The sequence below is a fragment of the Halichoerus grypus genome, chromosome 10 (genome assembly GCF_964656455.1).
Source record: "Halichoerus grypus chromosome 10, mHalGry1.hap1.1, whole genome shotgun sequence".
NCBI lineage: Eukaryota > Metazoa > Chordata > Mammalia > Carnivora > Phocidae > Halichoerus > Halichoerus grypus.
In genome coordinates this window covers 4,775,954-5,064,311 of record NC_135721.1, presented here as the reverse complement: position 1 = coordinate 5,064,311, position 288,358 = coordinate 4,775,954, and the positions used below count along the sequence as shown (strand labels likewise).

At 47.3% G+C, this 288,358-nt stretch overlaps 3 protein-coding genes and 1 pseudogene across 9 annotated transcripts; 1 reads left to right on the top strand and 3 right to left on the bottom strand.

Moving 5' to 3' along the window:
• Positions 1 to 104,793: 104,793 nt before the first annotated feature.
• RNF144A (ring finger protein 144A) lies at positions 104,794 to 220,082 on the bottom strand. Of its 7 annotated transcripts, XM_078055924.1 has the most exons (10): positions 219,849 to 220,082; positions 192,803 to 193,000; positions 167,413 to 167,477; positions 144,859 to 145,004; positions 134,239 to 134,343; positions 134,027 to 134,087; positions 128,143 to 128,350; positions 124,769 to 124,916; positions 119,290 to 119,379; positions 113,668 to 114,210 (listed from the first exon to the last, which is right to left on the bottom strand). In XM_078055924.1, the coding sequence occupies exons 4-10, from the start codon at positions 144,991 to 144,993 to the stop codon at positions 113,995 to 113,997; spliced, it is 963 nt and encodes a 320-aa protein (XP_077912050.1). In that variant the 5' UTR covers positions 144,994 to 145,004; positions 167,413 to 167,477; positions 192,803 to 193,000; positions 219,849 to 220,082; the 3' UTR covers positions 113,668 to 113,994. The 7 variants fall into 7 exon arrangements, with proteins under 7 accessions (XP_077912053.1, XP_077912050.1, XP_077912047.1 ...); XM_078055923.1 differs by lacking the exon at positions 167,413 to 167,477 and having other exon boundaries at positions 113,672 to 114,210; positions 219,849 to 220,080; XM_078055927.1 differs by lacking the exons at positions 113,668 to 114,210; positions 167,413 to 167,477; positions 192,803 to 193,000; positions 219,849 to 220,082 and adding exons at positions 104,794 to 109,078; positions 189,041 to 189,079.
• LOC118549942 (U6 spliceosomal RNA) lies at positions 174,289 to 174,385 on the bottom strand (annotated as a pseudogene).
• A 10,162-nt stretch (positions 220,083 to 230,244) lies between the features above and the next one.
• Positions 230,245 to 248,693, bottom strand: RSAD2 (radical S-adenosyl methionine domain containing 2). Its single transcript, XM_036114536.2, has 6 exons — positions 248,252 to 248,693; positions 241,719 to 241,880; positions 238,907 to 239,136; positions 235,753 to 235,902; positions 234,934 to 234,966; positions 230,245 to 232,865 (listed from the first exon to the last, which is right to left on the bottom strand). The coding sequence occupies exons 1-6, from the start codon at positions 248,601 to 248,603 to the stop codon at positions 232,701 to 232,703; spliced, it is 1,092 nt and encodes a 363-aa protein (XP_035970429.1). The 5' UTR covers positions 248,604 to 248,693; the 3' UTR covers positions 230,245 to 232,700.
• A 4,693-nt stretch (positions 248,694 to 253,386) lies between these two features.
• CMPK2 (cytidine/uridine monophosphate kinase 2) lies at positions 253,387 to 267,265 on the top strand. The gene is made up of 5 exons (XM_036114538.2): positions 253,387 to 254,073; positions 255,412 to 255,526; positions 256,623 to 256,824; positions 263,644 to 263,877; positions 265,338 to 267,265. Exons 1-5 carry the CDS (start codon positions 253,402 to 253,404, stop codon positions 265,453 to 265,455), a joined length of 1,341 nt encoding a protein of 446 aa, XP_035970431.2. The 5' UTR covers positions 253,387 to 253,401; the 3' UTR covers positions 265,456 to 267,265.
• Positions 267,266 to 288,358: the final 21,093 nt, after the last annotated feature.

The window sequence follows — 288,358 nt, the reverse complement described above, 5'->3', positions numbered from 1 at the left end:
AGCCCTGAGGCCTACCCATGCTCTACCCACGAGGGAAGGAGGTGGGAGAAGTCCACACAGAGGAGATTTTTTTTTTTTTTAGTTTTAAATTTTTTTATTGTTATGTTAATCCCCATACATTACATCATTAGTTTTAGATATAGTGTTCCATGATTCATTGTTTGTGCATAACACCCAGTGCTCCATGCAGAACATGCCCTCCTCAATACCCATCCCCAGGCTAACCCATCCTCCCAACCTCCTCCCCTCTAGAACCCTCAGTTTGTTTTTCAGAGTCCATCGTCTCTCATGGTTCTTCTCCCCCTCTGATTTCCCCCCCTTCATTCTTCCCCTCCTGCTACATTCTTCTTCTTCTTTTTTTTCTTTCTTAACATATATTGCATTATTTGTTTCAGAGGTACAGATCTGAGATTCAACAGTCTTGCACAATTCACAGCGCTTACCAGAACACATACTCTCCCCAGTGTCCATCACCCAGTCACCCCATCCCTCCCACCCCACCCCCCACTCCAGCAACCCTCAGTTTGTTTCCTGAGATTAAGAATTCCTCATATCAGTGAGGTCATATGATACATGTCTTTCTCTGTTTGACTTATTTCGCTCAGCATAATACCCTCCAGTTCCATCCACGTCATTGCAAATGGCAAGATACAGAGGAGATTTTTATCAGTGACATTATTGAAATGTCTGGTGCATGGTGATAATAAAAATCAGACTGACTTATAATTTGTTTTATTACTGTGTTGGGATTCCCCACAAACAATGCACCCCATTGCCTGCACCTGTAACAAGCCCCCCCCCCGACTCCGACTCGCAAAACCCAAAAATTCAGGTGCCGTCTGTCTCTCACAGAGAAGGTCCCCAAATCATCTAATCACCCTCAGGTCCCAGCAACTCCTCATTTTCCTACCACCTCCATAAACTTGATTATCCTGTTTTCCAGTTCTCAGTAAACAAGCCATAACAACTTAGAAGGGCTTCCAGGGAAGAGACAGCAGAAGCAGGTCCAGGGGAGCCGAACAGCAGCCCAGGCCCACGCCAGGAGGAGAGCCACACTGGCTGAGATCGTGTGCACTATGACCTCTCTTCCAGTTCTGAATAGCTAGGCATTCTGGGGCAAACCAGATACAGTAACTCCGCAGAATATACTGCGTGCTTGTTCAGGCAGACCACTATACCAGCACACAAAAACCTCCCCCCAAAAAACTCCTTATTATTCAAACACCTTCACTTATTTTTTTCTTTAGAGCATTCATAACTATCTGTGTGTGTGTGTGTGTGTGTGTGTGTGTGTGTGTGTGTGTGTGTGGTGTATGTCTCCCCCACTAGAATATTAACTTCTTGCAGTCAGAGACTTTAATCTTTCCAGTTCCTGGCTGGAAGAAGCACCTCGTTTGCACCCAGTACGTGTTCACTGAATGAATGAAGCTAAGGATGAGTAAGTCATGGTTCCTTTTTGCAAAGAGCTGATGATCTAGAAGGGAAATTAGGCACGTGTGCTGGTAATCCCAGCAGAGTCGCTTGCATGTTATGAAGATCAGGCAGTGAGAGGTTATATTCATCAATTCCGGATTATCCCTTTTACCAGAAATGACGTCGAGGTGATGAAAACAAAAGAGAAGATCCTTCTCTCTCACGTAATAATCTGAACGGATAGTTGCCCTAGGATGTCCCACAGGTGATCTAAAAACTCGCATTCCTTCTTTATCCTGATGTGTCCCCATCCATAAGCACAGTCACTCAGCTTCCAAAACACAGGATTATCTGGCCTGTGTGCACAGCGGGGAGGGAAGGGGCTCCTGCTTGTGGCAAATGAGAGATTCTAGTTTTGTTGGTGCGGTGTGACCCAGACATCGTTTTTGTTTTTGTTTTATTTTGAGATACTCACATGAGGCTAATGTGCACGAAGGGCGAAAATCATTGCTCTAGAGGGTTGTCTTCATTCCTGGGTTCAGACGGGTTGAAAGAGAGGCTGAGGGCAGCGGCATCCCCTGCCCACACCCCGTCCGCCAGAGGGCAAGTCTCCCCGCGAAAGCTTGGGGGCAATCCACAGTGACCCGATCATACAGCACTAGCTTCTAACAGGGTGTGAGTGTGAGTGTGGAGGAGACCACATAAAGGAAGGGCTTGGGGCGTCTGTTCAAACTGGCATGCTCCCTAGCACTCTGTCTACAGCTGCGTCAAGTAAAGAATGAGAGGCCGAGGATCCAGCATCTTCCACCGGCCCCGGGGTAAGGGGCCAGCATCAGAGCACCAGCCAACACTCTGGAATGAGGCTCTTAGCAGGGCGAACATTTGCCAGGATGGTGGAAATAACATTTACACCAAAAGACTAAGGCCACTGAAACCATGACTCTGGAGCAAAAACTTGGCAGTAAAGAAAAAGGAAAGAATAAGAGAGAATTCGACAAGTTCTGGAATCCTACCCATGGGCAACAAGATCTCTCTTGATCTTTCCTTTTTCTCTACTGCCAAGTTGTCCATGTTTGTTTCACCTTTTCAGGATGGGACTCACCATAAACCAAACCAAACCAAAAAAAAAAAAAAAGACACCATCTTTGCTTTGCTACTAGACCAATGCCCTTGCCTGAGCTGTATTTATCAGGAGAGTGGCTTATTCCTGGTTTGAGCTCATTCACCACAAGCAGAAGGAAGTGAACTCTAGAGCTACCGAAACCAACGTCCATATTGTCCCTTGACAGAAAGAGGAAAGCCAGCAGAAGGGGTGCATACCAATACTGCTTGACTTCTCCCATTCACCCTGCTCTTGTAACCATTTCTCATTTGGCTGGTAGGGAATTGGGGAAGGGTGTCTTACCATTATTTCAACACTACAATTGGTTTTGCATATCTTGGAAACATTGGTGAAGATGAGAACTTCTTTGAAATGTAGATGTGAGCTTCCAAACCCAACACCCCTGCAGTCTATAGCAAAAGTCACCCAGAGCTGCAATGTGCAAGACCAGACTCGAAAACCCTTCCATCCCTGTTTTCCCTTGAATGAGTGTTCCTCTCACAGAAAGCTTTAATTAAGCAGAGGAAAGTTGTAAGTCTAGCTGCATCATGAATTAGCAATGAATTCCCCTTCAAAAGGGCCTGACAGAGCCATGTTATAGTCATTATCAAAGTATATAGGACTATGAGCAGAACCACACAAAGGACAGCAATTTACCCACTGACTAGCTTTCATGACTACGTACTGAATTTCAGAAAGATGGTGAAGAAAATCAGAGATTTTGTTTTCAGGTTTTATTTTTTATAAACTGTATTGGATGCCCATTATAGGAAAGCAAAGCTGTCCAAATACTCAGAAAGGAATCTTGGCCCAAAGTCACATTGGGTCAAGTGTTATTTATTTCTAATTGTAGAGGAATAGAAGGTAAATGACTATTACAGTCCATTAAGAAGCCACAGGGGAGGCTGGAAACAGAACAGAGAAAACACAATGGGCTTTGGACAACCAAGTGGTCCACTTTGGGTCTATCACGCCTGTTCTCTGGCCTACAGAATGGCATACTTTTTTTTTTTTTTTTCTAATACTCTCAGAATACAGGCCCTTACTTCAGTTTGTTGACTCCAGTCTTGAATGGTTCAGCAAGTCCCCAGAGGTGCAAAAATAGAAAGCCAGTTTTTATCTGTGATTAAAACTGTTTTCTGTGGTTTTCTTGGCTTGATTGTGCACACAGGCTACGAGGTCAACACAGTTCCTCTGACCAGCATTTACGTCTGCACCCTCCCTTAAAGCCAGCCCTCCCCTCGGAATCCTCGTTTTGTTCGTCCACGTAGTTGATGATTCTCAGCACAAATCTGGTGGTTTTCATCTGCTATATTTCTAGCCCCCCCACCCCCAGTCTTAAACTGGCAGGCCTGTGCTCAGGAGTGGGGCTTTCCTGGTGATTGGGTTACAGTTGCTCATTGTCTTGACAGGGGAGAAGAGACTGTGAATGCTGTTTGCTGTTCCATCTGACAGAATCATATCGCAGCCCCTGCATGAAACAGCTTTCTCCGTACCAAGTGGGAAACCGACTTTCTTTACAGAATGGCATCGTTTCGAACACACTCAGGTGTGCATCGTGCCCAACTCGTCCGTCTGGGCTGCAGACATGCCCCTGGGCAAGAGGAATCAGAAACAGGAGGGGGAGGGGAGCGCGGGGCCCAGGAGCCCTGGAAGTGTGTCTGTTTTACGTGCAGGGTGTTGCCTCAGGACAGAAGCAGGATGGCATTATGCGACAAAAGAACATAGGTGCCATCTCTTTTTGCACCTTTCTCTGAAATTTCACTTTCTATACCTAGGCACAGAAAGAAGAGGGCTTTGTGCCAGGCAGCCTACCTCTGCCCCCTGAAGCTTTGAGAGCGTCAGCTGGTATTTATTCTGTGGACATCAGGATTTCCTCATAAGAGGCCTTGGGGACAATGACACCTGTCCGCCATATCAGTAGGAGCATCGAGGAGGTGACACAGTGAAGCTCTCTCACGCTCGGGGTAGACTCTCCACAGATCTTGGCCTGCTTGCTGCACTCTCACATTATAGTTTAAGGTATGCAGGGAGGGCTTCACAGAGGAGGAGATATCATAAATTACAGACTCACCTGGCAGGTTTTTTTTTTTTTTTAATTTGAATTACCTTGAGAACACAACTCAATGTTGACAGAAATAATATTTAATTAAATAGGCACTCCTGAGTTCCACGGCTGAAAACTTAGTAGCTAAGGAATACAATGAGAAATTAAGATGTCATGCTGCTTTCCAGAATCTTCTACTGGAAGAGGTCAGGTTCCTGATTGACACAGGTGGAAGGTAAGAAAGCATGCAAGACAGTGTCACCGAGACTGGAGTCCCAGTGAAAAGCAGATACACTTGAAAAATGTCAAATTGAGAAGGAAATAGAATTTGGGTTGGGCCTGATTAATACGCTGGAGCCCACACATTTAGACGACCCTCAGTGGTCAGGGAAGGACCTCACGGTTTCATATGTAACTCAGTATCTCCCATGCTTCTTGCTGAAAAACAATTTCATTCTTTTTGTTCTTTTTAGTGTATTTGGCTCCCCAAGGAGTGGCTTTGGCTGCTCCAAGCAAGACGTACGAGAGGCAGAGCCTGGATGGCGCCTTCGCCTCCCTCCGAAGTGAAGTTCTGCAGCGGCGGGTGGTTTCCATCTGCGAACTGTGCATCCCCATCTCCCACCACTGGTCTCGCAGCCAAGACTCTGTGCAGGTGAAAAGAGCTTGGGATCCAATTTGTTAACGAGTGCTTTCTTCCAAGCCAGGCTGACCAGCCTGGGAAGAGGATGAAGACAAATCAAGAGGAAAGCAAGTAACAGGTACACTACTACATCTGAACAGTGGCCAAAGCCATCCATCGGTCCCAGTAGCAGATGCCCGCAGCGCCCTTGGATGCCAGCCATCGATCTGGGGACTGAGGTACAGCCAAGAAACGGAGGCAAATCCCTGTCTGCATAGAGCTTTTGTTCTCGTGCAGGGAGGCAGAGAAGTAACACACGAATAGATGAAATAAGGCGATGTTTGTTCACGACAGTTGCCACAGGGAAACAAGCAGACGAGGGGACAGGGAGTGCAGGCTCAGAGCTAGGAATCACCAGCAGGAAGGTGGCGGTTATGCAAAGACCTGAACAGGTGAGGGAGCCAGCCGTGCAAAGACCGGGCTATTGGCGAATAAATTGTTGATAAAAATAAGACTGAGGGAGAATTACCACAATAATCCAGATGAACAACAAGGTGACTACTCCAAGAATTTTGGCCGGAGGAACAGGAAGAATGGGTTATCATTACCCATAAAATGAAGACAAAACAGAGAGCAGGTTTCAGGGGGAAGGAATGAAGAGTTTTGGTTTCGGACACTGTGTCGTTTCCTAGGACTGCTCCAGCAACGCGTACCACAGGCTTGGGGGTTTCAAACTTCAGAAACTTGTTGTGTCACATTTCTGGAAGCTTCAGTCCGAGATCCAGGTGTCAGGAGACCATGCTCCCTCCAAAGGCCATAGGGGGCGATCCTTCCTTCCCTCTTCCCAGGTTTGTGTGGCTGCCAGCAATGCTTGGCATTCCTGGACCTGCAGCTGGACCACCCCCATGTCTGCCTGTGTCTTCACATGGCATCTTCCCACGTGTCTGTGTCCCCTCTCCTCTTCCCATAAGGACCCAGTAAGATTGGAGCAGGGCCCACCCTAACCCAAGGTGACCTCCTCTTAACTCGACCACATCTGCAAAGACCCTAGTTTCAGGTAAGGTCATATTCACAGGTATTGGGCTTAGGATTTCAACCTATTGCTCTGGAGAACACAATTTAACCCACAGAAGACGTGATATTGGGTAGGCAACTGAATGTGCAAATGTGGGGATTACGGGAGAAATCCAAGTGGCAGATATTAATTCGGAGGTCATTCCTACACAGGTATTGATTAAAGCCATGTGACTGCATGAGACCATGAAGGGAGAGAATAACAGGGAAAAGAATAGGGTCAAGGACTGAGCCCTGAGCACTCAAGCATTTGCCAAGCGTCAGGATGCTGCAAAGAAGAATGAGGAGTCACTGTCCATAAGAGACAGACAACAGGGAAAGATGAAGCCCCAGGAGCCAAGTGAAGAAAGTGGGTCAAGGAGGAGGGAGTAGCAGAACAATGAATAAGGTGTTCAGGAAAGAGGGAGATGTTGGGAGATGGTAGCCAGGGAATAGGATTCCTGCACCGAACCGGCGCTTAACACATCCTGGGGAATGAGTGAATGGAGGGTGAACAGAGGAGCCTCACTCTCTGCGGGACAGTCTGTGACTCATCTGTGCAACAGACACGCGGCAAGTGTCCTCACACATGGCTTTGCTGCAAGCTTGCTTCCCTCATCTCATCTCCCCTCTGACCTCTCCCCCCTCCCCTCCTCCCTCCCTCCCTCACAAGGACCTTTGTGATTCCATTGGGCTGGTGATGCCAAGATGAATCAGAAACATCCCTTCAAACAGCCCAAGTAAAAAATAAAGAAGTCCGGCTTATGTTAACAGGCACAGATCCAGGAGGACCAAGAACAATGCAGGAAGAATCCTAGTCACTGACCTCACACACATCACAGACGTCCCAAGTGGAGTCAACTCAAAGTAACCAGAAGCAACCATTGACGGGGGGGAAGGCAGAAGACGGAGGTGGCGCCCAGGACCTCACCTGAGATTTATCTGACCTTTGCAGTGAACAGTGGACACCGGACTGGCCTTCTGTGATTTGTGCATTCAGGGACCAGCTTTGTGGCAGCGGCCATGGGGGTGGGAGGGAGGGAATCAAAGGATCGCCATCTAAACCGGCAATGTTTCTAAAAAGCTGCAGAGAGTCCATCAAAAACAGGCTTTTTACTGCAGCTCTACGGAGGTATAATTGACATATAAAATTGTAAGACATTTAAAGTATACAGTTTTCCTCATGTTTGCCCTTTTTTAGAGCAGAACTGGAAACCAGGAAACATTAAGTCAGGCCAGTGATGCAAGAGGAGCTGAGGCCAAGGTTCTTGAGCACTCTCATCCTAAAAAAATCATCTTTTTATCTGTCGAGGTAACTGTATTACATTAAAAAAAAAAAAGATAATAGGTCTAAACACTGTGTTTGTGGGAGCCACTTATTTGTCATTAAGTATGTGAAAACAGGCAGATATGCATTCCTGGTAAATATACCAGCATTCTCATGCCTGTAAGAATGAAACTATAGGTAAATATTCATCAAAACTTTGGTGATAAACCTCAGCATTCAATAACGAAGAAATGTGTCTGGTGTTCTTATGAATTCTTCATTTCAATGCCAAGTGGATTACAGCTTTTAAAAAGTAACTTGAAAGTGTATTTGCTCAAAGGGCTGACTTTGGGGAGCGGGGAAACATGCTTCTCGGCTTAAATCCTTTTAGTCAATAATTCAGAAATGGCTAAGGGGGAACAAGCGCATGTTAAACTTGGCTTCCGTGCAAGAACAGTCTCCTGAGCAAAGGGTGCTTTCTTAAGTCACAGCTGCTTCCAAACTGCCAGGTGGCAGCCACAGACTTTTCTGAAAACTGCCTCTGGATAAAAAAATTAAACTCCCTCTCCATTTCTGCTCCAGGGTGTTGCCTCCCAAGCCATCCCTGGCCAACTACAAGATAACTGCCCCTCTGCCCCTGTGGGTGCCCTCGGTCGCCAGCAACTGGAGATGCACTCGGCTCACACTTGTACCAGAAAGGACTGGTGTGTCTGTTCCTCCCCGTTAACAGAATGAGTGCAGAGTGGAGAGCTGATGCTCGGGCTTCTTTTAGCCCAGATCCCCCCTGCATGAGGTGGGGGGGGGGGGTGCTGGGCTAAAAGATGTTGTTCAGTATGCCCTTGTTCTTGTCCCCAGCTGCCTCCTTCCCTTCCCCTTTGCACCGTGTTGAACCACAGTAACGTTCTGGAGCCTAAACACACAGAAGGCAATAATCCATGCATGGTAGCAGATTAGGGACAGAGAGGAGGCAAGCACTGTAGAAGTGTCTTCTGAAACACCACACAAGCGGGGACCCTGGGTGGCTCAGTCGGTTGAGCATCCTCTTGATCTCAGCTCAGGTCTTGATCTTAGGGCGGTGGGTTCAAGCCCCGTGTTGCGCTCTGCACTGGGGGTGGAGCCTACTTAAAAAAAAAATGCAGCACAAGAAACACATCACACACTAAAAGATTCTGGAGGGTTACAAAGGCAGCACAATAAAAGAAGAAGACTAAAACTCAATGCTCTCGAGATTTTCTAAAAGCAACTAATGTATCCAAGATGACCCCAGAATTCCTTCTAGAAAATGCTGGGTGGGTCCACAGTCTTGACCTTTAGATTTCAGTCTAAAATCTGTCACTGACATCGTCTTCCTCTCTCCCTGCTATACATCCACAGGGATTTTTGAAATCAACATTGAGTAACATACAGAACTCACCCCTGCATGGGTAATTTTGCTGTTTCATTTATAAAGATCAGATCTTGGTACTGTGTTATCACCAAAAATGTCCCGTTTTCTCCCATTCACATATAAAACTCAGAAAGGTCAGAAGTTGGGGGGGGGGAATGGGTGTCCTCAACCAATCAACTAGGTTCAGTGAGGCAATGCCCCCACCTAATGCTGGGTGAGCCTTGCTCGACCCTGCGGGTCCCTTCTTGCCTGGGGAGACCTAGGAGAGGGGCCCCACCACCCGCAGCTCAGGAGTCCTCACTCTGCGATGCTGCCATGGTCTCCATCCTGTTTCCATTTCAGGCAGAGCAAACATGTGTAAATACTTTATTAAAATTAAAAAAAACTCATGAAGTGAAAGCTGTTCCCTTCTGATTGATTTTTCAAAAGCTCCCTAGCCTGCTCCTGCTACAGATGTTTGCAAAATGATTGGATGCAAAGTGGGCTTAATTCATAAAAGCAATAAAACGTTGCTTATTGACTGAACAGATGAACTAGCTGAGGGGGGATAATTTGGAGTGTTCTTATTGGAAATGCTCTGAAGAAATGTAATGATAGTGGAGAGACAGAGTCTTATTAGCTGTGGTAAATATATTTTCCCGCAGAATGCTTAGGAAATTTTGGAAATAACTAGAAAATAACTCTCAGATTTTCAGTTTTACTGGGTTTTTGATTAAACCTGTTAACATTCTGCTTCGTAAATCCATAAAATCCTTGACATGATGAAATGCAGACAAGCCTTGGCCCAGGAGTCAGGACATCTAGGTTTGCCCCTGACTCAATCACAGCTCACTTCTTGCTGGAGAGACAAAGATGGGTACACATGGTCTCCTCCCCCAACAAGCACAGAGCCTAGTGTCATAGTTGGGGTGCTCAAAGAGCCCCAAACGGTCCAGGGCAGCCCACTGGGGACCGCTGAGGAGGAGTAGAATGGGATGAAATGTGGGGCCTGGGATCCAGGCCCCTACTTCAGCAAAGCAGTTCTGCTCTCTCCTGCCATATAGAACCACAGAGTAAGATGTCACTTGCCAAAAGAATGTGTTGCTTACAAATTTAGGGGAAGCAGTAGTTGCATGATAAGTAATGCCCGTCCTACCCATCAGGCAAGTGTACCATTAGAAGTATGGAACCCGCGGTAGGAAAGCAATTCCTTTTATTATTATTATCTGAATCATGAAGATGTGGGTGTTACTTTCTCAGTTGCCATTGTCTTAGCTCTAGTTCACTGATCTTGGATTCATCAGTATTATTTTAACTCCTTATTTTTATTTTTTAAAGATTTTATTTATTTATTTATTCGACAGAGAGAGAGAGAGAGAGCACAAGCAGGAGGAGCGGCAGGCAGAGGGAGAGGGAGAAGCAGGCTCCCCGCTGAGCAGGGAGTCCTATGTGAGGCTCGATCCCAGGACCTGAGATCATGACCTGAGGTGAAGGCAGATGCTTAACTGACTGAGCCACCCAGGTGCTCCATATTTTAGCTCTCTATTTTTAAATACGCTAAATTTCACTTAGAGGTCCATGAATAAGAATGAGCCCATGCAGTGATTTTTACTCAGCAGAGAAATATCAGGGGTATTGGTGAAATGAAGAGTAAGACAGTGATGCCCACCCACTGGAGGTAAGTTCTGGTGGAATCAATACGAGGCTATGTTTGGAGGCCCATGGCCTGTGATACCTGTATCCTCACTCTATGACACAATTCCTCCATGAACTCCAGGAATTGGGCCCAGAAAATCTACATTTACAGTGTCAGACAGGAGACCTAGCATAGCACGAACAGACATTAGTATCTTTGAAGAACACATCATCTACTGGTAACGATACAGCCTCTACTAAGGAGATGCACTATCTTTGTCTCTTCTGCTGTCCGTTTGCTTGCTGTCACTGCCTGTGGTCCCCAATACCCAAGAGTTATCACACCAGGGGAAGTAGGTCAAGATTTAATCCATAAACGCCACCAGTGTTGTGTCCTAGAGTTGTTTTTCCTTAATTTTATGGTTACTATATAGCTTTGGCATCAAGGAGGTAATGAAAATATTGAAACAAAAAATTAATTACTTTAAATGCCAAGACATGAATGCATATTTGGTCATCATGGATAATTTCCTATATTTTATTACACACTTATGTTAGCTCTAAGTTCCTAGTGTCAGACACATGTTAGGTATTTAAAACATATCTGTAATGAATAACTTATTGTATATACATAACTGAGTTTTTAATTCCAAACTCCATCATCATGGGCTGGCAGGAAAGTCCCTTCTAGTCCTTCTTGCAGATTTCCTCTCACCTGCCCTCCCAGGGGGAGTCCATAGTCCCTGTCCGCTCATAGTGGGTCCTCAGGTCATTGGTTATTTGTCCATGAAAGTACTATAGAAATGTCCACTGTCCCTGTCAGCATGGCCCACTGGGTGAGCAGCTCTTTGGGAATCTTTTGGAAGCCTCAGAACCTCTGTAGATCTGGTCCCATCTCTTTATGACTTTATGCCCCAAGGACCATTCCTTCCTGGGCTCTCCCAGCCTCCCGGGAGCACTACCATAGTAGTGCTCCGAGCCCTACCCCTATGAGAGTGAAAGTTATCACTCTTTGCCCTAACTGGAGGAATCATTATATACCCAGCTCTTGCTTTCTTGCTTGTTTTGTCATCTATCTACCTATCATATTTCTGAGAAACCCTTCTCCCTTCTCCTGCTTCAAGTCTCATGGCTTATTTCTACATGCTCCGATTTCTCCATGATCTTAAGTAGTTGGAAAGTAATGCCAGAAGAACTAGCAGGTTATTTCTGTTTTCCTTCATACAGAGCAAAACCCAGTTATTTCCAAATGGAGGATTATAAAGTGCAAAGTAAATGGAGAGAAACATTCTCCAATATGCAACTGTATTTCTATTGAAAAAAAATGAACCAATAGCTAAACCCACTTAGAAATGTTGACCCATTGAGGGTCACTAACCTAATGATGGAGCTGAACTTCAAATCCACATATTACTAGCACATTTGGTTTTGTTATTTTGTTTCATTTTGCCACAACTATCAGAGTATAGCATAATGCTTATGAAGTACAATTTTGGAATTAGAATTTCAGCTGCACCATTTATGAGTAGTGTGAATGGGTAAGTTACACAAATTCTTTGTTCTCTGGTTTCCTCTTTTGTAAATGAGATAAGATTACCTACATATAAGGAGTTCAAATGAGATAAAAAGCTCTTACTTCATGGTACCAGTCATATAGCAAGCTCTTAGCTATAGTCATTACATTACAGCTTCCCGATAAAACAAAAGATTTCACACCTTATGGTATGTTTTACATATACTTATAGTTGGAAAGTGACAAATCTGAATTTACAATGAAGGAGCATGTATTGGTCAAGGGTGCTCAAGGTTTGGGGCATTGGAAGTAGTATGAAAAGGCACCAGACTTCCTCTGCCACCTTCAGAACATCTAACCCAGGCAAGACACTTGACATTCAAGTCTATTCTCAACAGAGCCAAGGACAGATGTTGGCTGATGTAATAGGCTATCATTTGATAAATAAAGGGGAGAATATTTATAGATGTGGTACATAGCAGTGAACTCCATCAGAAGAGAAAAAAAAAAAATTAGTGAAACAAGACCAGATACCAAGATGGATGGGTAGAAAAATGAAAGCAATCTAGATAATCTAGATTGAAAAGAGAGAGAGAGAGAAGTTTTTTTTCTTGGAATTTCTGAGTACTGACCCTGCAGCAACTGTCATTAAGTAGCAGTGGACCTTGACGCAGAGTGACAGCCCTCCAGGAGGTAAACTGACCCTAGATACTTGACGTTTCCAAAAAATCTTACAGTGAACTCTTTATTAGACACAGGGAGATTACTGGATGTGAAAGAGTCACAGAGCATCTTAACCCATCCAACATGGGCCTGTGTGGGTTTGCATATTCATACTTCACAAGACAACTTTCCTTAAATGGTGTTTCATATTGTTAGACCCAAGATACCTGTGATCCTGATAGAATAAGGACATCGACCTGAATGGATAATGGATATGGATTGGACTGCTTTGGGATAATTGATTTCTAATTCTATCTCTAGAGAGAATCGAACTAGGTACACAATGTAGACAGAGCAGTGAGTAACGCAGAGCCTATCTCCTCCCACATGAATTGAAAGGGTTGGACTGCACCATCTCTAATGTGCTTGCTGGTGGCTTTTCTTATGGATAATTCAGCAATATGGATAATACTGGTTCACTCCTGACTTCTTTGGTCTTCCAGATTATCCATGACCTTCATAGAACTGTCTTTGAAAGAATTGGTATTTACTTGTAAAGGAGAGAGACAGGGAGTGCCATGATTCATGTCTGAGGAGAGCCTTTTACTTGCCTCCAGATTCCTTTGAAGTTGAACACAGATACAAGGGGAGTCACAGCTCTGAAATTGGGCATTAGTCACAGCCCAGGAAGTAAATGACAGCTCCCTTGATTCTCTTCACCAATTTTAAACGAGTGAAATGAGGAGAGGTGGGTGTGTTCAAGTCTCTTTTGAAAGTGTTGTGCTGAATTTCATTTTGTGGAGAAGTTTCCCTCAGGTCAAGCACCATTCTGTTAAATTTCACATGGTTATGCTTTTTAAACTATGAATATTCATTTGATTAATATTTCTAGAACCACGAGTTAAAAAAAAAAAAAAGTCTATTCAAACACAACAGCCTGAGAACATTAGGATATGGACATATTATTAGACCTGAATGGTCTACCGACAGGGTTCCTCCATTATCTGCCCTCATGTAGGAGACAGGAAAGAAAGAAAGAAAATCGGAAAATCAGAGGTCAGCTTTCCAAAATGCAGTTACCAGCATTTCAAACACTGCAGTGAGCAGGAGAACAAAGCAGAAAGAATAATACACCTTCTTTGAATGAAGGTGTGTGGAAGGTGAATTTAAGAATATCCTTGACTCTGAAAGAATAAATTATTTTCAAAAGCGTGCACTGAGACAACTTTTCCCAGTTGTAACTATTGGGGAAATACAGTTTTATAACCCTATTAAGTGCTATTAGGAAATAGATATAGAGAGAGGGAAGGGATAGAGGGATGTATAGGTCACAGAGGGAAAGATGGATGGGGGAGGGAGAGATTGAATGTCAAAGACAGAGAAGGGCATGTGCTTTGCTGCAGCAATAATTCTTTATCTAGAAATATATTTTAAAACTAAGGTTTTTATATGTGTGGGTATAAATATTACATATTCATATAGGTGTGCATATATAAATATTATACATAGAAGTATATATGTGTATATATATTTCTATCCTATATGCAATATATGTGTATATATACTGCATATAGAAGTATATATATATGCATATATACACATGTATTTATGTGTGTGTGTATATATACATATACATATATAAATATATATATACTTCTATATAGCTTTCTATCCTATATGCAGTATATATGTGCATATATATAGGATATACAGGATACATGCACATATATACTGCATATAGAATAGAAATCTTTCTTTCAAATATCATTGTATTTAATGCACTTACATATATAATAGAAGTACGTGTGTGTGTATTTTACATAATCAATTATCCTATCAGAATAAGAACATTAAACTGTAATTGACGAATTACCAAAGGTTCAGGGTGGAGCAGTTCCAGAATTAAATTTGGCCCCTAGGGGGGCCAAATCTTGGATGAAAGACTCACTCTTGTGACTTTTACCTCCAGGACACTGCTAGGTTTTCAGGGTGAATATAATCTGAGAAAAATCTTCTCATGATCCAGCAGAGAGAAGGGGGAAATAACCATTTTGAAATATAGCCAGAGCATTCTTTTTTCATAACAAAGGACTTCCCTCAAAAAGACATGATTTTACCAGAGCATGAATGGTCTGGCGGAAGGGAAAGCCAGCCTCAGGGCCCCTAGCCTTCCTGTCTCACCTAACGGGAAAAAAGCTGAGGAGCTCAGGTGCAGGTCACAGCCCAGGCACATGGCTCACACAGACTAAGATCTGATCATAAGATTATAGACTGGTTCCCAACCCTCATACCTTACATCATTAAACACGTATAAAAAAAAAACAGGATTACAGCTAAAAGGACTTCAAAGCTCAGAGCCTATTTAAGAAATATTCTCTAGAGAAACCCAGACAGCAGGAGAGACAAAAAACGAAGACACCACAGCAAATGTTAGTCTCTGACCCCTACAGCTGCAGTGAGGAGGAGATCCAGCCCAACTCTTAGCCAGATGAACATGAAAACTCACACCGAGGGCCTGTCCCCCAGTCCCTTTTATTCAGTACATCATATCCAGCTTTCAACAAAAAAAAATTATAAGGCATGCTAAAAGGCAAAAAACACAGTTTGAAGAGGGAAATCAAGCATCAAAACAGACCATATTTGACAAAGCTTTGGAATCATCATAGTAATAATTTAAAATAACAATGATTGATATGTTAAGGGCCCAGGTATATCATATTCCAATTGCAAAAAATCAAAGATAAGGAGAAAATCTAGAAAGAAGCCAGATAGGGGGAAAATAAGAATTACATTAGACTCTTTTCAAAAACCATGCAAGCAAGAAGAGAATGGAGCGAAATAAAGTCTTAAAAGAAGAGAACCAACAACCTAGAATCATTTATCCAGTGAAATTACCCTTCCAAAATTGGATGAGAAATAAAGACTTTCTCAAACAAACATACATGGAGGGATTTTTTTCACCAGGAGACCTGCCTTGCAAGAAATGTTGAAAGCATTTCTTCAAAGACAAGGAAAATTATAGAGGTCAGAAACTCAGATTTACATAAGGAAAGGAAGAACATTTGAGAAAGAGTAAATGAAGGTAAAATAAAATCTTTCAATTTTTTTATTTTTAAAGTATATAACAGATAATTGCTTGCCCAAATTACTGACAACAACGTGCTTGGTGATTATAGTTTATGGATAAGTCAAATGAATGACCACATGCTATAAGGGTGGGGAAGGAACTGGGAAGGATCTTTTACAAGGCACCTGCACTATCCATAAAGCAGCGTAGTGTTCTTTGAAAGTGGGCATAGATTGGTCTTAAATGTATACTGCAAACACTAGGGCACCACTATTTTTTTTAATTATTTATTTAAATTCAATATAGTTGACATATACAGTATTATTAGTTTCAGGGGTAGAATGTAGTGACTCATAGTTTGCATATAAGACCCAGTGCTCACTACATCAAGTGCCCTCCTTAATGTCCATCAACCATTTTGTTGAAGAAGTGAGTCTGAAATCTGTGATTTCCCCTTTCTATGCATTTGTGGAAGTCAGAAATGGCACAAGGCCAGCAGCTAAGAAGCTATGCATAAAGCCACTGAAATGCAGAACGGAGGATTCAGTCATTTGCTATGCTGAGTAGACAACTGGATTTCAGAACCAGACAGGAAGGAAGGTACCTGTGTAAAAGAGCACTCCAGTCTCACAGCTGGGATGCTTGGACGGCTGTATTCTAAAACTGAGCACTTCAATACTGCAAACCAGATGTCAGTTGAACCAGGACTCCTTCCCTGATGGAACATTAGTCACCTCCTCTGAGCCCTCGTCTCTAGACCTCGACCCTGGCTGCCATCCTGGGCCTCCAGCCCTGTTTCAGCAAGAATCTTGGCATACAAGTTTAACAAGTATGCCCCCACTCTTGAAATCTAATCAAGCTCCTCTTAATAATTTTCCAACCACTGACTCCTGCCCTTTGGGTATAAATCCCCAGCTGCCCTTGCTGCATTTGTATTTGGAGCTGAGCTCAGATCAATACTCAAGTCTCTCTCCCTACTGTGGTAGCTCGCCCGACATCTGCCTTCCCATCTTTAACCAGTGTCCAGCCCAGTTTCTCTCTAACACAGCGGATGGTAGATGTGTTTCCAGCACATTCAACAAAACAGAAAAGAGAATGAAAGAACTACAAGATAGGTCAGTAGAAAATATCTAGGCTGAGGCTTGTAGAGCAAAAAGAATGGGAAATACAGGGCAAAAACATAAAAGATAGGTGGGGGAAAGTTTAATTTATATGGACTTGAGGTCCCAGGAAGGTTGTTGAGAAAGAATGGGGCAGAAGACATATTTGAACACATGATGTGAAAGAATTCTCCTAAACCAGTGAAAGACATGAGGTTCAGGTTCAAGAAGTACTTATGGACCATTAACTGAATAAATGCAAACAAAACTGTCCATAGGTTTATTATAATACAATTGATAAAGGCAAAGAAAATTTTTGAAAACAGCCAAAAACATGAACATATGAAAATTAAAAAAAGAGTGAGGCAAACCAGGAAACAGACTCTTAACTCTAGAGAACACACTGAGGGTTGCTGGAGGGGAGGTGGGCAGGAGATGGGTGAAACAGGTGATGGGGATTCAGGAGAGCACTTGTTGTGATGAGCCCTGTGTCGTATGTAAGTGATGAATCACTAAATTCTACACCTGAAACTAACACTACACTATATGTTAACCATTTAATTAAAATTTTTTAATTTTTATTTAAATTAAAACATGAAATTTTTATTTAAATAAAAACATGAAAAAAAAAAAAGAAATCACTGTCAAAGAAATAATTACCCTGATACCTGGCCTCACAACAGAAATGACAAAACCCCTAAGACAGCATGTCATCTTTAAAGTGGTGAAAGGAAGAAGCTAACATAGAACTCCATAGAATTCAATACCCAGCAAAAATACCCTTGAAACACGAAATTAAACAGAGATATTTCTAGCTGAACAAGAACTCAGAGAATTTTTTGCCAGTTGGCATTCACTAAAGAAATTACTTAAGATAATTCTTCAAAAATAAAGAAAAAAAATCCCAGATGGAAACATGAGAATGCCAGAAGGAATGAGGAGCAAAAAATAATAAATATGTAATTAAATATAAATATATATGAACTATGCAAAGCATGAATATTAAAGCCTCATGGAGCTTAAAATACATGTAGAATTCAAATATATAGAAACAAGCCCCACAAACATCAAGAGAGTATAAGTGGTGATAAAGGCATTAAGTGGAAAGTGCAGAAAGTTCTATTATATGCCAGGTAGTAATAAGTCAATAAGAACAATAAAAAGATCAATCTAAAATATAATGAAATATAATAAAATTATATTATAATATAATAGTATAAGTGTGTTAACAGACAAGGTGATAGAGATGAAACTGTAAAATGAGATGTCTTTAAAAAGAAGTCAACAAAAGAGAAAAACTTATAAAAATATAAGAATGTGAGAGAGATAAAAAATTTAGTCATAAATTTCCATTAATTCAAAAGAGGACAAGAAAAGAGAAAAAATGTAAATACACGAGCAGTAACCAATGGAGACAATTAACAAAGGCAAGTGTTGCTTCGTGGAAACATAAAGACTAATCAGTGCTGGTCAAGAGGCAAAAAGAAGACACCATTAACCAAGAAGGAAAGACAGTGATATTACTACAGATCCTACAGAATTTAAAATGATGAGAAATATTAAAATGACTCTATACCAAAAAAAAAAAAATTGAGAACGGAAATAAAATGGACAGGTTCTTTGGGGGAAGGGAAAAAACTTACCAAAATGGCATAAGAAGAGATATAAAATCTGAATATATTTATATTTATTAAAACAATGCCATTTATAATTGCACTAAAAAATCTGAAATGTATAGGAATAAATTTAAGAAAAGACATGCAAAACCACTTTACTAAAAGATGAGAAGCATTACTGGCAAAATTAAAGCCAAACTTAATGCAGAGATATGTCATGCTTATAGACTAGAAAACTCAATATTTTTCAGGAATCTATTTTCCCCAAACTGACCTATAGATCTGAAATCCTCACATGGTTTACTGTGGAAATTGACAAACTGATTCTAAACTATATATGAAAACACACACAAAAAAATTAAAATTATCTCAAAGAACAAAGTTAGGGGATGCACAAGACTTGAGGTCAAGCCTTACTCCAGAAGACAGTCACTGGTCTGTGGACACAGAAATAGATTATAAGCACTAAAGAGAGGTCAGAAATAGACTCAGGTATATTCAACTGAGTTTTTACTAAGGCCCCAGGGCATCTCAACAGAGAAACTCCTTTGAAAAAAATGGTACTTCGTTAACTGAGTAAAATGGGGTGAGATTTAGACTGACTCCTAAATCAGATTTTTCACAACATTTGAGATGGATCATGGACCTAAACTTAAGTTCTCTCCAAAGTCACAGGAGGGTAGCTTTGCAAACCTCAGATAAGTAAGAATTTCTTAGTCCCCAAAAATCATAACCATAAAAGAAACAGGGTAAGTGGGAAACTAATGATAATTTAAAACGCCCACTCCTCAAAAGATACAAAGAAAATGAAAAGGCGAGACACAAACTGGGAGAAAACATTTTCAGTGCATGTATCTGGTCATGGAGTGAAGGAAGCATTGTGTATGGTACCGGGGTCGATGGACAGATGAATGTACACTATTGTCAAAACCCATAGAGCTAAAGCAAACAAACAAACAAATAAAAAATCCCTAGAGCTGGACATATCTCTGAGTCAACTTTAATGTATGCAAACTGAAAAATAAAAATTAAACCAGAATGTCAAGGATCCCAGGATGGAATGGCAAAATCTAAGTATCACAGATGTATGACATAATCCCACTGAAGGAGGAAGTAGTGGAGAACCTGAGCAAAGAAAGCTTGGAAAACGGTGTTTTGATCTGGAAACTGTAAGACTAAAGACAAAGGAACTATAGTTTTACATTTGCTTCTCCTGGCAGGGTGGGTTAATAACGATTAAACTACATGTACAACGGTGTTGAGCAAATAAGAAATGGATGGTGGGTGGCTGGAGCTAAGTTTCTTATTGTTGGAAAAGGAAATCACTAGTAAGCAAGAAGGCAAGGTTTCAGTGACCCCAGGGGAGTGCGGATTGGTGAGAGTCATCAGTATGAGCTCATGTGTGGATACACACACACACACACACACACACACACACACACATGGGTGTAGAGACACTGGTTACTGCACATACATATGCCATCCAGCCCTGTCTACTGAGACAGCCTTGACACCTGGTACCAACATCCAGGTTTTGGTGTCTAAATATCATTCTCCTAGAAAAGGAACCAGGATCCCTTGCAGAAACGTCTGATTTGAGAACAGTGATGGGGAGTGTACAAGATGAGCCCAGAGCATCTCCTCAGTCCAGAAACTATGGAAGTGTTGTCCAAAACTGAAAGGATGGGCACATAATCCAAAGGACATGACAAACCCAAGAGAGCCACCAACGGCCAAAGCTGGAACCACCTGAACGACAGAAAAAAATAATGTAGTTTGAATTATAATCCACAGGACAAAATAAGTCTGTGGTCATATAAATAAATGGTTGAATATACAAATAAATGAAGAAGAGGCAAATCTCCCTTTCAGAAAAATCTCAAACAGTATTTGTGGATACCCTCCTCTATTGGAGGTCCAGCTTAATCCATCCCACCCCTTGAGAGTGGTCTGAATTTAGTGACTCACTCACAGGAACAGAGTAGAGAGAAAAGTAATAACTTCATACTGGAAGAACCTGGCCAACACTCCCTAAGTAAGGGGTCAGGTAAATATGCCACTGATGCTTTGCGGAGGCCAGGTAACCCCACAGGCGGTGATAAGGACACTTCACCTCTGAGGTATTCTCTCCAAAAACTCCTAACCAAGTCTAATTAGGAGGAAATATATCCACATTCTGCAAAGTACCTGACCGGGACTCTTTAATATTGTCAAGGTCCTCTCTCTCTCTCTCAAATAAATAAATAAAATCTTTAAAAAAGGGGGGGCGCCTGGATGGCTCAGTTGGTTAAGTGTCTGCCTTCGGCTCAGGTCATGATCCCAGGGTCCTGGGATCGAATCCTGCATTGGGCTCCCTGCTCAGCTGGGAGTCTGCTTCTCTCTCTGCCCCTCCCCCTACTTGAGCTCTCTCTCTCTCTCTCTCTCTCTCTCTCAAATAAATAAATAAAATCTTTAAAAAAACTATCAAGGTCATCAAAAACAAGGACAATGTGAGACAGTCGCAGACTGGAGGAAGCCAAGGAAACATGACAACTGAATGCAGATTGTATCCAGGGACAGGAAATGACCATTAATTAAACACTAGCAAAATCCCAGTGAGGGATGAATTTTGTTGACTAGTAAGTTACTGATACTGATTTTTAGTTTTGATAAAGGTACCAGGGTACTGTAAGAGGGTGACATTAGGGAAGGTGATAGCGGATGAGGGGCACGGGGGCACTCTCTGGGCTACTTCTGTAAATCTGTAAATCCGAAATCCAATAGAAAGTTTACTTCTAAAAAATCTTATCGTGCAGTGTTTAGCCCATTAGAGGGATTCAATAAATATTGTTGAATGAAAGGATTATAGATGTGAATGACTTAGTGCATCTGGAACACAGTAAGTAATTACTAATATGATAGTTTAAGGTAACAATTACAAAGTAATAATAAATTGTCCTCAATTAGGGATCACACTCGGGTCTTTATAGTAAACACTTATCAAGATACAACCCCAAACTGCTTTTGGCATAGCTTTTTAGGTCTTTTTAGTGTGTGGATCATACACAAATTTCTCTCCATAACAATTCTCTTAGCTATAAAGATCAGATCTGACATCTCTAAGCCAGAAGAACACAGCATAAAATTCAAGGTCTCCTTTTTAATAATACATGTTAGATTCCCAGGAACAAAGAGAAATCTGATTACTCTCCTCGAATTCTTCTTTGCCTTTTGCGCTAAAACTAGTTTTGGATCAATGTTTATTTTCAAAGCTGTACTTTATTTTTGATGGTGTCATGGGTGGTTTGAAAAACTATTAAACCTTATTCTTCCCAGTAGTCCATCCCACACTGGGACAAATACAAGCTGAACTTTAGGATTATTCATTGAAGTCCTAGGTGTGCTTACGGGTTAAGTCAAAGGCACGCCAGAGCTCAACGGAAATCCCCGCGTGATACCATATCTGAAACCCACCTTGACAGAAAGAATGTGCAGGACTGATGGAATTTTAAAATGCATGCGTTCCCTTTCTTTTCAACTCTGTGCTTCAGACGAAGCCTCTGTAAACATACTGTCGGGGTGAAGGATATCTTGTTTCCTAGCCGCAATACAATTTCACAGAACGTGGAAATGAGAGACAGAAGAGAAGTATTAAATCATCCTGTCCAATCCCTGCAGCACAGGATTGCTCCCTGCAGCACATTTTCCGTTGTTTTGTCAATTTTGAAATGACTCAAGCAAGGAGGTTTCCATCACTTCCCTTGGGAGACTTTTCAATGGTTTAATGGCCCTCACTGTTAAGATTGCTTTAATTTTCCTTTGCTCAATTTTCCCTTGCTTAATTTTCTTCTGTCTTCCTCAGTTGCACTCCCGTGGATGTGCTCTCCCCTCCCCAGCACGTAGAGCGAGTTATCATCTGTTAGTCATCGGAGGCATGAATTCAGTTCTTTCAGTCTCACTCAAGTCTCCCCCGGGTTTTCCTCATTGACTTTCCATGGAGACCCTGGATTTGTTGTCAGTCAACACCAGATCAATTTAAGCAAAATATAACTAAATGAGTAGTACCCCATTTATTCCAGAACTCTCTAACATGTGCCTAACATATCCTTGGACGAACAGCAAGCCCCTCTGTGATCTAACACCTACTTAGTCCAACAATGTGCAAAGGAGAAGTACACACTGCTTTCCATGGGCTTAAACCCTAAATCCAAACATGTCCCTAGTAGGGCAGAAGAGAAATAGACCACTTCCAGACAGCAAACGGGCCTGATTAGGGGTGGACCAATTTTTTCACCATGAGAATGCTCCATCTTGTTCTAGGAGATTTGAAAAATTATAATGGAATAAGTTATGATTTATTTCAAATAAAATATATCTGGCAACTATTACAAAGATATATTTCAAGAATTTTTAAAAGTTTATCTTTTGATATTTGAAATTTTAAAAGGAAAAATTCAATAAACTTGATTCTTATATTTGTAATATGGGAATTAGGGTCCTTCTCCTTAGCCTGTGGGAAGCAGCATGGGATCAGAGAAACAGACCCAGGAGCATTTAGCTTGAAGCAACAGAAGCCTGAGGAACCCTCAGTCTCCTGCCCCCTGCTATGAACTGAATGTGTGTGCCCCACTCCTCCCATACTGATATGTTGAAAGTTAACCTCCAAGGGGACGATATTAGGAGGTGAGGTCTTTGGGAGGTGATTAGGTCATGATCAGTGCCCTTATAAAAGCTGCTCAAGACAGCTCCCTTCCCCTTCTGCCATGTGAGGACATAGTGAGTGGATGGGTGGCTGAACCAGGCAGCAGGCTCTCACCAGACACCAAATCTGCCAGCATCTTGACCTTGGACTTCCAGCCTCCAGAACTATGAGAACTAAGTGTTTATTGTTTATAAGCCACCCAATCTGTGGTATTTAGTGATAGCAGCCCAAGCTAAGACACCCCTCTTCTTCCCATTAATGCCCAGAGTTGCTGGGAATATTCTTGTGTGTGTGTGTGTGTGTGTGTGTGTGTGCGCATGCACGTGTGCACGCACATTTGGTGGGGGACAATTTGCAATGGGGAGGAATTTCTGAGTCAGCATATCTCCAATTGCCCAAAGACAGATCAGACAGATCGGGACCTCAATCTCTAATGCTCTGGCAACTGCTATTATGTGTATTTGCATTCTAAATATGTATCCCATTTCTTTCCTAATTATGTATTTATAATTTATAATTTTTTCTCAACCAAGAGCACCCAAGCTTTAGATCATGTCATTGTGAACCCATCTTTGTTGGCTTAATGCTGCTGCAGGTTCCCCAAACCACAGCACGAGCCAAGCAGAAGATTCTGAACACTGACACAAGATGAGGGCAGGTAGTGTGTTCTGTTTCTGTCCCTCTGCCAAGTGATCAAACACAGAATCCCAAAGGTACACGTTAAGAATCTAGTGACAAAGTAAGTTTATCCAGTTATTTTATTCCCTAAATTTTACAGGTTTTGATAAATTCTACAAGTTTAAACTTAAAAAAATCAAAACCTTAGTGATATTGTTTAACCAATACTTCTTGATTTTATTTGGCTACAAACCCACTTTTTTTTTTCCTTTTTAACACGTTACCCACCATTTTGCTGATGGAATTCATGTTCTGAGGAACACATTCTGGGAAATATTCCACCACTGCATCCCTTACAAATCTTGCATAGTGCTCTTTGCACAGTAGGGTTTATAGCATACATTTAATTTATTTGATTATTGTATCCTATAAAGAGGTTAAAAAAAAAAAAACTAGACAGAAATCTCCATGAAGTTTAATGAGTAAAAGTCTCTCGCTTCCTCAGTTACTAAACCCTGACAGACACAAGAGGAATTAGAGCTGTCCTGTTTCTGAGTGATTTCATGAAGTTTATAGTCTCTACCTGGCTCCAAGTCTCTGATCCTTGTAGGTACTTTTCCACCTGAAGTGTATTGGGGCAATCATGGCAGACCCCCACCTGGCTGATAAATCATGCAGAATTACTGTCTGCCTCAAGCCTCACCAGAGGTTTCTTGAAATGCCATCTGGGCTGATGTTACTTATCCAGCTGTATTTCTTAAATCTTTAATTAGCAACAGGTTTTTTTGTGTGAGGACAGAATGCAACCCCTGGGCTACTTTGTGTGCCAGTGAACCTCACATGCTCTTGGGAAGGCTTAGTTTCAAATATATTCTCTTAGTGTGCTTCCTCCACAAATGCTCTGGGTTGGAAGCAGGTGAGAAAACAAATTATTCTGATGCCTCCAAAGTGAAAATGAATGCCAGTTGATCTAGAAAATCCTAACATCCATATGATCTCTTCCACAAAATCAGATATTTAAAAAGATGAATATATTCCTACTGATTTTATATCTACTTCTTCTATCAGTTTTTTGAGAGAGAGGGATTGATATCTCCAGCTACAACTGATTCATCTATTTCTCTTTGCAGTTCTTTCAGTTACATCCTCTGAATTAATCCACTACTTTATTATTCTGAGAATTTATTTTTTGAGAATATGTTTTTCTCAAACATGAAACATATTTTCTGAGAATATGTTTTTTTCCCCTCTAGAATATAATTTGATGGATAATATGGTAAATCGAGTTTTCTTTTATAACTGTTTCCTACTTTGTCATTTTAATATATTAGTGTCTTTATATTTAAAGTGCACTGTAGTACTGAAAATACTGCAGTACATCTGTGGTCTATGTTTTAATCCAATATGACAATCTCTGTCTTTTAATTTGGTTGTTTAGACCATTTACACTTAATGGGATTTTGCTGCCATTAGATTTGTCTATCACTTTGCTATGTGCCTTCTCTTTGTTTCATCTATTGTTCATTCCTCTTCAAACTGCCCACTTTTAAATTAATTGCATTTTTTATGCTTTCATTCAATCTCCTTTGTCAGATTATCAGATATAACTTTTAGTTTAGTTATTTAGTGGTTGCTTTAGGGTTTCTAATATGTGTCTTTTACGTGCCACAGTATACTTTACATGATTAAAACCACCCCACGTATAGCAAATAAACCAAACAATAGTATACTTCCATTTACCCCTCTAAACCTCTGTTGTTATACATTCCATTCCCCTATGTTTGTTTGTTTGTTTGTTTGTTTGTTTTAGAGAGGGAGAGGGAGGGATGAGCAGAAGAAGAGGTAGCGAGAGAATCTTAAGCAGGCTCCACACCCAGCGTGGAGCCCAAAACGGGGCTTGATCTCACAACCCTGAAATCATGACCTGAGCTGAAATCAAGAGTCGGATGTTTAACCAACTGAGCCCCCCCATGCACCCCTCAATTCCTATATGTTATAAACACTATGACACATTATTACTTTTGTTTAAACAGTCAAGAATCTTCTAAATGTATTTAAATATTAAGAAAATACTCTTAGACTGGAGGAGAGGGAAGAAAAGATGGCGGAGGAGTAGGGGACCCTATTTCAACTGGTTCCTGGAATTGAGCTGGATATCTACCAGACCACTCTGAGACCCATGAAACCAGCCTGAGATGTAAGAAGATCTGGATCCCTACAAACAGAATATCGCAGGTGGTTGGTTTTGAGGTACGAAGCGGGGAGCCCTGATTCCGCGGGCAGATATCGGAGGATAAACGGCAGCGGGAGGGTGCCTGGACGTGGGGACCCTACACCGCTGGTGAGCGACAGCCTCGCACACTGGGGACTGGGCACAGACTCGCTGACCGGTAGCGGCAGGGAAAGGACTTTAGGGCAGCCCTTGGGGCGGAAACCCAGAGCGGCGGGGTCGCGCGGGGGAACTGGGAGCGGCTGGCGGTTTTAGAAGCACAAAGGGCAGAGACATGCCCCGACCTGGAGGCAGGACTGGGGGTGCTGCGGAGGGGCGCACAACCCAGGACGCTGCAGTTTATAGCAGCACAGACAGAAACGGAGACAGTGTGGCCTGGAGAGCTCACTGAAGAACAGACTGCAATCTCTCTGCTCTGAGGCAGAGGGTTGGAAATGGTCTCTTCTGCTCTGACTTGTGGAAGAGACGCAGAAAGCCACCAGGGAAAGCCGCCAGAGAACAAAAGCCCCAAAAACTGATTCCTGCTGAGCCCATTCCCCGCCACAGGGGGTCAGGGCAACTCCGCCCAAACAGGATTGCCTGAGTAACAGCGCGGCAGGCCCCTCCCCCAGAAGACAGGCTGGGAAAACAAGAGGCCAGCAACCCTAAGGTCCCAAGAAAACAGGTGCATCTTGCTTGGGTTCTGGTCAATAATTTAGACTCTATACATTCCCTCAAACACCCATCAACAGAATGACTAGGAGGAGGAGCCCCCAAAATAGAAAAGACTCAGAGATTATGACTTATGCTGCAGATTTACAAATGGATGCAGATATAACCAAGATGTCGGAGATGGAATTCAGGCTAGCAATTGAGAAGACAATGGCTAGAATGGAGAAATCAATTAATGGCAACATAGAGTCCCTAAGGGCAGAAATGAAAGGTGAATTAGCAGAACTTAAAAATGCTATCAATGAGATCCAATCCAATCTAGATAATCTAACAGCTAGGATAAGTGAGGCAGAAGAACGAATAAGCGACCTGGAAGACAATATAATAGATAAAAAGGGAAAAGAAGAGGCCAGGGAAAAACAACTCAGAATCCATGAAGATAGAATCAGAGAAATAAGTGACACCATGAAGCCTTCCAATGTCAGAATAATTGGAATCCCGGAGGGAGTGGAGAGGGAGAGAGGACTAGAAGATGTATTTGAGCAAATCGTAGCTGAGAATCTGGGGAATGAAACAAACATTCACGTCCTAGAGGCAGAGAGGACCCCTCCCAAGATCAAGGAAAACAGGCCAACACCCCAGCATGTAATAGTAAAACTTGCAAATCTTAGAACCAAGGAAACCATCTTAAAGGCAGTTAGGGGGAAGAGATTCCTTACATACAAAGGGAGGAACATCAGAATAATGTCAGAGACCTGGCAAGCCAGAAAGGCCTGGCAAGACATATTCAGGGTACTAAACGAGAAGAATATGCAGCCAAGAATACTTTATCTGGCAAGGCTGTCATTTAGAATGGATGGAGAGATGCAGAGCTTCCACGACCGGCAGAAACTGAAAGAATATGTGACCACTAAGCCAGCCCTGCAAGAAATATTAAGGGGGGTTCTATAAAAGGAGAAAGGCCCCAAGAGTGATATACAAGAGAATTTACAGGGACAATCTATAAAAGCAACGTCTTCACAGGCAACATGATGACAATTAATTCATATCTTTCAATAATCACTCTCAACGTGAATGGCCTAAATGCTCCCATAAAACGGCACAGGGTTGCAGATTGGATAAAAAGACAGGACCCATCCATATGCTGCCGACAAGAGACTCATTTTGAACCTAAAGATACATCCAGACTGAAAGTGAAGGGATGGAGATCCATCTTCCATGCCAGCGGACCTCAAAAGAAAGCTGGGGTAGCAATTCTTATATCAGACAAATTAGATTTTAAACTAAAGTCTGTAATTAGAGACACAGAAGGACACTATATCATTCTTAAAGGGTCTATCCAACAAGAAGATCTAATAATTGTAAATATCTATGCCCCCAACATGGGAGCACCCATCTACATAAGCCAACTGTTAACCAAAATAAAGAGTCATATTGATAACAATACGTTAATTGTAGGAGACCTCAATACTCCATTCTTGGCAATGGACAGATCATCTAAGCAGAAAATCAGCAAGGAAACAAGAGCTTTGAATGATACATTGAACCAGATAGACCTCATAGATATTTACAGAACATTCCACCCTAAAACAACAGAATACTCATTCTTCTCAAGCGCGCATGGAACTTTCTCCAGAATAGACCACATACTGGGGCACAAATCAGGTCTCAACCGATACCAAAAGATTGAGATTATTCCCTGCATATTCTCAGACCACAATGCTTTAAAACTGGAACTCAATCACAAGAAAAAATTTGGCAGAAATTCAAACACTTGGAAGCTAAAACCACTCTGCTCAAGAATGTTTGGGTCGGGCGCCTGGGTGGCTCAGTTGGTTAAGCGACTGCCTTCGGCTCAGGTCATGATCCTGGAGTCCCTGGATCGTGTCCCACATCGGGCTCCCTGCTCAGCAGGGAGTCTGCTTCTCTCTCTGATCCTCCACCCTCTCATGCTCTCTCTCTCGTTCTCTCTCTGTCAAATAAAAAAAAAAAAGTTAAAAAAAAAAAAAAGAATGTTTGGGTCAACCAGGAAATCAAAGAAGAACTTAAACAATTCATGGAAATCAATGAGAATGAAAACACATCAGTCCAAAACCTATGGGATACTGCAAAGGCAGTCCTAAGGGGGAAATACATAGCCATCCAAGCCTCACTCAAAAAAATAGAAAAATCCCGAATTCACCAACTAACTCTACACCTTAAAGAACTAGAGAAAAAGCAACAGACATGCCTAAGCCACACATTAGAAGAGAAGTAATTAAAATTAGAGCAGAAATGAATGAATTAGAAACCAGAAACACAGTAGATCAGATCAACGAAACTAGAAGTTGGTTCTTTGAAAGAATTAATAAGATCGATAAACCACTGGCCAGACTTATCCAAAAGAAAAGAGAAAGGACCCAAATTAATAAAATTATGAATGAAAGGGAAGAGATCACGACTAACACCAAGGAAATAGAAACAATTATTACAAATTATTATCAACAACTATGCCAGTAAACTGAGCAATCTGGATGAAATGGAGGCCTTCCTGGAAACCTATAAGCTGCCAAGACTGAAACAGGAAGAAATTGACAACCTGAATAGGCCAATAACCAGTAACGAGATTGAAGCAGTGATCAAAAACCTCCCAAAAAACAAGAGTCCAGGGCCTGATGGATTCCCTGGGGAATTCTACCAAACATTCAAAGAAGAAATAATACCTATTCTACTGAAGCTGTTTCAAAAAATAGAAACAGAAGGAAAACTTCCAAACTCATTCTATGAGGCCAGCATTACCTTAATCCCCAAACCAGGCAAAGACCCCATCAAAAAGGAGAATTTCAGACCAATATCCCTGATGAATATGGATTCCAAAATCCTCAACAAAATCCTAGCTAATAGGATCCAACAATACATTAAAAGGATCATCCACCACGACCAAGTGGGATTTATCCCCGGGATGCAAGGGTGGTTCAACATTCGCAAATCAATCAATGTGATAGAACACATTAATAAGAGGAGGGAGAAGAACCATATGGTCCTCTCAATTGATGCAGAAAAAGCATTTGACAAAATACAACACCCTTTCCTGATTAAAACTCTTCAGAGTTTAGGGATAGAGGGAACATACCTCAAGTTCATAAAATCCATCTATGAAAAACCCACAGTGAATATCATCCTCAATGGGGAAAAGCTGAGAGCCCTTCCCTTAAGATCAGGAACATGTTAAGGATGCCCACTCTCACCACTATTGTTCAACATAGTACTAGAAGTCCTAGCTACAGCAATCAGACAACAAAAAGAAATAAAAGGTATTCAAATTGGCAAAGAAGAAGTCAAACTCTCTTTTCGCAGACGACATGATACTTTATGTGGAAAACCCAAAAGACTCCACCCCCAAATTACTAGAACTCATACAGCAATTCAGTAATGTGGCAGGATACAAAATCAATGCACAGAAATCAGTTGCTTTCTTATACACTAACAACACAACCGTAGGAAGAGAAATTAGAGAAACGATTCCATTTATAATAGCACCAAAAACCATAAGATACCTCGGAATAAACCTAACCAGAGAGGTGAAGGATCTATACTCTAGGAACTACAGAACACTCATGAAAGAAATTGAAGAACACACAAAAAGATGGAAAAACATTCCATGCTCATGGATCGGAAGAATAAACACTGTTAAAATGTCTGTGCTCCCCAGAGCAATCTATACCTTCAATGCCATCCCGATCAAAATCCCAATGACATTTTTCAAAGTGCTGGAACAAACAATCCTAAAATTTGTATGGAATCAGAAAAGACCCCGAATCGCCAAGGAAATGTTGAAAAAGAAAAACAAAGCTGGGGGCATCACGTTGCCGATTTCAAGCTTTATTACAAAGCTGTGATCACCAAGACAGCATGGTACTGGCACAAAAACAGACATACAGACCAATGGAACAGAATAGAGAACCCAGATATGGACCCTCAACTCTATGGTCAAATAATCTTCGACAAAGCAGGAAAAAACATGCAATGGAAAAAAGACAGTCTCTTTAATAAATGGTGCTGGGAAAATTGGACAGCCACATGCAGAAGAATGAAACTCGACCATTCTCTAACACCATTCACAAAGATAAACTCAAAGTGGATGAAAGACCTTAATGTGAGACAGGAATCCATCAAAATCCTAGAGGAGAACATAGGCAGTAACCTCTTTGACATCGGCCACAGCAACTTCTTTCAAGATACATCTCCAAAAGCTAGTGAAACAAAAGCAAAAATGAACTTTGGGGACTTCATCAAGATAAAAAGCTTCTGCACAGCAAAGGAAACACTCAACAAAACAAAGAGGCAACCCACAGAATGGGAGAAGATATTTGCAAATGACACTACAGATAAAGGGCTGGTATCCAAGATCTATAAAGAACTTCTCAAACTCAACACCCAAAAAACAAATAATCAAGTCAAAAAGTGGGCAGAAGATATGAAAAGACACTTCTCTGAAGAAGACATACAAATGGCTAACAGACACATGAAAAAATGTTCATCATCATTAGCCATCAGGGAAATTCAAATCAAAACCACATTGGGATACCACCTTACACCAGTTAGAATGGCAAAAATGGACAGGGAGAGAAACAACAAATGTTGGAGAGGTTGTGGAGAAAGGGGAACCCTCTTACACTGTTGGTGGGAATGCAAGTTGGTACAGCCACTTTGGAAAACAGTGTGGAGGTGCCTCAAAAATTTAAAAATAGAGCTACCCTATAACCCAGCAATTGCACTCCTGGGTATTTACCCCAAAGACACAGATGTAGTGAAAAGAAGGGCCATATGCACCCCAATGTTCATAGCAGCAATGTCTGCAATAGCCAAACTGTGGAAAGAGCCGAGATGCCTTTCAACAGATGAATGGATAAAGAAGATGTGGTCCATATATACAATGGAATATTACTGAGCCATCAGAAAGGATGAATACCCAACTTTTACATCAACATGGATGGGACTGGAGGAGATTATGCTAAGTGAAATAAGTCAAGCAGAGAAAGTCAATTATCATATGGTTTCACTTATTTGTGGAACATAAGGAATAGCATGGAGGACATTAGGAGAAGGAAGGGAAAAATTAGGGGGGCGGAATTGGAGGGAGAGATGAACCATGAGAGACTATGGACTCTGAGAAACAAACAGGCTTTTAGAGGGCAGGGGGGAGGGGTGATTTGTTAGCCCGGTGATGAGTATTAAGGAGGGCATGTACTGCGTGGAGCACTGGGTGTTATACGAAAACAATGGATCGTGGATCACCACATCAAAAACTAATGATGTATTGTATGGTGACTAACATAACATAATAAAATTTTTAAAAAATAAAAATAAAAAATACTCTTATATTCTTATTAGTGTAACAATTCCCAGTATCCCTCCTTCCTCAGAGTAGCTCCGTATGTAATCCAGGGCCATTTTTCTTCTGCATGAAGAGGGAAACAATCTCAGGCTGCCAGTGATGGATTATGCCAACTTTTATAACTCTAACCTGAGTCAGTTGTGGGGCAGTTATTATTTATTAATTTGTCTTCTCATTATGAGTTATATTGCCCTACTCTTGCTTGGTAACTTTTTATTTGATACCAGACAATTCAATTTTATCATCTCAGTCGCTATCTGTATCTTTATTCCCATTAATATTCTTGAGGTTTTATTCTGGCATACAGCTAAAATTACTTGGAAACAAGTTAGTACTTTTGAATCTTTATTTTAAGATTTGCTAAAGTGTACCAAAGCACTGTTTAATCTAAAGCTAATTGTCCCCCATTAATGAGGCATGATTGTTCTGAACTCTATGCCCAATATCCCATGAATTATGAGAATTCCTAAAATGGCAGATGGGATAGTCACTATTCCCAGTACTGTGTTATGATGGGCTCTGTTCTAATTCTCTCACGTGGTTCTTTCCTTAGCCTCAGGTGCTTTCTTCACATGCATTGTGAATGTTCTGCTTAATACTCAAGAGGGACTCTGCAGATTTCTGGAGTTTTCTTTGTCTGCAGCTCTTTCCTCTTTTGTACTCTGTCCTTCAAACTCTAGATGCTGCATTGTCCCTGAACTCTCATCTCCATCTTCTTTCCTTTGGGATTTCACCAGCCTCTACACTGTGCACCCTAGGCTAGAAATTCCCTCAAGGCATTAATCTTGGGAAATCACAGGGCTCACTTAACTGGTTTCCCATCTCTCAAGGATAACTACATTTCCTGCCTAATATCCAGGATCTTAGAAACAGTTATTTTACATATTTTACATATGTTTTTATGGTTGTTTTCAATGTTAGGATAAATCCAATCTGTTACCCCATTTTAGCTGGACCTGAAAACACTCTTTAGCAAAACTTGATGAAGTAATAAAGATAGTGAAAGTTAAATACAACATAACAAAGTTACTCTTAAATAAGACTTACAAAATCATCTCAAAGCCTTAGCAGACTGGACATCTATCCAGTTCACAACTTATTCCCATGTTTCCAGTTCCAGGACACCCATAACTACTAGGGTCACAAAGGCCAAATAAGTCTGAGATTCAGAGAAAGAAAATTGTCTTTACTTTAACTGCCATGTCTTTATTTTATACCTGAACTTCAGGGTTCTAGAATGACTGATACTGGAAATACCCATTTCCTTTAAAGTAACTCCCAACACCCAACAATGGGGATATTGTTCTGGTCATAACTATAATTTTCTTACTTGTTATATACTAAGCATCATGTAGTGTGAGACACTAATATTTCATTGTTAGTGCTGCCCTATGGGGTTCATCTCAGACATGTTCAAAATAATTTTTCAATATTAGAACCAAATACCAACTTATCTCTTCCAGCAGATATCTCTAGCACAACTCCATATCCAGTTCATGACTGTTAAAAAAAATACCGTATTATTTTCCTTGGGTTGCCATAATAAATTGCCACAAAGTTGGTGGCCTAAAACAACAGAAATTTAATCTCTTGTAGTTCTGAATTATCAGAATACAGATTATCAGAATTATTTGAATATATCAGAATTCAGATATAAATGTGCCAGCCAGGCCACATTCCCTCTATATGTTCTAGGAAACATTGGCTTTTGGAAACATAATTTGTCAGTGTTTGCTCTTAATGATTGGATGAGGCCCACCTACATTATCCAGAGTAATCTCCTTATCTCTAAGTCAACTGATTATAGATGTAAACTACATCTACAAAATACCTTCACAACAACCTCTGTTCTAGTGTTTGATTAAATAACAGGCCTAGCCAAGTTGACAGGACAGATAAAATTAACCATCACAAAACCTCTTCATTAAACTTTTGTATCTTAATATAATATCTGTAAAACTCAGATATCTGCAAAGATACTCTTATTAGTCCTCAAATTCTAAGTGATTAAAGTTTTTTTCAGTAAAAACAATTTCTTGAAATGATTCCAAAAATTACAAAGTTTTTTCTCTTTTGCAGCATAACTGGATTTAAGACATATTTTCAAATATTAAGAATATCATCTCTGATTTGAATTTATATATAATAATTATGCTTATATGATTATTATATAATATATAATTAATGTATACACTAGAGAGAGAGAAGTTGAAAGAATAGAACAGTGAGCTATATAACCTCCCTTAAAGTATCTACCAGATATCCATTTAAGATATGGCAAGGAAGGGGTCTCTCATATTCCATCTCCTATGAACACTGACCGACAGACGTCAAGGTGACTCCCACAATGCCCATTCCTGGAATTCACCCTTGTGTAATGCCTAACCTTGTGTGTGGGCAGGAGATGTGACTTGCTTCTAATCAATGGAATGTGGCAAGCTGACACACCTGATTGTGTGTGTGTGATCATGGAAGGGTGTGGTGCCTGTTTTGTTAGAATCTTCCTTTTTCCATTTCTAACTATTTCTTAAGAAGCAAGCTGACATGAACATCACAACTGCAAGGACGAGAATTCTGTCCACGGCCCAAGCGAGCTTGGAAACAAAGCCCCCTTCAGTCGAATCTGCTAACGAGAATGTGCTCCATCCAGCACCTTGATTATAGCCTTGTGAAACCCAAGCAGAGGACCTAGTTAGGCTGAGTCCAGATTCCTGAACCACAAAAACTATAAAATAATAAATATGTAGGGTTTTTTAATCCACAAAATAGTAATGTATTACACAGCATAGAAAACCTAACAAAAACACTCATCAACTCAACAATCTCAAATTAAATATGAATGTATGTGTATGTGTGCTTAAATTATCCCATATTTTCTTTATTGAGCTTTTTTTCCCCCTGAACCATAGCTAAGCTTCAGGAATCATGATGCTTCACCCCAGAATACTGTAGTGAGCATTTCGTCAAAGTAAAGACAACCTCCCATAATCATAAAATAATTTCATATATAATCATATTAACAAAAATACCAAACTATCCTATAAAACCCAACAATATTCATATATCCTTTGAGACCCAAAAGACTTTTTTTTTAACTTTTTAAAGAGGTCTACACATACTCATTTTGAAAAACAAAAAAACTATTTTGGCAAAGCCCTACTAAAAGAAATATGCATAATAGATGTATAAAATAGGTTATTAAATTGAATGCATAAATTACTAAACAGTACAAATATCTTGTGTTCATCCCAAGAACAGAGGGTGAATACCTGCTTATTTGCATATTTGAGGGCCACATGATGTCCCTCTACTGCCGAAGTCAATGGGGGCTACAGCCCTTGTGGCCTATCTCCCCACTGTAGCCCCAAACTAGTCATGTCCACTCCAGACTCTTTAAATGGAAAAAAATAGAAACCTGTTTAAAAACATTAAAAGAAATTGAGTGGGCATTATTTTAATAATTTTAAAATGTTATAGAATTCAAGGAATCTCCATAGTGTTTTCCAGAGTGGCTGCACCAGTTTTCACTCCCACCAACGTGTAAGTGGGTTCCCCTTTCTCCGCATCCTCGCCAACACTTGTTGTTTCCTGACCTGTTAATTTTAACCATTCTGACTGGTGTGGGCTTCCTCAAAAAGTTAAAAATAGAGCTACCCTAGGACCCAGCAATTGCACTACTAGGTATTTACCCAAAAGATACAAATGATATGATTCGAAGGGGCACCTGCACCCCAATATTTATAGCAGCAATGTCCACAATAGCCAAACTATGGAAAGAACCCAGATGTCCATCGACAGATGAATGGATAAAGAAGATTTAGTACATATACACAATGGAATATTACTCAGCCATCAAAAAGGAATTTGATACCTTTTTTTTTTTTTTTTTTTTCTGATTACTTATCTTGAATTTAGTGCAGTAAAATCACCAACTCTGATGCAAATTATGACATTATGACATTTCAATCCCCTCTACCATCTGGCTCAGACTCCCAACACCCATCCCCCTCCCCAGGTGTAGAACAGTAAGAGGGACAGGGGCATGACAGCTGCAAAAAAATAAGCCCTTTACATGACCGTAACTACACTACCACGAACATAAACTTTATGAAATCCAAAATTGTTTATGCCTTATCACAATCCTTCTATGAAATACAGGGCAAAGTCAAAACCCATGGCATAGAAAACAAAGACATCCATAACCTGCCACCTGCCTATCAGATTGCCTTCCACTCATCTTCCTACACATCGGCTCTCACGTTAAGCCTCTTGCAGAACTTGGACTGCTGCCATTCATTCATATCTTCTGAATTTGCTCATGGAAGTGTCCTCTCTAGAAGGGAGATCTTTGCCAGTCCTCCTGTAAAACCTTACCCATTCTTTAGAATAACTTCAGATAACTTCATTTCTGAGAAGTCCTCCCTGATAATAACCAGCAACCACCAACACTATCGAGCCTTCTAAATATAGGTCTAACACTGGATTTGGCACTTGGTTTTGTAGTTGTTTGTATATTTGTGTCTCTACTTAGAATACAAGTTCTTCAAAGGCTGTCCCCCCGCCCCCCCCAATAAAGCTCAAAGATTAAGTAACTTGCTTAAGATTAGGCAATTAGTACGTTGTAGAATTACAGGCTGAACCTGAATCTACAGTTCATGCACTTTCCTGTACAAGCTAGCTCCCTCCAGCTGAAGTCAGAAGACCTGTGCTCTAGTCCTTAGTCTGAGAGGCTGTGGCCAAAACAGAAACTCACAGAAATGGTTGAAGTACTTGAGATATTAACAGCTGAGTATTCTTCCCCTCCCTCAGTAGCTCTTCATTTATTACCAGATAATTCTATAACATGGTCCACATAATCTAGCATCTGAAAGAAATCAGAAAAGGACTATAGATATTATGGATATCCAGCTTGTCCTTCTCATTGTTCTTCAGTAAGGTTTTTGTGGGTTTATGTCCTAATTTTCATATTAATTAAAGATGGGGGATGTCATCAGGGTTCTTAAGCCTTTTTTGATGAGGTGGATTGAACAATGAAGACTTCCCCGGAGATCTATGTTTTAGTTCCCTCCACTTTAGGCCACTAACTGGTTTGGGTACAAAGTCATAGGTCTCTGGATAAATAATGAATTCTATTTAGATGGTTCCTATAGTCTCCTGTGGTACTAACATTGCCTGAGTGTAAAGGTATGATTCATCCAAGCAATAACGGTAAACATTGGTTGAGGTACTTCCAAGCACAAAATGTCAAATCAAATCAAAGGATCAAATACAGGGACCTATTTACTAAAAATTTAATCTAGAATTCTTATACAAAGACTTGAAGGTGTTGTTGATCAAATGCACTTTTTCTCTCCTACACTTCCCTCTCTGTATTTCAGGTTAGTAATTCCAAAGCTTTGCAGCCAGCGTCTTCTTGTTTATTACGAATGGCACCCTTGGTGGGTCCCTGTGGAGTAACTGTGGGGAAATTAAATGTTTTCATGCTGGGTGCAATCCTTCAAAGAAAGTTCTTGCCTGAGACAAATTTTCTCCATAGGTTGTAGTTAGTAATTTGCTTCCTGTTAATAATTCCACACACATTGATCTCACAGCAGCTGGTGATTATTTGGCACGAAACCCTCTGGATTTATTTTAAATTTAGAAAAAAAAAATTGCTCCAGTACCTGCTTCTCACTTGGGCATTGCCTTGGGAGACCAGAATATTCTGAATAGCTTGATGAGAATGACCAGTGTTCTCAACAACAACAAAGCCTCAAACTTTTCATCCAGCTGCCCACAGAACAAATTTTTTTTCCGTTCAACTGAATTTCTTCAAACAGTTTCAACTACAAAGACTTTTATAGCTTCATCCCAATTCACTCAGGCATAAACTACTACAACGAGGCATTTTCTTTTCATGACCAGCTTCTCTTTTTGCCCTTCATACCATCCCCCACTCCCAAAAAAGAACGGCTGTCACTAAGTGCCTCATATACGTATTGGGAGCACATTTAATGCTAGAACAGAAGCCCCAAAAAGGCATTTTTGTATTGTTCACGGTGGCATCCTCGGCAGCTGGAACAAGGCTGGGGATCTAGTAGGTGCTCAAACGTTACTTGTGGTGATTTATCAAGAACACTAAACCACATTTTCTATTGCTTAAATATTATCTCTTGTCAAATATCAAAAGTGGATTAATATTTCTCTGGATATAATATAATGGCCACTTTTGTAAATATAATTTTATTAGCCATGCACTCTGTCAGTGACAATCACACATGAATGTGGTCAGGTCTCCCATTGGGTTATCTTGTCTTCAGGTACCTTCAATAATTCATCCCATTGAAGATCACCTCCAAATTGGAACTTTTGATGTACCACATTATTATTTTATTTTCTCACTCTAAAACCATTAATACTCTTATTGTCTTCAAGATCCACTAGAATTCTAATGAGAACTTAAAACTTTCTGAAATTATCCTTCAGCCAGAAAATTTATGCCCCAAATGCAACATGTTCACTCTTTCATCCCTATATAGAATTTTCACTTTTACTTCATTGATCAAGTTGTTTTCTATTCTTCCAGAGGTATCTCAATTAGTACATTCTCCGTGAAGCCTCCCCTAACCAACGCAGCAAAAGCAAGCACTCTTTCCACAGAAACTGCTACAAAAGTCATTTGCATCATTCACTTTGGTCAAAGGCATCATGAGTTGGAGGGAAAATGCATAACATTTGTAATGGAAAGGCTAAAATTAAATTTCTAATTATGACTATTGAACAATAATTATGGTCCTTGAAAAAACCTCTTAACCCATTTGCATGTCAGTTCCCTCATTTGTGAAGCGATGACAATATTATCTGATCCATATGTCTTGTGAGAAGCAAATGAGGTAATGATTGTGACTTGTGAAGTACCACACAAATGCTAGTTTTCATTACCTACAATCCACCATCCCCACGTGGGCGCATCAGCTTGTCAACTAGAATCAAGTCTCAAATACAGGAACTGGGTCATTTTGTCCTCCACAGCACTGAACCCTGCAAAGACTTCTTGATTTTAAAATGAATGAAATAAACATTGAAAGAAGAACCTATCGTGTCTCTCACACTGTGGAAGGGAAGGCAGAGGAGGAAATGGACAAGAACACTAGGGTGGGTCTATGCTTTGATGATGGATGTGGACCAAGAAGAGGGACTGAGTGCTTCTCAGAGAAGATAATCTTCCAATTCCATTTTAAATGGAGATGATGATCTTCAACTAGAGAAAATAAAGGGCATATTAGGAGCAGAGCTAGAAATAACCATGCGCAAAGGCCAGGAAGCACATGCAGGGTTTTATGGTAAGGGAGTGGGGAGATATTCAGTGTGACCAGAAAGGATCGAGAACCAAGAGATGGGAAAGTCCAGTCAGGAAGCCAGGAAACAAGGAGTCCTGCATGGCAAGCAGGAAGCTTTCACACTATCTTCTTCTACCCTTTTCTTGTCTATGAACATGGGCTAACCTGTAGGTGTCTGGTCCTCCTCACTCCACCCACCTGTGCCTCACTCTCCCACCCCTGCATTCACCATCACCTTCCACTTTCTGCACTGGACCCTGACTCCATCTAGTCTCTATAATCTCTGTAAATTTCAGACCCATTATTTCTTATTTGACCTTAGACGTTCTTATAGGATTCAATCTTATCTCAACCCACAATGACAGGAAAGAAGCACACTGTCCCTGACTCTCCTGGAGCTCTTAAACCGTACCCCTTATCCGGGAAGGCAATCCATTAATGCTGAAAACACTGAAGTCCAACGTTTCAAGATTATGCTACTGCAGTTACTAAAAGCACTTATGAGTACCTGTAGAAAATCCGATTTGAACTAGAAACATTTCCACATTAACTCAGGAAGCCTAGCCTTCCCTGTGTGGGTGTGTATCATTTATATGGTAGGAAAACCTGGAAAAACATAAACATTGTACACATAACATATGAGGAGGACATCAAGGTTCTTCGTGCCATTGACAAAATGAAATGAAGAATTACACTTGGAATTCATAAACATAAGTTTGATTGCATCGTTCAGCTTTCTACAGTTTCCCCAACTGATGGTGATGGTGTCAACATGACACTTAGCAAGTAATTTTCAGTAAGTTGAGCATATTCAATGTGATCTTTACTAGACAATGCATGTATCACAGGGAATCAATCAAGGGGTCTCATCTAAGTAACAGCTGAATGGCTGGATTCACTGTCATTTATACTGCATTCTACCACAAACTGGATTCTTGCCCTGTGAGACCCAATTGTGCCAGGGAGGAGAGTAGAACTCTGGGGCCAGGCTGGAGAGTACATCCCTGAAATTACAAACACCAGCTGTGTTCTGTGCTGTGAAACCCGCACACACCATGCACTGGGTTTGGGGGGAATCTTTAGGACAGGGAAATGAAGTCAAATTATCAGTAGGCTTTATTCTGGATCTTCTCTAGCCAAAGACTAGCAGTTACATTGTGTCAAATGGTAAACCTCAAGTGTTCACTCATTAATGCGTTTATTCATTCAAAGACTATTTCCTATAGGTCTGCTCTGTTGTATGTGAAAATGGAACGAGACACATGACAATAAATGAGAGGAGATATATTTCTATTCCCATTCTCTATCTGAGTTACTTTACCTGTTTTCTAAATACTCACATGAGATAAATAATTATACTTCCTTCCTGGTAGATACCCCTTGCAGTGATGCCTAATGTCATGAATATACTTCCCTTGAATGTGGACAGAACCAGTGACTTGCTTCTTACCAACAGAATATGGCAAAGGATGCTACTCTGTTGATTAGGTTATGCTCTATGACAAAGGTAGAGGATATCACTCCATGATTTTATCACATTATATAAGATTATGACTTAGTGGACTGGAGAGAGATTCTCCTGCTGGCCTTAAAGAAGCAAACAGTCTGTTGTGAAGTGTCCATGGAGAGGGCCAAGTGTCAGGGAAAGTGTCTAGGACCTGGGTCAGCCAGTGAGCCACTGAGGGCCTCCATGATACAACCATGAGCAAACAAACTCTGCCAACAACCTGAATGGGTATGGAGATGGCTTCTCCCTAACGAACCTCCAGTTGAGAACACAGCCCAGCTGAAAACTTGGTCACAGCCTGGTGCAGGTCGCCCCACTAAGCCATGCCTGAACTCCTTACCCACAGAAGCTGTGAGATAATATGTACGTGTATTATGAGATAATATGTTGGTAATAATTTGCTACACAGTAAATAGAAAACAAATGCATCCTTGATCCTAAGATTCCATCTTATAAGGTGTAAAATCAACGCAATAATAACCTTAATGGGAAACCAGGGATACTGCATGAATGTACATTGAAAAAGAGGAACTTCACAACGTACAATGCCATATATTAATGTATCAGGTGCTTTGCCAGACAGAGAGGATGGACTAATAAGGAATAAAAAAGGCAGCCTTCTTTTCTTTTTCAACTTTTTGACATCAGTGGACTCACAGTACAGAGGAGAGAGGAATTACCACCACACACAGATTTCCACTGCCAGCCACGAGGAAGTAAGCTCACTACGACCTAGCTCTCCCACTGATTACTGCTGAAAACTCTGCACAGAATACAAAAAGCTCCTTGAGGTCTCTGACAAGTAAGCAATATCAGGTAGATCGAGAGCTAAAGTGAAAAGTTGAATAACAACTCACAGCCAGAGTAAGTTTCATAGATGTTTTTCCTCCCTTGTCTCCCCAAGGGTGAATGAACTGCAGAACTCAGCAGCAATCACCAACTGTGAAAAAAACAGAGAAAAAAAAATCAATAAAATCAGAAGCATGTTCTCTGAAAAGTTCAATAAAATTGATAAAGTGCTATCCGACTGCCCATGAGAAAAGAGAAGACACAAATGGTGTGATTCAAGAATGGAAGAGGAAATAGGACTACAGACACATAAGATCTAAAAGGATAATAATAGAATTCCATGAGCAGCTCTGTGCACATGAATTCAACAGCTTCTGTAAAATGGAACAATTCTTTGAAAGTCACAAATTACCAAACTTCTCTGAAGAAATAGTTAAATATGATTCTTCCTGTATCAAATAAATAATTTGAATCTGTAGCTAAAAAACCTTTCAACAAAAAAGGTCCAGATGGTTTCACTAGAAAGTTCTATCAAATATTTAACAAAGAAAATTCTATCAGTTTTATAATTCTTTCCTAAAAGGCAGAGGAGGAAATTCTTCCCATCTTATTTCATGAGATCATCGTTGCCTAATATCAAATCCAGACAAAGAAATTACGAGAATATTACAAAAATCTCTCATGAACCCAGACACAAAAACTATTAAATAAAAATTAGCAAATTGAAGGCAGCAATATATACAAAGGATAATACATCATGACCAAGATGGGTTGGTCTGGAATGCAAGGCTGACGGGACACTAAAAAAAATCAATGTAATTCACCATATTAACAGACTAAAGAAGTATCATGGGGCGCCTGAGTATCTTAGTTGGTTGAGCGGTTGTCTCCTGATTTCAGCTCAGGTCGTGGTCTCGGGGTGTGGGATCGAGCCCCACATCAGGCTCTGCACTCAGTGTGCAGTATGCTTGTCCCTCTCCCCACTCATACACTCTCTCTCTTTCATTCTCTCTCTCTCTCTCTCTCTAAAATAAATAAATAAAATCTTAAAAAAAAACAACAAGTATCACATGACCATTTCAACTGATGCATAAAAAGTCTTTGACGAAATTCAACATCTATTCATGATGCAAAATATCAGCAAACTAGGTATAAAATGGAACTTCCCTAACTTGGAAAAGGGCTTCTATAAACTACTTATAGCTAATACTTAATTGTGAAAGATTTTATACTTTCCCCCCTAAGATGAGGAACAAGGCAAGGATGACCACTCCCATTACTCCCAGTCAGCATCTTGCTGGATAATCTAGACAGCAAGAGAACAAAAGGGAAAAGTCTGTCGCCTGAAAAGGAAGAAAGAAACTGTCTCTTTTAGAAGGCAACATGATTAAAAATACCACAAAACCTACAAAAATAGTCTCTGAACTAATGAGTGAGTTTAAAATAGTTGCAGGGAAAAAGATCTGAACACAAAAGTTAATTGTCCTTTTGTAATAGACACCAGGAAATTAAAAAAATTAAATATGATTTTCAACAGCACTAAAATAAATGACAATACATGGACAGCTACTATAGGTTGAAAAGTATAAAACAATGATGAAAGAAATCAGAGAAGACCTCAGTAAATAAAAACAAACAATGGTGAATCTATATGAAAAGTTTACAGAGGTTTTATCAATAATCACCAAACATGGAAATAATACAAATAACTTTTAATGTGAGTGGACAAATAAAATATAGCACTTAGATGCTACTCAGCAATAGAAATGAACAAATTATTGACACATACAGTAATAAGGTTACATTCCAAATGCATTATGATAACTGAAGGAAATGAGACTCAAAATGATATATACTATATTACTCTACTTAAGTGACTCTGGAAAAGGCAAAATGATAGGTTTGGAGAACAGATTGGTGGTTTTCAGGGTTGAAGTACGGGTTGGGAGGGGCAGCATTAGACTATTTTGGGTAGTGGAACCCTTCTGTAACTTTATTCCAGTTATGGCTACAGAGTTCTAAGCATCTGTCAAAACTCATAGAATTACACATCAAAGAGTTAATTTTACTATAAGTAAATTTTAAAAATAAAAGCAAGAAATAAAGAATTAAACCATGAATCAAACAAATAAATATATAACTGCATCTGTTATAAGTACTACAAAAGAAAATATATAAGAATAATAATGAGTCTGATCAGAGAGGTTAGATGTAGACTGTTGAACAAAAGGGAAATTTGAAGTGAAAGTACCATTTCATGGGAGAAGGGGGTGAGGAGTGAAGGATGTTCCAGACATAGGGAGAGCATCTGCCCAAAGGTCCTGTGGCAGGAAGAAGGACATGTTTTGGTAATTGAAATAATGCCATTGTGGCTGGAACACAGAAAACAGTAGTGGCCTTAGTGTGTCCTATAAACCGCACTGTGGATTTGGTCTTTACTTGAGGAGCAAGGCAAAGCCACTGAATGATTTTTAGCAGACGAAGGACAATAGATCCTCTCTCTTAGAGTGGACTCAGGGAAACAACCCATAATTAGGATCCTACTGTGATAGTTTAGGGAAGAGATCATCAGATTCCCAACTGTAGTGGCACAGTGATGATTAACAGAACTGAAAAGATTCCTGGAACACTCATAAGGCAAATCAATAAAATTCTGTGAGTTGGATATGGTACATGAATGAACAGCAAGTGTCAAATGTCACTCTAAATCAGGATCCTAAGCTTTTTCACATGTGAGGCTTTGGAGGCCACACATGAACTCCGTTGCATATTCTTCTTGTTTTATTTTATTCTGCTTTTTATTTTTTTAAATAACCATTAAAAAATGTTAAGACCATTTTTAGCTGATGGGACATACAAAATAGTCCATAGGCTGGATTGCCTCTTGCTGTATGGGATTCTGGTTTTTATAAGACAATAGATACACTTGCCATTCCACAGAGCAGTTGATAGGGTTTGAAGTAAACATATCACAAAATCAAATTTGTAAATGTTGAACTTGAGCTGCCTTTGAAATACCAGATGGAGACATCAAGTTGTCATTTGGATATATGGAATGATGCACAGAGGAGAAATCTGGGCATAATACATGATTCAACATGGTCTGTGCTGGGTGGTAATAAAGCTGGAGATACAGATGAAAGTTCCTAAGGAAAAGTTAAAGATTGGGAGGGATTGGGACTGAGTCTTAAGAAACCACAGAATTCAGTGTCTGGACTAGAGATGATATACCTGCATCACGAACACGGAGGGTGGGCAGAGATACCGAAGGGAGATTAGAACAGGCTGTTTTACGAGAGCTAAAAGGTTCGGATAACATTCTCATTTCTCCTTCAGAATTGCACTCAAAATGGGGATTTCGTAAGCCTGTGAAACTTCTGTCCAAACAGTCTTCCAAATCCTTAATGGTCCTAGGTTGCTTCCTAGACAGTTACAATGATACAGTGTGTTTTTATTATTCTGTGAGGGGACAGTAACCCCTGAGCCTCTGTAACATCCACCCATAACATAATTTTGAATATTGAGAATAACGGGGTCCTGTTTGTATTTACTATTTGGTTAAAATAATCTTACTTTTTCGGGCGCCTGGGTGGCTCAGTTGGTTAAGCAACTGCCTTCGGCTCAGGTCATGATCCTGGAGTCCCAGGATCGAGTCCCGCATCGGGCTCCCTGCTCAGCAGGAAGTCGGCTTCTCCCTCTGACCCTCCCCCCTCCCATTCTCTCTCTCTCAAATAAATAAATAAAATCTTTAAAAAAAAAATAAAATAAAATAATCTTACTTTTTCAAAGTCAAGCAACTTCTCTTCACATTCAGCTGCAAGGGTTTGCCAGTCAAAAATGACCTACCTGTGTGATATTCCCAATACAAAGCACATCAGTCTTACCTCGCTTCAAAATTCGTGTGCTTTTGCAGTATATTTCCCAATATTTATTGTTTGTTACTGGATTGTCTCCTATGGCCATATGATATGTAAGTCTGTAACATCTCACGGACAAATAACCTTCTTTCTTTTCAACAATGTATCATAATTTCATCTTTTACACAATACCTTATGAAACAAGCAGGGATTCAAGTTTAAATTAAAGTTCAACCACACCCTGTACTATCAAATCACGTGATTTACTTGAGAGCACAACCTGAGTCCAGGTACTATTTACACATTGACATATATACACTTAGCCTGTATGAAGGCATGTTTAAATATATGACGACCTTGGGGCGCCTGGGGGGCTCAGTCGTTAAGCGTCTGCCTTCGGCTCAGGTCGTGATCCCAGGGTCCTGGGATCGAGTCCCGCATCGGGCTCCCTGCTCTGCGGGGAGCCTGCTTCTCCCTCTGCCTCTGTCTCTCTCTCTCTCTGTCTCTCATGAATAAATAAATAAAATCTTTAAAAAATAAATAAATAAATAAATAAATAAATAAATATATGACAACCTTGGGGCGCCTGGGGGGCTCAGTCGGTTAAGCATCTGACTCTTGATTTCAGCTCAGGTCATGATCTCAGGGTCATGGGATCGAGTCCTGCATAGGACTCTGCACTCTGTGGGGAGTCTGCTTCTTTCCCTCTCCCTCTGTCCCTCCCCCCTCAAATAAATAAAATCTTAAAAAAAAAACAGCTAGAGAAAACTATTTTACTACATTCAAGGGAGCAGCAGTAGACCTTTTCAATGGCAAACTGGAAACCAAAATGTAATAGAATTGCATCTTTAAAGTTCAGAAAAGGGGGGGGAGCCTCTAAATATAACAACAAGCACAGGCCTCAAAAATAAAGGCAAAATAAACATTGGAAATAAAGTCATTTTCTGACAAACAGATGCAAAGAATTTGTGGTCAGCAGAATGATACTACAAAAATTACTAAAGGAAGTTCTTCCAGATGAAAAAAAAAATTGCAAAATGAAGCACAAATATAGGGAGGAATGCAAGTGACTGAAAGGTAACATGAGGATCAATCATCTCTTGTGTTTTTTTACAACTTTGCCACATTCATTTTTATTCCTAAGAAATGATGCTTACTTATACAACATTTTAAACTTTATATTTTCTTTCATATATTCTTTAGCAACTTGCCTTTTATTTAAAATTTTGATCCTAAGATTCATTAATTTTTTGAGTATAGCTAAAATTCATTTCCATCGCTGCCAAATATTCAACTTTATGAATATGCATGTATCTATTCTTCTTTAGGACATTTGTGTTGTTTTCAATGTTTTGCCGGTTCTTGTATTTTTCACAAAGTGTATCAATGTATCTCTTTTGTTAAGGCATACATCCAGGTGTACCACTGCTGGGTCATAGGTTAGTTTCATCTCCAACTACTCTAGATAATGTTAATTATTTCCCAAAATAGTTTAACCAATTTAGAACACCATTAGCAGTATGCAAATGATCCAATTATTTGACATTTTGTCAACGCTTGATATTGTCAGTCTTTAAAATTGTTGCCAATCTTGCAAGCCCAATGACTTCGTGTATTTAATTTTCATTTCCCTGAATAATGGAACTAAGCATTTTAAATTTTTTATTTAAATTCAAATTAATTAACATATACTGTATTACTAGTTTCAGAGGTAGAATCCAGTGATTGATCATTTATATACAACACCCAGTGCTCCTCACTTCAAGTGCCTTCCCTACTGCCCATAACCTAGTTATCCCTTCCCACGACCTACCTCCCCTCCCCTCCAGCAACCCTCAGTTTGTTTTCCATAGTTAAGAGTCTCTTATGGTTTGCTTCCCTTTCTGTTTTCATCTTATTTTATTTTTCCTTCCCTTCCCCTATGTTCATCTGTTCTGTTTCTTAAATTCCACATATAAGTGAAATCATATGGTATTTGTCCTCTTCTGAGTGACTTATTTTGCTTAGCATAATACACTCTAGTTCCATTCACATCATGGCAAATGGCAAGATTTCATTCTTTTTAATGGCTGAGTAATATTCTATTATATATATATATATATATATATATATATATATATATATCACATCTTCTTTATCCATTCATCTGGAGTCTTTCCATATTTTAGCTATTGTGGACATTGCTGCTGTAAACATTGGGGTGCATGTGCCCCTTCGAATCACTATGTTTGTATCTTTTGGATAAATACCTAGTAGTGCAATTGCTGGGTCATAGGGTAGCTCTACTTTTAAATTTTTGAGGAACCTCCATGCTGTTTTCCAGAGCGGCTGCACCAGTTTGCATTCCCACCAACAGTGTAAGAGGGTTCCCCTTTTTCCACACCCTCACTAATATCTTTTGTTTCCTGAGTTGTTAATTTTAGCCATTCTAACCAATGTGAGGTGGTATCTCATTGTGGTTTTGATTTGAATTTCCCTAATGCCAAGTGATGTTGAGCATTTTTCATGTATTGTCCACGTGTATGTCTTTGGTGAAATGTCTGTTCATGTCTTCTGCCCATTTCTTAACTGGATTTTTTGGTTTTTGGATGTTGAGTTTGATAAGTTCTTATAGATTTTGGATACTACCCTTTATCTGATAAGACTTTTGCAAATATCTTCTCCCATTCCGTAAGTTGCCTTTTAGTTTTATTGACCATTTTCTTTGCTGTGCAAAAGCTTTTTATCTTGATGAAGTCCCAATATTATTGGTCATTTGAATTTCTTTTTCTTTCAAGTGCCTATTCAAATTTTGTCTCCTTTTTTTTTAGTAGATTGTTCCTTTTTTTCATATGGGTATGTAGCAATTGTGTGTGTATACATTCTGCATATTGACCCTTTGTCAGTTTTATGTTTGAAAATATCTTCCGGTTTTTAAACAATCATAATCTCTTTCCCTGATGTACATTTAGCTGAAAAGAGATTCTTAATTTTAGAAAGTTATAATTTTGTTTTTTGTTTTTCTCTTTTTATGTCTTGTTAAAAATTATACCTTACTATGGTAAATATATTATCCTCTATTCTCATTTAGAGTTGTATAGTTATGTCCACTTTCCCTATGAATATGCAACAGTCGTGCTGCCGTAAATCAGGTTTCTATAATTAAGTGCTCATTAGGGTTCTCTGTTCCCTCTCTCTGGTTAATTGGTCTATCATTGATGCAATGCCCTACTCCCTTGGCCTCCTAAATACTGTAGCATTAGAAGTCTCAATACCTCATTCGGAAGCCACCCCTCATTCCCCATACCCTAGCATTGCAAAGGTGTTCTTCTTTAGTTCCTTGGATTTTTTTTTTCTTGCCATTTACTATGCCATATAAATTTCAGAATTTTTATGTGTTTTCTAATTTTATATTTTCATGGTAGATTTAAGTACAGTTGGCCCTTGAACAATGCAGAGGTTAAGGGTGCCGACCCCCATGCAGTCAAAAATCCACATATAACTTTTGACTCCCCCATAACTTAACTACTAGTAGCCTACTGTTAACTGGAAGCCTTACAAATAACATAAGTAGTAGATTAACACATATTTTGTACATTATATGTATTATATACTTTATTTTTATAATAAAGTAAGCTTGAGAAAAGAAAATGTTTTTAGGAGAATCATAAGAAGGAGAAAATATATGTATAGCACTATACTGTATTTATCAAAAAAAAACACCAAAAATCCACGTGTCAGTGGACCTGCGTAGTTCAAACCCATAGTGTTCAAGAGTCAACTGTAGATTGCCCTTCTTTCTCATGCCTTAAAGTCTTTCACTCTACCTTGAAGTCTAATGCGTCTGATATTAATATATCCATCATAGCTTTATTTGGGTTAGTATTTGCCTCTCTCTGTATTGCTTTGTTTCAGAGGTGTTCCTTATAAATAGTACATATATCTATATAGAAGCACTATTTTAACCAAGTCTGATTGTCTCTATCTTTTAACTGGATATTTTAGTTCATTTATAAATATATTATTATTACACACATATATGCATGTACTTGTTTCTGTTACCTGGTTGTGTGCTCTATATTGATGTATATATTTTACATCACCTTACTTTTAATTGATTAAGTATTCATTTTGTCATTTGTCTCCTCCATAACTTTGGAGTTTATGAACTCTGTCATTCTTCAGTGGTTATCACAGAAAATTTAATATACACTAATCCCTCGGCACCTGAAATACAATAAATAACTTTACCTTCCCCATTAGCAATACCGAGATCTTAAAACACTTGTTTTCTATTGCCTACCTCCTGACTTCTAAGCTACCATTGTCACTGATTTTAGTTTTATTCTTGTGTCTTTAACATCACGTACTGCCTTATTACTCTAGGATTAATTTTATGATTGTTTCAATTCTTCTGCATATTTTTTACTCTGTTTGCTTAATCCTTCATGATTCTCAGACCTCCCATTGGTGACAGCTTTCCTTCTTCCCAAAGTCCATCCTCCAGAAATATTATAAATTATATTATAAATATGATATACAATATAAATATTATATATTATAAATTATATAATATAGCATAGTAATATAATACCATATAATTATATAACTTATAAATATGGCCTATAATAAATACAATTAATAATTAAATTTAATAATTATATGTAAAACTTATAATAATTACACTTATATTTTATATATAGGCTATATATATTATATGTATGACATATATATGTAAAATTTTACCTTGTCATGTATGTTCCTTCAATAGATTGAAAATCTTGTTTTTTCAGCTTCTATTGTGGTTTTGAGGAGTCAGGTATAAATCAAAGTATCATATTTGTAAATGTAATCTTGTTTTTGTTCTAAACATCTTTTCTTGGTCTTTGTTTTTGTTTTTCCCAGTGTCATTGTGTTGTATCTATGTAAGGGTTTTTTTTACTCAAACTATTTGGGATTTACTGAGATTTTTGGATCTAAGGACTGACTTCTTTTAACAATTCTGGAAATGTTTACTCCATTATATCCTTCGATAGCTCTTCATTTGTCGTTATCACTATTATCTCTTTAGGAAGTCCAGTTTGGCACAAATTAATAATTTTCATGTCTTCTGCATGTGTGTTAACTTCACTTTGTCTGTGACACCCATTTCTCTCTCTCCACCACATCCCATGTGATGTCACCAGTTCTTCCACAACGTCCAATCTTCCGTCTACTCTTTCCAATACTTCACTTATTTCTCTAATCAACCTTCTTAATTATTTTTCACTCTTGTTTTTGAAAATATTATCAAGCTTTCCTAATATCCCTTAATACATATAATGTAGACATGCCCCCACCCAGATGTTCATGCCCTAATCCCTGGAATTTACAAATATATTGCTCTAAATGGTACAGGTGACTTTGCAGATATAACTGACTTTAAGATAGGGAGATGAGCTTAGATTACCCAGAAGGATTGGATCGAATCATGGGAGGCCTTCAAAGGTAACTTGTTCTGGAGGAAGCAAAAAAATATGTGGCAGAGAGAAAATCAGCAATGCCAAGTGCGAGAAAAATTCAACATAACTTTGCTGGCTCTGAGATGTGGGCGCATCCATAAGATGACCAAAAAGGGGCCTCTTGGCATAAATGGTAGCCCCCATATAGCAGCTGGGAAGAAAATGGGCCCTAATTTTACAATGGCAAAGAACAAGATTCTGCCAACAACATGAATGAGCTTGGCAGTGGGTTCTCCCCAGAGACTTTTCATGAAGGCCTGGCCAGCTGACACCTTAATTCTGGATTCCTGAAACCTGGATCCAAGAACTCAGCTGAGCCAGCTCAGACTTCTAACCACAGAGCTGTGAGATAATAAACTTGTGTTGTTTCCAGACCCCAAATTGTGGTACTACTCTATAGTAACAATAGAAAACTAATAAAGCATATTAAATATGATATCAAAACTTTACTGTAATGTGTGGTCCACAGATCAGCAGCAGTGGCAACTCCCGGGAGTTTTTTAGAAATGCAAAATATCAAGACCGACTCAGACTTATGGAGTCGAGGCAGGAGAGAAGGGAGACTCAGGAGACAAGCTGACCAGAGTAAAGCCATCTTGGTTTGAGGCTGACCCTTAACCTAAAAGTCAAGAGGTCATAAAAAGAGTCACAAGGTCCAGCTCATGGAAGACCAATAGACCCCACTCCCTCAGGCAGTAAAAGCCACAAAGGCTGGACATTGTTACAATTGCTCCCTGTGGGTAACTCCACAACCTTAAGAGAATGGAAAAACTAACTGCCCGATATAAGTGATAAACCCAAAGTTAAAGAGGAAGCCCCCTTCCTATGGTTAGCTAATTTTAAAAAACCTATAAAACCCTTCATTCGAGGTAAGGGGGGAGGTCATCTTCCCCATCAGGAAGGAGAGACCACTGCTTTGTGAAGTAGCTCCTTTCTTACTTCTATACTTAATAAATCTTTGTCCCTTTCTCTAAATGGCTTGCTCCTGAATTCTTTCTTGTGCAAAGCCAAGGCCCCTCTTGGTGAGGGGCCTGAGGCCCTCCTTCTCAGGGCCCATCCAGCATCAGAGTTGGAATTTCATTTACCAAGTCAAAATATTACCAGATGACTCCTAAGTTTTCAGAAGCAATGTTCTCAGACATTTGTTGTCTGATGATGGTAATATCTGACATCTTTGTGGTATGAGTCTATCGTTTCTTGTTTCCGCTCACACTTGCTCATGGTGCCTTGATTCCTTGTGTGTTTTATGATTCACTGTGAGTTCCTGCTCTGGAATGTTATCTGCAGGATTTCGGTGTGCACATATGTTTACGGATTTTTAACTGAGTAGATTTGGAGTGGCTCCCGAGGATCTACCTTCTAACAAGGTAAGCTCCTTCAGAGAGGAACTGCATTTGCTTTTATCAGGTGCCTGGAGACCCTCCACCCTGGCTGACATTTTTCAGACTACACAAGGACTGTGAATTCAATCTCTACACCTGTGTGATGTTTGGCTTGTGGTTTTGAATTCTCAGGGAAGATTTCTTTTACCTTCAACCTAGAACAAAGGCTTGAGACAGGTAGTTTTCATTGTAACTAACTGGGTGGAGAGTGAGTATATTCTTGTTACTCTTACGCTAAAGTGAGGTCATGTAAAGGGACAGGCAAGGTAGGAGATTTATTGGCTCTCCCATAATGGCTGGGACTTTGCCTTTGTGTGGCCTTGTGCTTGGTGCAGCCTTGAACACTGAATCTCTTAATTACCATTAGCAAATGTCCTCCAGGTGACAGCTTACTGTACTCTGCTTCTCTAGGTTTCCCCTTCCACACTCACACCTCTGGGTCCTCCCTTAGGGATTTTCTAAGGGAGTACTGATGCAATTAAAAAATGATTTATATATATTTCTGGAAAAATATCTCTAAACACTGTAAAGGGATGGCATTTTTTGTTGTTTGTTTTCATCCATAAGGTCATCCCGGGAACATGGTCCTTTATGTGCTGGAAACAAATCCCTCTAAGGACCATGCTCAGAACGTCACTGACATATCCACCACAGGAAGGTGGCAGGGCAGAGACAAGGGTCTTCCACCACCCGTATCTCAGCTGTCAGGTCAAGAGGACATTCTGTGTTTTATTATGGAGCCCGTCGAGTTAAGACAATGCCCACAGGCTTGCACATGTTTGGGAATAAGGCCTACCTGGCTTTGATGTGGTTTTCACGAGTAAACAGTTGCTGACCCAAAGGAGATATCCCAGGACAGATAGTGGTATCACTCCCTGAAATAAAACAGGATTGAAGAGACAAACCTTTCGATTTTGTAAAGTGAGATGCTCTCTTCGGAGGTCTCCACGTGGAGATGTCCACGAGGCCGCTGGTCTGGGCTATCGGTACACGTGGGGTGACCTGGGACCACAGGAAGGACACACATCTCGCACTGTCAGGCAGGTAGAGCTGCTGGCCGCTGGTAGCGGAGGCCGCTGGAGGTTAGCCAGAGTTCACACACGGGGCTTGCTGGAGGACAGGGCCGCTGCAGCCCTGAGATTTAGGAGAGTATTTGCACATGAGAAAGCACGCCGTGTGCTCAGCAGGGAGTTTGCGCTGATGGGAGAATTCTGACAGCAGGGCCCACCTGAGAGAGGTGGGCAGGAGACAGAGGTGTTTGTTTACCTCATTATCTCCTTGTAAAAACAATCTCAACATTCATTTTATTTTCACGTGGCATGATGTTGTGTGAGGTTATTTCATCTTCCTTTAAACAAATAAACAAACCAAAAGGAACAGAAGGTAAATACCATCAACAGAAGCTGGAGAAACCTCCAGAAAGGTAATCTGTTAGGCTGCAGGGAGAGGTGTCAGCCCTGCCTTCCCCAGCATCGCTGGCTCCGGGCACTGCCTGGGGGCACCTGCCGAATCCCAGCCCCCGGGGAAGGACGCGTAGGAGCCGGCTGCAGCCCACGGGGTGCGGTCTGGACTTGGCAGCAGGGGTGCTCGCCCAGACCAGAACTGGTCCGCGTGGAGCCAGGGCAGCCTGCCATGCTCCTGCACCCACACTCTCCAGGGGGACCCAACAGCACTGGGACTCCCCATTCCCACCACCTCGCCACCATGCCGGCCTGCCTTGCTGGCTCCCTCCCTAGCTCTTTTCACTTTCTAGACCCCAGTCACACACCTTCACCCCAAGTAGACCAAACTTTTTGATGCCTTTACTAGAAATGTCATGTCCTGCCTCCCACCTTGGACCAGGCTGTCTGGATGTTGACACTGGCATGGATTAAACAAAAGCTTCTGCCCACCACTAACCCCCGTCCCTACATGGGAACGTGTTACTTAGATTCCTGGTTCTTAGCGTCCGAGTCAGCCCAGCAGCCCAGTCTGACCTGGTTCCAGCTTCCTCCCCTTATACCTCAGCTCATGTCACCCTTGTCCCTGCTGCTAAGCCCAGATGGCTGTGCTCCATGAAACCTGGAAGTTTCTAGGAGACTCACGCATTCTTTTCTTCAACAGGTATTTATTTCCTCGTGAGACTATGTTCTGGTGGGAGCTGGAGTGGGAGGGGGCGGGCAGTAAACGATCAAAATTATGGAGCACGTTAGGTGTTATTAAATGTTGTGAAGAGCAATAAAGCAAGGTAAGGGTTAGAATCTCCAGGAGTGGTGAGGGAGGGGTGTGACTATTTTTAGAGTGTCCAAAGATGGGCCTCTGTAATCCAGTGGCATCGTAGCAGAGACTCGAAGGAAGGGAAGGAGCCATAAGACGATCGATCTGATGGCAGAGTATCTGAAAGAAGGCACTGCAGGGAGAGACCCTGGGGTGGGCACCTGCTCAGCATGTCCCAGGAACAGGGTGATGCTGGAAGGAGAGGTGAGGGGCTGGCCCGTGGAGCAGAGTGGAGGGGAGTCAGCTCAGGGAGTGCCCGTAGCTCTTATTTGGAGTGAGATGGAGACCACCAGAAGGTTGTGAGCAGAGGCCTGAGATGATGGGACTTCCAGAAAGGGATCACTCCACCCCCATGTCAGGAACAGACAGCAGTCTGGAGGCAAGAGGAGAAGCCTGAGCAAATCTGGAGAAGTTGTGATAATCCGAGGGAGGGATGAGGGCAGTCTGGATCAGCCAGTGGAGTGGACATGGTGAGGGCTCAGGTCCTGGGTTTACTCTGAAGATGGATCCAGTAGGCTTCTCTACATGGATGGTGGGAGAAAGATGACGACTTCCTGCTGCCTGGATGGGCAAGTGTGAGGACCTGCTGTCACCTGCTGGGATGGGAGGCAGTTCCACATGTGTGTAGTGGGGAGGGATGAGGAGTTCAGTTTGGGACACATTAAAATGATGATCCAATTAAATATCCAACAAGAGATACCAAGTCGATAGGTAGTTATAGAAGTCCGGGGTTCGGAGGAGAGACTCAGATATACATTTGGGAGTTCAGATGCTATTTAAAGCAATATGACTGGAGAAAATCACCAGAGTAGTGTAGTTAGAGCAAAGGAAAGGTTGAGGACTGAGGGCTGCTCCATGTCCTCATTGAGAACCGCTGTCTCCAAGGAAAACGTCACATTGAAGAGTCTGGGGCTCTTGGCTCCCAAGCGTGCATGTTTTAACCAAAGTAACTGCTTTTTGTGAAAAGCCATACAGAATACAATACAATAGTGGTCTACACACACTGAACTCATTCTGCTTGGGCTCAATAGCAGCTTCTGCCCTTGACAAGCTCTGTGACCTTGGACAACATCATTAATCCCTCCATAAAGTGTTTTCCCCTGGGTTTTCCCCTCTATAAAGTGGACATAATACTACTCCTTTCCCAAGCTTAGAGATATTTCATGAGGATTAAATGAGTTCAATGTCTCAGGGCAAGACCGGACACAAAATTTACACTGTAAAAGTGTTGGGCATCACTATATTGTTTATCCCTTGGGATTATAAATACAACTTCATTAGAACCAAGAGGTTGACTGCTAAAAGCTTTTTCATGAAAAAGAGTGGTGGCTCCCTATCACAAATTTATAGGTAAAGACACATTATTATGGACACACAATAATGCATTGCCCTTTGGAAGACAAACAAACCTTCTTAATATAAATTATGACAAAAGAATATGAAATAATGTTAGGAAATGTGTCTGAATTGAGGAATTTTATTATTTGCTAAAAGTTGTTTCTAAATATATGCAGCACAAGACTGCCACACGGGCAAAACTCTAGTTGATTCCCCTTCTTCCGGTATTAACGCTTAAAGCATGAAAATGAGCCCTGTTAGAATATGCTGATTCTAATCACTAAATCACTTTTGTACGTCAGTGTCTATAACTAGTTGTTTCTTTGTTATTTCTTTATTGATCAAGAGACTTTAGCATGCAAACCTAGCCTCAGGCATATCAGTTTTCTAAACTCAGGATCGGGGTGCAGGGGGGCCTGCTAATGGGACTTGCAGATGTGGACATTTACCCGAGAGAAAGCGGGCTCTCTCTCGGCTCCACAGCCTAGGGCGGGTAAACCTGAGACAGACCCCAGGTCCAGCTCCTGAGCTTGGACTGACTGAAGCAGCATGAATTACTCCACTGCCCTGGCCCACATCCTGCCTACAAGATGGACTCTGCTTGTAAGAACTGGATCCCTGTCAAAAAAAAAAAAAAGAAGCTACTGACGTGAGACCCTAGGCAGCCCTCCAGGATTTTCATTCTGGATCACCAGGCACATGTGAAGCGGCCAGACACCCTGAAGGGAATTGCAGTTGAAACATGCTAATTGTGTGGGGCACCTGGGTGGCTCAGTTGGTGGAGCGTCCACTCGATTTCAGCTCAGGCCATGATCTCAGGGTTGTGAGGCTCCATGCTGGGCGGGGGGGGGGGGGGAGTCTGCTTGAGATTCCTTGCTCTCTCTCCCTCCCACTCATGTGCACTCTCTCTCTCTCTCTAATAGATAAATAAATCTCAAAACAAACAAAAAAACTCTAATTGTGGAGAGCACGTTTAGGATGAGTTTTGCGCACGAGGCCACTTGGAAGATGGCGCAAATCCCTGGTACGCCAAATTCTCCTAAGATGCCATTGTACAAACAAGTGCCTCCCTGTTTTTAGTAGGTCCTTACAGAAAACATTTGGGAGCTCCAAACCTCTCTAAATATTTGTTAGGGGTGAAAAAGTTGGAATTGAGAATAGAATTTGGTACTTGAGTTTTTTTTTTCTTTCCAACAATATTGACTTAACAAATATATACATACTAAAAGGAATTGCGTACTACTGGGTATGGAGTACCTACAGTGCTTCCCGACCCCGTCAGGTAGGACATATTGTCCCCATTCTACCTACATGGCCAAAGGCAACACAGTCTGTTTGGAATTACAAATCAAATACAGGCTTATTCAAAACGTTGGCTTTTTCAGCACAAAATCCCCATCTGAAATGGATCCTGCTAATTTTCTCATTGGGTTGAATCTGTTAAACCTCCTCATATTCATATGGAAATGCCAAGTAATCTTGACATTTCCAATGATAATGCAATAGAATGGGTTGATTTTAAAGACAGAGCCAGTTGCCAAATTTTTAGGTAGTTGAACGAAAATTCAGAAAGAAATTTAAATTTGGACAAGTCTCCAGTTTCAGGTCCCCAGTGAGATTTTGTCATTGAAGATGAAAAAAAATTGCCAAACCTAATTTGAAGAGGTAAATTTTCACCTCCAGAAGACCCTTTCATCAATGTGGATATCATTAAAAACTCTAAAGCAAAACTTACAAAAGTAGCACATTTTTACAGAACTGCAGAAGCTTGATTTAGTCAGTGAGAATTCCTTCTTCACACAGATTTTTGTCATCTCTCTCAGCTCCAGGGGCCCCTTAATGACAAATTAGCAAGGTGCTACTGTCCTGTAACTAGGAGACAGTTTAGCGCATTGACATTCAGCATTGTGACCTGCTTCTTGCTAGACTGCTAATTAATATTTGCACTGGCTACAGAATTAGCTTGTCTTTTAGATTATTTCATATTCAAAAAACGGCCTCCAAGTGAAGCAGGCTTTCATCTAAAAGCCAACTTTATTTTAACTTTGTTTTATCGATGACATTTACAAGAAGAGCTACTACTGATTACGTATCTGTTCTTGCTGGACATGCAGACATCTTGCATGCTTTATATTATCTCAACTGTGCTACAGTTGGGCAAGATAAATAATTTTACCCCCATTTGGGGGTTTAGGACACTAAGCCTCAACCGTTTAAATAATTTGCCCAAGAACATGGAGTTGATGAGGGTCGCAACTGAGGTTCAAATCCTCTTCTGTCAGAATCCAAAGATGCCCGTAATCAGTCTGACCACCATCCTTCAAGCTAAAGAAGGTCCACTAGAAAGAGGAGTAGAGACCAACCAGCATTCTAAGTTATGCAACGCCTTAGCAGGTAGGTGTATTGCATGACTATAGATTCTCCTGCTACAAAAGAGAAAAAAACAAATTGTTCTTCCAAACCAAATGATTTAATTGGAAGTTATGTGACTACACCTGAGCTCCCCTGGAATTCCATCAGCATACAAATATACTCACAAGCACCATTTTTCGTTAAACACCAGCATTCATTCTGATGAGTTCATACTCAGGGCCGAACCAGTTATAAATATTTTGAATCACGCTCCAAAAAAAACAGGATCAGCATCTTCAAGTGTGTCTTCATCGACACAGGAAAACAGGACAGTTTTCTTCATTGTAAGAGAATACAGTTGAAGATATATGCACCTACATTCTATCCATCCTATCAACCGTGTCTTCGTGGAAAGAATTACAAAGGTAAAGTCAACCTTGGAGGTCAACAGGAGCAAGCAGCCCGAGCCCCTAGGTTTTCTCTCAGGAAGAGCAATTGGTCTTGTGCTTTGACTGTATTTTTCAGTCTCAGAATTCTCTTCTGTATTTCTTTTCTGAGCACAAATTTTCTTCCCTGATGATCTAGGTCAATACTTGAACAGATGGCAGCTGGTATTTCCAAACTGTAGCTTGGGAGGAACTGGGAGAAACTCAAAGGGTCCTCAGCTAAAAAAACCTTAAATTTATAAAGAATTCACTTTTAAAACAAAGGTCAATCAAATCACTGTTGATTTCTTCTTTTAAGGAAAGAATATTCAAATTCAGGTTGACATTTTACCCGTTTTTATTTCAGCTTTCATTGTTTCAGTATGCAAATAATGCATGGTTATGTGGACAAATAGAAAATACAGAGAAAAAAGAAAAGGAAAGGAAAAAATCCTGCGTCATCTCTTCAGTGTTAAGGGGTATTAATACCAACTTGCTTTTGATTTATTTTAATCCAGTTGTGGGAGGGGTAGGTATCTTTTTTATCTCCTTATAGCCTTTTGGGAGCTTGTCTTTTTATTTCCTATACATTTATAACATACGTACACACACTTATATTACACAATGAAATCACACTGTATATGCAATCTGTAACAGATTATCAGATTTTCATATTAACAATTTCATGATGTTCATGATATGTTCATTCCAATGTTCACATATTGTTCATCACCATCTCAATGTCTGTGCCATATCATCACGTGGGTGTAATACTATTATTTGCTACACAGCCTTAAATTATTCACATTTCAGCTGATTAACTTTTGTTGTTGTTTTTATTTTTTAAAAAAACCACTTTAATGAACATTTGTGTATATATATTTTGGCACTTGACTAATAATTTCCTTAGTATAAATCCCTAGAAGCAGGTCAAAGCAATGAACATTTTTAAAGTTTCCGAGGTAGTCCATGCTCTCGAGAGGTTACAACAAACTGTTTTCACACAAGCTGTGTACGAGTACGCCGTACCCCCTCACCCCCTGCAATGCCGTATATTTTTTATTCTATTTAATCATTGTCAGTCTCAGCAGTACCAGAAAACAGTAGCTCTTTTTTATCCTAATTCAGCCTATTCCTTTCGAGCTATATTCAACACAGACACAAAATCCAGCCCAACACTTGAGGAAATTTGGACCTTACGCTAGCCCTTTTTACAGACTATTTCTTTGGTCTTTCTCTTTCCAAGTTTCTCCGTTTTCTGCTGTACTCTCCCTTCTTAATGCCCAGCGTTTACTTCAGAAAGAACCCAAGGAGGGAGCTCAAGATCTAAGTGTCCTGGCTACCTCTCTGCTCAGAGCACAGCCCAGCGGAGCCAAGGGAACAGATTGTATCCCACTGCACCCACCTCACGCAGGTCCCGGGAAAAGAGACCCAGGCTTCTTGGCACCTAAAGGCTCTCCGGACTGAACAATACACAGGCAAGCACAAGTCTGCAGCCAGCAGCTCCCTGCTGGTCCTTTTATTTGGAATAATTACCTATTTTTATTTTCTGTTATTGATTATCCATTCAAAACTTACTGCTGGTGGTTTTGATAAAATTCACTCATTTTCCAGAAGATGAAGCAGTGGGGCTGAAGGGGAGACATTTTGCCTCACTTGGGGACTAGATAAAGGGTTTCTCCTTGGCAGGATGCCCTTCCACGAGGACAGCTGCCCTGGGGGAGATGGAAAGGTGAGGCTCACAGGTAAGGTGGGAAGCTGTGATTTCAGCTGTAGTCCCTCAAAGATCAGCCAACTGGATGGGTGTTGAGACTCTTTGAGGGGGCCCATGAAGACCGGGGTTGCCAATCGATGACTCTGACCTCGGTTGTCTATCAACAGACGTGAACTGGTTAAATGTTAAAGCCCTGAGCCCTTCCACCTCCATAACTGGAAGATGGTTAGAGTCCAAAGATGGGAGGACATGGCTCTCCTATCATGTCAGAACTGCATCTAGAAGTTATTCTTCAAACAGGAATACAAATAAGCAAATGACAGAATTTAAAGAACTCTTCCAATATTAATAATATAGGAAACACAGAATGTTTATAATGGGACAGGTAAGGGCATTTGGGGGAAGACACGTGGGTGAAACTTGAGTGAGAGGCCACCCGCCTGCCCCACAATGCTCTGTCGAGTTATTAGCTGAGGCGGGCAAAGCAGAGGGAGCAAAGCCAGCCCGTAAGGGAATACAGTCAAGAAGAACAAGGTATTTATGGTGATATGTTAGCCTCTGGAATTGGAAATCAAGGACTTTCTGAAAATTACTAAAAGAACATAATAAAGGAGGTGGTATTCTAGCACACATTGACATGGGCTGGCGAGCCAGGCACCTACGGAAATGGATCAGCAGACTGTGGCTAAGAGAAGATGAATCTAGGAGGGACCTTCATAGAGATGATTGTCTTAATCACACTTGTTGAGGAATTTCCTATTAGAATCACTACACAAACAGGACTTGAATGTGCGCATGGCTAGGCCTAACAAAATGTGCAGGTCTTTTCCTCATTCCCTAGTGTGGGTTTGGCCCCTTCTCAACTAATTCTCTTGCAATTTTCAGATATTTGGGGTTAAAGTTGTTAGAAATATGTATTTGATCTGCTAGAATTGGTACCACTGCAGTCAAGATTCTGATAAGAAGAGAAGGCAAACAGATGAAGGAAGTGGACCCCACGCAGAATGCATCCCCGATGGGGTGCACGTAGGCTTGGGGCTGCGGATGCTATGGAAATTCCCCAGGAAGCTTCACTCCTGTGGGAAGAATAAGCCACTCAGCCAACTGGCAATGGCAGATCCCCAACCTGCCCCCAAAATGGCCTCCAGGGGATCAGAGATCCTGCTTGGGAAGACAGCTGATCTCACTCTAGACCCATCTGTCCCAGCTCAGCCTCTGCCGGTTTTCTTCATTTCTTTGGTTTTCTCTGTGCGGTACACACAGTTTGCTTAAATCTATGGCAATGTGCAAAGCTGCATTTCCAAGTCCTATGTACTGAAATAGGCCATGTTCGTGTGCGCCTAAAGGTTGGTCAACTCTGACTTCTTATTTATATGTCACGACGTTTGGCTTTGAAACGAACAAGCATGTCTGCAAAGAGCAAAGCATATTTTAGAGCAAAGGAATAGTTTTGAATCAGGTAACCATTAGGGCCTAAGAGCACATCCTCACTGGATTCACCGACCGATCTGCTATGTGCAGACACCTGGGAGAAGAGTCCTTGAGTCCAGCCTCTACCAGGCTGAGCTGGGGAAGGGCCAGTGCGTGGGGTCCGAGCAGCCTTCTTTCTCCCTGGCTGGCCCTGCAGATCGATAAACTCTGTACAGCTCCTTGCTGAAGTTGTCATCAGGAATCTAGGACTGGAGCACCAGACATTAGCCAAGCCCCGTGTGCTCCCCAAGTCTGTGGTCAGGAGAGGCACCTGTTTCCTTCTATCCTTCCCGGGTGAGGACAGCAGCCTGGACCTCAAGGAGGTGACTGCTGTTGCCCATCTCGGGGAGCTCATTTGCAGAGACCCATTGGTCCAGCCCCACTGTCTCTCATCCAAAAGGATGGGTGCTCAAAGCCGACAGCTCAGCCCTTAAAGACATGTTGATAATGTACAGCCTTTTATGAGGTTCCACATTCATTTCGGAACTTCTTTTGCCAAGTTCGTGTCTCATGTTGGGCCTTTTCTCCTTTGGGTAAAAGTATCCCTGGGCGGGCCAGGGCCCTGGCAGGTTGTCTGCTGCAACAGTGACACCTGCTGTTCAGGACAAAGCTGGTGATTTCTCAAAGGAAATGCTCCGTGGGGCCAATGTTGCTTTCAGACTGCCAACGTCTGGAAGCGTAAGTGGGCCCATTTTGCAGGGAGTAAGTACCACACGCTGAACAACCAACATTGAAGGAGAGGCCTGGTACAGGAAGACAAGAACAAAGAAGAAAATGTCTCCTGCATTGAAAAGCAAAGACATCAGGGAGCCCCCTAGCCTGACACAGAGCAGTTCCTGGCCGGCTATGTGAGAGGTGGCCCTTGGCCCCGGAGATTCTGAGACATGCCTGCCATCAGTGGGCCCTCCTCTGGGGCCAGAGCCTCTGTTTCTGTCGCTGGAGGTCAAGCCCAGCCTTCCTTCCGGCAGACCCTGACCCACCAAGGAACTGGTTTCTGCGGACAGACTTTCCTCCAGGAAAGGACTGCCGGCCGAGGTCCATTGCCCACACTCCTTGGCATAGCGGGTGATGAGGGATGTTCTCCTTCTTTGGTCTTTCCTGCACTGGGGTAATGAGTGCTTGCTGTCACAGTCTTGCCAGAGTTTATAAGACCCACATGTTCAAAGACACAGGTCCCCGAATTCTTTAAAACCCCAGAAATTACAACAGGAAACATTTATTATCCATGCCCATTTTCCATTTGCCTTTAATGTTAGGGAATAATTCTATTATTACTGATTTTAAATTACCTTAACATTTTTTTTTTCTTAAGTAGGCTCCATGTCCAATGTGGGGCTTGAACTCACCACCCTAAAGTCATGAGTCACAAGCGCTACTGACTGAACCAGCCAGGAGCCCAGACTTAACTTTTAATTAAGGCAAGATTTGAAGTGTCTATGAAGTCTCAAATTCTTACCTTATGCTTACAAAAATAGACACATTTTTAAGTGACCTGCTCTCCAAGTAGTTATGTAAATACTTTCAAAACGATTTTTGTGTGTGTGTGCTCCAAAAATATTTTCTCACCTACATGGGTATAAAGCTCAGCTTTTATTTTGACATCCACAGGGGATCTATCAAATAAATGTGCCTCAAACCTAATTTGGAAGAGTTTCGGTTTGATAGCAAGAGTGCTGATCTCAGAGTTAGTAGCAGTGGGTAGTCGCAGGTGAGGGGCTGTGTGTCCTCGGCGGGGTGTCTTCAGCTTTCTAAGTTATAGTTCTTTACATATCAAATCGGGGAGTCAGAGCATAACCCAAGAGTTTTCGAAATTTTGAAGAAATTGGTTTAACCCTTTGTGCACATAACAAAAGAAAATCTGCATTGAAGCCCAACTTTTAAATTGAAAAAAGTGGGGGTCCTCACTTTTCCCCCAAAGTGGCCTTGAAAAGACTCCTTGGCAGCCCAGAGGCCCCCATGGGAGAGTTTGCCAAGCCCAGGGTGAGCGCCTTGCCCTGGTCTCCAGCCCCCGCCACACCCTGTGGGAACCATGTCCCCAGGTCCCCACGTCTGCACCCCCATCTATAGAATGAGGACAATTCAGCCTGCTTCATGAGTTATTGTGAGAACCAAGGGGGATAGCATAGCTGAAAAAGCTTTAATTAACACAAAGAGCTAAACAACTATGGTTATAAAGTAAAAAGGAGAATAACAATTTTACTTCCTTAGGTTTCCCTTTCCCCAACTATGAAGTGAGAGATTCAGATTTAGGTGATCATTAATGACACTTTGTTACCTTAGCGTGATATATTAAACATGGCCATCTCGCTCGCTCTCTAGTCCACTCTGTGGTGCCATCCCTGGCCCCGTGTTCCAGTTGGAGAAGGAGGATCGGGAGATTCTGGAGGTCGACCAACTGCACAAGTGGGTCCCGTGATTCCTGGACCAGTGCTCATTCCATCATCCCTGATCTCCCTGTGACCTCAAGCACGTCCGGTGTCGTCGAGTTCTGTAATTCTATGATTCTCTGAAACACTGTCCTCCCATTCTTGTAATGGAGAGCTGTAGCTTTGCACATGGATGTGAAACCAATAATCTGCAGATCCCAACATACTGTGCGTTACCACAGCGTTCTGGGCTCCGGCTAGCATACATAAAATATGAGCATCCTTCACACGTGGCAGCTGGACCATAGTGCGGGCTGCGTCGTCAGGCAGGCTCTTCAAGGTGTTTCTGGCACGTCTTCCGGGGGCTGTCCTGACCCCTCTATCCCAGACGTGGGGGCTTCGTCAGTGCTGTCGGAATCTCTTGGGGATGTGCTCTCATTCCCCATCACACCTGGACTGGATATTACAGCAAGACTTCATTTTTTTGTTGTTGCTCCCTTTTCCAATTTTCCTCTCTCGTTCATATTAATTTCACTGATTTCCCCCTTATCACTTAATACATTTTCCTCATTTATTGGCATCTGGGCTGAAGGCTGCAGCTCAAACACTGAAAGACCAAGTCAAGATTTTAAAAAAAAGAAAAAAAGAGCAAAATATTCCCATTTCAGATGGAGAAACAGATGGGGCTCTTGGCACTTCCGAGGATTTAAATTGACCCTCTGCACCACGCTGGAGAAAGGCAGACTGTCACTGCTGACAAGCAAGCACGGGAGAGCCCTGCTTTCCCTTCAAACATACAGCAGCATTTGGAGTTCTTTTCTCTCTGCAGTGTGTGACGAGAAGAAACCATATGATTTATTCTGACTCTCTCGGAGCCTGAAAATGCAGCTGTGGGACCCCAGAAGGCCCTGGGGGCAACCGCTCTCCCCCAAGCCACTGTTGTGACCTGGACCCGTTGACTTTGGAGCCTGTCTTGCCATCTGAAGATGGTAATAAAACCACCCGCCTCTCGTGACAACAGCAGGAAGTACGCTAAAATGGCGGCAGAAGCGCCCCACACAGTGCCCTGCACATAGTAGGTAGTCAACACAATTGGCTTCCTTCCTGCTTTTTCATATGTGGCCAGAGATGTAAGTTTTTTTGGGAAGCTCCCTCTCCACAACTTTCTCTTTTTACAGCTGGTGAGGATGAGGACCAGGTGGGTGGCTCTGACCTTCCCTGGGATGACATTTACAAAATAAGCACTATCCATATGCAGGACAAGTGCAGTCGCCATCTGAGACAGGAGTTCCTTATTTTAAGCAGGTTTTGAGCTTGCCTGCAAATCTTTAAAATATGGGAATCTTGGACAACCTTTAGTCAGAAATCTTGACGCTGCCCTCCTGTTCAGTTATCAAAGATGTTCCAAATCGCTACGTCTATCCATTTTCAGCTATTCTAAGCACTGACTCCTTTTGATTGGTATGAACTGTTTATTTTAATAATAATTTTAAAAATCTGCCTCAAACAAATCATACTATTTGTGCTTGTTCCTAAAAACAACAACAACAAAAACAAAACAGAAAGAAAAAAAGAAATGGTATAAGGCAAGAGTTGCTAAATTGGTTATAGGATTATTTGATGATAAGATACTTCAAATCCAAAGAAAGGAAATCCACTTGGGATATTTATAAATGAAAGTGTTTATTATCACAAAGACCATGAAAGAAGATTACAAAGAGAAAAAACTACAAGAATCAAAGAAGAGACAGACAGGGATTAATGAGTGCACCTCTTTGAACTCACTGCTGGACATCTTGCTTCTATGTTTCAAACCCTTCCTAGGTGCCTCACAGCCCACAGAAAGAATTCAACCTCCAACGTCTGGCATCCAGGGACTTTTTTGATCAGTTTTTCTTGACCTTTCTCAACTCACTTTTAATAATCCCCCTAGGGGCTTATTAGAAGTCTGCTCCATGGATAATCTACCACACCAAAACATTCACATTTCCTAGATTATGCCTTACATGTTAACTGGGACAATGCATGTGCTCAATGTCTGTTGTTTATCCAGACGAACAAAATCAGATCATTGCATTTAAAAGTCAATAGCTTATTAACACAAAGGCCACAGAAAATCTCAGAAAATGAAGGCTCCACCTACTTCTAGAAACAGGAGTAAGGAAAGAGGCTGAAATAGAAGAACCCATTAAACACCCATAAAGAGAGCTAGACCAGATGGGCTCCACCCTGGGTAGTGAAGCAGCTATACTCTCTGTCTGGGTGGGATACTGGCGTGTGCTTCATGGAGAAAACCAACAGAGTCTCCAGACAGGACTAAAAAAGAGAGAGAAGGTAAAGTATAAAGCTGAAGACAGAGGGAATGAAGTCACCATAATGAAGGGGATGTCCTCCCAACCTCCTCTCCTTGGCTCCCAGCACACCCTGGGCAAGAGATAAGAGAACAGATTTTCCCAGAGAATGGGTGAGCCCAAGAGAACAGACAAGTACACAGCCATATCCATCCCAAGCACCAATTACCCTAAGGGAAGCTTGCCAATTCCTAAGCCACTCCCCCCTCCCCCACACACAACTTCCCATCAGATTTTTGTACTTGACTTTTGCATCCAAGCAGAAAACCAAGAACGGTAGAGAAAGCCTCTAGTAGGAAAGACAAATCAAAACTGAAGAACAAGAAAAAGGAGGGAACCTGAGGCACTGCAATGAGCAGAAGAAAACTTTAAAAATATATTTAATTAAACTCCTCAGAAAGTTTCATTACATCAATGAACCAAGGACAGAACGTTGTTAAGTATGAACAATCAGAGAATAGGGCTCTTAGACATTAAAACTAAAATCTGTAAAATTAAAAACACAATAAAAGATCCAGACGCTACATTTGAGAAAATCACTCAGAAACTGGAATAAAAATGATAGGAAATGGAAAATAGGAGAATGCAAGAAATTAAGAGGATTCATCTGGGAAATCAAATGTCTTAATCACAGAAGTTCCAGAAAGCATGGAGTAAATGGAAGGGAAGAATTATTAAAGAAATAATAAAAAAATGTCTCAGAACCAAAGGACTTCAATGGCCAACAGACACACAAAAACATGCTCAACATCATTCATCATCAGGGAAATGCAAATCAAAACCACCATGAGATATCACCTTACACCTGTCAGAATGGCCAGTACCAAAAAGACAAGAAATAACATGTGTTGATGAGCATGTGGGAAAAAAAAGGAATCATTGTGCACTGTTGGTGGGAATGCAAACTGGTGAAGCCACTGTGAAAAACAGTTTGGAGTTTCCTCAAAATATTAAAAGTAGAAATGCTACACAATCCAGTAATTCCACTACAGGGTATTTACCCAAAGAAAATGAAAACAGTAATTCAAAAAGATATATGTTCATTGCAGTACTATTCACAATAGCCAAGATATGGAAGCAACCTAAGTGTCCATCAATAGATGAATGGATAAAGAAGATATGGTATACACAGACAATGGAATAATACTCAGCCATAAAAAAAAAGAATGAGATCTAACCATTTGTGACAACATGGGTGGACCTAGAGGGTATGATGCTAAGTGAAATAAGTCAGAGAGAGAAGACAAATATCATATGATTTCACTTATATGTGAAATTAAAACAAAACAAAACAAATGAACAAACAAAACAGAAACAGACTCATAAATACAAAGAACAAACTGGTGGTTGTCAGAGGGGAGGGGGTTGGGGGATGGACATAATAGGCAAAGGAGAGAGGGAGTTTTGGAATGAATAAGTCACAGAGATGAAAGGCACAGCACAGGGAATATAGTCAATGCTCCTGGAACAGACCTGTATGGTCCAGGTGGTAGCTACGTTGTGGTGAGCATTGCATAACATACAGACTTATTAAATCACTATATTGTACACCTAAAACCAGTGTAACATGTGTCAACTATACTTCAGTTAAAAAGAAAAGAAAGAAAGAAAAAGAGCCAAAGAACTTCAGTTCCTACGGAGTGGTCAGGGTTGGCTGGATCACAGCCCCCAGTCCTAACCCCTGAATCTTGTGAATCTCTTTGAAAATGCGATTAAGTTAAGGATCTTGACATGGGGAGAGTATCCTGGATTACGCAGGTGGGCTCTAAATGCAATCATCTGTGTATGTATAAGAGAGAGGCCAAGGAGATTGACACACACAGGAGAGAAGGCACCACGACCACGGGGGCAGAGATGGGGTGAGGTGCAGCCGCAGTGGGGGAGCACTGGCAACCACCAGAAGCTGGGAGAGGCAGGGTTGCTCTCCCCTAGAACCTCTGGAGGGAGGACGCCCTGCCAACACCTTGATTCCAGCCCACGGAAACTGATTTCAAACTATCAGCCTCCAGAGCTTGAGCGGGTACATTTGTTTTGTTTCCAGCCACCTGCAGCCACAGGAAACTATCAAACTGACCCATTAAATAAATGAACAAGAAACATCGTGGCAAAATTTCAGAATACCGAGCATAAAGAAAGGAGACTGAAAGCTTCAAAGGGAAGGAGCACATCTTTAACGAACAGGACTCAGATGGAAATCATAATGACAATTACTACAACCCAATGCAAAAAATTATCTGCAGAATCTAACGTTCTGAGATTAACATCATTTCTGATCTGGTATTCTTTATCCAACCAACACAAAATGTTAGCCCCAAGTAATTGTATTTCTGACATGCAATGTCCCACCAGATTAATCTCTTACACACATTTTTCTCAGAAAGCTACTGGAGGATATGCTCCAACAAATGAAGGAGGAACTTTCCAAAAAAGGGAAAGTCATGAAGTTTAGAAAGAAGGCAAGCCAAATTCGGTGTGGTAAAAAGTGGTTTTCCAGGAAACTGGTGAAGGCAAGTTCCAGGGTGACAGCTGAACCAGAGACTCACTGTGGAGACATCCGTGTTAGAGCCTGAGGACGGGAGGTCATAGAAGGATGTCTCAACAGCAGTAACACAGTGGAATCAAGATATATCCTAAGTATTGGGTGATATTTACTGGGACTCTAAATGTCCTTTCAGAAAGAATTATTAATGGGTGCATAGAAAAAATCAATTTTTAATAAAATATATGTGTGGTGAACATGCGGTGTGCTCTATGAACTCTCATCTTCCATAGTATAAGTCAATAGAGAATGTTTTTAATTTTTAAAAAATAGAATAAATATATATTATTAGACATCTGAAGTTCTAAATCAGAAGAAATAGAGTTTGAAGTAGCTGACTTGGGGCGGGGCGCTAAGGAAGAGCATCATGGAGTCTACAGGTTTTCCCTAAGCTGTTATTACTCTGATTTTTCTAAACCATACACACCTGTTACTGTGATTTTAAAAAGAAATGCAATGCATGGGCTCCCCTTCTATAAATGTCTTTATGTGAGTCCTAATCCGGTTTTCTATATGACAGTAATTGTGTGAAGTATTCTCATATATATGTCGTTAATTCCTCACTATTAAAATGTAGTTCACGAATGCCAATCAAAGATGAAGAAACCAAGGGCGCCTGGGTGGCTCAGTCAGTTAAGCTTCCGACTCTTGATTTCGGCTCAGGTCATGATCTCGTTGTTGTGAGATCGAGCCCTGTGTGGGACTCTAGGCTCAGTGGGAACTCCGCTTGAGATTCTGTCTCCCTCTGCCCCTCCCCACCTGTTCACTCTCTCTCTCTTTCTCTCTCTCTAAAAAAAGTAAAATAAAAATTAAAAAATAAAGATGAAGAAACCAAAGCTTTAGCCCAGACAGACCTTGTCCTCTTGATTCCTGTTAGCACACTCTTCCCATTAATGCTCACCTTCCCCACTTCACAGCATTAGGATAAAGGACCTTTGCAAATACTAACTTCATCGGGTGGCCAGCATTCCTGAGGATGCGTGGTAGGTGATGAACTCAGCCCCCATGTCCGATCTGTCCACATTGGTCCTGAGCCAGCCAGGCCCTGGCTCAGAACAGAGGCCAAAAGCACACAGATCTTAGCACGGACTTGAGCGAGGCTAATTCCTGCCCAGTTCTTCATTCAGGCAAAGAAGAAACATGTGCTATTTATCTACCCTGCCAAGTATAAGAGCAGGCTGAATCACATCCCATCCTTGCCCCCAAGATGTCTAGGGATAGAAAGTAGATATCCATTCAGAACTAGTAAAAACAAGTTTTAGAAACCAAAATATTGGAGCCCAGAGGAAGGAAAAATCCAAATGACAGAAAGGGCTTCCTGGAGATAATAGTGTTTACTCTGGGCTGTAATGAATTGGCAATTCCAAGTACACCCTACCTTCCCCCCACGCTCCCACTCCTTTGCTGACACCTCTCCCCAGTGGCAGGCCTGGCAACTGCCTCCCTCGCACCCCACAGGGCCCTCCAAAAACACTCGTCCTGACACCCAGCACTCTATTGCACTTAGCTCTGTTTCCCTCTCCTGGGCTCTGAGCCCCTTCAGGGCTTCAGGTTTGTCTTAACCAAAGACTAAGAGTGCTTGGATTTATTGGTACCTCTTAGAAATACTTGCCAACTGAAAGAAAATAAATGCATGCATGTTCTTTCTCTCAGCTCCTGTCAGAATCCTGTGCTATCTAATGGAAGCATCGTACTTGCAGAGAGGAGTAAAGGTCCATTTTAACAAAGGGGCATTTGGACAAGATTGAGGGGGGCTGCTGTGTGCTGGGTCTGGGCACAGGAGCCGAGTAGAAGGCATTCGGACCCACGGTCCATATTTGGTCCCCTGCGTTACCAAGCTAGCCCAATAAAACACGGAGTTTCCACTGGCTGGCAAAATAGCTGTTTGCAATCTGTCATTTTAAAGCATGTGTTTTGAAATTAAAATCCAATGGGAATGGAAATGAACGTGTTTTTCCTCTTAATTCAAGACCAATCCTTTTTCCTGGGTTTTTCCTCCTAACTCCCTTGGAGGCTAGAAACTTGGATGCCAACAACCTTGATCTCTCATTGGGGGTTCAGTCTGCTCCCAAGCAAAAAGACAGATCTTCAAAAGTAAAAACCACAACCACAGGCCTGAGAATTACCACCAGTGTGGAAAAGCTGAGGGGTGTTTGTGTGTGTGTGTGTGTGTGTGTGTGTGTGTGTATCTTTGGGAGAATTTTCTCCTGATGCTGGGGAAGAAAAGGGTTTATTTTTCCACTCCCATTCACACCAGCTGCCATGAAGCAGCAATAAAGGCCCCCGGTGCAGGACTGTGGCCATACATCACGGAGCCAGCCCCAGCTGCAGATGGCCCCAGCAGCTGGCCAGAGAGGTGCTGCCGCTGACCCCCTCCCACAGGCTGGGGACGCGGGGAGCAGCTCGCTGACTCCCCTGCCTCCCACCCCAGATTTATGAAGCAGGAAGCAGCCAGCCAAAAAAGCTAAAGAGAAAAAGCCCAACTGCTCTGCTTCTTTTTTTTTTTTTCTTTCTTAAAGTCCACACACACCTAGCGACGTACCTTAGCTACTAACCTAGTGCAAGTATCTGTCACCTACAACTGTCAGGAGCCCACAGGCTGGACACAGAAGACAACGCTGTGTGCAGAGGCCGTTAGGAATATCCAGCCTTGGAGCTTCCCATCCTCGGGGGCTGTAAAAGGCAGGAATACAGTAGTCACGTAAACTGTGCACCCACTCTGAACAGCACTCGTGACAGAGATTTCTACACTGAATCACCACGGCATATTTGGGAGATAAAAGGTTAAGAAGTGTTGAGTGTCATGCCCAGATTGACATGGTCAAGAGATGCTCCTCGGTGGTGGGGGGGGGGCTGTTTTTTTTTTTAAAAAAGGCTCTAGAATGATCTAGAACTTCCTTACAAGACTTCTGGATAAGCCACCTAATTGTCAGTGTTTCCGTTGTCTTAATTGAGACTGAGATGTTTTTTTTTATGGTCTCACACCAAAAACTCAAGTTAGGACTGGGACAGAACCCCAACCTCTCATTTACATGGGAGCAAATCAAGGACCTTGAGATTCCAAACAGCCTGCCCAAGTTCACCCAATAACGTTGAGGGAGAGCAGAAAGTAGAACCCAGTCTCTCAATAAATACCCTTATTCTCTATGTAAATTCTTAATTTGAATGTAACTCCCCAAAATAATGATGTGCCCAATATACAGCATAAGTGAGAGTCCCTGGTATGGACCTGTGGGCAGCAGTCATGATTGAAGATCCACCCGGGTCACCTGTTCATCAAGAGAATGTCCAAGAAAGAGATGAACTCACTGGGGTAAATAAACACACTTAAATGTTTGACATACAAAGGAGTTTTGCAGACCCCGAGGCTTGAAAATTATCTCACAAATATCTGGATTGGGGGAGGTAGAAACGGAGCGCGAGGAGGAAGCAAGGATTAGTGGTATATTTCAGTGGGAGAAAGTCCTCCAAGGTTGCTATGCATCGGCTAGCTAGAGCTCGAGTCAGCGGATGCAGGAAAGCCCCCACCCACACACCGGCAGTGCGACCGCTCGGTGGTTCTAGAGCCCAGTTCTCCCTGCCTGACTCATTCCACTAATGCCCTTGGACCCGGGCTTCGGTCAGTACCTTGCACCAACCCTCTCCCTTTGCAGCGTGGTTGCGGGAGTTCTCTAGTGTCGGCAACGGAAGAGGAGTCTCTTCACCCAAAGCAGCACCAGGAAAAAGGCTGATAGCCAGGAAGGGAAAAATAACTAAAAAACCCAACATTTTCTGATTGGTGAAATACATTTATAGTAACCGAGAACCCAGAGCTATGGGCTTTCATATAAATGCAGAAGAGCGTGGCATTGGGCCAGGTGCATGAAATTTCAAACAGAAGGGGCTGTGAAACATGTCTCAAAGCCCACGTAATGCAAGTGGTTCTGTGACGTTCAGGGGGCAAGAGCAGAGCTGGCCTTCGGGTGGTCTCGCCCTAAGCAGGTATCATCGTCCGAGGCTGGGGATCTGCACACATCTGACCGGGTTGGGACGGACACTATCTTCATTTGGGTCATTGCTATAAAATGGGGTTCCCTTCACTGACACTGGACGGGAGTCACTGGCTTACTTGTTTCTCCTGCGCACTCGATGATGACTTCTTACGTAGAGGTCCGGCATGACGACTCTCACTAAGGAAGCCCCTGCCGATCCTTACTGAATAGGTGGTGAGTGGATTTGCAAAACTGAACATTGTTGAGGGCTCTGTATCCCTCAAGTTCAAAGAATTTTTTTTTTTTAACTGCTGAATGTTGAAGATGCAAAAATAACACTCTATAGCCAAACCGAGCTATTGAAAAATAACTTGGCTATTTCAGAATAGAGTAAAATTGGTTTCTCTAATATAACACACCTGTTGTTTTCTCTAAGCCCAGGTGTACCAGTGGTTCTCAATAGTACTACACATTGATATGATCAAGAGCTGAAAGCAAATAATGCTGCCGACGTCTCAGCCCCAGGGATTCTGACTTAATTCTCTGGGAAACGACCGTGGCGTTGGTGTGCTTGCAAGCTCCCAGCTTCAAATGCACGATCAAGGTGAAGAGCCGCTGAACGGGAAGCTGCACCATATTCCATCCGTTTGCTTCTGGACACACGGACAGAACCAAACTGAACTAGCTACTGGGTAGGAAGAACTCGTTACTTAAAGTCATGCAGATACAAACTGAATTTTTCATTAGGTGATTAAAATATGTTTTTTAAACTTGTCAAAAGGAAGGATTATATCTCAGCCATCACTGTGTTCCTCAGGATACTCTACACATAGTAGGAGCCCATTAAACATGCACAGAATTGAAATAACACACAAAGAATCATGACTTCTTACACTTCTGTCCAGTACTTACTATAAACTCTGACGTTGACTCCAACATGAAGAGGCCAATAAGCAACCAACAGAGCTGACGGCTGAGGACTGCTGGGGCAGCATTACACGCATTAGAACAAAATCATACTCTGCAGCCCAGGAGCTGGGCGGGGGCGCTGATGGCTGCAGTTCAGCCGCACGTCTCCTGTCACCTTGCTCAAGTAAAGTCGGGCTCACTGCTCCCGGAGAATCAGGCATGCACGATGGAAGCTCTCTCTGTTTCTTGGCATCCAAGAGCGGGCAGTCAACTGTGTTTTTATAAGGAAGGTCAGAGCAACAGTGCGGGTACACCAGACTACCTCCAGGGTGCATGAGCTTTTCTGTATCTAAACAGGGCATCACAGGGCTGGGAAGAGCCCCCACCCAAGGACACGGTAATGAGGTCCCGAGCCAGCAGGACCAGGGGTAGTAAGATAGCTCAAGCTCAGGGGGTCTCAGCGGGATGCCCTGCTGCCTTGGGGCTTGGGGCTTGAGTTCCGGCGACGCCCACACTTTGTGCAGGGACTCAGTCATTCTCCAGACACCAGCGTTAAGTGCAGGGAGGAGCACCTGTTTTTAATGGCAAATGACTTTGTAATCATTAACCAATATCTAATAAAGCAAAACCTTTAAACAGGCTGAAGAGAAACAGATGTTTCCAGAGCTTAATGAAAGGGAATTATGCATCATCATACGACAGAACCCGGCCCTGCCTCAGCCAAGCGTCCTCGCTGGGTGTTTGGTTAAGCTCGGTGGGAACGGACCCTGAGTTGGCTTACATCGAATCCGATGCACGCTCAGGTAAACATCACAAACGCACACCCACGCAGCACCAGAGGCCCCCTGCAGGTAGCATTTGAATAAACACACTGCCAGAAAGGACCTTCAAAAAAGAGCCAACCCCTTGCTGACCTCTGAGCGCCTGGATGAATTTAGGACACTCCACCAGTCCCACACCTCACGAGCTGCATAAATCCGGGCAAATTATTTATCTCAAAGGTCCCTTCCCTCATCTGTAGAATTTAATGATCGAACATTATGGTACCTAAAAAACCCATTTGTAATGGTTGTGTTGTAGAAATAATGTTTTTTAAAGCAGGCAAGCCCTAGGAAAGATTGTAAAATGGCCAACGATCACAAAAGCCATGATAAAGTATCCCCCATCTGTCAGCGCCCCTCATCGGACCCCTTTGCAGGGATCTCAGTTCGCGGGGGACCCTCTCTCTTGCAGGTGCTTGGCTTCTGGGTCACTTACCCAGAGCCGCCCCGGCTGGAGCACCGGCGCCCACACCGTCCAAGCCACGGCGGAGACTCCTCCGTCTGCACAGGGCGACAGGACAGCCCAGTGCCCCCCCCAAGAAGGCTCCCCAGCAGTTTGCCCCCCGCCAGACACACAGCGGGAAGGCTCCTTCCCCCTCCTAGCCTCTGTCCAGACTGACCACGAGTCAGCAACCCCCCAGCTGGGCAAAATGCTTGGGCTCCTGATGGAAACGGGGTTTCAGCAAAACACATCCAAGCCCAGAAACTCTCCAGTTGGTTCTCCCACCCACTGCCTTTCGGCTGCCTGTCAGCTCTCGGCTCACCTTGCCCCCCACTCCACCGGAGGCCACCTCCCCCCAACGGCTGGCAACCTGGGCAAACCACCTGGCCTCTGGGCAACACGCTGCCTCGCTTCCCTTCCCTTGATGGACTCATCGCGGCGGCGAGCACGAGTCACTCGCTGGCTCCCGATCCAGGCGAGGCACTGTGCCCGGGCCAGGCTGCAGGTCCGCTCTCGTGTCTGCGGGCGCTCAGCCTCTCCCGCCGCCCGGACGGGAGCCCACCCCGCACGCTCACTGCTGCCCTGCCACTCGGCGTCACGGCCTTCGCGTCGTGCGTGGGGCCCACGCGCGTGCCCACGTGCGTCTGCACCCACATCAAGGCCGCCCACCTCCCTCTCATTCCTCCAGATTCCTGAGGCTCTGCGGGTCCTCGTCGCACCGCAAGCGCGCGCGGCCCGCCCGTGCACAGCCGTGTGCTCTGCAGGGGAGACGACGTTCTTCGCTACATCACATCCGCTGAGCGCTGACGACGCGCATTCACTGTTCCGCTCACCTTTGCCTGCAGGGCTGCGTGTGGCCGGGCGCGGAAGCTCAGAGAGGGCACAACGGGGCCGCGGCGGCCCCGGAGGCAAGGGTCCAGCCAGGACGGGAGGCCCACACCCGCTTCTGATGACATCGGTGGCCCCCCGAGTGGCGACAGAAGCACTGTGGGAGGCTCAGAAGACTCTACGAGCTATTTCCCTGGGAAATAACAGGCTTGTCCATGACTTAGAGCCTGAAGCCCTAACGAAAACCGCACACGATTCCTTTTTGTAAGAGAAGTCTCACTCTGGTGTTCAGCCCCACTCCCTGGAAACCTGCACGAAAGTCACCTTCCTGGCCTCACTTAGGAGATAATAAATCTTGAAACCTAAACTAGATGATTGTACCTAAGGGTACACGTTCTAGCTTGGATGGAATTCTGGAAACTGGAGAGTCAATATTCAGAAGGCAGAGGGACACATCTGGCCTCTACATACCTACTTGTTTGCTCCAGGAACGGCCCAGAATCGAGGCAGCTCCAGGATCCCATAAATCATCACGACTCACTAACGGCGGCTGCAGCCAGCGCACGGACACAGTAGTGACACCAGGGGATGCGGTTGTCCTCGAAGGCAACAGTCCAAGTGGCAGCAAGGACGGCCAGCAAAGCTTCAGCAGTGGCCACCGTGGAAGTCGGAATAGGAATGGTGGTGGCTCCCGGGCGGCCACGGCGAGAGGGGCAACATGATTACGGTAGTCTGAGCAACACGACTAGTGTCTGTGATGGAACCACCCACCGAAATAACTTCCAGAGAAGTCGAGAAGTCGTTAGAAAACGAGGAGACAGGGCACCTGCCCCACGAGCGCTAACCATTGGGCTCGCCAGCCGAGTGCCGCGCCGAGAAGGACGACGCATCAGTGAAAACCACAGTCTGGCGTCTGCTCCGGACTGGCACTTTCCAGGCTTTTTCCCAAAATTAGGCCGGATTCTACAATGTCTGAATCATCATCCCATTTTCCAGACGGGAACAGCTCAGCTAAGTAAAGTGACTCCATCGAGGCCAGACTCTCCCTCGGTGAGAGCCAGGGTTTGAATTGAAGCGGGAACAAAATGAAGGTTTATGCTCCAAATACCTTGGAGTCAACATTTATGAGGCAAGAACCAAAGTCGGCACACAGACACGTGGGAACCCTCCCGTGGCGGCATTTTTCATACGTGTCTCTTGTTTTCTAAGACATAAAAGTAGACAAAATACATCCCAGTATACCAGGCCAAAGTACGTAATTAACAAGGTGGATATGCTCAACATTTGTCCAACTATATGTCATGGAAACAGAAGATATGCAAACTTTTTCAAGTGTCCACATAACAATCCTTAAAAACTGACCTTTTATTTGGGCACAAGAAAAGTCACTAAGCACCAAAGGAACAGAAATGCTCCATTCAAGGAGAAAAACTGAGAAATGAAAACACAAAATGAGAACATCAAACCCATGATAAAAACTTTCCACCCGGAAATTTAAGAAACTTGTATTTAACAACACTTTGGTCAAAGAGTAAATCAAAACCTCAATACGGAAAGGCAAACCGCCTCATCATGACGACGATAGAAGCAGGAAGGGCCAGAATCCACAGCATTCAGAGGGAACATCTCTGTCATAAGTATATATATCAATGAGCAAGCGTGGATGGAAATGCATTATTTAATCACAACACTCAAGACATTAAGAAAAAAATTAGAAAAAAAATTTCAGGAAAGCAGAACAAGAGAATTTAAAAAGATGAGGACAGAAAGTGTTTACTTGGGGACAGGGAGCAGTAGAACTGATTGATAAATACAAGAGTTGGTTTTTACACATTCAAGAGCGACAATAACAGTAAAAATGATTATTAGCAGGAGGAACGGCAGAACGATCGGGAAGTTAAAGGAGGCAGGAACATGCTGTGCTGAGCTTCCCACAGCACCTGGAAGAGAACACGCGCTCCCGCGGACTCCCACGTCCTGCCCTGACCTTCTGTGTAGACCCAGGAACACAGTACAGACCAGGTCAGGGAATGAACCCCCTTCCTATAAAGGAGCACCAAGCCCACTCGTTTTTAACAGGGAATTTCTAACAAATCTTTGAGAAAAAGAAAATAGTGTTTCTGATTAGGAGGAAGGGGTGGGGGGGTTGGTTAGAAAGTATCCTGATAGAAGTTGAAAGGAAGCTGGGTGGGTACAGGGTGGAAGGGCAGGAGGCAGACACAAAAATCCACCACTAACACGCAAAACAAAAACACCGAAATAAGAAAAAAAAAAAAGAACAGACCAAAAAGCACATGCCCCGCCAGAAACTGGAGAAATGAAGTCCTCGAGCGCCACCTGCTGGCAGTCTCTCGTCACTGCATGCCGGCAGGCCGCTCCTGGCAGGCCTGTACCCACAGCCCTTAATAACCTCAACTCCCCAGCAAACCTCACAGATCTCAGGCTCCTCCCCTCCAATCCAGTGGCCACAGAGTCTTCCTAAGCCTATGACTAACTGTCACTTCCCAATTTAAAACCCTCTAGTGGTCCCATTTCATATGGGAGCAACTTCCACCAGGAGGGCGTCAAGAACAGACCCTCAGCTCCACTCCCAGCGTGGCTCCCCCGGCCAGGCTCCTTCGAAGCCACCAGCCTCCCCCCAGGTTCAGGGCAAAGCTCCCTCTCCTGCCCCCTGCCTCTCCCAGCTTGGCACGACTTCCTCCAGCTCCACGCCTGGTACATGCCCTTCCTGCGTCCGTCCCTCTAACTGACGAGGTACCAGCAGGACGGTCTGATCTCTCCCTCAGAACAAGGAGTGCAGTACATAAACATCAGGGGCTTCTGGCCAGGGTCTGCTGAGCTCCTCTCTGTCCACTCAGTACTTGTAAAGAAAATACTCGTCCTTCCACCAGGGTCCAGCTCTGCTCCCCTTCGGCTAAGGATTGAGAGGGTTTCCAGCGCTGCGATCCTTACAGTAGAGTGATGATGAAGGTCCTGTGACCTGCCCCTCCCTTAAGGTTCTGCCCTGTGGACCTCGGCGAGCCCTTCTTCTGAACCTTGGTGAGCACGGCTGCCCCTGGAGAGTCACCGAGGCAGCATGAGGCTCTGCCCCCTCCCCAACAGCCCTAAGGGTGTCCCCCGAGTTACAGCTTCTCTTCTCACCTCCTGTCCTGGAGCAGAGCCCTGTCCTCCCCCCTGCCAGGATTTCCTGCCCAATCAAGCCTTCCTCCTATTTGCCCCACCAAATACTCCTGTCCCCTGGCAACAAGTCTAGCCTTGAAACAAAAGTGCTTTTGCATGGGAAAAACTTCAGACGGGGCTCCAAGCATAAATCTATCGCTAAGTCTATTCTGCCAACCCCAGAGTCCCTTCTGAGGGCGAGGACCTAATCGCCGACTGGTCACCTGTCCACCCGATGTTCAGCGGCAGTGAGGACTCCCTGCATCTAAACTCACTAGCTTCCTGCTCCGTTCAAACCCTCTCAGTCTCCTGAGTTCCCTGTGCCAGGCAGAGAGGCACCACCATTCCCCAGGTGCCCAGAGATTCGGGAGTTGCCATCAACACCTGCTCTTATCGCTTATTCACTTTGTCCTATTGATCCAACTTTCTAGCTATATCCAAAAAGAGTGCACGTCTCCCAGTGACCAGCACCCCTTACTTCAGGCCGCTGCATCGGCGCAGGACTCTTCTCAGCCCTCCTCCGTTAGGATGGCGGATGCACACACCAGAAGCCAATTCAAGCCTCTGAGTCCAGTGCTGCTGAGCCACAACTCCAAGTCCAGAGACTGACAGCTCCAAGCTCTCCCCAGATTCTCCTCTTGCAAACTTCTCTCAGCCTCAGTGGTCCCTCCTCTTCAGATTAATTTTGGGTTTCTCTCCACGCCAACCCAGACCCTGCTCTGGGTTCTACCAGAGCACAGACATGCATGTGTATACACACACACACACACACACACACACACACACACACTTCACTCAGCTCAAGCACCTGGGGAAGTTAATTAACCGACAAGAAATGGGTGCGTCAGGAAGACTCCCCTCCACCACCTGCTAGGGCTCCCCCCTGCTCCTGCTTCCAGGCTTCTGGCAACGACCTGCAATTCTTCTCCAAGTCTCCCGCGACTGGGGGCGGCAAGGCTGGTCTCAGCTTCTACCTTAAATGAACTCATCGAGGAAACTTCCCTGGAATCTCCCTCACGAATCACATCCCTCCCTCACTTGTGAGGCCAGGGCCTCGCCCAGAATCCGGATCGAGCTGCACTCGGGTCTTTAAAAATGGGAACTGCCAAGCTGTCTGACTTCCCAGCATTGACCAAAAGTTACAGGGCTCGCTCTCCCTCTGGACTAGAAAGTTCTGTGAGAACAATAAAAAAGTCTGATAAAGGTCAAGAGTGGGGAGTTTATAATCAGCTTCAGAAACTGAACACATCCTACTCCCCGGGAGGCAGGAGCAGAAATGGAGGCAGGCAGCCTCCAGGGCTTCCCCACCTCCGGCCCAGGGTCAGTCCCCCCGATTCCAGGCCAATCCTGCCCCTCCCGTGGCCCTTGTCAGACCCTCGCCCACGGCAAGCTCATCAGTGTGCGGCCCGCCTCCCAGGGCTGCACCCCGGAGCCCCTGTGTGGCGGGAGCAGAAGTCAGAACACAAGAGAAACACCACATCTGGAAGCAGAAGAAAGGCCAGAGGACAGATGCCAAATCTTTCTTCAGTGCCAAGGGGCTGATGCGGGAGGGGAAGTAGGGGAGGAGGCCAGAGGGCTGGGAGCTGGGCAGCTCAGGCCAGAGAGAAGCCGGGATGACCTCAGGGAGGAGGCCACTGAGTTCTCTCTGAACAGAGCCGAGGCCTGGAGCTAGGCGTGAGGGCGGAGGCTCTGTCTGTCTCGGGGTGCAGGCTGAGCAGGGCCAGGGCTCGGGGAGGGCAAGCCACACGCAGAGTGGTCGGGCCTGACCAGGACCCACGGTAACGGGTCCCTCCGTGCAGCCCGGGTCGATCGGCCCGGCCGTTGGCCCAGTGCTGCCCAAGTGCCCTGTCGTCCCTGCAGCGACCTCACGTGCAAACTGACCCCTTTCCTACCGTTAGGAGCCATACTGAAAACCTGCCTGTATCTGGACCCTCACTCACACCATACATGCACACACGTGCACACACACACAGGAGCACATGTCCGCACGCACACTTCAGCCCCGCAACTTAAGAACAGGAAAGCTTTGGCCAGAAGTCTCCCCGGTGGCTCTTCCGGGCAGTGTGAGCCCCACCTGGGGCCCCCACCCTCCATCACAGACAGGAAGCTGCTTCTCCCGGGAACGGCAGCTCGGGGGCCTCCTAGCCGCCGCTCTCCCCAGAGAGCACAAGCCGTCGTCCCTGCTCCCGGCCACAGGCCCTGGCCTCCTACCCCTGTTCCACCCCTGGGGCAGCACGATGCCGGGCAGCAGGTCGGAGGCCGGGTCTGGGCTCCCCAGCTCCAGTGGGGCGGCCAGGGGACCAGAGGCTGCCTGGGCACAGGCCTCAGTCTCCACAGCCCCCAGGAGGGCCCTTCAGAGTTTGGCCCAGGAACAAGGAGCGGAGCGGGGCCTTCGGATATTTCCGAACCTACTTGGGGACAATGACCCTGAGAGTCTCCGATGAGACCCTGATGCCAAGCTAGGTCACTGGGAAGTCGGCACCTTGAAACATTGTCTGAGGCAGCTTTCTTTTTACCCCAAACTTTGAAATGGGACACCGACATCCGCTGGATTATGGTGGAACCAGCAATTTCCACATCCACGTTAATAGGACAGGCCACATACTATGTCTCTTGTGGAGATTCTCAAAGCCAATAAACAGAGGAGAGAGTTGACGAGTTACATATAAAAGAAGCAACTATAACTTCATTAGCCCACCATTCCCCAAATACAGCAATTGACAACAAACTTGCCCTACCCTCCTGCTTCCTTTTTATTGCGTAGAGTGCAAGGTGACATTTGCAGAACACCTAATCAACAGTACAGTACCCTGGAACCCAGTTTGGGAAATGTTGGCCCACTGGCAAAAGGCCAAACTGCAGGTGCTATGACTGAGGAATTTCTCCAATTTTCTTCCCCATCCTCCTCCCAACCTTCTTCCCCATCCTCCTCCCAACCTTCTTCCCCATCCTCCTCCCCAGCCTTCTTCCCCATCCTCCTCCCCAGCCTTCTTCCCCATCCTCCTCCCCAGCCTTCTTCCCCATCCTCCTCCCCAACCTTCTTCCCCATCCTCCTCCCCAGCCTTCTTCCCCATCCTCCTCCCCAGCCTTCTTCCCCATCCTCCTCCCCAGCCTTCTTCCCCATCCTCCTCCCCAGCCTTCTTCCCCATCCTCCTCCCAACCTTCTTCCCCATCCTCCTCCCAACCTTCTTCCCCATCCTCCTCCCAACCTTCTTCCCCATCCTCCTCCCCAGTCTTCTTCCCCATCCTCCTCCCCAGTCTTCTTCCCCATCCTCCTCCCCAACCTTCTTCCCCGTCCTCCTCCCCAACCTTCTTCCCCGTCCTCCTCCCCAGCCTTCTTCCTCGTCCTCCTCCCAACCTTCTTCCCCATCCTCTTCCCCAGCCTTCTTCCCCATCCTCCTCCCAACCTTCTTCCCCATCCTCCTCCCAACCTTCTTCCCCATCCTCCTCCCAACCTTCTTCCCCATCCTCCTCCCCAGCCTTCTTCCCCATCCTCCTCCCCAGCCTTCTTCCCCATCCTCCTCCCCAACCTTCTTCCCCGTCCTCCTCCCCAACCTTCTTCCCCGTCCTCCTCCCCAGCCTTCTTCCCCATCCTCCTCCCCAGCCTTCTTCCCCATCCTCCTCCCCAGCCTTCTTCCCCATCCTCCTCCCCAGCCTTCTTCCCCATCCTCCTCCCAACCTTCTTCCCCATCCTCCTCCCAACCTTCTTCCCCATCCTCCTCCCCAGTCTTCTTCCCCATCCTCCTCCCCAGTCTTCTTCCCCATCCTCCTCCCCAACCTTCTTCCCCGTCCTCCTCCCCAACCTTCTTCCCCGTCCTCCTCCCCAGCCTTCTTCCTCGTCCTCCTCCCAACCTTCTTCCCCATCCTCTTCCCCAGCCTTCTTCCCCATCCTCCTCCCAACCTTCTTCCCCATCCTCCTCCCAACCTTCTTCCCCATCCTCCTCCCCAGCCTTCTTCCCCATCCTCCTCCCCAGCCTTCTTCCCCATCCTCCTCCCCAACCTTCTTCCCCATCCTCCTCCCCAACCTTCTTCCCCGTCCTCCTCCCCAGCCTTCTTCCCCATCCTCCTCCCCAGCCTTCTTCCCCATCCTCCTCCCCAGCCTTCTTCCCCATCCTCCTCCCCAGCCTTCTTCCCCATCCTCCTCCCAACCTTCTTCCCCATCCTCCTCCCAACCTTCTTCCCCATCCTCCTCCCAACCTTCTTCCCCATCCTCCTCCCAACCTTCTTCCCCATCCTCCTCCCAACCTTCTTCCCCATCCTCCTCCCAACCTTCTTCCCCATCCTCCTCCCCAGTCTTCTTCCCCATCCTCCTCCCCAGTCTTCTTCCCCATCCTCCTCCCCAACCTTCTTCCCCATCCTCCTCCCCAACCTTCTTCCCCATCCTCCTCCCCAGCCTTCTTCCCCGTCCTCCTCCCAACCTTCTTCCCCATCCTCTTCCCCAGCCTTCTTCCCCATCCTCCTCCCAACCTTCTTCCCCATCCTCCTCCCAACCTTCTTCCCCATCCTCCTCCCAACCTTCTTCCCCATCCTCCTCCCCAATGTTCCCCTGCAAGTGCACAATGCTTCAATCAAAGCAAACAGCCTCAGTTTCCTTGCATGTGTTCTAGTGTCTGTGTCTCCTACTGTTGTTCTTTCTAACTGGATTGCCCTCCTTGAATGCCATGCGCCCAGATGGTATCCATCCCTGCAGGCTTCTCTCAAAGCACCCCCCAGTGAAGCTCCCCTAAACCTCCAGTCATGGCACTTACGCCCACCCCGTCTGCTGCACGCCTTCTTCGGGATGCTGTTGCTTCCCCAGGCTGTGAACTCCTTCCAAGCAAACTGTGGTATCGTCATTCCCGATTCATCTCCCAAGCATCTCAGATCCTAAGAGGCTGGCAATTAAACAGGCCCATTAAATAAATGACCCATACACTGTCCTCCTGTCTATTTCCTCAAAATAGAAACTCAGTCATCCAGCTACTGCTTCTCATCAACCTCCAGCCCCCTGACCAGGTTATAAAGAAAAGCCACAGGTCTTGGAGGTTTGCACTATCGGTCTAGGTTAAATTGAAAGGGACTGAATCGAGAAGGAACCAGAGGGAGATGTGACTTGGGGCGAATCCCTTTCTCCTTCTAAGACTCACGAGGCTCACTGGCAAAGCAGGGAGACTGAGCCCACGATCTTCAAAGTCTTTCGAATTCGGACCATCTGTAATTCCAAGGTTTGATAAACTGAGTTGTTTAAAATTTACAAGTGAAAACTTTGAGCGTGCATGGAGAGCACAACGCTGTAGCACTTCTCACGCCCTGGCTCTCCTTCCTCCACCACGGTGATCCTTTTCATCAGCTTTGTCATTGACATCGATCTGTAGCTTTCTACTTCCCGGGAAGTTGGCCTACATTTTCTTCCATAGCAACAGTGACCTACACAGTAGAATCACCAGTTCCTAGGAAGTGGGGCTCAGGCATGCCGAGGAGCATTTCCCGGAGAGCACATGTGGCCGCACAATCCCCATTCTCTCCCGTTTTGGAGCCTGTGGCCATCCTGCTGTCCCTCGCAGTAGGTAAGGGAGGTCCCATCATATCTCCGACCATGGTTTCCATAGGAACTGATCGAGGACGTAATTAATTAAAAAAAAAAAAAATCTGTTCCTGCAGCATCAGGGCAGCCTGACTCTTTGGGGGGAGGCATGGGCCAAAGCGGCCAGCCCCCTCATCACCGTGGGTGTGTCTCTAGAGAAAAGCACTCTGCCCAGAGGTGGCTGGGGTGGGGCGAGCGGGGGACAGAAACGCCCACGGAGGGCAGGGGAGGAAGACAAAGGCGACAGTGTGCAGGGTGGGGACCACCCCACGGAGCAGCAGTGTTGGGAGACTAGCTAACCTCATGCCCCAAACAGCTAACCCCAGTTAGGGCTGCAACGTATTTAAGATCTAAAAGGCGGGCTAAGCCCGGACAGGAAAGAAGTAAGGGGCAGGGACTACTGAGAAGCACGTCTTTTTCTAAGAATATGCTTTTATCTCCAAAATATGAACCATGAAATTTATTTCCCTGGATATTTTAAAATGCCGGATACTTAACACGCTTGGGAAATTTTAGGAGATTTTTTGAATAACTGAAAGTGGATGCTTTTAGTTTTCCAAACGCATTTGCTTATCGAGGCCACCAGGGGGAGCTTGACCAAGTTTTATCTCCCAGGTTCCATCTCTAGAAATTAGGAACCATTAGGTGGGGCTCCACGTTTGGAAGAGGGTCCAAGTAATTCCAACATGCATTCCAGTTTGAGTCCCACTGTGTCCGGTGACTGTAAATTATCAGTGATCCCAAGATTCGTCTATTCATACTTTAAAAAAAATGGTTTAGGGATTACTCAGAGCCTAGCGTTTTATTAGGGGCCAAGACAACGCAAATCCAACCAGTGTTGGGGAAGACAGTCCCTGTTCCGAGCAGCTCACAGGCTGCTGGTGATGTACACATTCTAACACTAACCATGGCCGCTCACGGGTGCCGGGCCACACCCTTCCCTTTCCCTCCAGCAAATGAGAGCAGAGCGGGTCCCACTAATGTTCTGTCTAAAGAGGGAGGGAGAGATGGAGGGAGGGAGGAGAAAGGTAACACGTGTTTGAGGGTAATCTTAATAATTCATATCACTCTATCTCTAAAGACAAATTTTCATGGCTTTTCTGGATTAAACACAACAGTGAAAAAATGTTCCACATCCTATGTCATAAGGAAATGCAAATTAAAACAACTATGAGACATGACTACATAACTCTTAGAAAGGCCAAAACCCAGAACACTGACACCTAATGCTGGTGAGGATGTGGGGAAGCAGGGATTCTCACTCATGGCTGGTGAAGAGCATAAAAGGGTGCAGTCACTTTGGAAGACAGTCTGGCGGTTTCCGACAAAACCAAATATACTCTTGCTATACGATCCAGCACTTGCTGTCCTTGGTATTTAACCAAAGGAGTTGAAAACATGTCCGCACAAACGCCTGCACACGGATGTGTGTGGAGCTTCATTCATAATTGCCAAAACCTGGAAGCAAACAAGATGTCCTTCAGGAGGTGAATGGAGGTGAATGGAAAAATAAACTGTAGCTCATCCAGACAATGGAATATTGCTCAGCTCTCGTGCTGTCAAGTCCTGAAAAGACATGGAGGAAAGCTAAGTGCATATTACTACGTGAGAGAAGCCAATCTGAAAAGACTTCATAGGTATGATTCCAACTACATGACACTCTGGAAAAGGCAAATCTATGGCGACAGTACAAAGATCGGTTGTCGCCAGGGTTTGGGGGGAGGGAGGGATGAACAGGCAGAGCACAGAGGATTTTTAGGGCAGTGAAAACACTCCGTATGATTTTCTAATGATGGCTACAAGTCATTATACACTTTCCCAAACCCACAAAAGGTCCAACACCAACCCTGAACCCTAATGTAAATTACGGGCTTTGGGTGATTACCATACGTTAATGCAGGTTCATCAGTTGTAACAAATGTCCCACTCTGGTCGGGGATGTCGACAGTGGGGGCAGGGAGGATATGGGAAATCTGTACCTTCCTCTCCGTTTTGCTAGGAACCTAAAGTGACTCTAAAAAAGTAAATCTTAATAATTTTAAAAGATAGTGGTTCCAGAGGGATGCTCTGTTATAGTTGGCTTTGATAATGATGAAATGAGTTCTGGATAAAACACCTAAATCTTCTTGCCTCCAACTACATATGGTCCGAATCACACACATGGACAAATCCAACTGGGATGTTCAAGCATTATCGGGTCAAAGAACTTTGTTCTCTTTGCTCCCTTTAGGTGGATACGAGGACACGTGTTTCTATGGGCCGGAGGTAAGCTCGTTAGCACCGCAGGGCGCCGGCCTGCTTCCCCCCACACGCCCACAGCCTCGGTGCTGGCCCCAGCAAGAGGTCTCTAACAAAAGTGCTCTCTGGGGCCGAAATTCAGAAAAAGAACTACATGCTCTGTTGAGAAACAGGCTCTGCGCTCAGGAATAGCACGCAGTTTAGCAGGCAGTCCCTCCGCGGCGCCTGGGGATACACGTGCTGGCCTGCCCTGGGCCCCCCATCTGACCCGCTCGCTGCTCCCTGTTCCTAAGGAGCTGGACGGAGCGCCCCAGAAGTACTGCATCATTTCCGCGTTCATGTCCCAACGTACACAGGACCTTTGAAAATTAACCGGCCCTCCTTCAGTTATCCCCCTTCTTTTTTCTCTCTGGTAAATATTTTACAAGACCCAATTTAAACATTAGCCCCTGTGGGCCCCCCCCAGCCGCGGCCACTGTACTTTCTGCAGGAGGACTACGGTATCACAGCGGGCAGGTGAAACCCGCTGCATCACTCTGCACGGCCCCGCCCGCAGTCGGAGCCCATCGATCACACAGCTTTGCTCAAAATCCGTCTCTGTCTTGTAGACCAGCTTCGCCACTGAGAAAGCACTCCCAAAATCGACATATCTATCCCCAGCACACACTAAATGCTCAGTAAATGTTTCATAAGCTGAAGGCATTAATTTCTGCAAAAATTCCACCTGCTGGGGAGGAAGGTGCTTCCTCAAAGCCAGGTAATACTATGTAAATATCACCCCCATCTGTAGACCACCTCTGTCTACAAGGACCCCTGCAGAGGGGGCCTCCTCATAGCCCACGGCCACAGAAGACTTGCTCATCTGCAAAAACTCCATACAGGTGAGCTTTAGGACAAGTGATGCTGCAGACACCTGGGGAACAGCAGCCTGTTGGCTCGCGGAGGGTTGGCTGGACCCCACAGGGCGTACCTGTCAGCAGCTGGGCTTTGGCCAACTGGGAGTTATTCTACTGGTGACTGCTTACGTTGGTTACTTCCTATCTTCCCTAATTATATTCAGGAGTATTGAGTACACCCCTGTTAATGGGGCTTCAAGGAGTTCACTTTCATCCGCACTGGCTCGTCAAAACAGCATCCTATAGATCGGCAATATGCACCAGGGCCTTTAGGATGCTTTTAGTGTCCTCTGGGCCATTCGTTCTCCTTCCAGGAGGCTCTTGAGGAAATAATCAGGCAGCAAGGGCCGCAGCGTGCCTGCAGGATCATCTATAATACAAGAGTGTGGGGGAGCTATATTCACCAAGAATTTCTAGTAAAGTGAGAAATCAATCACAGTGTCACTTTGAATACAAAATGACAAGCAGTTCCATTCACAGAGTGTGTAACAGTTGCACACTAACACATTCTTCACGCACACGATGACCCTTCAGCTGCGCTGGCCATCTGCCCCCCGCAAACCCAGGGCAAGGCTGGGATAGTTGAGCTCACACTGCCGTGAAGCCTCCCCAGGGGCACACGGGGACACTGGCGTGAGCGCTCCCTGCGTCATCGTTTACAGAATCCAGAAAACTTGGAAACGACTTACACGCCCATCGGACACAGTGGTGACTGTGGTTTATTCACACCACACACAAAATCACGCAGAGAGCTGTTAAATCTTTTTGGTCACAAAGCACAGGAGGAAATCAATATATCTCATACTGTGGGCCTTCTTTGACAGACGGTACTTACCCACCAAGCCTCAATAATATGCCCTGTCCCGTGTGCCCCCTTCCCTTGAGCCTGGACAACCGTTGTGACCGGCTCGGCCAGTAGCCCATAGTGGAAGAGCCGCCGTGTGACTTCTGAGGCTGGGTTACCAAAATGCCATCACTTCAGCCCTGTTTGCCTGGAGCTCAGCAGCGTGCTGGGAGGAAGCCCAAACTGGCCCAAGCCAAGAGACCACCGCGTGGCTTTTCCCAGCCGGGAACTAGCCGAGGCCCCAGCCGGCATCAGTCATGACACGCGAATGACGATGCCTCCTCGAGACTCTGGCCCCCGGGGCCAAGACTCCCAACCTTTGACTCTTCCCAGCTGGGGCCACGGACGTCATGGAGCAGAGATGAGCTATCCCATGGGTCCTGCCCAAAGTGCGGCAAAATGCTGCCCACGGCATCCATGAGCACAATACAGCGGTTGCCTTGAGAAGGTTGGTCAGCGACCATTGTGACCGGATCACAGCACACACATCCATGTGTAGGTGACAGAAATAAAAGTTTTACCAAACAATACTTAGCCTTCAAAAAAAATCAAGCTATATTATAGGAAAAACCTAACGAGATTTAACCTCTTCCTCCCTGTCATTCTCTGATCACTCAGTCACATGTCATTCCAAGAAATTCTAAAGATACAGGAATTCCTTCCTTCCCTCCAGAGAGCATTGTTTATTTATTCCAGGCACTCTGCTCGGTTCTGAGGGCTCAGAAGTGAAAAAGACACAGCTGTGTCTGGTCCACAGAGCTCACCACCCAGAGGCCGGCAGAGACACTGAATGAGTTTCAAAATGTTTCTTTTTTTTTTTTTTTTTAAGATTTTATTTACTTGAGAGAGAGAGTGGGTGAGTACGGGGCAGGGGGACGGGTGGAACAGAAGGAGAAGGAGAAGCAGACTCCTCGCAGAGCACAGAGCCCGACACGGGGCTCGATCCCAGGACCCCGAGATCATGACACACACCTAACAATCAAGCCACCCAGGTGCCCCAACAAGTTTAATTCTTAAACTCAAAAGCGCAGACTTTTTTAAAAGCCTAGGAAAATACTTACTGCTACCACCACCGCTACCAAATCACTGGCTACAAACATTTGTTTAGGGGCACCTGGGTGGCTCAGTCGGTTAAGCATCTGCCTTCGGCTCAGGTCATGATGCCAGGGTGCTGGGATCGAGTCCCACACTGGGGTCCTTGCTCAGCAGAGAGCCTGCTTCTCCCTCTGCTTCTGCCCCTCTCCCTGCTTGTGCTCTCTCTCTGACAAAATCTTTTTTAAAAAATAAAACATTTGGTTAAAGCTATAAAGTTTTATATTTCTCTTAATGTCTCCAAAAGTAACATGTCGACTAGTCAACTGTAACACAACTCTTGTGATTGTACATTCAGATTACACCTGACGCGGGGTGCGGGGTGGGGTTACGACAGGTGCGCAGGGAGGCCCGGCATGAATACAGTTCTCGAAAGGCTACGGAGGTGGGTGGTGTGAGGGAGGCTCTCGTGCAGGACACGGAATTCACCGGCTTTTGTTTATGTTGGTGCAGGCCCCTGGAAACCAGCCCCGTGGAAGTGAGTCTCTCTGTGCAAGGGGTCGGCATGGGCCCTGGGGAGGGAGGTGAAGAGCTGCTCTCAGGAACCTGCACGTTCATCCGGGGGACAGGCCTGGGGTCCGCCCTCCTGAATGCACAGGAGAGTCAGCTCCGCGGCAAGAGAGGTGCACAGAAGCTCTCCATAAGGCTCAAGGGGCTGAGGGCCGAGAACGGGGTCAGAAGAGCTGACTCTCGAAGGGGACCTTCCCTCACGCCCTCCCACCCAGCACAGCCTGGGTTTGAGGAGCTGGAGGAATTTTCCAGATTCACTGTGGCGTAACCCTGTGAGGGCCAGTTCAGAGACTTTCCCACTCCGACAGGTGGGAACAAGCATCTTTCTGATTGTGTTGTCCTGCTCATGAGGCATGGTAAGGGTTAAATGAGTTCATGCGTAAGAAGTATTTAGAACAGTGCCTGGCATGGCCTCGGTGCTTAGCAAATACAGCTTATTACACCATTTCCATCCACAGATGCAACAGTTATTTAACACGTTCGATGTGCCAGGCATTGGGTGACTCTGCTTGGCACAGGGGAGAAGTGCCAGACCTCACACAGACACACCGTTATCCCTGACGGGGCCTTCACATTCATTTGAAGTCACCCATTCCTTAGGACAGTCTTCCTGCCTCTTCCAGAGCATTGTCATATATATAGAAATGTATGATAAATGTGACTATGGATCAGGCATTTAGGGTAGTGTTCTGACCTCCTGTCAGTCTTTACACAAACGGGAACATGAGGTGGCTCCTGCCCCCCAAGGCTCACAATCGATTTCCAAATAGTGACAGACGTATCTGCAATCTGGTGTGAACGCGGCGTGATTTCTCCAGTGTGAGCGCTCGGCCGACTTGGCAGAGTGGGAGGCTGAGAAAGGCTTCCCAGAGGAGCTGCTGGGAGCCGGTCTGGAAGGCTGAGCAGACCTCCCCGGGGAGGAGGACGGGGTGGGCACAGCAGCACACCTTCCTCTGAGACTCTGCATAGAACCCTTCCTGGCCTCTGCCGGCCTCTGGGGTTGTTGGCAGCCCGCGGTGGCCCCTGGCTTGTGACAACATAACTCCAGCCTCTGCCTCTGTCTTCATGTAGTGTTCTGTGTGTGCGTGCGCGTGTGTGTGTCCGAATTTTCCTCATTTTATAAAGACACTAGTCATATTATGTCAGAGCCCACCCTCATCCAGAATGACCCCATTTTAATTTGATTACATCTGCAACGACCCTGCTTCCAAAGAAGGTCACATTCACAGGGAGCACGGGTGAGGACTTCCACGTATCATTTTTCGGGGACATAATTCAATCCACACAGGCTCACACACTAGTAGGAGCCAACTCTGGAGAACAGGCACCGTTCTCCCCCCACCCCCAACAGGGAACTTCATTCAACAACTCCCTTTTCAGACTCACTGTGGTGATCACTTTGCAATATATACAAATACCGAATCATCATACTGCACACCAGAAGCTAACATGTTATATGTCAATCATACCTCAGTCAAAAGGGAAAAAGCTGCCTGTTAGTGTCTCTGCAGTGGTCTCTAGGGCTCCACTTTTCTAGAAGTCTCCTAGAGTCCCCACATCCAGTCCCATTACTATGGAAACAGCCATGTCACTTGGAAATCCCTGCGGACTTTCTCATCCACGCACCACATGTCAGCAGAGACACGCTGTGCCTGAATCCTAGCACCTCCACGTGGACACAGGAAAAGCACAGCTCACAATCTAGAGAACAGGCACAAGAACTGGTGACGACATACAGAGAGCTAAGCTGTTTCTTGTCATTAAAGGCACAAATTCTAAAATGTTGCAGGGAGTTAATCTCCAGGATGTTAAGAAACTTCAGGCAGACCAGTTAGAACCGTGTCTTCACCACTGTGTGGACGGGGAGCTTTCGCCAGAAGCTTCCTGGGTGCAAGCTGCGGTGAGAGCGCTCAGCCACCTGAATGCAAATCCCCTGTGCTCGTCCCTCCAGAATCTGGGAAGAAGAGAAGCAGGCCCAGCGACCAGGTTGTGATTGTTTACGACGGCTAGCGATTCCGACAGCGACGGTCTGGTTTAAGCCACCAGAATAAAAGCAAAAAAGTCAGAGAGAGAGAGACAGAGACAGAGGGGACAGAGGCAGAGACACAGGCAGACAGAAGGAGAGAAAGGTAGCAGGTGACAGAAGACAAACACTTAGGAACAGATGGAAGGGAGAGAGCGCTTGAAAGAAATGAAGGGAAAGAAGGTACTCAGGAGGGGATAGAGGTATCACTGGAATGATGGGGTGGGGGAAAGCCTGGTGGAAAAAATTCCTACCAGATAGCACTCTGGCGTGCATGCATGTTTTCAAACTAGGACTAATTTATTGTTGTAAGTGTGACAGGACCTTGCGACCCGCTCTGACCGGCCAGTCCCCCCCCCCCCACGCCCCAGGACCCCCGGGGGCTGAGACAGACAGCCCTGCAGGCCTGTGCAGCACGGGCACCAGCAGTGGGCAGGGGGCTCCAGCCGTCACATCCATAGTGCCGGGCCACGTCCAACACTGTTCCCCGTAGCCCCTCCCCCACCAGAGCCAGCTGGACCAGCCCCACACGAGTCACGGGCTGTGGGGGCCAACTGAGCTGGACTGCTTTCCCTGTTGACCTGGGGCAGATTAGCTCACTCCTCATCTCCCAGCTTCCTCAGCGGGGACATGGAGAGACAACTACCTGTCAGGGTCACTGCTGGGATGAGGCGTTACCATGTGCACAGCACCCAGCTCGGTGGCTGGAGCGTGGGAAACACCGGTTAACCTCCAATTGCCTGCCCATGGTGACCTCAGTGTCCTCATCAGTGATACTCAGGTCTCTGCAAATCCCTCGCGCTCCAAAGTCTCTGTGCCCATCTTCACTTTCACCAGCGGGAGTCTGCCATGATGTCCCCACTCCAAGATGGCTCCCCCAGGAGCTGCAGCTAAACCCCCTCTCATTGTCACTTCCTCCAGTCCCAGCCAGCAACTGGGACACTCAGGACACCCCTAGCCCTGAGGTGCCTGTGGGCACTCTGAGTCTGGCTTCTCTTGTCTGACTGGCAGCCTCCAGCCCAGGCTGCCATTTTGGAATGCCCTCGCTCTAATCTTGAGGGCCTCGACCTCGACGAACATATCAACACTTGAAATCATCACTATCTCCCTTATTTCTTATCCTCCTGTTTGTCATTTCTGATGCTAACGCCATCTTCCAGGCTGGAAGGATCCAAAGCTCAACCCACTCTTGATTCTCTTTTCCTCCATGGTGTCTGAAAGCCAGTCATCAGACCCCACCATCATTTTCACTACCAAGCTTCTCTTTGGCATCACCCAAATTATTTAACTTTCCTGGTTTAGTTTCCTCATCTTTCTTTAAAAATTATGGCAAGAACACTTAACAGGAGATCTACCCACTTAACAAATTTCTACATGTGTATTACATTTTCCTTGACTGTTAGTAGGATGTTTGCCAGTAGGTCTCTAGAGCTTGTGCATCTTGCCTGGCTGAAATTTTATGCCTGATAATTAGAAACCCCCTGTTTCTCCTCCCCCTTGATCCGGCAACCACTAGTCCACTCTTCAATGCTGGGAATTTGACTACTATACATACCTCACATAAGTGGAATCACGCAGTGTTCATTTTTCTGTGACTGGCTTACTTCAACTAGCATAATGTCCTCAAGGTCAGTCATGTGTCACATGTGGCAGGATTGCCATTTTTAAGGCTGAATAGTATGTATAAACCATTGTGTGTATATACTGCATCTTCTTTATCCATTCATCTGTGGATGGACACTTCTTTGTATCCATATCCTGACTATTGTGAATAGCACAGCAATGAGGTGTTAATAACACTGAATGGAGTACTGATAGCTCATGGAGATCCTGATCTCAACTCTTTTGGATAAATATCCAGAACTGGGATTGCTGGATCATAGGGTGGTTCTATTTTTAATTCTTTGAGGAACCTCCCTACTGTTTTCCACAGTGGCTGCACCATCTTACATTCCCTCCAACAGGCCTCAAGGGTCCCACCTTCTCCATGTTCTTGCTAATACTTGTGTTATTTTGTTTTGTTTTGTTTTGTTTTTTATAATAGCCATCCTGACAGGTGTAAGGTGACATCACCTTGTGGTTTTGATTTGCATTTTCCCAATGATGAGAGATGTTGAGCATTTTTTATACCTGTTGGTCCTTATAATTAAAATGTGGGGTAGGGGCATCTGGCTGACTCAGTCGGTGGATTGTGAGACTCTTGATTTTGGGGGTGGGCATAGAGATTACTTTAGAAAAATAAAATAAAATGTGGGGTAAACTACCCGGCTCTCAGGGAACACAGAAATTAGACATCATGTAGAATGTACACCTACTGTTTTTATCTCTGATTCCCCTCACTTTTCAGGAACCTACCTCTCTAGCTCCCTAGTTCTCCAGCAGTCAAATGAGAGTGGCCATTCTCTTATTTGATCGGTCCAGGCCCCTGGTTTCAGTCGATTCAGTCTGACGAAGGCAGGCCCTTGATCCATTTCTTCCAATCAGAGTTCTTCTCTAGGAATTGGCATTAGGAACTAAGGGATTCCCACACTGACTTAAATTCTCCTTGAAGAGAATAAATGTAAATAGTTGTTGCCAGGACACTGATGTGTGGGAACCCAACAAAGTCAGTCTTCGGGAAGGGAGAGATGTCACTGCAAGAGGATGGTGAACATTTTGAGTTCGCTAAAAGGGCTATGGCCTTTTTCCATCCCAATAGGAGACCCCCTGCACATCTGCCTATACCCTTGTCCTGAATCCACCTTCCTTCTTCTTGCGTGCTTAATACAGCTTGATGTGATACCTGTAGCCCAAAGAGCCTGAAGTGATACACCATGGACAGGGGGCACTGTTACTGAGTCAGAGGGCTGCCTCTGGAAACCAACTGTGTCCCCCCAGGGCGAGGTGCACGACCTCGGGCCGAGTGCTTCACGTTTCTAAGTCCCCTGTGCTCCGTGACAAGGTAGACATGAGAGTACCCAGGTCACAGTGTTGCTGAGGGTTTTAAATAAGAAGAGGTGCCTTCTAGAACACCAAGTACCATATTGGGGGCCGGTTAAACACTCAGGAAATGTTAGCTTTTACCGTTTCTGTTGCTACAGCCAAGCAAAATCACGGACACGTAACAAGCACGGGAAACGCAACAGATGTTTGTATTGACCACAGACTGGCCTCCCTGACTCTGTTCTCTCATACGGTCTATCCTCCAGGATCACCAGCACTCTCCTCTGGGTCATCGCGCTCAACATCATGTGCTCTGGAATCAATAGGGAGCACACCTCATTTATCTCACTCTCCTCCAGAGATGTCTGTAATCCATTTACTTTAACTTGGAACAATGACGTCCTTCCTACCACGGATGCAACGCCTTGTGACCTTTCTTTGTTGAGATGGAACAACCTTCTTCGAGTACTCCACATCATTACTGAGAACACATCTGTGACTGATACATGGAGGTCCTCCCTCTGTCCTCTGTCCACCCCCTCTGCAATGTGATTTTATAGCAACTCCCATCAAGAGGCAGAATATAGTTCCCTACTTCTTCGTAACCCTAAAATATTCTTGAGATTTGCTTTGGCAAAAAACCAAAAACGAAACGACAACACCAAAACACCAGAAAACACGGCAGAGTTAAAACGAAATCATTTCAAGCCTAGACCTCCGGAGACCCTGCCTTCTCTGACCCTTGCCCAGGCCAGGCCGAGCACAGTGCTGCCAAAATGGCCAGAAATGAGAGGCCATACGAAGCACAGCAGAGTCAGCCCAACTGTCCCAGTTGAGGCACAAAACACAGGACAGGCCCCAGCCTCGATCCGCAGAACCACGGACCCAGCTGACTCGGAGCTAATGACAGGGGCCTGAGCGAGTGCTGACGCTGGAAGAAACGTCCACATGACCATTAGACCCAAGGGCAGTGGTAAATGCTCATTGTTTTAAGCTGCTGAATGTGGGGATGATTTGTGGATTATCAATAGCAAACAGATATACTCTTACCTCTTTTATCTGTAAGGGAGGAAAATGGGGGAACACGCCTACCACATAATACAGATGACTTACACTACATCTAATATTTGATAGGTAATGCCCGTCAAATCCTATGTCCAAAGCACAGAGTGGGCATTCCCACAGACTGACTTCTGTGACTCTAGAACAATTTCTCACTCTTGTGTTGGGTAATTTGAAGAGCTATGATATCCTTACCAGACAGAAGTAAGTGTGAGATGGAATTCTAGGCCTGGGCATGTGGCCTAAATCATGAACTCCGAAGAACGGGCGTGGTAACCATCAGCGAAGTCTAACAGCCCAAGACTTGTTCCTGACCCGTGCTTTTCCTGGACGGGCTTCCTGGTAATGGAATCCTGCACTGGCCCATGGAAATGTGTGTAGGTTGATACAGGAGATAAGCAATTCTTTGGGAAAGTTTTGTTGATGTTATTATTTGGCTCATCTGGGATGAAAAAGCCATCAGAAACCTCACCATGGGGCTTGGCTCCAGCACCGTCCCTCAGAATATGATTAATTACTCTCTAAATAATAGAAGTCTTCCAGGAACAATAGAAGGCAGTGACTATAGAATAGTCATAAATATTCAACCGAAGCCTGGTGGGAACGTTATACTCCCATCAGGGCTCTGTGCTGACATTGGAAGTCAGACCCCAACTCAGACCCATAAAACTGCAGAAAAATATTTACCTAAGCAAGCTTGGTATGAGTTGTCAGAACGCCATGTTTTGCTTTTGCCTGGACCTTGGGAATTAATTTGGACCTGATAAAGAAGCTCTGGTCTGAATGCTAGCTACCTGTTTTGCTTCTGTGACCAGCTCCCATGATGTTGGGGCGGGGGGGGCGGGACACAGAGAAGGACTCCTCAGGCCACTACGTTAGCAGGGCCCCAGGTCATCAAAACATTGTTTTATTTGCTTTTGATTCTAGAGTTTCCATCCACCCTTTTGGAAATCATTTGGTGCCCATCTCCTAGACACTAGGAAAAATAAAGTGTAGACGCAGGCCCTGTGTTCTCAAGGAAAGTACATTCCACAAAGGATACAGACTCATAAATTTGTCATCGCAATTAATGGCAAGCGCCAACCTGGTGACTGGACCAAATGGTACTGGGGTGTAGGAGGAAAGAGGGGCTGCAGATGGTGGTCGCGATGGTGGGGTGGAGTGCTGGCTGGATCCACAGAAAAGGCTTTACCTAGGAGGGGACATGAGCGGGTCTCTTGGGGGTTAAGAGAACTTCCAGGTGAGAAGAGAGGGCAGGAAACTTCCGGGCGTTTCCGTCATGGTCTGGGGCAGTGAAGGGCAGCGTGGTTGTGGTTGGGGAGCATGAGCTGGAAACATCAGAGCGGAATCTGGAGCGGTCATCCGGAGCCCCAGAGAAACATAGTGGCCTTTCCCTCCATTTCATTGTTGGTTTATCCTGGCAGCAGTTTTGGCAGGAAGGGAAGACAACAGAGGGCGCGGGAGTACTTGTCTGGCTGACTCCTTCGGAATTTGACGGGAAAAAAAGGAGCGTCCAGCCCCGCTCCCGCCCAAGTGCTTATTTTGGTCACATTCGTGGCGTGAAGTATTGCTCATCTTCTTGGAGCAGCCGCCCGTCGGGATAAGGTTTGAAACAGGGGCTTTTCTAGACGGGAGCTGCCGTTAAACGGAGGCCCCCTGCCCACGTTTCCTTCTCCCCCGCACGCTGGCCTTGGGCTTCTCTCGCCCGCTTTCCTCTTCCATCCTTTGGCCTTTTCAGTACTTTCTTCACAACCTGTGAAAGTCTGCGCTCTGATTCTAATGTTTTTCTAACTCTAAGGTTTCTGGTTGGATCGTGCTGGCATTCTGCTTTCCCAGAAAGCAGTCGGTAGCCAAGGGGAGGTTGACAAAGATGACGCTGCAATGTTTACACCTTTCTTAGATTCTGATTAAAACCAACTAATATGGGTGCCTGGGTGGCTCAGTCAGTTAGCGCCTGCCTTCAGCTCAGGTCATGATCCTGGGGTCCTGGGCTCAAACCCTGTATCAGGGTCCTTGCTCAGGGGGGAGTCTGCTTCTCCCTCTCCCTCAGCCCCTCCCCCCGTTCATGCTCACTCTCTCTCTCTCAAATGAATAAATAAAATCTTTAAAAAAAAACTAATTTAAAATCTGTGGAATAATAGGGAACATTTAAATGCTGATTAGAGATTTGTGATATCAATAATTATTGATTTTTTAGATATAACAGTATTAGAATTATAGTTGATAGAGTCCTTACCCTTTAGAAACACCTGGGGAAATATTTAGATTGATCATAAGATATCTGATATTGGCTTCAAAATACAAAAGCTGGAGAAAGTGAATGAGATATGGAGAAAACAAGAGTTGGTAGCCATGATCTGATGATGGTTGAAGACGGACGTTGAATTCATGTGGGTTCCTTATACTATGCTGCATCATTTTGCATATGCTTGAAATTTTCCCCTAATACAAAGCTAAAAAACAGCCTGATCACAGCTTTATCTTTGTACTTTCCCTATCCACACCCTCTTGTTTCACAACTGGCCCCCGTACTCCTGTATTATCCTGTCCGCCTAGAGCACCCTTGTCTTGATTCTTACTTTCCTTCTCTTTCCTCCATTTCTGACCTAATCCTTACTAGTCTTGGCTATCAGAGTGTTCCCGTGGTCGCACCCCAGGTATCAGGTTGATTCATCTTCGTACCTTAAATATCTAGCACAGAGTCTGGCATGTTGTCGGTACTTACACTAAAAAGGTCATTGTTTTTAGCTCTTCAGTGGTGTGAGGACTAGTCATGCACGCAGAGCACCTAGAATGTTAGGAGCTCGACGCTTTGCAACACCTCCACCTCTCCTCCAACATTTGAACCTACACCCCCTCCCCTCAGTCCCACTTGCTCTTCTTCCGGGAAGCTCCTCAAACCACTACTGACCCACCGGTCCCTCTGCTTTCTGAACACCTGTATCTGCTGACAAACATCTGCTTAACGTTCGCTCTTCTGGGAAGATTTCTATGAGAAAATGTGCTGTGGTTCTTTCCAGTTCCTTCCTGCCCACCCCCAGGAATGATCACAGTGCTCTCAGGACTATCTAAAATATATTCAGATTGATGGAGGGCAACTGGAATTTGATCATCCTAAGACTGTTAGGAATTGTAAGATCTTAAATCCAGTCCCCATAGGAAGAATGAAACCCATCTAGTAATCACACACATAAAGCAAACAGTAACTTCCCATCCATTAAGCTTACGCCGTCCGATGGAATAGTCAGAATGGGGGCTATTGTCACGATTTGGCAAATAAACCTGAGAATCAGAGAAAATGCTCATCCGAGTTCATTCAGCTAATGAAATGAACTGAGAATGAGATCCCAGGTCTCCTGATCCCGACACCCTGGAGCCTCTATAACACTCTTGCCCAAGGGTCCACCCAACTTCTGCTCCTCCAGATCAGAAAGTCCTTCCTCACTAAGCTGTCCCTAAATCTTGCTTCTGGAATGCACCACAGAGCACTCGATCCGCAAATATTAAGTCTTTAGTGGGCATCAGGTGCTGTGCTTAAGATGGGGCTAGACAGGTCAAGAGAAAACGAGTCGGCCATCAGATAGCTTGGATATAACACAATGCACTGGGTCACCGTCGCCAATAAGGGATACGGAGAGTTCTGTGTGACACAAAGACAGAGCTTGGTAGTTTAACTCTCTATTTTGCCACCACTCAGGCTGTAACATACTTCCCAAAGCCTCCTTTCTCCCCTCCAGCTGGTGTATGATAAACACCAGACCGGCAGGAGCTCTCAGGGGCCAGATTGTGCCGTCCCGGGCAGGGAAAGTCAGGGATTTTGGCAGATGGAGGCTCCACAGAACTAAGAGCTCCAAAGGGAGCTTGCCTACACACTGCGCCAGGCAAACAGACTGTCGGGGAGCTTCTGGTGCTCAGGGTTAGCGTGGTCCTGAGTGCAACACATGCAGATACCTGCGACCTGCAGACAAGGAAGGACCAATGACTCCTCCAAAGTAGACATGGAGGGAAGGAAGAGGGGACCACAACCAGGTGGGAAAGCCATGGGATGTGAATTAAGTGTTGGCTTCAAGGACCGTCCACAAAATATGCAAAGGGAACTCCCTAACAGGAGGGAAAGCTTGAGGGGTGCAGCTGGGAATGCTGCTCAGAGCGCACTGAAGGCGGGAAGTGGAGTCAGAGGTGCTGCAGAATTCACAGCTACAAGGACCTAGAAGAGATTTCCGGGGCAAGCGACCCTGAGGTGGAGCGGTGGAGTGGGCTGAGTTCGGCAGCGGGCAGGTGGCGAAGCTACCATAAGAGCTACTCTCCCGCCCAGACCTGCGTCTGCCTCGCCCTCTGCACCTCCCCACAGTGGACGGTTTTTTGCAGGTGCTTTTGCTTGCATTTTGCAAACCAGAAGTTTGCTTGGTTGTAACTTTCCTTCTTTTCTGTCCCTCTGCATTGTCTGCTTCTCCCAACTGGTGTTTGTAATAACTCCCCATCTAGTATCATCTGCGAGTTTCATTAACATGCTGATTACTCCTTTGTCATTAATTTGAAAAACCATTAAATTATTATTTAACATTCACTGTGCATGGACAACGAATCCATGGTGCAGAACAGAGAAATGGATCACACTCTAACTGCACCCTCATCCTCCTGTCCCAGAAAATTTCTCCAGTAGCCGAGTGTGGTTGAGTTTTTGTCCTTTTCCCTTCGTGGATCACAAGGATGATTTTTCAGGATCTTCACTGTCAGGTGGGACCAGAAAACAAAATCTCCAGAGATTGTCTCTCCCTAGAGGGACGTTATGTGACCTCATTAGTCACTTCTCATCTATTGCTTTTGTCACTAAGAATGTATATCCTGCCACGGTCCCTGTGCTCTCAGGTAGGACGGTGGCTTGTTTGCCTGTAGACCCCACTAGACCTCAAGCCCCATGAGGCCAGGGGCTAGGAAGCTATGCATCTCTTGGCATTCTCGTCATCAGTGACTTCCATAAAGCAGGTGTCCGGGGTAGGAGCAATGGCACCGTGTCGGCTGTTTCATCCATCACCTCCACATTCATACCTGGCCTTCGGCTAAAGTGAATCTCTTCCAGAAGAGGCTGAGTGGCCTTTGCCAACATTTATGTCTGCGGTTTTCAATTTCATCCTGGCTCTTCTTTTTATTCCATTTCATACCATAGGGAATGTCCATTTCCAAGATGATCCTGTCCTAGGAAGTACTTTGCTGTCCTGGAAGCCCAGTTTGGAAAGTCCTCATGCTGTTGTGAATTCCCCCCGATCCCAGCAAAGCGGCCCTATTCCCCCATCTCTGAAATGCTTTCTGAAGAGAGGTTCCCCTGCTTACCATGGCCCTTGCCCTTGACATGGCTCTTGGGGTTTTCCTCAGGTCCTGAGTTATCTTTCTACAAACTGTGGGGTTGGGTCTCTGCTCCACAGTCTGCTAGTCACTGTTATTGGGCCCATTCTTAACAAAAGCCTCCGTTTCCCTCACTATAAAGTGAAGAATTTTGACAATAATATTTTCTTTTCCAGGGTTGCTGTGGGAATCAGTTTCATCTGCACACAATATTGATCTGGGAGGGACAGATACGGATCTAGACACCCTGAAAGGTCGCTGCGTGATAAATGGGAGGTGATGGTGAGACTCGTTCACTGTATCTGAAAGCATCCACGACGGCCTGTATGCCTTTAGAGGAACGAATTTCCCCTTGAGATTCCCTGGGGCCACTCTCCTCACTCACTGAGCAGGATGAGTATTCGTGGGACCAGAATCTTCTGCCTTCAAATGCAGTACTATCTTCAGACAGAGTTCAACCTCTCCCAGGGACAAGACAAACAAGCCACCACATACCATGGAGGGATGTCTCTGCTTGTTGACAAGGGCGGATCAGAAAGGGAGGACCAGAAAACAGTGTAGTGGGGACACATTGGTCCAGCAGGCCGCCCTGGGTCCCTCCCCATGCGGCTACTTCCTATTGGTGTCACTTGTGGTGACGGCTCCCCAAGACCCCATTTCTTCACTGTAATATGGAGATGATAATCCTTGCAGGTCTGTGGGCTCCCCAAGACCCCATTTCCTCACTGTAATATGGAGATGATTATCTTGGCAGGTCTCTGAGCATTCAAATTAACCAGCGTAGGGCAGTAAGCAAAGTGCCTGGCTCATAAGAGGGTCTCAGTTCATAAGTGATTTTTTACACCTATAATGAGACATCTGCTTCTAGACTGTCTATACACCTCCAGTTCAAATTTGATGGTTGATTTTTTTAACCAAGTGACCCCAAGTGATTGACCCTCCTTCCCCAAACACACACACACACACACACACACACACACGGCAATAGCTGAATTCCTTCATGGAACAAGGATTTAATAAGCCCCTACTGTGTATCACACCATAGTAGGAGTTGGTGATACACACATGAAAATCTCCTGTTAATAATGTTAATTTCCTAAATTCCTAGATAAAATGGAGTCCAATTGTCAGAACCTCTCAAAATTTATTCCCCTTTACGTTTTGAGGCTTTCATAAAAGTTGGGACACGTGGAGATCCCGAGGAATGAAAACAGACTATGGCCCGCTGGGTCCTTCGAGTGTGGTGCGGAACACGATTATGCACGTTGTGTGGATTTTCTAAGTCAGTGACAAAAATAAATTAGTAGAATAAATAAAAACATGTATCAAAAAAGACACAGATAATTGCCCAGGGGAACAAGTGAATGACTTTTGAGTTTCCCACGTGGAGAATTTTACCACATTCTCCTTCCTGTTAACCAGAGCTCTGTAGAGCGACTCATTAGCATCCCAAAGTGTGAACCGTGATGCAGGCAGGAAAGTGGTCAGGCCCCGTCTGAGTCATGGGTTCTGGAAAGAGAACATATGGCGGGGGGGAGGGGGGGTAGTGCTTTGGTGTTTGGGAGTTAGAGGAGGTGAGTGGGCATTCCTGATAGGACCATCATCCCCATCATTGTGAGGACTCATTCACGGCTTCACATCCTACCAAACACTCTCCTCTGCAATTGACTTGAACCTCCCCATTTATCCTTAGAAAGATGCTGTGAGGTATTTTTACCCTCGTTTTCAAATGAGGAAACGGATGCCCCAGGCAGTCATGTGCCCGGATGATAGCACATCTGGGACCTGTTTCTGACCGCGGTGGCCCCACTCCTGATCCTGCTGCTCTGTCTCCCACCCAGTGTCGGCCCCATCCTGAAAATGCACACCCGAGCGATTTAAGAAAGGGAACAGGTTGCACAAACCAAGTGATGAGCAGTGACTGAGATTTCTAAGTGGCTGACACTTGGATCTTGGACTTCCAGCCTCCAAAACCATGAGAGAATAAATTTCTGTTGGTTATGGCCCCCGGTCTGTGGTAATTTGTATGACAGCCCTCTATCACTCTCTGCATAGCTTTAGAATGAAGGCTGAGTTCCCAAGCTCTGCACACTGTGCCCTCGAGGTTGAACACTTGAGTAACTGGCCCCCAGGTATACCAGTTGGACCAAACTCCTGCACTTAATGGACTGGCCATTCCCTTGGACACTCCTGTCCTGCATTTTGCTTAGCTGACACCTACTCATTCGCAAGACCCAGGTGACATACAGGATCCTCCCAGCAGCCTCCTCTGACCTGCCCCTTGGCTGCCTGCTGTGCGAATGTCCACCATAGCACCTGCCACACCTCATTCTCATCACCATTCGGCAGATCTGCCTCCCCTCCAGACCAGGATCTCCTAGTGACTAGGACGAGTGTCTTTGTGGCCAGCAACGAATCACTGGTTAACAGAATACACCTCCTCTGATCTGCACCTTAAGATTCTAAGGATGTTTTTTAAAATGTAACCAGAGTACCAGGAACAGGTGCCTATTCCTAAGCTGCTGCTTCATGTTAATGAATGAGGTACATATTCTTCCATGAAGTTTAAATGAAGGGAATGAAAATCAAGGTGAGTTATCAGAGTTACTATGAAAACAAACAGCATCTGTGTTTATTCTTTTTTTCCCCAGTAGTAAAAGGATGCTCGTTGATTGTTATGATGCTGCCCATCAATTAGGACAGGATTTAAGTACTTGTCTCGGGCAGGGAGGAAGCCAGTGTGGAGATGCTCTCTGACGCGTGTTACTGGGCCGGCACCATGAGGAGGGGAGGAGGGTGCGTGGCCACTTACCCAGCCACTCAGATCCGTTTGGCACCAAGAGTTGAGAACACTCCCAGCAGAGAAAACCTCAGAACAGAAAAGTGCTTCTCCCAGTGGTGGGATCCCTCTCCCACCCGCACTTCCTCCCCCTCCCGCTCCAATCATCTTATTTTCAATCTCCAGGCCAGGTGTCAACGAAGAACGTACAAAAGATGGAGCCAGACAGGATTTACAAAAGTAACCTGTATTCCAGCCAAAATCTCTTTTAAAAAGAAATCCCTTCTAAAGGGGGGACAAACTACGTAAGACACAATACATTTAAAATATGTATTGAAATTACAAATCAAACTTCTCCATGTGATTCCAAAGTACAAAACACAACATTAAAAGGCATTCAAACAGCTCTTTTATACATCACAGTGTTAGTGGCACAAAGTGGACTGACATTTCAAAAAACACAAACCGAACTTTTGTTTTTACCACCACTTGTCAAATATGTACTGTATACATGTGCGTGACCCATTCATGCATATGTCTATACAAGATTAAAATACACCCATGGTAAAGTGAGCAAAGAACGAAGGAAAGGTCAGGCGTGTGGCAGGTACCTACCCTCACCAAAGGCTCCCAGAAGTGTGGAAGACAGGATTATACAAACCAAAGGAAGAACGGAGCCCATGGGCTCTACGTACCCAAACAGCATGCTCTCTTAGTACTGACGCATTAGCAACTATATTTGAGTGCAGGCCCTTCATTCCATGTGGCATTTTTGGCAACACCAGTCATAATCTCCTCATTTCGTGTATTTTCATAAGGGCTTAGGTTAGTTAGAAGGAATAAACAAGCTTTGGTATTTTTTAAAGAGACCTTCATGAAGCTTTATACATGCAAAATGTTTTCCCTTGATGATTTCACTGATTTATATATATATTTATATACAGGGGTATTTATTAATAAATGAGAATCTGAGAAACATACAAAAAGCCTACCCTGGTTCTTTCCAATCCCCTAATTTTTAAAGACTACCAAGGGAAAATCTCCTCTTCTAATCTGTTAAATAACTTTTAACTGCAATATAGATGAAAAAGATAGACTCATCTTGGAGTAAGTTTTGTGTAGCTGAGAATCCCTTTCCCCGTGGGCCCTGTGTTCTAATCAGGAATCGGCCTGGTTCCTAAACTGGTTTTATGGAATAATATGCTGTAAAGAGAATTTGTTCCCCTTTAAAAGGGTGCCACATGATGGTTCCCCAGTCTCCGGCTACTCCTGGGGGTGAAAAAGAACAGATCTGGACAGCGGCTCATGCAATTGAAGGATTTGATTACGCTCAGATCCTGAGTCAATCTCTGCTACGTGAACACCTGCCGCACCTCCTCTCTGAGGGCGCTGGCCTCCGGTGACCACTACAAAGCTCAAGGGCCGGGCTGCACGGGGCACGACAGAGCCAGACCGAGAGACCAGGCACGTCCAATAAAACTGCACGACGGGGTCAGAGGGACATAGAAGACCTAAGGTCAGCCGTGCGCTCTGGCGACACCCCAACCAGACACCGGTCGTGTCAGCCATGAAAGGGTCTTCTTCCCTCCCCTCCAGAATTTCAAGGCCTCCAAAGGAATAAACGTACATGTGCTTCCAGAACATCAGCATGAAAACCATCCGTGAAAGTGAATGTAATTTTCAATTAAGACAAGCTCTGCCATAGAACAGTCCCCCTACTAAGCATAGAACCCCCCAAGTTTCCCCCGGGAGTGATGGCGAGGTTAAAATCCAAGATGCGGGCCATCTTCCCACGTTCTGTTTACATTTTACATCATGCGTGCTTAATACTGCATCCCCATGAACAATGGGAATGGCATTCCCTACTGAAATCGGAGGAGTCAGCGGGGGGAAATGCAAGTTTAGGTAAGACCTCAATGCAATCCTGCTGGTATCTTCCTAAGGAACTGACAGGTTTAGTTGTGTTACTATGAAATCAAACCAAGCAAACAGAGGCATGCTTGGTGCAAAGACTCAGAGCAAGCAGGTGCGACTTTGGCTGCGGCCGGCCCCAGAATCTCTGTGGTCCCTACCTGGGTCGAAACACGCGCTTGTGAAACGTGTCAGAGGTGAAAGGCACAAGGATGGTTGAGGCTATGGATGTGCATGATTTGTTCATGGATTTCTCCAGGCTAGACGAACAGCCCAATCCGCTAAGAATAAAGACATCTGAGCTTGAGCCCAGAGAATGCATCCTTTCCAAAGGCTCTGGTTCCACCCCAAAGGAAAGGGGTACCACTACTGGGCGGACTTGTACAACACGCAATGGGAAGCAGCTCGCCCAGGAAAGGTGGGCCAGGATGGGGCGAGGCCTGCCCCGTGGATACTGGAAACGGCCACGAGCCTACTGCTGTCTTTAATAGGCATTTAAAGGGTCTGGCTAGACAAGTGCATCCATGGATCCCAGTCTGGGCTCAAGCCTAGGACTCCTGGAGTGTCACCCCCTCCAGAAAGCCATCTACCACCAGACCCTGTTGCAACAATTCGAGGTACAGAGACTCACGTGCCCAGGCTCCACTGAACAGACAGACGATCTTAGGCGTGTTCTTGTTTCATTACTGAATTAAAAATTCAACCGTGGTCGTAAGGAGAATGTTCTGAGTGTGATTTTGACACAGACTAGTTTCCTAATGGCTTCAGTTTCATAAAGATAATAAATACTACAGGTGGAGAGTGAAGTGATACTGTTTCTAACCTATCAAACGTTAAGAAATAAGGAAGACGTTTCTATACAGGGAAGCAAACCAGGACCCGAGGCCAACACAAAAACATAGAAGTCAAACATACAAAAAAACCCACCACGTGTTACAAATGTGCTTGCAACAAGCAAACAAGTCTGATTTTGTTTCCATTTCACTCCTTTGTGGAATGTGTAGTAAGTTTTAAAAAGCTCCACTGTAATAAACCTACAACATTTGCCTATTATTTTTGAAGTCCCAAGTTCGACGCAATCAGTCGGCTCCTTAAAAGCACAGGTGGTTTTAAAAGTCCTATTCAAGCCAACTCTCTGTAAAGAATAGCCTCTCTCCACTTTTTAAAAGTCAACCGATGGAACGTGTGGTCTTACCGATCCGCGCCTTCTGCTGCTACCGTTAACAGTCACCCCTAGCCTGGGAGAGGCTGAATGGTAAGATCCCCTAATCGAAATAACTAAGTGAAATGGAAGGTTTTTTTTAGTGGGGCAAAATGGTTAGCAACAGGACACGGAACTGCGTAAGACACAGATTTCTCCAAAATAACTTAGTCATTTAAAAAACTGAAAATTGGGAAGCTTCTCCCCCAGCCCCCGGGAGTCCTCCAGTCTTTCCAGGAAGCCCTGCTGGTGAGGACCAATAGCCCTGTTCTCTTCTCCAAGTCTACACGAGGAGGCTGAGGCGAGCGGCCAAACCATAGTGACTCCCAGCAGAATGATTCCCGAGGAAAGCATCTGGTTTCCAAAGACATTAAAAAATATTTGCTCATACCTGGATGAGAAGAGAGAAGCCCCAAAAGAGAGAAAAACAAAAAACAAAAGGAAAACCTAATGATGAAGATACTCCTTTAAAGACATTGGTATTTTCAAAGAAATGCAACAACAGAGGAACCCATGTTTGTAACAGTACACCGCTTATAGCGTTTAAGACGTCGTTACAAGTTTCAAGAAAAACACAAAGAGCGCGTAAGGCTTTCTAAATCTCCTGAAAAGTGGCCGAGCCAGAAAAGTCATTTAGCGATATCTTCCTAAAATGCACATTTCAAGAAAGGCATAGGATGGTGTAGATGCACCTTGTTGATTTTTCACTACTCAGTTGGGAAGAAAAAAAAAAACAACAACCTAAAAAGGATTTTACTAAACGCCATTAGTAATAAAAACAGTTGTCATACACAGAGTGCTTTTCTCAAGTCAGAATTACCGGATTCTGTTTGAGGTGAGTTGCAATCCCCAAAAGTCTTCTTCTCTCAGCAACGTGGCACCGTCCTGACACCAAGGAGCAGACGCACAACACTTTGCACGAGAGGGTCTCTTAAGCAACCACCAGACACTCCTAGTCCATACCCACTGGGAGAAAACCGCCCGGCGTGCTCCGTGCAGCACCTCCCTTGTCAAGTCGGCAGAGACGGACTGTGGCGCCGCGCCCTACCCACGCCAGCCTGCCTTCCCCACGCCCAGGTGACTGCACCCGGGGCCTCGGCAAACGTTCTGACATCAGTCCCTGAAATCACGGCATCCGGCGTGACACTGTGAAGCTCAATGGGGCACATAAGGCAAGAAAGATGTTTAGTGAGAGGGGACGGCGGGGTGGGGTGGGGGAGAGCCACGCTTCCCAGAGGCAGGGGTCTTGTTCCAGCATCATGCCTTCCTCTAGGTGGGTAATGGGTCGTCGTCACCTTTACTGCACTTGCACTTGCAGCAAAGTACAAATGGAGTGGCCAAGAGCAGGAAAGGCGAGGCCACCAATAGCAGGAGCCCAAATCCAGCAAAAATGCCCACGACCTGCAAGAAGGAAACACAGGAGCAGAGGGTAAGGTGGCTAGTTTGCAGGTTCCATAGTTGAAGTATAAACCACACAACCATCCACCCACCCATCTTCTACCCATCCATCATCCATATATGCATCCACCCAGCCACCCATCTAACCATCTATCCATTCATCCATCAACCATCCATCCATCCATGCACCCATCGTTCACTCATCCCTCATCCACTATTCATCTACCCATGCATCCATTCATCCATCCACTCAGCTATCTATCCACTCAACCATCCATCCCCCAACATCATCCCATGCATCCATCCATCCATCCATTCATCTAACCATCCATCCATCCATATATCATCATCCATCCATCCATCCATCCATCCATCCATATATCATCCATCCATCTATATATCATCCATCCATCCTCGCATCCATCTATCCATCCACGTATCCACCCATCCACCAATACTCCCTTCCCTTCACTTCCTGCCCCTCACTCCCTGTGCCCTTTCTTTCATTTCTTTTTCTTCCTTTCCCTTTCTTCCCCCATCCTTCTATCTAAGCACCCAAACCACCACCCATTTATACATCCAGTTAACCAACAAGCCTCCCCTGAGCCAGACACTGTACTAGCTATTACAGAGACACATCAGATCATGGATCCTAGAGCACCCAGTTCACTGGGAAGAGACTGAGATTTAACCAACTGACAATACGTTTTACAGAAACTGCCATCACGTTCCATGTATAAAGGGAACCCAAGGGTCAGACATCTGCTAAGAGGAAGGAGGACTGAGATTACAAAGATGAGGAGGTGGTTAGTGCACCGGGAAGACTAGGCTAGGGCATTCCAGATGGGAGAACAGGAGAGACTCAGGCACAGAGCATTAGGGAGGAAGCAGACCCGTGTCATTTCCTGATTTAAAACCCAGGACTGCTTTTAAAACTGTTACACGTTTTGACTTTGTTTTATAACACATGCTTACGCCCAGGTGTAAGTAAATGTAGACATGTTGTCAGCGAGTTGGGCAGTGTGGCTGGTCAAAAGAGCAGGGTGTCTCCTCTTTGACAGCCTCCTGCCCCGGCGGCACGCGTGCCCAGGCGGAGGGCAGCCCCAACTGCAATCTGCGGACAGAGTCAGACCGCCACCTAGTGTTCGCAATGATAAACATGTGACGCGTTCCTGTCTCTCTGTGCCCCATCTTTCTCAAATATAAAATAAACAAATGAGGTACAAGATCTCTAAGGGCCGTTATCAGCTCTGAAGCATGAAACCAGGCTAGGGCACCCCAGATGTGTGAAAGAAAGTACACCTTCACTTAGATCTCCGCCTGAAAACGATCGTATACACACTGCCCTGCATTTACAAGTCACGCTGCCAACGCTGGGAACCTGTGTTTCCCACCCAGGCGGCTAACTCCGTTTGTCTGAACATAATGTCGATGGTGGAATTACGGGACGTGAAATCAGATCAGGCTTTGTTAAAAGCATGTGCACACTGATACTTCAGAATACATGAAAACGCCAGAAAGGGGCTATTTCGAGGGCCCTCGCACAATCGCTACCACTTGGAACACACGGTCAGTCCCGAAGAAGCCAGGGGCTCTTTGCAGTCAAAAACATACCAAGATCCTTGACCAAATGTTCCCATTCTTGGCCAATAACACACCTTCATTTTCACCCTCTCTTGCCTCTTACTCTGCATGCCATTCTGTAAGCAAGGTCACCAATCTCTTGCCGATCGGATGGAGGATGAGGATGTTGCCAGAAGGAAAGCAGCCAATGGTAAAGAACGAGATGGGAAGCAAATATCACAAAACAAAAACAACCGGTGAGTGAGCGTGTTACAAATGTGTGTCATGCACTGGATCATACACTGCAGGACGGGTCAGCAGGTCCAGGCTCCGAGGGAACCACGGTGGGATGCCGCACTGTTCATACTGGCTGTCTCTGAGATTCCAAGGCCCGGCTGACCGCTCAGGCTGAGCCTCGCAAACTCAGACGCAGCTTCAGAGGAGAACACAGGTTCTCTGACCACGCGCAGCCCCCCGCGTCTCCCATAATAAACATGCAATAGATGTTCAGGAGCACAGAAACCAGTGCGCTCGGAATCCTCTCCTCCGGAGAGTTCTACAGCCATACCCCAGTGCTGGGGAACAATAAGCCAAAATCAAAGACACGTACGGTGAATGCACGGAACATCTTTAATTCACTGATGCTTGGCGTGTGCACACGGCATCGGTGCCCACCGAGCCTGGGCTAGATGCGGCAGACGCTGGGACGGTGACGGGGGTGAGGGCCGAGGGCTGTGGCCGCTCACATGTCTCTTCCCAATTCCCCCTGCAGGGACATCACGGTGGCAGCCTGAAATAGCCACCGCTGCGTGTTTACAGCACAGGAAGCAGCGGACACGGCAAGCGTGCAGATTGGGGCGTCCCCTGCCCAGGAGCCAGCAGTTAAATACCGACTATGGCGCCGCTGCGGGTCTGCGCTTGCGGCGAGGGATTCCACGAGCTAAGAGTGCCAGCAGTGAGCCGAGGCTACAGTGATGCCCACTAGGGGACAGGTCACGCCTCTCTCCCACCCGCCTTTGGTAATAGCTCCTCTTTCCTGTTTAGTGACTATTTGCTGCTCTGAAGTCATGAGGTTCTGCCTCTGTTCTCTGGAAGAACGGGTTCTGGTGGAGGGCTGGCAGACACCAGTCATGACCAAGGGGTGAAAACGGCCCAGACACAGATGCGAGATGCAGAAAACAGGGGCTGGGAAGCTCGGGGGGCTTCCCCGGGGAGGAGCAGCTCCAGCCGGCATGAGCCAGGTGCAGAGGAGCTGAGGCGGCAGGAAGAGAGAATCTCAGACCGGCTGGAAGACACTCTAGTGGAGTAGAGGGAACGCAGATATCCAGACGTGTGCAGGCAGGACGTCGGGGCGGAGTCCGGCAGAGCCAAAACAGGGAGCCCGGGATCACCGCTCAGAAGCTTAGCATTCGTCTTGTTGAGAAACCAAGGACAGGTGAGTTCCAGGGGCTTTATGGAGGACGGGTCCACAGGAGGGAAGATGGAGCCAGGAGCCCCTTGTAGGACTCCCACCAGGCCAGGCAGGTGGGAGGGAGGAGGACGACTGGGGGAAGAGGCTCAGGCCAGAAGGATGTTCAGAAAGCAAAATCAGCAAGACTTGAAGGGATCCAAGAACCCTGAACTCAGTTTTGGCTTGAGGGGATGGACATGTCATCTTGGTAATAAGAGAAGAACGATGAGTTCCATTTGGATGTTCTGAGTTTGAGCAACCCACGGGCACCCACGTGAAGCTTTCTATGAGGCAGTGGGTACATGAATCTTGAGCTCTGGGGAGAAGCCAGCAGATTTCAGGACCATCGGCACACAGATGTTCAAGCAAGTGACTGCCTCCCAGGGAGGGAGCACAGATTGAGGAAAGCAACCGAATTAAGCCATCCCACCATCTGTGTGCAGAAGAGAAGGCCATCTCGAAGGCACTATCAGCTCAGGCCACCATAACCAAGCACCACAGATGGGGCCCAAACACGGGACATCTGTCTTTTCACAGTCCTTGGGGGCAAGAGTCTGAGACCACGGTGCATCCTCACACAGCTGTCCCTCTGTGCTTTTCTGTGTCCTAATCTCTTCTTAGAAGGACACCAGTCACGCTGATCAGGGCCCACCCAACAGCCCCACTGCCACTTAATTACCTCTCTGAGGGACCTACTCCCAGATACGGTCATGTTCTGAGGCAATGGGGCTTCGGACTGCAAGATGTGAATTCTGAGGGGCCCCAATTCAGCCCCTAACAAAGGAGAACACTGGGGAGGAGTGTCAGGATTGTAGAATTTTAGTATATATGCTGCCGAAGCGAGCACAGGTTTGTAGGAGAGTCAGGAAAAGCTGAGTGTCAGGGAAGCCCCCAGGTGGAGTGGAGAGGGAGGGAGGGCTGAGGCAGGCATCAGTGGGACGGACACATGGATTCACAGCACCCCTCTCCAGGGGACTCGGATCCCACCGCGCTGGTTCTGGGTGGCCCCCAACGGGCTGCCTGCATCCTCTAGATGGGCCTCTCCTTGATTCCGTCTATTCCTCTCCAGGCTCCAGAGGGCCCTGGGGCACCCACGTTCCACCTCCGCACCACGGGTGCTCTGGGGACCCACACAGCAAGGTGCCTGCAAAACGGGCCGTGAGTTCCACGGGGAGGAGGGCCGGCCACGGCCAGGCACAGGAACGCATTTCCAAGAGTGCCGGACAGTGGTGCTGCGTGAGGGGAAGCAGGAAGGGGAGCGAGCCTGGGAGTGGGGTTCAGGGCACACAGAGGAGACACACTGGCCGCAGGGGAGTGAGTCTGGGAGGAAGTGGGGGGTCCAGGTCACCCCGGCCTTTTGTCTGAGTGACATGGAGGCTGGAGAGGCCTGTCCCGAAATGAGCGGGATGTGGAGGAGGAAGGGATCTCAAGGGAAAATCTAAGTTCCGCTTGTACATGGTCGGACACCCACACGGGGAGCCGAGGGGGCCACGTGGTCACGGGAGGGCTCCCCCATCGCTGGGGTCACAAGGGCTGGTGCCACCTCCCCATAAACAGAATAATAAGTCATTTTTGACCCCTACATTACAGTCCACTCCAATGTTCTCATTTCACCAGTGCAAAATCTGTGGCCAAAAAGCGATGCCAATGGTCTTGAGATGGTTTAAGACCAAAGGCACGGGGCATCCTGGATAAGTACAAGGGGCAACTCGTGCCCATTTCACTGAGCTCAGTGAAAAATACCCTAGGACAGCTCCCTGCACGAGGCCTCCAGTACCGGGGTGTCTGCGGATCGCACTCCTGCCCTTCAGCCTGGCCCCGGCCGGTGTTCGTGGGCACAGCTCCACACACGTGTGTGAAGACAGAGACCAGTAATCCGCTGGCTACCTTAAATGCCATACTTTGGCTAAAAGTGAGCTTCCCCTTCACTGTGAGGGGGGCCCGAGGATCCCCTGCTCAGAAGCGAAGGAAGAGTCAGTGAGGAGAAGACCCTCCCGTCAGTGCTGACGTCCTCAGCAAAGAGATGTATCCAGTGTGGAGCCAACGCACCTTCCATGTGACGTACGACGGCCGCCTTCCGGGCCAGCACCAGAAACAGGGCAAACGGTTCACGGCAACCGTGCTGAAAGGGACGAGCAAGGGGCAGATGAAGAGCAGGGCCGTGAGCGTCTCGTGCTCACATCTAGGATTCTCTGGCTGATGATAAGTGGGACATCTCCCCACACCCTGCAGCCAGAGCTTTCCAAACCACCCTGCGACTGCCCCTTCCCGTTTGCAAGAGCACCGTTTCAGCACAAGACTCTGTTAACAACGTCACCCGGGACAGAATGGAATTGTACAAAACCTTTACATGACAAAGACACATCTTTTCTGTTCACGGCATGACACCTCGTGAAAAAACTCCATTTGACAGGGTTTTAGGTAGAATGTATTTGGCATGTAATATTTTTACCCCCACAAAAATATTGAGAGCAGCCTACAATGATCACAAGAAAGCGCACTAAAATTCTCAAAAATATCTCTTCAAACAATTTCACCTAAATTCCTATCTAAAAGCCAGAAAGCTAAGGAGCAGGAACTTTGTATAGTCAACAAATTATATGGGGCGAGCAATCACAACCCCTAAAAATGGGGAGTCACAGGCCACCGAATTCAGGGACAAGTCTGGGGCACCGCTGAGGTGTGCACTGGACCAGGCCCCGAGCGGCACAGAGAGAAGCCTTTCCCCAAGGAGCTGATGAAGCGACACTGGGCAGAAGCCCCTGGCAATGGCACCATGTGTGCCCCAGGGCAGACACAACTGCTCCGGGTCCAGAGTCCACTTAACAGGAGCTTTTTTGTGTCCCCTAAAGAGGGGACAAGTCACATCACCTCCCAACTACACCAACGGTTCGTTCTCTGAATGGTCACAAACCAACTCCCTGTCCCCTCCCCAGGCGCCGTCATGCTTCCCCGGGAGCACAGCCTGGACACGAGCCGCTCCATGGGATTCGCGGAGAACAGGGGCCAGCCAGACCGGCCCCTTTCCTTCCTGTCCCACCCAAAGAAAAACGTAGCTGAAGGAGCAAGGACACAGGTCCCTCCAGAGGGACTTTGCAGAGGGAGGCTGTGAACCCATCACGAGAAAGCCAAACCCATCGCTCCTGCTTTCATCCAAGTTTCTTCCCAGAGCATGCGTCTGGTTCAGGCCTGGGCCAGGGTCCCAGGGGTCACAAAGACACAAAACAAGTCCCTGCTATAGAGGACAGTCTGTCTCTCCCAAGAGATAAGACACATGCTCAAGAGGGGAAAACAGGAGGGAGTCACAGTAAGGGACTGGTGCTGAAAGAAATGCACAGAGCCCGGGTGAGGGAGGGGGGCTCTGGTGACAGGCGGGATGGGGGTTTCACGGAGGACATCGCCCTGGACCAGGCTGTAGCCAAAGAGTGTAGCATGTCCGTGCACTGAGCTGGGACAAGCGGAGGAAAGAGGGCAGGAGGACACCAGGGCCTGGCAGAGGCGGGGAGAGGGAAGCCTGGCAGGACCACAGTCCCGACGGCCAGTGAGTGCAGAGCAAGAAGGAGTTGCCTGCCAGGCCCTGGAACCAGCCATTCTGGGGTGTGAGGGCATCGATCTGCCCCCCACCCCGGGTGTTTCTCAAACGCTCACCAGACAGTTCAGGCATGAACTGATGGGAGACAGTAAAACCCGCATTTCGGCTTCAGCAGCTGTGCACCAAACACAAAGTGAGACTCCCGTCCCAGGATCAGTAACAAGCCAGCGGAGAAGCAAACCCCAAGCAGGAGCCCGCTGACTGGGAAGGGAACGGACGGCCCTAACTGATCCAAAGGCAGGAGGAGCGGGATGGGAGGACGGTGTCAGGGTCCAGGGCAAGGCTCCCGAAGGACAAGCCATGGGAGCAGAAGTGCCTTCCGGAGGAGGGTCTCCTCCAGCTTGGGGGGCGGGGGTGGTGGTCCTCATCGTCAGAATGGAAGGCTTGGAACAGCAGGGCCTTCCAGGGTCTGCTCAGGAACGTCTGCTCGAGCGAGGCTCTGCCGCCGCACCCCGTGTCCCTCAGCAAGTCCCGAGCGACAGGCCTCCGCGTCCCCGCTTCATACTTCCCACACTCTGCTGCTTTTGTGACTGCCTGCACTTTCCTTTCAATGCTGGTCCGCTCACATTTTACCATTTCCCCCAAATCTAACACTAACTCGTGGGCAGCCTCCGTGGCTCTACCTACAGCCCTGTACTCCTGGGAGCACCTCACACCACAGGGAGGCAGATGCCTGTGGGAACCTACACCCCGCGTCCCCGCGGCCGGGGACGGCCGGGGACAGCCGGGGGGGGCCCCAGGGCCTCAGAGCTGCACTCAGAAGCCAGAAAGAGGGGACAGAAAGGTGTTCCAGGCTCCTTCCCGAGCAAGAGTGCGGGGCACAGACCCTTGTGTCCTGGTTTCCGTATTTCTCGATGCCACGAATGCCTGTTACAAGGACCTCAGTGCGGCCCAGGACCCCCCAGGCACACGCAACTCACTCAACTGAATAAACAGGCACAGGGGACAAGGTGTGACCGCCCAGGCTAGGGTCAAAGGGTGACACAGTTTCTACCCTGCTCGGGCGCTCACCTGGGGAGCTCACGCTCGCCACCAGCCGCCCTGGGGTTCGGCAGCTCAGGCCGCGTGGAGACACGCCGTGAAGGAGGTCCGGACCGAGCTCCAGCTGAGGCCCCAGCCCACGGCTGTGTCCACGTCCCCATGACACTGACAGCATTTCTGCCGCCCTAATGCCAAGTGAGGCCTTGTTCACACAGCACACTCGTAAACAAAGTAAACGTGAGGATACGAAGCCGATGCATCTGGGGAGGTTTGTCACACGCAAACACCACCCTTGGGCAAAGTCACCTTCCCTCCGCTGGTCCTCATGCCCGATACGGAAAAGACCAGAGCAGAACAATGTGACCGCCGAGTCCTCACCCTGCTCGGATTTCCAGTGATTCCATACGGATGCACACGAAGCTTCCGCTCACGGGGCGGCTCCGCGAAGGCAAGGTGCCCAGACCAATGCACGCTCGTCCCCGTAGACTCAAAGGGAAAAGCAGCGAAGGAGGAACACGGCCTCACTACAGTTCCCCTTACTGTACGGGGGTGAGGGTGTGGACATTGTCATGGGAACAACTGTGACCCCGAACGTGCTGGCCTGACCCCCAGTACTGCAGAATGTGAGCTTATTTGGAAATGGGATCTTTTTGGAGGTCATCATGTTAAAATGAGGTTATTAGGGTGCGGCCTAGTCCAATATGACTGGTGCCCTTATCAGAAGGGAAATCGGGCCTCAGATACAGAGCGGCACAGAGAACAGATGGCCTCCGCCTGACTGTCCCCCTCCGCCTGACTGTCCCCCCCGGCTGCCTGCCTCTTTCCCCTCTGCCTGTCTCCCCCTGCCTGTCTCCCCCTGCCTGTCTCTCCCTCTGCCTGTCTCCCCCCTGCCTCTCTCCCCCTCTGCCTGACTGTCCCCCCCGTCTGTCTCTCCTTCTGCCTGTCTCCCCCTGCCTGTCTGTCCCCCCCTCTGCCTGACTCTCTCCCCCTCTGCCTGTCTCCCCCTGCCTGTCTCCCCCTCTGCCTGACTCTCTCCCCCTCTGCCTAACTGTCCCCCTCGCCTGTCTCTCCTTCTGCCTGTCTCCCCCTGCCTGTCTGTCCCCCCTGCCTGTCTCCCCCCGCCTGTCTCCCCCTCTGCCTCTCTCCCCCTCTGCCTGACTGTCCCCCCGTCTGTCTCTCCTTCTGCCTGTCTCCCCCTGCCTGTCTCCCCCTGCCTGTCTCTCCTTCTGCCTGTCCCCCCCTCGCCTGTCTCCCCCTGCCTGTCTCCCCCTCTGCCTGACTCTCTCCCTCTCTGCCTCACTGTCCCCCTCGCCTGTCTCCCCCTGCCTGTCTGTCCCCCCCTGCCTGTCTCCCCCTGCCTGTCTCCCCCTCTGCCTGACTCTCTCCCTCTCTGCCTGACTGTCCCCCTCGCCTGTCTCTCCTTCTGCCTGTCTCCCCCTGCCTGTCTGTCCCCCCCTGCCTGTCTCCCCCTCTGCCACAACCCCCACTCCCACAGCCAGCACCTCCTCATTACTGTGAAAATTATTCAAAGGAAACCTCATCTAAAATGCCATTGGGGGCCAGCAGGTAGAGCTCACCTGTCCTCAGGGGCAGACCCAACAGGGACCCGCACTGGGATAGTACTTTAGCTGCTCCTTTCTGCCCCAGCAGCAGGAAGGACAGTTTCTTCCCGCCCCCCACCCCCACCCCCGTCCCTGCAGGACCAGCCCAGCCACTGAGAGATGCTCACAACTCAGCCAGTGAGAAGCCACGACATTTGGAGCTCCCAGCTTATTCCAAAGGACTTTTGATGTTTGTAACAGCCTTCCCAGTGGCCGCCTTTCTTCTATCAAAGAGACTTGCTCTCCTTTATTCTCCAGACCTGCCTATGGTTTAGCCGTAGCTTGCCTGTCCCAAGTGGCATTCCTATGCTATTCCCAAATAAACCCATTTTTGCTGGTAAAATAGCTGGAAGTTTGTTTTTAGGATTAATATCACTCAGCACTCAGCAGTCCCCATGGGCACCACCTCCAATGGTCCTTCCCCGCCACGCCATCCCATCTCCTCTCCAGCTGAACTCCTAGCACCTGTCATCCCTGTCCCTGCACGGAACGCGGGTCCTGTAAGACAGGGACGCATCTATCTTATTCACTGGAGTACTTCCAGCCCCTGGAAGACTACCTGGTGTGCAGCAGGAAATAAATGGGTGTTGCACGTATGAATCAACATGAATGAATGCACTGGCCCTCTGTAAACCCCAGAGGCTGCTCAGACAATACCAGGGAGGGACTTTTTCCATTCTTTCTGTCCCCCTTTCCAGGACTAACTTGCTTACCTCAAGGTCTCTAGAGAAAGCTCTTCATTAAGGGCCACACAAGGATTAAGCCACCCAGTGGCTCATCACCAAAGCCGTGGGTAAGGTGCAGGTAATCCAGTCTGACGTTAAGGAGCTGTCACGTGCTAAACACGATGCATATTTACTACAACTTTGGGCCAGGGCCTCCATAAGCATGATGTTAGACCAAGAAAAATTCAGGCGGGACCCACACTGACTAGCTCTGCTTTTCCGTACAGCGCATCTCCAACCCCCTGGTGCGCACACACATTCTCTCTCCCGGAGATCAAAGTTCCAGGTGAGTCACCTCCTACCTGTGTCCGATGCCAGATGACAGATGCCCTGGAATGGCCCAGCTTATTCCGGCAGGGTCCTTTATCGTAATGGATCAGGAGGAAATCATCCTGCGAGGAAGAGAGAGAGGCGGGGGGGGTCATGGCAGGTTCCCCTCGGTTCGGTGAGTGAGTCCTGCCGGGGCCGAGTTTCTTTCTTTAGGCCCAAAGCAAGTGGGGGTCTGAGAAGGAGTGGGCGGCAGAGGAAGGACAGGCACCCACGCACCCACGGCGCTGGGCCGCCCGGCGGGACCTCCGTCCTCCATCCTCCCTAGAGCATCGGCCTTGGGCACTAGAGGGAGCCCTGCTCCAGATGTCAGCCTCTGGTTTCTGCAGGCAGACAATCTCTGGGATGCAGGCTTGTGAACAAGTAGGTCAGAGGCTCTGGGCCCTGGCTCTGTTTGATTCCACGGGCGCACGTCTGCCTTTACATCTTCCTGCCGCCCGCCCGGCAGGATTACCCCTGGATTAGAGGGTTCCCTTGATCTCCAGTTCATCCTCCTCCATTATTGTCGGGCTCCTCACCTGTGACGTGCTTCGTCCTTTCAGCTCAGACCACGAAAGCGCACTCATTACTCAGCAACAACTGGCTCGGGAACCATCTGCCACCTACAGCTCCTCCGTCTGAAGTGAGTTCTGACTCACGGAAACACCCTGTTCCTGCTGCCCTCCCCGCGCTCTCGCCTCCCATCCGACCCCCAGTCACTGTCAGGCTCTTGGCGTTGGGCCCCTCAGTGGGGGTCAATCTCGAACTATGTTCCCGGCTCAGTGCTTGGCACCCCAACCCTGAGCAAGCACCAGCCGAGCATGCAGGAATGGGTCTGCTACCCAACCCCTCTGCTCCCCGCCCACCCAACGCGAAGTACCATTTTCTCTCCTGTTAAATGTACAAAGACACAGCTCAATACATAGTACCAAGGAGGGAGGGGCCCATGGCTGTTTACTCATTTAACGGACGGTGTAAACAGACAGGCTCCTCCTGAGAAAGGAATAAATACATAAGCACCGGGTCCAGTGTCGCTGAGTGCACGGGAAGTCCCTCTTCCGAGAGCCGTGGCATGCCGCACATTCAGCTTGGCGTCCGGCCCTTAAAATCACCTCTGCTGGAACCCGACTGGGGGGCAAAGTCAGCGAACCCTGCTCTCCTCCCGAGACCGGTGCCAGCCTGCAGTCTGTGGACGGTACAGGGCATCCTCCTGGTGCCACAATGCACACTGCGCATCATGAAACCCTGGCTTTTCGGGGGTCGCAGCAGGAAGCCTTTGAGGGAGGTTGGAAGTCCCAGCCGGCCACCACCTGCCTCGCCCCCCTTTCCCCAAGTCCCCTCAATTGTGGGAGGAAGCCCAGGCATAAATGAAGAGAAAGCCTCTTCTAGCCGGAGCTTCATCTTCTCTGAAGCTATTTCTGACAACATCTGTCCACCGTGAACCCTTCCTTCCTTGAATTATTTTTTAAGATTGATTGATTGAGCATGTGAGCGGAGGGAGGGGCAGAGGAGAGGGAGAATGTCCAGCAGGCTCCCCGCTGAGCGCGGAGCCCAACACTGAGCAGGATCCTGAGATCATGACCTCAGCCGAAACCGAGTCAGTCGCTTAACTGACTGAGCCACCCAGGCGCCCCTCCTTGAACTCTTAATTATGCTTTCCTTTCTGCTGACATTCACTCGTACACTGAGATTAGCTAATTTTCCATTGCTAGGTCTCGTTTTCCCAGACTGCCTATCACAAAGCCTTGCACCCTAGGCTGCTGAATAGCTTTTGAATTAATTTTCTGAAACACAAACCAAAAAAATGGACAGGGCGATCCCCAGCTCCAGATCATGGGCTTTGCCACTCAGAGGAGTCCACTGGGGCTGGCGTGCTTCCTGAACAGAACGGAAGCTTGTTCAAATGGTACCTTCCACCTAAGATGCTTCTACAGAATATAAATGATTTCATTGTGACTTTAAGTTTATTGGAAACAGCCTTGGGCCGAACAACCCCCAGGACCTGCCAGGAATCTAGGTGTATTTCTGTGACAGGGACGCTTTGTCTTGACTATTGTTCAGGGAAGTTTCATTAAGCCCCTGGCTGGAAACAGAAACAATGGAACGTGTAGAAAGCTGCAATCACGGAGATGTTCAAAGATAAAAATAAACCCCCACGGGCCTTTTGTGTCAAACTCTGGCCTGAGGCTGGTCTGACCCCAAACTGGTTTTTTTAGAGACTGAAAGATGAAAGAGTAGATGCTGGTTCGTTCCTCACTCCTTCGGTGCTTTTGGGAAAGGCTGTTAAATCTTCCCTTTGGGAAAGGAAATAATTCCAACTCTCACAGAAAGAAAGCACGTATTAAATAAAATGGGTGTGTGGAACCAGCTGTGCAGTGTGGGCACCAATTACCTTAATAAATATCATCTATCTGCCCCCCCCCCCAGAAAATAGAAGAAAGAAAGAAAGTGCGAGTGTCCCTTGCAGCTGTGTGGCTGAGGCTGGGAGGGCATCACAGCAGGGATTCCAGGGAGCACGACGGGCGCACCCGTGAGGATCCAGGCCCGGTGCAGACGGGGGAATAAGGCACATGATGGAAGGAAGCAGCCTCACAGGATCTAGAACTCCTTGCCGAGTTCAGACGTGCAAGAGAAAGAGAAGTGACGTGCATTCCTGTCTTAGAAGCCCGGCAGGCCTCCAGCCAGGTGTTCGGGCACTTGTCTTAAATCACGGTGATCGTCCTGGATTAACTGCCCCCTTGAGAATCTGCTTTCTAAGGCCACAGGGTCCTTTTTCAGCAGCTCTTCGTTTACAAAGACAAACAGGAAACGCTTGGCCAGGAGGATGATGACTTTCAAGGTGGAAAAGGGCAGGGTGGTGCCCACGTCCTTAGTTCACGCAGAGTCGGGATGGCCGGGCTTCAGAACTCAGACACACAGACAGACAGACAGGATGTTTCTCCAGGGACCAGAGCAGGGTCAACAGCCTTGTGTCCATGAAGACAGCTCCCATTCCTGTAGCTTCATCAAACAGGGCAGTGATCACCCCAGAAACTCCACCTTCTTCAGCCTGTTTCCAGTACTTTCCCCCAAAACTCTTCAAGGAGACTGGATAACACAGAATAAAACTGACATTTCCCTTCTGTTCCCCTTCAGGAAAAGCTATAAGGAGTGGCAAACTGCAGACCAGATACTAGATGATACATCCTAATTTAAAAATCAGTTTTCCCCCTAAAATTGGAACATGATAAAATACAAAACTATATATATAATATAGACAAAGACTATACATATATATATAATATAATTTCATACACATATTGTATACATATGTAGTGCACGTATATGAAAACCTTAAGGCCCTAAGGACTTTGTAGTGCTTGAGACATCCTTCTAAACATCTCTTACCACCACACAAGGTCACAGAACACACTTGTTTGGATCTAAGCTAAGGAAGATTAATCTTGCCAAACTGATTTATTAAACTTGCCTTGGATAAGAAAGTGAAACCTCCAGGATGGCAAAAGGGTAATATCTTCCCACGACTGGTTCAGCTACACACAGCTCTACTGTACATGCAGTAATTCATAGTTAATAAAGGAACAACAGACTTCTCAAAAAAAAAAAAACAAAAAACCCCAAGAGAAACAATCTATCTAATATTTTAAAAAGGTGACCTTTAAGTTACGACCTATTACCTTCTTTAAGATTCCATCTCAAATAGGCACTTACTTTCTTCCTGACAATCTGTAGGCCCATCCTGAGGACAACAGGCAAACTTTCAACTTAGCCCACTGTTAGGGACCCTTCCTCCTTCAGCTTGGCAGCCCTGAGAAGATGGCCCTTCTCGGCCTCAGGAGCTAAGCTGACTGCTCTGATGTGGCCCCCGGGACGGACACTTCCCCCGACCAACGCTTTGATGTCACAGAGGTAGGGAAGCAGGGGCAGGCTGGACAACCGAACTCCTGACAAGGTAAAGCAGGGATCTGTGGCAACCCTCCTTTATTTTAGTTAGATCTTAATGGCTTAATACTATTTTTGGAAGAGGTGGACACAGTGGTCCTTGCTGTGTAAGACAGATATATATAAATACATAGGACACATGACTTGATTTGCTTTGACAGTCACTAACCACAATGATTTTAACAGATTATTTCTGCTACTTAACAGAGTTTTAAAAACCTATGTACAGGGGCACCTGGGTGGTGCAATTAGTTAAGCATCTGACTCTAGGTTTTGGCTCAGGTCATGATCTCAGGGTCATGAGGTGGAGCCTGGTGTCAGGTCCGCACTGAGCATGGAGTCTGCTTAAGATTCTTTCTCCCTCTCCCTCTGCCCTTCCCCACTGCATGCACACTTTCTCTCACATAAATAAATCTTAAAAAAAAAAAAAAAGCCCATGTACAAATAAACTCTTCTAAAACTAAAGTCAGAATGTCATCACTTTGGCAAGATGCCCTTTCTCCTAATATGGGTGAAGAAGGAAAATATGGAACCAAAAAGAAGTGTCCTTCACATCTGGCCTTAAAGCTCCAGAAAAAAACAGGTGCTTTGAGAGGGGAGGGCCAGGCGCTCCCAGCAGGAACTTAGCACGTGCAGAGACACTGGGGTACAGAGCGTTTGGGAAACACTCAGCACAGGGCATGCTTGCGAGAAGGTGGCCATATGAGGCTGGGAACTTCCATTCTGTCAGATGGCTCAGAGTGTGTGTTTTTCTGCCCTGAAGGTGACAGAAGCTGACCAAAGTAACTGTGCCCCCACCACCCCGTTTCCCTGTCCCCTGCCTCTGTTCATCCTTCCTATTCCACCAACAGCCCCTGCTGTGCGCACTACATGTTTACATCCCCCCAGATTCATATATGTTGAAGCCGAATCCCCCAGGCCCCATGTGATGATACCTGAAGTGGGGTTTTTGGGAGGTGGTTAGGTTCCCATGAGGTCAGGAGATGGGTAGGTACCCCATGATGGGATTAGTGTCCTTATACAATGAGGGGGAGACACCAATTTCTCTCTCTGCCACGTGGGGACATAGGGGACATAGTGAGAAGGTGGCCATCTGTAAACCAAGAGGAGGGTTCTCTTGTCTCTCTTGGCCCTGGGGTCAAATGCCAAGAACCAAATCTGCTGGCACCCTAATCTTGGGTAAGCTACCATTTATTCTTCCAGAGCTGTGAGGAATAAATGCCTGTTTTTCAGCTCCCTCTCTCTGGTGTTCCGTTACAGCACACTGAGCCAAGACAGTCCCCACAGACAAAACCTAAGATCCTAAGACCCCATCCACCTGAGCTGAATCCTAAGCCTGAGCTGACCTTCTGCTCCCCAGAACTCCTCCTGGTACCACTGCACTTGATGAGTTCATACTTTCATAAGCACAGAAAAACATCTAATAATGTTATTTCTATTTCCCAGGCACATTCTCTAAGCTCTTTAGGAAATGGCTAGGGTGTTTCCCACTGCAAGTCTGAACCTCAAAGCCAAGCTCAAGGCTGTACTCACGTCCAGAGACTCGAGGCAGTACCAGCAGAAGGCGTGTTTGCAGTTCTTACACATCATCTGGGCGCACCCTTCGTCCCGCTCGATGTAGACCTTGCACTTGGGGCAGCGCTTGATGGGCGCGTCGTCCTCCTCCAGTTTGAAAGCAGAGCTGCAGGAGAGATTCCATCATCGCGAGACTCAGTGGGACCCCGTTGGGGGGGGAAGGGGAGGGGCCCTGTCAGCACCAGCAAGGCTAAAACCATTAGTGCAACTACAGGGGCCAAGGCCACTTGTTATTCAATGTTATAAAATGAAACTAAGACTCCATAAAACAATCGCCAAAAAAACCTGTGGATCAGCCAGTTGCATTTAAGGGGAAAAAAGCAATATTGGTATGTATTTAAGTTTAGATATGTGTAGACAAAAGAAATTATGACAAAGGCTTATAAAGAAGGTGTCTGCGTAACGGGGCGATGGTCAAATTTTACGTCTTCATTCATATATTTGTATAATTTCCAAAGGATCGATGATAATTTTTATGCACTTCGCTATTGTCAGAAAAAAATAAATGTTACAAATACATGCTCATCGATCAGCTAGATCTACTGGGCCTGTCTTTACAGAATCACTTTGCTGAGAAGTCTGGCGAGGCTTGCAGTGCTTGGCGTGATGGGCTGTAAGCCTGGGCTCACGTGCTGGCGCTATGCAGCCCGGCCGTGTCTGGGCCTCAGGCCTCTCAGGGCGAGCGTGCTGGAAGATCACACACGACAGCACACCGCAGCATCGAGCACGGGTGAAGCTGGCCGATAAATGACAGCAATCATTCTATGCTGCTAATAAAGAGATGACATAGATATTTCGGTGTGACTCCAGAAGAATGTCCATCCTATGCCATTAAATTTAAAAAGAAAGCTAAAAAATATGTGCATGAGAACATCTGGATGAAAAAATGGTAAACTGCTACAAGCAGTTATCACTATAGGAACACATTTGCTCTATTATCTGAACTCACTGCATCAGTCCAACATCACCAGAAGAAAAATGATCTCCCACTGGAGTGAGCAGCCCTTCTAGAACCTAATGCATTCATGAGCATACATGCACTGAAAGCGAGCAAATTCTGGCATTTGGAGTGCATTCTGGTGGAAGGATCTTCCACAAGCATCATGGTAAATATAACGATTAAAATCGTTTGACTTTCGTATGAGCTATCTGATAATGAGGGGAGGCGCCTCCTCAGTGAGGCGTGGGCTCCAGCTGAATGCGGTTCTGGGCTGTTCACTAGGAGGTGGTGACCAGTGAGGACATGGCGGCAGGAGGCAGAGTGTCCTCGCGTGAGGAGCATGGGGTCCAGAGACAGACAAGCCCCAGCCGTGCGGCTCGGGTACCAGCAGCGTTAGTGTGCCCATCCCATCCGCTGCTCGGAGTGAGGCTAGTGGCACCCACCTCAGGGTGCAGCGAAGCTTGAACGGGTTTCCGTGCACGTGGTACACAACCCAGAACCTGGCAGGGGGGCAGTCAGCACTCAGCAAGTGGCAGTTATTACAGTCTCTCTGAAGGGAACACTCTCTCCTGCTCCAATTCTTGTCTAATGTGAAGGCAAAACACACAGCAAGCTGGCTGCACAGGACACGACTCCAAATGAGCCAGGGCAGTCACACGCAAGTGCCCCCAGCGGGCCCCGGAACACAGTCAGCTCCGCGCGATCACAAGCTGTGCCCTCCTGCAGATTGCTGCAAAGAGCCCCAAGTCACGAGGCACCAAATCCAGTGACTGAGGGTGGCTATCGGGTTAGATAATATTGTTTCAGTTTGAAAGCCAGTTGTGACCTTAAAGTAATGGAACTAATTTCCTCATGTGATTCATAAGCTCATTTTGAAGGAAATTCCATGAACGGGGGCAGTGTATCGGTGGGGAATGAAGACCATCTCTTCTCAGGGAGACGTTAAAATGGAAACAGTTCAAATATTTAAGTGCTGGTGTGGTGTGGCGTGCCTAGAAATTCACGTGGTATGGACGACAGTTTTCATACATCTCCCGGCATCTGAATTATATTTCAAATTATTATTAATAACAGCCCTTACTATAAACTCAAATTTATGAAAGTAAATAAGGCGTCTTTGACCACTTCAAGATCTTCACGGGGCAGACACATCGTAGTGATTGAAGCTGGTCAGGTGGTGGTTGGGAGCATGGCTTAAGGGAAGATGGAACGTAAGACAACCCTACCACATGGAAACAGGAGGTAAGCGATTCATCCCGGCATGAGTGCTGGCTGGATGCCAAGACCTGGGGTGACAAAGCTCAAGCAGGCGCAGGCCGTGATGTGGGGAGCTCAGCCTACTGGAGGAATCGGCCGCACACGCAGATGACCTCCAGCGCAGTACGGCTGGTGTTGTGACCAATACAGACCATCTCCAGTGAGGGGCCCAGAGGGTGGGGTCAGCAGCTCTGCCCTGGGATCGGGGTAGCCTGACGAAGGACGGACGTGAGCCTTGTATTTGAGGGCGGCAAGGAGTCTCCAGGGAAAGGCGGGTGGTGAGGGGCAGGCACGGGCTGAAACGTGCAGACTCGGGAGAGGAAGGGTGGGCCAAGAGGCTCTCTGCGCAGGGGGAGCCGCGGGGAGTGGGGGCGGGGCAGCAGAATGGGGCGAGGAAAACAGGGAGCAGCTGGTGACCACACCTTTGGGTGGCCGGTGGGAGTCCCTCGATCAAGAACGCGGCTGCAACAGGTGCAGGGCCAACACGATCCTGGGGGACCCATCTGCGCTACAGACTTTATGGGACATAAATAGCTGAATATTACCGATTCCTTCTGATTCACCCTGCTTAACTTCAAGGTACATACACTGATGCTGCAGTGTCCACCTGGGCATCGGCCTGAGGGTCGGACCAGGGAACGAGAGGGCAGAGATGCAGCCATGCCTCCCCCGCTCTTCTAGGGAAGGGCAGGCCCTTGCTCTCAGGCACCTGGAAACCTGTTTTTGGCGATCCCTTTGGTATTTGTAGCTACTGCCCACCTACTCTGGTCCCTGTCCCCGTCTCAGATCACCTTCCACACCATGGAGTCTTGGAAAACTCCAGGTACGATGTGACTTCAAACTCCTGACGGTAACAGGCCATCCACAGGTTTGTCTTTCCGGACAGGCCGAGTGCAGTCAGCTCCCTGTGCACCGCTAAAACGCCACTGCTTTGCACAGTACCTGACACATCATCAGTTCTCAAAAATAATCAACCACCCACCCACCCGCCCAGGTTTAAATGGGGCTCAAGAGGAAGAGACTGATCCAGAAGCAGTCATGTCTCCAGAGACACATTCAGGGAGCAGCGGCCTCCTTCTCCTCCTCCTCCCCAGCCCTCCGCCCACGCCTGCCGCCGGAGCTGCGCGGAGGGTACCTGGTCTCTCCGGGAAGGAAGGTGGTCGGCAAGCTCTCCGGGCAGCCCTGGCCAGGGTGCCAGCTGGCCTTGCAGGCGGAGCAGAACTCCATGTCGCAGGCCTTGCACTGCACCAGCTGCGGGGTCCGCAGCCCCATCTCCTGAAGCTGGCACACGGCCTGGCAGGCGGAGGCCGGGCACCAAGTCCGACAGGGGTCCAGGAGCACCTCTAGCACAGGGAGAAAGAACGGGCAAGTCAACGTCTGCACACGAAGGATCTCACGGGGTGTTCGGACTGAGGGATCCCATCAGCGCGTGGCTTCACATTCTTAACAGTCTTTCTATGTCCTTCACGACCTGGTGCCTGTCTGGCTCTTTCTCCTCCCCTCCTCTCGCTCCCCATTTCCGATCCCACCCGAAACACACCCAGTGTCCTTTAGAGATGCTGCTGCCTGCACCCAGAATGCTGGTGGCTCCCAGGAAGCACCCCCCCACCCCTGACGGCCGGTCTGGGTTCCCTGTGAGCGCCCACAGGCCAGGGTCCAGGCGCGCCTTCTGCTTCCTTGTTCACCTCCCCAGGGCGCAGCTTCCTGAAGTCAGGCCCACGTCTTCAGTCTTGCTGCCTCACAGTCTGGCCCAGTGCAAGGCACACAGCGGGTCCTCGGACAACGTTTGGTAAGGAGGATGGAAAGAAAGGAGGGAAGGAATGTGGCCAAATTCTTCTCATCAAATGACTCATTTGCCTAAGGCTGTTCCCCCTCCCAAATTTAAACCTAAGCCATGAACTAACTCCTGTGTGAAATGGCCAGGTTGCCTCTCCAAGTGGAGGCCAAGCTGCTAAGAAGCCCCATTATAGGAAGTTAGTGATGGAGTTTATTTTGAAAAACAGGATACCCTCCCGTTTCCACTCCTGATCAGTCCCGAGCTGCCCTTCTTCGTGAACCTGATTAATCGTTCCATTCACCGCCTGTCCGGGTGACACTGAATCCTCAGTGAGGGGCAGTGGCAGGGAGGACCTGACGGGAAACGACACAGAATGCTGCAGCTCTGCCAAAAAGCTATCACAGGCCAGAGGACTGGGTCATTTTCAAAGGCCCTCAAGTAGGCCGCTGGTTTCTAAGCTTTTCAGCCGTGGCTATGGGGAAGGAACCGGAGACCACGGGATTCTGCCAGGGAAACTTGGAAGGCAATGAAAGGGACTTGTGAGCTTCCTGGCTGTGTGACCGATCAACAGCCAGGGCTGGGTTAAGTTCACCTGCGTCGAAAACAGGATTTGCACGCACTGGGATCTACCACTGCCTGGGGGCTGGACGTGGGCTGGACGTGTGCCCAGACGTCACCTACACGGGCTGCCACAAGACACACGTAGGTGTGCCATGTTCCCCAATTAAACGGGAAGCCAGATTCAACCCTCTAGGAATAAGCTGTGTCAGGTACAGCCCTGAAAACAGTCTTCTATTCCAGGAACGAGAAAGCATTTTCTGCAAAGGAGCAGACAGTGAGTATATTTTAGTCTTTGAGAGTCGTGCGGTCTGTCTCCACCGACTCAGCTCTGCTATTGTAGCACAAAAGCAGCCATGCTGATCCGTAAATGAGTGTCCCAATAAAACTTTATTTACAATGCCAAGCCATGGGCCGGCCCACTCTGGGCCCACTGGCCAAAGCTGACCCACTCCTGCTCTAATCTAACTCCTCCTCGACCTGTTGTTTGGAAGGGAGAATTAATTAATGGCAGGAAACTATCAAATTGGTAGGTCTAGGGAAGATTTAGTAGAACCTGCTAATATAAAGGATCTCTGGAATCCAGGAAAATGTGCTACTTTTTAACTGACCTTCGTTACAGTAATGTAAAACCTTCATGATGTTCCTAATGGTGAGTGAATGAGGAGAATTAGCTCTTGTCATTAGCTGAGTTTCAGGGTCTGCTTTTCTAGGAATGTTTGCGGCCATCAGATCTGGGGGTGGCTGTGGGGCAACGAAGTGGTTGCCCCCGAGGCACATGTGTGGGGAGCTCACCTGAGCCTAGGGGACAGGAGAAAGGAGGAGGGAGAGAAGCCCTCCATGGAGGTCCCCACCCCGGGGAATGAAAGCGAGGCAGGTGACCCCGCTGCACTCCCCTCCCTGGTCTGATTCAGCTCCTCACCACGGTCCCCACACGGCTCCCTGTATTCGGTGCTAATAAGTGCTCTGGGGGAGCCCAGCCTCACCCCAGCTAGATTTTGGGGTCCCCTATGAGCACAGCACCTGCGAAGGGCAATGCAGGGTGCGGGCACTTAGCACGCTAACCACCACACGACACGGGGAGAGAGGTCCTCAGCCTGCTCTGTTCTCTTCCATCTCGACGCCGTGGTCAGTGCTGGTCTGTCTGAGAGCGTTGGCAAGCACGCTGCCCTTACACGGACCCTGCGGGTTCCCCATGCTCCGGACCCCGGCGTCTACCGTGAGGAGTCTGCGGCGTCAGGGCGGGCGGCACTCACTCCCGCACCTTGTGGCCATGACCCACCTCCCACTCCCTCTCCTGGCACAGCGAAGGCAGCTACTAGGCTGCCTCATCGGCAGAGGCCCAGTTATATTAAGGAGCGCAGGGCAAGGAGACCTAGTTAAGGTTTCCATGGTAATGACTTAAATTTTGTGACTTTTGTCCTCGTGGAGCTGTGACAGGAACTGCCTGTCCCCGGGGGAGAGATTTCCTATCAGAGAGGAAAAGGGCAAAGAATCTGTCCCAACCGGCCGAAGGCAAACACCGTTCCCCTGCGGCCAGGACACCTCAAACCCTGCGAATACAGCCCCCGGGGCTCTTCCCGTGGACTTGTCCTAACATTCCCATCATCACTCCCATGCCGAATTCCGCCAGCTGGTGTACAAGACAGGAAACGATCAGTAAGAAAATCCACACTGGGGAGCACCAGGGAGCTCTTCTTTTTGGGAAGCATGTAGGTACAGACATCTAGGGCTATGGATCACATATATACCTAACGATATACATTAGGCACGTTGTATCTTCGATACATTGTATCTAATGTCTTATGTAGACACGTCTGGGTAGAGCATAGGTCTTCAAACAAGGCCAGCAGCCTATTTTCTGGCACACCTTAGAAACTAATCTCATCTTCCATCTCCCCAAGACACATTAATCATAGATAAAGGAAGCAGGTCCCTAATAGCTCTGCTTATAAAAAAGCCCAAGACTTTTTTAAAAGGTGCTTTTCTTTTTAAAGTGGTTTTCTTGGCGAAGCGTGCTAGGAGAGGTGAGGTTCTGACTCTCACTACGCGGCTGGCCAGGCCCGCGCTCTGGCCACAGCAGCCCCGTGGCAGCGCATCCCGCCCGGTGGGGACTCCTCGGCCCCAGTCAGGCCTGCTTACGGATGGAGCAGCTCAGCAAGTGAGTTCATCTCTCTGGGCTTTACTCTCAAGGAAAGCACCGACACCAAGCAGGACAAGCCTGACGTCAGCATTCATCGGACCTGCTATCCCAAGGATAAAGAGCCCAGGAGGCTGCAGGCCCCGCCTCTGGATGGCAGGAGCTTCAGGAATGAGGAACAGGGAAAAAACACCTGCAGCCTGTCAGGGTGGCTGCTCAGCCAAGAGCACAGGCGAAGCCTGGTGGGGCGTGCGAGGGAGTGAGCCCCCCGCAGAGCCTGCCCCCAGAGGCCTCTGGAGTCTGCCACAGGGGCAGGTGGGCACTCGGAAAGAAAAACAAGCCCACAGCTTCCTTGCCAAAGATGCCAACTGGAGGAGTGGGGGAGAGGAGATGAAAATCAAGCTTGCAATACCTGAAACTAATATAACATTGTGTGTCAACCGTACTCCCAATTTAAAAAAAGATCAAGGCGGTTACATGAGATGAGACATGCTAAGACCCAACGGAAACAATGTTTGCAACTTAAACCCATTAGGAACTAAGTGTTGTCAGAGGACCTGGGAGCTGGGTTCTCTTCCCAGGGCGGCCTCCCTGACTGCATTTCAAAACCTTTTCTGGTTTTTTCTGACCGAAACTCGCCTTCTGATCACATCTCAAAACTTGTTTGATGTACTTGCTGGAAGCAATTGCTTTACTTTAGCTCCAACATTTTAACATTTCATTCAGACAGGTCTTTGGTCATATTAAGTCTGAGTTCATTTTGTGTTTTTGTTGCTTTTCACATAGTGCTAGCAAAATGTTCTCAAGTAATATAACAGGCTTGAGAGATTTTGTTCACCTAAGTCAAGCTGGCTTCATTTTTATGCAAAGTTTAAAAAAAAAAAAATCCCTGACTGAGCCAAAGCACTTGAAATTACAAAATATTTGAAAGCACAAAGTTGAAAATATTAGGTAGGAACATTTATGCAGCTGCATTTTTAAATGAAATTCAAGGTCAGAGAAAGTTAATTTTCTTATAACCCAAATAACTACCAGTTTCTGTCGAGATTCTCTCTGGAAAATATCTTCAGAAGAGCCTCAAAGTCTCAGAAATCCAAATTAATCAATTTTATAGCTCTACATGCTGACTTCTGTATCACATGGTATTACATTTAAACTATAAACCACCCCAAACCAAATGATATATGCCATTTAAATAAAAAAGCTCTTGAAAACAATTTCAATGTCATCAGAATCCCGTTTCATTTTTTTAAGTTGGCCACACACTGCCTTTTTTTTTTAGAAGTAAGCCTCAAGAGGAAATGCAACTATCTTTAGCATTTCTTAAAAAAAAAAAGAAAGAAAAAGGAAGGAAAGAAAGAAAGACCTTTGCACATTCAGCTAACCTAGGAATCTCCTGATCCTTTCCTCTGCTCTATTCTGCGTTCTTCCCATCTTGAGTGTTTTCCTGTAAACGTGCAGCCCAGGGCTGCATCTCAGTAATGAGCTTCTGATGCAGAGGAGGCAGGGAGCGGGGAGAGCGCACTTGAACGATTACAGTCTGAGCTGAAAAGGTCAGAGTTTGGATGTGGTGTCTTCACAGTAAAATTGTGCCTAAGGAGCATCATCTAAACATGTCTGTTGTTATGCTCCTTTTCAGGTGAGCCCAAGGTCCAGGATATACATGAGAATGAAGCCAAATGGAAGCCACTGACTCTTTAAAACATCATTTTATGACCTTGGCACACTTCAGAGAGCCAAGCCAAAGACCAGTCCTGGGCATCCAACACGTTTCAATGCTTGGCAAGGCCACCTTGAAAATCTCACCTCCGCTCCGCCCGTGCCGCACAGTGCTCCTGGGGAACCCTGAGGTCTGTGGCAGGCCTGGCTCCCGCCAAGAAGGTGTGCAGGACACCCTGGAGGTGGGGGCAGATCTGGTCCCCACTGCTACCACCACCCACTAGAGCTGGAAGTCTGGGCAAATTGGTCAGCCTCTGTGGGGGCCACATTAACAGAAGGGGACAAGCTTGCAGGGCTTTTGGGATACTTACTGAGACAAGGGACTCGGGACCTGGCGCCCACGCGTCCAGATGCACCCCAGGTGCAAAAGCACAGGTTACACTCTCCTGTCAGGATGCCGGTCATTACACTTTCACCCACGCGTGGCCTCCCAACTTCCTTCTGCCCCTTTGGATCTTTTAAATTCTGCACCGTCTAAGAATTTAGTCCCCAAACTATTAGCCATAATCCGGCTGCAGAATAATCATGCCCCATGAGGGTCAGATCGCTTTAAACCACCCCCTAAACCCAAATCCCTGCAAATGAGTTGTGTTTCAGGATTCCTTCTTATTGCCACATGGAACCCCAACAAAGGCCTTCCACCTGGGAGCTCTGCAGAGAACTCAAAATGACCACGACATCTCAGAAACCTAATTTACACTGATGCTTTCACTTTCACTGCAGCCGAAGGATGGACAATCCTATCCCCCAAAAGCGCTCCCCGCGATGTGCCTGCCGGTACTCCACCACGGGAATCGTAACCCGCTAACCCGCCCGGGCACCTACCTCTTTCAAATTGTAGCTTTTTGTATCTTTGCATAATTTCAGCAGCGACCATGCACTCAATCTAAGAAGAAAAAAAACACAAACAGGAAGTATGACAAGCTGTGGGCTAGAACACAGCCCAGGTCGGCCTAAGCAGAGCCCACGACCCCCAGCGGAGCTACGCAGGACGCCCTTGCACCCGTTAAAAACCAGATTTGTTCAGATGCTCGTGCCTCGTCCTCCTGCAGATGGCCCTGTTTAGGGCAGGCCGCATCGGGGCAGCTGATCGCAGTTTCTAGTCCTTCTTTGATCAAGAGCTCGACATACTGTTTCAGGCACTGAAAAAAAACAAAGAACAGAGAAGTATCTGTCAACATCTTTATTCCTTAAGGGCGAAGACCCTGAAATACATAATCCAGCACACCGCCTATTTTCATTATTTTCCTATTTTCACTGTGTAGCCCAGAGCGACCACCAAAGTAGAGGTTCTGTTCACTCGACGAGTATTCCAGGCCACAGAACGAAGGCTGCAGGTGGGGTCCCTGCACACAAGTTCAGCAAATACCACGCCAGTGCATCTCACAGTAGGAGGAAAGGAGGAGAGGGAGGTGGGGAAGGAGCATTTCTCAAATGCATATCAGACGCCAGGCACTGTACTCAATCCTTCCTATTCCATTGTTTCACGTACGCCTAAGATCATTCTTACAGGAAAGGGAGGACAGTTGCACCTTTCAGGTGTGAATAGAGTCACTGAAGAAGGGGCTTGCCGGCTGAGCCAGACAGCAAGGGCAGAGCCCTGACTCAAGCCCAGCCTGGCTCGACTCGGAAATGCCCCTGCGCTCCCCGAGAACCTGCACATAGATGCCAATCCTCACCCCTGACACCCCACTTCCCAGCAGTTACTTACTACAACTGCACCTACTTGAAGAACTGCTCAAAGTCTCGGGTCAGACAGACAAAGTGGGAGACACAGCAGAGTTCTATGGAGGAGGATGAGGTCGTACACAGTACCGATTTACTCCTGCCTCAGTCTACGAGCCTGGGAAGCCCACACTCCCCTGAAGAGCACATTATGAAGCACAATTAGAAGAAAAGACATGGCCTCCCCTGGTAGGCTCACTACCAAAAGTAAAATGAGACAGACTTTGAAACGCTCATAGGAGAACTCAAAGAGCACAGAAACTGTGGCCATTAGGTGGAGAAACCAGCAAAAACCATCTCAACAGCATCCCCATATCAACCTGCAGTCACAGCCCCAGTCCAGTATTTGGGGTTCATGATGCCAACACCACTGTTATATTAGCACTATTAAAAATAATCATGATTCGGGGCACCTGGGTGGCTCAGTCGGTTAAGCATCTGCCTTTGATTCAGGTCATGATCTCGGGGTCCTGGGATAGAGTCCCCCATCAGGCTCCCCGCTCAGCAGGGAGCCTGCTTCTCCCTTTCTCTCTGCCTCTCCCCTGCTTGTGCTCTCTCTCTCTCTCTTACTTGCACAGTCTCTCTCGAATAAATAAAATCTTTAAAAAAAAAAGTAATAGTGATTCATCAAGAAAAGCCCATTAGCTGTGTTTCCTAAGCCTCTACCTCCCCTCAAATGTGCACTCCATCGCCCTCTAGGGGTGGGGTCCATTATTAAGGACCCACGGTCATTAATAATGGCTGTGCCTAAACTGGAATCCAGCTGCAATGCCCACTAGCTCTATGCCTACGCCTGGAACACGTCTGTTACTCTCCTTCTACCAGCCTCATTTTCCCCACCTGCACTTTGGGGGGCTTTTAACCCACATCACGGTGGAGTTGTAAGAATTTCGTGGAAGAGAATCTAGAAGATGACATGGAAAACTGTATGCCTGATTATATAAATAATAATTTGATCTAAATGGGTAATTCTCACCCTTCTAGCACATCAGAATATTTCAAACACTAGAGACACGAGGTAGCCATTTCTTTTAAAAATACAAATCAAGGTAATCCTCAGAGCCATTTCCCACAGCCTTTCTCGAGAGCACTAAACAGAATGCGAGGCTTCATGCGACAACTGCAATGTGGGCGCCCAGAGCCCAGCCCCGAGTCCAGCCTGCATTCCTTGGTCCTGCCCGGGCTCCCCGTGAGTGCAGAGGCCCCCTGAACTTCCGCGATGCACGGGTCACTGACATCTCGCCAGCGCAATGGTTTTGGAGAGTTCCCAGAGAACTGGGTATGGATGAGCCGCGTGCAGGAGGGCTGTCTGCGGACTCAGAGGTACGCTCATCAAAACCCACACCAGAAGGAAACGAGGCAGCTGAGAGAGAAGGGGGCAGTCACACGGAGCCACCAGCAGGCCTGCCTGCCCCCCGCTCTGGCCGTGAGCACCACAGCAGCTGTCTGGGGGAGACAGCCACGCTATGGTTTGGTGCCTGCCACCCTTGCAAAAATGCTGTGCTTCCAGTCGGGAGGAACCTGGAATGTGCTGCGTCTGGCTGTGTGACCGGTGAGGAGGGAGGAAGACCGAAGGCGGAGCTAGACAGACCCACGGATGTGTTGTACGCAGAGGCCACGGACGGGCTCCCTGACGAGTTCGGGCCACGGCTCCCTTGACCATAAAACAGGGATGGCCCCCTGGCTGGGTTTGTGATCGTAAGAAAGAACATAAAAGTACCAGCACAATTTCCGGGGCACAGCACCCGCTCCGCCTCCGCTTTGTCTATCTGCACGATAGGACTCCTAGAGTCAGAGGCACAAAAATGTATCGAAACCTTAGCCGCAAGATGATGATTTTACTTTTTGTCCTCAGTTTGTGCATCTGGGATCTCTGGAGAACACTGCAATGCCGTAAACTCTCAAAGCGCCGTGCGGGGCTGCACACCACGGGGGGGAGACTCTGCGCCCCCGAGAGGCACAATACAACACTTAGCGCCCGTGGGAAACTCCGAGCAGGGGATCTGTATGACTCCGAACATCCTTGTTCAAGAACGGGCCGACAGCAAAACCACCAGTGTGTCATGTCTGGCTGGATCATTCAGAGGCCTCTGCACAATGTGCAAAATGACTATGTTCCGGGAACATCGATTTGTTTACTATATAAAAAGAGATGAGGATCCAAGTGTCCGGCCAACCATCCATGGAAAACCAGCCCAGTCTTCTTCCAGATATGAAGTGGGTCATGACTCACAAGCCATGTTTTTCAATCTAATAGCAAGAAGAGGTCTTAAAAGGAGCACAAGAGAATGGGCAGAGAAACTTCTGTAAAAATAAATACGTAGTACAAAAAGCAGGTATCGATGGATTTCCTGCCCACGTTGCTTGGAGCTCTCAGCGATCAGTGTCTTCACCTGAGCTGCATTAGCCACCTTCCCAAGCGTCAGGGGAGGTGCCATGGCTCCCAGTTTACAGATGACAAAACAAAGCCTCAGGGAAGCTGAGAACGGGCTCAAAGACATACTCTGCACGTAGAGGAGCTGGGGCTCAAGTGTGCCTGACTCCAAAGAGGGGGGGTTTGTTTTTAATTTCTGCCTTCTTCCTCAATTAAGAACTATTTCATATGCAATCATTTATTATGTATTTTCAGTTACCTCCTACTTTTTTTTTTTTTACTAGAACACAGAATTGTATGTACTTTTTTTTGTTTGTTTTTTAAAGTAGGTTTCACGCCCAGCACGGGGCCCAATGCAGGGCTTGAGCTCACACCCTGAGATCAAGACCTGAGCTGAAATCAAGAGTCAGATCCTTAACTGACTGAGCCACCCAGGCGCCCCTGTTGTATGTACTTTAAGCTGGCAAAGTCGGAGTCACCCTGGAACGCATCCGTACGTGCCCATGATTCTCGGATGCAACAATGGTCCGAGACACCAAGCCCCCATGGTCACTGCGGGGGGGAAAAGACGCTCCTGCAGGTTGGGATAGTGCCCTATTCCTGACGTCCCAGTGGGGAGTGGGGTCCCCCCCGCCCCAGCAGAGTCAGAAAGGCTTCCCAGAGGCGACACGCTGGCCAGAGGGACAAGGACATCCCAGGAAAGGGGGCATCCGCTGCACAAAGGGCAGAAGGAGGAAGGGGAGGTGTCAAGAGCCACAGAAATGTTCCGGGCATTTCATTTTCCGTTTTGTTTTCCAACTGTCTGAAACGAAGTTCCAAAGAGGAGACGGCATTGCATATTTGCTCCGAAAGCTCTGCTTCGGTTTCCTGCCAAGGAGAAGTGGGCCACAGAGAGCCAGCGGCCTCGCCTGAGCTACAGCAAGTCTCCGTGCTGTCTGTTTTCTCACTCGAAGGCCTGCAGGCTGCTGAAGATCCTGAGAGCAGGAGAACACCGCTCAGAAACTGCTCTGAGGACTCGGCGTAGCTTATGCTCCTCGGCGATCCACTACTTAGGAACAGGCAGGTCCAAGCAACTGCGGTGGGACCCCACTGAACGCCGTTTGAAGAGCAAGGGCCTTGGAAGCACAGACCCACGTCTGAATCCCGGCTTACCCACCTCCCAGCTGTGCGCAAGGAACCTCACCTCCCGGAGCCCCCGTTCCATGTGCCGTGGGAGGAGATGAGCCTGCCACCGCCAAGCCCATTCCAGCCAGGAGACCAACCCGAGGTGGCTACGGTCACCTGCTCGGGCAGGCACCACGTGCTTTCCGTGGGCGGCAGCCCAGCAGCCCCCATGGCTACCGCCACCCCGAGTACTAGTGTACTGCTGGCCTGCAGGCAGGTAGGGACCCAGGGAACGTATACCCCTCTGCAGGCTTGTGATGACAGATGCCCAGTAAGGACGTGCAGCCACAGATCTGGCATGAAAGTCTCTCTGAAGAGCCACCAAGTCGGAAGCCCGCGGGTTTGTCAGCTGCTTGGGGTTTCTAGTTCGATTCAGCTGGTAGGCACGGAGCACCTGCTTTTCTGAGAGGGCGCGCTGGAGCCGAGCCTGGGGCGGCAAGGTTTGGGGGGCCCTCCTTCACCACAATCAAAGCAAAGAGAGAGACTAGCCAGCTGTGGGTTAGGTGAGGCCGGCGCTGGGCAGGGGCGTGTTCATTCAGGGCAAGCAGAGCACAGAGTGCCCATTCCCATGTCAGGTCCACACAAAGCACAGGAACCCCAGGAGAAGGGCTGGCTGGACCACGGGTGTGTCAAACGGCGGCCCGTGGGGAGCAGAGAGGCAGGAGGGCGCCCGGGCCGCGTGCAGTAGTAGGGCTCCGTGTGCGGAGGCGGTGGAGACTCCTTCCCCGTGGAGTGGATTTACCCCAGCAGAGGCCGCATGAAAGAACTCCGTCTCAGCGGGGTGAGGGTAAACCTGAGTGCGGCAGGGAGACCAGGGGAAAGTGGCTCAGGCCAACAGTCCCCATCAGGGCAGTGAGTGGCCCTGGCTTAGGGAAGTGACAGCCATGGCAACTCGTGGGGGGGGGAACTGGGCACATCCCACAGCCTGGCCTGGAACCAGCAGGGATTGGAAAAATTGACCATCAAAACGAGGCGTCCCCTGGGGAGTCTTGCAGGAGGGGTTACCAGCCCTGCTGACGGGGTACAGGAGGGCTGTTCTGAGAACCCCGCCATGGCCAGTGATGACAGGCAGGCTCTGATGAGGCGGGACCCAGAGTGGGGCACAGGGTGAGGCTGAAGGTGACCCGGAGGCCTGAAGAGGACTCAGTCCCGCTCTGACAACCTGTGGCTTTTCTGAGGACTCAGGGGCCTTGGCACCACTGCTCTCCACAGAACACAGAGCCTGGAGTTGAAGCTGTGCTTTCTGCTTTTGCACAGAGACCAGGGAATCCTGGACCCCCTTCTCCTGGTGCAGGGGCTGCACTGGCCAGTGGGGAGGGGAGAGACCCCAGAGAGAGTGCAGCACTCCCTTCTCCGAAAGGGGGCACAGCCTCCTCCCTGGGGTGGGGGGGCCACAGCTTCCTCTGCAGGGGGCACGTCCTTCCCTGGGGTGGGGGGGCACAGCCTCCTCTGCAGGGGGCACGTCCTTCCCTGGGGTGGGGGGGGCCACAGGCTCCTCTGCAGGGGGCACAGCCTCCTCCCTGGGGTGGGGGGGCCACAACTTCCTCTGCAGGGGGCACGTCCTTCCCTGGGGTGGGGGGGCACAGCCTCCTCTGCAGGGGGCACGTCCTTCCCTGGGGTGGGGGGGGCACAGCCTCCTCTGCAGGGGGCACGTCCTTCCCTGGGGTGGGGGGGGGCACAGCCTCCTCTGCAGGGGGCACGTCCTCCCCTGGGGTGGGGGGGCACAGCCTCCTCTGCAGGGGGCACACGCCCCTCCCACCACACCGGTAAACAAGCTGCAAGAGAAGCAACAAGTGTGGACAACACTTTCTATCTGCTGAATGTAAAAACCAGTCACAAAGGAGCAAAAATGAGTCTTTAAGCAAACCTCACCTTCACTGCAGAGACTTCCCACTGGAAGGCAAGTCAGAGGTACCACAGTGGGAGGGTGTTAACCCACATACATTACAGACAGAAACACTTAAGAAGCCATCATGTCATCCACTCAACAAATACTAGGAGCCAAAACTATGGAAGAACAGAGAAGCCCTGGGGGGACTACCGCTAATGGGAGAATCCGTGCGCTTCTGTGTGCGGTTCTGTGGTTCTGTGGGATCTCTGTGTGTTTGGATTAAGAAGGCCCATGACAGGGGACGCAAATACGTGACTCTGAGGCCCAAGCGGGGGACAATGTGAGTCCTTGCACAGCTGCTCAGAATTGGGAAGCCTGAGGGCTCAGTCCAGTGGAGGGAGGCTCCGCTCATTTCGCCTCATTACGCTAAGCTATCTCAACTGTCCATAGAACTGAAAATTATTCCATCAAACAGAGAAACCAACAGTGTGTTTGTTCTGTACCTCATGGATACGAAGGGGCCAGGGGCACCGCTAGGTACCTCCATTGGGGTACCCTGCCAGCAATGGGGCAGGGTTCCAGGGCCCCAACTGCAAGAGACCTGGATGGGTCTCCTGGGTAAGAACAGGGAGGGGGGCCACGGGATGGAGAATCAAGTGCACAGAACAGGGAGAAAGCAGACCCCGAGTATCGTTCTTCAGCTGAAGGTGCCAGGACCCAGGGGTGTATGGAGGAAGGCCCCTGCCCTGGAGCGTGGTCCACAAAGGACTCCAGAGCAGCCTCCAGGCCTGCGTGAAGTTTCCCAGCAGAGAGTCAGCATTCTCTTAGGGGCCGCTAGTAGATAAGCGTCGGATCTGGAGGCAAGCAACAAGTGTGCTGGAGTGGAGGCAACCAGAGAGCACTCTTGAGCAGGCCCTTTCGTCTTTCTGAGCTGCTGCGTCTCTTCATGAGATGGGGGAATTCTGGCCACTTCACCGGGTTTTATGACAAGTGAGATCAATGTGGTATGGCCCCAGCAATTAACAAATGCTATTCCCCATCCTTTTCTACCCACAAGGCAGAGTTTCAGAGGGAACCTAAAAGCCAGAGATAAAGACAAAAACCACGGTGGCGTGCCTGTGAGCAATGTGGGCAGAGCATCTGAGGGGTCTGGGTGGCGCCCCGAGACCATGCAGATCAGAAAGCAGGTCTGCCACAGGGGCACAGAAAGGCCCTGCTGAGGTACGAGACCATGTGGCCGCCATCTTGGCAGCTGGAAGCCCCGGCCCTCTGGTCCATTCTCAGCCTCGAACCTCGAGGCGCCTCACCCTGCAAGTATGCCTTTCCCCATCGAGAGACCCAAGACTAGGACGAGGCCCTCTACACGACTGGGCCCCAGCCCACAGAGAAGAGGCCGGGCGCTGTGCCCCACAGAGCGCCCAGGAGCCAACGTGCACAACAGAGGTAATCCACTGGGCTCACGGCCCCCAAGCTCTACACTGACAGAGGCCTGCTTTCAACCCCTTGACATAGTTTTAGTCTCCCCCGTAGACCTTCGTTTGAATAGAGACCCTGAGCTGAAGAACACTTTGAAACTACTCCCCAGGATTCACTCTTACCATGTGGTGCGCGAGTGAGCTTCCTCTAAATCTGGAGACACTATGAGCTCTCAGGCTCGCCTCAGGGGGAGGAAGAGGCAGAACCAGAGCAAGAGCAGCTGCAACAGTGAAAGTAAGAAAAATAAGAGTAACATCTGGCTCCTAGGACATTAAGCCATTTAGAACTCAAGCACCGACCACTCCAGTGACAAACATTTTTTTGAGCACCACTGAGTGCCAAAGTTTAGGGGACGATGAAACAAAACAAAATCCCCGCTCCTCTAGTGGGGGACATAGGTAAGCAGACATCACAACACAGTAGGACAAAAGGAACCAGATATAAGAGGAGCTGGAAGCTTCCACAGTTAGGAACAGTTGAGTGTAGGAACTGAGGACGTGGGGAGAGGGTGGGGACCAGAGCTTTGAGGCTGGATAAAGGCAGGGACCCGATTACACGGTGGCATTTGCACTCAAGAGGGTCCGAACTACAGAGGGGTCATTTGAGCTAGCTATCAGAGAAAGCGTGAGATAGAGCCATCGCGGACAGACAGGCAAAAGTGGGGGTGTCCTGGGATGAGGGGCTGGATTGGGAGGGTTTTTCTAGGAAAGGTTTCCACTGGGTTCTAAAGCATACCACTGACAGAGTTGGCAGGGTCTGGAGGGACACGAAACCAGAAAGGCAGTAACCCCTCTAAGGCTGCGTTGGGTCGTCAACCCCCCCCGGCCCCCCGCCCCAGGCCAGAACCACACAGGGAGCAGAAGGCTTGGGGGCCGGACCATAGGTACATTTTCCAGTGAGACCAACTTTTCTGTGTGGCACCGTCTGCCTCATGGGGCCATCGTGGAAAGCACACTCGACTACAAATCCTAAGTCCCGGCTTCCTCCAGGATGGGCTCCACCATTAACTACTAGGGGACCCAACATACAGAGGAGGCCTCGGAGGCCACCGAGGTCAGAAACAGAACCTGCGTTTCAAGGCAGAAATGCCTGACTGCACCACCCTGGTTTCCCCTTGGACCCTTCCTTCCTTGAGGTCAACCTCCCTCAGAACTTAACGGTAATTGTCCAGGGATTATTTATGAAGAGGGCTTCCTTCTGTCTTAGACAATTTTCTCTCTTTCCTCTTTCCCACCTTCTCCTGTCTGTCCCCCAGGAAAGGGGCAGTTACAACTCCTCTGGCCGTGGGCCGTGGTGGTGGGCCCGGGGTGACGTGAGGCCACACACACAGGAGAAATGGGGCGCGGGCACCTCCCCCACTCTCGGTCTGTCAACACGCAGGTGCTTCCTCTGTTCACGCTGCAGAAACAAGCGCGACTATTTTTTCAACATTTTCATTTTAATACCTGGTTGTGGGAAAAAAAAAATCTCCACTGTCCTGCTATCTCTTAGAACTGCAGATGCCCCTCTTTGTGCGATTTCCCTCCCTTCGAAGTCCCCCCACACTCCCCACTTTAAGCACTTGATGTGAATTAGAGTTGCTTACTTGTTTTTACTACAATTCTCTAGAAACAGAAAACCAAAACAACAATGAAAGCAAGGAAAGGTGGGGGGGGAGGAGCGGGTGACTGAGACCCAGCAAGGTCACCGGAGGGCACAGGGCAGAGGGGACTGACTCCACCTGTGGAGACCACAAAGACTTTCCCTCAGACAAGGGGGAGGCGATTTGCATGAAGCAAAATCTTTAATCCCTCCTGACTGCTCCCCCATCCTAGCTCTTCCTCTAGAAGTGAAACTAAGTCCCATTCACAGTGTTAATGGCTGGAGGTCCCTCTCTCCGCCTCTCCCACATCCCTCTCCTGCCCATCCTTTCCCATCTCAGGAAAATGCCAAAAGCAATTTCCTGCCCTCCAGGTTGAAGTGACTTTCCTGAGGATTTGATGAGCCGCATTTCTTGCAGACCAACACTGAGGCAGACTCACTGCCCTGTATCCAGTGAACTTTTAGTGATTAGCAGTCGTGAGTCCTGAGTAGACCAGGTGTTTAAGGGGTACAGAATCCTGTCCCCCAGAAAGCCGGCGTCCAAAGCCAGAAGATGGAGACGTGAAGGTCTGCAAAGTTCCAGCTCCCTATCTCTGAAATGGACATGATACTGCTGAACGTGCCCATGTCGCAGGGACGTCAGAAGACATGAAGTAAGGTCTATAAAACGAGGGCAGGAGGGGAGAACACGGCTCCTGCAAAAGGGTAGGGAAGGCTGTCTAGTGACAGATTTTAACCTAGACATTTGAAAAATACACCAGCAGGCCACCCAGATGGTCCATTTATAACACAGTTAAATTCAGAAGCAACTTTTGGGTTTTTTTTAATAGTTGGAAGAAAGCAGTTCTTTTTTTCTTTTTTTTTTTTTCTTTTTGGACCTTTTTCTTTTTTATTCCTTGAGTGGGAAGAAAAATCAAGTAGAATTCAATAAAATGAACTGAAAATAAACCCCATATCCTCATTTTCTCTTTCTGAGGGGTGAAATGCTGGGTCTGAGTTAGGCCTGATGGAAAGAGAAGTCCCTATAATCACTAAGAGCAGATCATCTGGCCCCAAATAATACTGGCTACATCTTTTGGAAATTTAAACGTGATTTCAACATCCTCTTTAGCATGACACGGGTGCAAGTTGACATGAACAGCCAAATATTCTCACTGCACACTCATTAGGTTAGCACTCTGTTATAATCACAAGCATGTAATTGTTAAATTTAAAATGAGGTAGGGTGAAGCTTTTTCTTTCTGGAAAGGAAAGCACATGTCATGATCAGGTTTTCTCAACTGCATTACTAGCTTCTAAAATTCTGTTTAACCGCTGACCTTTGCATCATGAGCATCTGTGATGGAAATCTACTTGGGTGCCTGACTGATTTCAAGGCGAATTCTTTCAGTAACCGCATGAGAGACTCTGTCCCTGGCAAAAGTGGGATCCAAGGTCACTAAAAACAAATGCAAAAGCCTCCTCCTGAAATTGTTTTTAACAGTTGTTTTCTCCCAAAAGACCAACCAGAGTACAGAAGATGCACTGGCACTGGGCAATGGTCGTCATCTGCTCCACTGGGTACTCCCCGAGACAGAGCTTGCACGACACCAGCGGATCGAGGGCCAGGTCCCACGTGGGCCGGTACCGCGCTGTGGTCATGGCAGAACAGTCTGAAACGAGAGAAGTGCAGGCCATCAGACCCCCCCATGCAAACTCACCAGGAGAACCCAAGTGGGGATCACTTCCGGCTGCAGCGGGGGGCCCTGGGAAGGGGCCCACGGTTCTAGACAACGCACTGGGTCCTCTGAGTTGTAACCAGGGGTTCCTGACTTGGGTCTGTGGGTGACCCCTTTCCCATGCTGGTGGTAATGATCGTATCTACCCTCAAAATGACAAACGACCCATCCCATCCCTCCATCCGTCCATCCATCCATCCCTCCATCCTTCCTCTGGGCACTGAGTAAGACCCCTCCCACCAACCAAGCACCTAGACTACGAGGGCAAACCTTAGCAAGCATGGAAAAGAAGTTTTTGTTAAAACAGTCTGATTAGATGAAACTGTTCTCCGGTTTCTGTTGCAGGAACATCCCAGGGGAAGCAGTGGGTGAAGCCCCCCTCCTCATCCTCAGTGCCCTCCGAATGGAAGGCACCTGTCCTCACTGGCTTCTAGCCACACCGCTCAGGTGTTACCTCGCCCTCCAGAATCAGCCCAACACCACCGCCTCCTTACGCACTGGCAGAGTTCCTAACACGTAAGCTTTAGGGGGGCAAGGGCCTGGGGGCAGACTTGTTCACACACGTGGGCCACGTGCATCCAACAGTGCCTGGAGTCCACCAGACACTCCACACACACCAATAAAAGCCACTTTCACTTCCTCATCCTCCTGAAACACTCCCTAAACTGCCCACAGCCTGCTTCCTGATAGCTCGGATTATTCTATTTGTATTTATCACGCTGATTTCCACTGCTTGCTGCTTGGGGAAGGCAGGGCAGGTGTACGCCTCTGGTTCGTAGCTCGGCACCTGACCCACGGTGGCCTCTCCACAACCACCTGCCGAGTGAATGAACAAATCCTTGCCTCTGGATGTGCATTCTCACCCTGAACTCCTGGTACCCGACTGAAGCCCGTGAGAGTTATTGTGCACCTGCAATCGGTAAGCGTGCCCCTTGCTCCCCAAACTCAGAACTGAGTCAGATTCTGCTAAAATTTCAGAGCCAGTCCCTGGCCATCTGAACGCTGAGAGGGAGCTCCTGCTATCCAGCTCTCAGGATCCAAACAGATTTAGACAACCTGGGGTCCTTCTCTGTCCGACCCCACCTTTGAAGTGAGGGACAAATGCTGTGGATGGCAAGAGACCCCTGCATTCCCTGCTAGCTGGCGAGGCCACGACAGCAGGATTTGTCTCGTCCAGCTCATACTTACAGCAAAGGCATGTATACGTTACGATGAAGATATAACACATGAAGGAAAAACAAATCAGAACACCAACCAACGAGCGGAAGGCACACAAAACGATTCTAGCATCTTGGACAGATTCAGAGGAGACACAATTCCCCGCCGTCGGGTCTTCAGATTCAATTCAGGAACACTCTTAGCCAAATAAAAAACTAACTGATAATATAAGGCAGGATACGGTTTATGTGAAAAATCAGTGCTCCAGGTACGTGGTAAAGATGAGAGTAAGTCTGGGTAGAATCTTCAAAATAGAAGAGCTTCATGAGGAAGACGAAGCTTGAGTGTGGAAGGGAGGTGACATTTCACGCGGGTAAAAGAGAGTGGCTATCAAAACAGGAGAAAAGATATGCTAACATCTGTCACCAGACAGAGAAGCAAAAGGAACTCTGCTCTGAGACCAACAGGACGCCCAGAACCAGTACACAGCAGCTTTGTGCCCACCACCGGCCTTGGTGTGCTCGTGCATGCAATGGGGCTGGTGACCCCGTCCCCCAGGGTTGCCGTGAGGACCCAGCACATAGAGGAAATGCTCAGGAAAGACCCCCAACCCCCTCCCCTGCAAGGTTTCATTCAGCCATCCTTTTATGGATCTGCGAGAAAGACTCTGAGGTGTCACATATTTCCATCATCTGTAGAAGTTACCTCTAGGGACAAGGCGCTGTCGTGAGAATTTCTGAAGATGTATTTCTATCCCTTTCTCAGGTTTTGGCAGTCGTAGTTCCCTGGGTATCACTAAGCCAGTGTTCAGGTAGGACTCAGCTCTGTGGACTCTATGCTGGGCGTCCAGGGTGGGGGAGAAGCTATGCACCATCTTGAACACAGTCCGAGGAGGTAAGACACAGTGAAAAAAAACAAAGGAACGTCAGTGGTGTGAACTAACATAAGCAGGGGAGAGCCTGGCCTTGAAGAGCCCCAGCAAAGAGGGCAGCTACTGAAGGCCGGCTGGAATCCACGCCGGGAGTAAGAACGGAGATCAGCATTCAGGGCAGGAAAGGGACGGTGCTCAGGATGACCCAGGACTCCTCCCAGGACAGCTAATAACCAGGAACACCTTAGTCTAAACAAAGGGTACTTTCTGTTGTTAGAAAAGAACTCTTTGACACAAATTCAAATAACTGTTGGATTGGCTGGCACCTTCCAAATAATTTAAACAAGCTTCCTAATTTGACCCGCCACCAATGGGGCCAACAGTGGGAGGATCTGGGGTCACTCAGCTATTTGGGGGTACAGAGGGAACCAGACTCAAGATGTGCACTCCCCTGAGTTCATTCTCATTTGGAACATTCCTCCACACTTTGAATCTAAACATATTATTTTTATTATTTATTAGTATTATTATTTTAGATGTCCACAAACATTTTCTAGATCCTGGGCTCCTGAGTCAGGGTGTTCGTTTTGTTTTGTTTTGTCTTCCTTTATATTCTCCTACATCTTTTTTTGTTTGACTCCCTAATGGATTTTTTTTTTCAAGTAACACTGCATAAAGCTCACTGTCCAGAGCGACGATTAGGTTTTGACTATGAATGCTAGCTAGCCCTAAAAGGGATCAAAACCTGTATGAGAAGCATGGCAGGCCCAGGGCGGAGGCTGCTGACTGGTGTGTCCCTCCCAGAGAGTGGGGGTAGGTGGCTGTGAGTTGTGGCCCAGGTTCGGATCCTGGAGGGCACCGTAGCAGCAGTCTCTGGGGAAAGAGCTCCCCACTTTGGAAGGGAGCAGACCTGGGTTCAAATCCTTGTTCTGCCACTTGGTCCTTGACTTTGGAGAAACTACATAACCTCTACGAACTTCAGTGTTTTTACTTCTTAAAATTAAACACCATAACCTCCCACAAACACTTGTGAAGAGTGAGAATAAATATATTTAAGATTCCTGGGACTTTTAACCTGCCTGGTAGCTGGAAGTCACTATTTTATGTCAGGTTCAAGACCCTGGACAGGAACCCATATGGTCTAACGGGAGAGACAAGCTGCTGAGCAGAGAAACTAGAGGATAAACTCAGTCTTTCAGGAAGTCCCCCATGATGGCAGTAATCTCTGGAAGAAGGAAACCAAAACCAAAGCCTCCTGCTTTTTTTTTTTCTTAAAAACTTATTTGTTTTATTTATTTATTTTTAAAGATTTTATTTATTTATTTGACAGAGAGAGACAGCGAGAGAGGGAACACAAGCAGGGAGAGTGGGAGAGGGAGAAGCAGGCTTCCAGCTGAGCAGGGAGCTCGATGCGGGGCTTGATTCCAGGACCCCGGGATCATGACCTGAGCTGAAGGCAGACGCTTAACGACTGAGCCACCCAGGCGCCCCAAGACTTACTTGTTTTAGAGAGAGAGAGAGCGAGAGAGAAAGCACACGCATGAGGGGCAGAGGGACAAGGAGAGAAGATGCCAAGCAGACTGCATGCTGAGCATGGAGCCCGACATGGGGCTCGGTCTCACAACCCTGAGATCAGGACCTGAGCCGAAACTAAGAGTCAGTTGCCTAACGAACTGAGCCCCCCATGTGCCCCCAAAGCCTCCTGCTTTATTGTCCACCGTCAGTGCAGTCCAAGACTGGACAGCACCCCAGAATGCGTGGCACAACGGCAGACATCTAGGGACGAACCCTTCAACAGTCCTCGCAGCCCCAACTGCACCATCCTGGGCAGACCGTGCATCACGTGAGCACTCGCCTGCCCCAGAAACCGCTTCTGCCTCCCCGCTGGACTTGTCCTCTCCCAGACTCTCCTCGCTCTTCCCAGCCTCTGGGTTTGGCTCTGTTTCCTGTTTACAGCGTCTCTGAAGACATGACCCTTCGCACAAACTGCAGGCTTGACCTCCTGCTTCCTTTCTTCCTGGACCATGATTTCCATTTGACCTCGAAACAGTGTGGCTGCCCGCTATCCTGGGCACATGTCAGCCGTGGCCCCTCACTTCCCTCCCCGTGAACTACTCTCGAAGCAGGTCCAATTCTGACTTCCTGGCACCACGTCAGTAATTCTTTCCCCTCGAGATTAGATACTCCGAGCTGCCCCAAATCAGGATTTAAATGTAGACAACAACAGGACTTATTTTCCAAAAAAAAAAAAAAAGAAAAAAACGACACTGTTTAAGCCCACTATGGGCCTCCCCTGCACACAGGATGGGCTGAATACGATTTTACCAACATTGAACAGCTGCAAACTTGAAATGGGAATTTGCTAAGAAAATCATAATGCACAATAATAGAAAAAACAGTCTTTGTTTTCCTAATGGAAAGGTCAAGTCATATGAGCCAACTATTTTAAGAACATCTGGTCAATTATAAGCATTACTCAATATAAGTAATTCAAAATGTTTCTGAGGGAAGTGACTTGTTATGCGCCGCTGGGTCATGCAGAGTGGGCCCCGTGGTGTACGATGCACGGACTCAGGAGGAGAAAGGCTGGAAGGGAAGGCCATCCACATGTTAACACAGGCAAACCCCAGTGATGGGCCAGAGCCGTCCCAACCCTGTGCTCGGGGCTGTGCATGTCTGGGGGTCCCTATCCTCCCCGCCTTCACCCCTGCAAAGACACCAAAGGAAGGCAGGGTAGCTGACGGCCAGTCACTGCCCACTTGTCCCTCTCCTGATGACTCGCCTAAGCTGGCTGAGTCTCGCCCCTGTTTCCTCCCATCTGCACCCCTTCCCAGCCCCCACCACACACCTGAATCCGCCCAGCCCTCCACGCCCACCATCAGCCCCTGGTGTTGTTAGCTCTGAGCTCTCCCTCAGCTCTCTCATCCCCTCGACTGTCCCCCCTTTCTCGGAGTCTCTGCTGCCTGTAGTCGATTGGTTCTGAACACGCGCTCCCCAAAACATCAGCATCAGCACTGCCCGAGAACTTGCTAGTAATGCAACTCCTTGGGCCCCAACCCAGACCTACAAAATCAGAAACTCGTGGGGGTGGGGGTGGGGCTGGGGGGAGCAGGGAGAGACACAGCAATCTACGATTCCACGAGCCTTCCCGGGGATTCTCATCCACAGTGCAGTCTGAGAGCCATGGTCCGCGCCACTCCGCCTCCTGCACTCCCCCCCAGGTCCACCGGCCCAAAGCCCACGTGGGCTGAGGCCCGACAAAGGCATCGGCCCTCAAGCACCACAACGGAGCACCCATGTCTGCCAGGCACCAGGCTAGACTCTGCATATTGACTTTCATTTAATCTCTTTTATTTCTCTCTCTGGGTGAGTGTGGCTTTCCAAGTCTGCTATACGTGTTAGCTTATCTCCCCAACTTGATACTATATTATTCAAGGCGAAGTGCTATTTTCTGTCCTCTCAACAGTGCTAGTCACAGGCAGATCTTCCTATAATATATACGCACACATACATATATATGTGTCTGTCTGTATGTATGTATATATATACACATCTTGATTGCTTCATGTGCATCACGCATTGTTAATCACTTTCATGCATTATTTCATTTATCCACACAGTGACTTTGAGACTTTAATGGTTTGCCATTATTCCAATTTTACAAATGAGGAAACCAAGGCACAGAGACTGGGTAACCTGTTCCAGCGCGCACGGCCACCGACCAGCAGTGTGCAGACACGAAGGCACGGGCACTGAGCCACCCTGCTAGAGCTCCGTCGTGTCTCCTTCTGGGAGACAGGAGAAGGGGGCCTCCCCGCTCTGCGAAGATGTGAGAGAAAGGAGTTTCAGCTCTGCCTCTGAGCTTCCTGGGCCTTACTCATTCTGGCAGTGGTGGTGGAAAGCTGCGGCCTCACAATTCAGGGCGGCCAGTGGCAGCAGAAACACGAGAATGGTAGCTGAGGAGAGAGTTAACTGCAGAGACGCCGACGTACCCAAGCGCATGGCTTCATGATCCGTCTGGAAGACCCACGGATGCTACCTCCTCCAAAGGAGAGGACCACAGCTCGAGGGCAAAAGTTCATGATTTCCAGCAACTGGGCTGCCAGGAATTTACACGACGAATCTGAAAACTCGCATTCCCAGGAGAACCTGCACACGGATGTGCACAGCAGCTTCATTCACAGATGCCAACACTTGGAAGCACCCAAGATGTCCTTCAGTGGGTGAATGAAATACACCAGTTTATTTAACTGGTGGGATGCCCAGACAATAAACTGTTATTCAGAGCCAGAAAGAAATGAGGCAGGAAGCCATGAAGAGACATGGGGGAAACGTTAATGCGTATTCCTGACGGAAAGAAGCCGATTTGAAGAGGCTGCATACTGTGTGATTCAAACTTCAGGACATTCGGGAACATGCAAAATTAGGGAGACCAGTGATTGCTGGGGCAGGGAGGGGGAAGGGGATAGAGAGCCGAGCTACAGGGGATTTTTTTTAGGACAGTGAAACTATTCAGAATGATACTGCAATGGTGAATGAATACATGTCATCATACATTTGCCAAAACCCAAACAAGAGTGAGCCCTACTGTACATGTCATGGACAGAACTGTGTCCCTCCTCCCCAAATCCCGATGTTGTAGCCCTAACCCTCAATGTGACTCTCTGTCTTTAGGAGGTCATTAAGGTGGCATGAGGTCATACAGGGTGGGGCTTACAGGAGAGGACCATCTGGTCTCTCCCTCCCCGAACTCTTATCTGCGTGTGAGGACACAGGGAGGAGACAGCCATCAGGAGCCAGACGGGGGCTCTCTCCAGAACCTGACCACGCGGGCACCTGACTGCAGACTTCCAGCCTCCAAACTGGGGGAAAGAAACTCCTGCTGTTTAGACCCCACCCCCACCCCCGTCCTCCCTTCTACATACGGTGTTTTGTGATGGCAGCCTGAGCTGACAAGGTAAACGACAGTCTTCAGGTGATTCTCACGTGTCAGTGCACGTTCGTCCTTGGAACAGATGCCCTCTCTGGGGCAGGATGTCAACAGTGAAGGGAAAGGAGGTTGTGCATGTGTGGGGGTAGGGCGTATGTGGGAACTCTGTACTTTGCGATCAATTTTGCTATGAGCCTAAAACTCTGAGAAACAAAGTCCTTCTTTTTTTTTTTTTTTAAGGCTACATCCTGTGTGGTTCTAATTATATGACATTCTGGAATTGGCAAACTGTGGAATCAGTAAACAGATCAGCAATCACAGGGGACAGGGAGGGAGGAGGAGGAAGAGGTCCGAATAGGTGGGACGCAGCAGATGTTTTAGGGCATGGAGAGTATTCTATATAATACTGCAATGATACATACATGCCACTATGCATTTATCAAAACCCATAAAACAAAACTTTACAACACAAAGAGTGAGCCTGGGTGCATGCACATTTTTAAAAAAATACTTTAGGAAGTCAGGGAGTCCTGAGACGGAAGGAAGGCAGCGAAGAGAGAATCTAACTCTACTACAAACGCATACAACAACCTCACTGCAGGGGTGGGGGGAGTGCTGAGCTGGGTAAGTCTGGAAATGAGTGGAATCTGGAAGACCGCAGGCAGACAGAACTGTCCACAGGCCCTGAGCCCTAGCTGATAAAGCCGTCTCCCCAGGAGTGTGGGTCAGCAAGGCTGAACTACTATCCACGTACACTGGAATCCACAAATAAGCAAGCAGACTGCGGAAGGCAGGAGCCAGGCTTCTCGTGTTGGGAGTGGAAGGTCCCCGACGAGCAAGGGGAGGCGGCTGGAATGACCCACGTGGTCCTGGACCAGAGCTGGAGGCATCAGCAGGAACTCACGATTCGCCTCATCCAGGTGCAGACGGCTGCAAACAGGACCAGCTGGAGACACGTGCGTGCACGCAGGCTCAGAGACACACAGCTGTTCCCGCGCCCGCCAGCCGACGGGGCACAGCACGAGTCACTTATATATGCAAGGACACCCCTGCCTGCAGCGGACACCACGTGCCCAGGTCTTGGTTCCTAAGGCCACACTCCAACAAAAGGAATGAGGGCACAATGGCAGATTGAAGGACTTGGGCCGGAAATGTTCCAGCTGATTCTGGAACATTCTATAATGCCACAAAGCAAGGAAGTCCTTGCACGGAATGGCCAGCCACGCTGCTGGGGTATCTCACAACAATACAAGAGCCAAACGCACGGGCTCCCAGTGCCTAGCATGAAGTGTATGGATTATGACACAAAACAGAAAATAAACGTCCACAAGCTCCGGCTGATGTAAATAAAAGGCTGAATAAATAAATGGGAGCATAAAGACACTTCTCTCATGCGGAAAAAAACCCAAGTAGTTTTGGTGGCTTCCCCGCCAGGAGCTGGAGCCTAACCCCGACTCTAAGTGTGGCTGCACAGGGCAACTTGCTCCAGAGAGGACAGAGTGGACGTGGAGCGGGGGGTCACCGCAGGCAGAGAAAGCTGGCACGCACCTGAGCCAGGTGACCCAGGCAGCATCAGCCGTGGTGAGTCACAACGACCACATGGACCCTGGATGTGACGGGACAGAACCAGCACTTGTGTCTCTGTGGGCTTCTTCCCAAAACCCACAAGCCCGGCCTCATCACGAGGAGAACATCAGACAAACCCCCGCAGAGGCAGCTACAGCCTGGCCTTCCCCACAACCGTCAGGGAAGCAAGGGAAGTCGGAGAAACTGTCAGAGGCACGGGAAGCCGAAGGAGAACGCAATGCACTGGGGTGTCCTGGATGGGACGGGCCCTGGGACGGAGGAATGACACTGGGTAAAAAGCACGGACGAGGGAATGAGGTGTGGACTTCGATCACTGATGTTCCAGGGCTGGGTCATGAGCTGAGACAAGGGCAGCGGCTCCTGGGAACGTCACTGGTCAGGGCAGTGGGTGCAGGCGAGCTCCCCGTCCTTCCTATCTGCGTCATTTTCCTAAACTGAAATCCAAATCTGCTAGCCGAATCTAATCTAAATCTGTACGTCTAAATCTGAACTGCATGAAAATAAAACGCTTATTAGCAAAAAAAAAAAAAAAAAAACTTTACTTTTCAACTTAAACCCAAATAAGCCTATCGAGATGCAGATTCAACTGGAAAGAGTAACATTTTTTTTTTTTTTTTTTAAAGATTTTATTTATTTGAGAGAGAGAGAATGAGAGAGAGCGAGTACATGAGAGGGGGGAGGGTCAGAGGGAGAAGCAGACTCCCTGCCGAGCAGGGAGCCCGATGCGGGACTCGATCCAGGGACTCCAGGATCACGACCTGAGCCGAAGGCAGTCGCTTAACCAACTGAGCCACCCAGGCGCCCTGGAAAGAGTAACATTTTAAGCCAGTGTTTTCCCCAACGGCCTTATCAACGGTGACACTGAAGATCTGAGAAATACTACGCGAAGTCTAGTTGGACGGGTTTGTTGTTTATTTTTAACCATCAAACTCTGTGTGGTTTTTAACTTTCTGGCAAACACAGTGACGCTCCAAGAAGGGCGTCGAGTCTGAGGGGACCGGACCACAAACACTCGCTCAGAAGCAAAAGAAGCAACCACACAGCATCCATGTTCTGGGTGCGGAGCTGCTCTTAGTTATTTCCCCGAAACAGGCTTCCCCGCACTCAGAGTCTGCAGGGGAGCGGGGAAGAGCAGACACAATCAACAAAGAAGGAGCCACAGACCAGAGAGAGGGCCGCAGCCGTCCGGGCTGCCACCGAGCAGAGGACCCGTTAACAGATCCACGGGAGAAACAGCCACAGACACATTACATGCAGCTTGCGTGGGCTTGGTCCCCTTCAAACACACCTGCACAGGTGAGGGAGAGGAGGGGCTCCATCGTTTGGAGCAGCCACAACTGGACACTGACGGCCCAGGACACAGGAGCCACTTCCGGCCACGGAGCAGGCCACCCCGCGCCCCGTCCCGTCACAGCATGCAGAAAAAAAGGCAGGACTCGTGCAGAGGCTGCTGGACTGATACTGCCTCCAGGAAACCCCTGCAGACGCGACAGATTCCTGCTGAAAATGCCCCAGAGACATTTCCAGTGACGACCAGGGCTGGGGCCTTGAGACTCTTCCTCCCCTGGCTGGGAGGGTCTGCAGACCTGCCTCCGGAAGCTGCCTCTCTGTTGGGCAGCTTGGCTTGGGACTCAGTCGGCATTCACGGCAGAGCACTCTCTCATTGCTAAGGCCGAGAAAATACTCCACATGCAAGCTTCAAGGGTCATGGTGGCTTCCATGTTACACTCGGCTTCCCACAGACGGCCCAGACAGGCCTGGTGCTCTGACCTCCGCCGGGAATGAAATGCACAGGAGACACGAAGGACCTACTGTTTCGACTCCGTTCCGCCCACATAAACATTACACTTTGGGTGCCAGCAAGTGACACTTTAAAAGTCAAACATAGAACATCATTACATTTAAGGCTGGAGGGGGTCTCTGGATTGTTTGTCGTCTTTTTTAAGATTTTTATTTTTTTATTTATTTGGCAGAGAGAGAGAGAGAGCACAAGCAGGGGGAGCAGCAGGGGCAGGGGGGGCAGCAGGGGCAGAGGGAGAAGCAGAATCCCCGCTGAGCAGGGAGCCTGACTTGGGGCTCGATCCCAGGCCACCAGGATCATGACCTGAGCCGAAGGCAGATGCTTCACCGACTGAGCCACCCTGGCGCCCCAACTGTTTGTCCTCTCAAAGAGGATTTCCTTACTCTGAGCCATTCAGGGACTTACTAAGAGGTCACATACACACCCGCCCCAACACCACTTCCTTCTACCTGAGGATGAACTCCCCAATGTATTCCTGCCAAACCCTGCCAGTGATAGAGTCATTATGTCCCTTTTCTTTCCCCAGATAAGGATACGGAGAGAGGAGCGGCAGAACATACTGACATCTATGATAAAGCCTGAACAGCAGTGGGCCACCCAGGTTCCCTGCTCCAAACTGATCCTACTCACACTCCAGCAGAAAAGGACAGTGTGTGGGCTGTGGGAAGCTGGTTTACAGCGTCAGCAGCCGTCCCCCCGTTCCTGTGAGTCGCTGCTGGTTGGGAGCACGCCTCTGGCCGGCTCACGTGGGCGGCAGGTCTGACACAGTGCTCGCTTCCTTCGAGGCACCAGGCAGAAGCTAGGACGACCAGCCTGGGAAATCCCTGTGTTTGGGGCTCTGTCATTCCCTTGAGTCCATGGGTTAAGACGTAATGGAGTAAGGAGCACGCCGTGGGGTGGAAACAGGCCTCGGGGAAGAGTCAAGAAACCAGCTCTGCTGCTCATTGACCACGCAACCCTCGTGGCCCATCTCCATCCCTCCACGGCCCAATGGCCTCACCTCCACTTGGGCTTCGAGAGCTGGCCTCCAGGACGCCTGAGGCCTACGAGCCCCTTACTCCTCTGACCCACCTGAACAGGTGTAACCCTGCTCCCGTGAGAGACCTCTCCTCTGACCCACCTGAACAGGTGCTCCCGTGAGAGACCTCCCTCCCACTCTTGCTGCAGCCCCAGCAACAAACGTCTTCCCGGAGGTGGGAAACAGGTCTCAATGTGAGAGAGCACGTTCCTGATAAAACCCTGCGACTACGGGTCTGTTTCCGAGCGCATGATGGGCCTGCACCTGTGAGTCCTGTTCTGTCCATCAGATCCTGTAAACATTCAGGCCCCTCCGGTCCTACCAACAAATTCCACCTCAAGAGGCCTCCCCCTCGTATTCCTAGATCGGCGCATCCCGATCCTTTCACTGCAGTGAGTTAGTTAGCCAGTGCTGGTAGGTTTCCCCAAGTCCTGAGCACTGTTCTAGACACGGGGCTGCAAAGGCCAGAGGCACGCACACTGAGCAGGGTCTGATAACCAGAACCTTCTTCCTCTGGTTAAAGCACCTTCCCTGGGAGATCACAGCCTGAAGGAAAAGGGATCAAATGAAAGGTAGAAAATGACAAGGAATCTGTTCAAAGAAGCTTTAGGGAAGGTGAAAGGTTAGGCTGCGTTTTTAACTTATGTGATCTACTTCAGACAGAAAATTAAGTAAAATTTGCAGCTTCCGAAGACTTCTTACTGCGCTGATCTTACCAAGTTCAGGTATATCTGGACTTTGTCTTTGCCTTCTGTCCAGGAGCTGGATGGGAGTGTGATGGGGGCGGGGGGCACTGGAAACACAGGACAAGGCAGGAACCAGCTCTCCTGGTGGCCAGAGAGGCGAGGGGCTTCAGTGAAGGAGGCAGACACAGAATCGGCAAGAAGACACCGGGGCCCACTCATGCGTCTCAAATAACCAAGAGGCCTAAATGGCCCCAGCCTTAGGTCCTGGTGGCGCACTGGCAGGCCGGAACCAAGAACACTCAGGAGGATGGCAACATGCGGGGTCTGCACACCCAGGAAAGGTATATGCTGGTAACAAAAAGAAAGAAGCCCAAAATGGAGTCACTGGCCCCCAGCACTGCAAGCCAAGACCTGATTACAGTTTCAGCCTCTCCCAGGAGTCCTTCTAACAGGTCCCGATCAGCTCTGGTGAGGCCACCTGTAGGATAAAAGTCCTGCTGTAGGGGCACCTGGGTGGCTCAGTTGGCTAAGCATCTGCCTTTGGCTCAGGTCATGATCTCAGGTCCTGGACCGAGCCCCACATTGGGCTCTCTGTTCGGCGGGGAGTCTGCTTCTCCCTCTGCCCCTCCCCTTGCTCCTACGCACGCATGCTCTCTCTCTCAAATAAATAAATAAAATCTTAAAAAACAAAACAACCCTGCTGTTCCTTCTTCCCTGAAAAGAAGACATTCCATCCCGAAACAAGCCTTTCTCTTCTTCTGCTGCTAGCTTCTTGCCCACCGTCCTTCCTGCAAACACCTTCCACTGTGTACGGCTGCCGGAGCGGCTCTCCACTTGCTGGACGGGATGCTGCCCGATTCAGGAATTGCTCAATAACGCCAATTAGGTCTTCAAATTTACTTGGTTGGATTTCGTTTTTTAACACAGGTACACACACACGGGAATTTTTGAAATGTATTAATGATGTTGCTGGGGTGGAGAAAACATTACTCAGCTCACACCTGCTGCCACAGAGGGCGGACATTTACTAACCGAAGGGACAGTCACCAGGAATGTTAGCCCTGAGCAGATGGACAGACAGCCCTGTCCTCTGGGAGCTTACACTCCAGGGGTCGGGGGGAGAATACATAGATCAACACACAGCACGTTAGCCAGGACTGTGTGTTCAGGGGCGACATTCAGCAGGGAGGGGGAGAGGTGCAGGGACCCTGTGCAGGGTGCTCCTTACGCCGGAGGGTGGAGGGGGGCCTGTTGGGGAGTGGCTGCGACAATCCAGGTCAGAGGTCGCAGCCTGTCCTGCAGGGCACGATGACAAATAGGGCCGATGACAAGTGCTCACATTCTGGACAGACTCTGAAGGAAAAGCTGCTGGGACGGCCGACAGTCAGGTGTGGGTGTGAGCGAGGGCAGTCAGGTGTGGGTGTGAGCGAGGGCAGTCAGGTGGCCGCCAGGATTCCGACAGAGCAGACAGGACAGAAGCCGGGAGGAGCAGGTCTGGGTGGTTTCAGCGCTTCTCCGGCATCTGCCCACTGGCTGTGGGAAAACAGTGAGACCCCCTGAGCCCACGCCCTCCTTCCCCATGAGGTAGACAGTATTCTGCGAGGGGCCAGGCAGAGCTCCCCAGAGCCTCTCGAGCTGGGTTTGTGGACCAAGGGCCAGGCCTTCTCCTTGGACGGCTTTCAAGCTCAGAATACTTTTTTTACACTTTTAAAGATTATGAAACAACCAAATCACAAACAAAGAAAGGCCTGCAAAACCTAAAATACTCACTATCTGGCTCTTCGCGGGAAAGTCCGCTGACCCTCACTGTATCAGTGGGCATCTCGGCCCCACAAGTGGGGCCAACCCACGGTTCCTGAACAAGGTTCACAAAGACTCTGGAAACCCTCCCTGAGAGCTGGTTCCAGGTCAGGACCACGGCAAGGACCAGAGCAGCCCGAGTCCTGAAAATGCCACTGAGAAGGTGCACGAGCATGAGCGCTCGCCCATACGCCGAGACGTCTGCCTCCCTAGGACGGGACATGACGGGGACTCATGACAGGGGGGTGCAGCCTGTAAAGGACATTTCTCTGCTTCCCTGCCTTGGCACCCCAACCCACTGACACCCACAGCCTCCCAGGATGTGTTCCAAAAAGAGTTCAGCATGGGCCAGAGGGTCCAGCCCACACACCCTGAGCGTCCCCATCACTCGCTGTCACTTTCCCCGCTCACGGCCGCGCTCGGATCGCCCGCACACAACTGCCGGCCCCCATCACTCCCTGTCACCGTCCCCGCTCCGGCACCCCATGGCCGCGCTCAGACATGCACTACGAACGTATCTTGATTGATTTGCCCTCTTCCCCCTCAAGAATGTGAGCTCCACGAGGAAGGTCAGTATTACCATTCGACAATTGAAAAAACCCACTCAAAGGAAAAAACGTCCATATGTGATCTTGTTCTCTCCTTCACTGCCTAGCTAACTAGGTAGGAAAAGACCAGCCTCCGTGGGGTGACGTGGGTGTCACTGGGGCGGAGAGGACAATTCCTTTCCCCAACAGCCAAGAAGCCAAGCAAAGTACAGCTCACTCCCCCTCACAGACAGAATAGAGGAGGTTCCCATAGAACCATTTGCTGATCAAATAACTCGGAAGAGCATCTTGACGCTCTTAGGAGTAGCTGCCTTGTTTTCTGGCCTCTCTGTTCCACCTGCTATTCTGCACTTGATCAATCAACACTGCAGAGGCAGGAAGTCAGCTCAACTTCACTTAACACATTACGAAGTGAGGCTGAGGAAGATCAACGATTTGCCCAAAGTCCCACGGTAACAAGTGGCCACTCCAGGATTCTACCCCGCCTCTCCTGACTTGGGAAGCCCACGTTCCCTTCCTGCATCACAAGCCACCGCCCAGGCTGCACCAGGTCCCAAGTGCTCACCACCCACCACTCACCCCACGGCTCGCCCCACTGCTCCGCCCGCTGGAGCCTGGAAGGGCTCTTTCCCTGCCAGCACCCCCCCATCCACAGCACACAAAGAGGGGACCGCTCACCCAACTGTCCTAGCTTGCAGAAAATAGAAGAGGCCGCCCTCTGAGGACCTGCACCACTGATGCTTTAACTTTTCCCACCTGAGAAGAATACTCTTCATCACAGAGAACGCTCCAGTTTCTCCATGAGGCATCTGGCTTAGTGATGGTAACAGTAAGACCATTTAGTGGCCTACAGTGCAGGAATCAATCCAGCACTCAACTTCCCTCGTGAGAAGATGGGTCATCATCACATGAAGGCTCCTCTGCCTTCCCCCAAAATCAATGCCAAAGATTGTAAGTGCTAATATCCGGAGGGGAACTCCTCTGACGTGAGCCTCCTACCCACTCCCCGAGGAAGGCGGCCCTCGGTTTGTCCTCACACAGGACCACCAGGAGGTCAGGGAGAGCCTGCCCCCTGCAGCTCTGTCCCACCAAGTCAGAGACTAGTCCCAACAGTACTTGCATATCCAGACCCCAGGCTCAGCCCCTCCCAGACCATCCTAGAACTCACATTCTGGCAGGGCCACTGCAATCTCCCCCGATCCTGGCCCTGGCCGGGAAGACCCCAAGTGCAGATGAGCTCATGAGATGGACAGAGAGCCACCAAAGTCATGATGGAGAGAAGTGATGGTAGCGATGCTGAGGACCCCTTCCCACCCCTCCTGTTCCCAATGCCTCGCCCGCCCCCACGCTGCGTCCGTCAGCCAGACAACGCTGGGAGCTCTACTAGATATAAAAACAAACGGCAACACTTACTCAAAATTAGCTCTGACATGGTGGGGAGGATCCGTGGTGCACAAGCTGAGCTTTAATTCAGAGAGAGAAGAAAAGCCCCGGACGACCAGGGTCAGTGCGCTAAGTGCAGAACCCGCTCGCTGTTTCCTGAACATGAAGCTTTGTTCACGGCCCACCCCTGAGGGACTCGAACAGAATCAAATAAACTGATGCAACCTTTCCTGAAGGGAGACAGAGATGCGAACTTCAGATTATTCCCAGGAAAACACCAGCCACCAGCGGGGAGCAGGCTTCCAAGGGGAAGCCTTCCTGCTGGGGATACCCAGAATAACACAAGTCTATGAACCGTATTTCCTTCCAGCCCAGCGTGCCAGCCTGGGTCTGTCCTCCCAGGACCAGGGCGCGGAGCCCCTGCGCGCAGAGAACAGACGCAGCCGCCGCCGACGTCAGCTTCGGGGAAGGACGGACCTGCTGCAGCGATAATGGGTCTAATGGGACCGTGTTCTCTTACGGACGTAAAACTCTTTGGTCACTTGAGAATCATTAGTATAGGATTACAGCACCAAAAATAATACAACCCACTCTGTCCAACCACTATTTTCCTCATTCACAAATTAGCACCATCCTCAGACACATCCGAGGCCGTGCACGAATTTCCTGACATTCCAGAAGGAAGCAGGTCCAAGTTCTGCAGGGCTGCATAAGGCCGAGTCTCCTCTCCTCTCCTGGCCAGATCATCCCCCTGCCCCCGCCCCTGAGCAAAGACGAAGGGAGGGGCTGGGGTGCTTTCTCGGGGTCCCCCACTGGCTGCAGCACCACGACCACATCAGGTTTCTCCCACTGGAAACTGAGGGTCTCCTCAACCTCCCCCCCATACCCACTTCTTAACGTCCCTCCAGGCTTTCCTTTCCTCCTGGCACTCATCACTGTCTTGTTTACCCTACTTATCTCATGGATTCAGTCCCCACCCCAGAATGTCCTCTCCCTGAGGGCAGCAATCTCCATATGCTTTACTCACTCCTGTACCCGGAGCTCCCACAACAGCACTCTCAGGAAACACACTGCATGAGAGCAGGTCAGCACAATCGACACTCCACAGCTCCTTGCCCGGGGCGGGGGGGGGGGGGGGGGGGGGGGGATGGGATATCTGTGCAAAAAGAACTACTTCCTCTATTATCTGAGGACCTCCCTTAGTAACAGGGAGAATCTTTTTTTTTTTTTTTAATATTTTATTTATTTATTTGACAGAGAGAGACAGCGAGAGAGGGAACACAAGCAGGGGGAGTGGGAGAGGGAGAAGCAGGCTTCCCGTGGAGCAGGGAGCCCAATGCGGGGCTCGATCCCAGGACCCTGGGATCACAACCCGAGCCGAAGGCAGAAGCCTAAAAACTGAGCCACCCAGGCGCCCCATAACAGGGAGAATCTCACACCCGTGGAACATCAACTATCTGGTATAACGTTCGCCGTTACACCTGGTATAATGTGAGCTATGTGGAAAGTCAGTATTTGCTGAGTGGATGGCTCAGTAACTACTCGCAATTAAGTGTGATTTTCTCTACAGTGAAATAAAAACACTCATTTTGGCCCAATAAATTAATGTGAAAATTGCCCAAAGGACCATGGTGTGAACATGCAGAAAATGTGCCAGGCTTCTCTTCCTGGGAACCAGGGCGCTGGCTCTCGGCCTCAGCTCTGCCCTCAGCCAGCTCCGTGACCTTGGCAGATCTCAAGGGCTCGGCGCCCCAGTGTACGCACACAGAAAATGATAGGGTTCATTTTCTACCTGTAAAAATCAACTGCACATTTTCTAAATTATAATAACTTGGTTAGAGTTAAGGAGAAACCAATCAATTTGCATTGCAAATGCAACGAGAGGCCCTTTGGAGGGGCAACAGGCAATATTCACCGACGCCCTTAAACAGTGTTTAAATCCTTTGAATTCATCATAGAATCAAAAACATCAGGGGCACGGAAATGTCCGTTACAGTATTTCCTGGAACATGATTAAACTTAAAGTGCATAGGGCGCCTGGGTGGCTCAGTTGGTTAAGCGACTGCCTTCGGCTCAGGTCATGATCCTGGAGTCCTTGGATCGAGTCCCGCATCGGGCTCCCTGCTCGGCGGGGAGTCTGCTTCTCCCTCTGACCCTCCCCCCTCTCATGTGCTCTCTCTCTCTCTCATTCTCTCTGTCTCAAATAAATAAATAAAATCTTTAAAAAAAAAAAAAAACTTAAAGTGCATAAACGTAACCAGCAAAGGCAGAAGAATGGAAAAGTGCGGGCGCACCAGTTGAAGTTCAAAATGATACAGCACATTTAAAAGAGTTTTTCGTCAAAATCTACAAACCTTTACCTACGTTGACCCATTGACCCAGAAACCCCACTTCTGGGCATGGGAGCAGTATATAAAGTTAGTCACGGCAGTCCTGTTTGAAACACCAAAAGATGAAAAACAATCCAAGTCGGACACTGGTGAAATAAGCCGTGGGACATCCAGACTGTGGACACCGGGAGCCGCGGACAGTGCAGAGGGCCTCCTACGCATGACAATGGGAAGGTATGCAAGACACATTAAAAAAACCCCAAGAATACAGCGGTACGTATTATGCCCTGAACCCTGCATGAGCGTCATGTACAAAGAAACAGTGGATGAATACCCTAGGTCCTAATTAAAACAGCCTCCGGATAGGGCGGGCAAGGCTTGAGGTTGGAAAGAATGGCCAGGCACAGAGGCAAAGAGAACTTCCCAATATTTACATTTAAATAAATCTGCTTGCAAACCATATGGACGACCCTATTTTAAAATTACAATGTTTTGTGCTTCCTTCAGCAACACATATATTAAGATTACAATGTTCTAATAAAATGAATTTAAATGTCATATTCATGATAGTTTAGGATAAAGAAAGGGTCTCTCTTCCGGTCTTCATTCAGTCAAGGGATAGTGTGTTCACTCGACACGCCTACTTAAAGTTAGGAAACGTACGTCACTATTATATAAATTGGGAGAAAAGTTCCAAATGATATTTAATAGCATTTTTCTTCTCTGAGCTTGCTCAGAGTTCCAAAAATGTCAGTGTATCTCCGCTCTCCTACATGTCTTTTCTGAATTTAAGATCTGACATTTATTTCATCGTCAAGAGGTTCAACATCCTCCGATGGGCTGCCTGTCAGAGCTGAGATTTCGGATGAGCACCTGTCAGCTCAAGGAGAAAGGCCTTCACAGTGCCAGGCTTTGGGGGAGAGTTTTTGGTTTTCCCACAGGGTAAAAAAAGAAAAGCGACATTAATTCAAATAAGAATTAAGAAATAATAATAACAGCTACTGTTTACCGAGAACTCCTCGGCCACCGGTCCTCGGCCGGCATCTGGCAGAGGGGCCCGGGCACAGGGAGGCCCGCCATGGAGACGGGTCCCGTCCCCCTCTCTTACCCACAGGCTCTCTCGTCTGAAACGAAACTAGACCGTGGGAAGCCGCAGGTGTCATGAGGGGGCGACGCCCCTGGCCACGTGCAGAACCACGCTTCAAACGCGTTCCAACAACACTCCTGGAGAAGAGGTGTGAGTTTCCCCCTCTCTTTCTACAGGTTAGGATCGGAGAGGGAGCTGGTAAACGAGCAGTCTGTGACCCACCGATGAGCACTACCATGGCCCAAGGAACGATGTGACCCAGTCCTAATTGCTGCATCCTTCCTCCCGCTGCTGAGCAGCGCGCTCCCCTGAAGCCCAGGAGAGCTGCAGAGCATCGGTCGGCAAATTTTACCCATAAAGGTCAGACGGTGAGTATTGTGGGTCTTGAGGGCCACGCAGCCTCTGTAAGAATGACTGGACTCTGCGGCCGGAGCCCCAAGGCCGCCAGACACAGCTCCTAACCTGCCGGGCCAACCTTCCCCCTTCTCTACACAGTTAACTCGTGTAACAAAGTTTTTTGCCCCTAAAATTTCATGTCCACTCCAGAACGCCTGAGCCTGCTGCGAAGACATGTCACAGCCTCATCCTCGGCCCCCGCACCACCCTCGTGGCCTCACGGTGGACCCAGTCTGCACTGAGAAAGAACATTCTATTCTGGCCACACGCTCTAGTGCTTATTGCCTAAGAAGTTCTGGACCTGCCCACACACGGCCTTCGCTGGTGCCGTGCCCACGGCACAAACGTCCTCCCCTGTCCTTCTCCACCTAGTGAATCTGTGTCTCTCCCTCACAAGCCTGCTGGTGGCATCTCCCAAGGCCCCCACAGACAAGCATGAGGACCCCCTGTGAATCTCACGGGCCCCGTGTCCGAGGCACCTCACCCACAACTTACCTCCACAGTAAGCTTACAAGAGTCTCAGGGTCAAAGCCACGTCACCTGGCCTCATGCTCCTGACTCTTCGTACCTTTTGTTCTGCGGATTTGATGACAACATGGTGGCCTCCCCTCAGAGGGGCCTAGGACGTGCCACAGAAGGAACCCAGCCAGTCTGCGGTTAAACAGGGAATGTAATTCTGATAGAAGATCCTCAGTCGCTTTTACCCAAGGAGCATAAGACACCACACGAGCCTCACACAGACAACGTCCTTCGCGGAAGGTGTGTGGTCTCCGGGATCAGAGGCCCCTGGGTTTGTTACCGTGTCAGCCACGTACCGTGGCAAGTCCCATGAGGCTCATGGTCCCTGCGGCGCCATCCTGAGCCACACGGCACATGCTGCTCCACTTAACCCTGTCACCGGCTGTGAAGGACACACCCATACCCCCACTTTATAGATAAGAAGACTGAGACGTCAAAGTCCCCCCAAAGTCTCCCGTGTTAAATATCGGAGCTCAGCATCACCAAGGTAATGCTCACCTCACAGCTCCAACCATAACTCACGGCCTCGTGGGCGCCGCTGGAGACGGCGTCTGCTCGTCGCTGATCATTCAACGTGTGCTTTTGGGATTATTCTGCCCCCGTTGGTAGAAGGTGAGCGCTGTCTGGCTAAGGTGAGCTGGAGAACTGATCTCACCACCGCTGTCCTGCCTGATCACCTGCCTTATCTGCACAGGCCTCTACAGAACGTTTCCTCTGGAAGTTTCAGCCAGGACACAGCCCGAGGATGGGACTGCCCAGCTTGGGCTCAGCAGCGTGCACAGGGTGGATACACCCCAGAGACACACACAGCTGTCTGCCTCGTCAGCCGCAGTCACAAGAAACACCTGCAGCAGCCAATCCCTCAGGTAGGAGTGTTCAGAAGCCAGAGGGACCAGGAAGCGGGGGACCTAGAAAGGGAAAGGGTGCCAACAGGAGTCTAACCCCACTTCTCCACTCCAAAAAATCGCTATTAGCCCATAGAAGAAACCACCTGGGGCTGCTTCCGCTCAGCCCAACCCACTTGAAAAATTCTTCTAAAGGTAAAAATAAGTTACAAGCATATGAAGACATGTCGTTTAAGAAGATGAGTGGGGGTGAACACCAGAAGTTATATAATATCCTTGCTGTAGGTTGGGGGAAAGTTCTCTCCCAAAGTTTGACAAAGGAGCAAAGGGGCATGACAGCATTTCAGACTGTCACTCAATCTGCAGAACCTTCATGCAAATGAGCCAGCATGTGCCCACAACCCCTGCCTGGGACGAGGAGGAAGGGGAGGCGGAGGAGGAGGGGGGCCAGGTAAAATGAGAGTCTGCTCAGGGGTACACTGTTGCTCAGGCTTCCAGGGAAGCAGGTGGGCTTCGCTGGCTCCAGCCTGGTTGGCTTTTACTTGTACGAGGCGGTGGGCATGGATCAGAGAGCCATCCCTCCCAGGACACCACTCGTGAACCAGGCTGACATCCCCCCACCCCTTTGCACACCGGCAAGAAAAGACCAGAAAGAAAACTGCATTCAGTTCAAAAGCAGCAAAGGAGGAAGCTAGAAATAGCTCTTCTGTACTCTCTTCACTTGCAGTAGGAAAACATTCAAGGCCTCACTTCAAAGGTGGAGGTGCAGGCGCAGGTTAGAGAATTGGGAGTTGAATCCATGCCAAAAATACAGTAAAAGAGCGAGGGAGAGCCTTGGGAATCCTATTGTCCAAGCCCTCGTTCTCTACATCACTCAGAAACAAGTGACTTCCACCAGCACGGAGCCGAGCGGCAGAATCAAACCAGGAGACAGGACTCCTAATTCCCAGATCAACGGAGTTGCCGGGCCACCCCACTGAGATCCCAGGGCTGCCTGCACTTATTCTAAAGATTAACTGGTGGCTCATTCCATGTGGCTGAAATGCTGGGCAGAGTGAAGGGTCAGGGAAAACACGCCGTCATCCTGAAACTATCTTGTCCTCAGCCAGACCCTACCTAAGAACCCCATTTATTTTTCAGTCTTAACCATCCCATCACAAAAGCTGCTCCGTTGTTTATTTTGCAACATTCAGGATCTTTTGGGTACGTACACTGAACAAGATCAGGATTATCCCGTATGCCAGACGGGCCTGTCAGCAGGGCCCGCCCCAACCTCTGCAGATCTCAGGGTGCCAAAGAAATCAGGCCCACTCGAGAAACCAGACAACTGAAGGCCACACCTCACAGACTCTTGGACATCGAGGGAACGGAGAGAACACCCACCTGCACAGCCGTCCCAGAGGTCCCAAGTAACTTCCGGGCTGGGGCCAACCTCAAGCCAGCTGGAGCTTCTGGAACAAGGACAACACAAACGGGTGGCAGGAAACCAGCAGACAACAATAAAGTAAAATAAAATGATGATCAGTGCTTCTGATTTTCTACACTCACCCGATATTCTACAAGGTGCGTGCTCTCCTTCGTTAATAAAACAGACAAAAAAATGTGGCAACGAAAAAACACATGTTTAGGAAAATAAGGTAGAGCCAGGAGTGATTTCTGTGCACAAAATCCACATCCTCGAGGTTTGTTTGCTTTCTTTAAGAAACATTTTTGTGCACTCAGTTTTGTGCAGGCCATGGCTTTGGGGGCATAAATGTAGCTCAAAACCTCCAACAGGGATGAGGGCCTGGGAGGAAGGACAGGAAGCACCAGGCCAGCTGAGAGGTCACAGCAGGAAACGTACAGAAAGAAGGCTCACGCCACCCGCTTCCCAGGTCTGGTGGCCGAGTGCCGACCCTGGCACCACATGACCTGGGTCACACAGGCCTGCAACCCCTGCTCTCCAGGGGAACTTGGGCAAGTCACTGAACCAAGCCGGGCCTCAGTTTCCACATCTACAAACGGAGGGCGACACCTACAGTTTGTGAGGGCTGCCGGAACCAAGGACTGCAGACCGGGCGGCGCACACAACGATTACGTCAGGCAGTTCTGGGGGCTGAGTCTGAGATCAGGTGTCCCAGGGCTGGTTCCTTCAGAGGCTCCGAGGGACACTCTGTTCCAGGCCTCTCTCCCCCCTGGCTTGCAGGGGGCTGTCTTCCTCCTGTGTCCCTTCCCACCGTCTTTCCCTTTGATGTGTCTGTCTCCAAATTTCCCCTTCTCATGAGGACACCTGTGAGTTGGTGCACGGCCCACCCCGGTGACCTCGTTTCTACCGGATTCCCTCTGGGAAGGCCCTGTCTCCACATAACAGCACATTCCGAGGTCCTGGGGACAGGACTCAGCACGTGAATTTGGGGACACACAGCCCACAGCAGTGCTCAGGGCCATCATGAGGACCAGACACACGAACAGATGTGACACGCTGCTAACAGGGCCGGAACTCGGTCAGTGCTCCGCAGGGAAGGAGGACAGTTGCCGTGGTCGTGACCACTGGTGCTCCCTCGCGGATGACGGGCTGTCATCACAGCCAGAGCCAGGGACCAGCAGGCAGGAGACCCGAGGCGCCCGAGGCCACCTGCCATGGTGTCCCTGAACCTGGGACCTCATCTGACGGCCAGGCCTGAGCCGCACTCCACCAACCTCATGGCGTCACTGCTGGGGAACGGAAGACGCTTGGGGGACGCGGCGTGGCGGTCACCGCCCGCTCTGATGTTTGAGGAGAGTGATTCTCGGAGGCGTTGGCAGGGGTCCTACCGGGTCCAAAAGTGAATCCTTTGACCTGAAGAAGAGTTACTTTGCTTCTCCCTAGACACTGTGGCTCAACTGATTTGTAAAAGACAAATTTACAGGTAATTCTGGCTATTTTGTATGGCTGGACAAAATGACCAAGTCGTCAGGTGGGTCTGTCCCCTGTGAGGAGACCAGGCCGGCCCTGCGGAGCAGAGGGGCTCCTCCACCCCAGAAGTCCTGCTGGGTAGCCTGGGGTCTCATTACTGCCAGGGCCACAGGCCACACTGTAATTACTGGACCAGTGTGCCATGTTCCCAGAATAAACCCTTGGTTTGCCCTGGCCAAGGAGGTGACTAGCAACGGGCGAAGCTGGACCAACCAGAAGTTTGTTCTGGCATTAATTCGACCTGCCTGCCTTCTGTGCCCTAAATGTTCATTGTTCTCCTCCCTCAACCAAAATAAAATACAAATGTCCCTTGCCAACATATTTTAACTCGTGAGTCATCCCAGAGGATATTCTCATTGTGTAGTTTCTAATGCAAATAAGGAAAGCCAGACGGGTTCTAGAACATATATCCAGAGTGGCTGCGAGAGAAGACACTTGAGGAAGGGATCCAGGCAGGACTGGGCGGGCTGCCCCCGCCGCGATCGCCGCTGCCGTCAGCCCAGGCCCTGCTGTCTTAGCCTCACACCATGCCAGGCGACAGCACCCTGCTGTCCCCTCAAGTTCCACGTCACGGCTGCCGGGCCCCGGGGAGCAGCTGTGGCAGAGCACGGGGGGCCCACATTTAAAAGCAGCGAACAACAAATCCCAGAACGTATTCCACTCCACGTGTGAACTGCTAAGAGCCTCGGGTCGTGGAGCAAACAACGCACCATCGGGGAGTCCCAGGAGGGCTGGGGACTGGGGCCGTGTGTGAGAACGCAGGGACGGAGGGGCCCCCAAAATGCCCTGTGGATGGCTATAAAACTCAGGACCCCGTTAGCAGAAGCCAAGCAGGAACTCAAGGGTCGATCTGGGAAAAGGAGCCGGTGCAGGGTAGACACACGCACGTGCCAGAACAGAGGGCTCCCAGGTGCCAACGCCCAGGAGGTGGGACCACAGGGCTCGAAGCAGGGAACCGGGCCGTGTGCCCATCGGGGATCAGGGCAGGTGTGGAACCCGGGCGCTCGCCCAACCGCAGGCTCCCTCTGAGACCTGCGCACACACGCCCCCCGCGGTTCTTACTCTACTGAACAAAGGAGCTTCTTCAGACCACCCGGACCCGCTTCCAAAGCACCACGCACTGCGCTGCAGAAAGCCGGGGGAGGAGGCCCTCGCAGAAAAGGCATCGAGCTAATATTAACCTCTACCTTAAAATGTTCTTTTTATAATAGGTTGTTAGGGATATTTTGGTGATTGGGGATTTCGACAGTGGCAATTTGTCCTTCTCCCAAAACAAACCTCAAAGCACAGGCTTGCAGGTTCTGGGAAGGCCAGAGCCGCTCCTACCGACCAGACGGCCCCGTCTGTGTCTCTGCTGTTTTGGTCTCTGCATCCTGGGAAGACAACATCCACCATGTGGGGAATGAGCCCAACGTTAAAATCTTCCAGAGCCGCCCGGGCCAATGTGTCCCGATGAGACTCACAGGCTCGACCAAATCACCTCTTTTCTTACTAAATATAGGGCTTAAGAAACAAGGCAAATGCAGGGCCTCACAGGATGGGGCACACAATGGTTTGCTGAGTGAATGCCTTCTCTCGGACTGAATGTGTGATTGTGGGGTTTGGGGTGTTTTCCTTTCTTTCTTTCTTTCTTTTTAAATAACACTAAACTTTTAACTCTCTCAAAACTAAAATGGACATCCTGTTTAAAAATGGGAAACCATAGGGCGCCTGGGTGGCTCAGTTGGTTAAGCGACTGCCTTCGGCTCAGGTCATGGTCCTGGAGTCCCGGGATCGAGTCCCGCATCGGGCTCCCTGCTCAGCGGGGAGTCTGCTTCTCCCTCTGACCCTCCTCCCTCTCATGCTCTCTGTCTCTCGTTCTCTCTCTCTCAAATAAATAAATAAAATCTTTAAAAAAAAAAAAAAAAAAACACTTTAAAAAAAAAAAAAAAAAAAATGGGAAACCATAAATGAAAACCCCAGTGAACCTATACTGGTTGTGAAAACAGAGATTTCCTTTTAGTATTACAAAATTAATTACCAAAAAAAATGCTGTGCTTCTTTCGCTGTTTACCTAGAAATGACAGGGAGACGGCGTCATCTACGGAGTCCTGAGGACACAGTCCTGCACACTGCACCTCCAGTGAAGTCATACCCACATGCACTTGCTGTCTGCATGTGAAGTTTACACCCGCGTCCAAGAGTGTAAGAGGGTACCCAAACCCTCATAATGGTCCCCAAAACTCGTCAAAGCCCTAAATATACAGACCTTTCTGTAACGGGGTAATTGAGAGAAAACACCCTCCCTGCAGGAGGGGGCTGGGGGCTGCCAACCCACCGACCTGACGTTTCCACCGGCCCGAGAGTGTGGCCTGCACCGAGCAGCTCAGCCTCCCGCCCCGGCCTCCAACACACCCCCTTGCAGCAACCAAGGACGCGTCCCATTTCCTCTCCTGGCCACATCACAAAGCACTGTGTGCAGCGTTTTATGCTCCCTGTGATGCTCCACCCTGGTAGCGCCCGGCCCGCGGAGCCCAGCGAAGCTCTCGTCCACGCGCCACTCCACAGGAAGCGTCCTGCAGAAGTACCCGGAGGACTCCCTCCTACGCGTGATCCAACTTCTACACCCCCTCTCCTCACACCCTCCTCAATCTCATGCCACAAGACGAGGATTCCACGGAAGGAGAATTCAGACCGAGGGTGGTATGCTCTCTGGCTGTTGGTTTTGTTGTTCGTTCCTTTATATTTCTGCTCTTCCTGCAACGGTTTCCTCTTGTTGGGGCCCCGACATTAGTCCTTCTCCAACTCTGCCTCGGAGCTGGTCATGGGGGCCAGTAGGTGAGTGAGGAGAACACGAGACTCGAGCAACTAGAGGGGCGGTTCTCAAATGCAAACCTCCCTACCGCGTGCACACTGCGTGCCCCACATTTTCCTCTTGTGTGGGGCTGCTTGGGGGCAGAAACTATATTAAATTCATCTTCAAAACCCCAATCCCTCATCCAGCGACTGCACATAAAGGACATATAACCCAGAAACTCTGAGTTTTGCCTCTAGATGTGTCTTAACCAGTGAGAAGTCTTCTCCTCTTTGATTAAAAAGGAAGGACAGGGCGCCTGGGTGGCTCAGTTGGTTAAGCGACTGCCTTCGGCTCAGGTCATGATCCTGGAGTCCCGGGATCGAGTCCCGCATCGGGCTCCCTGCTCGGCGGGGAGTCTGCTTCTCCCTCTGACCCTCCTCCCTCTCATGCTCTCTGTCTCTCATTCTCTCTCTCTCAAATAAATAAATAAAATCTTTAAAAATAAAAAAATAAAAAGGAAGGACAGAAGAAGAGAAGAAAGAAACACAGAAAAACGAGAGAAGGACAAAGGGAGGGAAGGAAGTTAAACTCCTTGGTTTATCTGAGCCTCTTCCCTTGTCATGTTCTTTCATTCTGTCATTTTGGATGGAGGCCCCCAGGGAGACGGCATCTACGTGGATCCACACATTCAATTATACAGATTCGTTCTGAGCAGGGAATGAAGCAAAACAAAGTGGTTTCTCAGAGGAGAACAAGATGCCAAGAAGTAGTTTAACAGGTGACAAGGAATGTCTGGGAGCAGGGAGAGCGACACGGGTCCCCAGCTGAGCAAGACAGAGCCAGCAGGCAGGATGCATCTGATCAGGATGTGCTGCGTATTAACTCCGGGGCCCAACAAAAAACTGAGTGGAAGTTCTTTCATCTCCAAAACACACGGACATATTTCAACCCAAAGACTCCTTGCTTGGCCAGTGAACATCTGCTAAACCAAAAGTCAGGCTTGTATTCTGAAGTATTTAACGTTCCTTCCATCTGGGAACTCTCGATGTTACCTTGCCCCCTTCTCTCCAGACCACGGTGTGTCTCTGTGGAAGGTGTAGTTCAGAAAGAAATGTCCTCACATGTCTCAAACACAGAAACTGGATGTCAGGAGTCAATCTGCTTCTCCTGGACTTGTTAGTCTGATTCCAGTCTACGTACAACTTGTCCCCAGTCCTCTGCTTCCACGCGTGTAGGATGGTCCCCTTATCCATCCATCTTTTAAAATTACCATTATGTTGGGGCGCCTGGGTGGCTCAGTTGGTTAAGCTTTCAACTCTTGATTTCGGCTCAAATCACGATCTCAGGGTTGTGAGATCGAGCCCCACGTCGGGCTTGGCACTGAGCATGGATCCTGCTTAGGATTCTCCCTCTCCCTCTCCATCTGCCCCTCCCTGCTCTCTCTCTCCCTCTCTAAAAATAATAATAATAATAATAATAAAATAAAGTAAAATCATGCTCATGTGGTCTCTCTTCCATGGCCAACCCTACCACAGTTCAAAGACCTCCAAAGGTTCAGCACGGGCCTCAGGATGGCACAAACCAGACGGAGAGCATGGGGTTGTCCAGTCGTGCACTGAAGACCTTCTGTGTGTGAGGGCCTGGGCTGGGCACCGGCTAAGGGCACCCTGCCTGAGGAAGCTTACATGTAGTTGATAAAATAACCCACGAGCCCAATTAACTACATAAAATAGAAAGAATAACATTTGACTGACTGCCCAGTAAGTGTTAGCTATTCAAGCTCACGATCATATCACCGTAGCTATCAGCACAGTCCGAAGGCACATACATGTGCTACCCTGACCTTACGGATGAGGACACCGAGCCAGGAGGTTAGAGCTCACACAGAACAGGACACGTGTTTATAGTAAGTGACAGGGATTTACACATGCCAACAGACACAACTCGTCCCCCTTCCACCCCGCCATCGAGGGACAGCAGCTCCAGGGGAGGTGGCATTTCCAGGGGGCCTCTCCAGGAGTGCTTCACGGAAGAGGGCCCCCGGGGATCAGGGCCTTACGGAGCCTCCCACGGCAAGATGTCCAACAGAGTTCCCGTTTACTGAAATAAACGTTAACGGCGTCCTTGCTGTGCCTGTCTCATCCTCCAAACACATTAGAATCTCTTTCAAGGCCGGATCTACGCCTATCTCTGGATCCCCAAAAGCTGCACTCACAGAGCCTTGAACAAAGTCAGTGCTTAATACAGAACCTAAATGAACAGTCAGCATCCTGAGACAGACAACGTACTTTTACAGGAGTCCAATCTCAAAAATAAAATAGCTCCAACCATCAGAAAATAATTTGTTCTTTCCCGGTCAGAACTGTGCTGCATATTATCGTTTTAACATCTGAGTACAGCTAAAGGAAGAAAGGGTAATCTGAATGTAAATCAAATGCCTACAAAGCAACCAACCTTTCTGTGATGTGATGGGGCAGTAAGAAACCCAGAATTGATTTAACATGAGACGTCGGGAAAAAAAGCTATTTATTATTTCTCTTCCAACCACAGAAGTATCATGTGTTTCTGCGTGTCATCCTTGCGAGAGGGCCATGCTGATCTTCTCTGTATGGGCCCAAATTTTTAGTATGTGTGCATTATCACATGATGTTTTAAAAAGAGAAAATACAACAAAAGACATAAAGAAGACAAATGATAAGCCCACAAACCAAGAAAGACATCAAGGGGACCAGGGTTATTTCAAACAGCAAAGTAGCACGCACACGCACATGCACACATGCACACGCACACGCGCACACGCGCACGCACACACGCACACGCACACACGCACACACCCCTTCAACTGGCATTACACTGCCCAATGACCTCACACAATCCCTTTGCTGCCAGGTTCAAAATAAGACGCAGGCCAGTTCTTCCTTCAGCTGAAGGAAGTAAATAAAACCACTTGTCAACATGAATCCGGGAGCGGTGCCGGGACCCTGCGACACTCTCCCGTGTGCACACACCGGGACCCCACGCGGGCTCGGACATCACGGGCATGACCGCGCCCTGTGCAGAGGAGGAGGCTGGGAGCCAGAGAGAAGAAATGAATGCGCAGAACAAGCCGACGGCTCTTCTAACTTCCATCAACCTCTCTGCACTCCAGCATTTCTGAGTCATGACTGCTTTCTCCTCACTTGGCAGACCGGGTCAAGTTCCTTTAGTTGTGTATGTCGGTCATCACCTTTCAGAACACACGCCGGCCACTCTCATCGCCCTGATGAGGTAGCATCTAAGGACCCTGGGGGCCTCCCCCCACTTCACTGCTCCAACAAAACAAAGGCAGAGGCTCCCTTCCCGGCATGCCTTCCATGCATCAGAAGCAAACTTCTGCTAGGCTAAGTTTTTAAAAATAAGAACTTAAGCCAGACTCTAAGCATTGTTCTGGAAACGTCCGAGAGGCTCGACTCTGCTGTAAGGATTTCCTTCCAAAGGTACAAACGTCCACGCTGCACATCCTAGCCCATCCCGAGGGAGAAACAGAAGAAAATAAAATCAAAGGGTTTCAATGAGCAAAAAAAAAAACAACGCACGGTTTATATTCCTCCTCCTGTGTTTCCATGTAGTTTTCCATCGGCCTCCACGGTCGCAGAACAGCCTCCCAGATATTACAGACAATCTGTGCATTTCTAAAGAACAACGATTCTTAGAATCCCAGAATGGGAGGGCTGGGGGGGCGGGGCACTTAGGAAACAAAGGGTCACAGCAAGGAAGTGACACAGAGCTACCTCGTGGGCCCCGCATGAGAGCAGGCGCTGAGGTCAGAGATCTGTGTCATGCCAAACCACTCGGGGTCCAAGGGGCCTGGGTACCCACTTGCTGCTCCAGCCACCTACAGTTCCCCAGAACGTGAGCAAGCAAATGGACCCCAGGGTCTCTGTGTTCTTAACCATCAAACTACTTTGCAAATGTTCTCTGTCCCACCCCATCTCTCAATCCCTCTGCTTCTTTTCTACCTTGCCCCCCAGCCCCCCGGCAACCCCTAGGCAGTGCCCTGGAGAGCAGGCTGTGAAGAGGCAAGCTTCCCAGACCCAGAGACATGGGTGGGAGAGCTCCCTGGAGCCACAGGCCGGCTGGGATGCTTCTGACGGAGACCACCAGCCTCCCCGGGAGCTGGGTCTGGGCCGCAACAGTGTCTTTTGCAGGATCCGGTTGCCCTATCTCCCACGGGGAGTGGTGTGTGCTTGGGACAGGTCTAGGGTACTTGAGTGGGACCGTCACATGTCCTCCGCCCTCGGGGACTAAGAGATTGGCCAGGCCAGCAGCCAGCTCTGCTGGGCAATGACCGTGAGCCACACGTGGGCTCCCTGAAAGTATCATTTAGGCGGCTAGCCATGGAGTCAAGGGAACACTCAGCTTGTATCCAAGGGCCTTCAGAAGGCCCCTGGCTCTCGGCCGTGGTCTTCACAACCCACCCGGCAGCGCCCTGGACACCTGACCCTGGTCACGACCCAGACGCTCTTCCCCACCCTCTCTCTCTCGAGGGTTTTGTGAGGGAACTGGCCTTTCACCAGCCAGAGGCTTCCGATTCACATGCTGAGCTGCATGGGCCACTTTCGAGGGGAGCATGGAAGACAGCAGGCCCTCACCGCCCTGTGAGGGGACCAAGGTGTGCGAAGGAAGCAGGCAGGATTTGGAGCCGGGCAAACTGGACATTACATATGGGTCAGCCACGGAACCAACCTGTGGCGCCGAGCATGACCTCTCTGGGTCTCCATTTCCTTCTGTCCAAAACAAGGTGGAAAGGCCAACCTCCTAGGTCACCTCGAGGAATAAAGCAGGTTACATGTGCGAAGTGCCCAACAGGGCCTGGACAGAGGAAACCCTCACGAATGACGGCTGTCGCAGTCATGAGCTCTTAAACTTCTTCTCAAAGAAAAGACACCAGTGTTCCCTAAAATTTAATTTAACGTGTCCCATGCTAACTGCAAGTGCTTCTGAGACGCGGTCAGTGGGTGGGCTGCCTGTCCCTCCCCGCTGTAGGTGCTCGCCCTTCTGAGCACATGGGTGAAAGTCACGACCCATGAGGGGACGCAGGCCGGGCTTCGGCTCCCTCATGGCCTCGATTCCACGGGGCTCCTGGCACGTCTGAGCTAATGTCCACGAAGACTAAGCAGAGCTCATAAAAACGCTGCCCGTGACCCCTGGCATGCGGCTGGAGGACAGGGAGAGCGCAGAGCCGGGCCCTGCGACGCCAGCAGGTGGCCGGACTGGTGCGGGAAGGGCCCGGCTGCACCACGCAGCCTCGGGGGAGCAGAGAACAGGGTTCTGAGTCCTCTACCCCAGCTCAGACCACACGCCCTAGTTGGTCTGCAGACAAAAGAGAAAGAAGACGTTCTGCTGCCGAAACAAAAGCGTTCTGTGAGCCCGCGGCCTGCATGAGCGCTCAGGCCCCCGCGGTCTGAAATACCCGGACAGAGGCCCCACAGCCACGCACAGGGTCTCAGTCTGGGGACGCCACCCACCTTGTCAGCCAAAAGGAGGGAGGCGAGGAACACGGAGCACATGTATTTCTCTGACTTCGGTGTTTTCAGGCACGTGCCGCAGAGACGGCGAGAACCACCATCTGTGTCCACGTGCCAGGCCCGACCCCGCACGGGCCCCTGCCCACATTCCCAGGAACCACTGCCCTACCGGGAAGGACGCTTTGGGAAGTCCTTTATGGCCACAGGACGCTCCCAGGATAGTGGACAACGAGGCCGTGGCCTGTCACAGAAGAGCCACGGCAAAGTGCTACGAACGCGCCCCCACGTTCAGGAGAGTCGGCAGCGCGACGGCTGAAGGCGCGGGTCACGGCTGACTTCCGCAACTCCCCAGAGCACCTGCCGCTCCACCAACCAGGGGCTTCAGAAGGGGGTCTCACGGGTCACCTCCTCGAGGTGTATGCTGACAAGTCTACACACAGCTAGACCGTTGGGGTCCGGAACGTTCTTTTTAATACGCTGCTCCACTAAAACTCTTCTTTCTTTCCAAACCAGGTGACAGCTAAGGGGGTGGGGACAAAAGCAAGGAAGGCTTGTCCTCTCTTCTGTCTGGGCTGTCTCTGTCACAGCAGTTAGCAAGCCAGCCGGGTTTTGTCTTAAAACACCCCTTCGACTCTCTGGACCTCTGGCCAGTCTTTCGAGGGGAGCAGCAGGTCGGAGCAGTGGGGCTGTAAAGGGGTGGCCGGGGCGAGGCACAGCAGGACCGGGTTCCGGCACCCCACGGGAGGCGCACGTGACCACCTTCTGCAAGATGGCTGTGTGCTTCCATCTGTCACCTCCCAGAACAACGTGACGAGCCCTGCAGCGGTCCATGCGTTCCCTCCATCCTAACCGCCCACCTGAGTCTGTGATGGCCTCATGGGGCACAGCCTGGATCATCAGGCGGCCTCGGCTGCGGCCTCCAGGGGAGATGCTGAGACCCCAGTATGAGGCTGCTCAAAACACTGGGACTGGGCAGGACAGGGTGGGATCGAGATGCCCGCAGCACCTACAAGCTGGGGAAGGGGTACAGCACATAAGGACGTGTCTTCTACTTAAAGCCTTTGCAGAGCTGGGTCTCCGAATATACCCTTAGGTGTTCTCTAGGGTCTCAGAAGATGCCCAGAACCAGAAGCCCCAAACAGTCCCAGTATTTAGAGATATGACAGTGTTACTTCATCCCATAAATACAAGTGCGCGAAGCTGCTCGGAAGAACACGGGGACCGACAGCGCAGAGGCCCCACCCCCCGCAGACTGTGCATCGGGCACGTGGAGCCAGGACCACCGAGGCCACGGTGGACAGGGGGCAGACCAGTCCCCCGCCGCGGTCACGGCCTCACGCTCCCGCCCACGTGCCACTCCTCCACAGAGCTACACTCCGCACACAGCCACAAGGGGGTGCGAAAGGGAGTTGTATCACTGCGCTCCTTCAGTCAGCAACACCCCGAAGTGAGTCCTGACCTTCAGGTGCTCTCTCAAAGCCCAGCAGACGCAAGACTCCCCGCTGAGCTCACAGTGCAGTCCCCACGGAGCGAATCCACGACCGCAGGGCCCAGGCACGGGGGGCTGCGACAGAGAAGGGGCTTCTGCACCAGACTTGTCCCGGCTCAAGCTTCCTGCAGACCCCTGACCAAGGGGAGGGAGCAGCCAGTGAAAAACCATCCCTGCACTCCAGCCAGGTGGTCGCCAGGGCCCGGAGAGTATGAGACACAGCCAGGCCAGGTTCAGACCCTGAACTTGGCCCCTGAAGCCCTGGGAGCCATTGATGGAGTTCTGAACAGAGGGTGTCTTCATGTTGGTCATCTTAGAGCAATTACTCCAGAGCGTAAGGGCAGAGAAACCAGTAATAATGCGGAAACAGCCTCCAAGTTTTTTGTAGCGTGTGGACGCTATCAGATAATGAGTAAGGGAGTCGACTACACACGACCAAGCCTTCCAGGAGTGACATGCTGAGTGGGGCTGAAGAGTGGCCCCAGATGCTAGGAGATCCGAACAGAGCTCTCTGAGGATCTCCCTGGAGGCAGCAGTGAAATGGAAAGCATCTCTGTGTAAGAGTCAGCAGACCTGGATGCAAGAGCCAATGGAAAGTTGGATTCCAGAGCTCTGGGACACTCCGTCCCCTCCCGCCCTGCAAGCCTCACGCTGCCACCTGTCATGGGGGACGGTCACGGGGACAGTCACGGGGACGGTCAGACAACGTGCGCACAGGAGTGGGGAAAACACCAGAGGCCCACGAACGAGAGCAGTAAGGCGGGAAGCTGGAGGCTCTGAACACCTCCGACTGCAGCTCGGCCGCCCACAGCCATGCCAGGTACACCGTGTGCCACACACGGAGGACACGGGGACGGTCATGGCAGGTGCCGTCCTCAGGGACTTTACAGGAAAATAAACAGCTCTGACTGTGTGTCTTACCTCAGGAAAACAGAAACTCGGAATCCGCCAGTTGGCAGCCGAGACTCGGTGTCAGACACAATTTCCTACGAATCAGAGCCCCCTTCACCTGTCATCTGGGCTATTCTGGAGCACCCCGTAAACCTCAACAAGGCTTGCAGGGATCACCGCATTGTCCAAGGTCTCAGAGGGCCCAAGGCCGTGTGATATTTTTACAGCTTCTTTTGGAGTGAAGAGCTGTCCGGATTTCGTACTCACTCTGAACTGAACTAGTATTTAAGTGTCCTGATTATAGCTGCAAACACACTGCTGATTCCAGCGTGTGGTTGGAGGTGGACGAGGAAGAAGCCTTGGAAATTTACAGCACAGAAATAGCATGCAGTCTGTCTGCTTGAAAGAATCGACCCCTCTGTGACCAACAGTGAGAAGACGAGCAAGAGCCTGAAGCAGACAGAAGACGGAGACAAGGCGAGTCTTTTTGTCACCCTATCCCTGTTACGGGACACTCGACAGGCTTCTCCTCGGTCTCCCCAGGAAGCCCACAGCAGACCCAGGGCCGGGATGAAGGAGACGCGGCAAGTCTGGTTGGAAAACTGTGGTCACCCAAGCAAAAGGCCTGGACAGACAGGATCTGGATTTGAAGAAGTCATTCACAGCGGAAATGTGGACCTCGTGGCCTAGTTGGCTCCACAGGGAATGAGCTGGTGGCTGCAGAGCCCAGAAGGGGCCGTGAAGACGTGAACTCTGCTCCAGCCACCAGCCCACCCGTGACCCCCTTGGGGCTTCCAGTTTCTCTTCTGGTGACATGTAGGGGTTAAATGCAGAGGAGTGTCGGTGGGTCCTGCAGCTCCCCGGCTCTAGCTGCAGGCCAGGGCGAGGAATCCTTAGCTAGAGAAGGCTGCAGGTGCCCAAGCCTGTTCAGTCGGAGTCTGCCCTCACTTTTACTTCCATTTATTTTTAAGACATCAGGCTTCCGTGGGACTTATTTAAAGAAAGGGCCACTGCACCACCACCTCCCCAAAATAAGTTTGGAAACTGCTATACCACAGAGCTCCATGACTTCCTTTGCACTGAAGGTTCCACGAGGCTATATCCAGACACACGGGTGTCGCCAGGCAGGGAAAGGTTCGGGAGAAAAGGCACATCTGATTCGGCCTAACAGGGACTGGCAGAGTGCCACAGACACCTAATAAACACATTTGATAATGAAAGCCCGGTGTGTCCCAGAATTTCAAGTCCCTGACGAAAACACAGGACAAAGAGGTTTCTTTTAAAAAAACAGATACTATCGGCCTTTTCTTTTGTGGGCAGTAATGGTGTGAGTCTCCTTATACATGCTGATGCACTATAGAAAATAAGAGTAAAATGAAACTACAGAACTAAAAGATCTACAATACCTTGCTGATAATAACTAGTTTTAACACAGTCCTGTTCTTTCTTTATGTTTGCATAATGGATGAAGGAGTCTCTCTACTTACATACAGGTTGGATCTGGACCATTCATCTAGTCCAAACCGACCAACAAATGTGTCTTTACCCTAATACTCACACACACTCCACTGAAGCACCCTCTGGGATACTCCCAATACCGAAGTGGGTTTAGGACTCGAGAGACCATACCTTTAGTAGCAACAAAGATGTAGTGACTTTAAAAAACAAAATGAGAAACAGCTACTCCTCTCAATATGATGAATTAGATTCCATAAAGGTCCCTCACACTGGAAAGTAACTAAAGCCCAGTTAAAATACTGAACCAAAAAAAAGCACACATACCTTATAAACTAAGTCAATCACAGTGTTCTAAAGCTTTGTGTGTTTTAAAAGCCGAGGAGTTACAATATTTATCTTAGACTTTGTATAATATATGGTAGAATTTCAGCAGTATCCACTAAGAGAAAAGAAATAGAATGTATAACTGCCAAATTATAAAAGGGAAAAATGCAGTTAAGATTACAAAGAAACGAACATGCACTAAAAAAAAAAAGAAAGAAAGAAAATAATATAAAAATAATTTGGGAAATAAAATCCAAATATATTAAAGATCATAAGAAATAGATGGATTAAACTTAATAGCCAAGAGAAAAAAAATGATAAAATTGAATTGTAAAAAGAGAGGGAGATGCAGAAAACCTTCAGACATTGGAAAGATTGGAAGTCAAAGGACAGAGAAAGGTGATCCAGGGAAATGCTAACCAAAACAAAGCTATCAGAAAAATTAGCATTTAAACCAAAAAGCATAACTAGAAAAAAGAAAGCATCTACAGAAGGTCCACTTCATTATGAAGCTATTTCTAAATTTGTATACATCGAATTACTTCAAAATATAAAAAGCAAAATTGACAGTCACTGAAAAAATGGCAACCACACCATCAGAGGGGAAAGTCATTAGATATTATGTAATATAACAAACATACAAAATTTGTAAAAATATGGAAGATATAAAAAGCACTATTAATCTAAATTTAATAAACATGTAAATCTCCTAGTCAACAAACTGAGAATTCACAAACTTCTCAAAACTACACAGAACATTTACAAAACCTGACCTCACATAGGGTCATAAAAAAATGACCTGGCAAATTTCAAATCATGGTGTCACATGGACCAGGCATTCTGACCTCAGTGCAGTCAAGACAGACATCAATGATGAGAAGAATCCCCAATGTGAGAACTGTAAGAGACTTAACACTCATGGGTTCAGAAAAAACCATAGACCAATAATGAGAATATTATTTAAAAGTTAAGATGCCATCAAAGCAGTGCTGAGAGGGAAACCCGTCATCTTATTTTTTTTTTTTAAAGATTTTATTTATTTGACAGAGAGAGACACAGCGAGAGAGGGAACACAAGCAGGGGGAGTGGGAGAGGGAGAAGCAGGCTTCCTGCTAAGCAGGGAGCCCCATGCGGGGCTTGATCCCAGGACCCTGAGATCATGACCTGAGCCAAAGGCAGACGCTTAACAACTGAGTACCCAGGCACCCTGGGGAAACTCCTCATCTTAAATGCTTCTATTAGAAAAGAAGCCTAAAAACGACTGAGCTACCTGAGGCTTAAGAAGTTAGGAAAGCAATAAACACAGAGTAGAAGGAAAAGACCCGTTACAGAAAAATTATAAAAACACAAAAAAAAGTTAAAATAAAGAGAGTCAACAATCTCAAAAGTGTTTTTCTTTGAAAATAATAATAAAACATACACTCTTTGGCAAGCTGGTCAAGAAAAAAAAGATATGGCCCAAATAAGCTATATTTGTAATGAAACACAAATAGCAGAGACTTAAAATTAAATGAATAATTTTGTACTGATTTAAACTTGAAAATAGGGAATATTAAATATACTCCTAGAAAAATATAATTTAAGAAAACTGGTTCAAAAAGAAAGGAGCTCAGGGAGCCTGGGTGGCTCAGTCAGTTAAGCGGCTGCCTTCAGCTCAGGTCATGGTCCCAGGGTCCTGGGATTGAGTCCCCTCATCTGGCTCCCTACTCAGCAGGGGGCCTGCTTCTCCCTCTGCCCCTTCCCCACCCCACCCCCAGCTTGTGCTCTCTCTCTCCCTCTCTTACTCTTCCTCTCAAAAGTAAATAAAATCTTAAAAAAAAAAGGAATTCAAATAATTTTATAAGCCTTGAAAAAAACCATGAGCAGTTAGAAATCTTCCAACAAGGAAAGCACTAGGTCTTGTTTTCAGCTGAGTGATACCAAAATTTCAAGAGCAGATAATTCAAATCACACACAAAATCTTGCAAGGAATAGGAACAAAAGAAAAAAACAAAACTCTTTCGAAATCAGACAAAAGCAGAAAGAGTAAGCAAAAATATAGGCAAACTCACTCATGAGTAAATAAAAAAAAATTTAAACAAAATAAGACCAAATAGAATCCAGATGTGTATCAGAATTGTATTTAGGGGAGAAAAACCATAAAGTTGAACAAGCTAGATTTACCCTAGGAGTACAAGAGAGTTTACCATTGGAATAATACCTGTAATATAACACAGTAAGAAGAAAACAGTGGAAACTATATGGTCATCTTAATAGATGCAGAACAGCATAGGTCATCTTAATAGATGCAGAACAGTTTTGATAAAACTCAATATGCATTTATGATTAAAAACATAAAACACAACTCTGCAAAACAGAAGCATAAGGGAGCTTCCTTAACTTAAAAAGGAACATTAAAAAAAAAAACAGCAACATCATTCTTAATTAAATTAGAACATTCCTTAAAAAATTCAGGAACAAGGAAAGGACATCTTCTATTACTTCAACGCAACATTGTATTAAGGGCCCAAACTCAAACAGGAAAATGAGAAAACAGAACTGAAAAGGAATAAACAATACTTGATTTAGTCACATACGACTTTTTATATATGAAGATCTACAGACAAAATATTAGAAATACTGAAGGCTTAGTAAAATGGCTAAATCCAAGGTCAATATACAAATGTCAATTACATTTTTATACTCCAGCAAAGATGCCCATCTCCAAAAGCATCCCAAACTAAGGTGCCTAGGAGCAAACAAACGCATACAACATGTATGTGCCTAGGAGAACACAGAAGATGTGAGGTCTCTCTACAGAAAAGTATAAAACTACCAAAAAACATTTGTGAAGACAAATACAAAGACAGTAATACAATGTTCATGAATAGGACTCAATATAAAAAAAAGGAAATTCTTTCTAAACTTATGTATAGAATTAATGCAATTCAAGCAAACGCCCAAAAGGTTTTACTGTTATAATTGTCATTATTAATTCATAACATATGAAATGTTGTTTCATAAATTAACTTTAAAATTTCTACAGAAGGGCAAAAGCCTGAGTACAGCCAAACATCACTCAATAAGAGGAAAAAAGGTGAGGGGACCAAATATCAAGTCTTAGTAGAGAGTGTCAGTAATTAAGAGAGTGATGGGGCGCCTCGGGGCTCAGTCAGTTAAGCGTCTGCCTTCGGCTCAGGTCATGATCCCAGGGTCCTGGGATCAAGCCCTGCCTTGGGCTTCCTGTTCAGTGAGGAGTCTGCTTGTCCCTCTGCCCCTCCCCCCTGCTCATGTGCTCTCTCTCTCTTTCTCTCTCTATCTCAAGTAAATAAATAAAATAAAATAATTTTTATAAAGAGCATATTGCACTGATACAGAGGGTGGGCAAATTAATGAACATATAAATACAGAAGACACAGAAAGAAACCCATGCATATGGAAACTGAATACATTACGGAATGTGTATTTCAGATCAATGGAAAAAACGTATTATTCAATAAATGGTACTGGGTAAACTATTTGTCCTGTGGATAAAAATCATATTGGATTACTACATCACACACCAAAAGAACTCCATATGATGTTAAAACTGGTAAAGGAAAATATAAAAGTAACTTCTGACCTCAAGAGATACAGAAGAGTATCTTAAATGAAAGGCCCTAACCATAAAGGGCAAGGTTGACACAGTAAATACACTATAATCCAGAACTTCTTTTCATCAAAAGATACCTTGTGAAAATATATGGCACAAACTGGGAGATAATATTTTAACACATAAAACCTATGTTAGTCTTCAGAATATATAAAGCATGCTTTCAAATCAATGAGAAGAACATATCCAATCCAACGGAAAATGAGACCAAAGAGAGGAAGGGTCTTTTTACAACGAGGAAACAGGTGGTGATTAAGCGTGCAGAAAGCTCAGTGCCCTGGGCACATTACACTCACTTGACTATTAACTGGGCAAAACTTAAGAAGCCTAAGAACACCGAGTGTTGGGATAAGACAGGCAGCAATCTTACAAGAAACTTACTCACTGCTGATGACAACATGAACGGCTATAATCACTTCCCAAATCACTGCATTTTCTCGTTACGTTGGTCGTGAATTAGCCTTTCTTCAGGCCCAGAAGCTCCTCCTAACTATATAATCAAGAAAAAAATGCACGTGTGAAGCAGACACACGTGCCAGAATATCAAAGGCAGAATGTCTTATGCCAGACACTGAAAATAAGCCAACGTCCACCGGCAGGAAGACACACGGACTGCTTGGTATCTAACACTACAGACTGGTGACGTGAATAAATACAGTTACATAGAGCAATGTGGGTAAATCGCAGAAACAGAGCACTGAGTCTACAGGTCTACTCACAGCATGAGCCTGTTTCTATGAGTACAATTCTATACAGTTGAGCGAGACAAAGACCACCTGAACTAGAAGGTGCTCTGGGGGAAGGGTGGGACATGAGGGCAGTCAGACGTGGGAGGGACGTTCACAGGGATGCCCCAGTATTGATAACATCTTTGTGTAACACACAGGCCCACAGACGCTCATTACATGTGCTTCGTAACTCACATACATGAGGACTTCTATGTATCACATCCTACTTGACATTTCTTTAAAAGCCCTCTTTGGAATGGTCCAACGGCTTATCTGGTTTAGATTTTAAAAGGGTATTTTTGGGGCACCTGGGTGGCTCAGTCGGTTAAGTGGCCAACTCTTGATTTCGGCTCAGGTCATGATCTCGGGGCTGTGAGATGGATGGATCCCTGTGTGGCCGGGCTCCACACTCAGTGGGGAGTCTGCTTCAGATTCTCTCTCTCCCTCTGCCCCTCCCCCACCCCTGCTTTCTCACTCACATGCTCTCTAAAATAAATAAATAAATCTTTTAAAAAATAAATAAAGATAAAAAGAGTATCTTTTTATGAGTACTAAATTTTTCTAGATGGGTAAACCAAAAAAAAAAAAAATTCATACTGGTTTTGTCTGGGGAAAACAAAGACATAGGCAATTTAAATTGGTACTTAATATCCTCTCTGTAGTTTTATTTTAATGATTTTACTATGTGCGTGTACTTATTTAAAAATTAAGTAACCAGCTTAACTGGTAAACTTTAAAAGTGCAAAGTCTGAGATTAAGAGCAAAGATAGATCCTGGATGGATTCAGAAAGCCCACTGTTGACTCACCATCAATGAATTTTAAGAGAACATGGATGGTCTAGCTGAGTTGGGGGCCAGATCTCTGAATGGAAGTGTTGGACGATATCCACAAACCTCCCCAGTCTCCATCTCCACCACCAGAGATGCAGCTCTAGGCTACAGAGTCCAGATTCAATCCCAATACCAGCTCTTAACATCCATAATTTCATTATCCTTCATGTCCTGTCCTTAACGGAACAAGAATCTTCCTCAGACCATGCACTTCTGATTTATTCTCTATTCTACTGAAAACTTCTTGATTCCTTCAAAAAAAAAAAAGTATGGTGAAATGCTTTCTCCAGGCTAGCACCCTCCTCAAAGATTATGAAATATGATTTTTCCCCATCTTGAAACAATTTATACACAAAACATCCTGTTTCTTGTTAATCCTCACATTCACTTATTCATACAGCGGAGAAATCACAGAATGCTCTCCATTCCGATTTCTCCCAAAACTCCACAGTGAGTTTGATTTTCTTGCTGGGGTGGGGGCGGTGATAAGGTTATATTCTCTGGTGCTCACTTCAGCTTACACCACAGTATTGCATTTGAACTGGACGAAGAGGATCCAGAACAAAATCACACGGTACTGTGTGGCCATCTTGCATGGCCTACACTTCCAGGGATAGATGCCCAAAGCCCACTGGCACCCCTCCTCGCCAGCACACCAACCCTGCCCATTCATGGTCTTCACAGTGATAGTCCTGAACTCTGCAAATAATTCATCGGACTGCAGTACATAAGGCCACTCCCAGAGCTGGGCCTGGTTACTAATGGGACTCCCATGAAGCACCAGTTCAAGATAATTTTGTACATAAGTACATATATGAGAACAGATCGTATGTGTAAAAATGAAACTTCTTCCATATATATGCCAAAAATCACATAATAATAAAATAAAAACTAGTTTTAGTGATCCACCAACAATTTAATCACTGCATCTTCCTACAAAAGAAAACCTTGGGCAACCATCTGATCTGTAAGAAAATGAATTACCAAGACATCAATCATTCAAGGCCCAATTTCTGGAAAGTACATCAATACAGTGGACTAAGGCTGTAGAAATTGCTTAATTGTACTCATTACTTTTTCTCTTAGAGGCACCTTGTTTAAACCAACACACTCAGAAAGAATTTGAAAAAATATAAATGTTAATGTGCCTTTCCATATAAAATATCTCAATGAGTAACTTTATCATAACAATGCTTCAATTATGTCTGTGCATATTACTTGCATATTTAGTTTGTTCTAATAACTTAAAAGACAAAGACCCTTTTCACTGCCAAACCAATCAGATCTCCTTTCTATCACCTTAGTATTAAATTCAAATAAATGTGTTGATACTTTTTAAAATACCAGAAATAAATTATGGAACACACTCGTAAAATCAATTATTTAAAATCAGTAAAGTCAGAATGAAAATGAGATTGAGGTAATTGAATTATGTTATCCATTTGATAATAAATTCTAATGACCCGATGTCATTAGACATAGTCATAATGGTTTCCTCATTGATATTTAATCAAGCAATGTTAAATGTCGCTAAGATCATAAGTTATTTATGCAACTCTAAGCACAAGAGAAGGCATGAGATTTCTTTGGTAACTGTGTATGCACGTGTCTATGAAGCTCTGTTGTTAGGCTTTTAGGAATAACCAAAAAAAAGTACTCTATCTTTAAAATCAGGGGTGGGGGAAGTCCCTTAATTTTGTTAGGACACATGAACAAACTTTCCCTTTTGACTCTCTTCGCTGCTTCCAATCTTCTCTTCATACTGAAAGCACAGCAGCCCCCCATGAATCTGTCCAGAACACTTTTTTTTTTTAATCCTATCACTACCTTTCACAAATTTTAATGGTTCTCCACCAGCCATGGGATAGATTGTAACCGAATATTCAGGGTCCGGCATATGTGGCTCCCGAGACCACTGTCCTCTCTCCCTGTCCCCGTCCCCGTCCCACAGCAGCTCACGAGGTCTCAGGTGGCAGGGCACCCTCCCAGCCTCCGCACCCACTCCTCATCGCCTCTGTTTTGGGAACGGAGTTCCCCATGGTTGGCTTGTCAGCATCAGTCAAAGAGAGAGAGTAAAGCAGAAATGCCTACCCTCTCTGGCCCCTCCCAGCCCCACAGGTGGCCTTGCAGGTAACCGATGACCCCCGGACATTGGCTGCTGACCCGTCCAGAGAGGCCTGCAGTCCCAGGAACTCGTTCTCTCTCTCTCTGTCGCTCAAACCCGGAGGGTGGAAACCCGGAGGGCTTGCGGAGGCCGTGCCCAGGCCACGCCCCGGCCGGCCTGCAGAGCCTGCCCAAGCCACTCAGGGCTCTCAAACAAACAAAAAAGGGACAAAAATAAATAAAAAGACAGGGCAACGGAGTTAGACGTGGAAAATGAGCTTGTTAGGTTTCACGTGAATGGAGCCTCCAGCCAGGGCGACTCACGACAGCATCTTTACCTGTTGCCGTCTCTAAAAACATTGCTCCTTTAACCACTGTGGCCACTCTGAGCCCAAGAGCACTCAGGCGGGGTATTGATGTTCTCCCTGCTAGTTAAGTGTTTTAAACAACCTTTGCCCTAAAGCTTCACTAGCCCAGGGCAGAGGTGACAGGGCAGAGGCCCACAGCTGGCGCCGGCTCAGCGCCGGCCCTTCCCAGCACCGGGTCACGGCCAAGGCTGGGTCGGAGCTGCTCAGCCCAAGACATCAGTTTTCACCAATGACATTCTCCACTGGGGGAGAAAAACAAGCCAGAATTATCTTTCAGATTTAGCTACTTCAATCCCAGAAGTGTGAATTGGGGGTGGTTTATATTCCATGAAGACTGTTTCTCCTTATAAATCCTAAACATTTAAAAATAACTCTGCTTGTGCTGGAATGTCATTTTCTGGTATTTTGGCCTCTCCAACATGGATCTTTTGTGACTACGGAGCCATTTCACAGCTCTTGGAATTTGCTGGAGACAGACTCTCAAACAGAACGTCCTGGGAGGTGGGTGTGGGCAGGGAAAAAGGCCATTCGACCGGCCTTGCAGGGCATTTCTTCCGGGGAGCTTTCCCATCTCCCTCACACCTGAGGACACGCTCCAGATCTCCGGGCGGGCACACACACTGCACAGAAAGATGCAATCACCCGAAAACGTTCACGTTAAGGTTAAAAAGCAAAAGGTTAGCACGCACACAGCTTCCAGGGCACGTGAAGAAGGGGAAGAGCTGCTGCTACAAAGGTCAACATCCACATTTCTTCCTTCCTTCCCACAGTGCCGAGGGCCTGCACACCTCCACACACCTCCCTCGCCTCCACAAAGCAAAGCCATGCGCTCCCAGCACGGCTCCGGGGCGGGTGGGCTACGAGGACGCGCCACTCCGGGGTCAGCGGGACGGCTCAGGCAGGCAGCGGAAGCCGGGGTGGGTGACAGGGAGGCGGGGCTCGCCGGGAGGAGCGCTGCAGTTTAGGTACCCGCCGCTGCCCCAGGTCCCCGGTTCCCTGCACAACTACAGCCCAGCACTGGTGTCCCTCATCCACTCCCGCCAGGGGCCCTAACCGGACAGCGCTGACCCTCCTCTGCGCCTCCTCCGCCCGTCGTCCGTCCAGCCCAGACTCTTCCCCGCCAACCCCCTGCACCACCAGGTGAAGCTCGGTGGGCCCATCTCCCTCCTGCACCCACTGTCACCTCAGGCCACCCTCTCACTCTGCGCCCTCTGTTCAGCCAAACGAGAATTCCATTCTTGACCTTCTCCTCCCCAGCTAAGGAAACACACAATCACACTCACAGGGGTCTTGCTCCCACGTGCCTACTCTTTCTAGAGGACTTTGCACTCCTTCCCTTGTCTCCCCAAACTTGCAACCCCTCCTCCGCCACGGCCCTCTCAGCTGGCCACCTTGTTTCCTATTTCACAAAGAAAATATACGCAATCAGAAGAAAACGGCGGAGTGAGCACCACACCTGGGCCCCCACGTATCTGACGCTAGCCTAGCCCCCCACACTTACCTGCATGCCTCCTAAAGCAAGTGTTCTTGTACGCAAATGCACCTCTCACCTGCTCAAGAAATGACTGCAGCAACCCCCGTCCTGCATTATCAACTTTCCACTCTCTACTGAACCATTGCCACCAGCCTGTAAGTATAATGCTAATGCTTCCAAATGAAAATTAATGCTCTTGGCCTTATTTACCCCAGACAGCACCCGAAATTCTGCTGTCAATTGTCAACAATCTGTCTCCAACTCCTCCCCTCCGTCCTTCCCTCTGAACCCACTCTTGTGGCGCTTTTTGTTGCCACAGTCACCGGACCCACCTGTCATTTTACTCTTCTTACCAAAGCCACCAATGACCTGCACGGCACTGACCCAAGAGGACTCTCAGTCCTCAGTCACCTGGACCATCAGCTCATAAGCCCCTGCTCCTGAGATGATTTCCTGTGGCTTCCAAGATGCCACCCTCCTGGTCTTCCTCTACATCTCTGGTTGTTCCTGCTTGGTCTCCTTTGCTGCCTCTTCCTCTTCTCCTGCTCGTCATAGAGCTAGAAATGCTCCAGGACCCTGTTCTCAAAACTCTCCTTTTCCTGGGATCTCATCTGATCGTATGCCTTTAAATACCGTCCACAGGCCCAAGACTCCCATTATACCCCAGCCCAGACCACGGTCCTCCACTGTGGGATCTGTACAGAACTGTCCACTCACCATCTGTCTTAGAATCTCTCAACATGCTCAAAACCGAACTTCTGACCTCTTTTTGCACCCCAACTTTCTCTACCTGCAGACCTCCCCGTCTCAGTGGGTGACAACTCTGTCTAGTTACAGCAGCTAAAATCCCTGACATACTTAGAGACATGTACCTGGCTCTCACACCCCACACCCATTCTGCCGGGACATCTGAGGGACTCTGTCTTCAAACTATATCCAAAATGTGACCACTTTTCACTGCTTCCACTGCTACCAGCAGGGCAGGCCACCATTATCTCTTGTCTGAATTACTGTAACGGATTTCTCTATTGGCTTCTACATGGTCTCCTCGTCTACCCTCATCCTCCACCCCCTATATCCTATATCAATACAGAGGCCAGAATGAGTCTATTACAATGGAATGCAGGGGCTCCTGGGTGGCTCAGTCAGTTAAGCGTCTGCCTTTGGCTCAGGTCGTGATCCCGGGGTCCTGGGATTGAGCCCTGCATCGGGCTCCCTGCTCAGTGGGGAGCCTGCTTCTCCCTCTCCCTCTGCCACTCCCCCTGCTTATGCTCTGTCAAATAAATAAATAAAATCCTAAAAAAATAAAAATAAAATGGAACACAGATCCTGTCTCTCCTCTGCTTAATACCCTGCACTGATCTCCCATCATCAAACCTAGAATTCCCCAATAGTCTGCAATGCTAGACATGGCCAGGTTCCTGTTACCTCCTGACCACCTCCCCCGCCAACTCACTGCTCTCTGCTGGTTCCCCTCCAGCCACCCTGCCTCCTTGGTATTTTCTCCGACACACCAGTGAACCTCTGCACCCACCTTTTCTTCCAACTACAATGCTCTGTCCCAGACGCCAAGCGGTTAGTTAGCACAACTCCTTAAATCCATGTCCAAATGTCAGCTTTTTAATGACACCTTCCTAACCACTCCCTTTAAAACTGCAACCTGCCCCACCCTCCTAAACTTGGTCTGCTTTTTCTTTTCTCCACTACATTCACGCCTTGTAACGAAACATGTAATTTCCTTCTTCAAGCTGTCGGCTGTCTGTGGTCTATCTCCGTGCCTCTTCCCACCCCCATTCTCCACTCACACCCCCACTAAACTAGGAGCCCCATGAAAGCAGGGATTTGTGTCTGTTGTGTTCACTGTGTGTCCTGAATTAGAACAGGACCCAGGAGCACAGCCCTTGGGTTCTCAGTGAATTAATGAATCAGTGAGACCCTGGATACATTTTCTAGACCTGTCTCCTGATCTACCAAATGAGACTAGCAATATCAACCTCACAGCTTGTTATAAGCAGTAAATGAGGACCCATGTGGAAATCTTCATAAAATATTAATTACTATAATAGCTTAACATAATATGTTGAGAACCATCCTTAAAATTAATTCAGGAGAAGCGTACTAGGTAATTGCTTACATGGTGTAGCTTAAGAGGTACAGAAAAATCCACCCAGGCAAGGCTATCGTCTTCCCAGTGGCTGAGATTCTACTAAGACATAAAGGAAGGTTTTCAAGCCTTCATTTTCCAAATTCAAAATTACCTCCGAGAATTCCTGAGGGGAGGAGAGGAACTGTCTTCTGGCCAAATCCTGGTGTCCTGATGTGCTTACGCGCATTCAGCTGGCTCCACGCTTCATGACGGGCTGTCCATGAGGAGCCGTGGGAGAAGGTCTTAGGCACTGGGGTCCCTCCAGACCTGGGACCTGGGAGCGTACCAGACTCAGCAGGGGGCTCGACACCTGGGAAACGTGAGGAGAGCACAGGACCTCAGAGAACAGGCTGTGGGAGGAGGAAGCGAGGACCACCATGCTGACTTCCAACCACCCCAGCACTGGCCTCTCAGATCTCCAAGCCGGGAGGGAAGGCTACTGATCGGATTCCTAAAAACTGTGTCAGATCAAACATTTGGGAAGTATCACAGTTCAGTGGAGAGGTTTGTAGTATAAACAACCCAACCCCACCAAGAAGTTAACAGATAAATCGACCCACACAGATAATTCTCAGATAACAAACAGTCCCTGGTTGACTTTCTGTCCCCTCCCTTTCTAGTCACAGCGATCAGAGTTCTCCCAGTTGGATTCCTACAGGGACAGATTCAAGTCTGCGGAAAAGCTTAAAAATAAGACAAGACTATTTTAATTGTAACCCCTAAAGTAATCATTAAGAAAATAATTCAAAAATATATTTTAAAAAAATAAACAACAGAATTAAAATGGAATACTAGAAACTACTTAACATAAAAGAAGGCACAACAGGGGCGCCTGGGTGGCTCAGTTGGTTGAGCGACTGCCTTCGGCTCAGGTCATGATCCTGGAGTCCCTGGATCGAGTCCCGCATCGGGCTCCCTGCTCAGCAGGGAGTCTGCTTCTCCCTCTGACCCTCCCCCCTCTCATGTGCTCTCTCTCTCAAGTGAATAAATAAAATCTTTAAAAAAAAAAAAAAAAAAAAAAAAAAAAAAAAAAAAAAAAAGAAGGCACAACAGAGGAATAAAGGAAAAGACAGAGGACCCCCCACGGGAAACAAATAGCAAAATGGTAGGCATAAATTCACCTTATCAGTAATTATATAAAATGGTCTAAGCACTCCAATCAAAAGGCAGAAATTGGTAGAATGGAGTAAAAAAATGTGCTGTTAGAAGAGACCCATTTTAGAATAGCATCAAAAAGAATACCATATTTACAAATAAACTTAACAAAAGATCTGCAAGACTTGTACAGTGAAAACTACCAAAACATCATTATAAGAATCCAAAGCCTAAATAAATGGAAAGACATCCTGCGCACACAGGTCGGACAACAATCCCGTTAAGACAGTAACACTCCCCCACTTGATCTTCGGATTCAATGTCATGTCTATTCAAATCCCAGGTTCTCTTTTTTCTGTTGGTTTGAAATTGTCAAGCTGATCCTAAAATTCATATGGAAATCCAAGAGACTTCGAATAGACAAAAGAACCTTGAAAAAGAAAAGCAAAGTTGGAGGAGTCACACTTCCTGATGTCAAAAAAAAAAAAAAGGAAAGCTACAGTAATCAAGATGGTGTGGCCTGGCATAAGGACAAACACACAGATCACTGGATTAGAACTGACAGTCCGGAAATAAACCCATACGTTAACAGGTAACTGATTGTTGACAAGAATGTCATGACGTTTTAAAGGGTAAGTGACAGTCTTTTCAGCAAATGGTGCAGACGCACCAAGAATGAATCACCACTGAGCTCATACCTTTCACAAAAAATTAACTCATAACGGGTCAGACCTCAATGTAAGAGCAAAAATTATAAAACTCTTAAAAGAAAACATAGGAGTAAATCCTTGTGACCTTAGATTAGGTACCAGTTTCTTAGATATGTCATCAAAAGCACACAGAATAAAAAAATAAATTGTAAAATTTCAGGTGTCAAAAAACACCATCAATAAAGTAAAAAACAACCCATAGAAGGGAAGAAAATATATATAAAACATACGTCTGACAGGGACCTAGTATCTATCTAGATTATATAAAGAACCCTTACCACTCAATAGTAAAAAGACAAATAACCCAAATCAAAAATGGGCAAAAAGTCTGAATAGACATTTCTCTAAAAAAGATAATCAAATGTCCAATAAGCACATAAAAATGTTCAACATTCAATTAACACATATTTTGTGTGTTAGATGCATTATATTCCGTATTCGTGTAATAAAGTAAGGTAGAGAAAAGGAAATGCTGTGAAGAAAATCAAAAGGAAGAGAAAATACATTGACAGAACTGTACCATATTTTTTTTTTTTTTAAAGATTTATTTATTTATTTGAGAGAGCAAGAATGAGAGAGAGTACATGAGAGGGGGGAGGGTGAGAGGAAGAAGCAGGCTCCTCGCCGAGCAGGGAGCCCGATGCAGGACTCGATCCTGGGACTCCAGGATCATGACCTGAGCCGAAGGCAGTTGCTTAACCAACTGAGCCACCCAGGCGCCCAGAACTGTACCATATTTATTGAAAGAAATCCATGTATAAGTGGACTGTGCATTTCAAACCCGTGTTGTCCGAGGGTCAACTGTACTTTAAAATGGTGAATTGTACCTAATGAAACCATTATTAAAAAAGAAACATCAGGGGCACCTGGGTGGTTCAGTTGGTAGAACATTTGGCTCTCGATCTCGGGGTCGTGAGTTCAAGCCCCACATTGTAAAGACTGCTTAAATAAATAAACTTTAAAAAAAAAAAGAAAAGAAACATCAACTGGAAAAAGCTTAAACAGAGTAAGGCAAGATAACCCCTGGATTTCCCAAACTCTTTTCTCAAGTGTAGCTTCTGCTCAGGAACGTAACACCAACATCTGAACTCAGCTTATTTTTAGGCATGTCTGGTCAGGGAGCAAAGAACAAAATCAATTCAGTTTTTCCAGTCACTTCAAAGAGGGATACCAGAGAGCAGCAAACGTTTAAATCTGAGTAGACATGAGATACACCCCGGTGGATAAACCCACAGCTATTCCTTCCTTGCTGCTCTTTGACTAAAATGACAAGCGTTCCCACACGTGGCCTGAGCAAGAGAACTCTCGCCTTGCTCCAGACCAGGCTCCTGGGTCCAAAGCCCCCACCTGACGGCTGAGCGTTCGCCGGCCCCCAGCACTGTCTGGCTCTGAAAGCTGCACCTCCTCGGCCTTGACACGTCAAGATACTGACTCCAGAAAACCTGATCCGCATTTGCCATTACTTGGCAATATTCTCTGCCTTTACTTGGCAATAAATTCAGACCCTTCCAACAAAACACAATACAATACAGTCTCTCTCACTACCTGCTTCTGCCACTTTTCCCAAGTAAGAAGAGCCAGTAGACAGAATTATGATCTTCAGCAGGAAAGAAAAGCTCTCTGCTCAGTTGGTGCACCGGCAACAGGAGATCTTTCTAGCTGCCTTTGAAAAGATGTATAAAGGGAGGCTGCCTGCAGGTCTCTCCACCCAGAGGGGCGTGCTGTGAGCCCGTGTGGCTTTCAGGCTGTTGGCGGGTTGCAAAGGCCCCTGACCCCACCTTTCCGGAGCCCCACGGCCAGGGAGCTGCCCGCACGTGCGGTGCCCCAGCCCCACAACCAGGCGGGAAGTGAAGTGCGGCAGCGTTTCCCACGGTGCCTTTCCCGTCCATGTGGAGTCTGAGCTGCGGCAGCCTCCAGCCATGGTTCACTGGCCCGGGTACCAGGCACACTGGTCTTAGCACGGCCCTGCCTACAAAACTGCAGGGAGTGTGAATGGTCAGTCCCTGTCCTGACATTTCCCCACAAGTCCTGCTATTGTTAGCGCACAGTTCTGCAGAGCACCAGGAATGCACAGATTGCTGGTGGAGCCCTAACGCCAGTGGTAAGTACTCAGCTATCAACCTTTTCTGCACTCCTACCATCTGCTGAGATACTGGGTAGGAGTGATACAAAAATGGATGGAATGTGGGGCGCCTGGCTGGCTCAGTCGGAGAAGCATGCAACTCTTGATAAGCTCCTCCTTGATCTCAGGATCGTGAGTTCAAGCCCCATATTGGGGGTAGAGATTACTCCAAAAAAAAAAAAGACTTAAAAATGGATGGGATGCTGGTGCCTGGGTGGCTCAGTCAGTTCAAGCATCTGACTCTTGATTTCAGCTCAGGTCATGATCTCAGGGTCCTGAGATCGAGTCCCGCATCAGGCTCCATGCTCAGCAGGGAGTCTGCTTGAGATTCTCTCTCTCCCTCTGCCCTCAATCTCTAAAATAAATAAATAAAATTAAAAAAAAAAATCGGTGGAATGTGACCTTGCTCTCAAGGAGTTCAGACTTTGTAAGAGTCTTCATATCCATACGTTAACCTTTAAGTGCTTAAAGAAAAAACTGCTTTTAGTAGTTTCTGCCACTTGAAGTAGTTTGTCATTTGAAGCAAAAATGATACTAAAGCATGGGATGAGTCTTCTCATTTCATAACAGTATGCCCCTATGGTAATTTCAATTTCATTTCAATATAATTTCATTAATTCACTCCTTTACATGAACACAGACACTACACCAAATTATGAACAAAGGACTCAGTTGTTTGGGATAACCTGAGAAAGCCAATCTGGTGCAAAAGTATGCATTAAAGAAGTTATTCTACTCTGGATAAAGAAGATGTGGTATATATATGCAATGGAATATTATGCAGCCATCAAAAAAATGAGATCTTGCCATTTGCAACGACGTGGATAGAACTGGAGGGTGTTATGCTAAGTGAAATAAGTCAATCAGAGGAAGACATGTATCATATGACCTCACTGATATGAGGAATTCTTAATCTCAGGAAACAAACTGGGGGTTGCTGGAGTGGAGGGGGGTGGGAGGGATGGGGTGGCTGGGTGATAGACATTGGGGAGGGTATGTGCTATGGTGAGCGCTGTGAATTGTGCAAGACTGATGAATCACAGACCTGTACCTCTGAAACAAATAATACATTTTATGTTAGAAAAAAAAAAATAGTAGGAAGGGAAAAATGAAGGGGGGGAAATCGGAGGGGGAAACGAACCATGAGAGACTATGGACTCTGAGAAACTGAAGGTTCTAGAGGGGAGGGGAGTGGGGGGATTGGTGAGCCTGGTGATGGGTATTAAGGAGGGCACATACTGAATGGAGCACTGGGTGTTACACGCAAACAATGAATCATGGAACACTACATCAAAAACTAATGATGTAATGTATGATGACTAACATAACATCATAAAATAGAATTTAAAAAAAAATTATTCTAGGGCGCCTGGGTGGCTCAGTCGTTAGGCGTCTGCCTTCGGCTCAGGTCATGATCCCAGCGTCCTGGGATCGAGCCCTGCATCGGGCTCCCTGCTCTGCGGGAAGCCTGCTTCTCCCTCTCCCACTCCCCCTGCTTGTGTTCCCTCTCTCCTTGTCTCTCTCTCTGTCAAATAAATAAAATCTTAAAAAAAAAAAAAAAAGTTATTCTACTCATTTATTTCTTTCACCAGTTGTATGTGCATCAATACATAAATGGGTCCTGTTAGTGAGTTATGTATAGTTTTATTCCCTGTCAAAGTAATTCACCAAAGAACAGCTGGAATCACTAAAAAAATTAGGATTAGGGGTAAGCATTCAAAACCTTTAGAAATGTGTTATATGTACATATGCATATATACACTCAGATATTATATATATACATATACGCACTCAGATATTACATACACTCATAAATACATGCACTCAGATATTACATACATGCACTCAGGTATTATATACACACATTTATACATACAGTCAGATATTACATACATGCACTCAGGTATTATATAAACACATTTATACATACAGTCAGATATTACATACATGCACTCAGGTATTATATACACACATTTATACATACATTCATATTATATGTACATACACTCAGATATTACATATATACACTCAGGTATCATATACATACATATAAACACACACTCAGATATTATATATACATACATATGTACACTCAGATAAACATCAGGACTGCTGGACCTGCTGAGGGAGCACTGTGGTCAGAAACAGAGCAGCAGGGGACCAGGATGAACGTCCTCACCCCAGCACTACACCCCTAGCAGCAGCTCAGGGTCAAGGACACAGCAGCAGAAAACCGCATTTTAGCCAAAGCTGGGTTTTTCCAGGTAACCATGGAAGGAGGAGAAAGGACCACTTTCCAGAAAGAAAGGGAGTGAGAACATAAGGGGGCAGTGAACACTGAGAAGGAAAGAGGGCTGACAGCCTCAGTGGGGACATCTATTTCTGAAGACCAGGTGCCAAAGGACTAGCTGCGCTCAGGGAGGATGGTGATCAGAGTGGGCACTGGATGTCCAGATGTCAGAATCAGCAGGCATCCCTCCGGGAATGAGCAGCTGACATAAGACGCAGGACAAGATGACTGGAAAGGAGATCCACGGAGAAACGGGATCCTAGTTTCAGAATGATCTTCTGTGTAGATGGACAAATGGCAAAAGCAGTAACGGGAAGGGAAGGAAGACAGTGGATTTGTGGGTAAAATCCTCCGTGGGCACAGAGGAGGGCTGGGGCGGGGGTGGGGGGAGGAGGTGGGGTCAGCAGGAGACTCAAAGGAGGGAACAGGGACGGGAAAGTCTGGCTCTCCTGTCTCAAGGGAGCAGGGCACGTTTAGGGAGGACGAGGAGTAACAGTCTAGAAGCAGCAAGGAGGAGAAAGAGGTATCAACCCCACCCTGACAAATATGTTCACAGACCCGGTGGCAGATGCAGCATTGGCAAGAGCATAGTCGCTGCACACAAGATCTGCACTCATGCCAGAGAAGACACGTCAAGCCCTGGTCCGCGGCCAGACAGCCGGTCAGGGGCAGCTCGAGTCGGTTCAGAGCAGAGCTCCTGCCTCTACCCTCTACCACTCCATGTCTGCTATGCAGATAAATACTTCTTTGTGGTGTCTCCAAACAATTGGAGAAAGACCAGGTCTTCATTAACTAGTGCTGGGACAAAGGCTACAAGTGGGAAAAAAATCAGGCTTGTTTCCTACCAATGCCTAAAGGTAAAACTACAACTTTACCAGAAAAAAAAAAAAAGACTAAATTATTTATAACCCAGGAGGGGAAAGGCCTTTCAAAGCAAACCTCAAAACTGAAGAAGAAAAAAGATGCCATCAGACCAGCAATGATTAAAAATTCAACACTGCTGGATAAAAACTCAATATTGTTGAGTATGGTGTAATAGGAATTTTCATTTATTGTTTTAGGAGTATAACAATGGGTGCCATTTTTAAAATGATTTAAAAATAGATCCAAATATAAAATATGCAGGGGCGCCTGGGTGGCTCAGCTGGTGAAGCATCTGACTCTTGATTTCAGCTCAGGTCATGATCTCAGGGTCGTGGGATCAAGCCCCGAGTTGGGCTCTTCACTGGGCATGGAGCCTGCTTGAGATTCTCTCCCTCTGCCCATCCCTTTACTCTCTCTCTCTCTCTCTCTCAAATAAATAAATAAATCTTTAAAAATACATATTAAAAAAGCACGCACACCTTTGACCCACACGTGCCACCCGATTTATTCTACAGATAGACTGACTAAAATATTTCCTATGTCTGTAAAAACATATTCTTGGTAGCATTCTTTGCAAGAGCAAACACTGGAAAGCTACTTAAATGCCCATCAGGAGGGACAAGGTCAATAAATAATACGGTGTCATCCATGCAAGTCAAGAATGAGCCAGACCAGCACAGGTTGGTATGGAGAGATGTCTAAGACATAACAGCAAATAAAAAGACATAGTATAAGATAATTTATACAACAATCCAATTTGTGAACATAAATTTAAGTAATACACTCACACATAATTTTTCTAGAACAATGTAGAAAAGGGAAAACCCATTGATAATCATTAGACTAAAGGGAATATTACTTTTCATTTTATTCCTAACTGAACATTTTTTTTATTTCTGCATTTATAACTCTAAATTTTTAGATCTAAAGACATTTTTTTTTTGAGCTAAAGATTTCTGATGTAGAATATTGCCCATGGGAAAATACACATTGAGGAAAAAAAAAATTATTTTTGTTTGGCCTCACAAAAGATCACATTAAGTATAACATACTGCAATTCCGAATTAAAACCCCACAAAAAGGCCCCATTGCTTTGCATTCTCAGGTCCCTGAAGCAAATCCTCAGTGTGGGGCCTGCTCTGACATCTATACAGGAATTAGTCAGTGGAAGCTCATCCTTCTCCTCCTTGTCTCTCTCTCTCTCCTCTCCATGATGAATGCACTTTTAGACTTGGTGCCAACTAGTCATCAGCACAGAACTGTGCTCATGAAGAAAAAGCCCCCCACTTACCTACAGCTCCTTATACACAGACACAAAAGGAATCCAAAGGCAACCCTTCTGCTTCTCCCCAATCTTTCAATTTCCAAGTTGAGAATTTCTTTTAGCTGCTGCCCAACATGCAAGTTACTATTCCCAAAATCAACACAGTTCTATGCATTTCAGCCTGAGTAGCCAAGATGAGTGGAGGTTTTTGCATATGTGATTTGTTTGACTTTAGTATGAATAGAGGTCTTGTCTGGCTTCAAGAAAGCCATCTCTGTCTGCAGGCATTCATTGTACACTAATGGTCCTGCATGCTGGGGGACAGAGGGCCCCACAGGCATCCCCTCAGAGCTGCCCTGCAGTGAGTTATTCCACACTTGTCTTCTCTGGGAGAAAATAAAATACTTTCTCCAATAATGAAGACATTTGTGAAATTAGCTATGGAACAAATTCATTAGCTCATTGACTATCAATTAATTAAATGAGTTGTTTTTTTAATTCTCTTGTTGTGATAAAAGGCATTTGGCTAATTCCACCATCACTCATGATTCTGAGAAATGACTCATAAAAATGAAGCTGCTTCTTAGCTTTAAACCTGCTAACACAAAGAGCGGACTGATTTACCCAACCTGGATACCGAGTTAGGCACAAAATAAGAAGCTTGTTAGAGTCGAGGCATTCATTACTGACGGAAAAAAAGAAGATTGGAATGGTGAGATAAAGCATACACCAACTTTAAAGAACTTAGAAAATAATTCCTTTGACTATATAGTTTGAAAAGGAATAAGGTAGATTTTATGTGCTGATAAGGAAAAAAATCTCCAGATTAAGTAGCAAAAAGCAGTACGCAGTATTTCCCATTTACAAAAGGAGGTGAGGGGGGCTGGCAGGCAAGTATATGTAAGAAATGGATTCGAGGCTAAAGGCCAGGGGCAGGAGAAAGAATTGCTTTGCACTATAAAAGTTTTTGTACTGCTAGATTTTTGAATTTTTAATGTACTACATATTTTTTATTGAAGTGAAATTCACATAACATAAAATTAACCATTTTAAAGTGAATGATTCAGTGGGCATTTACTACATTCACAATGTTGTACAATCAGCACCTCCAGTTCCGAAACACTTCCATCATCCCAAAATAATACACATCACCATTAAACAGGGATTCTCCACCCCACCCCCCACCGCCCAGCTCCTGGCAACCAGCATTCTGCATTCCGTCTCTATGGTTTTACCTATTCTGGATATTTCATATAAATGGGATAACACAGTAAGTGACCCTTTGTGTCTGGCTTCTTTTGTACATCATTTTTAAAAACTAACATTTAAATCAAATATTTCCTGGAAATATTCTATCCAAGTCATTCATTGTAGTTTTTTTTTTTTTCAAAAATATTTGAAGGCTTAATATCTGTAAACCAATTATATCATGGCTCATAGATGACAGAAAAATGAAAACAATCCATGCAAAGATTATCCAGATAATCATTTTCTGCTTAATAGTGCAAAGGTTATCAGGCAACTGAGAATTCTGAACACAAAACCACAGCAGAATATCTTGCAAGGTATCATAAGTCATCTAAAGAAACAGAATGTTGGAGCCAAAGCTGGAAGGGAATAGAGGGCTCATTACATTTAACTTACAGGTTAGAAAGTCAAAGCCCACACGCACAAAATTGGCCAGCTTCACATTGCAGCGAGAGCCTTGTGTCCACTACCACGGCCAGGCCTCCACAGGGCTTGTAAATGAACAAACAAGAGCAAGGAAGAAGAGCACATGTGGGTATAAAACTCTGAGGGTGGGAGCATGAGGTTTCAGCTCCAACAAGTACAATGCGGGGAAGCTGTTGGTCACATCCTCCCAAGAAAAGGCTGGACAAACCAACAACACAGCACTTCTTTCCACCATTAGAAAATGGGTCACAGGGCAAACCAACCCCCAAAATCTGGAGAGAGGTGAGACAAAGAGAGTCACAGCTGAGATCTGCTCCCCAGGAGAATCTACCGAGGCCACAGCTTATAGAAACAACTGCACGGTAATTTTCATGAATTGCTGGAGGCTGAGTCTGAACTAGCTGAAGAGTGAGAAAGAAACCTCTAGGAGCCACAGTCTTGAGGGAGCCACAACATTTTCATGGGTTTGACATCCCCCGCTCCCGGGGAATTCCACCAGGTTCTCACAGCAAAGAGCTAAGAAAATCCCATTCCCAGTTTAGGCCAAGGGAAAAGTAACCAAATGAAGGATGCCTGCAGTGGTCCACATGACACAGACTCATCCTGCAGGCCTCCCCTAACCTGAGGAAGGGCAGTGACCTGACTCCAGCCCTGCATCCTCATCAGCTCACCCAAGGAGGGACAAAATAGCTCAGAAACCCTGGAGAGGGCTGGGTACACAGGCCTGCTGGGGGACAGAGGGTTCATCCTGAGAGTACAGAATGTTCCCCTGCCCCTCAACTTACCGCCCATGAACTGGGACAACTCAACAAGGAGAAAACCCCAAAGACCACAGGGCAGATGAAAACAGGACCCTAGAGGAATTGAAGCCTCTGGCACCTACAGCTTCAGCACACAATGAACACAATTCAGCTCCTAGCCAGATTAACCTAAAACCTCACCCTAAAGGCCCTTTACCGTAGTTCCTACACCAAATACCAACAACAATGGAAAACCCACAAAGCATGCCAAAAGGCAAGAAAAATCAGAATCTGAAAGGACAGCAAGCATCACAACAAAACTCAGAGAGGACACAGATATTAGAATTATCAGGCAATTTACAATAATCATGATGAATGTGTTAAAGGTGCTAATGGAAAAAGTAGACAAAATGCAAGAGCACATGGTTTATATCAGCAGAGAGATGTAATCTTAAAGAAAGAACCAAAGGAAATGGTAGAATAAAAACCCTGCTAAAGAATGAAGAATGCCTTTGTCAGGCTCACCAATAGACAGAGCACAGTGGACAGAAAAAGCAGTGAGCCTGAAGAGAGTTCGACAGAAATTCCCAAACTAAAATACAAACAGAAAAAAAAGAGAAAAAAAAAGACAAACAGAACAGAACATCCAAGAACTGTAGGATAATTTCAAAATATATAACACATACAAAATGGGAATACTAGAAGGAGAAGAGAGAACAGGGCAAAAAAAAAAAAAAAAAATTGAAGTGAGAATGGTTGAGAACATTCCAAAATAAATGACAGACACCAAACTATGGATTCAGGAAGCTCAGAGAACATAAAGCAGAATAAATACCAAAAAAAAAAAAAAAAGTACACCAAGTAATATCACGGTCAATTGCAAAAAATCGAAGACAGAGTGAAATTCTTGACAAAAGCCAGAGACAGGGAGAAATGCTATACCAAGAGAGGAGCAAGAATAAGAATCAGGTCTGACTTTCCTTCAGAAACCATACAAGCAAGAAGAGAGCAGAGTGAAATATTTAAACCACTGAAAGAAAAATACCAACGTAAAATTCTATTTCCAGCAAAACTATCCTTCAAAAGTGAGACCAAAAAAAACACTCTCAGATAAGCAAAGACTGAGGCAGTGTGTTACCAGCTGTTCTGCCCCGCAAGAAATGTTAAAAAGTTCTTCAGAGAGAAGGAAAGTGATATGCCAAAAACACAGAACAACATAAACACAGGAAGAGAGAGAAGGAATAAATGAAGTTAAAATAAAATATTTTGGGGGTGCTTGGCTGCCTCAGTTGGAAGAGCATGAGACTTTTGACCTTGAGGTCATGAGTTCAAGCCCCATATTAGATGTAGAGATTATTATAAATAAATAAATGGATAAATAAATAAATATACTTTTTTAAAAAATAAAATACTTTATTTTTCTTATTTCTAACTGATGTAAAAGAATTGTTTGAACAGTAATAACAGCAATGTATTGGGTAATTATAGCACATGGATAAGAGGAATGAGCAAAGTCATAAGGGAACGGAGAGAAGACCCAGCAATATTGTTATAAGATAACGTTATTACATATCAAGCGGCACAGTATTATTTGAAAGTGGGCTTAGTTTACTTACCAAACATATATTGCAAACTCTAGGGCAACTACCAAAAAATGTTAGAAATTAGTATAACTGATATGTTAACAGAGAAGAGGAAAAGGAATTATATACAATATTCAGAAGCAAAGAAGTCAGTAAAAGAAGGGGAAAAAAGAACAGATGTAATGACTAAAAACAATTACAGGGCACCTAGCTGGCTCAGTGGGTGGAACCTGTGACTCTTGATCTCTTACATAAAAATAAAATCTTTAGGTGTACCTGGCTGGGTCAGTGGTAGAGCATGTGACTCTTGATCTCAGAGTTGTTAAGTTCGAGTTCCACATTGGGTGTAGAGTCCTGGGATTGAGCTCCGAGTCAGGCTCCCCGCTCAGTGGGAAGTTGGCTTCTCCCTCTCCCTCTGCCCCTCTCCCCCACTCATACTCTCTCTCTTAAATAAGTCTTTTAAAAAATAAATAAAATAAAACAAAATCTTAAAATAAATAAATAAAAATAAAATCTTAAACAATTACAAACACAGTAGATATTAATCCAACTATATCAGCAATCACTTTAAATGTGAACAGTCTGAATATACTGGATAAAAGTTAAAAGACAGAGATTTCCAAGGTGGATAAAAAAGCAAGACTCAACTCTACGTTGTTTAAAGAAATCCACTGTAAATAAAAAGGCTCTTTTTAAAAGTAAAGGGGTGGAGAAGGATATAACATGCTGATGCTAATCCAAAGAAAGCTAGAGTAGCTATATTAATTTCAGACAAAGCCAACTTCAGAACAAGTAAAATCAGTGTAGATAAAGAGGGACATTACATAAGGATACAGGGGTCTGTTCTCCAAGACATAATAACACTAAATGTATATGCAACTAACAACAGAGCATCAAAACACAGAAGCAAAAACTGACTGACATGCAGGAAGAAATACACAAATCCACAATCATAGCTGGACACCACCACTCCTTTCAGAAACTGACAGATCCAGCAGGCAGAAAATCAGTCAAGACATAGTCGACCAAAGCAGCACTAACAATCAACTTGATTTATCTGACACATAGAATATTCTATCCAACAACAACAATATACTTTCCTCCAGCTAAAAAGAAACATTCTGGGCCATAAAACCCACCTTAACAAATAAAAAAACAAAATCGAAATCATATAAGCTCTGCTTTCACATCACAATGGTACTAAATTACAAGTCAATGACAGAAAATTGGAACATCCCCAAATATCTGGAGATTGAACAGCACACTTTTAGATAACATTTGGGGCAAGGAAGAAGTCTCAAAAAAAAAAATAAAAAACATTTTGAACTGAATGAAAATAAAAATAAAACTTACCAAATGAGTACCATGTAGCAAAGGCAGTGCTTACAGGGAAATTTGTAACATTAAATGCATAGATTAGAAAAGCAGAAAGATCTAAAGTCAGCCTTCCAAGCTGCCTCTTTAGGAAATGACAGAAAAGCAATTTAAGCCCAAAGCAAGCAGAAAAAAAGACACAACAAACTGGTGCAGAAATCAATGAAATCATAAACAGGAAAACAATAGAGAAAAACAACAAAATCAGGGGCTGGTTCTTCGAAAGATCCATAAAGTTGATAAACATCTAGTCAGGCTAAAATCATGAAGGGTAAGATGGGTACAGATGTCCTGCGTCTACCAGCAATGCCAAGTTCACTAGCATCGTCACTGAAAACATATCACAAAACAACAATTATTATAGCAGCAATGTCCACAATAGCCAAACTGTGGAAAGAGCCAAGATGTCCACCAACAGATGAATGGATAAAGAAGATGTGGTATATATATACAATGGAATATTATGCAGCCATCAAAAGGAATAAGATCTTGCCATTTGCAACGACGTGGATGGAACTGGAGGGTATTATGCTGAGCGAAATAAGTCAAACAGAGAAAGACATGTATCATATGACCTCACTGATACGAGGAATTCTTAATCTCAGGAAACAAACTGAGGGTTGCTGGAGTGGGGGGTGGGGTGGGAGGGTAGGGGTGACTGGGTGATGGACACTGGGGAGGGTATGTGTTCCGGTAAGCGCTGTGAATTGTGCAAGACTGTTGAATCTCAGATCTGTACCTCTGAAACAAATAATGCAATATATGTTAAGAAAGAAAAAAAGAAGAAGAAGAATGTAGCAGGAGGGGAAGAATGAAGGGGGGGAAATCGGAGGGGGAGAAGAACCATGAGAGACGATGGACTCTGAAAAACAAACTGAGGGTTCTAGAGGGGAGGGGGTTGGGAGGATGGGTTAGCCTGGTGATGGGTATTGAGGAGGGCACGTTCTGCATGGAGCACTGGGTGTTATGCACAAACAATGAATCATGGAACACTATATCTAAAACTAATGATGTAATGTATGGGGATTAACATAACAATAAAAAAATTAAAAAAAAAAAAAAAAAACAATTAAAAGAGGAAAAATAGGGAAAGGAGAAAATGCGGCTTTATTTCACTTAGGCTGTCCTTGTTTTAGTTGAAAAGCCAGAGTAGCAGCCTTGAGAGGTCTAATGGTTCCTGTTTTTGAAGACCAGAAGGGCAGTATTTTATTCAACCAGGAAGTGTTTTCCAGAGGGAATTGGGGTACAAGCAGCGCTCCCCACTTCCTCATGTCTCACACCTTCCTCACGTCTCACACTTGTGAATCTGCCTTCTGGACGGCCCTTCCACGGTTTCTCTAAGTTTTCTCATTCACAATTTATTTAATCCTTGCAGAAGGCCCAAAAAGATAGTGATCCGAGTACTGTTCTCACTTTTTAGATGAATAATATGGGAAGTTTACAGAGAGGCTCAAGGTCTCTGCAGAAGGCCTAGTGGGATCTGAAGTCTGGAGCAGGATTCAGAGCCCCTAGCCCTGCAGTCTTGCGACCCTGCCCTCAAGTCAGGACCACAACTGCTGAGCTGAAAGGTGCTCCGCGGGCCACACGGTCACACTCCCGATGGTAACTGCCTGTGGTCAGATGTGCAGAGCTGTGACATAAAACCACCCTGAAAGAGTGCCCTGCAGGAAAAATGTGGGAGTGTGGATGGCTTGCTTCATTTATCAATAACAGAAGCTTGCTCCTTGTTCATTACCCATTCCTCTTCGAGCCCGCGGCAGCGAAACAACCATTGGAGATACAGTTAATTTATCTGTTGAAAGACATCTTTGTTGTGTATGAAGTAATAAAACGTGTGTGCATTGGTAGGCAAAATTTACAATTAAATAAATTTTAAAACCAAAATCATTTATTTCACTGTAAAATATAACCACAATTTAAAAATCAAAAGTAGGGGCGCCGGGGTGGCTCAGTCAGTTAAAACGTCTGACTTTTGATCTCAGCTCAGGTTATGGTCTCAGGGTCAAGGGATTGAGTCCCACATCGGGCTCTGAGCTGGGCCAAGAGCCTGCTTAAGAGTTTCTCTCTCCCCCTCCCTCTGCCCCTCCTTTTTCTCCCTCTCTCTCTCTCTCTCTCTGTCCCTCTCTAAAAAAAAAAAAAAATCAAAAATAGAAAATGCCACAATCCAATCCTTACTATTTATGATCCCTTTCCTCAGCATATTTTCCAGGTTCGAACCACATGGTACATGGCAACTGGGTCTCACAGTTGTTTTCGCTTCATGATATATTATAAGCATTTTCCCATGTCCACAATCTTCAAAAATCTTATCTAATTAGAGCAGGATATTTACTTAACCATACTTAGATGTTTTCCATTTGGGACTGCTATTTAAACACACACACACACACACACACACACGAGAAGCATTTGTGCATAAAGATTTCCTTCTTTTTCCCCACATTCAGTATCACTTCCTTGAGCTAGATTCCCCAAAGTGCAACTGTCCGAAGTATTTGTGGTTGCAAGTAAAAATCAAGCATTTATCCTGAAACCATCCTTCCCCCTCACCCCAACCCCATGTAGGCCTAGAAATGCATTCCTTCTGCTGAGCCAACATGATTTACGCTTACCCGCTTCCTGCTCTGCCAGAGCCCAGTTCATCATATTAGCCATCATATTAGCCAATGTTCCTTTTACCTAATTCCTCTTAGAAATGTTTTCAATAACAATTTCGTGTTTACCAAGAAAAGTCTTTCTTACTAACCAAAGTATTTATTGTCATGTAATGGTAGTTATATTGTAACTAGACTGACTTCTAGATAAAACAGTATGGTATAGATAACATACAGAGAATCCATACAAGGAAAGGTCCATATATAATTTAAACTAAAATCATACGAACGACGTTTGCAGCTTCCGGATGATTATTCTTGTTAGCAGCTCAGTTAAGGGTGTTTGCCATTTGGGATCTGCTTATAGATGCCATTGGGCTTAAAAACCACCCTATGGGGGTGTTTCAGAAAGAAGAATGCATAAACCTTCAGGCAGATCTGAAGGTCCTTTTTGTTTTTTGTTTTTTTTAATGGATTGAGTTGATTTAAAAGTTTAACACCCTGAAGCTGAGTGTACCAGGTCCTGTGCTGGGAACAGGAGTAAGACATGCCCTTCCTCCAGGAAGCCCAGCCTGCCACAGTGCACCCCAAGAAAGTGTGGCAAATAAACACGGACGTCTGAGTCTCTGCTCTACCGCCCAGGAGAACTGGAAAGAGGACAGAAGCATGGAGGGCAGTACCTAGGTCAGGGATGTTCTACTTCCCAGTAAATAGTGCTCTCACTTCAGGTTAAACATAATTTCTATAAAATTGTGCCTTGAGTTTCTCTTGACTAAATGGCAGTTATATTTTGTTGACAAAATAGGACAAGTGTGTCAACATCAATTTTGCGGTTTGTTTTTTTTCTTTTTAACACTTTGGAGTTAATACTAGTCTCCAAGATATAAAAATATTTCATTTTGCAAAGCTCATAGGCCGGAGGCTCGGTGCCTGCCGTGTCCGGCGAGTAAAAGGATGCTGTCTCCACACCACGTCATCCACAAAATGCCAGAGCAGCTCAGGGACACCATGAGGCCTGAGGGGGCCACACAGAGCTCCCAGGAAGTGGCAGGAGGGGGATGGGCAGGATGCCCAGCAGAGAAGGCAGCAGGGATGCAGGAAAAAGCAGGTGATGCGGGGGCAGGGGGTACCCTGGGATGCCCTAGACCACGGGGGCATGTCAGATGACAGCCGGAAATGCAGCCAGCCAGGGACAACAGGACAGAGAATGCAACTGGCCAGCAAAAGCCACAGGCTTCCAAGATGCAGGAGAAAACACAGAGCAGCTATGAAAGCAGGGGTTCAACGAGGAAGGCACTCTCTCCACCAGCCTTCACTGCTCCCGAACCTGTGGGACATGCGGGGGGTGCACTTGACTTGATCCCGTTAGGCCGGAGAGGAGAGTGCCACTGTATGGGGAAAATCACAGCGGGGGCTGGGAGAGAGACAGGGGGACCACAGGGGGTAAAAGTAGGAGGACCTGTAGCCATTAACCCAACACCAAGTTGAGAGTCAAGGCAAATTTCGAAAGATCAAAATGTAACGTTTGTCCAACCCAACCTCCTCATTTTATACACTGAAAAAAAACACAGTCCAAGGATATTTGCATCTGAATTGATACTGAATTGAGCTCAGTCCCTTGAAGAGTCAACCCTGAATAATACAGGCTACAGAGAAGAGGGTGCACAAATGGGCCAGGCCAGGCAGGAACCTCAAGCATCCAGGGCTAAACTCCAGAACCGTCAGTGGAGAGAGACAACGAGAACACGGCCCGAATCAGTACCAGACACGCTCCTGGGCGGCCCACCAGTGGATGACCCCAGTCCCAGCACGCTCACGCCCACACGGGCCCTCTACACAGAGGCGCAGCTCCTCGAAAGCCCTGTGAACCCCCAAAGAACCATGCTGGGCGTAGTCCCTCCAGACCAGCACTATGACAAGGAAATAGATACATCAAGGAGATATAATGTGAGCCGCATCTGTGATTTTACATTTTCTGGCACATTTTTAAAATGTTTTTTTAAAGATTTATTTATTTATTTGAGAGAGAGAGACAGAGAGTAGGGGGAGGAGCAAAGAGAGACAGAGAATCTCAAGCAGATTCCCCAGTAAGCAGGGAGCCCGACACAGGGCTCGATCTCACGACCCTGAGATCATGACCTGAGCCGAAACCAAGAGTCGGAAGGAAGCTTAACCAACAGTGCAACCCAGGAGCCCCTGCCACATTTTCTTGAAAAGTAAAAATAAGCATGGGAAATTAATGTTAGTAACATTTTATTTAAATAAAGAAAATCACGTCAACATGCAATCAATATAAAAGTTATTACTGAGATATTTTGCGTTTACAGTCTGCATTTCACACGCGATCTTAGAAACTGGGTGTGCTTTCTACACACACAGTCCAGCTCCTTTGGGGCCGGCCACAGTGCAAGGGCTCAGGAGCCCAGAGAGCCAGTGGCTACGGCTCGACAGTCCAGCCCCCCCGTGCTCTCCCCCTCTGCCCGTCTGCTCAGGTTGGCTTCTGCCACACCCGGAGAGGTCCTGCCTTCCCCGGATAAACCCAGTCTTCTAGAGAGCAGCCTTCTCTGCCAGGCCGGCAGGACACAGCCCAAGCTGGTCCCGAGCTGGTCCCGAGCTGGTCCCCCGGAGAAAGCCTGGAGATTACGGAACACCGTAGCCCGTCTCGTTCTGGAAAGGCCTCCCGAGCCCCCTTCCCTCCCTCGCTCCTTGTCCTCGCCCTCACTGCGTATCCCTTCATCGGCTTGGAACCAAGGAGGTCTGCCAGATGAACGGGCGAAAGAACAAAAGAAGGAATGGAGGAACGGGCGAGACTGCTTCTGGACTCGAGGGTCTTCGAAGGGAAAAGAGGCCTATGAAGTCCAACAAATATTTCCGGAGCACCTACTCCGTGCCAGGCACCGGGCCAGTGGCTCAGGGGCACAGAGATGAACAGGACAGCGCGGTGACTTCCCGCTCCTCGCCGCACCCGAAACTACAACTGCCCAGGGAAGGTTTGGATGCGCTTAGGCTACACTGACAAGACCCCAAGACCACGTACGCCATGTGCACACCGGTCCGGACCGCGGCCCGGAAGGGCTCCTCCCTTGCAAAGAAGAGCAGGTGAGACCAGCAAGGGCAATTCCCGACGCACGGTCTGGGCACGCACCACAGCGGGCAGCGGGCTTCGGGCTCAAGGACGGTCGTCCGGGCCCCCGCGGCCTCTCGCTTCCCCGGGCGGCCCGGTTCACCAGGACCCGCACAGAGGCAGGCATGGTGCTTGCCCGAAAGCCTGTTCTTCTCTGCAAGGACAGACGTAGCCGAACTCCCCCCACCTCTCTCGCCACCTAAACAGGGAAGGGAGCTGGCAGCGCTGCTGAGCCATCCGGACCCCAGGGCGCCCAGCAGGAGGGCGGACGGCGACACACCGAGGACAGCAGAGCCACAGAGCAGAGCCTGGTGCTCGTGAGCAGCCCAGAGCGGCCGAACCCTCCCGCCGCCACGGAGGAAACGCGAACCCGATGCTCATGAGCCAAACACACGGGATCGTACGAAGACATACAATTAATGTGTTACGGGTCCCGCTGTGTCCCCAAAAGACATGCTGGCCTCCTAAACCCCCGAATCCGTGAACGTAACCTCCTTAGGGTCTTTGACGACAGGGCAGGCCCAACTCCGGGAGAACCGGTCACTAGGCGCTGCTGCCCACGTTCGTTCATTCGAACCACCACAGTCACCGTCCCAGAGGCTGGGTGGCTTGTCAACAACATTCATTTCTCACAGTTGTGGAGGCTGGAAGTCCCACACCAGGGTGCTGGCAGATTCGGTGTCTGGTGAGAGCCTGCTGCCTGGTTCAGCCACCCATCCACACGCTGTGTCCTCACGGCAAGAGGGGCCAGGGGGTTCTCTGGGGTCTGTTTATTAGGACACCGATCCCATTCATGAGCGCTCCCCACTCATGACCTAAGTGCCTCCCAAAGGCCCCACCTCCTCACACATCACACAGGGGATGAGGTTTGGGGGGACGCCCACTGGGTGTAGAGACGGCCCCCGCGCACGCAGACAGTGGGGAGTCAGGAAGACGTCAGGGCCCAAGCCTGGGAGGAGGAGACTACACCCCGACACAGAGGTGGTTTCTTAGGGTCGCACAAGCTGAGGGAATACAGATACCTTTTCTCTTCTTTTCTCTGCTCCATCCGGCCCTATCTGCCACGCCCCTGGCCTCCCACGGGAACCACACTGTCGGTTCCCAGGGCCTGTGGCGAACGCTTCACTGAGACAGAAAGAAGAAAGAAGTGACTGTGATCTCAGCAGAGCACCGGCTCTGTCTCATCCACACCAGGCACTGGGACCGCCGCGCCTGCCAAGCGATTAGGAAGAAGGAGACATGGTTTTAGCCAATAAATTCCCATCCTGGGGCGCCGGCTCTGAAAGTCTTCTGGAAGCTCTTTCTATTCCACTGTCCTAGGACTACCGAGCACCGCCGTGTGTGCTCCCGAGAAGTACTGTGGAGCAACGGGGGCGTCAGGAAAAATTACTTTCTGGGACTGTTTGTTTCACAAACAGGGGCCCCCGGGGTCCCCGCAAGCCTTCACACTTCCCGAGGCAAAGCTTCTTCTGGAACACACACCCTATGTGATGCTTTTGAATGGAAACTGGAACCACAGACCAAAGGAGAGCGTAAGGCACTCAAGAAACAGAATACACTGGATACTACAAATTAATCCACGCACACGCTCTAGGATCTTTGCGGCTGATGTGCTTCAGTTCCTCTGTGGGGAGAACCACGTGAATCAATGGCCCCTAGTGCGTTTACCTGACAAACACTCTTTCTAGGAACCCTGACCACCTCTTTACCCAGAGCACCTCAGTCTCCCACTAGAAAGATCCAAACTGATAAGGCTGATGGAGCCCACCTCCCTCTCCTGCCCCGGAGGGCCTGACCACCAGCCCAGACTCAATATGCTCAAGGACAAATCCCACTTGGCCCCACATCTCGGGCCTCCTGGCATGCCAGCACGGAGTTGCCTCTTCCACGCTATCCTGCCCTCCAAGTCTACGCTCGTTCACGCCCGTCTCCAGAGTTCCTGTAACACACATTAGGAGTCTCACACTGTGGTCCTTGCGCACACCCGCAGAGCGAGGCCCTCTTCTGCCTCATCCTGCCCAGCATCACAGATCTCCTCAGGCTACACGGCAGCCTCCAGGCAGCCCACACAAAGCTCCTGTCTGACACGGGAACTGATGTGGTCTGCTGCCACGGGACCCAGGACTGGCAAGGCCTTCCACCCTGCATCCCTGACCCACAGGGCTGCGGGCCCCGGCCTTCATCCCCCAACCCAAACCGACACTCCCATGAGTTTTGCGTTCAGCTTCTTACAGTCCTGAGGTGAGCTGCTCAGTGGACTCACCTCCCAGAGAGAACCCTCGATTTGCTCAGATCACACAAGCACAAAATGTAAACTCAAATCCCATTTCTTCGTTTCCCTTGTGAGCCACGTTTCTCGATCTTGTATTCAATCACTTAACAAAAATGCACTTAGAAAGTGCATGATACACACTAAGGGAATGCAAAAAATGAGTAGATTCTTACCCTTGTAGGGCTTATGATTTAGCAGAGGAAATCAAACGGTTACATGAATCACAAAATTAGACGAGAGAGTTTTAAGTGCAATCACAGGTTGTGAAGGAAAAGTTGCTATGGAAGCCCCTGGAAGAGCGAACATTTCGGCCTGCAGACGGGAGAGAGCAAGCCAGGGCTTGGGAGGGAAGGGGCTGGCCGGGCTGAGGCCTGCCGTCCCAGCCTGTGTTCCGCACCACCTCTGGGGTCCCAGCGCAAGACGCCAGTACCTGGGGAGTCGACCCCCCCAATCCCGTTAATGATTCTACAGCTTTGAGAAGAAGGCAATACGTGTTCTGAGCCCTGAAGGACCGCTAGGAAGGGGGCACGCGGAGATGGCAGGAGGACGCCCCAGGGCCCCCGTCTGGAGGCTGCCGGGAGAACCGCCCCGGAGAGATGGGCTGGGGCCACACAGTGAAGAATCCCAAAGGCTCAGACAAGAGGCACACTCATTACTCAACAAGCAATGGGGGTAGCTGAGGGTGTCCCAGCAGCAAAGGGACAAGAGGTCCATGGAGAGATGATGAGGGACCCCAGTGGAATCGACACAAAGCTTCCCAAGAAAGTCAAAAAATACCTGTGTTGATTCTGGCTTCAGAACACGTGTTTAAGAGAACGTTTTACCTCGAGGAAGAAGAGGGTGCCTAATGCAGAGGTCTGCACGTCTCTGGGAAGGGGACATTTCCCACCACCCACAAGCCAGGGGAGAGGGCCAGCCTCTCCGGCCAGCAGGCTGCCTTTCCTACAGGGGATGCACACAAGCCTGATGGGGGACGGCAAGGGATGGGAGGCAGGGCAGCCTGCAGACAAGCCAGCCACTGAGGACAAGGAGGAAGACTCAGCCCGTCAGCAGCCGGTTAACACAGTCCCAGAGGAAGGGCTCCTCACTGTCCACGGGCCAGCAGGAGGCCAGTGGAAGTCTGGAAGGCATTCTCCCCATGTTGGATGCAGCCTGCATGGGCCCACCTCCCCCCAGAGAACCTTAAAGTGCTGCCTCCCCCAAAGTCACACACGCCCTGTTCCGAAGAACTGCCTGGAAACTGACCCTCTGGCAGCCAAAAGAGGTCCCAGGAAAATCATTTAGGTGGGAGGCATTCTGAGGACAGACACAAAACCCTGTTTAACAATAACCCTACGAGAGACACAGTCCCTACGCACTCTGGATCTGGAAGCTCCCCTCTGTTCTACGGGGTCTGGGGCAGGCCCGCCCTCAGAGCCCCAGTTGGGGCAGAAGCTACGGGAGCCTACAGCTGCCCCGTCCTCCGCTGGGGCTGACTCCCAGCTCCGAGGCTCTCAACTGCAGGCCCCAGGCTGCCGCAGGCCGGGGAAATCACAGCAGCCTCGCTCAGGGCACTCTGAAGACAAGACGACAGGTTCCTGGGCTGTAAACACGACGGCTGCTGCCTGTGGTTCTGCTCACCTTCTCTGAACCAAATCTCCTCCAGCACGCAGACCTGGGGAGGGGGGGAGGGAAATGGAGGGACAGAGGCTCCAAAACGGAACAGGGAAAATCCCACACTGGCATGACCTTCTAGAAGACACCAGCCACGAAAGCAACTGTCTATACCCGGGAATCTTGGTTTGAACAGCGTTCAGAGACAGCCAGCCTCCTTTAGAACAGGACCCTGGCAGCACGGCCGGCTCTGAGCTCCCAGCCCACCCCGGCCATTGCTTGCTGTTCCCAGGCTCAGAATCTGACCTTGACCCTCCAAAGTGGCCCAGCCAACGGGGACTCCTCCTTCAAGTCCCTGGCGTCACCGGCTGCAACCACGGCCCACTGCACGCTGCACGCCAAACCCCACTGTTAGAACAGTCTGTCAGTGCGCTGGCTTCCACCCCCAGACTGTGGCCGCCCCAAGGTCACAGAATGTATCCTTCTCGGAGTCCCAGGCAGGCTTCAATATTTACCAGGTGCATGGCTTCGGACAACCCAACCACTCTCTGCTGCACCTCCGTCCTCTGCCAGGTGGGGACAGGAGCAGGGCCCGTCGTGGAGGGCTGTCTGAGAACTGGGTCCACAGCCAGGGCCCCGTCAGCACCCGGCGACGGGGCCTGCTACGTGCCTGGTAACTACAGTTCCCTCTCTCTCCTGGGCAAACACCAGGTGAACTCTAAAATGTTGGCTGACACACCAGTTTCCGGCATCCAGGGAACTGATTTTTCCTTGTAACATCACATCCGCCTTTCAACTTGCTCCTCAGAGGAAGCCCTACTCTCAGAGTCCAGGCCACTGAGGAAATACGTTCCAATTCAGGTTTTAGATTCCAGGAGTGAAGGAAGATGGACACTCTCATCACCAAGAACCACCCCCTCCAAAGCCTAGCTCTCAACTGTCCTTTGCAGGCGAAGACATTCTTCTCGAAAAATCCTTAAAATTGGTTGCGTTTGGTGGTTACCCTGCAATAGTCCTCCTGGAAAACCCCTTTAAGGCAGCACATTATTATTTTTGGATCTTGGAAATAATCTCAGCCAACACCTGAGTTTTATAGTGGAAGGAACTGGGGCCAGGTGAGAAGGTTAAGACCTTGCCCTTGGTCACATAGCTGGGTCAGAAGGTTGTACAATCTCTGTCCTTCCAGACTAATCCCCAGCAGGTATGTGAACAGTTGCTGCAATTTAATTTCTTCATCTAATTAAGAAAAGCTATTCATGTGTGTCAGCAACGCAGAAACAAAGGACAGAGGATGCTGGTCCTGAGAATGATTACCCCAAATGACTTTCCTAGTCCTAAGGAAAGGCACCTTCAACTTAGTTCTTGGATCTCCAAGAAGGAAGCTACCCAAGTGAACATGGAGAGGCTCTGTCTTCCTTGGAAGCAATCCATTCTGTTCAGAGCCTCTTGGCTCCCTCTGACATGCCACACCCAGAGATCCAGGGGCACGGGTGGTCCTTGCTTGGTCAGATGCCCTGTTAGCGTCTGAGGCCTCAGTATCCCCGAGTGGCTTCAGACCACCAGATCCCCAGAGCAGCTGACAAGTCCCCCTTCTCCCTAGCCCAAGCAAAGAGCAAGAGAAAGAACAGTGGGCAGTCGGGATCGCTGATGCCAGGCCCAGGTCAGCCAGGGGGTCCCCAGGCTGGGGTCCCTGACCTCTCTCCAAGTCCCAATGAGCAGCTGGGCTAGGAATCTGCAGTGACCATCTAGCTCTGTGATTCTCAGTCTGCAAGGACAGGCCTCCTGCTGTCTCCACCACCACAGAGAAAGGCTCTCAAGAAGAGAAATTTGAACAAAAGAAAGCAGCAGGGCCAAATTATGAACCACAATGGGAAAAACAAGCGACGTGGCTCCCAGCTTCTGGCTGAGCCCCAAGTTCACCCGCTAAACGTCAGCAGCTTCAACTGAAGAGTGTGTGGGGTCCCTTCCAAGTCCCAAACCACACCAAGTCCACAAGAGAAGCACGGTCCTCTAGTGCGGATCTGGATGCAGGAATGATACACTATCAAACCCAGGGCACTGAATATGCTTATAAAACAGACGCATCTCAACGTGCTCTTCCAGTTTTCAATCCCCCATCCGTGCACAGCCTGTGGGTGCCCACGTTATGCACTCTTGGTTGCAGCTCCGCCCCCAGCATTCCAGTTCGCCACTTGTTCCTTAGTTCTCCTGGGCTACTCGCATTAGAATCAGGGCCCCTTTAAACACGCAACTTCCAAACTCCAATTGTGCTGGATCTGGAAAATTCCCATCCCATTAAAATTAGGTTATTTGCATCCCATTTTCTCCTGAGGTCTGCAAGCCATGTCTGACCTCTAATAAGTGGTACAGGAGGGAAGCTCACATCCCAGCAGGTGGGCAGTGGGGGAAGGGGGTCAGATTCTAGAGGCAGCACTCAGCACACTGCATAACATCCCCTTCATGACACAAAGCCGGGTTCAGCTCACTCACTCTCCTCCTCCTCCTCCTCCGAAACTATCAAGGGCTCCCACTGCCCCCAGATCAAGACCGATGTCAGCGTGCAGTTCAAAGACCACGATTTGTCCCCATCTGACCTCTCCACTCAAATTTCCTTTATACTCTTTACAAAATAGTAAAAACAAAAATTATAAAGTCACTAGAAAACCACAAGGGACCAGGTCTGGGGAAGGGAAGCTCAGTCCCATGGGAAAGGTCCCACAACTGCACACACCTTGTGCTCCCACCCCCTTGCAGGGCCAGGCAGTTCCCTCCCACCTGCCCCACCTTCCAGCTTTGACTCAAGAGCCCTCCCTCACAAAGCAGCCCTGACCCTCCTCTCCCTCCCCCCGGGCCTCCAGCTCCACAGGCATCTGCACCAACTTACTTTGTGCCCTGCCCTTGACTTCAGAACAGGGCTCCTCCCCTGGCTGATCTCTCCCCGGGGGGCACCCCCCACCCCCCACCCTATTCACTAGAATCTGTCCTTACCAATCCCCAGGCCCCACTCCCAGGAAAGAGCTTCCTTGCCAGAACTGTCCATTGCAGTATGTCCAAGTCAGAGCTCTTCCTAGTGCAGGGGCCTGACGCCCCTCCCCTAGGGCAGCAGCCCCCACTCCGGATATTCTCGGGGGGCTTTCTCTAACCCTTTTCCGTTACCCAGACTTCCGCCTGGCACAAGACAAGCACAGGGGATTTGTTGGACATTTTTTTTTATTCACTAGAAAGAAAGGCAGAGAACTTTTGAAGTGACCATCCTAGACCTGACTATGGAGATCATTAGGGTACAGTAAGGAGCCCCTTCATCCCCGTGACCAGAGCTGGGCGCTCAGGACGGTGCCCGGGAACTGGGGAGCCACCGCCGGGAGGGCGGAATGCCGAGACCCCCAGGAGCGGAGGGCTCCGAGGGAGGGCAGCGGCCGCGCTCACCCAAGTGCGGGGATGGGCAAAGCGGGGGGACGCGCGGCACCCGGCCACCTCCGGCGCGCTGACCTTCCCGCCGCCTCCCGCGCCCGGGCGGCTCGAGCTCGCCAGACCCCGCGGCGCGCGGCCTGCGTTCGCCCCCCGCCCGAGAGACGCCCCCGCCCGGTCGGCCGGGGCGCCAGGGACGCAGCTCTGCGGAGCGGCTCCCGGCCCGGGAGGCGGCGCGGGACCCGAGCTTCCCAAGTGGCCGAGGCGCTGGGGCCACCGAGGGGCAGGGCCGGGCCGGGGTGGCGCCCTCGGCTGGGAGCCGGCGCGTCCCCACCCCGACCCCAGCGCCCGGGACCCCGGCCGGGCCCGCCCCGCGCGGCCACATCCCTCCGTCCCCCTCGGCCGCGCCCCGCTCCCGCGATGCCGACACAAAGCGACGCGCGTCACCCACCTGGTCCCGCGCGGCCGGGGCTCCGGGGGCCGCCGCTCCCGTTCGACCGCGGGCGGGGCTCCGAGCGCGGCGCCCAGGCCGGGTGTGCGGGGCCGCGTGCCGGGTGCGCTCTCCCGTGCCCGCGCCCGCGCCCGCCGGAGCCGCCCTTTATCCCCAGCCCGCCCTCCAGCGGGGCGCACGGCCGGCGGGGGGAGAGTGGGCGGCGGCGAGCGGCACAAAGACGCGGGCGCCCAGGCTCGGCCCGCGCCCCCGCCCCCGCCCGCCGCGCAGCGCCCCCTGCCGCCCGCCGCGCGCCCGGCCTCCGTCCTCCGCCCCCCGCCCGCCCTGGGCGGCGCCTCTGCCCGCCGCGCGCCGGGGACTGCGGGGTCCTTCCTTTCTCGTCTCGGGCAGCTCGGCCGGGACGCCAGCCCTCGGGGCGGGGGGAGCGTCAGCCCGCTGGGAAGGAAGCGGGTGACCCCCTGGAGCTCTCAGCCGGGTGATGGGAGAGCACTGGGCTGGGCAGCCCGGCCCGGACTGGAGTCCCAGCGCTGCCCCAGGCCTGACCCGAGCCCGCAGAAGCGCCGCCGGATCCCTGCCGTCTGAGGACCTTGCTGTCAAGGCTGTCAAGGCATCGCGGAAACGTCTTTCCATCCCACTACCTGGTTGCTTTGATGGATGGCGGAGAGCCAACCTGGACGGTCGGGTACCCGAGATCCAGGCACACCAATCCACCTCCTAGCCTTGGGGCTTCTGGCTCCTTGCTGTAGAATACCGTTGAAGGCAGGATTCCTGCAAGATTTATTCTTGCCACTCCCTTTAGTAGCTAGAAGTTCGCCAAGTGTTAAATTATATGCCTGTGAGGCGTGCATAGCCGAACAAAACTTGCTGGGGTGTATGAAACAATGCTTCCTTCAATACACAGACTCTTCTCTCCAGAATCATGCGGAAACCTGCCATAAGTGCTTCCTTCCTTAACACCATTCCCTCCTCTGGGCTCTGAATTCTAATGCCTTCACCTACCAGACCCTTTGCTTAAGCGAGTTACTTCTTTGTGCTTCCATTTTGTTTTTTGGCTGGAAAATGCAGGTGATAATAGTATGTGTGTCATAACGATCTTGGGAGGGATTAAATAGGTCAGATATGCACAGAGCAGAATCAACATAACTGAGACGCCAAACTGTAAGGACTCCATAGTCCTTAGTTATTATTTCTCCCATTTCCTTCAAACAGTTATACAAGATTCTCAACTACCCGGACATTGTGTATAATTTATCTTCCTCTGCTACATATGCATCTTTTTTCTTTTTTTTTTTTTTTTGAGCGTAAATCTGTCTCATCTACATTGAGAAGTTATTCTGGTAAATATTTCCCCTTCTCAAAGATACGAACAGGCACTTGACCTCTAAGGTCTCTTAAATTCTTAATAGAAATGTCATTATTCAAGAAAAAGTCACAGTGAGGGGCCTCTGGGTGGCTCAGGTAAGAAGCTGCCTTCAGCTCAGGTCATGATCCCAGAGTCCTGGGATGGAGCCCCAGTCAGGCTCCCTGCTGTGCAGGGAGTCTGCTTCTCCCTCTCCCACCCCGCCCCCCCCCCCAGCTTGTGCTCACTCTCTGTCTCTCTCAAATAAATAAAAAAATTTTTTAAAAAGAAAGAAAAAGGCACAGTGAGAAGAAGCCTAATACTTGGTTACTCCAACCTCTCAACAGGAGATGAGAGTGGTTCTGCATAGGGGTGGGAGCCTCACAGAATACGTATTCACCCCTCCTGGACTTTGGTCCTGGCACCAGGCAGGACCCAGTGTGACAGGACTTACGGATGAATGGGCAGGTAGATGGATGTCTGCAAATCCGCCAGCAATGGAAATGAGCCCATGTACTCCATGCTGGATGGGTCCGTACTGGGTACCATTTCTACAGCAAACAGGGACATAGAAATCATATCAGAGGAGCTGGGAAGAAGCATCTGGGACTGGCAGGGAGAGTGCTGAGGAGCAGAACCATGCTCTCAGCCAAGTGTGTGACTGGGACTGGTGCGTGCTTATGTAGTGACCTGCGGGAATGACTTCATTCCCACTCTATCTTTGTTCATGAGATTGTCAGGGAAGGAGGACGCTGTCAGTGATAATATAATTTGCATACAGTGCATCTCAAACACAATTGTTTTCTATAAGTCTTCCCAATCCATGGCCTCTTCCCCTATCCCCATATCTCTGAACTTGTGAAATTTTTAGCTTGTTTCTGTGTTGATCATGGCATCTGTCACACTTCGTGTTTTGGATATTTACTGTCTAGTTATTAGATCTTAAGATTCTGTAGAATAGTGATGAAGTCATTATTCTATGTTTCCCCCATAGGGCCTTGGGCATGCTAAGCACTCAATAAGTAAAGAATGAAATCATCTAGTCTGAGCTTTGCCTTGGAGCGACCACCCTGGTTCTCTCCAGTGACAAGCTGCCTGTGTCTCTCAAGGTCACATCCACTCATCAGTCCAGTGCCTTCACACGTCATGCCCTGGGGCCATCTCCCACAAAGGTCTGTCATGTCAAGCCCATTTTAGAAGATAACCATTGTTCCGAAGTGTTTTTGACTCATCGTTCGCTCACGGGACAAGTGTAGTTTTGATTACCTACTATAGGCAAGGCTCTGTGCTAAACACTAAACAGGTTGTCCAGAGACTGGGGAAATGGAATTCCATTCTCAAGTTTCTCCTCTCGACACAAAATTGGGGGAAACTCAAGATTCATACTCATGGCTTAAAATAAAAACATTTTAGACAGTTTGTATGAATTTGTAATCACACATTCTATAAGTACAGAAAATTGACCATTTCTTTAATTTTTAAAATCAATTGAGGGCACCTGGTTGGCTCAGTTGGTTAAGCGTCTGCCTCAGCTCATGATCCCGGAGCCCGAGCCCTGGGATGGAGCCCCAGTCTGGCTCCCTGCTCATCGGGGAGTCTGCTTCTCCCCCCTGCTCATGCTCGCTGTCTCTCTCTCCCTCTCTCTCTCTCAAAATGGATAAATAAAATCTTTTTACAAAAGTAAAATAAAATTAATTTAGATGCAATTCCCTGTTTCCAGAGAGCAAGCCACTAAATGCCAGTTATTGTTCTGACTCTTGGCTGGGATACACAAGAATCAGGAGGATTTCATGGTTCTGGAGATGTGGGATGTGACCCATATTCATCCTCAGCATGTGGCCAGGTCCTCTGACAACCTCCTCCAAGCCACGCTATCCCTTTTGAGCAGGCTGGCCACAGTTTCACATCCACTGGCTCAGCTCCCCAGGTGGCCCAGGTGGCCTGAGAGGGGCAGGGCAATGCCAAGTCTCTGCCACTCTCAGAGCTTCTTAGGAAAGCTCCCCAGACCTGCACTCCTGCCTCCTGCTTCTCAAAGTCCTTTCCGGGGTGCCTGGGTGACTCAGTCAGTTGGGTGTCTGCCTTTGGCTCAGGTCCTGGTCCCAGGGCCCTGGGATCGAGTCCCGCATCAGGTTCCCTGCGGAGCCCACTTCTCCCTCTGCCTCTGCCTGTCTCTCTCTCTCTTTCTCTGTTTCTCACAAATAAATAAATAAAATTTTGAAAAAAAAATCAAAGGCTTCCTCTTTCTTTCCCAGGCTACACATTGCAAATAATCCCATCCGTGCATGGAACGTCCACATAAGACAGGATGCAGAGGGGTTGTCCTCAGGCATCTCTGCCTTCAGCTCTGCAAACTAGAGCTAGAAAAATGCAAGGCTCCAGCAATTGTCCTAGGCAGCCTGGAGAGAAGATGCAAAAAAGCAAGCTTACATTACTATCACGTGAAATATGTGGTCAAAACATCAAGAATGATTAAGATTAACAATCATAAAGAAGGAGGTTACTATGCCGATAGCAAAGTAAGACCGTTTTTCTTGGCATCTTTTCCAAGGTAGAGACATTTTCTGCCCTGTGCACCACCACACTCAGCTCAGGAAGGACAAGTTCTGGGCACCTGATGAGTATTTGTTGAAAGAAGTAAATGAATCATGTCTTCCACGACTCTCGGTAACCAGTACTCCTATATAGCTCAGATGCACATGCCATGGATTCTAGACAGACATCTACGCCAGAGAGAAGGTCGAGTCTCATCTTTTCGTTGCACATACAGAAACACCGAGGTTGAAAGTGGCCTTTGACAATTCCAAGAGCACTGCTAGCTGGTGGCGTAAACAGGGCTATCACTCAAGGTTCTTGGCAGATTCAGAGTTGTTTGGACATTTTATTACACTGCTTTTCTATACTAATCAATAGAATATGGCCCTTGCGGCTCAACAGAATTTAAAAAGCCTTTTTCAGTTTCTGAAGGGATGATTAAATTACATTCAACATTAGGTGGACTTAATTGTGGGCAGACATTTAATGCTCACTAAAAATCCACGTGTTTCTCCACATTTCCAAGCTCCTTTGCAGTTAGGCAGCAACATAAGACTCATTTTGTTCAATAGACTGTGAGCGGGGGTGTCACTTTGGGGCTGAAGCAGAAAAGAATTTCAAGACCTCCCTCTAACTTGCCCACCCCTACCAGAGTGATTACAGAGCCACCTCTTGAGATGTTTGGGTCACAAAGTGCAATCAGCCTGGATCCCTGAGTTGCCTCTCCGTAGGACAATTCCTGGGAGAATATAAAGTCCCACGTGTCGAGCTATTGAAATTTTAGGGTGTATTTGTTACTGCAGCTTAGTCTAGTCTAAACCAACGAATACATTTATTTTTTTTTTTTTTAAAGATTTTATTTATCTGAGAGAGAGAATGGGAGAGAGAGAGCATGAGAGGGGGGAGGGTCAGAGGGAGAAGCAGACTCCCTGCCGAGCAGGGAGCCTGATGCGGGACTCGATCCAGGGACTCCAGGATCATGACCTGAGCCGAAGGCAGTTGCTTAACCAACCGAGCCACCCAGGCACCTGAATACATTTATTTTAGACAGGTTTTGAGTAGCAGTAATTCATCAAACTGTGTCTTAAAGAGAGTCAAAGTGCATTACCAAGTAAGGAGAACAGATTGTCAAGACATGAGAGCCCGTCTGGGGCAAGTAGTGAAGAGCCTGGAAGATAAGGGAACCTGGAAGGAATTCCGGTATCAGGTCGGCAGAGAGGAAACCCAGTATGGAAACCAGGAGTGTGTCAAGACCAGAGGTAGGGGGCCCAGAGCACATTCCTCATGGGTGTGGCCACATGGTATCACGTGTCCGAGATGTAAAGGATGGGGAGGGGCAGGGCTTGGAACTGCATCCTCTGACCGGGTTTGGGTGAGATTTCCTAGGTGTAATGAATGCCGCAGTGCCTCGTGCAGACCCATCCACAGAACCAAGGCACTCACTCCCCCAGCTGCTGGGAGTGTGGGATGCTGACGCTCACCTCCCAGGAATTATCCTCTCCCAAAGGAAGCTGCTGCACCAAACTTACACCCTCGTTCTGGAGACAGCTGCTTCCAATAATTGGTCCGGGCAGGTGCCCTGCCTGCCTTACCCTGAGCCAGTCCTGAAGGGTCCCAGCCCATGGATCCATCCACGGACGATCCACGGCAAATACATCCCGGACCCCCTGCTCGACGCTCTCTATAGGTGCCAGTCCTGGGCGCATCTGCAGCCAGCGAACAACCACCCCGGAGCCTGCTTCCCGGGGCCCCGACCACTGTAAGTGAGGACCGGGGAGGAGTTCCAGCCACCACGACGGGGAAAATCAGATAACACCTTCCCCAGGACGGATTGTCTGATTCAACAGAACAGAAGGTTTGTCCTTAGAAATGAGGGTGGCAGCTGGGCTTGGGTCTGGGATGGCCCTGGGAATGATGGAAAGGTCTGGGGGGACAGTGGAGAGTAAGAATAGAATTGGGTCTATGCAGACCCTTTCTAGACCTAAACAGATGTAGAGAGCTCTTTAGAGACTGTTTTGTTTTGTTTCTGTTTATTTCTCTTTTTTTAAGATTTTATTTATTTATTTGAGAGAGAGAGAGAGAGCACAGAGGGAGAGGGAAAGGGAGAAGCACACTCCCCGCTGAGCAGGGAGCCCGACGCGGGGCTCAGTCCCAGGACCCTGAGATCATGACCTGAGCCAAAGGCAGATGCTTCACCGACTGAGCCACCCAGGCGCCCCTGTTCCTGTTTCTGTTTCTTTCTAAGAACTGTTTTGTTTGTATTTAACTTATTCTGCTATGATTTTCAATGTACTCATCTTGGATTATTCAATCTCCTTAAAATTCAGACAGTTCATAAAAACCTTTCTTTCTCTCTGCGAATACACACACACACACCAGCGGCAGCACGGCAACACGCACACGTGGAGCCCCTACTGCGTGGCAGCCTGGCAAGCCTCTCCTGATATTTTAGACCTCAATTCCCTACTGATGCCCTTGGTATCACCTCCGTGACTCCTTTGGATGCTTTAATCTGACTATCTTGTGCTCCGCGCACTTCTGTGACCTTTTCGTGTTATCTGTGTGTCTGGCACTGGATGGGGCTGAGTGCAAAGTTAGGATGAAGAATGCAGCTTCTTTCCTTCCCCATTTGGTGTGCGTCTGAAGATCTAGCCACCCACCTTCAGCTTCCCTGCCTCTTCCCCCTCATATCTGGGCATGAATGTTGGACCTACTAGGCTGTGTTTCTGAGAACTTATTCTTAGCCCAATGATGTAGTTTGGGGATGTTGGTGAGGTCTGGAGCCCACAGCCAAGAAAGAATTCTTGAGACATCTTTGGTGCAAAAAAGTGGTTTTATTAAAGCGCGGGGACAGGACCCATGGGCAGAAAGAGCTGCTGCATTGGGCTTGTGAGGAATGGCTGATGATACACTTGGGGGTTGGGGGAGGTAAGGAAAAAGGGTGGTGTCCAAAAGGACTTTCATATGCTCAAGAAGACTCTCAGGATGCTGGGGGTGTGGCTACGGTCAAGCTAAGGTAGTTTTTCCTTCTAGTAAGGCATTAACATTAAGGAATGTTATACTCTCCCTATCACAGGTCCTTGTCAATGGGCTGCATGTCATAAGGAAATTTGATTTTATTTGCATTCCCTTTTGCCTCTGTTTCCCACATCACTGTGGAGGGAAGAGTGATGTTAGGGCTCCAGGAAATTGAGCTATGGGTCTCTGGAAGTTAGGTTATTGGTAAGACTGCATTTTCCTTATAAATCGCTAAGACATTGGTACATTGATGGAGACTCCTGTTCTGCAGGACTGTGATCTCTATCAGTTAACCATTTGTTTTTTCCTTCCCTTAGTTTTAGGGCAGGCAGGAATGCACCAAAGATGTCTCAAGAATTATTACCCGTGTTAAGAAACAAGGTTCGACAGAGTAAATTTGAAGATCAAATTGGCTTTATTAAGTGGTTCACGGATTAGGTAGCATCCCTTTTAGCAAGAGGAGAGCCGCTCGGACAGCTCCCAACACAGTGGAAGGTGTTTGCGTGGAGGACGGTTGGGTTAAGAAGCTAGCAGCAGAAGAAAAGAAAGGCTTGTTTCAGGCTGGCACTTCTTTTCAGGGGAAAACAACAGCAGGGATTTATCCTACAGATGGCCTCACCAGAGCTGATCAGGACCTTTCAGAAGGACTTTTAAAAGGCCACGTTCCAGGGAGAGGCTGAAACTATCCCTGAATCTTGTTGCTGTGCTGGGGGCCAAATGCCTCCATTTAGGGCTTGCTGTTTCTTTTTTTTTAACACCCAGAACCAAATCAGCCAGCACCTTGATCTTGGATTTCTAGCCTCCAGAACTGTAAGGAACCCAGGTCCGTGTTTTAAGATCCCCCAGTCCGTGGTAGTTTATCCTGGCGGCCTGAGCTCTCAGTTCAGACAACACTTGAATGCTTACCGCCTGTTGGGATTCCTGGAAAAGGTGACCTCTCTGACTTACGTGTGATGTAAGGAGCAGTAAGTTATCCCTCCTTTAAAGACGTGGCTCCGACTTCACAAATTCTCTGGTTTTCTGACTCCTCAGTAACTACTTACTCGCTGGAAAGAGTTCTCAGGAGTTGGTTACAACCCAAACCTCAAGAGAGAACACTGATTAGAGGTCAGTCTATTCAGTCAAGGAGCTAAGAGGGTCTCAGGGTGTGATATTGTGATTTATAAGAAGAGATGTACATTTGGTCTTTGTTCTCCTTCCTGGCACAGAACTCCTAAAACCCTTGGAATTTCCTAAGTGATGAGAGCAAGTGGATTTTGTTATGTTAATAAGGCGACTTTAGAAAAGCCCTCAGGATGCGGGCTGGTTGCCAAGGGAGACAACCTTGTGGTCTGAAGGTTGAACTTGCATTCCTACCCCCAGACCTCTGGGAGGGGAGAGGGGCTGGAGATTTTCAATCACCTTTGGCCAACTATCTAATCAATCATGCCTCTGTAATGAGTCCTCCATAAAAACCCAAAAGGATGGGATTCAGAGAGCTTCCAGGTTGGGGAAGACAAAGAGATTTGGGGAGATCCATCACCCCTGGAGCCGGCAGGGGAGCCCCTCGCCCTTTCCCTATACCCGGCCTTATGCATCTCTTCCTTCTGGCTGTTTCTGAGTTTTATCCTTTTATAATAAACCAGGGATCTAGAAAGTAAAATGTCTCTCTGGGTTCGGTGAGCCGCTCTAGTGAATTAATTGAACCTGACAAGCGGTTGTGGGAACTCTGACCTATAGCTGGTAAGTCAGGAGCACAGGTGATGCCCTGGGCTTGGGACTGGCGTCTGAGGAGGGGTGTGGGGCAGTCCTGTGGGCTGAGCCCTTACCCTGAGCACCCATTGCTGTATCAGGCACGTACGTCAGAGTGGAGGTGAGTTATGGGGCCCCCTGATCCTGGAGAATTGCTCGGTGGTGGGGAGAAACCTCGCATTATCGAACTGGGACCAGAATCAGACAGGGCCAAGTCAAGATGGCACTGAATGAAAACAAATCACTTTTGGGCTGTTTCCCAGGTCCTCCAGGAATGAGCTTGCACAGAGAAGCTTTATTATTATTATTATTATTATTATTATTATTATTATATTTTTTCTGGATAAAGTGAATTCCCAGAACGTGAGATATATTCACATTCATCAACAAATGTGTAAGCAACTCAGAAACCAAAGCCAGTGATTTTTTCAAACCAGCTGTGGTTTTTAGAAGGACATTGAATGTCTTCTCATCTATTAGTGTGAATTGTGAGGAACTGGCGGTTCTCATTAAAGTATAAGAATGCTAATTGGCTTTAAAAACCTTCAGAAGATTTTATGTGGGAAATAAAATTGAGAATGAACTCAATTCTATTAAAAAATATCCTGACCAGAAAGACGTGAAGTAAATTAGCAGTTAACTCTAGGTGATACAATTATGGATAATTTTTATTTTCTTCATTTTGCTTTCCTCTGTTTTTCAAATATACTCCAAATATGTATTATTTTTAGAATCATGAAAAAAATGTTAAAGTCTTTCTGATTGTTCAAGCCCATCTCAATAGCATCTGAGTTGGACTTGCTGTGTGGGTTTTGTGTGTAATCCTCCCTTTCTTTCCCCCTGACTGGGTAGGGCACTTAGCAGCAGAAGCTTGACATGGAGTTGTGTGCCCCAATTTGTGGCCCAGACACAATGATCAAGGACTCAAGCTGCCCCCTTGAGACTCTTTCACGGTCTTCAAGGCCCTGGATCTGACCCCTGTTCTCTGGGGCTGGAGCTAAGCACAGGCCTCCAAGAGGATGAGGGTAGTGAGGTCATATCCTTCCTGAAGAGGTGAGTGCCCTAACCAGAGGTCAGGTGCAGGGGCATGTCTGAGAAAATGTTGCATGGCCAAGGAGGACCAGTCCAAGTCTGGAGGGCACCAGGTGGACACTGGGGCCAGGAATGCAGAGTCCTTGGCTCTAAGAGCCTGGAATTGAGAGCAGAATCAGACAGGGACAAGTTGAGATGCCCTGAATGAAAAAATAAACCAGTTATGGGAGGGATGGAAGGCAGGAGTGCTGGCTGGCAGGGGAGGTGCTCATGGTTCCCACCCTAGGGGAGCCCATGCAGGGCAGGTGGATGCAGGTAAGGAAGGGCTCAGGAACTGAACCGACAGCTAGGAACCAGGGTGCTAGGGGTGAGCTCTGCACCTCCTTGGACTCCAGTGTAAGGTGCCTGCCTGCCCCTTGGATGGCTGACCAGCTCACACTCAGAGCAAGGAGCTAGGACCACAGACGGAGGGTGGTGCTGTCCCTGACACCACCAGGTTTTGGACACCTGGTCCCCAAGACGCTGGCTTTCATTTTAGAATACAAACGGCATTTTCCCCAGTGACTCACCTCCACTCTATCTTGTTGCTGATTGGGTTGCCTAAATGTGCTTATTAATTATTGATAACCTTGTTGATTTTTAAATTGTACTTGCTTTCAGCAATGGCAGTTTGTAAAAACACACAATTACTTTAAATATACACCAAGGAGAGGCTTCATTACATTGACCCACTGAGAGAGAAGGCACTGTATAAAAATATTTTAATATATTACAACATCTTACAATACATCAGACCGATACTCAAGAGCAGCACATATGAAGAAAAAATATATTTTTCCCCCAAATTGAGACCTCTATACACTCAAGACAAAGCCTTAAAATCTTACAGCATGGTGAGTCTCCCCCATATCACAGCTGATTAAACAGTCTTTCAACAAGAGGGCAGCCAACAAGAAATCTCAATGAGGCTCTATCAGACTTTCTCCCCCTTAAGAAAAAGAAACATTTAGGTATTTTAAACATTGCAAATCCTGACAGGGCATCGGGCAGGGGAGGGCTGGTATCAAACCAGTTGGAAAAATATTTAAAATACTTATTTCTCAGGTGCAGTTGTTTTGTTTCATTATGTTTTAGACTTCCCTTTGGGAGGAAGAGTTATACAATTCCCCACATTTTGAATTTGAGTGAATTTGAGAGAAATTCATTCCAACTCCGAGGTTGCGGGTTTCCCATCTAGATTTCGTTTCAAATAATAATGATTGAGCCCCCGCTGTCTACCAGACAACATCTTCAGTGCTTCCACATCCGTGATCTTTCTAGGCTGAATTTGCTCTTGCTGAATAATGTGAAGATCAGCAAAGTGCTCTCATGTTACATTAAAAAAAAAAAAAACCTTTTATGTTTATACTGATTATATTAAGCCATACAGGAAAAAAGCTTTCTAATTCATTTTTCCCTTAAAATATAAAATAAAATAAAATGGAAAATGCATGATAACCCATCTTTTTTAAAAAAATTAATTAGTTAATTAATTTTTAAATTTTATTTATATATTTATTTTACCCATTTATGTTAACCCTGTTTGAGATGGGACCCAAAAACATTTCAGTTGAATCATAGTGACTTAAAATCTGAAGTATAAGTATCTTTTCTGAGGAAAAAAAAATTACAAAAACCAAACTTTCAAAACCACCAAGTCTGGAAACTGGATGAAGTGGTATTTCTGTATGGCTGCTTAATGGACTCAGGCAACATTTACTGCCACCTAGTGACCAACACTGGCATGGCGGCTGGATTAAAATTTTTCTATGCTTGGGCAAAAAAACTTTCCATGATTTTGTTTTCTGAAACAATGATATGAAATTATTGTTTTCCAGGCAATGAGATACCGTCCAAATTACATAAACAAACTGCATGTGATATTTCCACAAGGAGGGGACTTTGTTTCCTGACCCAGTTTAGGTGACATTTTCCCAAAGAAGCTGTGAAAGGAAGGCACAGGATCTTCTCCTATTGACCCAGATTATATCCTTATATCAAGTGATTCAGAATTAGTTGAGATATATTATATTGTGCCATGGCTTCATTTACGTAAAATCCAGGTACGTTCTAGATATTTCCACACATTCTTTCCCACACACTAGCCCAGTGCTTTTTCCTAACACATGAGGCCGATCTAGTAAGGTGTCATTTCTTTTTTTTAAGATTTTTTTTTTAATTCATTTGAAAGCGAGAGAAAGAGAGAGAGACAGAGAGACAGAGAGAGCACAAGCAGGGGGAGCAGCAGAGGGAGAGGGAGAAGCAAACTCCCTGCTGAGCAGGGAGCCCGATATGGGGCTCGATCCCAGGACCTGGATGGAGATCATGACCTGAGCTGAAGGCTTAACCATCTGAGCCATATGGTGTCACTTCTCAGAGATGTGGGGACAACTGTGTTCATATGAATTCATGCATTGTTGCTAGGCAGACTCAGGGGGCAGGAGTAACAGGTTCATAGGCAACCCAAACACCGACCCCGTGTCAACTTTGTCACAAGATGTAAAGGGTTTGTTGGTTTTGCTGAGGCTCTTGGAAGAAGAAGGAGAGCAGCAGAGATAGCTCACGTTCATGGAGTAGGCAACATGGGCCAGGGGTCGCGCAGAGCACAGGCAGACGAACGATCTCCCTCTAGGTACTTACTGAAAACTGATGAGATGATCATTTCCTACTCTTTGAAACATCTGCTGACTATTTCTAGACTTCTGGGTAAAAAGTCCAAGACTTCAGTGGTAGAAAGACAGAAAGGAAAGAGCATTGCGACAAGCAGAATAATTGGGGAAGAGCTTTTGTAATTGCTCTAGGTATGAAAATTGGCATCTCAATATTTAGCCGGAAATAACCCTGAGTCTATCAAATGAAAGGACTGGAAAAAATAACACCAAATTGGGGAACATAGGAGTCACAGAAAACACTGCTCAAAGAACCAAATCCTAAATAAGCGAATTAACTAAAGTTAATGGTTTTGCATTATCATGGATTTCAATTACCCAAGTGATTTGTGTGTTCAGTTACCACAGATAATTGGAGAGCCTGTGCAACAGAAAATCACATCTGGGGCCACTGCAAAATGCCTACAGGAAGCGCCGCTGCCGGAAGTTGCCACATCTTGAGTCTGAGCAAGAGTCCCCAGGGGTGGGTTGAAGCTTGCTGCGCTTTCGGCTCTACCAGTCCAGCTTCAGATCTGCCTTGCTCCATACATATTTTCCTCCTCGCTTCAGAAACATCTTTTCATCAAATCCACTGAATTTGATAGCTTCTTCTACCCCGACATCCAGGATCGACTTGGAAGGGTCCTTCCGCCCATTCCTACAATTCAAGAAGCGCATCTAGGAAATTCAAGACAGAAAGGGGATAATTTTATGAATTCATAATTAGGAATTATGAAACTCAATTTTGAGGATTGATCCAGACTGATTTTTGTTAGTGCAGTCAGTTCAACAAATATTTATTGAAGGCTGTGGGCCAGACACCATACTGAGGAAGCTGACCTCCTTGAAGACCCTTTCTCTATTCAAGCAGCTCACCTTAACTAACATAAACACATTAGATCAATTAAGTGCACGATCGACCGAATTATACACATGCCGCAGCAGGTGCATGTCCCTCCATGGGGGAGGGGTGATGTTCAGAAATTGTAAGCTGGAGAGAACAGCGTTATAAAAGCACAGACGCATGGAGCAGGGTGGTGTCTTTGGGAAATTGCAGATAGATGATATTGTGGAGTGAAAACAGTTCATGCATAAATATATAGGCATAAAATTAATAAAAACTCTTTCGAGAAAGGGAGAAAGAGGGATAAGGAAGGAAGTACAAAGGCAGGCAGGCACCAGGTCAAGAAGTGTCGAATATGCCCTGTCAAGGGTCCCAGTTTTCACCCTAAACTAAACACCTTATAGGCAGGAATGAGATCTTCACACTTCTTCTGACCTATGTCACTAAGTATCTTGTAGGAATACTTGTTGAATCAAAATGTTAAATTACCAAAAGCAAATTTTGGTTCCACTATGTTTGTGGCAACTGTGTGGAGACCAGAGAGTTTGTGGAGGAATCCCCAGCCAATCATGATACTCCAAAAATAAAAAATGGGGTGCGGAAGGGGGGCTTAGTCAATCAAGCATCCAACTCTTGATTTCGGTTCAGGTCATGATCTCAGGGTCATGAGATTAAGCCCCGCTTAAGATTCTCTCTCTCCCTCTTCCGTTGACCCTCCCCCTCAGCCTCCCTCCTTGCACACACACACTCTCTCTCTAAAAATAAAAAATTAAAAAGACAAAAATAAAAATAAATTCTGACTTTTCATTTCTAACTCGAGCCCACATGCTGAACATTAGTGCTTTCCCCTTATGCTCCATAAAGGAAGCTCATGTTGAGAAACAATGAAATGGTTGTGAAGCATCATTGATTAATTTAAAAATAGGAAAATACCAAAAGTCAAAATAAATATTTCTCAAAACACCAAATTCCATGTATACATTAAAGCCATTGTTCTTGTTGGAGCTCATTTCTTTCTTTTATTAAAAAAGATTTTATTTATTTATTTGAGAGAGAGAGAGAGTATGCACACACACAGAGGGAGAAGGAGAAGCAGGCTCCCCCACTGAGCAGGGAGCCTGTCGTGGGGCCCAGCACCCAGGACCCCAAGATCATGACCTGAGCTGAAGGCGGGCGCTTAACAGACAGAGCCACCCAGGCGCCCCTGGAGCTCATTTCTTAGAAACAGGTCTGCGAATGGACTTGTTCGTCCTATACTAGAACTATTGGCAAAAGTTTACGAATCTAGCCCCCTTCCCCCAAAAAAAGACAAAGGAAAGAAAAAAGTGATTTGTTTTTCAAATCTGAGAAGGGGTAGGTTTTCTTTTTTCTCCGTAAGGCAGAGGTGTAACAATGCAATCAGCGGTTTGGAGAGAGGAGCTGTAACCGCTGCTCACCAAAGCCAAGACTTATCAGTCAGAGCCGAGCTGGCAGCATCCGAGGTGTTAAAGGTAATGTGAAGTGGGAGAGGACCTCCCTCCAGAGCACCCTGGGATCCCACTGCCGGGGAACTCCCAGCCCAAGACGGCACGACAGAGGACTCTGCTTTCTTTGCAATGTCAGATTCAAGGGGATATCCACGGATCCATCGCCTGGGGTTGGTGCAAATACAGGGCCCAGGTTCAAGCAAAGTCCTGCCCACGTGCTTAGCTCGGAACCCACCCAGTGCGGGAAGGGCTCTATAATATGAATGCTAATCAGTGACGATAAAAACATGAAATGCTGGGTCAGAAGAAAAATTGGGACCGGTTATGCTCATTATAGCTCAACTCTGGCATTGCGGCTTAATTAATTTTTTCTAATTTTTAAAATTCTTCTTATTTTAAAAGTTTTCAAATTTTATAATTCATTACAAATACTTACATACTCATCCAGAATAAGGTAGGAATCTTTCATCTGCAAAAGAGAAATTAAATACAAATGTAGTTTCAAGTGTATTTTTCAGTACGCGCGCTCAAGGGTCTGTCTCACAGCGTTGGTATATTTGTGCTTTATTACTTCGGGATTCTACGCTTCTTATATCCCTTGAGTGACTGGGTATGTCCCTTACAAGGCGATTGATCCGCTGGCGCCCCCATCCCCGCCTAACATACATCTGCAGGGGCATCTGTCTGTGTCTGTTCAGATTCCGGAAGCTGCCAGCAGGCTGGGTTCTCTGCCCCACTCTGACAGCTTCCCTGACAATGAAATCCCCAGGCTAATTTCCCCATTTCCTCAAGCCGTGGGAGACCCTTGTTCTGTATTCAATATTCCCAATGGCTGTTCCTACCCTACACGCAATTTCCCCCTTTTTCAATGTGTAAAGCTTTAATGCTATTCCCTAGGAGCTTACCTGAAGATTTTAATGTGACTTTCATTCCTTGGGACTAGTTATACCTTCTATAGGTATATGGGAGGTGTACCTATCCTCCTATAGGAGGCTGTCCCCGCTCAAGGCTGTGTCCCTGGAACAGCTCCCATTGTGGGAACAATGGGTGGACGCATGGTCCAAGGACAGGGGAGGGAGAAGGGCCGCTGAAGCTCCTTCAGAGGTCCCACAGCTGGAAGGTGACTGCACCCCTCCAATCCTGCCCGCTGAACCTTCTAAAGGAACAGTGTGTGGATCCCTCTGGGCTAGAGCTCCCTGTTTGGAGTCAATCTCAAGGTGTGATGATGAACCAAGCAATGTTTGCTTCATACAACCTTCTGGTTAGACTCGGGCACCAAACAGGACACCTCTTTGTGGCGGTCTAAGAATCCTTCAAATTCCTCATCGCTGATAACGAATTGCTGCGCTTCCCTCAGAGCATCCTCTCCAGAATTCTCCCCCTCAATCAGGAGACACTGGAAGACCTGGAAGATAAGGACGGTGTTTGCTTTGCAAAGAGCCTCCCACCATTTTTACCCCAAACTTCATTCCCCTAGACCCAGCGTCATCTCTTCTAAGCAAAGAAGACTGCTCTGACTCAGGAACAGTCTAGAAAGACATTGCTCTGGGGCCCTCAAAGTCAGGAAGTGCCAACCAACCATCCAAAAATACAAAACTGGTCTAGTGTATGTTTGATCCAGTCTGATAATCTAATTTTGCAGAACACCAAGTAACAGGTGTTCATTGCAGGGAATATGGACTATACAAAAGCATCAAGAAAATACATCATTTGTGATCCCCAAACCAAGAAACAAGTATTTTCAAAATGTTGTTTCTACTGACTTCAATATATCCTTATTAAGGCCTCTCGACTATGTAGTTTATTTTGCAGTTAATATACCAGGACAGTTTCCCAAAGCCAGTAAGAGTCTTCCAACATTCTTTTAAGTAAATAATTGTGTATGTGTGAATGTATTATTCCCTCATAAGGAATACCATCATCTGAGAAGGAAAAACCCTGTCCCAGGGACCCGCTCAAGGTGGTATGAGATGGCAGCTGATCAAACAGCCAGCACAGAGCCCGGGTCTGTGGGGTTTTCAAGGAAGGGGGTGATTATACATAGTGTTTAATGAACATTTTTGTCAGCTTAGAATTAATTGTAAAATTCCCTAACCCTTGCCTTCTTTGCTCACTCTATGCTCACCCCCTTCCTCTGTGCTCCCCAGTCCCTGCAGACCCTGGTCACACAGTGGTTTTACTATTTGCTTTCATGACTGTCTTGCTCAGTAGGCTGTGAGCTTCTAGGGAGGGGACACCCCTCATCTTTGTCCCCACAGCACCCAAGCCCAGTCCAGGCACAGGGTGGGGAGAGAGGACTAGCAGGGAGGTCAGAGGAGGTATCCACACGGGTTGGAAGCCCAAGCTGACTTGAATATCAGGTGGGTGAAGACACACGTGGGCTTTTCTCCCGGTGACTTTGGTTCCAGAATCTACCAGCTTGAAAGGAGCATGAGAAGCAGAATGGGAGGAGGGTGGTGGGATTGGTTGGGCAAGGTTAGGTGGGGCCAGCTCTGTTGTGGCTACAGCAAGCCTCCAGGTGACAACAAAGCCCTCTGTTGAGGAATACTCTGAGGGCCCTTCCCACCAATGCGTGTTCAGTGCTGGTGTACTGTTGACGGGGCCGGGAGCCCCGGCCCTCCCACGGAGGACGCGGCCTGGGCCGCCCAGGCACCTGACCCGAGGGCATTGATTTTCATCGGTTTGCAGTCTGCAGACACCCGTGATCTGAGGCGAAAACTGCTCTCCAAACAGGCAGTAGCTAACCTGCTCCCTCCAGAAAACCCAGGATTTTGAACAGGCAGTTCTGGAGTGAATCAGCAAGTGGGAGCCACAGCAGGAGTTATAAGATTGGAGAAGAAAGCTCTGAGATCAAGAAGCTACGAGGAGCTCCTCGCAAACCAAAGCCAGGAGGAAAAACGTATATACATATAGAGAGAAGCTGAAAAGAGAATAGTGAGGAAAACAGTAACAGCAGAAGAAGTGGGACAGAGATGGGGGATCAGGGAGGAGGAGAGTGATGGGCAGGTGGTTCTAGAAGGAAAGTCTAAGAACCTGGAGCCCAGCCTCTGGCCCTCATCCATCCCCCTTCCTGGACCACAGCCTCTGTTCCTCCCACCACACCTCTTTCTTTAGCTTCTCTCCAGTTCTTCTGGGTAGGGAGTGCGGGTCCAGGAAGCTGCTTTTAAAAACAGTTCCCTGAGTTGATTCTGAAGAACAGCCGGGGGTAGGAAACTTCAATGAAACTTTAATTTACTGTTATTTGTAAGTGTCTGTACATTGTGGGTGCTATAAATATACCTTGAGTTTGAACTTTAGACTTTTTAGTAGCTGATAGAGGGGTTAGTCCTAAAGCACAGATCTTGGCGAATTCACTTTGCCACAACTTGGGGATAGTGTTATTTAATATCTTCTTTTTTCTTTTTTTAAGATTTTATTTATTTATTTGAGAGAGAGAGAAAGAGTGGCGGAGGGAGAAGCAGGCTCCCTGCTGAGCCTGATGCGGGGCTCGATCCCAGGACCCTGGGATCATCACCTGAGCCGAAGGCAAATGCTTAACCGACTCAGCCACCCAGGCGCCCCTGCCCCAATATCTTCTAATAATTCAATGAAAAATGTATTAATAGAATTTATGAAGAACATTTATCCATTTATGAATAAGCCAAGAGTTTTAAGAAGAAATCTAGTCTTATTTTATATATATATATATACATATATTTATTTTTTTTAAAGATTTTATTATATTTAATAAATACATACAGGTTAGGTTTTCTAGGTTTTCATATTCTTCAGAACACCTCCAAGCACTGACTGTATCTTTTTTTTTAAGATTTTTTTTTTTTTTTTTTTTTTTTTTTAAGATTTTATTTATTTATTTGACAGAGAGAGACACAGCGAGAGAGGGAACACAAGCAGGGGGAGTGTGAGAGGGAGAAGCAGGCTTCCTGCGGAGCAGGGAGCCCGATGTGGGGCTCAATCCCAGGACCCCGGGATCATGACCCGGGCCGAAGGCAGACGCTTAACGACTGAGCCACCCAGGCGCCCCTGACTGTATCTTTTTTTTTTAAGATTCTATTTTTAAGTAATCTCCACACCCAACATGGGACTCGAACTCACAACCCCAATAATCAAGAATCTCATGTTCCACCAACTGAGCCAGCCAGGTGCCCCCTGACTATATCTTTTGACCTTTATCCTCCCAACATTCCAGAAGGGAATCAGTTCCAGTTTTTAGAGGGGAGATTGAGACAAAGGGAGTGTAAGTAGTTTAAAGTTTAAGAGAGCTGGAAGAAGGACCAAGGACCCGGTCTCCCGGCTGGCTCGGTCAGTCCAGAGTCCTCTCTCACTTGAACATTTCGGGTTTCAGTGTCACAAGTTTTTCGCCCGAACATTTTCTGAATTACACTCAGCAAAAGGGACACGGTACTTACTTTCCAGCGGACAGGGTTCAGGGCTTGAATCTGTTCCCTCATATCCTCGTCCACATTGAATCGATTAATGACAGAATTTATTTTGAAGGCCACTCTATAATCTCGACACCACGCCCTCAGTTTCTGAAGATTTTCCACGTGGTTCTTCTTTCCTTGACCACGGCCGATGAGGACATTGACTTGCTCATCAAAGCTATCACAGGAGATGGCAAGGATGTCCAGATACTCACCTGAGGGAAAGTGAGCACCTTTAAGCCTTTCCATTCAAGGACCAAAGCTTTTAGGCCATTTATATCTCTTTATGATAAAACACATCTTGCTTGTATCTAAGTTTTAATGTTTAAAAAGACTTTTCCTCATAGCTGCAACACTCACAGAAATGTGAATATACTTGGTATTTGTTTAAATAATCTTGAAAGACAATAAACATACACATCATGAGGTGATGGAGATACTCCCATTTGACCAACCTAAAATGGCACTTGTATGTGTCTGAGTGTTTATTGGCACATTTAAATGAGGTCCTTCATTAATTGCTACATCTGAATTATATCCCCTCCTCCTGCTCTCAGACTGTCTTGTAGGAGCCCTTGTGAAGAGAGAGTTAGCACAGCAGATCTGTTCGCTGAGTCCTCGCCAGTCTCTAGAAGAACATGGAACTATGATGGAGTTTTGGCCAATCCCTGCATGTATGGCCACCAGAATGTTCTCTATGTTTCCCATTGATGATGTGTCTATGTCTGGAGCAGTGCGGCATGTTTAATCAGCTTGTCAAGAGCTGTTGGGATTGGTGAACAAGATTCACGGTGTACCTGGTTTTGTTGTCGGGAGTCCTGAGTTGCAGCTGCCATGGAAGGGTACCCAGCAGTATGAGCCTAAGTGACCAGCCCTCTATAAAAGCCTCAGACCCTAAGAGTCACATGAGCATTCCTAGGCAAAAACATTCCAGACATGTCCCTATGGTTCACTGTGCGTGCGAGAAAGCACATCTTGTATGTCCTGGAAGGGAAGGACTCAGAAGCCCATGTCTGACCTCTCTGGACCCCTGTGATGCCCACTCCCTACTGGTTCTGCACCGCGTCCTTTGCTCTGATGAACCTTAGCCATGAGTCTAGTTGGCTACTGAGTCTTGTGAGCACTCCTAGAAAACTGCCAAACTTAGAGAGATGGCAGTTGATCCAAACGGCTCTCTTGGTCCACTCAAGCTCACTGACTCACCCTTGGTCCTTTAAACTGGAGGTGGAAGACTGGAGGCTTACAGACCACATAGTTATACATAAACACTGCTGTTGTTTTTCCCTCATGACATCTAACAATATTTCAAATTATTTGCAAATATTTAATTGGGAGATTTAAGATAGAACGTAGATTTCAGAATATGACAACACTAAGCCTACACTCCCACAGAGGATAAATGTCAATGGAAGCTCATGACTCACTTGCTGTCCGTCTGTCCACTATGAACAGAGCATGGTGCTTCTAATTCTTCATGGCCTCCCACTTGCTTATTATCTCCCTACTGAAGGGACTGAAGTGGGTTTTTCTTCTGCACCTCCAAATTCACTCATTCACATGGCCTCTCCCACGCCAGCATGTGAGCTCCTGATCCTGGATGCAGTGACCCGCAGGACCTGTTCTTCATACCACACTGGGCATGAGAGCCAGGGTCGGAGGGAGAGCGCGGCTCGGGGACACCGCCAACAAGCCTGACCGATTCTCCCCTGCTCACACCGTTCCCTAAGCCTTTCTTGCCTTTCTGAATCTGGTTCCCAGAGTTTACTTGGAAGCTTCTGACCCCATTTCACTTAGTGACTCCCCTCACAGACGTTTTGGTTCTCACACGTCATCTTGTAGTCTTCCCTGATTTACCTTTCCCAGAGACTTCTGAATTTGTCTTCTTGCTTCCCTTTCATCAGATGGGCTGCCCCGCCCTCATCCAGTCTCCCCTCCCCACTCCCATCTCTCCGTCATCTTGGGAGGGGTCAGAGACTTCCTGTGAGCAGCCTCAATAGAGAGTAAATGCAACCCCTCTTTCAGTGATGTCAAGGCTCCAATAGCTCATACAGATTAGAACAGAAAACTGTGCTCTAAGAGTTATCACTGTCTCCTAAAATGACAGTAGTAATAACAGCTAATATTTTCCACTGCTCCCTAAGTTCCGGGTACTGCTCTAGGGATATCTATCACATCTATGGAGACTCAGCTGTAAGGGAACTCCACGGTCTTAGGATCCGTGGTTTGCCATCCTGGCCGCAGAGTAGAATCCCTTGGAGCCCCCCCAAGTTGGTTCTGATATAATTAGTCTGGGATTCAGTCCCCACACAGATACTTTATTTAACTTTCTTCAGCAGCCAAATATGTAGCCAAAGGTGGGAAAGATTGTTTTAGTCCAATTGCTTCATTTATGAGACTAATAAAGTGATAGTTCCTTTAATATTTAAAAATTAAACATTAGTAGCAAGCCATAAGGTAGGGGTTGTGGAACTGTGTCAATGTTCCTTGCTAGCGGCTAAGCTAAGCGCTCAGCACCTGCTGAATTGGGATGCATAACATAGTTGTGCTAACATTTTGTTACCTGTCTTGCCAACAAGTTAGTCAACAAGTATAGGGCTCTAAGTATAGAGCCCCGCAGAAGGAAGCCTCCTAATTGCATGCATGGCTTGCAAAGGGATTCGAGTTTGGTGTCTCCTCCCTGCCCCACACCCTGCTCCCCGCGCCCCCTGCTCCCCCAGCATGCCTGGCCTAAGGCCCGGGATGCCCGGAACCAACAATCATAGCAGCGGCGACTGCAGCGTGATGCCAGGAAGCTCACCGTAGTTCTGGAACCAGCGCTCCCGGATCAGGCTCCCGTTGCTCACGATGCTCACGCTGGGCAGCCGCAGCTCCTCTTTACAGAACTGCACCAGCTTGCCCAGGTACTCGCCCCGGTCATGAATAAACGGCTCTCCGCCTGAAAAGTTTATCTTCTCCATCCCTGTGAGAGGTAGAACATGGATCTTTCCTTCTGTTCTCTTTTTTTTTTTCCACTGCACAAACACCCCTTATTGTTTTAATGACAAAAGTAATGTTTTCTCAAAGTAACAAAAAATGAAATGAAAGCTGCCCATTATCCCCAGCCCCCACCCCCCACCCATGGCTCCCCATGCTCCCCACAGGGTTTGGTAGGGGGGAACAAACCATGTCCGTAACCCGGGGCCTAACCTTCTCCCCTGCTTTAAAATAGATGCACTTTAGGGGCGCCTGGGTGGCTCAGTCGGTTAAGCGTCTGCCTTTGGCTCAGGTCATGATCTCAGGGTCCTGGGATCGAGCATCGGGCTCCCTGATCAGCGGGGAGCCTGCTTCTCTCTCTATCCCTTGCCCCTGCTCTGGCTCCCTCTCTCTCTCTCTAATAAATAAATAAAATCTTTTAAAAAATAAGAAAATAAAATAGATGCACTTCAATGTAGGGAATCAGTTACATGGATGGATGAGACAACACAGAGATGTGCAGGAACCCCCCTCCGCCCCATCCAGAATGTTCTTGCTTGGGGACTCAGCCTGAGACACCTCGGCATGCTGCGCTGAGGGGGACCCCGCCCTCTCCCACATGCTGGATGCCTCTTGGCCTGGAATTCTTGCCCTTTGGAAAAGCCCTTAGCAGTTTCCTGAAAAAATGCAAAATATGAATGAAGATGAGAACTTACATGTTTCCAAATGCATCCCTAAACATTAGTTTGGCCAGGTATAGTACTCTGGGTGAAGTCACTTTGCCCTCAGTATTTTAAGGGCATTATTTGCTGTCTTCGAGGTTTTAATATTATTGTTCAGAAGCCCGATAACACCTTGATTTATAATCCCTTTTAAGTGCATGGCTTTTTCCCTTCTAGAAGCTTTCTTTCCAATGTCCCCAGATTTCAAGGTGATGTGCCTTAGCAGAATCTGTCTCTATTCATGGTTCTGGCCACTTGGCAGGTCCTCGGTCCAAAAATACAGCTCCTTCTGGTATGGGAAGTTTCTCATACTCTTTGAGAACTCCTACCTCTTCTCCAACGTGCTTGTTTCTCTGGAGGTCCTATCACTGGTCTGCTGGTGCTCCGGCTTGTAACCACCAGACCTTCCTGCTGTGTCTCCTGCGTCCCATTTTTCCAAGACCTTGTCTTTTAGTCTTTCTATTACAATTCTAATTTTAGAAATCCCAGTTTCCGTTCCCCAGACTCTCCCATATCCTCTCTACTTACCATCGCATTGCTTTTCTCATATGTAAATTTTCTCTCATCTCTCTGGGATTATCAGTTACAGATGTTCTGAAGTTTTCCTATATTCTCTTTGCTTATTTGTTTTGGCGTCTGCCTTTTATTTCGGTGTTTCTATTTGTCCTTTCTTATTTGAGTGACGCATAAAAGAGCGGAAGGGAATTTCTGTGATTGAGGAAGAAACCCCTCGACGGAGGGTTTTGCTATAGAGTGACAGAGAGAGAAACTGACTTATTCACTGGATTTTGCCCCACATACTGGGAGCCTTGGTCTTTTCTCTGGGCCATTCTGTTCTGCTGGAGAAGACTCTTAATCTCCTGCTATGCCGTACCCCCTGGCTGCCTGCACCCCAGAACGTGGGCTCTCACACCCAGCAGGCAGACTCTCACTCCCCGGTCTTCAGTATGGTGCTTTTCTTCTCCCTGCTCCCCCCGGGGTGGCTGAGCACAGCCTGGTGGTCCAGATTCTTCTGAAAATATGCCCTCTGCCATCTGCAGGACTTGGGGAGGGCTCTCCTCGTGGTGGGGGCAGCAGCGGATCTGCCTTCGGCCTGTTGTCTCGCTCCTGCCTCACCCCCTCCTTCTTGATCAATGCTGTACTTCTACATGATCAGAAGGTTCTCGTCTCTGAAATGCTCTGCATTCCACGGGCAGTCTGGTGAACCTCTGGCAGCCACCGCCCTGCCGACCCGTGCTGAAGGTGTCCAAGTGCCATCAGTCAATTCCAACAACTCCGTGTTGATTTCTTTGTGGGTTTGTTACCCTGCTTTCAATGATTCTACTGGAATTTTAGTGGAGCGAATGAAAGATTGGAGGGAATGGGGAAATTAACTCGAAGGTCCACAAGACTGTGAAATTTAGAATTTATACAGTGATATTATCATAGTGGGATTCATTTTTAATTCAGTTCAGTTCAACTCAGTTGAGCGAGTCTTTACTAGGCGCTCGGACTAGTGGTCACATCAGAGTGGGTCATTTCCAGGATGAACGCGGAATCCGTAAGCAACGGGCTCTGCCGAGTGAAGTCTGAAACCCCTGCTTCACTGCACGTTGGGGTGCTGAGGGCACAGGCACCAGACAGCAAGCTCAGATTAGAGACAAGCCAGAGCATGGCAAGGAAAGGACCCGGGTGACAAGCCACAGAAACACAAGCCCATGTGAGATCCAAGGAGGAAGCCTGGGACCCGTGAGAGCAGCAAACAGATTTGGTCACAGGAGCGAAATAATTAGAAGCACCAACCAGGCTAGCAGAGAGGGCTGGGGGAACTTATTAAGGGCCAAACAGCACATTATGCCGTAAAATTCCCCGAGAATGTTATTTGTTAACATCCGTTCAACAAACTTTGTACCTACTAAGTAACGAATACTGTGCTTAGAAATTTAATTCGTGCAAATTCACTGCAGCATAGCTTTTAAAATGCTGTCCTGACTCAGTTTCGAGGTCCTGGCTGACGGCTGGTCAGGTCCTCTTCTTGAGCAACCGAGGATGTCAACACCCCAAGCACCTGATCTACGAGGCTCTCTCTCGGGGCCACTGTCCTCTGCCCTCTGCCTCAAGCACCTGATCTATGAGGCTCTCTCTTGGGGCCACTGTCCTCTGCCCTCTGCCTCCCAGGGCCGGGGCTCGGACAACCGGGACAGCCCTTGTGACCACAGCTTGCTGAGATTGTTCAAATTAGCCCGTGCTAAGCTGACTTTGCCTCCCTATCTGTTCCTTCCTTGAAAACCACGCCGATGGGGTCACGTTCACAGTCCCCTCCCATCCTCACCCAGGACTTACTGTGTGGCGAGTGGCGCCCTGCCCAAGGAACTGTGAGTAACAAATTACACATCTCTTTCCAATTTTTCTCTCTTGATCTGCATCTGGCCTCCCCATACCTCACCCAAGGTAACATGGTTCAGGCAAGCATTTCATCCTGAAACTCATTCAGCAAGGAAGGAATTACTATCCTGGTTTTTGGCTGCAGGAACTGAAGCTCAGGAAGGTTCAGTGATTTATTCAAGATCGTAAGACTAGGGGAAAAAAATGGAGCTAGGATGGATGCCCAAGCTCCACAGCCTTCCATCTTTGTCAGTGGGGTTGCCCTTCATCCCAGCTCACCCAGAACAGCCCTGGTTTATAGCAGACCAAATGACATCTGCTATTCTTTTCAACACTGTCTTTCTCACTCAGATGTGTCTATGACCGGACAGTGATCAATTCCATCATCTCACTACTGAAATCCAACATGCTGGGAGCCTGCCGGTGTGACTGATGGTGATCATCATTAAGTAGAAACATCATTTTCGCCGAAAGTGTGGTGGAATAGGGTCAGATGAGCTGGAGAAGGTGATACGGTGTATGGGCCTGCAGCCCTTGATGAGTTTGAGGGGAAGATATAGAGGGGATGCTAGGAATAGAGCACCGAAGGAACGGGATGTAGGTGCGTAGTTAAGATCTTAGACAAGCAACAATTACTTCACAATGATGTTAACTTACAAGGAGCGATCGTATTACAGCACGGATCAATATCTGATGCTCACAGCGGCTAAATCCTATTCCGTCTTCTTCGTGTAAAAGCAAGAGAAGTAAATAATATATTGTAGAAGCATCGTCTGCCCAAGTAGTACGTTTTAAATATAATTTACATTTAACTTTACATTTTTAATCATCACCAAAATAGATTTTCCTCTATTAGCCAGAGATCTCACTTACGGGGCATATGACTTATGTTATACCTTGATCATTTTAATTGACTTTATTTACTTAAACCTGAGAAATCATTATATTAATGATAAATGTATTAATTATAACCATTATAGTTTATACTCTATTTAAAAACACCTGAGCATTCACTTATTTGTGCCATGTCGTAACTTTTTGAGGTTGGTATAGGCATTATCTGTTTTTTTTTTTTTTTAAGATTTTATTTATTTATTTGAGATAGAGCAAGAGTGAGAGAGAGAGAGAGCGCACAAGCAGGGGGAGTGGCAGGCAGGGGCAGGGAGCCCAACATAGCGCTTGATCCCAGGGTCCTGAGATCATGACCTGAGCCCAAGGCGACGCTTAACCCACTGAGCCACTCAGGCGCCCGGTATAGGTGTTATCTTGATTATCCACATTTTAAGGATTGTTAAACTGCTATTCAGAAAAGTTAAATGTCTTGATAAGTCTCACAAGTTTTAGGGCAAGAGCTCAAACCCTGGCCTTGTGAGTCAAGAGTCTAAGCTCTTTCCACGACACCAGACTTCCCTTCATTCATTCGTTCATCTATTAACCCATCTCTCCAAAAACATTTATCAACCCCCTTTTACATTCTAGATAACCTGCTAGGCACAAAGATACATAGAATGCTAAAATTCCACCTTGGAACTCAAACTCTTTGGGGACCCAGATATCAAAAACAAAACAAAAAACCAAAACATAATGGTATAATTTAAAAAGTGCTCTAATAGGGGGCGCCTGGGTGGCTCAGTCAGTTGAGCGTCTGCCTTCAGCTCAGGTCATCATCCCAGGGTCCTGGGATTGAGCCCCATGTTGGGCTCCCTGCTCTGTGGGGAGTCTGCTTCTCCCTCTCCCCCTCCCTCCCCACTCGTGCTCTCTCTCTCTCCCTCTCAAATAAATAAATACAATCTTTTAAAAAAAAAGTGTTATAATACATATTTGTAACAGGCGCCAAGGGATCACACATGAGGGAGAGAGGACATTCCAGAAGGAGAAGACAGCATGATCACAGGCTTGATTTATGCAGGTGTTGGGGGAGAATGGGTGTAATATGATGTGCCTATAGCATTGGGCACTTGAAACATTGGGGTGGAGGAACTTGATGTCCCAGTGGGGATAGCAGAGACAATTATATGAATTGCAGCAATCCAGGTGAGAAATGGGGAGACCCTGAGCTAGAGCCCACTGGGAACAGTGAGGTGGGTCTATACTTGGATGAACAGCTGTGGATGATGGAACAAATGTAATGGAGAACAAAATAAGTCAGACCCAATGCAGTGCAAATGGTATAATTTCATTATATAAAGTACGAAATCAGGCAAAAAGTATTGTCTGTTAGAAGACAAACTCATTGTTACCCTGGCAGGGGCAGGGCAGTGGCTGGAAGAGAGATACTTCTGGATGCTGTGATGTTCTCTCTCAAGATCTCAGTGCTGTTTATGTGGGTGTGGTTACTTTGTGAAATGTGTCCAGCTAAACTTTGGGCATGCATGTTATACTTCTGTAAAAAAAAAAAAAAAAAAAAAAGTTAAGCAAAGTGAGAAAAGGTCGGTCAGGTTGCTGTTACTAGCTTAGCTGGAGCTCGAGGAAAGAAAGGAAGACAAGGTGAGAAGGAAGAGCAGGTCTGGAGTGGACGATGTTGCCTTCGGAACAGCCAGGTGAGCTCTCTCTGAGACGCCTTCATTGTACTAACGCGGTGAAGTTCAGCACGCAAGTCTTGAGAGCAAAGTCATTGCCATATTTGTATTGTAAATAATTTCTTTAAAGTTTCATGCTAGGAGTACATACATGATTCAAAGTAAAAGACTCAAACATTGCAGTTCTTTTTTTTTTTTTTAAGATGTATTTATTTTAGACAGAGAGAGGGAGGGACAGAGTGAGAGAGAGAATCTCAAGCAGACTCCCCCCACTGAGCGCGGAGCCTGACGTGGGGCTCGATCTCATAACCCTGAGATCATGACCTGGGCTACAACCAAGAGTCAGACGCTTAACCGACTGAGCCCCCCAGGTGCCCTTCAAATATTGTAGTTCTTAAGTCAAAGTTCTTGTTTGTTTTCAACTTTCCTCATTAATAATTTCTGGAAAGCCCCAATCTATCAGTGCCTTGGACAAATTCAGAAAGTAGCACAACTTCCCAACCTGTCTCTTGGCACAAGCTGGGCGCACTGGGAGCCCGGCAGGTGCACAGACTTCTGCTCACTTGGAGGCTACAGGAGGGATGGGTCTGCCGCCCTGCTGTCTGCGCCAGCCAACTCTGGTTCTGAAGGCCTACGCATCCACCCCAAATTCACCCTAACACTCCGTCGCAAGACGGGCTGGGGAGCATCTCAAATTCTGCAGGAGCTCTCCCACCTGTGCCCGGCCCCAGCCATGGCTGCGCGCCGATTCCCTCCCAGGGCTGGGGACTCACCGGCTTCCTGCAGCAGCCGTAGCCCTCGCTTGGCCTCGGCCAGGGGCAGCACAAAGGATGTCTTGGCCGTGTGGAAGCAGAAGCCACACTTATAGTTGCACTGGCGGGTGAAGTGGTAGTTGACGCTGGTGGGCGTGGTGGGCTGGTCCGGACCCTCCTCCTTCTCCCCTCTGCTCTCCTGCAGTTCACCCCGGCCCAGCTGCAGCGGCCAGGGGCTCTTGCCCCTTGCCAGCCAGAGAGCTGACCTGAGCCAGAAGAACCAGGGGACCACGCTGCCCCATAGAGAGCTCAGAGGCTTCCTGAAGGCACTCAGCAGCTTTCCAGCAAAAGCGATGGGCATGAGCATCCACATGGTGGCCAGGTGCCCTGAGGCTGCACTGAAGCTCAGGACTCAGTTTATGTATGTGCTGGGGCAGCCTATCACGAGGGCAGGATGGACACATCTCTGACTAACTCTCAGCTGAGCTCAAGTTTCGATTTTCCTGTTCATGAAAATGAAAGTTGGCACAGGGCCAAGACCCAAGGCTCAGGATCAGGGCTGGGCATCTGCCTCTCTCTGCCTCACCTTTCACCTGTCTCCCGGGTCAACAGTAGCCTTCTAATTGGACACAGATCAAGACCTTGCTCTCTGTCCATATCTCCATCTAGAGCAGCAACTTGGAGAGAGATACAGGCACCTCTTCAGATGTATTACTCACGCATGATACAGCATGCAGGGGCTCTCCCCTGGCACCTTTCCCGAGGGGGGCCGCCCTAACAGTTCGTTATGGAAGTCAAAGAACGCAAAGTATGACTGACCTGTGCAGGCTGAGGACAGAACCCATTCGCCTCGGGGCCCCTTCCAGATCACAGTCAGAATGCACAGGCACATAATAACATTTACACTTAATCTGCCTTTAGTTATTCATCTTACGTATTTTCATAGTGTTGAAATGTAGACATTTACGTTTTCCTGCATATCTATTTATTTATAGTTTATTTTTTAATAATCTCTATACCCAGCATAAGGCTCAAACTCATGACCCTGAGATCAAGAGTCGCTCCTTCCTCCGACTGAGTCAGCCAGGTGCCCCATTTCTATTTTATTTTTAAAAGACCATGGGAAGGGGCACCTGTGTGGCTCAGTCAGTTAAGTGTCTGCTTTTGGCTCAGGTCCTGATCCCAAGGTCCTGGGATAGAGCCCCGCATTGCGCTCCCTGCTTGGCGGGGAGTCTGCCTCTCCTTCTCCATCTGCCTCTCCCCCAGCTCATGCTCTCTCTTGTTCTCTCTCTCAAATAAATAAAAGACCACAGGAAAATCAGATGCTTTTCTAAGATGGTTCTTTTTTTTTTTTTTTTTAAGATTTTATTTATTTATTTGACAGAGAGAGACACAGCGAGAGAGGGAACACAAGCAGGGGGAGTGGGAGAGGGAGAAGCAGGCTTCCCGCGGAGCAGGGAGCCCAAAGTGGGGCTCGATCCCAGGACCCTGGGACCATGACCTGAGCCGAAGGCAGACGTAACAACTGAGCCACCCAGGCGCCCCCTAAGATGGTTCTTAATTGTCAAGAGTTACAGTGGCTTCTTCCTTATTTTTACCGTTTCTTAGAAAGCACTGGCAAATTTTGTGCTGAACTTTTTTTCCTTCAGTTGTCTTTAATCAGAGTTGTGTTTGAACAGGTAGTCTTAAGTTTTCCTGAGACCTGTGGAAAGTTGCAACAGTCCTAGTGGGGAAGCTTCTGGAGCCGTGAACCCAGCTCATCATTTACTATGTGATTTTGGTAACTTACATTATTTCTCTGGATCTCCATTGCCTCGTCTGTAAATCCAGCTGTCTCGTGGGATTTTTTGGGAAGACTGAAAATTCTAATGCATGTGAATCACATAAATTGGGACAGTGTATGGAAGACTCTAAGTGTTCAGTTAGGGTTGGCTATTGTTTCTCTAGTAGTGTTATGTTCTGAATGGAAACAAAGATGACTTTCATTTTACTTAGAAAGGAAACTGAAAGCAAATTCACCAAAATAGCAAGCCTACGTGTAATGATTTCCAATTACGCACTGGTGGATAGAATCCAAGTGCTTGAAATCATCTTAGCCAAAAACATTTCGAAATATCACCATGGTACGATAATCAAGAAATACTTTTTTTTCTTTCTTTGCTAGATCACATGTATATGAAGAAACAAAAACCAAGTCAGTTTACATTTCAAATCAAAGCAGCATGGCACAGAGGAGAGCCAATGTAGGCTTTTCAAGCTAAATATTTTAAGATTTCAATCCTAGTTCAGCCAGGAATGTTTAATTTTGGGTAAACTTCTTTACCTGCCTGATCTTGTTAACACATCTGGGAAACATGGGTATTAATATTACACTCACCGAGGGCATTGTCAGGATTAAATGACCTAACGTATGTTAAGTACAGAGAGTGCTGCTCGTATAATAAATTAGCAATAGCTAGCCCACAATCCAGCACTGGGTACCAGGCATTGCTCTGCACTTTGCATGTACTAACTTCTTTTACAGCTGGGGAAACTCACCTCACACAGGGAGTAAGTGTCTGAACTGGGATTTAAACACCTGCATCACTGCTCAATGATTGATCATTATTAGCACATTATTTTATTATTTTTTCCTAAGTCTGTTCTAATGGGACCAGTTTCTTTTATTTGTTCATGTGTTCATTCACTCTTTCATTCATTCACTCATTCAGGCATTCTCTCTTTCCTTCCTTCTTCTTTGCTTCAACTGAGAGCCTCCTATGTTTTAGATAAAATATTAATAAATATGAAAAAAATAGAAATAAATAAGTCAAAGTCTTTCCCAGCAAAGAACTCACAAAAGTCCTTGAACAGATGTTCTATTCCTTCCAACTTGTCATTTCCCATTCATTTAAGAGTAAGTTTCAGGAGTGGTAGACTTTCATAATCAAAGTCATGGCTTGCGCGGGCCCAGGGAGGGATTTCTTCTTCCAACTGCTCAAGACGGGGATAGGCTGGAGGAGGTACAAGGCAGCCCCCTTTAGGCTTTCTACTCAGGACTCGGCCATCTCTAAAGGCATCCAAATGCAACTGGGAAACAGCCAAATGTCATCACCATTTCTCTTTAGCCAGAGACTCTTTTCTCAAAACACCTGCACGTCCTTAATGTACTCCGCTCCCTGACGTGGGCCATTTCCTACAGGAACGTCCCAGCAGTGCCTGACCCATTAGCAGATGGTGGAATCGGTTCAGTGATTTGCAATCATCAAACATTTCTGTGGTAAATCTTTTACTGATACACACCATACATCAGTACCATACATCAACTACTACACATACATTGAAAGGTGCACAGTTCATAAATGCACAGCACAATGAATTCTTGGCAGAATGAACACACATATGTAATGAGCATCTTTATCAAGAAATAGAATTTTACCAAGAAGTCTCCAAGACCTTCCCCCAGGCCCTAAACCCTACCTCCGCTCCAAAGATAACCCTGTCCTAAAAACCATACTCCGGGTTACAATAGCACGTCCTCTTTCTGCTGGGCTTCTCTCACTCAGTGTTGTGTTTGCAGACTTATCCACTTTGCCGTGTTTAGCAGTAGATTGTTAATTTTCATAGCTCCCATTTATTGATTTCATTGTTTAAATATACCACAATACATTTAATTATTTTATTATGATGAGCATTTGGAATATTTTGCTATTACACCATGCATTTTCTTGTACATATCTTTTGGTCGACATATATGTATGCATTTCTGTTGGGTATATACCCAGGATTGGAATCACTGGTTCATATGGTGTATGTGTGTTCTCCTTGAGCATATACCTTCAAAGAGTTTTCCAAAGTACTTGAACCAATTTACACTCCCGCTAGAATACTATACATGTGAAAACAACTCTGCACACTAAATGCCCCAAAGTGAGATTGCTCACAGAGAGTAAGAATGATCCTGTACTCAGAGAGCTAAAAACATCTTAATCTGATTGCTCCTTGTCTATTAGCCCATACTTCAACCACATATCTATAATAGTTCCTGTTTGTCCAAAAGTTGTATTCCTTCCAGAATTAAACGTACACGCATGCTAAATCCAAACTGCTTCAATTACAAAGTTTGTTTGCCCTCAGTTCATCTAATGTTTTTCATCTTTATCTCTTTTCTCAATGTTTGGGTTTTTCCCATAGGATTTTTGTTTTCAGTATGCTCAGTTTTTTATAAAGATTTTATTTCTTTGTCAGAGAGAGAGAGAGCGAGAGAGCGCACAAGCAGGGGGAGCTGCAGTCAGAGGGAGAAGCAGACTCCCTGCTGAGTGAGGAGCCCGATGCAGGACTTGATTCCAGGGCCTGGCGATCATGACCTCAGCCGATGCGGGACTCGATCCCAGGACCCTAATGGCCTGAGCCGAAGGCAGACGCTGAACCGACTGAGCCACCCACACGTTCCTGCTTGACAATCATTTTCCAAAGTATCAGCTGTTGAGTGAAAACAAAACATCTGAACAATTGTGTGAAAGCTGCTATACCAAGGTGCGGGCTTCGGGCTGACACAGCATGCCAGGACCAGCGAACTGCACCCGAAGGCAGGCCTTTATTTGGCTCCCCTGCAAATCTGGCGATACGTCCTAGTTTGCGAGTCAGCAAAAGAGGGGGGTAATTCCAAGAAGAGGGAAAAGCGCTCCCTGTTCAGGCCTCCAAAGCAGCCCGCAGGACTTGGGCCAGAGTGAGGGCGACGCAGCGGGTCGGGTGGAGGCTTCAGGTCGAGGAAGGGGCCAAGGGCTCTGCCAGTCCCGCCCGGTCAGGAGTCTGCGCCGCACTGAAGAGCCAGAGAGGGAGGGAGGGCGGGGGACAGGAAGAGAACGAAGCTACAAGGCAGAGCTCTGGCGCGCGCTGTCTCGGGGACACACTCACACACACACGCGCGCGCGCGCACCCGGGACGCAAACAACAGAGGAGGAACCAGCGCCGGGCCGAGAGCACCCCCGGGTGGCAGCCGGGACCGCGCGCCGCCCGCGGCCGCCCCCTCCCCGCCGCCGTTCGTGGGCGCGGACCGCGAGCGGGCAGAGGGGACCGAGCCGCAGAGGGCGCCCCCCGCCCCGCCCCGCCCCGCCCGCCCGTCACTTAGCTTTCGTTTCCCCGCTGGCGGGGGCGGCCCGGGAGCGGCGGGGGCGGGGCCGGACGAGCCCATGGCCTCCGCCCTCCGCCCGCGCTCCCCACTGCTGCTCGGGCGCCTCCCGGGGCCGCGACGCGGGGCCTGCGCTCCGGCCATGGCACCGCCGCGCCGCTTCGCGCTGGAGCTGCCGGGCTGCACGCTGGCTCACTTCGCCGTCGGCGGCGACGCCCCCGGCGCGCTCCCCGACCCCCGCGCGGCCGCGCTCCTGGGCCCGCCCGGCCGCAGCTACTCGCTGTGCGTGCCGCTGGCGCCGGGCGGGGGCTGCGCGGCCCGGGTGCGGGCGGCGCGGCTGCACCAGCGTCTGCTGCACCAGCTGCGCCGCGGCCCCCTCGGGCGGTGCGAGCTGAGCCCGCTGCTGTGCTACGGCCCCGGCGGCGGGGCGGGCGGCGTGCAGCACGGCTTCCTGCTCCACGACCCCAGCGACAGCCCCGACACCCGGCGCGCGTTGTTCTCCCTGCTCGGCGAGTCCCCGGAGGGCCCGCGCCTGGGCGAGTTCGTGGGCGACGCGCGCCGTCAGGTGTGGCAGCGCCTGTGGGAGCTGCGGGACGGCGCGGAGTGGCGGCAGGTGGGCCCCCGCGAGCGCGTCGTGTCCGCCCCGGAGCCCGCCCTGCACCCGGTGGTGCCCGACCTGCCCAGCTCTGGGGTCTTCCCGCACCGGGAGGCCGCCCGCGCCGTTCTGGAGGCGGTAAGAGTTCTGCCCCTTCCCGGCACCGGGGTGGGCCCCCCGACAGGGAGCGGACAGGGCGCGCGCTCTCCGGGCTGGCCTCTGCTGCCCGGGGAACTGATTGACGCCGTCGACAAACCAGGCCGCCTGAGTGCCAGACTCCGGTTTAGACACTGCGGCTCTTTTCTCCGTTCTTGGCCGCCAGGAACTTCCCATCCGAGGCGGGAACTGATGTCCCAAGGCCACGCTCGCCAGGCCTGCTCTGAATGCGTGCAGAAGGCGCCCCGGGAGGGAAGAGGCCGCCGGGTGCGGGGAGGATCATGCCATCTGGGAGGCCGGGCATGATTTTGGGGAGAAAAGGGCATGAGTTTGGGGTTTTTGTTCTAAAACCGTGGCTGCCTGCTTACTGGCTGCCGGTCCAGGTCGCACGACCCCTCTGTCCTCCCTTTGGTCTGTGAAACACTTGCCTTGCCTTGGTCAGGACAAGCAGAGCTCTGCACACAGCAGGTGCTCAGGGAAGGAGAGCGAAGGTTCTTTCCCAGCGCAGCCTGGGCGGGGCCTGGGATGTCCAGACTCGGCTTTCTGAGGCTGCACTGTGGAATTTAGTGCATTTTGCAAGCTTTTGGGATTGTATTACAAAGCGGTTTAAAAGGGCAGGACCAATCGCTTGGGTTTAAATCCCAACGCGGCATTTATTACCCGTGTCACGTTCAGTTTCTTATTCCCCGCCCCCCTGCCTCAGTTTCCTTAGTTCGTAGAGGGGAATAATAATGCTGCCACCCTCACCGAGTTACCGTGAAGGCTGGGCATGTTAATCCTCGAAAGCACTTAGAAGATGAAGCACACGCATGTACAAACGTGCGGGCCTCGCTGCAGAGAGGCCGCGGTAAGCAGTGCGGGAGAGCCGAGGTGAGAACTCAGAATGGCCCGGGACGGCCGCGCGACTCACCCGGTGACCGCGGCGCGCCGCTCTCTTCTCCGCCCCCTAGCGGTTAGGAAGGGGCGGTGCTGGCTGCTCCCGGGAGCTCCGGCCTCAGCTGGTACTCCACGTGCTACAGTTTCCGGTCGCTGGGTCACCCTCATCCGCACTTGCGGTCTTGCCTGTCCTTCCTCCTCTGGGGTGGCTGGTCAGCGTGGGTTGCAGACTGAGTGAGCTCAGCCGCTATCGCCTTTTTTGAGGCACAGCTATTCAGTAAAAAATGAAGGAATTCAGCCCTTCCCAGGTTCAAAATACTATGAATTTGGCACGGCGTCAAACACAGCTTACGCCTTCTTAGCATTGGGCAGTCTTGCTCTCAGCAGTTAGAGCTCGCAGAAGCCCCGCGGCTTCGCTGCTCATGCGCAGACGTTGTTTCGCAGTGTATACCCTTCATTCCCGAGGCCCAGGCAGTGCTTGACCTGGTTGACCAGTGCCCGGAGCAGGCCCAGAAAGGGGAGTTCCCGGTCATTGCCATCGAAGGACTGGATGCCACAGGTAATACTACCTTTGAGTTATAGGCAATGCGATTAATTGATCCCTTGCGGGAACAGACAGGTCTTTAATAAGTCAAACTTGATGCAGAGTTCAATTCATAAGCTTCATGTCGGTCTCCAGTGCGTGCCAGGCCCGGAGCTAGGCAGGCCTGGGAGGCAGACGAGTAAGACCTCCGGCGGGAGGCCAGGGGAGGCTGGGCCTCAGGTGCTCCGGTGACCGCGAGAGGCACTGAATGCGGCCTCGGTGTGGGGAACGGGGCCGTGGGGGGCAGCTCTGGAAGGGCTGACACCGGGACTGTTTTCGGAACAGATCAGAGCAGTGCAGGTGAGGAGGGCAAAAGCGGTCCTCCCCGACAGAAGAAACAGCGCGGGCGAAAGGGAAGGGACCTGAGCCAGACCGGGGTATCCGGGAACCACAGGCCGTGCAGAGGGCCCTTCTGGAGCAAAATGAGGAAGAACTAGGAAGCGGAGGGGAAAAAGCCTTGGAGCTGCCAAACACATACCAAAACACAACGGAGAACTCACACTTAGCCCCAAACACAAAAGGCAGGAGAAGCAAGGCGCCAAGGGCAGCCGGATCCAGCCAAAGCCGAGGTCCGGCTTGGGGCAGACGTCACGTGGTTCAGCGCGAGGCGGAGCTCCCTCCGCAGCAGGTGCGGAGCTCCCCCCCCAGCAGGTGCGGAGCTCCCCCCCCAGCAGGTGCGGAGCTCCACCCCCCCCAGCAGGTGCGGAGCTCCACCCCCCCCAGCAGGTGCGGAGCTCCCCCCCCCCCCGCAGCAGGTGCGGAGGGTTTTGAGGAACCAGGTGGAGGTTTTCCCAGGCCCGGAGGTCTACGCCAGAGTTTATCATTAATTTGTAAACAAGAGCACCATTTTGGTTTTCTTCCAAGTGTTGTGATGCCACATAGAGGAAACCCCGGTTCCTAAAGGTCTGCGTCTTTTTTTTTTTTTTTTTTTTAAATCAAGAATCATAGTAGGCAATGGACTGCTTTGATTTACAGGTGGATAGAGTGTCTTTGCCCTTTCTGGGCTAATACGAGCATTTGGGAGCCGTTTGGTGGCTGTGGTCACGAAGCGCTGTTTGTGTCTTTCCTGCAGGCAAAACCACTGTGAGCCGGTCAGTCTCAGACTCACTCAAGGCTGTGCTCTTGAAGTCGCCACCCGCTTGCATCAGCCAGTGGAGGAAAATCTTTGATGATGAACCAACTATCATTAGAAGAGCTTTTTACTCTTTGGGCAATTATATTGTGGCTTCTGAAATAGCTAAAGAATCTACCAAGTCTCCTGTGATTGTAGACAGGTAGGTGTAAAGATGCTGTGAATTTGGCATTTTCTCCCTAAGTGTGTGTGCGTACCTATATATTGCAAGTATACACCTGTGTTTATTAAGTCAAACTGAATTATGATAATAATAGGAATAATGTCTATGATTTGTTAATTACCCACACCACAGGCTGGCATTTTGCTAAGAGCATACATATATTTTACTGTATCTGAACAATTACATGGTAGGTGGATACTAAATGTTATCCCCAAGTTACTGATGAGAAGCCTAGGTCTTACAAGGGTTAAGTAACTTGCCACTGACTAAGCTAGAAATAGCACATTGGGGATATTGACAAAGCCTCTGCTTTAGAAATCGATGCTTTCAGTAGTTCCTTTGTTCATCAGCTTATTTATAAAACATTTATTGGGCATCTACTGTGTGCCAAAGACTGTTCCCAATTTAGGGGATTCAACGGTAGATGAGCTGGACGACGATGCTCTGCTTTCATGGAGCAAACACACTGTCGCAGGAGAACAGTCAAGTGCATAAAGACATATGGTAATATCAGAGAATGATAAATACTCTGAAGAGGATAAATCAAGGTGGATATGGCTGAGGATGGCCTCTCTAAGGAGGTAACGTCGATCTGAGTTCTGAATGTCCCAAAAGAGATGGGAATGAAAACTATGGAGTAGCAGCATTATGGAGAGAGGGTTCAGCAAAGCCTGCAGACAGAAAGAAGGTAGCGTATTCAAGGACTAGAAACAGGGTGATGAGCACGTAGTGGACGAGGGGCTGCTTTCTGGATGAATGGACAGAGAGAGGCGGGGGATAGAACAGCAGGGCCCATGGGCCAAGATAGTGCGGATTTTATTCTGAGTGCAGAGGGGAGCCGTTGGAAGGTTTCAGATAATGGAGTGACATAAACTGCTTTAGATTTTTAAAATTCCATACCGAAGAAGTAGCTTAAAATACCACAAGAATGATTGAAGTGTATGGCAAGCAAGTCATCCTCGGCTTAAAATCACCCAACTCGGTGATGTGGAAATTACAATCACGGTGAGATCCCATTTTGCTCTCATCAGGTAGGTGAGAACCAATGAAAATGTGCTGAGACTCAGAGCTGGAGATCACGGGGGTGGCTAGAAGCCCTACAAGGCACTGGTGGGTGTGGACCCGGGGCTCAGAGAGCGATCTGAAGGGGACAGCAAAGTGAACACTGCTTTCACCTCCTGAAGAAATGCAAAAGTTTCTTTTTTAAAATTTATTTCTTTTTTAAAAATTTATTTTTATTTTTTACTTAAATTCTGTTAATTAGCACATAGTGTATTATTAGTTTCCAAAGTAGAGTTCAGTGATTCATCAGTCTTTTTTTGAAGATTTTATTTATTTATTTGAGAGAGAGAGTGAGAGAGAGCACAGCACGAGCCGGGTGAGGGGAGAAAGAAGCAGACTCCCCACTGAGCAGGGAGCCCAATGTGGGGCTCGATCCTGGGACTCCTGGATCATGACCTGAGCTGAAGCCAGACGCTCAACCAACTGAGCCACCCAGGCGCCCCTCATCAGTCTTATATAATACCTAGTGCTCATTACATCACATACTGTCCCCAGTGTCCATCACCCAGCCACCCCATCCCCCCACCCCCCTCCTTCAGCTGTGTTCATAATATTGAAAAATTTGAAAAACCGAAAGCCCATCAGTAGAAGAAAGGGCACATAAATACTAGCATATTTGTGAAATGGAGCACCATTCAGCAATATAAATCAGGACACTGCATCAGTGTGCATAAAATGCAAAACCCTCATTTTGACTGAGAACATCACATTTCAGATAGGTGTTCAGTAGAATACAAGCCAAATAATAACAAACTGTAGAGTACGGAGGGGAGAAAGGATATTGAACAAATTTTACAGTGCTAAGGAGAGAGAAATGCAGTTGATACACAGTACAAAAGGTTGAAAACCCCAACTGAATTATTGCTTAATGTTCAGTGAATGTGTATTGCTCTCTGCAATTTTACTTATTTTTGGAAAGATAAGCAATTGTATTGAAGTATGACAAGTATGCAGGAAAAAGCACTAATCATAAATGTAAATCTCAAGGAATTTCAAGTAGTGAACACACCCATGTCTGGATGCCTGCACCCACATCCAGACTTAGAACGTTACCACACCCCATAAAGCCAGGTCATTCTCCTTCCCAGGCCCTGCCCATTCTCCCCCCCCCCCCCGCCCCCCGTAGTGAACACTGCCCGACCTCCATCACTGTGGACTTGTCTGATCTGTTCTTGACGCCCCTGTACATGCAGCTGTGCCTTAGGACTACCAGCATCTGACTTCCTTCTTGCCACATAGGAGACTCGCCTACCTGCTATGAACGTACATATTTTTTTTTAATAGAGAGAGAGTGCGGGGCGGGGAGGGGTGGGGTAGGGAGGGGAAGAGGGGGAGGGAGAGAATCTTAAGCAGACTCCGTGCTGAGCTCAGAACCCGACTCCAGGCTTGATCTCATGACCCTGAGATCATGACCTGAGCTGAAGCCAAGAATTGGATGCTCCACTGACCGAGCCAGCCAGGCGCCCCTATGAATATTTTGTACATAACTTGGGTGCGGGTCCATATGCAGTTTTGGTGCATAGATTCCCAGGAGTGGAACCGTAGGGATGTGGGGTTCACGTGTGTTCAGCTTTAGCAGGTATTGCAAAAAGTGTTCTGAAGTGGTTGGAACCACTCACCGTGACCGCCCCGCCCCGCAGCGGTGTTTGGGAATTTCCTGTGGCTGGTGTCCTTGTCAACATCTAGCATTGCCTGCCTTTTTTTGAGGGTCTCCACTGGTTCCTGGTGGCCAGGCTGATAGTTACAAGCTAGTTTGCCATATCTGGAAACTTCTACCCCTTTCTTGAAATATCTTTCTCTGTACAATTTTCTGTATCTCTGAAATATTCCATGAAAAGGCGGTTCAGAGCGTGTGTAGGGAATAAAGTGGGAGGTGGTAGGTTGCCAGGCAAGATGAACACAGTAAAAATAAGTTAGAAGGCCGGGGCCGTCCTCTAAGCTACCACACTAGCAGGCAGTTTTAACGCTGGGGATGGCAAGATCGTTATTTCAGGGTTGCAAGTTATAGGGGATCCTGGAGAAGGGTAAGAAATTGCATTCCTTTGTGGGACTTCTTTACCTGTGGGATGTTTTTACCCTATTATTAATGTGTCTGAATCTACCTACCGTATCTGAGATCTTTGTTTTCATACAGTGTCCTTTTTCAAGGAGACAGACTAAACTTTTCCTAATATGGGGTGACTCCCTGGGGCATGTGATTTCTTCAGATGTCCCTGGAGTTGCACTGGTTTCTGCATGTAGACAGATACCTATCCTCTCTGCTCCCAGTTTCCTAATGTGTTCAATGGAGATACTCCATATCCCTTCCCTACCTACCACTAAAACCTGAGGTGAATATCCAACGGGTTGATGCACGGGGAAGTGCTTTGCAATAGCAAATTGCTATTAAGATATAAAGCATTATTATATAAGCTATGTACAATGTGTCGGCAAATTGCATTTGATTTGAACTGATGTGGCTTGCCTGATGGCAGGAATGGAAAATTCTAAATGGTGGAGAGTCTGAAATTGATGGCCAGCGGGTATGATTATTTAAAATGAGCGGCAGCGTTGTTAGTGAGAGAGCCCCAGCCATAGAAAGCAGGGCTCTCATTCTTCCCTTGCTTTTTCTTCTTTGTGTCTGCGAATTGTCAGCAATTTTGTTCTTTAGAGAGATACTGTATCACCTTGTCAAATGAGAAGAAAAGAGCGGTTATTTGTTGTCTGGGTGGGTTTTGTTCATGTGTAAAGATTTTAATGAAATCCATTTTAGACTACACCATCATCTAGCTGAACAAATGAGGGTGACAGAGTCATTTTTGATGGTGACTGTGGTTAAGGTTGGCAACTTAATCACCCTCATTACCTTTAAAAATCTATTCTTGCTGATGGTTTTTCCACAAAAAGAAGGCTTTTAAAATGAAGATGATATCAGCCTCTGTATTCATAGCTGAGTATTTAATTCACTGAACATGGGACACATGCAAAATGCAGAGCAAATTGTAGTTTGGCTGCCAAGAAAAAGAACACCTGGACCCTGCATGGATTTATTCAGCTTGGGAGACTAGACTCATCTCACAGAGAAGGGGAAGTGCACGTTTGTAGGTGGTGAATCAGGGACGTGATAGAGAGGAGGCTCCTGGGTGGGACTCCAGGAGCTAGCCACTGTGGAGGCTGGGGTTTGCAGCACACGCTTCTGGAGGTGGACAGGGCTTGGAAGGGTGGATGGTATTGGAATTGACCACCTCCCAAATTAATTTTTTTGGTCCTTTTCAGTATTGTCTGTATTACCATCATTTGCAAATGCAGCTTTAGTTATAACCGGTGTCCAGTAAGAATAGTATTGTCTTATAATGACAGGGTGATACAGTTTTTAAAGGACTTGTCTCTTTTTATTTTTTATTTATTTTTTAAAAAAGATTATTTATTTATTTGACAGAGAGCTAGTAAGAGCAGGAACACAAGCAGGGGGAGTGGGAGAGGGAGAAGCAGGCTTCCCGCGGAGCAGGGAGCCCGATGCAGGGCTCGATCCCAGAAACCCGGGATCATGACCTGAGCTGAAGGCAGACGCTTAACGACTGAGCCACCCAGGCGCCCCAGGACTTGTCTCTTTTTACAGCAACTGTGGAAGGAAACAAAAGTTGCGTGCTTTTCATCTTCCAGATGGGGAAGGTGAGGCTATATTGGCTTAAATGAGTTACCTGTGTCCACAGAACCAGTAGCGGCCAGGGGATAAATCAATACGCAGCTCAGAAAGCACTGTGAATTTATTTTGTAGATCCCAGTACATCCTTTTCACTGTGAAAAGAAGTTCAAATATAAAATGGTCAAGAATTAAGATTTTATTTATTATTTCTTCTAAAAGATTTAGTTATTTTAGAGAGAGAGAAAGCGTGTGTGCATGAAAGCGGGGGGAAGGGTCAGAGAGAGAGGGAGAGAATCCCAAGCAGACTCCACGCTGAGTGCAGAGCCCCATGCGGGGCTCGATCTCACAACCTCGAGATCATGACCTGAGCCGAAACCAAGAGTCGGATGCTTAACCAACTGTGCCACCCAGGCACCCCCAGAATTTAGGATTTTAAAACACTGAAGCCAGTAAATTGAAATACAGACCAGGGTGGGGCTATAGGTACTTCTCTACATTGGGATGTTTATAATAATTTCATAAATATCTGTTGTACGTGATAGTCCTTTGATACTGTATTTGAAGTTTTGCATTTAGTCACTTAAGATTGGAATATGACGTGAACAGGGCAAGATTATAATGAGGTATGCCAATCAATAAACTGATTCCAGTGCATTCATTTGCACACCCAAAGAACATTTACTGCATACTGACTGTGAGCCAGACACTGGTTTCAGGTTTGGGAACGCAGAGGTGACTAAAAAAGGAATTTTCTAAGGGAGGAGTGGAAAGAGGTCATACTTATAGACAAATTGCTTTTCTTTACCATGAGAAGCTCTTCAGTAGAGTCGACCGTGAAAGACATTGAGGGCCCAGAGGAGGGAACCATGAGCTCTGCTTGGGGTCTCATCTGAGCAGGGCTGTGCAGGTAGAGTAGGAGTTTTGCTCGCTGAGAAGCTCACTCCAGGTGGAGGAAAGAGCATGAAGACAGGCTCCTGTGATTCAGCGTGCCGGGCGCACACCCTGAATGCTGTTCTGTGTCTTAGTTAGGCTGGACGTTTCCGGCGGGCAGTGGAAGGCCATGGGGCATCTTGAAATAGATTGTCTTTTATCATTGTGATTTTCCTTTCCTCCCCTGCCAGCATTTAAAATGAACCAGTCAGGGCGCCTGGGTGGCTCAATCGTTAAGCGTCTGCCTTCGGCTCAGGTCATGATCCCAGGGTCCTGGGATCGAGCCCTGCATCGGGCTCCCTGCTCAGCGGGAAGCCTGCTTCTCCCTCTCCCACTCTCCCTGCTTGTGTTCCCTCTCTCGCTGTGTCTCTCTCTGTCAACTAAATAAATAAAATCTTTAAAAAATAAAATAAAATAAAATAAAATGAACCAGTCAATAGGGCCCTGCTTCACTCAGGGAGGATTTCACAGAGTAGTGGAGGTCGTATTTGTGTTCATTTCCCTCCCTGACAGGTGTTGACACACAGTGAGAGGCTGGGCGCTGGGCGGGACAAAGGCCGCCTCGCCGGGGTCCCCAGAACATGGATTTCATCCGCAGATTTTTATGTGGCCGAGACACAAGGTCAGATGCCAGGGGACTACCAAGCACATCTCTCCTCCCGGTCGCCCTCCCTTTCACGGAAGGCAATGTGGGCCAGGCCAGAGAGACGCAACAGTGTCACCTCGTGACAGTGCTGAGTCTGTCGCTCTCTGAAGAGCCCACTGCATTCTCATTGTGGTTGCTGACTTCGGCTTATTTTTTACATTTTATAAATACTTTAAAAACATGATTTAGGGGCGCCTGGGTGGCTCAGTCGGTGAAGCTTTGACCTTCGGCTCAGGTCATGATCCCAGGGTCCTGAGATCGAGTCCTGCATCGGGCTCCCCGATCGGTGTGGAGCCTGCTTCTCCTCCCTCTGCCCCTCCCCCCACTTGTGTTTTCTCTTGCTCACTCTGCTCTCTCTCAAATAAAAAAAAACTTAAAAAAATAAGATTTAGTTTTATTTATTTGATATATGCAATGCTAAGGAAGCTTGAGCAGAGCCATCCCTGGTTTCAGCTTTTCCCCCAGCTGGTTTTCAGGTGCACCCTGACCTTGGCCTCTGTGGATGCGGAACTCACTCCTGGCCCCCCCTTCTCAGGTACTGGCAGAGCACGGCCACCTACGCCATAGCCACCGAGGTGACCGGGGGGCTCCAGCACCTGCCCCCAGCCCATCATCCCATATACCAGTGGCCTAGGGACCTGCTCAAGCCCGACCTGGTCCTGCTGCTCACAGTGAGTCCCGAGGAGCGGATGCATCGGATTGAGCGCCGGGGCATGGAGAGGACCAGAGAGGAAGCTGAACTGGAGGCCAACAGCATATTCCGTCAAAAGTAGGTGTCCTGGTGTGCATGGCAGGGGTTCCTGGCCATGGTGCTGAGCTGGGATCAGCTCTGACTTTACGAATGTGGAGAAAATGACATCATTCCCATTTTTCAAACCCACGATACAATATCCTCCAAGGGGGTTCAGCTCCTTCTGACGGTATTGTTCCCCCAGGGCTTTGGCATTGTGACGGTAAAGCCCCAGGCTATCTGACTGGGCCTCAGACCTTCCTTCTAGTCCTGGCTGTGCCGGGAACAGTGTGAACCTGGCTAAGACCGTGCACGTTCCTGGGTCTTGGCTCCCCAGTCATAATCTAATGGGCACCGAGTGCTGATGAGCTCGCGGTGACTTTTCCTTATAGGTGCTTCCCGTGTGTCAGGCTTTTGCGTTCTGATGCTCTCTGATCCTGGCAAGTGAACGTGAGCCATATTTTACAGTTTACAAAACTGGGGCTCAAAGGACTAAGTGATTTGTCTAGGTTGGCCCGGGTGCTCTTTAGTAAAACTGGGATTAAAATCACGGTCTTTCTGATTTTAAAGGCAGTGCTTTTGTTTTCATTAGAAATCTACGAAACACTAGCGGGAGAGTCTGGGCTGTCTTCTTGCTTGATGGCTGAGCATGAGTCAGCTCTGTAGGACAGGTTCGAAAAGCCAAAGCAGAGTAGTTTAGATAAATAAACAACAATAGCAGTGCTATCGTAACACAATCCTGTTACAAATAATTGAATAACAACTCTGCTGTGCGCAGAGAAACCACGTCAGACCATTTACTTGGACTAATTCAATTAGACCTCGTGACAAACTCACCAGGAAGACATGATTTCAGTCCTCATTTTACAGATGAGAAGACGGAGGCAGAGGGGAAAGAAATTTGTTAGCTTCACTCAGCTAGGAAGTGGTAAACGGCACGTGTTGTAACCACCTGCCATCATACTTCCGTCAGGCCATCCGCACACTCATTCAGAGGTATCAAGGCTAGGTCACCCCAGAGGGAGATGTGGAAACCCAGTGCAATTTTAGAAGACTCAGCCACGAAAACAGTGCGTATGCTGAGGACCTCTGGCTTGTCTGAGATCCTTCAGGGCACAGACTGTGGAGACCTTTCGCGGTTGTCCCATTAGTTAATCTCTTTGAGCCTCTGCTACTTTTTCTACAAAATGGGGATGACGTGGTTCCCTTCCTGAGGTCACCCTGAGTATGAAACCAGAAGAATCATGCAGAATGCTGATGCTTGGTAGGTAATAGGTATCAATAAAGGCTAGCTATTAAGCCTTATTATGAATTTATGATTTATTAAACAAAATGTATCAAATGTCTCCCATGGACAAAGCTAGTGGCTGAGGGGAACAGTGAGATAAACCAGATGGGGCCCTTGCTGTAAGCTGTGTCCATTATGGTAGGAAAATAGCATTTGCATGGAGAGCCGTGTTAAAAAATAAGCCAACTCTTTTCATTCTGTCTGTCCCCAGGGTAGAAGTGTCCTATCAGCGGATGGAGAACCCTTGTTGCCACGTAGTTGATGCCAGCCCCTCAAGAGAAAAAGTCCTCCAGATGGTCTTAAGCGTAATCCAAAATAATTGTAATTAATTGTAATTACTCCAAAATGTAATTACACATTTTGCTAGATTTGATGTTGTTTGATGCATCTAGGCCCACGACTGGTTACTGGGTTTCCCCAGATTACTGTTGCATAAACATAGTATGTCCTAGAAAACTGGAGACCAGGCATTTCGATTTTACTTAAACCATTGTCCTCCCTTTTGACCAATGGACCCATCAAGGTTGAGACTGTCATGTTCCAGCCAGAGATCAGTGGTTGCTTTCTTCAAGTATAACAAATGTTTTCTTGGAATGTATTTTTTTTTTTTTTTTTTTTTTTTTAAGATTTTATTTATTTATTTGAGAGAGAGAATGAGAGAGCGAGAGAGAGCACATGAGAGGGGGGAGGGTCAGAGGGAGAAGCAGACTCCCTGCCGAGCAGGGAGCCCGATGCGGGACTCGATCCGGAGACTCCAGGATCATGACCTGAGCCGAAGGCAGTCGCTTAACCAACTGAGCCACCCAGGCGCCCCTTGGAATGTATTTTTAACTACGTCCCTACCAAATCCCTCCCAGTTTTTCTCATCCAGAAAGCATGAGGTATACAGAAGTAACAAGGAAGATCTCCCAAATCAACGGAAGCTCCTCAGCCTCTCCCATGTCTACACCTGGGCCACTGATGAGATCTCCACGTGGTAGACTTGCCTTCTTCCCAAAACGGCCGCACTTCACTGGGGACTTGGCTCTGATCCTAGGGCCAAGTACTCTTGAAGAAAGGGTCCACGTGTCCTGGCTGTCTGAGGACACTCCCACAGAGCCATCTTTGGGTAGAGGACACTTACATAGAAGACCTAGGACTTGTGCCCTACCACCTCTGAGATGGTCCTCGTGGTTAGCACTTCAGAGTCAAATACAGAGACTGCCAACCCAAGGTGCTCTAAATACAAATACACCAACCTTCTTTGAATTATGTTCTGCTTATTTATATTTCTTTCTTTTCCCCTGACAACACGGTTTTGGATATAATGAGTGTTTTGGACTGAGCTAGATGCATTAAACTTAGCCAATCGAGCAATATATTTATATTGATATTTACATCATGTTTCTCCTCAGTGTGGGGCTCTGCTTTACTAATTAAAATTGGAGCCAAGAAGCTAAATGCAATGCTTGTTGTGTATTTTCATTACACAGATTTAATTTATCTTACTAAATACGCACAGTGGATCCTGGAATGGGATTTCTTAGTAAATTATCTTGCACTTAAATGTCTTATGCTTACACATGAAATCAGCTTTGAGATCTGTTTGCCTAGGGGGAAAAAAAAGCTGAGGAAAGAGGAAATCTACTAACTATGTGGTCTTGGGTGAGTCACTAAACATCAGTAGTTCATGTAACTTGATCTAAAAAGTGATAATAATTCTTTATTTGTCCTAAGGAGTTTGCTGAACCAGGGGATTACCTAAAATTCCTTCCAGTTCTAAGCTGGGTGAAGTTTGTAAATTAGACAGCCCCCCCAAATAATTACATTTAAGGCCTTATCAGATTTATCATATAGAATCTTAAATTATAATAAAGTTTAGTATTAATAACTGCATCATACTGTTTTTCAAAGGAATTACAGGTAATTTTTACATAATGTATTTACATGTATAAATATGTATTTGGTTTCAGTTGAAAATATTTTTAAAGCCAATAAATAGCATTAGGTTTCTGAAAGATGTGATATCTAATTATGTTATTGGTGTTATTTACTTTAAACAGTTTGAAAAGCTTATGTCGGCAGTCTAGAAAAGCAAACATTTTATGCTTTCTCTCTGTACCTTGCAAATGAATAAAGTTGCTGTGATTTTCTAATTTATGATGTTGTCACAGTGTATGTTGGTTGTTCAGAGGTGCTGGTCCAGTGGGGCTTTTGTATTGATGGGGGTTTTTGGTCAAGGAAGTGGGAAGGTGTGAGCTTGCCGGCCAAGAGGAATCTGTGGTCAAAGTGCTTTCAGAGGAAGGGAGGGCATTTTTGTTTTGTTTTAGATAAAATGGTTTCAGGAAAGTGGAATCCTTTCTTCATTGCAGATATTAAAAAAAAGAAATAATTCTTTGTACTCTTGGGTCTTTTTTTATTCAATGATAGGTATATGATTTATAAGCATGAGATAAGACCATGCCTCCTGCCCAGCAACTGATGACAAGGAATCATTTGTTTGGCTCCGTTTCATGACAAGTTCATTCTCCTTTCTGTTCTTGTGACAGACCTTTCGTGGTCCCAAATATTTATGCTCCCTTTCTTCTACAGTAATAGAATGTTTGACATGACACATGGCTGCCAAGAATCGTGAGTATATTTCTAGAGCTTCCTTCCAACTGGCCACTTAGAGGTTCTTCCAGTGGTCTGTGAGCAGAGGGGCTTATGGGATGTCCCTTCCCCTTTTAACCCTTCACACGGCCTGGTGTTCGGCTGTGATAGTGAGCCTTCTCAGGACCAAGAGAAGAGGGTGGTGCTCTCGAGATGGAGAAGCAATGGGATGAATGAAGGCTGCCTTTACTTATGAAAACGTAGATGGGGCCTAGGCGTGAATGCGTGTGGTACCCTGAGGACGCGTCGGCCTGGGGAGGGGCTGTGGGGCAGACGCAGGACTCGTGCGCAGCTCACCGTCCGCCTCCTCCTCAGCCTGTCCCCCTCAGTGGCACCTGCCTGCGTTCTCAAGAGTGGAAACTCCTTTTTTGCTGACCCTCCTCTCTGTGAAATCTCTCTCTTCTCAGAGCAATTGTGTAGTATCTTTTTTTATTAAAAAAATTTTTTTTTAAAGCAATCTCTACACCCAACGTGGAGCTTGAATCACAACCCCAAGACCAAGAGCTGCACACTCTACCAATGGAGCCAGCCAGGGCCCCCAGTTATGTAGCATCTTTAAAGTGTTTAGGCCCTGGGATCTTTCTGGAATGTGTACCAAGGAAATAATCAGTGATGCACATATAAATGTTATATATGCATAATATACTTCAAGTAATCGGGGCATGTTTATGTATCTGTCTAATGTACATTTATGTATAATATGTATTTGTTAAATACATTAAGGTAAATCCTTTTAATGGAATCCTGAGCAGAATGCAGGGCACCTAAGAATGTGTAAGGCATCAAAAATACTTTGCTCTCAGTGAAGAGATAGCTAAGATTATCTTACAACACTTCGTTAGGTTGGCAGCTCCGGAATGGGAGCTCTGCACATTAGAGCAGAATATGATTGCAGGTGTTTTTGGGTGTTTTTGGCCTTAGGCTTTCTTCATATTCAAACTGTTGTTTTTCTTTGAACCTAGGAGCCAGGCACTAAGCTCTGCTTCATGTTGGCAAATATATCCACCAGCAAGTCCATTTGAACCTTCAGGCTTCAGTAAATGTAGCTTTGTTCATATACTTAGGTATTTTCCTTGTATGAGCAAGGAGAGGAGAAATGGATGCTGGCCTTTTTCCCCCCTGGAAGGTATTAATTTTTTCTTCACTTTAAAAGCTTCATGAAATCCATTCAGCCTATAGCTGTGAAGTCATGTGAAGACTGTGCATTGGTCTAATCTACAACTAGGAGAAAATGTTTTCCCTTTATGTTGCCTATCAATAATTTGGTCTTTCTCATGAGCACCATAACTGGTTAGTAGAGGAAACATATTTAGTCCTATCAGATTTAAACTTAATATAATGTGATCTTTTAACGGTCCTTCTAGGTAATGCACACTCTTGGAGAGAAAACGCTCAGTGGATCAGATTCTCCTATCTTCCAAGCCTCACCCTGGCACCGCTCCAAGATTGCATCTGGGTCCTGGAGCCAAGAGTGCCATTTAGGCAACCATGGGGATGAGGGGAAAGGGGTCTGTGGTCACATTATCCTCTCTCTAACTGGGTGTTTCTTGTAGTCCTTTATGATGAACTTGGCCTCTGTGGGATCTCACAGGTGTTTGGATCTCCTGAGTCTGTCTTCCATTCAGCTCCAGCCACAGTCAGCCTCATGGCCAGCTTCAGTTCTGGATCCTTCTCTCTGGGGGCCCTTGGACTCTCAGGGCATATGTCAAGGCCCCCTTTGCTCAATCATTCTGCACGGCCTGGTTTATTTGGGCATGACCTTATTTCAAGTTGGTTCAGAGAAGTCGGAGGTCCCAAATGGAGAGACAGATGCTCTCGATGTCCCCTCACTGAACTGATATTCTCAGTTCTAGGGCAAAGCCTGGAGGTGGGAAATTGGGGTGTATGGGCCTCAGCACCTCCCATTTTATTTTTCCCCTTAGGGAGCAAGTACGTTCTGAGTTTCACAGTGATGTGATTTGGTGTGCATGTCTCCATCCATTTTTGCTGGGCTCTTGGTGGGTCCTTGCAGTCTAGAAACTCATGTCCTTGAGTTTTGGGAAATTTTCTTGAATTATTTCCATGACAAATTCTGTTCCTCACTCTGTTCTTTTTTTCTACATAGTTTATTATTTAGATGTTGGACATTTTGGACCGATTTTCTAATTTCCTTATCTTTTCTGTCACATATTATCTTTCCTATACCTTTACTACATTTTATAAATATTTTCGCAACTTTGTGTTTAAAATCTATTAAGACTTCCATTTCTGGGCGCCTGGGTGGCTCAGTTGGTTAAGCGACTGCCTTCGGCTCAGGTCATGATCCTGGAGTCCCTGGATCGAGTCCCGCATCGGGCTCCCTGCTCGGCAGGGAGCCTGCTTCTCCCTCTGACCCTCCCCCCCTCATGTGCTCTCTCTCTCTCATTCTCTCTGTCTCAAATAAATAAATAAAATCTTTAAAAAAAAAAAAAAAGACTTCCATTTCTGCTGTGAAGTCTCTAAATTCTAAAAGCTTTCTCTCTCCCTTTCTTTACCCCTCCCTTGCTCTCTTCCTTTCTTCTTCTTGTTACCTAATATTCTTTTCTTAAAAAATAATTTCTTTTTTCTTGGATGCTTGGTCTTTACTTATCTTTCCAAGGCTGTCAATGATGGCTTTGTCCAAAGTCCTTCATTTCCTCTAAGGTGGAGTTCTGTTTATTTGCACCTTCCCAGTAAGATGCTTTCTTCAGGTTCTGGTAATGCTTGGTGGCGGCTCACGACAGGTGTGTAAGATGGAAAACTTTGAGTGTAGCTTTGGATCTCATGGAGTGAAGCTCTCACCTTCTATAGACACCCACTGGCCTCTGTATCTATTTTCCCAGTACCCTGTTCACTCTTTAATGTGCAGATCTTATTACAACTCTTCCTTGCAGAAGATCCCTCTCCCAGGACTGAGCAGGGTTGAGGTTGAAGTGGCTAGCACCATGAATTCAGCCAGCACAGCAATATTTGATTTTACTTAAAACTTTTCAGCACAGTGATTTTTAGACAATCGAATGTGAGAGCCTTTGAAGTCACAGTCTGTCCCCACCACCCTCTCTTCCTCTTCTTAAGGAGAGTAAGGAGCGCCTGTCAGGAGATGGAGATGGTACCAGATGGAGAGACAGACAGACAGACACACACACATAAACATACACACACACACACACACATACACACATGTCATCAGCATCATCGCCATACCTTCCGTGGCTGGTGTAGATGTTTTAGACAAACCCGGGTATGGTTTACCCTGCCTGGGGGTGTTGAGAATGGTTTCAGAGAGATGGAAACAGAAGAACCTCACGTAAAATAGCTGTAAATACATGTTAAACTGGGTTGACGTGAATATTTCTTGCCGAACACCGTGCCTTGTTGTTGAGCGCTGGGTCACTTGTCCTATTCAGTCAAACGCTTTGACCCACTAACTTTCATAAGTGAACTGATTCTAAGATTCTTGTGGGCACAAATTAAATACAAAATATCTAAGTTGGACCTGAGTATTTCATGTGAAGACTGTGCATTGGTCTGAATCGACGTTGCAAGTTTTTTATTGTTAATCTTGAATTTTTTTAAACAAAGTAAAACACTTAAGACATTTGGGCGGAAAACCTGCGACACATTGCGTTTGGCTTGATGCCCGCTTGCGGCTTTGTCACGCTAGCCCTTTCTCTCTATCTTGCCTGATGCCCACTTCAATCAATTCCGTTCAGAGCAAATACATCACGATTCCACTAGAGGGAGGAAAAGAGCCAATTTTAAACATTTCCAAGGGAGCTCTTCTTGTGCCGAGATAATCACTTCCCCCATTACACACAAACTGTGCTTGGAAAAACAACAGTGGTTTCTTTCATTTTTATTTAAATGTATGCTCTAATGGGAGAACAAAGGACCAAACATGGAACATTTCTAGGTCAAAGTAGCACGTCTTTAAAAGTGGCTAATTTCTTGCTTCAAGAATTCTAAATACAGCCCCGGGGTCAGAAAAATATTCAAAGAAAGACCTTAGTGATCAGAGAACTCAATCTCTTTCTTTAATAGTCGTGGAAAATGAGGCCAGGAGGAAGACTTGTGCTGCTCAGGGTCGTAGGATTTGTTAGCAGCAGATGCAAGGGTAGAAGAAAGTTTTCGGATTCTTTTTCTAGTGCTCTTTGTAACGCAGTAGATGGTGTCAGCAAATCTGATGCGGTAACTCTCATACACACCTCCGTAGACATATCTGTGCACATACATATGCAAGTATATATTTTCTTCCCTGTGAGGTTTATGATTTGAGATTTGGCTTTAAGGAACATTCTGGGGCTTTTATGTGTCCTTGTTTATTTGCTTTTAAAACCTCCCCGCCCGAGCCCCTTCCTTATATAACTTGAGATGCAAATGGCACTGCTTATGTTGGGAATGGCTAATGGATTCCACAAGGTCCAAGCTCTTGTAATTATTGACCAATCACCAAAATACCATGGTTTAGAAAACACATCGTAAACTTTCCTGTGAAGTCTCCAAGATTTTTATTAACATGCGTGACATTAATGGTCATGCTTATTCTGCCATAATAGAGGGCGTGTCCCATTTCTCTGAAATAATAAGGCATTTGGGGGAACTATCAAATTTCACTTTTGGCTGAACCTGGTCTATAAGCTCTTCCAAATGTAATGCATTTTGTGTTCCTCCTTGGGGTAGGAAAGATTATTTTCTGAGTTTTAATTGAAAAAAAAAAAACCACCCAAATATTCTATTCTGCTGTTAAAAAAAGAAAAGCGACCCACAAACGTGGACTTGTTTGAAGGCATAGAATAATATTTCTTTCAACATTTTCTGTAGTCAGAACTTTTGTTAAGGAGTTTTCCCCAAGCTGCCGAATATTCTGACTCGGGGCTCTGGTCTCTTTCTACCTGGAGAAAACTTGCATAAAAGATGAGTTTAGGATTCAGTAGGAAATGTGGAGATACGTTTCTAAGAATGGTGGTCATTCTTTTAATAAACAATTATTGTCTTCCTTTTCTATGTGCATAAGTAAAAAGTGATGAATGAAAGAACCGGCTGCGAACAGGTGTAGGAATCAGTCCCAACTGCGTGGCTATGCGATCTTGCATAAGTTACCAGAAGTTCAGTCTGGAAGGGGACCGAGAGCTGCCCACTTCTCCAGTTTAGAGTCCTAAATCCCTTATAATTTTTAACAGGATCAACATAGGATATGTTGTTTTTATATCACTCTGTTACTGTTTCAGGAACTTGGGGAAGCACGCTGTGGGTATGTAAGGTGCTACCAAACGCCTTGGTTCCCACAGAACCTTTAGGTGAATTAGTCTTTTATTTAAAAAAATTCCCTTGAAATTCCCCAGGGGAGTCTAATGTGACATAGTGTGACTGAGGTGTGACCACTTCTTAGCACTGCTATCGCTACCAGTCCCTGGAGCCCGCATTCTCCCCGGAGCTGCCGCAAGGACTTCTTCACTGGTATTTCTGCCTACACTCCACCGCCCCCTATAGTCTACTCTTCACACAGCACCCAACCTAATCCTTCCAACCACCTTGTACATCACACTCAGGGCTTCATTTAGGTCTTCTTTCAAGTCTCTGTTTAGCATTACTCCTAAGAAAGGCCTTCCCCAACGCCCGGTCTAAAATACCATTCCTTTCTCTTCCCCTTAGCTCTGACTCATTACTTCCTGTCTCTACCCCTGTCTCTGTCCACATCTACATCTGTCATATCCATCCATAACTATATCTATAACTGCATACCCATCCCATAACTATATATCCATGCCCAGAACTATATCTACAACATTTATATCCACACCCATAACTATGTCTTTATCCATTTGCATTTCTATAACTCTATCTATATTATATGTGTGTTTATTTGTACTTCTGTGCTAAAATATACACTCCATGAAGGCAGAGGCTTGGCTTTGCTCATTGCTGTAATCCCAGTATATTTGTCAAATGGATGAATGGATCTCCTGCCTGTCAGACTCAGGCTGGGATTTGGGTTGTGGCTTTTATTAGCTCTGTGGACAAGCGACTTAACTCTAGTGTGACTTCATTTTCTCATTTCTCCACCGAAGACATCATCATGTTCCTCAGATATCTGACGTGAGAGATAAATCAGATGCCACGATGAAAAGGAGCGATCAGTCCTTGCCCAGAAAATGCACCTTGTTAAGGTTAGTTTCCTTCCTCCTCCTTCTCTCTTGCTGAGCACCTCCGACACTCTCAGATCTCTGGGATCAAAGGGAAGCACAGCTCTTCATATTCATGGCTGACTTATTTTGGGAGTTGGCAAACTGAGACTTCCCTGCTCTGGAAAATGATCAACCTACACTTTGTTTTCCACAGGAGGATTGCCACAATGCAGAGCAAATTTATCCAAGAATTTAAGCATTGTGATGGTAAATATATTTTTCTCAAAGTGAAGAAGATTGCTGGTTTATTATTTAATTTTGCTAATCAACAAAAATTAAGAGTTAAGAGCTATGCCTTTATCATCTAGGTAGCAAGAGTTTAAGCATTTTCCCTATCATCCAACACAAGAGACAGCCCATCGCATTTTATAAATGAAAAACTTTCAAGAAGTCCTCTTTCCATCTGTAGTTAAAAACCAAACACTTTTCCAACGGATAATGTTTCTCTCTTAGAAACAGGAATCACTGTACTCAGTGAAAAGATTAGCACCAAGCATCTGCTAAGAGTTTCACACACATTATTGTATGTATTGTTCACATTAAAACCACGGATCAACTACTACTGTTGTCTTCTATATGCTGCAAAGCCATCAGCCAGCCCAAGGTCCCAGGGCTAGTTAACAGGAAAGCCTAGAATCATCCCTTGTTTGTCTGACCACGGAGCCAGTGAAGGTCCTTATCCACTGTGCCAGGATGCCACGAGTGATGGCAGAGTCCGTCTCAATGACGTTCTAAATAAATAAAACTAAAAAGCAAATACCTGGGTCGGTAGAGCTTTGCATTTGTGTGGCCCTTCATTATTTACAGATGGTTCTTTATAAGCCATCTCGGCGCCTCCCATTTTATATCCCTTTATAGCTGAAGCAGGAGACGTTACAGACTTCCCTGACTGTCCCCAGTTCATAAGGAGTAGAGACTGGAACTCCACTTTGGGACTGTAGATCCTTGCTCTTTCCACCGTCCTCCTTGGCCTTTCTAGGAGGAGAATTTTGGTTCCACAATTGGAGACTTACTTCTGCAGGTAGAGTATCTGCTAAGCTCTGTTGACTCTAGAAATTGTTGCAAGCACACAGCTTTGGACAAACAGGGACACAATCCCTCCTCTGTGGAGGAGAGAGACAAGAATGAAGAAGGAAATACGGAAGGAATCAGTGCCAACATTAAAGTGTGTGAGGGGGACAGGGAGCCCCAGGCTGGGGAAAGGGTTGAGATTTTAGATTGGGTTTTGTGTGAGGTGTCCTCTGCTGAAGAGCTATTTGAGCACCTGCGGGGAGTGAGGAAGCCGGCGTATGGTTATCGGGGGGACGGGGACCGGGAAGAGACAGTTGCTTATGCAAAGCCCCTGAGGTGATGAACGATTCCTGATGTGTCCAGGGGATCAGAAGGAGGCGGGGTGGGGGGGCTGTGTCAGCCAGGGAGCAGGTGAGTCCACAGCTCAGAGAGTTGGTATTCCATTTGGGGAAGGGGGTTCAAGGCCTGGTAAGTTCAACAAATCTGAGGCTTTGGTGCTCGCTGGCAGGCACGTGGAGGTAACCGGGGAGATGCCGTCCTTGCAGTAGCAGGAAATCAAAGGTGATTCAGGCACACATTGTTTCCCAGCTTCAAAAATGTCTCCTTTAAAGAGTCCATTCTGTATCGTGAAGGCGAGCTGCATTTGCTGAGGTCGGTGAAACTCAGCCAAACGAACATCAATCAGTTCCATGCATTTGAAGAAGAGGCCTCATGGGTGTGTTGGGACACGGCCAGCCTGAAGGTGTTCCTGGTGTGAACCCCTGGCCCCCCTTCCCTTGGAAGACCCGCACCAAGCCTGCTGTTGGCTTAAAGTAGTCTTTCCCCAGCCATGAAAATCTTCCTGGCAGTTATCACACACGTTCGTCGTGTTTCCCAGAAGACCTCAGGTTCTCTGGGTCCATTTATATGAATTATGTAGAGTGCAGTCAAATGTCCCAAAGTCATACAAGCTGTTTTAATTAATAGGATTCATAAGTGCTCACTGGAAGTCAGCACTATAGAATCCACTCTTTTCTTCCTGACATTTATGTAGCACTCTTTAACATCTGAAATATATTGTCTCCTTTTATTGTCCCAACAAGACTGTAAAGTAGCAGAGGAAAGATGTCCCTTCCTTCCCTCCCTCTCTCCTTCCTCCCTCCTTCCTCCCTCCTCTCCTTCTTTCCCTTTCTCTCTCCCTTTTTTCCTTACTGTTTTCTTTCTTCTTTCATGAGGAAATAGAAAGTCAAGTTGTATTTAATATGATGGAAAGTGCTGGAATTCTAGAGACCTAGGGAGCTTTTTCTGTGAGGTCTGGTCAGACCCCTCAAGAAAGGGACATCAGCGCCACATCAGGCTGTGGGAGGTGGGATGGTGGGGGAGGTTTTTTAGCCTGCAGGTGCTCTGTGGGGTCCTGTTTGCCCCCAGGGACATGCTGGTGGTGGGTGGAGCTTCTGGCGACCAGGGTCCAGGGCCGGGAGGATCATTAACGAGCTGAACAAATTCGGGAAAATCATCTGACCGGTCCAGTGTACCATTCTCTCCTCTGTGAGGGAGGGAGTTAGATTTTGCTTATGGAGCGTATTTCTGCAGCTCTAATTTCCTGCTAGGCGTGGCTCTGAGCACCTTAGAAACATTAACTCGTTTAATTTTCCAGACAACCCTGTGAGGCAGGTCACACTGTTATCCGCATTTTGCTGATCAGTAAAATAAGACCCTGGGAGGCTCAGTAGCTCGAGGCCACAGGCTGGTGCCCAGCCGGCCGGCAGGAATTCCCTACCCAGCAGTCTGGCTCCTTAGCTTGGCTTTTAAATTCTACGCTCTGCCTCTCGGTACAGGAATGTAAGTTCCCCCCTCCCTGCCGTCTGATGAGTATGATTTTATGAGGTGAGATTTCAGCCAGCATGGAAAACTCCTGTTCTAACCCTTTAAATCAAACTGCACACGCCTCTCTCTCATTCTGCCTTCACTTCGGGCAGACTTCCCGCCAGAAACGTCCACCGCGCTGGTCAGCCTGGGGAGGGCTCAGGGATTTGTTTCTAAACTCCCGGAGATCCGCAGGTGCTCCTGTGGGCGAGGTGGCTGGCCAGCAGGTGCCCCGAACCGAGTCACGAGCCCCCAGTGGTCTCAGGATCACAGGTGAGCAGGTTAAGAAGCAGCCACAAGGGCACCTCCCCACCTGCTCACCGGTCTGCCCACTCCCCTCCCCTGGAAGCTGGAACCTTCTCCCGGGAAGAGGCGGGGGCCTGTGTGGATGAGCCCAGAGCCCACACTGGGGCTGCTCAGGCTCTGGCCCTCCCCTCCCCTCCCCTCCAATTCCCCTCTGAGGGGCACACAGGACACTGTGGCCCCTTCTCTGGAGCCAGTTCTTGGGGTTCTGAGGCTCTTTTTCCTTTTCTCAGGCAAAAATACATCTGATTCCTTTAACCGTTGCTGCTGATCTGCATTTCCCTGTGCCACTGGCCTTCCGCACCCCGAGTGAAGTGCGCTAAATGGCACCCTCACTTTCTCTCTTAAACTCTATCTCTGGCCAGCTCAGGTCCGTGGGGCCCACGGCCCCTCCCTCCTGGGGCTCCCCGGAGGCCGGGATGCTTCCCCCTCTTAGGGCTTTCCCGTGCTGTCCCCACGTCCCTGATGTGAGATGGGAGATGACCTGTGTTTGTCTGTCACCCCGGTTCTCTGGCGGTCTCCCCAGCGTCTGACTGGACACTAGCCTCCTGTTGGTGACCACACTCGGCCAACCGCTCCATCCTCTTCCTTCTCTGAAAGCGGCCTCACTCCCTAAGAACTCCCACCCGACCTCTTTTCTTTTTTCATGCATTAAATAACTAATCATAGATCTATATTTTGTTTTCTGTTTGTTAAGCCACATGGTAGCCTTATGCATATGTTTTATACCTTCTTTTTCACTTAAAATACATCTTGGAATTTTCATAGGAGAACACTGGTATCAACTGAATTCTTTTTCACATCTGTATAGTGTTTCATTGTATATGGCAATCCTAAATTATTTAACAGATTCTTTTAAAAAATGTTTTACTTTTTGAATTCCAGTATAATTAGCATACAGTGTTGTATTAGCCTCAGCTGTTCAATACAGTGGTCGACCAATGCTATACATTACTCAGTGCTCATCACGACAGGTGCCTCCTCCATCCCCATCGCCAAGTTCACCCATCCCCCACCCACCTCCCTTCTGGGGACCATCAGTGGGTTCTCTGTGGTTAAGAGTCTGTTTTCTCGTTTGTCTCTTTTTTTTCTTTGTATTTGACAGATTCTTGACTGACTGACAGTTGTCTCCAGCTCTTAGCTATAAAGTCAAGGCAGCAAATGCACACCATTGTGTATGCATATGTGTATATATATGTGTGTGGGTGTATGTGTATACTTAAATGTATTTATGTATTTCTGTGAGTATATCTATAGAATAAATGTATAACAAAGTAGCCACTGAGTCAAATAATATATTCATTTTATCCATTTTTAATTTGTTCAGAACTGATCTATTTGGCATTCAAAAATTTGTACCATTTTAGTCACACCAACAGTGTATAATATTCCCCCATTTTAATTTTTTGCAAGTTGTAGAGGTAAACAATCTTATCACATTGTTTTAACTTGTATTTTTTTTTAAAAAGATTTTATTTATTTATTTGACAGAGAGAGAGAGAGAAAGCACAAGCGGGGGTGGGGGCAGGGGGAGAGGGAGAGGGAGAAGCAGATTTCCCTCTGAGCAGAGAGCCCGATGTGGGGCTTGATCCCAGGACCCTGAGATCATGACCTGAGCCGAAGGCAGACGCTTAACTGACTGAGCCACACAGGCACCCTTAATTTGTATTTTTAAAGTAAAAATGAAGTCTTAAAAATCATTTTATGTTTCTAAGTCTTTTGTCTTGCTTTCTCTGTGGGTTCACTTACATTGCCGAAACATTCTGTTGGGCCTCTGTCTTTTTACAATATTGCTTTGTGAGATTTCTTTATATATTTAGTCATTAGTCCGATGTCATATGTGTTGTGCAGTTTGGTTTTATGCTATTTTTTGTGAAGAGGTATTCCATTTTTTATGTATTGAAATCTTTTCCTTAACAACTTCTTTCTTTCTTTTTTTGTAAAGACATATTTTAAAGCAGTTTCTGGTTCACAGCAAAATTGAGAGGAAGGTACAGAGATCTTCCATGTGCCCCTGTCCCCATGCATGCACGCCTTGCTCACTGTCAACATTCCCAGCCAGGGTGGGACATTCGTCACAGTCAGTGAAACTCCAGTGTCACATCATCATTACCCGAAGTCCGTAACTTGCATTAGGGCTCACTCCCGGCGTTGTACATTCTGTGGGTGTAGACAAATATATAATGACACGTATCCACCACTATAGTATCATACACAATAGTTTGACTGTCCTAAAAATCCTCTGTGCTCTGTCTATTCACCTCTAACCCCCCGATCTGAAGCCCTGGCAACTTCTGATCTGTTTACTGTCTCCATTGTGTTACCTTTTCCAGAATGTCATAGAGCTGGAATCATCCTGTTTGTAGCCTTTTCAGATTGGCCTCTTTTGCTCAGTAATAAGCATTTGAGTTTCCTCCATGTCTTTTCATGGCTTGTAATTGCTTTTTAGTGCTCAGTAATATTCCATTGTCTGGATGGGCCACTTTTTTTTTTTTTTTTAAATCTACTCACTCACTTGGTTGCCTCCAAGTTTTGGCAATTATGAATAAAGCTGCTACAAACATCGCTGTGTCTCTTTCTTGTTTAGTTTTGAAAGGCTTTCTTAACTTCAGGATAAATTAAAAAATTTTTTTCTGTGTCCTAATTTTCTTCTGGTTTATGATTATCTTACTTTTATTTTTTAATCCGTTTGAAATTATTTTGGTGTTGGAATATGTATTTATTTTTCTCTTCACCTATCTCGTGAATTATTCTGATGGTAAGCGCTACATTTTGCACTTCTTTGAAATCTCCCTAAGACATACTCAAGTGTTCGGCATATACATGGCACTAAATACTCTGTTTATTACGGCAGTGATACATATTTGCTTTAATGAGTCTTAAGCGGTACCACTGTCGTGTAGGAAATGTTAACATAGTGAGAGGGGCTGCTGTTGATCGAACAGTTACTATGTACTGGGTAGAGTCTGCAAGTTTTACCCATTTAAGTCCAACAAGGTATGTGTGTATAATTGTCTCTATTTTGCACACAAGAGAATGAATGATCTCCAGATCATGCATTTTTCAAGTGGCAGAGCTTGGACTTGAATGCGTGTTATTGTATCTTCTAAACAGCAAGGTTTTCCAACATCTGTTGCTGTTGGTAACGGTGGAGAGAGGAGGTGAATGATGTATGCATCTGTGAAGTCACCTCCTTCTGGTCCACTAACTGGAATTTATAGTCCTACAGATTCAGTCTTTACATCAAATATTTTTATTGAATTGGATTTAAACCTCTCCACTGTCTGCGGAGCCCGATGAGGTAAGGCTTAGTAGAGGCTACGTGTTGGCCTGTCCCAGTGCAGTGGGTAGGAGCACTTTACAGTGATAATTTCCTCCTAATTGGTTGTAACTAATGCACCGCCATTCTGGAATTTGTCACTTACCAAAATGTACCTTAGCAAATGGACCATGTTCTCCATCTAAATGTAAATTTACACACACTAAAAAGCAGCTTGGTGGAGAGGCAAGCGAGGTTAAGGAGAGGAAGGTGACCCGAAGGACATGCCCGAGTGGGCAGCAGGTGACCTAGTGAGAAAATCACCGTGTGCTGAATCTCATCTGGGTGAGGGAGGATGGCTGAAAGAGCAGGGACCCAGACTGCTGTGGAGAAGCTGTCCTCTGCCAAACGTCAGTGTGCCTCTCCTGGGCTAGCCTGCCTTCCTCATGGGTCTGTTTTCTCATGAGTGGAATCAAGAGGCTTGGTTAGCTCTGGGGCTTCATCCGCAGCTTTTTGGGGGTGGCTGGGGAGCATCATAAGGGACAGGAACCAGAAGAGGTCTGAGTCCTCTGCTCCCCCCCCAGCCCACAGCTCTCTGCGTTGCCTGTTTGACATCTGTGGTTTCCACGGTAAGCAGTATGCAAGCGACGGCCGTGAGGATCCCCCGGGGCACCTCCAGCGATGACATTCTGAGATCGCGCCCCTTCTCCCCGTCTCTGATGGAGGCCCGTGGGACCAACACGGTGCGCACTGCATGCCATGGTTTTCCGGGCCCTCCTTGCCAGCCAGGAGCCAGACAGAAGTGCAGGGCGAGGCATCAGTAACGAGAAGCGACCTGGGTTCGTGTTGGCACAGCCCGGGAGCAAGTAAGCAAATGCGCCAGGGACAGCCGGCCCATCCTCTGTGACAGGAGCTCACGGAGCAGAGGGTGTGCACAGGGCATCTGTGCCCTCGTGTGGGGCTTCCAGGGCTGGCAGGGGCTGAGGACGTGTGCGGCGCCCGCCTGCCCCAGCCGGCTTACGTGGGGCAGCGCCAGCTGCAGCCGGGGCAACTTTCCCGGCTCGGGGGGCATCCAATCTCAGGGAGGGGGGCCGAGAGCCTCGGCGGGGGAGGCACAGGTGACATCTCGATGCACTGAGGGGACATGAAACTTTCACACAAAGAGGCACCGTTCACTTTCTTTTTTTGTCAAAAACCCAAAGGATCAATGGATTCATCTCTCTCTTTCTGTGTCTCTCTCAGTCTCCCTATCTCTGTCTGTCTGTCTCTCTCATCTATATTCTACTGAGCTGTAATTTGCCAGGACTCCAGGGGTCTGAAGGTTTCCACGGCAATTGCAGTAAAATTGCATAAGAAGTGTGGATGTTCGTGTGAATTCAAACTGCCCTGGGGCCAGGCTGAAACCCACAGCTGGCGAGAGCTGGGCTTTGCAGGAGAAGCACAAATGGGAGAGAGAGCGAGAGCGAGCGAGCGAGAGAGAGAGATGAATTCAGAAAGATCTGCAAGGAATCTCATTTCTGCCTTTTTTGAGCTGGTGGGAAATTAGCAAATTACTTAACCTGTCTGAACGTCAATTGTCAGATCAGTTAGGAGGGCATTTAGATTAACTTTAGATTCCTAAAGCTAATAATATCTGCCTCCCAAGTTTGTTTTGAGAATTATTAGAAAGTGCTGGCCTAACCTAACCTGTCTGAGATGGGAGCTGTGTGATGTTGCCCAGGCTCTGGTGGGTTTGCACCCTGTGTGGGCACAGCAACCAGGACGTCACACCGTGTCCTGTCCCCTCTGCGTGAACGGAGCCCACCGCTCACGCAATGTGTGGCGTCAGCATGTCATTTCCCTGGGCTTGTGAAAAGGTCAAAGAGTACAAATTTGGAGAAAACATTAAAAGAACTATTTAAGTCTCAAAGGGCAGTTTTCCACTTTCAAATTCTTATGTTTCCTGACTGCTTTTTCCACCAAATTTCCAGACTTTTCAGGAAACATTTCCAAATTGAGCAGGAGTGAGAAGCAGGTGTTGGCCACCCCAGGGGGTCAGCTCTGGCCGCATCCTTCATTTCTCGCCTGCTTTGGGGGCACACCACTTCTGGTCTGGTCCGGCATTTCCTTTTCTGGAAAGTCAGCCTATTAAACTTAATGCTTCTGAAGTCCATTAGACCTCTGGAAAGTTCTCTCCCTCTGTCCCTCTCCATCCTGAGACCATGGTTTGTGCACTAAAATTCAGAGAGCTGGTCTGAGGCGTCTCAAGTGATGATGGAGACATTGAAGGAGATATTTGAAGCTGAAAGGGTGTTTTCCAGGCCCGCTATCAGGCTTTCCACACCAGTTTGTATTTTCTGTGTTGCAAATTCTACACTTTGAATTTTCCCGTCCTCTTTCTCTGGGCACCAGGACCCAGCCTAGGTGAGAAAGTGCGATGGCTGACAGTGTGGGTTCTAGAGTTAACTACGAAGACAAATGATCTGAGTGTTTCTGATAAATTTTCAATTTCACCCAGCCTATTTTTAGTATCTAAACTCTGTATTCTCTGAATGCCCTCCCTTTTATGAAATTAAAAAAAATTAATTGTGGCAAAATATGCATAACATAAAATTTACTATTGTAGTCATTTCTCAATGTCTAGTTCAGTCGTGGTAAGTATTTCACATCGTTGTGCAACCAAGGCAATCTCCAAAGGTCTTTTCAACTTGCAAAACTGAAACTCTGTCCCCATTCCTCCCCTAACTCCCCATTCCTCTCTCTCCTAGCCACTGGAAATTGCTTTCTTGCTTTCTTTTTTTTTTTAAGATTTTATTTATTTATTTAGAGAGAGAACATGAGTGTGAGAGCAAGGGGAGGGCAGAGGGAGAGGGACAGAGAGAATCCTGAAGCCGACTCCCTGCTGAGCACGGAGCCCGACACGGGACTTGATCCCGTGACCCTGAGATCATGACCTGACCTGAAATCAACAGTCAGACGCTTAACTGACTGAGCCCCCGAGGCGCCCCTAGAAATTGCTTTCTCCTTTCTGTATTTGACCTAGACACCTCATCTAAGTGGAATCATACACTATTTATGTCCTTTGTGACTGGATTATTTCACTTAGACAATGTCCTCAAGGGCCATCCGTGCTATAACATGCATCAGAATGTCCTTCCTTTTTAAGGCTGAGTAGTATTCCACTGTGTGTATAGATGGGGTTTTGTTGATCCATTCATCCCTTGATGGTCACTTGGGTTGCTTCTAGCTTTCGGCTGTCGTGAGCAATACTGCTGTAAACAGAGATGTACACTCCCCCTTTTGTTATCACCTTCTGTTCTTATTTCATGGAGGCAATATCTGCAATATCTTTTTATCACAGGCAATTAGTAGTTTTTCTACTTGTTTTTGGTTTTCTCTTGGTTTTCATTCTCTTTTTGTTAACGTTCCTTTCTTCCCTCTTCCCATTTTTCCTTCCACAGGGGGTTGAATGGTGGCCCTAAAATAAATATGTCCACGTCCTGACCCTTGGACCCTGTTACTTGATGTGGAAAGAGGGTCTATGCGGATGTTATTTAGTTAGGGATCTCAAGACGAGGTCATCCTGGATTACCTGTGTGGCCCTAAATCCAGTGATAACGTCCTTAGAAGCTACATGGAGAGATGAGCTGAAGCCCAGGTGAGGACGGAGGCAGAGACTGAGCGAGGCAGCCGAAAACCAGGGAGCTCCTGGGGCTCCAGGAGCTGGAGTCAAGGAACGGATCCTCCCCTACTGCCTTCGGAGTGAGTATGCTCTTGACTTGGGACTCTGGCCTCCAAAACAATGAGAAAATGAATCTCTGTTGTTTTAAGTTACCTAATTGGTGGTGCTTGGTTATAATAGCCCTAGGAATCAACTATTCTCTCTTCCTTCTTTCCTCCCTCCTACCTTCCCTTCTACCCTCCCTCTCTCCAGCCCTCCCTTCTTTCCTCTCTTTCCTGGTAGAGGCTTTTGTCTAGCGGGTGGTGCTCATTGCATGTCGAATAATATGTAAGTGTTAAACAAAACAAGCAGATGGGCAACCCTCCGGATGTCTGTGAGTGTGGGTGTGGGTGTGTGTGATTGTGTGTGTGCATGTGTGTGTGTGTGTATGGAGTGGTGTTCTTAGGTGTTTTGACACTGATTGGGCAGGAAACCTGCTGTTTCATTCATAGAAGGGTTTCCCAGAGTCAAGGAACCGGGTGGTAGGGAGCCTCCTTTTTCTGGGGGCACACTTTCATTTAATTCCCTGATTTTGTGAGTAGCACCCTCTCCTCCATGTGGCTGTGTAACCGAACCAACGTAAGTTGGCTCTATGGTGAGTCACAGATAGAAACCACACCAGGTGAGTTGTTGCACAAAAGAAACTTTATTTTCAGCAAATAAGGAGATCCCTGGGAATAACTTCCAAAGCCGTGACTCCCCAAGCAAGGGTGAATGGGTTCCTTTTATTTAGGGTTAGGATGAATATTGTGATGGGGAAGCTTGCCATCATATATAGAGGTGGGCAGAAGGTCCTGCATGAACCTTAAGGAAACATGCCTGTACATACATTGTATGTTCTATAAATGAGGCTTGTGTTCCTTGTTGGACAGAGATTTTAGTCTTATAATGAGGTAAAGGCAATGCTCGGTCACTCCGTGGCCCATCCACACAGGCGTGAGTCAAGGGTTAAGCTCCAACTAGTCTGGGTGGTCTGGGCTGGCCTGAGCTCTTTGTTAGGCCATTGTTATTGCTTGAGGGGTGGTTTCAGTTTCCATCATGGATGTTATGCCCATTGGGTCTTTTTTGCCTGTGAGATAAGCTGGAAAGAAGAGCTTAAGTAAAATATGGGACAAAAGCCAGTGGGTACAAGCGGGTGAGCAGTAGAGGTCATGTCTTGGGGTCCAGCTGGGGACAGCTGGTGTCGTGGATCCAGGGTCTTTTGGACCCACATGTCCAGAGCTGATCCCCAGTCTTTTGTGAGGGTGGGGCCCGGCAGCTCCCTAATTGCTTCTTCTATAAATTTCCACCACCCAGCCTGCTTCTAGCGCCTCCACCCTGCCTCTCTACTTCCAGTGTCCCCTGGGACTACCTGCCCACCCGACCTTGCCTGGCCCAAGTCCTGCCTTTGTGGGTTCAGCATTCCTGGGGCTCCGGTGTCTCAGGTCTGCTGAGTCAGGGCCACTGTCGGTGCTCCCCAGCTCTGCGCTCCCCTGACCTCTCTTCCCTGTGTCTTCCCTCCCACCCTCCTTGCCCTTTGAGTCTTTACCTTTTACTTTTATCTCTTTACTGTCATTTTAAGGGGATTTTAGGAGGGAAAGATATTTAATCCGCCTGTGTAAACAAAAACCTTGAGCTCTTTCGATAAAAGCTAAGTTGAATAATTTGGACTGAACACAAGGGAGTAGCTCAAATAGAAGTTGAATTTGGTGTAGGAAAGATGACTGTAAAGGAGAGGGAAAGTGGCCAAAATGAAAATCATCCTGCATTATGATTGTTCCACAAGCATTTTTGAATTCTAAATCCACTTGGAAGAAAGAGAAACAGGGAACTGGAAACAATACCATGCAGAAACAATTGGCTCACACTCCAAGAAAATTGGTAAGTCCTACGGAAGGATATACCTTTAAGAAAGAACCCGAAATGGCTCATGCACGCCTGGCTGCATTCCTCCCACTCACCAAATGCACCTGTCTCCTGGGGCTCATCTCTTCCCAACTCTTGACTTGAAGGTGGACCGTGTCCACCACAGGGATTGGCAAATTGGACAAATGAGGGTGCACCCCCCCCCAGCCAGTTGTTAAATCTTTCCCCACACATCCCTGCTTGTGGTGTGTGCAGACACACGCACCCTCTCTACAGGTGATGAGTTAAAGCTGGTGTGTATGGTCTTCCTGATGATGGCCCTTTAACCAGCATGGGCTTTCCGTGGCATGAGACCCTTTCCCTCGCAGCTCTGGGGGTGTGCCTTCCTCTGTGTGCACCCCTCCTACCCTGCCCTGCACTGACATGGCAGCTTTCTCTGTGTGCTTAGGACCGTCTCCTCTGGGGAGCTTTCCTGTCTCCTTCAGGCAGGGTTTGGGGTCTGTCCTCTGTGCCCCCAAGACAGGCTCTGCTGACCTGTCTCTGAGCCCCTGCACTCGAATAGTGGCTTTCCCAGGATCCTGAGCTCCCTACCTCCCTGTCCCCAGCAGGTAGCCCAAGCCTGCTTCTCAGAAGTGCTCAGGGTCTGTTGAAGGAGTGGACGAGCCCACAGTAGGCCCAATGGTCTTGCGTGGTAATGAAGAGGAGCGGCCCGGCCACACCGTTGGTGGGGAGCACTGGGCATCTGGCCTGCTCTTCCCCTGGGAGATGCCCACTTGGGTCCCCACCCCTGGTGACTGCCCGATACCGGCTGTTCCCCAGCTCTGTGGTCCTGAGCAGTCTGCACGGGTTTCCTGACCCATGACCATCTGTCCAGTGCCCTGGATTTGTGCCGCCCATATGCTGAGCCCCATGATGGGGTAACAGATGAAAAGAGACAGGCTTTGCCTCAAGTTGCTCATAGTCTAGCTCGAAGACAGGCACAAATGCATCAGAAGTACTGCAAGTAGGAGCGATCTGCAGTAGGAGAAGAGGATGCTCCTGAGTAAGTCGGGAAATTTTTCACAGAAGTTAGGACACACGCACAGAAAAAGAACACCCCTTATTTTTTTTTTTTGTACAAGAAGGTGGGAAGAAGTAGAAAGACAGTTCAGGAAATGGATACGGTGTGGGTGGTCATGAGAGTGCGTGGGTGGAGATAAGTGAGTTCAAGAAGGTCCACACTGCATTTTTTCCTCTTTTCTGCACTCACCCACGCAGAAAGTAATCATGCACGTGCATATTGCTGATGGCTCCTGGTGCATCCCCATACTTGCTCTGCATCTGGGGCTGGGAACCGGCCCTTTGGCAGTAGGGGAAGGCCATGTCCTCATCTAGGCAGGAGGACGGGGAGGCATGGGGTCTGTGTGGGGGTCCCAGACACCCAGTGTAAGCAATCGTGGCTGGACCAGGCCAGCACAGCGATCGCCAGCAAGCCTCCTCTTCCTGCTCTCCAGCGGGGCGTGCGGAGAACCTTGCCCAGAAATGCCATCAGAAGGATGAGGCTCAGAGAGTGACTCAGAGAGCAGGAGGACCCGTGGAGAATGATGTGACCAGCGGCCTTCCTGGTCCTCTGCCGTCAACTCCCAGACTTGGGGAAATCACCCATAAGCGGCAGTGGTGACAGGATGACTCGCCGGAGGCCCTTTGGGCTCTGAGCAGCTGAGAAAATGAAGGGACATGAAGCTGTTACCCGGATAGACTGCATGAAAATCTCATTAATTCAGAGCACAAGGGACCAGACAAAATGGATTTTGAATTAATTAGGTTTGTAGTATGTGAACGTATTGCTGAGGAATATAGGGCGTCTCGTTGCTAAGAAATCCCCATTCATTACATCCCCCGATGTGGCGTCGTAGGTAAATGGATAGTGACAAGGAGGTTTCCCATATTTGGGGACAAATGACAGGCAGCTGGACGCCTGGTGGTCCGCCCTCTCTGCTGTCTTGATAACATTTATTTGATCTTGCCTGTTGCCTCAGCTTCCAGCACCATCTGGACGGTTCTCAAGTCCTGCCCTTAAATCATTTTCTTTCTTTTCCCTTTGAATCCTGACCAATCTAATGGTTAACCAGATAGCGCATGGTGTGTTTTTCATTTGTTGATTCTTAAAGATCCAATATTCTTCTTTTTTTCCATTCCAAGATCTTCTATCCTTTCTTCACAAGTGGCTTGTGTTCATCAGAGGGAGTGTGACTTCCTCCTTTTTTTTCGTTTTCTTTTTAGGGATCTTCTTCTTTTTTTTTTTTTTTAAAGGTTTTTTTTTTATTTATTTGACAGAGAGAGACACAGCGAGAGAGGGAACACAAGCAGGGGGAGTGGGAGAAGGAGAAGCAGGCTTCCCGCTGAGCAGGGAGCCCGATGCGGGGCTCGATCCCAGGACCCTGGGATCATGACCTGAGCTGAAGGCAGACGCTTAA

Excerpts from the sequence above, each read along its gene's own strand:
- RNF144A (XM_078055921.1), bottom strand. The coding sequence starts at position 189,062 with ATGTTTTTAGAGACGGCAACAG. Across the intron at positions 134,344-144,858 it reads AGTGCATCTTCTGTACTCTG|TGCCTGAAACAGTATGTCGA; the intron begins GTTGGTCTTTTG and ends GTTTTTTTTCAG. Across the intron at positions 124,917-128,142 it reads TTCCTTCCCGGAGAGACCAG|CTCTGCTTTCAAACTGGAGG; the intron begins GTACCCTCCGCG and ends TCTCTCCTGCAG.
- RSAD2 (XM_036114536.2), bottom strand. The coding sequence starts at position 248,603 with ATGTGGATGCTCATGCCCATCGCTTTTGCTGGAAAGCTGCTGAGTGCC. Across the intron at positions 234,967-235,752 it reads TGCCCGAGTCTAACCAGAAG|ATGAAAGATTCCTACCTTAT; the intron begins GTTGTATGAAGC and ends TCTCTTTTGCAG. Across the intron at positions 232,866-234,933 it reads ACCTTATTCTGGATGAGTAT|ATGCGCTTCTTGAATTGTAG; the intron begins GTAAGTATTTGT and ends TGAATTTCCTAG.
- CMPK2 (XM_036114538.2), top strand. The coding sequence starts at position 253,402 with ATGGCCTCCGCCCTCCGCCCGCGCTCCCCACTGCTGCTCGGGCGCCTC. Across the intron at positions 254,074-255,411 it reads CCCGCGCCGTTCTGGAGGCG|TGTATACCCTTCATTCCCGA; the intron begins GTAAGAGTTCTG and ends GTTGTTTCGCAG. Across the intron at positions 256,825-263,643 it reads TCTCCTGTGATTGTAGACAG|GTACTGGCAGAGCACGGCCA; the intron begins GTAGGTGTAAAG and ends CCCCCTTCTCAG.